Below are 288,358 nucleotides of genomic sequence, written 5' to 3' on the forward strand. Positions count from 1 at the left end.
GCGTTCCAAATAAATCTGCTTTCCTCGACAAAGATTTGGGACCTTAAACATTTTTGGTTCCAAAGATCATATAGTTGATCCTGTATTGGACATAAAATCAATTGTAATGTCTTACACGTCTTTATTCTTCCTTTTAATACTTTTTATACTAGTTGGAGAGCGCAAAGACTGCAAATCCGTTCTTTAAATACCACCTCGTAATAACCAATTTCAATCACATCTTTTCATATTAACGATATATTGCAAGGTGATATCACACATCACTGAAGTTCTTATTGCCTAACTTACTGGAATGATATGCACCACTGATACATGTATCATTCATATGTTACTTGTTCGTATTGGCTTCATGTAAGAAAGATTGCAATACATGTATATGTATCTCAGATTTATCAATATATTAATGAGATTTATTGATGTCCACTAAGTCGTCAAGTAGGACCTACGTCTTAATGTTGACATAATTTTGTTCCATTTGTGTTTCACAATTAACCAGGCTTTCTCTATGACGCTACTGGATCCTACACCATTCCGTTTTTTATAACCGGGGCGGCAGAATTCGTGGCGGTGCTCATGATGGTCCTCTTGTCCACATACTCTCGGAGACTGCGAGACGAGAATAGCAACGAGACCGGAAACGGATGTGATGACGTAAAAACTTCGGCATCTCTCGTCGACCCGAAAAACCGTACAAATGGCTACGGAAAGGTCCCGACAACAGATTGCTCGGAACTGACCACTCTCAGTGACGTTTAATAGGCCACCGCACATTATACGGCTTTCGGTCGCACGACTGACCGACTTTGGATCTGAAATGAACAGCGTGTTTATTCTGAGGCTATTGTGATTTATTTCAGATCCAAAGTCTGTCAGTTGAGCGACCGTAAGTCGTATAGTGTGCGGCGGGCTGAAGACTCACTGCTGATGTGGCTCTACACTTCTTATGCTCCACTAACAAATATACATACAGCTGCAAACAAGTGTAATGTTCAGTTGTTGTTTTTTAATGCATTTTTACCACGTGATTCTTGCCAATGATGAAGCTGAATCAGTGTTCACATGCTCACACACACGGACATATTTATATAATATACTATATATTGTACAAGATATTCCCTTTTCGATGTATTTATCCTCCCTTTCATTATTTGGTAGAATGTTGTACTTCCTAAATAGCAGGTAATCATGTAGTGTCACTCATAATGTGGGCGATATCGTTGATTCATTGACCAAGACTTAGACCCCGTTTACAGTGCGGGGCCGGGCTCGGCCGCGGCTCGGCCGCGGCCGAGTCCGGCCTCAATTGCGCGGCCGAGCCTCGCAATTTTGTCCGTTTACACTGCTGGGCTCGGCCGCGCTTTTGATTCAAACCTTTCAATATTTTGTCGTAGTGGCGCTCTGCTTGTAAACAAACGCAATTTGGTATTGTCTGGTTTTCAGACCCTTTGCCAAATGAATTCCGTGGCGACGAAGTCGCCGTTCGGGCAAAGGCCTTTGCCGAAGGAAAAAATCCTTTGCAGGACAAAACCACCTTAAACTATACTAATTTTCCACGTTGAGGGGGTTAATATCCTGAATAGCGAAAGATACAGGCAGAGGGTTTGGAAGCCAGACTAAAATTGGCCGCGCAATTGGCCTCGCATTTGGCCCAGTTTGCGTTTACATCAAGAAGAGGCCGGGCTCGGCCGCGGCTCGGCCGCGGCCGAGACCACCTCCAGAGCGAGGCCATATGCGAGGCCAATTTTGGCCTCGCATTTGCCCTTTTGCGCGTTTACACTGAAGCGGGGCTGGGCTCGGCCGCGGCTCGGCCGCGGCCGAGCCTCGCACTGTAAACGGGGTCTTACTGAAGAGCTGTTGTGGTTCAATGAATAAGACATTGTGGACATTGTTGGTTGGAGTCCACTGCCTGCGCCAGCATGGCGCTACTTCATTTTGCTGCATATTCCTTCGAAATGGACTAAACCCCATCGGTGTTGCGTGCTTGTTAGCTTACAAGCATTCATTGCATTCTATAGCAGCCACATAAAACAAAACATAGAATATAATAACAAATATAATGATAAGTGAATAATCAGAATGATAGATAGCAGCCGCAGTGTATGGATGTAGGCTTTACAGTTATAATGCGGTAAGCTAGCTCTTACTGCCGTCTTAACTCCCAACATGGTGTGAATAAGATTTACTGGAGGTTACGATGATAATAGGGGAAATAATGAACAGTTATTGTTTCCTATTGATGTATACCCGTAGGCCTATGATTAGGAATTGATGCAGTACATTATGGTGATGTGATGTAAAGCGCTATGAAACAACTTAGAGTTTGTAAGAGCGCTGCATGTATACAAGTGTAATTATTGTATTGTATTGTATTGTATTGTATTGTATTGTATTGTATTGTATTGTATTGTATTACTGTTCATACAGAGTGGCTTTACTAAAAAGGAGGTATACACTATAAAAGAAGATGGAATAGCAAAATTCATAGTAACAAACAGTGTACATCAGTAATGGAAACAGCGTTTTAGTCCCGCCAGAAGCAAGAGAATATTTACTCCTAATTTGGGATTTACCAAATTATTATTCCTAATTCATGCAACACACAGTCCTCTTGTACCTTACTTTAAAAAAGGGCTGACTTTTCTTTTGTCCAAGCTGCATGTGCTTTACAATGTGATCATGTGTATTTTCTACCTGTTGTGATTATAACTGTTCTACCTGTTGAAATACGTTCTGGTATGCAAGTATAGAATCAAGTTAATTTGTTAGTTCTATAGTTTTGGCTGTGTATTGTTGATTGTCGTTCGTGTAGTTTATTACATGCAGAAAATTCAGAAATAATATCTTTCTTCAAATAAGGAAGCAAACAAGAAGAAAATAGTAAGAATGAAACTAGAGTTTACCATATCATAGTTACTCACGTACAACAACCGATTACAAATCAGGCTTTTTACCACGGGGAGTATTATAGTCAATAGCTTCAATGCAAAAGAAAAGAAAAAACAAAAGAAGATTCAAAAGAACTTTCTTGAAGCCAATAATTCTCTTCAAAATTCAAGTAATAATATGCGTACTGTTTTGTATAACCGCAGTCATCCTCGTGTAAATTGAATAAAACAGGACCGGAGATAATACTTCGCCTTGCACAATAAAATTGACGCGTCTGTATCCTTCCGAGGGTGAATGTTTCTTCGGCTTGGCCAATTTGTTGATTTGTTTTATAGGTAAGCTATATCCACTATCTGTATCCATGCGCCTACATAAAGCAGTATGATGCTAGACTTTAATTATAATCATTTCTTTTTTTTTATTCTGCTGAAAGAGGATCTGATCTTACCAGACTGACATATTGTTGAGCAAAAAAACAGAAATGGTGCTTTTTTATGATCGTTGTTGTCCCTGATCGCTTGTACTCGACCGTCCTATGATAGACAGTTGGTTGAAAGGTGAATGACCTATGGTATAAGGTAGCGTGTTTGTGTGCTGGAAATGACATGCTCAACGGATGCACAAAATAGTCTGGCATTGTTTTATATACAATTGAACTTTGATCTTAAAGGAGCACATTATGGAACGTTTGATGTCAGTCACCAAGTGACTTATAAACTATATATAGCGTATAGTTCAGAGCACGGGCAGGTGTCGGAAACAATGACCATGAAAGTCTGTCAACTGGTATTATATTTATATGACTCAGGCTTTCTCACATTTCAACAGCTTCAACAGATTCGACAGCTTTAGAAATGATGAACTGACAGCGTGGAAGAACTAACAGAGGTTGGTGGCAGCGTGAAAGGGAGTGCGTAGTGTTCAATCAAAACAATTGAGGGCAGATGTCTTTGACCTTCCCAGTAAAAATAGATTTATCGAAACCGGGGGAGAGGAAGGTTATTCTCTAATCGTAATATGCCTACATATTAGCAGCCGTATTTTATAGATGGCAGAGTTGAACAGGACTTGATAAAGTACATACATATTTTGTTTGTTTGTTTGTTTGTTTGTTCATTTTCCATCTGAGAGAAGATGGCTGGATAGCCCATATTCAGCTACGTTAAGCTGGTCTTCCGTGGGGTCCAGTTGGATGTGAGGTGGGACCACTTCACCGGGTTAACACCTTGCTCTTTGCGATGAATGAATGAAGCGGGAATTTTTACGTGCATGAGTAAAGCCGTTGTTACTCTCTCACACACGGGACCACCATTTTATTTCCTATCCGAGGGACAGAGTGTTTTGCCTCTTGCTAGAGGGGATCGACGGTATGATTACACACAACATTGCTCAGTCCAGACTAGGGTTCGAACCCGGGCCCTAAGGATCGTGAGGCAGACGCGCTACCGATTGAGCCAACTCACCGCCCTTGTATTGTCAGTATTTTTACTGGAAAGGTCAAAGACGTCTTGTATGTATTGTCATCAACCCACGTAACTACTATTGAATGGTAGTGATCTCCTCTTAATTAGCTTCGTTTTTACACGAAAGCAATGAGAACTAGACTCGGAATTTGTCAAGACTGACAAATTAGGTGATCCGATTTTTTTTTTTTAATCAATGATTCGAGTCCTGATCGCAATAGGCATGACCATATAGATTTTATCTGTGTTTAGAGACATTGGCCGTGTGATATTTGGATTCTCATTTAGAAAAGAGAGTGAGGTCTACCATCTTTGGTACCAAATTCGGTATAAACCAGGGAGGTACCTCCCTGGTATAAACTATAACGAAGATACAGAATGAAGTACATTTGACCATTGACCCAACTTTGCACAGCCAAGATGGCATCTGAGCAAAAAGTGGTTATTTTGTGAAATGATCCTTGTAACATGGTCTTTACGTGTGCAAAATATGGGAAAGATAGGACATGTATTCACCAAGATACAGGTTGAAACATTTATGACCTTTGACCCTAATTTACATACCCAAGATGGTGTCTGATCAAGTAGTTGTTATTTTATGAAATAATGTACGTGACATGAACTAAACATGTGCAAAATATGGGCGTGATAGGGGCTGTTTTTCTTGAGTTATTGCAAAGAAAGTTGTAGAAAGAAAGAAATATCTCAATACATCGAAGATAAGTTTGATTTCAACCAAGTTTCTTGACGTGATCTCGGCGTCGTATGAAAAAATGGAGGGTATAGTCACGATAGCCCAAAGTCTGAGCTACAACATATTAAAATCTGGGAGAAATTCACAGAAGAGTAAGTGAGCTAGTGTTCGATAAAGACCGTCATGTCAATTTTCATTTCCAGAAAAATTCCCTCCCATAGAGATAACACGTAAACTGGTTAAATTTGACAAGGTTACATTATATCTAATTTCACGAGGTGAAGACATCATCCGATTAAAACTTTGATTGAACAAAACTTAAAGAGTATTACATTGGCTACAACATACTAAAATCTGGAAGAAATTCACCAAAGGGTAATTGAGTTAGTCGTCGATAAAGACAATCATGTCAATTTTCACATCTAGAAAAATTCCCTCCCATAGAGATAACACGTGATAATGAAGATAAAGAAAGAAGTACATATGACCTTTGACCCTACTTTGCACAGACAAGATGGCGTCTGAGCAAAAAGTGATTATTTTGTGAAATGATTCTTGTAACATGTTCTTTACGTATGCAAAATATGGGAAAGATAAGACATGTATTCACCAAGATACAGGATGAAACATTTTTGACCTTTGACCCTAATTTACATACCCAAGAAGGTGTCCGATCAAGTAGTTGTTATTTTATGAAATAATGTACGTGACATAAACTAAACATGTGCAAACTATTGGGCTGATAGAGCTTGTTTTTCTTGAGTTATTGCAAAGAAAGTTGCAGAAAGAAAGGAATATGAAAATACATGGAAGATAAGCTTTAATTTCAACCAAGTTTTTGGGCATGATGCCGACTCCGTATGAAAAAACGAAGGGCACACTTACGATAGCCCAAAGTCTCAGCTACAACATACTAAAATATGGGAGAAATTCACCGAAGCATAAGTGAGCTAGTGCTCGATAAAGATAGTCATGTCAGTTTTCATTTCCAGAAAAACTGCACTCCCATAGAGATAACACGTAAACTGGTCAAATTTAACAATGTTACTTTTAATCCATTTTTACGAGATGATGCCGTCATCCAATCAAAATGTTGTTATTATATTACCGAAAGAGCATTTAATAAGCTACAACATACTGAAATCTAGGTGAAAATTGGCAAAGGATTAGTGAGATACGCTCGAATGAACTTAAAATTTGATGACGTCATTTTGAAAATTTACTTTTTTTACTTTATTAAGAAATTTGATATCTTTTAATCATTTTTTCAGCATCGTCAACCCATGAAATGACATGTACAACTCATCAGCTTTCAGAATATGTAAAGAAAATGGGGGGTCACCGTCCATCCTGACGAGTAAAATCGGATTTGAAATTGGCGGTTTTTTGGCATTGTTGGACTGTATATCGCCATTGACGCGCGCGCGGAATTTCAACTTTGACGGGTCTGTATGACGTCATATTGAGTCGGATTGACTTGAAACTTGGTAGAAATATTCCTTGACATTTCAGGCATCCGATAAGTGTGAAAAAACGGGAAATTTCTATTGCATATGAGCTGTGCGTGCGTATATATGCGCGCGCGTACGCGTCCGTCCAATTTTTTCAATTTTTCAAAAAATGCTCCAAATGGTCTGAAACGTGTGCAAAAAAATTTTGAGCTCGATTTGAGCATACAAATATTTCTACGCGCGCGTACGCGCACGTTTTAAGAGAAAATATGAATTTTGAGAATATGAGTAGAATCCGCATAATTTGAAATATATGTGACGTAAATTTCATTGAAAAACTCCATTCCATTAATGAGATATGAATGAAAATGTGTTTTCATATAATGACGTCATAGTGACGTCACGGTCGACTGATCACTATGATTTTATTTGACCCGTCGTCTTTGGGACATGATACATATATGGTATAATTTTGACATTGATAGGAAGAACACTTTCTGAGCTAATCGATACACAAATTTTGTCCAGAAATAAAGAAAGAAGAAGAAGAAGAAGAAGACCCAACAAAGAATCCGTACAGATACAGAAGGTGATCCGAGAGGATACTCGGATCACCTAATAAGATGTGTGGTCATTCTCATCAATTTACTGTAGGCCCTACAATCTTGAAATAACCTTCAAACCGTAAACACAAACCTGCAGTAGGACCTAAGTGCAGGCTGGTTTGTTAATTTCACCACTTTCATTGACAGATCTCACCCATTCAGTGAGACGTTCATTGTTCCACCATGTGACTCTCAAACTCGGAAAAAGTACAATTTGTCATTGTTGCCTTAAAAGTTCGTGTGCTCAGTCATGTATGACAATTGTCAACATAATTAGATATCAATGGAAAGAGGAAGAGTTCTTTCCTTGTTGCGGTTTTTTCCTCTATCTTCTGTCCCAAACACCAGCAGAAGAAAGGCACCGACGCTGAAGGGAGTTGACCACTTACTGTAAATACATTATGATACTACAGCTCTGGCATGTTGGCGTAATTACAGATGATATAGGAGCCATAGGACCCATGGAAACCGCATGGGTCTAGAGAGCTGTAGGGGTCAAATTGACAATAAGATTATCGCAAAATGATGATATAACGACAATGGTAATATTCGGAACCATCGACGCATTTAAGCCACATAATTGTTGCATTTCTTATTCATGATAACGTTACTTGCATACTGTTACTTATGATCTATGAATTTACCTATGATCTATAAATGTGATGCATTATTGTGACGCAATAGAGGACAATATCAATGAATCAGCCTTAATCCGTCGATAGAATGAATAGTCTGGACAGACTTCTAACAAAATAAAAGATAAATAAATAAAAACAAATGAAATAAAACAGGAAACAAAAAAAAAAAGGAAGACATACTTTAAAGACTGGCGGAAGTGAACTTCTTTACAATTATGTTGACAGCTGTTTCGGCATACTTTTTGTCGTGGTTTTTTTTTTTCTTTTTTTGTGTGTGTCTTGCCGTTTTATAAGTTGGACCCGTAACACCAGTGATCTGGTTTCATAATTAGAACTATATTCGTTATCGGAAGTCCAATTGTTTATCAATTTCTGCATGGTGGAGTGGTGGGAGAATGTTATGAAGAAAGTTATGCATAACATTTTTTTTTTTTTTTTGGGGGGGGGGGGTATTTGGTTGTTTTTAACATTTATATACCACTACATTATTTCATGTGATTCAACACACGAAAGGATGAGAGCAAGCAAATCACAGGAGAAACAGAAAAATAAGTAACACAAAATTGTTTGATCAAAAAAAAAAGATAATAATGGACCAAGAGCCACTTAAAAAGATCTTAAAGTATGTTCATCATAAACTTAAAGGATCGCCAAATAAAACCCTTCCACTGATATCTGACTTGTAACACAACATGGAACATTCTTGAAGTTAACATTTAAAATATTCGTATTTCCTTATCATTTTCTTTGTATTTTATGCAGCTTCACTAGCAAATATCTCAACTTAACAAAAATGGAGTTAACTCTTTATATCATATTGGCACAATAAAGTCTTTTGGGTTGCTGTTAGTTTGTCATTTCATGGAATATTTCAGCTAACCAACTAGTTTACATTGAAAACAGGAAGGAATTAAGAATAATTGTTGCAAAGCGAAGACAGCTCCTCTTTCGCCTTATCGATGTTACATCTCTCCTTGAGCGGTCGCTGTCGGTGAGATGACGTTGGCTCAACGTTGGGGCACCGTCTATATCGTCGCCACTTGCGGGCGGATATTACTTGGTTATCCTACGTTGGGCCAACGTTGGAATTGGTCGACACCGTCGCGGTTGGTAAACTAACTTGTTGGCACAACGTTGGGCCACCTGCTTACTTTGTCGGTGATACAAGATGGACATTGGTTGACAATCCTGCGTTGGGGCAACGTTGGATATCGTCGGCACGGTCACAGTCTGTAATCTAATGTTCGCACAACGTTGGGCCATTGTCTTACTTTCGTCCCTGACGGAAGTTGGATATTATTTGGCCAACCTACGTTGGACCAACGTTGGCAATTGTTGTTTTAGCACAGTCGGTAAGCTAACGTCGGCACGACGTTAGACACCATTTTACTTATGTCATTGATGTAAGATGCATATTGGTTGGCCATTTCCTACGTTGGGCCAACATCGGCGATGACCGTCATGATCGCAGTCGGTGAGGTAACGTTGGCACAACGTTGTCCTTTGTATTACTTCTGTAACTGATCTAAGGTAGATATTAGTTTGCCAGCCTACATTGGGCCAACGTAGGCGACTGTTGCCACTCTATCGCCGCAGTCGCAATCGGTAAGCTACATTTGTAACATTGGCACAACATTGGGTCACCGTCTTACTTTCAGGTGGATTTTGATCGGCTGCCCATATTGTTCTAATGTTGGCGATGGTTGGCGCGGCTGCAGTCAATAAGCTAAAGTTGGCACAACCTTGGGTCATCGTCTTTAACTCGTATAACATGTTTACTTTAAAACGACTGAATGAAGGAAGAACCAACATCTTAAACGACGAGCATTCGGAGCCAGCATTCGGAGCCAAAATTTTCTTCAACGTAATCAGAAAGGTCGAATGTCATAAGCACAGCTAAGAAAACATCCCATTCCATTTCTCGAAATGACGTAATCTTTCTTTGGCGTAAATGGCCAATGTATTCGTTTCGAAGTTACGCAATGCTACGATAAGCCCATATAGTTCATGTGACCACTCATGCACTGGGAGAACACGTGATCGTCATTCTTATTAATCCAGGCTATTTGCTGCTCGTTGATTTTCATGTCTACTATCTGCTCGAGCGCAACTCGACAATCAGCAAATGAACACACCCATTTGGCACACCGTTGGTTGTTCTTCATTGTTACAAGATTAAAGGCAGACATTTTGACACTGATATCGTATCAGCGGAGAGGAAAATGCATTGCGTAAGGAGATGATGACGTTATCCATCTCCTATAACTCCTATAAGATATATAGCTCCTATACCTCCTCCCCTCCCTTCGATAAATAATGAATGTTTGTGAGTGCAATAGACAGAATATTTCATGAGGTGAAGAATGAAATGATTCATTCAACGAGGTGCAGCCGAGTTGAATGGATCAATTATCTCATCTATCACCGATAAAGTGAAGTTAATTATTCTGTCCATTGCACGAACAAAAAGCATGTATTATTCGTTTTATATTAACACCTAAAACTATAGATCTTTGTCATTTAATGTTTTATGAATTTAGAAACAGGAGAGAATGTAACTCAAGCGTTTTACATACGTAGTGTGCCGGGTTCTCGGCGTGCTATGGAGCAAATCGCATGGATCCAAGATTAAACACGGTAAATAGGGCCACAATTGCACGAATGATGACGTAATAGTAAAAATTGGACAAATGATCAATATCAAACAACCAATCAAATGACAAGGATCTGCTTAGGTGTATATTACAAAACAAAACCAGTGTAACCGTAGGTGCAGTGGTGGAGGAAGGTGAATGAGCTCTCACAAGGCAGAGCGAGTCAGATGCTCTATTGGGTGCTGGCGTCTCTACTAGCGAGCCACAGTCATGCGGCAGTCAGCTGACGGTGCAGGAAACTTCAAGATGGCCACAAGAGCAACTTCCGGACTTTCCTTGCCTTTGCTTTTGATCGTCATTTTCGGGATAATGTGTAACCTGGACATGGCGGCAGGACAACTGAATCCACATGCGGACATGTTTTGGTCACGTATTCCCAGAGGTTGGTTTACATGTGCTTGAATTGGTATCATCAGGTCTGCTAAGCTAAGTCACACAGTAGTTGGAGCAAACTTACATCAATGCAGCAAACAAAATTGTAGATTTCATCGATATGGAATTTACTTTAATTACTTTAATTCGTTTGAATGGTCGTTCATATTTTTAATACATCGAATAGTATTGTCATGCCTCTCTGAAAATAACAATGTACAAGATCGAAGTACATCGTAAGAAAAAGACACAGAAATCGTGTGAACAGAACTATTAAAGATTAAGTGTCACTAAAGAAGAAAAGGGGAACACTTAAAGGATAGGTGTTGATGGCTTGACAATACCGAACAAACATCAATGTGTCGGAAATTACAATCATACAATACTCCAGTAGGCATCAATGTGGAGAGAATCGTGAATTGATGGTAATATTTTATATGTCTTTGGCAAAAGATGGCTATGAAACTATGTCCGCTCTGAAGCAACACTTCGCCGAGAACGGAATGGACTATGACAGCGTTGCTGAGCTCATGAACGATGACGTACGATCTGTAGAGGTGAGTCGAGAAGAAATGAGCCACGATGCATACATTATTTGTTGCTTGTTGATAAATGTACTCTTTAAGATTGATATTGTTGGAGGGGTGGCATCAAAAACTGGGAAACTTGCCGGCGGATTTTGGTAGGGAAAGTACCCAAAGTAAAGTGTAAATACTTTTTTTTTCGCTCGTGCTAATTATAATGACTTCAATCCCATACTTTTTTTTTTTTTACTGACAGTTTACTTTAAAAATACATGATGTCGGCTTTCTATGTAGGCCCTATAACAGTTTATCGATCATGTACTGTTGTAGTCCATGTGGGGATAATGCACCTTATACAATCATTGCTTGTTAGCATTTCTCTATATTTCTATCATTTCTATATACGTAGTGTATTTTGCGAACTTATGGACTTCGTTTATTGTATACATTGCAATGTAATTTACGCGTTCAATATCTGTAAAAGAAAATGCTTCTTTCGGAAATACAAAAATGAATTGATAAATTAATGAAATAATGGTCTCTTCCGTGTTCCTTTGCTTGTTCTTGTCTAAAGTTTATGACGAAAGGTCTGAGAGATTACGTTAAGAAGGCGAAGATCCAAGTATCGCCCACTGGAGACCGTTCGTACATCCTGGATGGTGAAACCGGTCCCCTGGGCGCGGTCTCCGCCCGGTGTATAGACGACAACCTGCAATACTTAGGTGACATACAGAACTATGTCCTCTACGCCAGACGAAGTAAGTTCCCTCCTCTTATCCTGCCCGTGACATCAGCCGTAGTTCTGCTTTTTCGTTCTTTCTCAAAGTTATTTTTTCAAATTATTTTTTTAATCTTTATCATTAAACGTATATTCATATCTGACAAGAATATTAGTACAGTCATTATGATGCATTTGCTAACGGAATAATTGGTGAGAATCTTTCAAGGCAATCGAGTATTCAACCGTAAGATTGCATGATACGAACAAGGTAAATGTACCAAGGGACTTTCGCTTGATGGACACAATTGCCGCCAGTCATCTTTACAAAACAAAATACAAAAACGTTTATCTCTCTCTCCCTCCCTCAATTCTTCTTCTTCTCTCTATACATCTATCTATCTATTTTCTTTGTTTTGCTTTGTTTTCATGTATGAGTTTTGTTCCCATTTCTGTTTTATTTATATTTTTTATCCCCACGGACCTGCAGAAGAACAGCCCCGGACTGAAGTAATTGAATTGAATAGAAATGAAATGAAATGAAATGAAATGAAATGAAATGAAATTTACCCATTTATCTATCTATCCATCCAGCTATCTATCTATCTATCTATCTATCTACCTATCTATCTATGTTTAATGGTCTTATTTCTTTCTCTTCCTAGTGTACACGTCTCGCGGCCAACTGCCTTCAGAGAAGGGCTTGTATACACTGGGTTTCCGAGACTACGGGGACGCGTGGCTATGCGAGTCGAACAAGGAGAACAAAACTTCGGGTGTGCCCGCCTTCGACGGCCAGTACTGTTTCACTTACATCTATAGCTTCCCGGTATGGGCATGTCAAAGGAGTGATGTACCTCCGTCTCCGTCTCGTAAACAGATACTTAGTAGTCTAATTTTGAACGCCAATTTTCTTTCCCTGTTCAAATAGAGACCTTATAAATTAAATGATATCCCTCCCTATTTTTTTTTTTTTTTGGGGGGGGGGGGGGAGGGGCAAAAGTCTGAGAGATATAAACGTTTCTATGCCTTTACCCAGAGGAAAGGCTTTAGTTTGTGTCCTTCCAAGTTGACATACGTCATTTTGTTGCGAAGATAAAAAAGCACTTCACAATGTTATGTTTATTTCCAATTTATTTCCATTCGTTGAATCTGCATGATTAATCATATCATTAAAGGGACGATGAAGGATTTTGAACACTTGCTTTAGAAATAACTTTTCAGATTGTGATTACTTGACGCTATTTGTATAGAAAAAAAAAAGCTTCGTCATGTTTGCCACTGTTTGTAGAAAGAATGGCATTGCGTAATACTTTGGCAAATCGCATCCTCCAGAATCGATAAAGATAAAGATAAAGAAAACAGGTATTTTTAATGCTGAGATGGGTGGGGAGGAACGATGAACCGGTCTGAACTTTGATCATTGAAACATGCAAACGGGAATGAGCGATGAACTATTTTGGTTCTTGCCGTGTATAGCGTGTATTGACCCAAGGATGACCGACACTATTGCCGCAATTATAAAAATGTTACATCTTGCTCTGTACCACCAAAATTGAAACAGTTGAAACTATCAAGAGAACAGAACCGAAAAAACCTAAATCTGACATGATTTTGATTGTCATTGTTACTGCATCAGCCCCGAAATATTATACAAATAGTGAATGGTCACGAGTGCAATGGTACGAGATTTCGCACGAGGTGAAAGATAGAGGCGCTCTATTCAACGAGGCGAAGCCGAGTTGAATAGTGCGCCTCATCTTTCACCGAGTGCGAAATCTCGTTCCATTGCACGAGTAAAGACCATACACTATTTGATTTATACAACGTCCAAGTAGATCTTTTTGGTCTAAGTAGGCCTAGAAGTCTATATATGTATGAAAATATAGCCATACTTGCATGTGGATCCACTGCGATCTTCTTTCTAGCTTGTGCAATCAGTGTATAGATACAGGTCACAGCTATACTAGCGCTCATCGACGTACACTAGCACTACGTAGGCCTACGTACGCGCATGCATGTACCGCACACGTACCTGCCCTAGCTGCATGCGATCCTCAATATGCAACACACAGTACACGCAGTACCGTACAATTTCTCGAACCGTGGAATAGAACGAAAAAATCGAACCAAGTTGCACGCAAAAATAGAACCAAAATTGCACGGCGCGTTGAATGGAGTACTTATTTAATATCACGTCACCAACAATCCTCCAATCAAATTACAAGGATCTACTTGGACGTTGTATAAAACAGCCTGATGTGTATGATGCATAATGATTAAGACTAATAAATACACGGTCATTGTTAGAATATTCACATCGCCTTCACAGATTGCCGGATGGGGAATATGCACACCGAGCACATGTACCCAAGACGAAATTCAGGCTGTCTACACCTTCTGTAAGTATATATATTTCTCTCAAATCCTCGTAACTGATCACTATTCTGAAGTTATTCAACCAGGGATAACGTAAACCTTCAGACTTCAATGAAAGAAATATTGAATTTTCGTCATTTTTGTACACGATCAATGGAAAATTGTTAGGGTATGACATAGTTAGCTCACTCATTTGCATATTCATATCCACTGTACAAAAACTTTTGCAGAAATTAGCAAAACTTCAAAATGTCATAACTTCCTTATTTTTCATCCGATTTCAGTTATTTTTTTCCTGTTGAACTCGTTAAATTGTATTCTTTTTAATCAAACTAACTTATATTTGGACTGGATTTCTTCTTTAAGTAATGGAGTTTGATTATTATCAAAATGCCGTGACGGAATTCTCAATGTGTACATAGTACATGTTGGGTTATTTTGTTTGTTTGTTTCCTCTTCCATTTTTGTGTCGATTTTCTTCTTCTTCTCCTTCTTTAATGGAACTAGTCTGTGCACTCATGTGCGTGAGCGTGCTCTGCATTATTTTGGTTCTCTGTGTGTGTTTGTACGAACATTTTGCTGCATATATTTTGCTGTTTTTGCTAGTATTTCTTTTCGCTTTGATGTAGTTTCCATCTCATGCAGCTTGTTTTTCCTTCTCTAAAATCCTTTTGAGCAAACTTCAAAATACAAGCTGATACCTCTAAGCAGTTTTCCTCGGTTATTTCTTTAATCTGATTGTACATGTACAGACACAGTAATTGCTGTGCACTTCGAGAAAACGAAGGTATAAAGGGAAAAAGTCCTCAGAAAATTTTGCATACAAATAATTTTGTGAAATTGGAGGGAAAGGAATTGACTGAAAGTACGAACAGGAAAATCGTCTTTTAACCTTTTTTTTGACAGATATCTGAACATGATATTGCACAAATAACTGTAAATCGTTCGTGCAATCGAGGAGTAGCAGAGGCTGTTGTAATGTTCATACTACCAGACCACAACCTACACCCCATCTTCTAATAACATGTTCTATGTTTACATTAACCACCAAGCTTTCCCCCCTCACTAACTTCTACTGATAACGCAATCCCCTCTTTCCGTTCCCAAGCTGACCACATAGATTAACTGTCTCCACTTGATTGACAAACAAACCCAAACAAACTTGTTAAATGAGCTCCTACTGCAGACTGTGTATATACTCCAAGTTTCAACAATAAAGTCTCACTTATCCTCCCAACTATCACTGAGTGAAGTTCTATCCATTGCCTCTGAGTATCCAACTAGCTGTACTCTATAGTAACATACAGACAGCGATACAACAAAGTTAGCGTATCACCCCGAAACATTACATTGGCGACGAGGATTAAGACGAGGACAACGACGAGGATACAGTCAATGTAACCATGGCGACATCGATGACGCTTCCACCTTTTCTCCCAGATGCCGACCCTGTCGAGTGTTCATCTCGGTGGACAGCCTGGATTCAGAGCCTCGAATTCTACTTTGACGCTGCTGAAATCACCCAAGCCGCCAGAAAAAAAGCTCTCCTTCTTCATCACATGGGAGCAGCTGCCCAGAGCGTCTTCACACAGACGATAAGGCCACAACTCGCCGCCCAAACGCCTCCCTTGGCAGAGACATATGCCAATATCACCAGTGCATTCAAGTCGCACTTCGCACCGAGTGTCAACGTCGACTTCGAAGTCTACCGGTTTCGCCAGGCAAGACAGCTTGAAGAAGAAACTGTTGCTCAATATGCCGATCGTCTTCGGTCATTAGCAGCCCGATGCTCCTTTGCCGACATGAACACGGAAATAAAATCGCAAATCATTTGTAGCTGCCTGGACCCCGGACTTCGACGTCGTGCTCTTCGCGATACCACTCTAGACCTCGCAAAGCTGCTCACCCTAGCCAGAACATACGAAGCAACGGAGCAGCAGGCACGAGAGATGGAAAAAGGACTGAGTAATCTACAAGTTGACGGTCTAGCGGCAGCTCACCACATTGGTCGATCACGCTGGTCACCGAATCAGCAAGCGTCGACATCGTGCTCCAATTGTGGTAGGAAACACACTGACAGAGATACATGTCCAGCTCGCGGAAAGACATGCAATCACTGTGCGAAGCGACATCATTTCGCGAAAGTATGCCGCTCTCGGATTGCTGGGAAGCCGCCATATCGTCAGCAGCCCGACAGATCCGACGACGACTCCCGATCATCTCGCTTTCGCTCACATCACGGAAATTCGCACCGTGACCGGAAGAGCTCTAGCGAACGCTCTCGAGATTCGGACCGGCATCGCCACAGTGACTGGCGATCCTCATTCTCGAATAGCCGACATCGTCGTCGTGGAAAAGAACGTGTCCGTCACCTATCCAGTGACTCGTCATCATCATCGGAATCCTCGCAATACAGTGATGACAAGGCTTTCTTTGTTAACTCAGTTCGCGAGAACAACAAGTTGCCTAAAGCCACAGTAACAATCGGTGGTCAACCGATCGATCTCATAGTTGACACGGGATCGAGCATCAATATTCTCCGTGAGCAAGACTTCGCCAAAATTTCTTCGAAACCGCGGCTGCACCGCACACACATTCAGTTATTCGCTTACGGCTCTACGCGCCCTCTCCCAGTCAGCGGGAAATTTCGAGCTTTCGTCACGGCCGTCGACAAGCGCCTCGTGGAAGCTCAGTTCTATGTTGTGCCCGGACACTCATACTCGACATCTCTTCTGAGTTTCAACACAGCAGTTGCACTCGGACTCATGAGATTCCATGAGTCGGTACAAATCGTCAATGCCGCAAGCCCTAACCACCGCGACCACGTCAACCATCTACGTGCTGAGACCACTTCTCAACGCACCGACAACGAGAGCTTCCGCACACACGATACAGTGAAGAAGCAACGCACCGACAACGACAGCTTCTGTAGACGCAGCACAGCAAAAAAACAACGCGCCGATACAGCGATGAAGACACAACGCGCCGACGACAGCTCTCGCAGACGCAATGCAGCGAAGAAACAACGAGCGAAGCGCCTCGCCGACACTAAGCGACAACCAAGGAAGCGAGCTATCGCAATCAGCAACCACGTTCTTGTCAAGCGAGCGACGCGTTCCAACAAAAACAACCCAGCGAGTCACAATTGCAACTCCAAGTCTTGTTTCCGCTACGATCACTACGACTACGACTATGATCAGGACCACGATTTCGACAGCAACCCTCCAAGCGTAGTACCCCGTGACCGACGACAACGCGATGAGCTACAGACTGCGAATCGGCAACAATATCTCCGACGAGACCGACATCCACCCGACAGATAGGGTTTGGCGTTCCAAACTAAATTTGAACTGTTATAAACTGGACATGAACCCAATTCACTTCCTAATTTAACTTGGCGCGCATAATTTGTGGAACAATATGGACATACATATTGATAAACTCGAACACAATTTAAGACTCAAATGTATCATATAAATAGCGGACACTTTGAACTCAGTTTTATGGTCGTTCCTTCGACACGAACAATTTTGTGACAATTTTGGAGATACATCTATGCGTCAAGCGTCAATGATAATATGTGCAAATTACAATGTAACTGACGATCCAGTGATCAATTGTGAGGACGTCAAGCCAAGAACGTCGAGTGTATCAGCTTTTTTCTATTTTTTTTTTCATTTCAGCTGTTTCAAAGTGATCAAAATGTGTAGGTTTTGTATTTAAATTCTTCATAACAATGTTCATAGGCTCCTAAAACCAATTTGCCCGATTACTATTCCTACCTGCAATTGTAAAGCAACTCATGACAAAACATAAAAGTCCGTGTTTGAGTATTATTTCTTTTTTATGACCACTGCAAAAAGAAAAAGAAAAGAGAGAGTAAAGATAAAACAAAAATTATGTAGCGGAGCCTATACTGTAGCAACAAATTATGACACTTTTAATCATGTGATAAGAACTTGTATAAAATGTAAATATCTTTTGTTCATTTTATCATGACACCTTTAATCATGTGATAAGAACTTGTATAAAATGTAAATATCTTTCGTCCATTTCATTTTCATCATTTTTCTCTTGGCACCCTCATTCACTTCTGCATACCTGTACAACTGCCCCTCTGTCATTTCACAACTTTTTCTTTGCCACAACGCATGACTCATAAACTTTGATCTGCAACGTGCACTCTTCAGCCTCTCTTTTTTCATTACTCTGTTCTGTTCATAGTCATTCTCCCTGTCCACTGTTGTTCAGTCTCTTTCATCATCATCATCATCGTCATCATCACAAACAAAAAAAAACAAGGGAGAGATGTAATGTTCATACTACCAGACCACAACCTACACCCCATCTTCTAATAACATGTTCTATGTTTACATTAACCACCAAGCTTTCCCCCCTCACTAACTTCTACTGATAACGCAATCCCCTCTTTCCGTTCCCAAGCTGACCACATAGATTAACTGTCTCCACTTGATTGACAAACAAACCCAAACAAACTTGTTAAATGAGCTCCTACTGCAGACTGTGTATATACTCCAAGTTTCAACAATAAAGTCTCACTTATCCTCCCAACTATCACTGAGTGAAGTTCTATCCATTGCCTCTGAGTATCCAACTAGCTGTACTCTATAGTAACATACAGACAGCGATACAACAAAGTTAGCGTATCACCCCGAAACATTACAGCTGTAAGCGAGTGTCAATGCGTTTTCATGTCATACTGAAACACTATCTCTTGAACTCCTTATATATTGCGCTTCCTGAATCATATTTGTCGCAGCAATCAAAATCGAACTCTATTGTGTCTGAGTTGATTACTTTTCAATCAATTCCCGTTTCCCCTGATGTTGCTTAAAATGAATTGTTAATTGCGAAACGAGCTGTATGGGTGTGTATACTTCATGTTATATGTATAAGAAATTCAGCATCATTCGAAATTTTGATATTGAACTCTATCCCTTGATCAAAAAAGAAAGAAAATGTAGAAAGCAAACCAGCTAAGAATTTGAATGGCTTTGTATGGAATTAAATTATCAAGCTTTTCTGTGCTCTAGATGAACCATCACATTTAATCTCCAAGCGCATTACTGACTACACACACACACACACACACACACATGTATAAATATATAAATATATAAACATATATATATATATATATATATATATATAATATATATGTATGTATATATAATATATATATATATATATATATATATATATATATATATATATATATACACTATATAATGTGTGTAAATTTTGGTGGTGTTATATATTATACTTTTGATGTTGCTAGGGAACCCATTTTCAATTCTCCGTTTCGTTTGATCATCACAGGGTGGAATTTGCTGGGGGCGAATGAAGATACGTTCCTCAAATGCGAATGCAACTCACCCGACTCGCAGCCCTGGAGGGACTGGGATATCGCTTTCCTGTAAGAAAAGGCTCGATTTTTCCCCATCTGATTTCGAATGCTATTACAGGCATGCATACACATGCCTTCGTCTCCATCACATTTTTATTAGATTTGCTTTCGTTGAGTGAAGAAGTCATACAGAAATGTAATGAATACAATATCAAGTCCTAATGTAGTCAGCATCTGGGCTACTTAGTATTTTTGGAAAATAGGATTTTTTTTCAAACAAACAAAAAAAGAATCTAGCGGTGATAACTCTGCTTGGAGAAAAAACTTCGGAACTTTGCAGTCTGTCTTGCTTGTCCGACGGTTTTCTATACGATGGTTTTCATGACCTTTCGGTAATCGCAACGCGGTTAAGTTTTTGATGAGCTATCAATGAAAAGCGATGATCATAATTATACAACAGATAACTAGACGCTATCTCATGAAATATACCGTGGCATGATGGATAAAGTGTTGGACTCTTGAAAATAGGAAGCAAAGTTCGAATCAAGTCTCAAACACGCAAAAAAGACGTCCCCCCCCCCCCCATGAGCCCCCTAGACTAGATCGAAGTGCTTTGATATTGGGGAACAAAGGTAATGATATAATTCCTAGTGAGTTACTGTACTTAGACCAACGAGGAAACCACGTTGTATACATATTTATATACGTATAATTATTAACAATATTCAATAATTAAACTACTCATCTCAACAAATTGTATTTCCAGTCAACGAAATGTAATATCTTGCTTACACATCGGAAAACTGAACAATGGTATATAATCGAGTCATGTAATGAACTTTCTCTCGAACATTCAGCTCAATCATGGCGTTTATGGTAGCTTTAGTAATGGTCGGCTCTGCATACGAGCTTTTCCTCCACAAGCGCGTTCTCAAGAACAAGGTACTCCGTGCGCCGATCAAAGGAGAGGAGGAGAATATCTACGAAGAGACGAAGGACGAAAAGAAGATAGTCGATTCGTCGGTTGATGACCCGGAAGCAATCGATCACACAACCGAGGTGAAAAATGGCGGGATGGTGAACGGAGGCTTTCAGAACGACGAAAAGAACCTACCCCAGAAATCCTCATCTCTTGAGGTTGCTGAGCGAGGAGAGGTTCAGGAGAAAAAGCCCAAAGTCAATCTTGGTTGGGGTAAGCTGAATTTCAGGATAAACATTGTTTGTTTTGGAAGTGTAGGCAAGAGTACATATTTGCATTATGATCCAGACTATCTTTTTAAACGTACAAAGTAATGTAATGATTTCTGAACGTTGAAATAAAATCACGTAGTTTTTTTCTTTAATCTATATGTTTGAATTGAATCAATTCCACTAACAGTTTATAGCATTATGTTGAGTCCGCAGTGCAAAACGACTTTCTCTTTCCTAAATGGACGTCTACAACAGGCAATTACAATTTGAATGGAAGTCTAACGACAAGAAAATAAACTTTTGTGTTTATTCCAAACAAAAAAAAAGAAAACAATATGTAGAAAATATTCTGCTTCGGGCAGCATGCGAAATTTGTTTGATTTTTGCAGGATGTGACTGCTGCAAAATGTCGAATCGTTCGTGCACTTGATTCAGTGATAATGCAATTTCCAAAAGTGATGTACATTATTTGAACAAAGTGTCGAACGTCCTCTTTTGCAGCCCCGTTGGAAGTTTGTAGTTTGTTTGTTTGTTTGTTTGTTGTAATTGTCGTTAGCACTAGACGATGGGAGATTTTAATGGTCTAGAACAGGGGAAGAGATGGTCTGAAACAGAAGTCTGCCCATCATTGTCCATTGTGACGTACAGTGTAGGAGTTCATTTCTAAAACATTCAGAGTTGATGGTAGTGATGTAACATTTTGTCTAAGAATGTGTGAGTCTCGAGGTGACGAGAACGGGTCACTGAGGTGGAAATGCAGAAGGCAATTACTTCCCGTTCAAAGTGTCAAAACAGAATAGACTTTGACATAATGGCCCATTGATTGCAAGGTTACAAAGTTCGGCAAGCATTAGAGATACGGTTTGCAAACATGAACATCAGAAGTGAGGTCTTTTTTTTTTTTTTTTCTTTGCTTATACTTTCCAATCAAGCTGTACTTGATGGAATTCTGATGTCCTTCTCGGCTATAACAAATCTCCCCAAGATGCTCAGTGCCAAGAAGTCCTCCAGCACTCTGGCGGCCCTGAACGGTATTCGGGTCTTGAGCATGTGGTGGGTCATACTCGGGCATTCCGGCCAGTTCTACTTCGGATACTTCGGTGGGTATTTCAGTTGACTCATTACCACTCTCTTTTTAATGTAAAGTTTGCTTCCTTTACTTTTTTCCTTTACTTGATACAATTGATAATGACAATACTGATTGGTGCAATAATACGCTCGATCAAGTCATGCATGTAAGTAGCTCGCTGCTACAGAGTAAAATGTATCACTTTACATGCACGAGGCGTACAAAATGCAGAAAAGAATGTAAACGGGTGTTTCAGACTGTACCTCCACAATATCGCAAAGCAGATTTAAACAGACTTTAGGGCAGCAATGTAAAACACGCCTTCCCATTTATGTCAGCATACCATGCTGGCATACTTTAATCTACTCTAGATCCAATCTATTTTAATTGATTCTATTGACTGGAGAATTTGATGGTGAATTCATCAAAACTCCAAAATCGTAAAGTGATACATGTGCTAAGATGGGATGACATACAGAGAAATAACACATTACATTTTCCCTTTTTATTCTTCGAAAAGCGAACCCTGCCCAGGTTAATGAGATCGCATACAGCTTCGGGTTTTTGGCTATTATGAACTCAACCTTCTCCGTGGACACGTTTTTCGTTTTGAGGTATGTAGCTTGCATTTTTGTTACAGTTCAATAATTTTTTTTTTGGTGAATCTTGTATGTCTCCACAGCGATTTTGTTTTTTGGAAATCCGGACTAACTTTAAGTTTTGTTTTAGTGTCTGTTTATTGGAGGGTGTTTGGTAACTAGGCAACTTTTAAAATCTTATTCTGACACAACTCCTTCTGAATAATTCTGTATAATAATGTTTGTATAATTGAATACAAAGGATGTCTTGTTTCATGAAAATATTTGCAATATATCTATATTCTATTAATATATATATCTACCTGTCAATCCATCCATCCATCCATCCATCTGTCTATCTACATTTAATATGAATTTGGTTGGAACTTATCTTGTTAAAAACAGACTTTATAACCATTCAATGCAAAATGTGACATTGAAAATTATTGTTAAGCTAGTGAGAAGTTGAAATCATTCCTGAGTTGCCGCAATACAATATGTCATAATATGTACAATATCATAATAATATAGAAAAATAGTCACATAATTGAAAATGGAGCTTAAGAATTTAACCGAAAAGTCGAGCGCAGAAATATGCACTGGATGGGGATCAAAATACCTGCTGCGGTGATGAGAAGGAATAATATTAAGTCTCAGTTCATCTTAAATTTCGTCACCACCTTCGATATCTGGTCTTCATCAGTTAAACATTATCTCAGGGGAACGTGACACGTTACATTGCATTAAAAGATTATCATCATTGTTACACGGTCACAATGGTGTTTGATTTAACTCACATACCCCAGTTTAAACAATTGCTAATATAGCAGAGAATTGAAAGTTTGTTTTGAGCAACTTGGCAGAACGTGTTGGTTGGTATCCGACAGAGACAGATTATTATTGAATAAAATCTTCAAAAAAAAAAAAGGTCGTGCTCTGAAACAAAAACAAAATATAAAGATGTCGAGATCGTGTTACGCTTAGGTCCCTTTGGTCTTATTTATAAATTGCTCTCGCTTAAAACATCAAACTGGATTTTTGTTTCCTCCCTAAAAATGGTCATTTCGAAGTGGGTTCCTCGTGTCCTACTTCACGTTGAAGGCCATCGACAGTAAGAAACTACAGAGCGCTTTCAGCTGGGGCGTCTTCTATTTCCACCGTTGGTGGCGCCTGACCCCTGTCTACATGGCTGCCATGGGTATCTTCGTGCTTCTGATGCCCCACTTCGCCGAAGGGCCCCGCAACCAGGATTTTCACGACCACGAAAGAAATTCCTGCATCAACGTGTGGTGGACCCACCCGCTCTACATAAATAACTTTTACCCATGGCCATACAATCTGGGAACAGCTGTAAGTTTTAGCCTGCAATCATAGGGGAAATCCCACACCAATTAGAAGTTAGTGTGGTAGAAAGAGCAAAATTTTACCGGCACAAAATCAAATCGGATCAAAAAAAAAAATATAATATATATATATATATATATATATATATATATATATATATAGCCTAATTTAGAAAGGTATGAAATTGTGAAATTTCGCTAATTTTCACAAAATACTTTTTAAACAGTCAATATGAACATGCAAATTGAAGAGTTGATGACGTCATTGCCTAAAAACTACCATAAGCTTTATGAAAAAAAAAGAGTCGACATTTCCATTTTGTTTTCAAACACAATTACGTAACATTATCTCAGCCTGATCATTACTACTAACTAATTCAGCCAAGAATGACATTATCTTTCACACATTTATGTCAGAAAAATAGATTTTTGTCGTTGCTTTTTTGTACACAATGCAATGAATCATATTGGGAATGACATCATCAGCTCAATATAATTTACATATTCATATCAACTGTTCTAGAACTGTTTTTCAAAACATGCGAAAATGTCGAAATTTCATAATTTCGTTACATTCTTCCGATTTTGATCAAATTTTCATGACTGTGTTTATGAAAATTTTACTATTTCTTTTCAGACTAACCATATGAGATTGAACAGCAGATGTTCTTGAGTGTACCAGTGTTTGATGACGATTGATAACTGTTAAGATGATGAAAGAGAGCTTTCGATTTACGACTCAAGTATTACAATGCCAATATCTAGGGGATGTTGTTCTGCGCTTGCATGACACAGCTTTTCCCATTCCTGAGAGCTCACGTCACTCAACCCGGGAGGGAGGTGCGTCATAACAATCAGAGTCATGAATCGAAAGTTCGCTGATGATTGCTCGGTGATGAGGTTTATCAGAAAAAAAAAAAAAGGAATATCATTTGATGGTCGATCAACTGTAAGGAATATTATGTAAATAGGGTCCGACTCGAATTTGAGCCAGATCATGTCCAATGTAATCTCGCCATTGTGAAGCTGGGTACTATTTCGTTATTATTGAGAGTCACTGTGTAAACTGAAACAAATGAAAGAGACTAAAGTGGAAATAAACATCAAAGCCTCTTCGTGTCTCGTAAAGGATATGTATCATATCGTCTCTCAGAACCCTTGAAGTGCCGATTAGCACAGGCTCCATAATAGTATTTTACTTATTTTCTAAACTCCTTGGCTAAGTAAGGTAATGTAATTCTCCCATCTCTGGTATATTGAATACTTGGAAAAGGTAAAGGTCCAAGGACCCTTAGAATATAATATATATGCTTGTTTACTTGTTGCCTGTGTACTTTTGAGTAAAACTGCAAACCCCTCCACATTGTTTCCTAATTTTATGTTACTACAAATTCGTCGGAAATCTGGTTATACTGTAGTTTGCTTTCATTTTTTTTCCTTGATTGAATGAGAGATCAAGTTTTGTTGTCGTTGTTGTTGCGTTTGTTTTTTTTTTTTTTTGCCTAGGACTGTATTGCAGTAATCTTAAACCAGAGAATGTTCCAACGTCGTTTCTTTCTCAAATTCCACATTTCCTTTGTTTTATTTTGCTCCTCTTGTTTCGCCATGTCTCGATCACTAAAGTGTATGAGTTGGAGTTGGTACCTGGCCAATGATATGCAGTTCTTCGTCATCAGCCCAATCATTCTCGTCATCTTGTACAAGTGAGTCCAGTTTAAGGATAACCATGGTAACCGCCCATTCCAATTGTCATTCATGCCACCGTGTCCTATACAATACCTCGCTTATTATGGCTCATAGTATTGTTCATTCTACAGAAAGTAGGATAATATTTTCTACCAAAAGAGCACCCCTCGCGCTTTGTGTCCCCTTTGGACGTGTGTATGGGATCTCACGTTAAATAACACAAAACTACTTGTCATTGTTATTGGCTTTCATATAACTTACTAGCAAAAAGTAACATATACATAGATGAGGTCCTCTGGAAATCATAAACATAGACAGAGTACCCGAAAAAAAAAAAAAAAGGTACGTTAAACGCTTCCTCTTGTCCAGTGACTATGGTGAAGGAAGACACCTCTGATACAAGGACATCCGGGAAGACGACAAGGCGATCTTCTCGTCTGCTCAGGGTGAAAAGTCGAAAAGGCCTGTGGTGAGATCTTGTCTTCTCGTCTTTTTTTCTGACCGAAAAGGCGAAACGGCGAATGGTTAGATCTCGTCTTCTCGACTTCTCGGACCAAGGAGTCAAAAAGGCGAGTAGTAAGATCTCGTCTTCTTGACTTCCTGGACAAAGGAGTCAAAAGGCGATTGGCGAGATGTCGTCTTCTCAAATTCTCGTACCAAGGAATCAAAAAGGCGAGTAGTAAGATCTCGTCTTCTTGACTTCTTGGACAAAGGAGTCAAAAGGCGATTGGCGAGATGTCGTCTTCTCGACTTCTCGGACCAAGGAGTCAAAAAGGCGAGTGGTAAGATCTCGTCTTATTGACTTCTTGGACAAAGGAGTCAAAAGGCGATTGGCGAGATGTCGTCTTCTCGACTTCTCGGACCAAGGAGTCAGAAGGCGAGAAGTGGGGTCTTATCTTTTCGACTTCCACAAGGTGAAAAGACGAGATCCAAGATCTCACCTTCTCGACTTCTCTGTTCCGAGAAGGTAAGGAGGCGATATTTCATAGTCACATCCCGCCTTCTCCCCTTCTCGATCGGAGCCGAGAGGATGAGATAATAAGATCTAGGATCCTGCTTCCGTGGGAAACACTCTAGATGCTGTGCTGTTTTGGTAAACCTTCCGATATTTCTCTATCCGGTCGTTTATTTGAATGGTTTGATGGCACAGTGGGCTGAGCGCCATTTTTGATAATTTATAGTAAGTCAATCAAATAGAGCAAAATAAAATATTTCCAGTTACCTCTCACGCAGAACAAGCTATTATTAAACATGTCACTTATTCTCTTGTTAATCGCTTTGTTTGTTTGTTTGTTTTTTCAGCAGCTTTAATCACAAATATTCAATTAAAAAAAAAAAAAGAACGGAGTTCATTCAGTTTGCGGACAAACTCTTCATTTGTTGATGTTGTTGTGTTTGTTGTTGTTTTACAGGAGTAGGAAAGCCGGTCTTGCATTGATCACCTCTCTGATGGTAATCTCTCTATCGTCGCTGGCTGTACTGACGTGGTACTATGGATACACTTACAACCCTTACGGCACTCAACCGTAAGTGCTGTTACTGAGTGAAAGTGACCGCATCAACTTTTTTTTTTTTTGCATCTCATTAATTTATTTCTATTCATGACGGTTTACTGATACCAGACTTTTAGCTTTGTTTAGCAATGGTGCCAGAATAAACCTCCAACACTAGAGGACTTTGATAGTGCTGAACTCCTTCAGGCTGTTTTGTTTTTCCATAGTTCCAGATATCGGAGGGCATCCTCGAGTATTTTGTAAACCTTGGAATATTTTGAGGTAGCTGATCAATGATAATTCTAGTTGAAGTATAGCTGCAGTAACGCAATGACTAAAAAGTCGTTCCAACCTTTGCATACATAGTCAAGCAGCTTGCAATTGAAAGCCGTTATGAAGCTTTGTCATCAGAACTGACATGCGCAAACAATGTAAAAAAACAAACAAACAAACAAACAACCGGAAGAGATTCTACTCTGAGCTTGTGCAGTTCTGCCTATATCGATCTCCTTTGTTAATATGGGCATTGTTTAACAATGCGGTAGCTTGATTTTAAAAAGATATACTGATTGATCTGCGTGATGATGTTCGAATAGATGAAAAAATCCGGCATAGAGAAGTTTTTAGAATCCCCTCACTGCCAGGATGTATATTAACTAACATCAGCACGGTGACAAACAATTCATTGAATGATCAATTCGAGAGCCGTTGTATGTTGGAAAATAGTGAGAATGGTCAAACGTTCACTCACATACTGCATATGGTCACAAAACTAATCAGTTTTTATGACCATCCCTTTATTTCATAGCGTTACTCTAGTAGCTTGTTGGACAATGGAGCTCAGTGTTCGTAATTGTTTGTTTGTTTCAAATTGGAGCACTTTTCAACCATAGTCCGTAACTGTTTAGTCGAACATGACTCATTTTTACTCTAACGCTAGATATTACAACGACAATCTCGGTGACGATCCAGGCAAGGACACGATTTACTCCAAGCCCTACACCCGCATCCCAACATACCTTGTTGGCATGGTAACAGGATACAACTTGTTCTCTCTGCGAAACAAAAGAGTGAAGATGCCCATTGTAAGTATTCTACATCATTTTTTCGTCTTGATTGACGTCGATGGTTTACGCATGGTTTTCTGTAATTCCATTTGTCAGATTTGATATATTCAATACATTTCTCTAAAAACAAAGTGAGATATCAAGACAAGGCACAAACAAAAACATAAACATTGAATGATACGAAATGTCACTAGATTACTCGTCTCAGTTTCAAGTTCGATAATTTTAAAGTTTAAGTTTCCAGTAACGGATGAAGAGAATGGATAACCTTTATAAAACTGACGATTTGTTACTTCTTTTTTATTATTATCTGTCTTGTCCTACTACTGTGAAATCACAAATAATCCCCAGTTCCCAGTTCCTTAATAGAGTGGTCACCTAATGCAATCTCACAATGCATTGAACATATCTTTGAATTTTCCTCGGACTTCCACTGGCGTATGGTGTGTAATTTACGTACTTCACTAAATCCATGCATGAGGTTTGTTACATCCCCCTCTGCTTACCTATGCACTTATAGGAAATCACAATTTTAATGTCATCCCTCCCTTCTATATATTCTAAATGTACTGTGTATAAGGGATACAAGATATTGTAAGTCTTCTGTATTTTTCATTGCGTCAATAATACGGTTTGTTACACATTGTAAAAAAGTGGAGACAAACCTACTTTATAAACAAGGTATGTATATGAATGAAAAATATGGTATACTAACAATGCATGTGCGCAACATGTATACATGTATGTGCATGTACAACGATAATGCAGGAACCAATAAATCAAATCAAAATTTGTGTTGTTGTTGTTTTTTTTTTTCAGTCTAAATTCATATTCATGACAAAACTATTGAATCAACTTTTAAATGTTTAGCTTTAAATCCATATACGACCATGTCTCAGTAGTACTCTATAAGAGCTTACGTGAAATCAAATGCAACGAATGATAAATTCTTGAAACTTAAGATAGTATGATTCAACACCTCGTCTAAGTTTTCATAACTTTCATAATCGCATTCATGTGGATTGAGTGAATGCAGCAGTATTAGTAGAACATATCAGTGATTTTATTTTTATTTATTTATTTTTTTTTTTTTTTTTGGGGGGGGGGGGGATCGGACAATCCGTTCAAAAGTGTTAACGTATCTGGGCAGTCACTGCCGGATGAGAAGACAACTATATAAACAGTGTATGATGTCACATGCGTAGAATGATATAAGGAAAATATAAACAAAATTTCACAATTTTTTAAAAATGCATTCTATTTCCTCGACTTTTCACTGAGGTATGTTGAGGATATTATTCCCCCTGCCTTCTGAAAGAGGCAAGTCCAGCGTTCTTTTGTAATGCGAGAAAAATGAAAATATGTTGAATTTGTATTAATATTTTTCATATCGTTCGACATAAATTATGTGACATCACAAGCCATGAAGTAGTCTTTTCATCCAACAGCGACTGAGCAGAAACTTCCAAAATTCAGAACTTTTGAATGGATTGTCCGATTTTTCCAAAACTTTCACTGATGTGTTCTACTAATATTGCTGCATTCACTCAATCCACATTTCTATGAAGGTGGACTTGTCCCATAACCTTCATTTTTTTTTCAATTCCTTGTGATTGAATAATAAATTATTAGTAAATAAAATGTACATGGCTAATATACTCTTATCTATCCTAACAGCTGGTTGCCAGTCTAGGCTGGCTCTGTGCACTGGGAACACTGTTCGGAGTGATTTACGGCATTTGGGGCGGTACCAAGCGTTACATCGAGCAGTGGGAATCGGTGCTTTACTTCACACTCAGCCGAGTTTCATGGGGCGTGGGCGTGGCCTGGATCATTTTCGCCTGTCTGACAGGATATGGGGGTGAGTTTCTTGATTTTTATTGAAAAAAAAAGTGGCAAAACGTCTTAACTCCAATCTCGTTGATCCGTCATATATTTGCGATTAAAACTGCTAAAAAGCACAGAAAATGATAAGAAAATATGGGATATTTTCAATTGTTATGTAACAGATGAGGTATCACTGGAAATGTTTTATTTTACTCTATTTGATGATGGAATAAATCAAAGATCTTTCATCAAACTGTTAAATTGCATCTGATTTCTTTAAAAATAGAGAAGGCAGACCCGTACAAGATATGATGATTATGATTTTGGCTGATATGCTTCCAAGCAAAAGCAATCCATACTGTGGGCTTTGGGGGTTTTTGTTTTTGTTTTTGTTTTGTTTTTTGCTAGTCCAGATCAGCATGCAGCATTTTCCCTTTCTTATGTCTTGTGCCATTCGTATATGTAATATAAAATCTGTGTCATATTTTGTACTACCGTATGCTGTATTGTCTGCTTCTTGGTCAAATAATGATAATGATAATGATATGACAACAAAGAGAGTATTGAAAGTACACATATTTACGGGAACGCTTCATCTTATCAATTATTCCGTTATTACATACGATAACAAAATTAAAAATATATATATCCTACCTCAAATTTGTGCCTCTCTGTACCACAGGAAGTTCAATGCAAGATTTGTACAATCCTTGCTACTAAAAATTATGATTTTCAATATTTTTCATGATTTGGGCAGTTTTTGAGTTATCATTTTACTCAAACCATGCACAAGCTTGCAATGAAGCCGGTCCATCAAAAAAAAAAAAAAAAAATCCCCTACGTATATAAAAATTCATACTTATTCTAACGGCTAATGGCTAATTTTGTTTTAATTAGGAATTCTATGACACGCATTCATACAAAGAAGTGCTGTCGTTGGATCCGTCATATTTTGAACTATCATCAGTTAGTAAATGAGTTAGTAAATGAGTCAGTTAGTAAATCCGTCATATTTTGAACTATCATCAGTTAGTAAATGAGCCTAAGGCTATACTTACGATTTCATAGCATTTACTTTGTAGCTAGACGTTTCAATTTATTTGAATTATCTGATGATTTTTATATCTTGGAAGTGATATGTATCGTATTTGGTTTGTTGTGAAATACAAGACATCCATATATATATCTATATATATATATATATATATATATATATATATATATATTCGGAAGTGATAATTTATCGTATTTGGTTTGCTGTGAAATACCGGAAATAAATTCAGTTCAAATTCATATTCACTTCAATAACCGACTGTGTCACGTCATAAGGCCTATTCATAGAAGTCTGATTCACCGCTGTTTTTTGCCTTCACAGGTTTCATTGGCGTGTTCTTAGGGTGGGGATTCTGGGTTCCCTTGGCAAAAATGACGTACTGCGCGTACCTGCTCCATCCGATCATTATTTACAGCAATATCATCTTTGATAAAACCGTTTACCATGCCGACTACATGTCACTGGTGAGTTCCTCCGACGCCTCAAAGTTTGGGTCGATAGGGCAACTACCCCTTGGGCAATTACCCCAGACCATTCTCATGACACTAACCCTAATCCTAAATCCTGAACCTAAATCTAAACCTAACCCTAACAAAAACTCTAACCCTAAACCTAACCCTAAACCTAATCTTTACTCTAACCTTATCGCTAACCAGTATTTAGCCGGGAGTAACTGCCCTCGGGGGGTAATTGCCCTGACAAGCAAATTTCATCTTTCTCGCCAATGGGATATAATATCTAGATTTTATAGACTTCTATCACCCATTATAGAAATGTCCATTCACAAGTCATCAGTGAGCCCACTCTACAAGATCTGTGTTGCATTCAGCATGGTGTTGCTTTCTTGGGTGCATGCTTACGAGTTCAACGCCCACGAGTCGTACAGCCCGCGGGTCATGCAGCTCACGAGTCATAATGCAACCCACGTGTTAGACATCTCATAAGTCAAGCAGCCATTGAGCCACACAGCCTACGAGCTGAACACCTAGGCCCGAATTCACGAAGGTGGTACAATCGAAACTATGGTTTAAACCATGGACAATTTCTATGAAGTGCCAAGTGTCGCATGGCCTATTTCGTTACGAAATGGTCATTTCAATGACGAAATGACTGATTTCGTAACGAAATATAGGCCATGCGACACTTGGCGCGAATGTGACTTGAAACGAATGTGTAAAAATTCACACACACACACACGCACATATATATATATATATATATATATATATATATATATATATATATATATACATACATATATATACATATATATGTATATGTATATATATATATGTATATATATATATATATATATATATATATATATATATATATATATGTATATTCGGTCCCCCAACGTTTTAAGCAGGCAATGGAAGGAGAAAACAATCCAGACACTCTGTTTCATCATGATTTGGAATACACAATCACCTCATAATGTGAATAATTTATGTCAAATAATCAAGCAAATTCTCCATTATTTGATTTCCTTTCAAAATATTCCACCACCCCTCCCCCTCCTCTGTACTGTAAAATAAAGTTTCAACCCTAAACCTTCGTTCGGTCATTACCGTACATTTGTTCTTTCCCAGAGCTACACGTACGTCGGAAACATCGTCTTCTCATACGCCTCAGCAGCCATACTCTCCCTTGTGGTCGAAGCCCCGACAATGGGTCTTGAGAAGGTCATGTTTGGAAAATTCAAGACTTCCTGATTAACTCAACACTTTCTTTTTAAACTTAATGTAAGTAAAGTGTAATTGAGTGGCCCACATTCCTACAAGCTGGTTTGTTTGGGGTTTTGGGGTTTGTTTTTTTTTTTTTCTTTACGTGGGTCCCTCTTTTCCATCAATGCTATTATTTTGAACAGTCAGTTCCATAATTTATGCATATTTTTTGTTGTTGTAATACATTGTAGGTTTTGTTTTCTTGGAATCTGTATTGACAACAAACATGCGTTATTGGAAACAAAATTTCATGTGAATTTGAATTTGAATATGATACAATATGACATCTCAGCCAGCGAATATTATACACCTTGATAACGCGTTTTTCCCCTGCCTCTTTATTTCTGTAATGACTATGTACGTCAACTTTTTCGACAAAAACAACACAAAAATTAAACTTTAACTTTGAGAGGTAAAATATTATACATATTAGGGGTTATCATTTGCACCTGTTTGGTTGAACTTTCATTAACACGCAAGTCATACATATCCCTTTATAGCTATTGGGATAACTTTATATTGCTATATGAATCGTTGTTCGATACAGTTGAGGAATTCTATCGAGTAAATGAAGATTAGTGAGTATATTTCCCTATCTGTCCGCAGTCTGTCAATAAATTTTCAAATTAATAAAAGAAACACTTCAACAGTCTATCTTTTGATTTATTTATTATTTCGTATGACCACCACTTGTAATATGTTGTATTTGTTTTCATATGTTTTCGTTTTATTTTCCATTTGTATATATAATGTTTCTCGATGTTATTTGTAATCTGTATTTGATTTTGTAACCTTTGAATTTGACGCAGGGCTCCCTTGGAAAGCAGGCCATTGTGGCTCTGAACGGGACAACCCTGTTTTTAAAGAAAACATGAATAAATAAATATCGCTTTTATGAGCAAACAAAAAATTCTAGTGAGTTGCATGTATTAGTGTTTCAAGCTAATAAACATAATGACTGTATTTCATATTTAGGGGGCTTATTCAAGTAGCTTTATACTGTAGGCCCTCTAATCTTGAAACATCCTATATGTATAATAGCAACCATGGGTCATAGAGGGGAGAAGGCTGCAGTTATCAAATCATCGGCCGAAACGTGATCGTAACAATATCTTTTAGGCCCATATATATATATATATACACTCTCCCATATATTGGTGATTACAACAATGGGAGAGTTGTGGCGAGATACTGTCATCAAAGCCTTGCCTTATTTCTTCAAATTCGATGAAAATCTAAATATTTATGATGCCATAATCTTCATAAATCTGCTACTTCCCATTACCCATATAGGCCTAGGTAATCGGTAGTGTCGTCCAATATGTTGCTACCACACACACCACACACTTCTTTGTGGTTTTTTTTTTTTTTTTATACACGCGTACGTACACACACACACACACACACACACACACTCACACACACAAAGCAAAATTCGACTACCAATGTACATTATTAATTTGATGGAAAAAAATGATTTGACTTAGAGGTACAGATCGACTCATGTGACTTCCACACATACAGAGATAGATGTACATAAAAGTACTTCAAGCCAGCAAGGCAAACGAAACCAGTATACTACAACAAATAAGACTACACACAAAGCTAAATATGCTTCTACTGTTTATTCTGTGATATTATGGAATCACTCGGCGAATGATCAAACAAGTTTATCAAAAATGAATGCAAACTTTACTTGAGTAGTTAGGTAAGAGAAGCGTATAAGAGAAGCGTATAAGAGAAGCGTCAGTAATGGAACACCGCAAACAGAAGAATAAGCAGATGGTTAAAAAAAAAAACATTTACCTCTATGTAAAGTTATACAAGTACGTTGTTAAACTTGATAAGATCTTGATGAAATTTCAAATAAAATCTGGCAACTGCATGATATTATGGTGTGCGGAAATTGGCAGCTTTTTTTTAAAGCAAATCATTCTAGGACAGTAGTCGACATGTTGCAGGTTTGGAACAACAATGTGTATGGTTTTTTTTTTTTTTTCAAGATTTGTTGATGTGTTTGAGCGCCTGTGTATACAGTATTGAAATCTAGTTGATATCACAGTGAAGATGAACCATGCGCGCAAGCTTTATTCGATTACATTTAAGTCGCGATATAAGGAGAGCTGTCCACAGTTACCCCCACTTTAGTTACCTTCAGTGATCACAAACAACTGAACCTTAATAGTTTTTCCTTGTTAACTTTACTCACATTTTGTACGCATTCATATGAACTTTGAAACACTACTGCAAAAAATTTAAGTCAAAATGAAATGTAGTATTTTTTAACGCAAACTGAGGGAAAATGAATCTTGCAGGGCTGAAAATGAAAAACAAAACATACAGGAGCGTAATGTGAATTGTGTTGCAGATGACATTGTGTCAACAGTAAAAATAGCTACAATCTCGAGACAGACCTGACCGACTTAACTACATGAACTCTGAAACTAATATTGTCTATACCGATGAACTAAAAATATGTAGTTAAAAAATTTAAGCCAGAAACAGTAAATACTACAGTAGCAAGTACAGGGTGAAAATCAGGTGGTCTAAAGTTCATGATGTTTTCGTGCATAATCAAAAGGAAAAGTGTATCATCAACGAAAGTAGTATTGTCTGAAGTAAGTCGGTATTCTACTAAAAGTGACCAATGTCTTGCGTCTCCTCTTCAAAAGCTGTATGTCTTAAAAAGTTCTGCGCATATTAATGAGCCTATAGTGTACTTTATGTAGCACAGGTGCACCTTTAGAAAGAGAATTTGTGGGGATCTTTATCTTTACAGATGAGCTTATGCCTGATATAGTGTACTAACTACAGAAAAACAGGCAGCGTCGCACGATATCCAAACTCCCGCTTGGAGCGCACATTTACAGTCAGTTTGTGAAGCCATGACAGCCGAAATCATGATGCTAGTACGTCAACATAAGTTATGACGCCATCGCTAGAAAATCTTAAAAGAATTGTGTATAACTCCTCATATTTATTTCCATATTACCCGATTTATTGGTATAAATTTCTGCTTAGTGTGATACGAGTAGAATTGAAGTTTGGTAAGACAGATGGAGTTTGATGCAAGTTAAACCACTTTCGTGCTGTGCTGTAGCTTGCACGTCATGACAAGAACACAGCTTCCCTTATATCTGTATGATCACCCAATTCCCAGATTTGCTTCCATTCGCACCATATCCAGTTGTTTGTGTCGATTCCCTTATAAATCTCCATTGACTGTGTTACCTAATGCAACTTTGTTGCCGACGAAGACCTAAGACCTTAAACAGTGATCCCTTTCATATGCCTTTAAACAGGCGAAGGACAGACAGTGACAGTGACTACGGGTCCAAGGGCTCCACTCCAACCCGTCGGTATCCTAAAGCTTTAGGACAACTGCGCCTGTACATCATTGCCAAGACGAGGAGGAGGAGGAGAGCGATAACCATCAGTAAGGATACCAGAATCGTCATGGAAACGGCGTCAGACGGTCGAATTTCATTCTCTGAAAGGTAAAATAAATGGAATCATCGTTAACTCATTGAGTCCAAGGGAGATTTCGGTGCAAAACACCATCATTGTCTCCTAATCAAATTGGGGAATCTATTGGGGAAAGAATAAATGCAACTTACGAATGCATCAAATCTGCCTAAAATCATGAAAATCTGAAAAAAAAATGAAACAAAAACATCAATTTTAAACAGGAACATTGCCTTTTTATGCTGAAACGTGTTGCGAAATTGAGGGTCAGCTTTAGATCAAGCGTTTTAAAAGGCTTTAGATATTTCTGTCAATAAATTGAAAGAGAGTATAATTTTTTTTTCCAACACTATGAAATGCTCACACACGCATGCACACACAACCGTTACCCTGAAGCCCGCCTCACACTATACAACAAAGCGACTCTGGATCTGAAATAAAGAAGCGTGTTTATTCCGAGGCTATTGTAATTTATTTCAGATCCAAAGTCTGTCAGTCGAATAGTCGTGAGCCGTGCTCTCTTAATTAGTCACTTCGTCGCTTTGCAACAATCTATGACCCACTACAACAAAAGGATCCGAAAGTCGGGGGGGGGGGGGGACAATTTTCTGAAAATGACGTGATATTATTCCTTTACTCTTCCACTTTAATTTCATATATAAAACCACTTATAAAGGTGCTCGATTGCGGAGAAATCGATGATTTTATTAGAGCATGTCGAGTCAGTGGCTTAGGAAATTAGCGTTTTGAGAAAACCACCTTCAAAGTTTTCCTTACGACGCCATCATGATCAAGGGAAGGCAAGACTGTTTTCTCCTCTTGACAATAGAAGGTATAGATGCTCCTTGTTCATTCAAGCCTAGCTACGGCGGTCTACGCACTACCAATCAGTAGCCAAGATGCTACGCACTGACCAATAAGATCACTCCTTCGTTGCTAGGGGCGGAGTCTATCTTCGGCGCTAAATCCAAATCTTCGGACACGTTTCTGTTCCGATGAAAGTCAAAAAATCATGACCCAGAAAAAACGCTGATTTCTTACTTTTCTTTTGATCATTCTGCTTCAAAATTTTGGAAGATGATACATTACACTACTAAATTATGCCAAAAAACAGAAATCCGATCGTTTTGACCGATTTTGATGATCTGCCTCGATTTTTACCCGTCAGTGACTTTATGATCCTTGTTGTAGCGGGTCATTTGATCTCAAGAGGTCGGATGCATGGCGTACCGAAGTGGCTTCCTGTTAACCATATATGTTGGATGCACTGAACTCCCTACAAGATTCCGTTTTATTTCTCTCGATTTTTACCTCCTTGGTTGCTGCTGATTTGTCCGGGCAGCTGACTAGCTGCAGATAGCGGCCCATTTGTGACGGCATGAGGTTTTGAACTGGCGCCCAGCTGCCGCACGCTACGTCGGGTTCTTGGAAGGCAACCCATGGTACAGCGAGAAGTGACGTCACTTTGGTCACACACGAGAACGTTACAGTGAACGAAAACCTGTCAAATATAGTTAATGAGAGAATACAAAAACAGTACGTTGTACGGATAAAGAGTTTCGTCGCAAAACGGTTTAAGCGCCATTTTTAAACATCTTAATGTAAGTCTGCTTTAGAGCAAAATGAAACATTCCCAATGTTATTGTACTTCACTTGTTTCATATAGCAAGAAACATTCTTGAAGTTACGATAAAAATGTAAAAAGATGACTTTTAAAATGGCCGTCCATAAGAACAGAATGATACTTCACTTCTTCTCCACATATTACTTCTTCTCGATACACTTAAAAACTCACTGTATTACACATGCCTATCACTACCACGACCACTATCTCTGTTAGCCCCAACAAATCCACAGGTCGGCAACGAAACTATGTAGGCCTACCTTGTTCATATACACATTCGTGTCCAACTCTTTGTACAAAAACAAATTTTGTTTGAATAAAACAAGTATTAAGGTAAAACACACACACGCAGTCACACACACACACACACACACACACACTGCCTTGTGTTCACCACGAATCATTTGTACAGATCCAATCGTTAGGTAAGACATGCTCATTTATCACGGGTGCACGTCACGAGACCGATACCCACGAGTCATACAGCCCACAAGTCATACAGCCCACGAGTCATACAGCTCACAAGTCATACAGCCCACAAGTCATACAGCCCATGAGTTCGACACTAAGCCAAAAAAGGCCCACGAGACCGACACATTACGCGCCGTGTTGTATCTGTCGAACTCGTGAGCTGTTTTTACCTAGTGTCGAACTCATGGGCTTTATTTGTCTAGTGTCGAACTCATGGGCTGTATGACTCGTGAGCTGTATGACTCATGGACCCGTTTTCAATGTCGAACTCCTGGGCTGTATGACTCGTGGGTGTCGGTCTAGTTGGATGACCCCGTTTATCACGACCACTACCTCCATTATCTATATGATAAAACCAATTAATGCAGGCCGAAAAACGAAATGTGTGCCCCGTATTCGTGACGTATCACTGCACCACACATTCTCGCCCAACTATTATGGCAAAACATGTCTACAGTAACAAAATGCCCAAACCCCTTAAAATCATCTTATCACGACTGCACTGGTATCTACATGGGCATTTCCATAGCCTGAACAAAAATCTTGAGTAAACGAGAGTTTATCCATTTGTCAGTAAACCAACCACTGGGCAGATCCACCCATCACAGGAACAACAACAACAACACACACATCATCATCATCACCACCACCACCACCCACACCAATCCCCCGCGACCAGACACCACTACCACCTATACCAACAACAACCCACACACCACCACCATCCGCACATCACTATACCATCCACAACGATCCTGTACGCAAATCGGACAAAAAGTAACAAAGCACTGGAATTTAAACCTTAATTTGGTTTTATCGAAGAGTAATAGCAAAAGAAGCCACAAACTTTGCGTATCAAACGAGATGATGCCATCAACCAACAAGTCTTCAATTTGGGAGCATGATACCAAAGAATACAAATTTGCAACAATTTGCCTAAAGTCATCGTATCTGGTCTATCGTATCACGACAATTATTCAATGCAAAAGAAGCCACAAACTTTGCATATCAAACGGGATGATGTCATCAACCGACAAGTCTCCAATTTGGGTGCATACAAACGAATACAAATTTGCAACACTTCTCCTAAAGTCATCATGATTATCTGGTCTGTCGTATCACGACAATAATTCAATGCAAAGTTCCTTTCTAATTTCATATCAAAATACGTAGATTCAGTGAGAATTAATCTTGTGGATATGCAGATCGATTGGTAACTTATGAGACAACATTGTCTTCCAATCTAGTTTGAATGGTGTGATTGCGAGTGTGAAAGTTGTTTGAACATTTTAGCAGAGCCAAACGGAATAAGGAGTGGACTGTGCCGTATAAATTTCTCGTTTTCTTTCTTTTTACTTATTTCTTGGTGTGTGTGTGTGTGTGTGTGTATGTGTGTGCGTGTGTGTGTTTCTGTCACTGACCTGTGGGTAATCTCCAATGAATGTGAATGCGTCAATCTGGAATGCTTGAAACGCTGGTCCAAAGTTGTCGTGAAACACAACTGTGCTGTCGTCCGCGCAGCTGGAAGGAGCAAGAAGACAATGAAAATGCAGTTTTGCTCTACGCTCGAAATGGGGTGAGTGACTTGACATAAATTGCTATCTAAAACGTTTCAAAATGTACGCCTTAGTGTGTTGTATGCTTCCAACAGGTTTCCTCAAAATTTCATAGATGTGTTCTACTAATATTGATGTTTTCACTCATTCCACATTATATTCTAACATTGGCTCTCCTAAGTTGAAGTAGGCCTACATTGAAGTGCATCCAGACCTTACCCCCGACTACGTCAGGACAATGTCCGGAAAACAAAATTCACCGTCTCGGGGAATAAACCGCAGGAGAGAGCGAGGGGTACCTTTTTAGCAGACGCACACCGAAAACATTCTCCGGGTAGGTCTCCACGAAAGGACTGTGTCCACTGATGCGACTACCCGGCCCATCGGCCGGTGACACCTTTTGTTCTAGATTGTGCACATCTAGGTAGCCAATCGTGTTAGTAAACAAAACGTGGTTACAATCACTTGTCTCAACTACATAGAGATCAGTGGGTACAATCCATTGCACGTGATCGGCGCGCGGCGTGTCAATCATTCCCTGTCTGTAATGCTGAGCATGCGTGTTGAGTGTATCAATGGAATGTTTCGCCGGAGCGTTCTATTAGAAAGGCTGTCTGGGTAATGTCGGGGTAGTGTCAGGGTAATTACCCTAGCTGGCTGGGGTAGACTTTGGAAAAAGTTACCGCGACAGCAACGTTTTGCGGGTACCGTTTTAACAGGCACGCTACCCGGATGTTGCCGCGGTAATTCTAGTTGGAAAGGCTCTGTTAAAACGGGGCATCAGCTACTTTACCCGTCGGTAATGATGTCGTATCTACGGTCGTCAAGCATATATCCAACGGGAGTGGCCCAACAGGATTCAATGAAGAGCAACAAGTCACCAACGGTCTCCAGACTCGCGCCAAAGTAGATGGGTTCGCCTAGATTCACAAGTTCGCTTTCGTTTGCTTTCTTGCTGAACAAGTGATCCTCGAACCTGTCCAGAGAGAGGCTAAACTCTCCGTAGCCAATCTGAAAGCAACAATCATAATGTTCTTTACTGTCGACCACTATAATGCACCATCATAACCACAACCCATTCTTGATCATCTTATCATATTATCTGTAATTCAAGACGATCGCTTTAATCTTTGTTTCGCTTTCGGAAGAATCAGTCAAAAGCATAAAGACGATATCTATTCAAAAAACCACAAGGACACGCGTTCGAATCACTGAGGAAACATGCATATTCCCATACCATGGAGCTAGTCATGCATGCACCGCAGGTACAAGGCAAACCTCTCTTTCGACACACCCTTTTATGAAACAGAACAATTTGTAGGCCTATACGCTTCTTCCTAGTTTTGTTGGATCAAGTTCGAGAAAAACTTGGCACTCGAAGGAGACATCAGCTTTACGGCTAAAATGTGTGCTTTTTTTTTTGTTCACGACGGTCCTTACTTAGATGAATCTCTCTAGTAAAGACAAAAACAAAAACAAAACATTATCATCCTTTACTGACGTGCCATGCAGGCTATTACATAGGTTTACCTCCTCGACTACCACCTTCCCGGTATTAGGTTGGAAAGACTCGCTGAGAACTTCTTCTCGCTCCAGAAGACACGTGACCGGAACTTGGAGGTCGTGTTCTCGTGTGATCACCTGATCAGTTCCATTCTCGGGGCGTGGCTTGTAATAAGTGACAGTGTTGGTGTAAACGATGTTGTCCTCCGTTTGCTTGAAGTAAGAAAAAAAAAATTACGGCAAAGATGAAGGATAGTGAATGTTCAAGAATAAATGTCTGATGAATGCGACAGCAGATATTCGCATCTAATGATGTGATACCGACGATATACATTGATATTTAGTCAATTTTTGTCAGTACTGAATAACATCAAATGACACTCGGATGAATGCGAGCTTCTGTATGAATGAATAATGCAAATATGAAAAGGAGATATTGGAGCAAGTCCGGTCACGGCTAACTCTCAGTTCGCAAACCTTATAAATGGCACCGGTCGAGATGTAGGACGCTCCAATAAATTGGCTGGCTGGAGGGGAGTTTTCTTTTTCATAACTGTGATCCTGTTCAGAAGAGGGTTTTCATTCACACCTTTAGAGGGGAATTTACTCTCACATATTATGTGGGAGTAGATTCAGTAAATCCATGAATCGATCTTACAAGAACACATTAGTGAAGTTTGAGAAAAATCGGATAATCCGTTCAAAAGTTACACATTTTTAAAGGTTTGATTAAGCCATCTGCCGTAATCGCTATGAAAGAAGTCTTCAACAATAACAATTCATGATGACACAGAACTGGACGATTAAAAAAACGTATTTTCATAATTATTCTAGCATAATGGAAAGGGAACTTGTCCTACCTCCTTCAGAAGGTAGGGGAATATTATTGCCTGCCCTTAACATAATCTGTCAGAAACAAGTTCAGGGAATGTTTATAGGCCTATACCTTTATTTAGAAATGACATTTTGTGGATATCTCTTAATACTTTATCTATTAGGTGTAAAGACAAGAAGATGGTTCATGTGCTACAGCATTATCTTCTACTGTAACCATGAAAGAACACTACACTCTTGATAAGCATGTGAGATTAATGAGACTTTAACCAGGTTTCTAAATTTTCACCTTTTGTTCAGTCGAACACTCGTCGTAAAAGGTCGTGACCGCGATGTGGTTGATGTCGTGATCGTAGCCAACGCATGACTCGTCCTCGAAATGGACATCACCGGCGTTATCGTCGACATCGAGCAGTGAGCGAGCAATAATCAACGTCATCGACGTACTGTCGCATATGAGGTGCGTATCTAGGCGAGAAACACGAAACAAAAGAACAAATGTCTTGGTGAGGAATAGTCACTGTCCTTCCTTTTCGGTTTCATTGTTTGCATCAAATACTCCATTTTCGAATGGATAAAGTAATTTTGAGAACTTTTAATACTTTGCGCAGGGTGTTTTCTTGAGCAAATTTTTCGACATTACTTTTTTACTTCCTTGCGATCAACTCTCCGGTGAGTTCAGTTCACTAAACCATAAAGGGGCAACTCTATCTTGGGGTGAACGTATGACCCAGTGCGTTATCATTGAACTAAATCTTATCTAACACTTGCACTAGGTTGGCCTATTATACGCTTTGACTACAGAATGAGTGGGACAACTTCCGTGAGTTCCGGGACTGTCACAGTTTACTTAAGTATAACAACAGAGTCACAACGACGACGACAACAACACAACAACAAAAACAAGAACAATGAATAACCAATGATGTTGGCTTTATCACCAACCTGGGTTATCTGTCGGTGGTGGCTGCGTTGGCTGAGAGGTGTCGCCTAAATGGAGAGAGAGGGGGGAAATGAGGGGAAAAAAAGACGAATTCGAAAAAAAAAAAGATACGTAATGATATTTGATAACGTAGAAGGCGTTTACACATGAAATGATAGACAGTCCATATAAACAAATGAAACAATGATAATTAAGGAAAACAATGCTAATCATGCATATCACGAAGAAGTTGGACGACTTCGAAATTCAGAAAAAACAACAACCAAGAATAGGTATAGTCTAAGCAACTACACTCCAACATGTGGATACAGGAATGAGGTCTATAATAAACAAACAAACAAGCACCATTTTAGCTATCACATGTCCCGAAATGACAACAATTTAGAGCAGAATGCATCATTGAAATGCTATTAGTTTCCGAGTACTTTAAAAAAATATATATACATCAAAATCATTACATTTACGCAAACTTAAAAGAGGGTTAGTTAATTTGGGAAATAAACCTTAAAGCGAGTTTTAACATGATTTTCTTTCCTCTACCAGAGGAACATGTTGTTAGCATACTCAGTATTTGTTTTGGCGTAGACATAGATAAAAAAAAAAAAGCTAAAAATCATAGGTGCTTCCGAGAATGTTGTCTGTCATGCAGGGCTCCATGGTGCAATTCAGAGAAATATGTCTCTCCTCTTTCGCAAAATACAGAACTAAAATGGAAAGCATTGACTTGAGAGAATCCAAGCTTTGTTATATTTTGTTGACGTAGTGCATTACTTCGATTTTTGTAATGATTAACGATCGTCACAACGAAAACCTACTCTCAAATAAATACTGAAGTTACAATGTATTATACATTATAATGTAACAATGTTTTAATGTATTACAATATACCTGGGTAAAGGTGTATGCCCATTGGTCTTTCGAAAACATAATCGTGAATAAAACTGTGAGTAGCGCCCCCATCGTCCGAGTAGCCAAGAGCGCGATGCGACCAGTCGCTCCAGACGATACGATTTCCATACACCGCCAGATCGAAAGGATGGATGCCGGACGTCGCCAAAAGGAGTTGCCTGTTTTCTCCGTTCAGATCGACGGATTCGATCCGGTCCCGAGCAGCGTCGCACCAAAATAACGTTTGACCTTGACCAGGACAGACAGTCAAAGACATTACCCCCTTGTACTGTCAACAAAATTTACCTTAAAATGTCGTATATTATTTGATTTGATTTGCTTTGATTTCTGCGTTTTTCACAAAGTAGATATAACGTAACAAACAGTTAAAAAAAACAACATAAAACTAAACATTGGACAAAAAATTATATATATACATATATAATATATATATATATATATATATATATATATATATATATATATATATATATATATACCAGACTAGACGCATTCCATCACAGGCAGGTTAGTTTTGAAATCCGTCCGACCAGGAGCAGACGTATACCCTTGTGTGTATGTCTGCTTCAGAAACGGATTTTAATCTAACATCACATCGCATCCTGGTCGCTGATGAAGAATGCGATGACTAACCTGTTTGGTGTCTTGTTTCCAAATCATGCGCTTTCCTCGCCAGGATAAAGCGTTTTTAGATCTATTGCCATTTTAGGTTTTTATCACGTCTACACTGTAGGTAGGTATACATGATTATATAGACATATATAATCCCATCATACCGATCATGAATACTATATAGTATATCAAGTACACGACGCGATACACGAACTGTGGAAAATCGTTGATTATTCCACCAAATTAATACGAACAAAATGCTGGAGGCCGCTATCTTAACGGAAGCTTGATTTTGATGACGGCCTCTGCAATGTCTTATTCCATTCTAGCTTCATAAGATAGAGATGTAGTTTCTGTTTACCCAAGAATCTGAGTTACCATAATAACGTGGAATTTGTGACAAGTTTACTGTCGCAAATCACTGGTACCTGTTTCTCTATCAGATTTACAGTCCCAACCCTCCACACACTTTTGCCAAAAACGTTCTGCAGACCTTGAAAGCCATTCCCCTTGTTGTAATTGTTTTCTAAAACCAATATAATCTTTATCTGTACCTTATCAGTTCACTTGATAACTGTGAGCAATGATGAGCATAATTAATGAAGAGATTATAGCAAACAAACCCTCATTTTCATGCTCATAAAACCGAACTAATTTTAGTGCACCTGCTTGCAAGTATAGCATCTGTGCTCTAAGATGATTGCAAACAAAAATTGTCGCTGTTTTGATGGGGGATGAAGTTATTGATTTGGATAATTATAGACTTGGCTTTATATAGGCCTATACGGTTGAATCAAATGAGATGGGAAGAATGCTAAAGAATGTCAACCCTTTCTGTGCCAAGTACTGTTAAGCAAAATATGTGTTACATAATATGACGCCATGGAGTTTTCTGTGTCTATTCATGATCTGCACCCAAGGCACACAAAGGGTCAAGTATAAGATAACGTCATACTACATCAAAGGAAATCTATTTCAATCCAATCCAATTCAATTCAAATTCTATTTCAATTTCGAAAAGAATATAGACATTTCACTTTCCTTGGTAACAGAGAATAAGGTTGCATAAGCAAAACAAAGTAAACTGAGAAGAATATAATTGTGCAACCTTGTAGTAATAATACGTTGTCATGAGAACTTAAACGAAATAACAATACGCAAACTTCGAAAAATGGAGGGACCCACTAACAAGTAGCTTGTAAAATGTGGGACCCTCATTCTTGGTATATAGGTTTAAAAAAGGAAACTGGTTGCATAATGATAGTGTGCTGTCCTCAGTTTTGGTTGATGTGGTGCAAGTGTTCATGTTCTTATAAGAAACAACCAACACAGTTCTTACCATCCGAGCTGAAGGCCAGTCCATTCGGGTAAATTAGTTGTGAGTCAACGATAACTTCTCTGCTTGATCCGTCCAAGTTTGCCTTCTCGATCTTCGGCGCATTCCCCCAATCGGTCCAATACATCTTCCTAAGGTTGAAAGAAAGCGATAACGACGACGACGACGACGACGACGACGACGACAACAACAACAACAACAACAACCAAACACACAGTTTATCAGATTAATCTTCTAAAAAGTAGGCGTTGCTGTTGTTATAATGAATTGTTGATGATGATGATGATCAGAGATGTTCATAAATCTAGCATCTCTCAAACTCATGGTGCTAAAATCACTCGACCATTTTACGCTGTTTCACTTTCATCGAACACGCACTTGTACAGTGCTCACAACCTTGCCCCCCCCCCCCCAAAAAAAAAAACTCCCCTTATGGCCATGATAACACTTGAAATGTCTTGCCCTTGAATAGAGGGCTCGAATCCGGGACCTGCGTTAATACCAAAACAACATCATCCTGCAAGTAATGCAATCGACATACGGAATGCACACTCGATGCTCCAAATCCGAAGAAGTGAAATTCACTATATTCAATATGGTGCGCGCACACACACACACACACACACACACAAGGAGTTGTAGTTAATGCTCTGTCCCAGGGAAAGGGTTTAAGATTGCTATAGGCCTACTATCGATAAAAATAAGGTATTTTTCATGATCATGCACTTACTTAAAAACAATCTTTTTTGCTTACTTAAAAACCGACAGGAAACTTGGTATGCATGGTATCGATTGTCCCCTCATCTAATTTGCGTTTACTTCACAAAAACATTTAAGGCTGCCAGATTCCATGAACAATTTCTGCCAATTTTTCATGGAACATCACTGCCCTGTTTTGGCTTTATAATTTGGCTAATAAATTTGGCTTCCTAATTTACGTTTACGTGAACACAGAGCGAAGAACCATTTTAACATGTTTCGTTTGATAATGCTTCACATTCATGTTTTTTAACCTTGTGCCATCATGAATCACAATCGCTCTCGGTTCGTCGAGATCGTCACTGAGGATTACCCTGTTGTCCGAACCGTCGAGATCCATTGACCCGATTTCGTCGTATCCGGTATCGGTCCAGTATAACCGATCCTTGGTGAGATCCAGTGCAAGTCCGTCGATAACTATGCCCAGTCGAGGGCGGAAAAGACATTTACACGAAAGGCGTGCAGAAATGTTATTTTTACTAAAAGGGACATATACTGTAGTAGTTTGCTCTGATGTCGTAAAGAATTGATGTCGCAGTGAGCGTTCAAGACTTCAAAAATAATTTGATAGTAATTATTTTAGTTGAATTTCAACAGGCAGATGTATTGTGAGATAAGCTGCACATCCTATATCCTTCTTACAACTTTTCTTTCGAGGAAAAAAAAACTTAACCGAGGAAAAAGGGAAAGAGAATGTGACTCGTCGGTAAAATTGGTATAACAACATCATCATCAACAACAACAAAAACATTGACAACAACAACATCATCATCATCATCATCATCAACATCATCAACAACAACAACAACAACGACGACGACAACAACAAAATACTCGTGCAGAAGTGCAGAAGTGCGTTGTACTGGTCCTACCGCTGCCATTCTTGGCGAATACAGTCCTCTGGGCCGATCCGTCAGGGTTAGCCCGGTGAATAGAACTGTCCAACAATCCAACATCGCTCCAGAAGACCAGGTCCTGCGACGGATGGTAGTCTACGGCTACGGGGTATTCTACGTGCCCCAAAGGGATGGGCCAAAACTGAAGAGTGTCACCACCGAGGTCAGACACGAAAATGTCTCCACTGGCCTCGGCGACGAAGATCAGACCGCCCTCTGGGGAAAAATATTTATATTATATATAAGATATTTATTTATGTACTGAGGATATTGACGTACGATGTACAATTATAATCACATTTATTTTGATCATACACTTCAAGCTTTGGACAGGAAATCGTTGTTGTTGTTGTTGTCGTCGTCGTTTTTGTTGTTGTTGTTGTTGGTGTTTTTTTTTTTTGGGGGGGGGAGGGGGTGGAGTCGAATGTGTAGGACCCACGCATTCTCAGCTATACGTAGATTAATATTTTGTGCACACAAAATCACCGATTTTCTTCATACCACTGTACATCATCCCCAATATGAATACACCTGTATCATAATTTTAAAGAGATGTTCGGTCAGAACTTCAATCTCCAGAAGTTATATGATGGGGAGTTACATCTGGAGGTACATTGTACTGGGAAAGTCTGTTAAGTCATATCAAAAGTTGCCAATGGCAAAGGTAAATAATTTCCCCTCGCAATGCACAAGAGGCATCATAGCTTGGCCCCATCACTCCCAAGCAACTCTTGTTCGTACGATAGCAATGAAATTTCGAATCTACATTCTGTTATGAGGGTTAAAACCATGCGACATGTACATCCCCTGAGAGTTGCGCATGCTCAGCGCTGTTTTGCATCTGCTTTGTCAAAATGATTCACATAAGATTTTTAATTGCTGACACTTCTTACATTAGTTACAAAATACGTATATGTACAAGAAGTACTCACGTGGCATAGCGCACGTCGTTCCGTTATCTGTATAAATAGATAAGCGATGAAATATTTTGAACATCACAAAGAAAGGTCAGCATATGATAGATAATGTAGCAATGTCGTAATATCCCTGACACATTAACAAATTATTGACGGACGATAATATTTGTCGTTACAATAACAAAATGAGCCATTGATGGGGAAATTATGTATATTCTCTGTGAAACAATTATTAATCACAGAACATCTGAATATAATTATAAGTGTAAATTCTAGAATTGGCAGGGCAAGTTATACTTTACAAAGTGCATTATTACTCTCCTGTCTATTAGGAACAGAAAAAAAAACAGTTGTATCTCAGTTTGTTTGTTTGTTTGTTTTATCAAGAGCTGTTTATGTATTGTCATTGCTGACCTCGTTAAAAGCATTCTGTACATTTTTTTTTCAAGTATATGCCTTAAGCCGTAGAGGAGTTTTGATTGGCTCGTCGTACAAGGTGTGTTCGCTGCAATCGCATCTGATTGGTTGGACAGTGGTGAATGATACACCAATTACGTGCGGTCACGTCACAGACGTTTATCGTCCATGGTCCAAGATTATTTATAAGCGTTGGTGAGGCCTACACAGCAAACACTCAATGTTCCTTGTTACATGTAAGATAAAGCAACAATGGATGAAGTACGAATTGGCTATACCGGGTAAGTAATTCTACTCACCATTCGTGCAGTTTCCTGCCACATTTTTCACAACTGAAAGGTAAAATAGAAAGCAATGGAATATAAAAAGTGAAGAACAGGTTGACAGAAGAGACGAAAGTTTAACTTAAACAAATTGATTGTAAATGTATCATAATGTTTATATGTTATATGTATATATATATATATATATATATATATATATATATATATATATATATATATATATATATATATATATATATATTATATAGCGAAAACTTTGAGCAAAGAAAATTGGTTTTCATCGGGATTCGAACCCGAGACCTCCGGATGACTAGACCGGTGCTCTACCGATTGAGCTATTGAAAGCCCTAGATCGGTGTTCGTCCCAAACCCTTAATTCTCTTTGCTCGTTATGTGGTCAGAAGCTATAGTGTGTGTATGTGTGCCACACACACACACATTAACCTGACATAAACCCAAATGTATTTACATCATTTGAGTTTATGTCAGGTTAATGTGTGTGTGTGGCACACGAGCAAAGAGAGTTAAGGGTTTGGGACGAACACCGATCTAGGGCTTTACCTCAGTCGGTAGAGCACCGGTCTAGTAATCCGGAGGTCTCGGGTTCGAATCCCGATGAAAACCCATTTTCTTTGCTCAAAGTTTTCGCTGTTTATTATTACAATTGTTTCTGGTCAGTTTTTCTATCCTTGTTTCAATATATATATTATGTATAAATATATATAAATATATATATATATATATATATATATATATATATATATATATATTATATATATATATATATCATACATAATTCATATGCGTATATAAAAGCGTTGAAAGCCTGAACTCTGGCTATTGTTCCATACGAGTGTGGATGTATATAGAACAATATACAGCTTGTAGAAGTATATATTAGACTGGTTTACTGCCATATCATATTCACATCTTAATAAAAAAATGTGTAACAAAGAATGCTCTTTATAGCCAGAAAGCTTGCCCGACGGTATGGCCCAGGCGTCGCCCGACTTAGCAACAACTAATACATGCAAATTGTACTCCAAATATTGAAATATATCGAGTATGTACGTGTGGATGGAATAGCTTATCACTAAATCCTTATACGGGTATAGAGAAAAAAGTATCTAATCTAATTACACTAATTGGTCCCAATGTACTTGCTCAAGTGTTTGCCTTGCGGGATAACCCCCTCCCATTTTCTGCTCGAGAGATATACACCTGCAACGAAGTATGGTGGTCTAAGAGATATACAGAGTCCTTGAGGAAGATGTAAAGAATAATTAATCTGTACATTAACAAACATGTCTCCTTTTATCACCACAAAACACTTCAAGGACAATGCGTCACACTGAAGATACATATAGTTCTTTGAGACAAGTATGTTTTCGCACCTGCTTTGCTTCCGACAGCTGAATTCACACACTTATCTCATCTTGTACGTGATCGATCAAAATTCATGTTTCAAATTTTGCTTTGTGCCTTGTCATAATCCTCGCGGTAAGCTTTATATAATCAAGCAAAACATTATTCGCTCTCTTAATCTCAAGACCAGCACTCGACAGCTAAAGGCACACACAGAGGAGTAAAGAGCAAATGTACGAAGCAACAGTAGATAAAAATGACAATGAAAAGCGACTTAAACAAACCTAACATCCATGCAAACTAATATTCGCGCTTTTTTTTTTATTCGCATTCACTTCATTAAAAAATGTAACAAATCATACAATCAATATAAATAAAAGAATCCAAGACATTCGGACACACACTTTAATATAAGGCATCCATATATATGCTGCTTGTTGAAATATCATATTATGGTCTATATTATGTGTACTGGAATTGTAACAACAACACTAGATGCCATCTCACGCAATTGTATTGATTACATGGGCGTAAATCCCGGGGGGGATGGGGGGGATATATCCCCCCCTGAAATGGAGGAGGGGGGATGGCCTGTACAATCATCCCCCCCCCCCCCTGAATTTGAGGGGAAAAAATGGAGGAAGCAGAAACGTGATTGTATCAATTTTGGCATATTGCATGACGTTTGTACGCCGGCCTTCAGACAGGTAACAGAGCTGAACAGTATTCTATCTTGTAGGAAAATGTATAATTTTCTCAAGCGCTCGCTCGCTTCGCTCGCTCGCGAAGAAAGTAACATCGACATACACTGTAAGGTATGGCTCAGGCGTTGACAACGTATTTACCCGTAAACATGCTATGACGCGAGTAACTGGGGACCATCTGCAAAATATGTACGAAAACATACAAACAAACAATAACAACAACTTTATCGCCATAATTGAATCCCCTCACTTTCCTGAATCATTCCTGAGAATCGAAAGTGACTGATGACTCAGTCAGGATACATTTATGGGCGTACCAAGGGAAGATCAGGGACGTCGAATCTATGGGGGGCAAAGGGGCATTTGCCCCGCCCCAAAGGAAGTGTTTAGACAGACAAATCATTTATCCCCCAAGCAATTCCCGAGATGAGGACAAATCTCGAACTTTCTTCATGGAAAATTGTCCAAATATCGCCAGAACTATGCACCAGATCGTTGTATTGCAATCATGAACATGCAAAAGGTCCGCTATACAGGATAAGGGATAAACTTTGTACACTTTTGACATAGACGTATATTCCCTAATTTATCAAAGAGTGTGCAGCAGATCTTTCACTTAACAAAAGCAACCTAATAAGTATAGAGGCGTCGATGGGGGGGGGGGGATGGTTCTCAAATAAAAGTGGGGCAAACAAAAGCGAAAAATATAGCTACAAACGGCAGTTTTTGGAGTGTAAAATTTTAAAATTTTAAAGCTCGCTCGCTCCGCTCGCTCGCATTTAACCGCTATGCAATTCTCCTGATGTTGCTGCCAGTGATAGAGCATGGTGCACCCGGTGTGGCCCCCTTAATTTCCAAAGCGAAAATATAGCTACAAACGACAGCTTTTAGGACTGGAAAATGTCAAAATTTTCAAGCTCACTCGCTTCGCTCGCTACCATTTAATCAGTATGCCATTCTCCTGATGTTGCTGCCAGTAATTGCCGGCAGTTGCGCCCGGTGTGCCCCCTTAATTTCCAAAGCAAAAAAATACAGCCACAAACGGCAGTCTTTGAACTGTAAAATGTCAAAATTTTCAAGCTCGCTCGCTCCGCTCGCTCGCATTTAACCGCTATGCCATTCTCCTGATGTTGCTGCCAGTAATTGCCGGCAGTTGCACTCAGTGTGCCCCCTAAATTTCCAAAGCGAAAAAGTATAGCTACAAACGGCAGTTTTTAGACTGTAAAATGTCAAAATGTTCAAGCTCGCTCGCTCCGCTCGCTCGCATTTAATCGCTATGCCATTCTCCTGATGTTGCTGCCAGTGATTGTGAGCAGGTTCGCCCCCCTTAATTTCCAAAGCGAAAATAGCTACAAACGGCAGTTTGGGGACTGTAAAATGTCAAATTTTTGAAGCTCGCTCGCTTCGCTCGCTCACATTTAATTATTATTCCATTCTCCTAATGTTGCTGCCAGTAATTGCCAGCAGTTTTCGCCCGGTGCGCCCCCTTAATTTCCAAAGCGAAAAATATAGCTACAAACGGCAGTTTTTGGACTGTCAAATGTCAAAATTTTGAAGCTCGCTCGCTCGCATTTAATCATTATGCCATTCTCCTGATGTTGCTGCCAGTAATTGCCAACAGTTTTTGCCCGGTGCGCCCCCTTAATTTCCAAAGCGAAAAAATACAGCCACAAGCGACAGTTTTTGGGACTGGAAAATGTCAAAATTTTCAACCTCATTCGCTTCGCTCGCTCGCATTTAATCATTATGCCATTCTCCTGATGTTGCTGCCAGTAATTGCCAGCAGTTTTCGCCCGGTGCGCCCCCCCCCCCTTAATTTCCAAAGCGAAAAAATACTAGTACAGCCACAAAGGACATGTGGGACTGTAAAATATAAAAAATTTCAAGCTCACTCGCTTCGCTCGCTCGCATTTAATCGTTATGCCATTTTGATGTTGCTGCCCGATTGCCGGCAGTTGCGCCCGGTGTGCCCCCATAATTTCCAAAGCGAAAAATACAGCCACAAACGGCAGTCTTTGGACTGTAAAATGTCAAAATTTTCAAGCTCGCTCGCCCCGCTCGCTCGCATTTAACTGCTATGCCATTCTCCTGATGTTGCTGCCAGTAATTGCCGGCAGTTGCGCCTGATGCGGCCCCCTTAATTTCCAAAGCGAAAAAGTATAGCTACAAACGGCAGTTTTGAGACTGTAAAATGTTAAAATTTTCATGCTCGCTCGCTCCGCTCGCTCGCATTTAATCGCTATGCCATTCTCCTGATGTTGCTGCCAGTGATTGACAGCAGTTGCGCCTGGTGTGCCCCCCTTAATTTCCAAAGCGAAGAATATAGCTACAAACGGCAGTTTTTGGACTGAAAAATGTCAAAATTTTCAACGCAAAGAGATTTCACCGTAGGAGGGGGAAACCCCCTACCATACCCTCCCCCCTCGCTTGATTCGTTCCCTCACATAACCGCTCCTCCCAAGATCAAATCCTGTCTACGCTGATGATAGGCCCCATTATTTAGTAGGCCTTCACAGTGTTGTCGCACAGAAAGAGCTGAAATACCACGATTTTGTCATTCAATAATATATTGTGAATATTTCATTTTCTTATTGTTTTTTTTTAAAGAAAAGAAAACAAAATTTTAACCACAAGTGAGCACCAGATCGCTGAATTTCAGGTCTGAAAATGCAAAATCTTCCTCGTGTGGGAGAGGGATACCCCCTCCCCCCCCCCCCCCCCATACACAACCTTCCCCCGTTCGGTCATTCCGCTCCCTCTCACAGATATTTCCCAAAAAAAAAAAAATGTTTTCATACTTTTAAGGTCTGATTTTCCGCCGAAAGTCGTCTGACAAGCAAAAAAAAAAAGCAACAAGAACAAAAAGTCTTTATGTTGTTGCTGCCACTTTTCTCCCACTTTATATTTCATGCAAAAGAGTGGGGCATCCGATCCCTGTAAAGTGTGTGTGTGGGGGGGGGGGGGAGGGGGGCACAAAGCTTCTCCCCCCCCCCCCCAAAAAAAAAAAAAAAAAAGGGCTGCGCCGGTCCGATTATGGGCTTGTAATCGTGGTGATGGTGACCATCCCCCCCCCCCCCACTCCTCAGTATGGATTTACGCCGTTGATTGATTATGGAGATCTAGTACATAAATATATAGGCCTAAGTCATAAAGAAAGAGAAAATGTAGGAAAACCCAAATAGTGAATATACGAAACAAAAAGAACATACTATGTTGTTCTACCTTTATTACTTCGAGGCTAATAATGATAAAGTCCCACGCCTCTCCTTCATCCCTTCTGAAATGCAATACTGTACTAGATGTTACTTTTTATTGCGTTTGCCCTTGTACCACCTTCCATGTGACTGCAAATCGTAATTTGTAAAATCCGCTCGATTTACACTTCTGTTTCAATATATTGTCGGTAAAATACATTATTCTCCAAGCTGGAAACTCATTCAATATAAACGTTGTGTATGCTTTCAAAAACAAATGGTGCAGTTTGGCAAAATTTTGTCTGTAGGCCTACTATAGAAGTGCATTGTTTACATCTGGTACCATTGTTATTTGATATATCCAGATACCAAAGATCACATAAGAAACACATAAATACAGCGCCATATTTATACTGATGTGAAGAACTTATAACGGCAATTCGTAAATTCAAAATGATAGCAAGCAAATAGCATTGATATCTTATAATACACATAATATATTATGAAGTTATAAAAAGTCAAAGCCTCATAGAGTGATTTTTTTTTTCTCGACACTATATTTACAAGATGTTGAAAAATTGAATTGAATTACATTCTTAAATTTCCCGCTATAAGGACTCAGTGAATGATGTTACACAAGCAACCGCGGGACCTTTAAGACCCTTCTGAAGGGCTGGTTAAAATGAGAATAAAGAGCCTTGCCTATACGGGGACACAGCCCCTGCAGCCAGGGGACTCAATTCAGGGATTTTAGGATTGAAAGTATAAGGGGGTTTCAACTCTGTCTGACAGAATTAACACGACACGCCCCACAAAATTCTTCGTCCCTCATAGAGATAAAGCTGCAGTTCCAAAACTTAATTCACCCTTAATGTGATTCAAAGAACGAAGGAGTACGTTAACTCACCTGAGATGAATGCTAGCAGTAGGATGAAAAGTGTTATTGAGCAACATTGCGCCATAATAGGTTGCCAAGGTATTGATACAAAAGTATCGAAAATTCTCAATTCTCAGGAAGCGCAAAGTCTCGGTGAATAAATACACGGATGATGAACTGAGAACCACAAGTTTACGTCTTCACGACAAAACGTCAGTTGTTGAATTGCTTGAATGTTTCTATCTTTCCGCTTATATTATGTGATACCATGTGATCGCTCTGATTGAGAAATGATAACTTGAAGATTTGCCTTCTACCAGAAATTACCGCCTGCTAATCTGTGCGAGATGATTATTAACATCTCAAGTGGATAGACATTTCGTAAAATGCACCTGTCCTGGAATATAGTGATACCACACAATAAAACAAAGAGATAACAAGTTTATCTTTTAAGAATCTATGGTCTATCTTTGAGAGGACTACATGCACATTGAACTGTTATTAAGACTCGGCTTTCAACCTTTTTGTTAATATTTTGATACTGGACTCAAAGAGCTATAGAGTGGGTCAATGAAAGCAAAGTTTGTTATAATACAATTACTTTTCTAAATGAAATAAAACTGTATTAGTTTGAAACATATCTTTTGCAACCAGCAAATCAAAAATTGTATCTGTCTATAAAAATAACTCGGAATGTCAATGATAGCGAACTTCCAATTCGTGTTTTCGAAATACACAAAATAAAGAAGACATTAAAATTGTATAGTTCAAAATTTCTGGGTTTTCATTGATAACTTTTAATCTCTACCCAAAGGGTATGTGTGGAGTAATACACTAATTGCTCATACTTCCATCGTTTTATTTTCCCTATAAAATAACAAGTATCATTATCAATCTCAACCACTGAATCGAAGGCAAGAGTATTCTTTTTCCCAAACGAGTATATATCTGTTCTACAATAAGCCAGGAAGAAAATGAACTTGAAATGAAGAACAACCATGACGAAATGCATGTCAGATCTGTGTTGTCATATCATAGCTCAAAACAATATTAAAAACTTAACATAATAATTGTATTTCACTTCATTTATTTTGGTAAAAATTTGTAAAATCTAGTTTCAGTTTGTCATTGATGATGATCATACATTCTATATATCTATAATCATATATTGCTTTAAATCTGTCAACCCCACAGAGGACACGACCTTTCTATATTCATATCTATGTAATATGATATCTATATATCATGCAAGTAAAATCATTAGCTTCCCATTACTCTGCAGTATAACCTCCAACTTTGCTTATTAAACATGCTTAATAATTATCAAACTACAGAGTAGGGAAAGCGAAGGAATAAACGCAATACTTTATAGCTTTACTAAAAGTTAAAAGTAAATCCAATATTGGATTACATCAGCCTTCACTATCATAATGCAGGTTCAAGAATTTGGAATTCCCTGCCTGTGACATTACACACCAAACCCATTGCCATATACCTTTCGAATGTTTCTGAGATCATTTTTTGATTATGTTAAGACAAGATATCGTTTAAGATTTATCATTGAATATGAAGATTTTTTTTTTTATTGTGCAATTGATATAAGACGTTTCATAAGCATGTATTTTCTTACAAAGCCAAGCAGTTTTACGAATCATATGAATGTACCTAGACAGATGTTTAAACCCTTTAAACCTTTTGTTTTGTTTTTAATGCAAAATGACTGTGTGTTAAAAACTCATTTTTTTTCTTCTCATATCTCGGAAATGGTTTAAGGTACAATGTACATTCATGGAACTTAGTGAATATTCATGAACTCATTGGCAGTGGTGATTGTTTTGGAAACTTTATGGTCAAAGGTCAAAGTCAATTCAAACTTTCATTATTTTCTTATGTATGCAGTGCCTGAGGGTTTTTTTTTTATTGTTCTTGTTTTGTATGAGCCTGCCTGTTATTTTGATTTGTAATCTTACATTTTCATATTTATGTAATATTGTGTATGTATAATTTCACTTTTGTAAAACCATTTATAATTCAGCCTCTGGCTGTGAGCAATGATTTGTTGAATAAAGGTACCATTAATAAAAACTAGAAATGTCGCTACGGCGACTGATGCCTCCGCCATAATGCATGATTCTCCCAATAGGTGTATAGTACAATGTCTTGACAATGTGTGATGACAGTTTCACATAACTGGCAAAATATCGAAATAACAGGTTTGTCAGAAATATCTTGAATGTTCACTTTCCACGAACTGGGTTTGCTGTAATTGTCTATTAAAGAGTGCAGGTACACATATTTGGGGAATTGAAAATTTTTACTTGACTTCTGACCGACCTTATTATAAGTTTATGCATTGAGTATAATTTTCAAGGTATGAAGAAAGAGTGTAATTACAGTACAAAATATTTTTTTTTCATTTAAACCTGACCTTTGACCCTTAACCTTTGACCTTTGACCTTCTGGCTGGAAATTTCCAAGAGAATCTCCATCAAGTAATACATGTACATATATTAAACACTTTTAAAACTAATAATGCAATCATTGCATATACTAGTATGCATGTATGAGGGAAATACAGTAGTAACATTTTGAGGAGTTGACCTTGACCTTTGAACCCCCTGACTATTGACCCATGACCCCTAAATTCCCTAGATAATCCCTGCCAGTCAGTACATGCATATGTACCATGCTCCATGAAGATACATTGAACCATTTGCGAGAAAAGTGATATTGCAACATTTTCACCTAACCTTTGACCTTTTGACCTTTGACCTTATGACATGAAACTCTCTCTGGAGAATCCTTACGCAGTAGTACATGTCTACACTAAGTTTCAAGAAAATAACTGCGGGCATTGCATAGATATGGGGGAAATAGCAACATTTTTAGCATTTGACCTTGACCTTTTGACCTTTGACCTCTTGTCAATGTCACTAGAATCTACTCAACTAATTGTCCCATCATACATCATCCTTGGACCAAGTTTGGTGAAAGCTGCTTCATCCAGTTTTGAGTTATCACATAAACAGATAAATTTTAGGATTTGACCTTGATCTTTGACCTTTGACCTCTGTCCGATTTCACAGAAAAACTAATCAAGTAATTGTCCCATCATATATCATCCTCCAACAAAGTTTGGTGAAATTTGCTCCATACAGTCTTGAGTTATCGCGTAAACGGATACAATTTCATGATTTGACCTTGACCTTTGACCTTTGACCTTTAGCCGATTTCACCCAAAATCTTATCAAATCGTTGCCCCATCATACTTCATACTTGGACCAAGTTTGGTAAAATTCCAGTAAATATTACTCAAGTTATCGCGTAAACGAAAGCGGACGGACGTACGGACGTACGGACGTACAGACGTACGGACGTACGGACGTACGGACGTACGGACGTACGGACGTACGGACGTACGTACGGACGGACGGACAACCCGAAAACATAATGCCTCCGGCACCACTTCGTGGCGGAGGCATAAAAAAGTAATAAAGATAAACAAATAAACCAGTTGTGTGTGTGTGTGTGTGTGAGCGCGTGTACCTTGCTTATCTGCCTGTGTGCATAATGTGTGTGTTTATTTCAAATAGTTTTGAGGGTATATTGTGCCATAAGCAGTTGTGCCATTAGTTTCCCACTTTCCATCTGTGTGTACAAACATTAACGCGCATGTATTATGCCCAATTTTTATTATGGGTATCGATATGTTCTTGTGGGTTTTTATTTTTTTTTTTTATTTATTGATCATTTTGTATTTTCAGGTTGGCATCGAATGATTAACGTCATTCACTCATTCATTCACTCTTTCTTTCTTTCGTGTGTCCATACACAATATGCATACGCGAACATTATTAAATAATGTACATCATTTTTTTTTATATGAAAATTAATCTAGGTCCTACAAGTTTTTTTAATGACCATTAACAAAAATATAACAAAAAACTGCACATATGCACTTGCACCCTAACTCACCGTTGCACTGATGCATTTTGTAGCTACTCTACTCGGTTATACAATTTAGTATGAATTAAATGATTTGTAAAGAAGTACAAGCCATATGCTTTTCTATAAGACCGCCATCAAACTCAAGCTTTAGCTTCAGATGATCGACGGTCTCCTGCATTTTGTATGTATTAATTCGACTGAATAAGCAATGATTTTCCAATTGGTTTTGGATGATTATAATTCACCTATACAATATTTAATTATTGATGATCGTATTTATATTCATTTTGTGTTGGATATAATGTGATAGTATTGGAAAATTGTTTGTTACGTTGTACATATTTTTGTGAAAAATGCAGAAATAAAATAAAATAAAATAAAATGAAATAAAATCAAATTAAATTGAATTAAACAAAATAAAATAAAATACAGACAGACCCACTAATGCTTGCAATCTGATCGACGATTTAGGTCAATTTTTGTCTCTCCCGGCCTTTGATGTTTAACTTGTACATACAAAACTTTCCTCCCTTAGGATAAATTTTCTCGTCATGCTAAGCTATATAGATAATCAATGACATCACATGTTTTGATGTCTTGTGCATGCCATTCTCTTACTTTACATTCAGCATTTTTATAATCTTCATACTGCATGTACTTAGGCCTAGGCCTACTTGTAGAAATATCTTCGTTAATTTCATAATTGGTTTCAAAACCACAATGGGCTACCAGCCATATTATGTTTTCATATGTGTAGCAATTTATCTTACAGGTGATTATAGGTAGGCCCTATATGCGAATAAAACAACTTCAAACAAACAGCAACTTAGAAGAGGATCCCTTTCTCATGCTATTATTTTGTGAAGGTGGCGGGACAATTTTAGGGAGGCACCCAAGGCAAAGTGCAGGGACATAAGAAGGGGTTAAAAAAAGGGGGGCGGGGGGGGGGGGGGCTGAGAGAAAAGGTAGGCTTTAACCCTCTCCTTGGTTCCGTCGCCCTTGATCTCCAACTGTAACTACATACTAGTACCTCTTTGATTACATTGACTCTGCTCTTCGTGTGAATGCATTTCGGCTGCATGCCAACATGCACATCGGCCCTACCGCTGGGAACGGGAAACATCCATGAAACTCGTGACCACTCGTGACCGGCGCAGCCACACTCGCTGCATAGCTAAACAAAATCAAAGTCCGGTCCGTACTCAGCCGTGTACAGTACCAGTCCATGTACTAGTGTAGGGGGATCTCCAGGCGGTGTACGATGTAACGACAAGAACAACGCTGTGATGTTGTAGACGCTCTGTTTACTGTTCGTAAAAGATTGAAGGTACGATTCCCCTTCATATTTCGACTATTGTCAGGTGATAGTATTCATCAAATTTTACTGAGCTCAGTTAGGGCACTTTTTGCTGTCCTATGACTCTAATTAGGACGTGGCCCTTATTAGAAAGAGCAATTCGTAGTAGTCCCATATATCGCTTTTTATGTGTGTTATTGTACGTATTCCTATTATCAATAGTCTAACGTTAATTATTGTGACTATAAAAAATAATGATACGTTCTGTCTCTTTAAAAAACATGAAACGAAATTACTCTTTCTGTTCTTTGTTCTGTAGAGAATTGTGAAAGTAGAGTCTAGAACGTCGATCTGGTCTATAGAGAACTAACAACATTGACATTGTTGCATGTTTAACTGTTAGGCCTAGAACCCTAGTCTTTCTTAAATCTTAATCACCACAAAATTTCACAGTAGGCCTAGGCCTAACTGTTAGGCCTTAGCACAAAATTTCACAGTAGGCCTAGGCCTAAATTTAATTAATTTTTAATTTAGTATGTGTAGTTTAGTCAGTAGTACCGGTAATGTATTTACTAGTAATAGTACTATACTAGTAAATTTAGTAAAATTTACCATAGGGTCTAGAGATTTACTTTGTGTGGTCCTTGACCTTGACTTTGTGTATTGTTAAGTTGTTCTAATACAGGTGGCATGCACATCTATCATGCCAGGCCCAACCAAGCCATTGGGCAATTCAAGGCTGCAAGGGAACTTGTGGTTGTAAATTATTATGTAAAAAGAACTTGTAATCTAAAGCCAAATGACATAGGCCTAGCTATGGTGTTTAAACTCACTGCCCACATGCATGCGACTCATTTCAGCTCTTCTGTTGATTGGCTAAATTCTTGAAGCCATTTTATATTAGAATGTGATATTAGCATGTTTACAGTGTCTGTCTTCAGTGATTACACTGGTTATTTTGATATTGAACTTGTGGCTTGTAAAAATTAATGCACTGCTCTTCAGCTCTCAACCAATGAATAAGATTGTAGAATTTCTTGTCCCATTTCATAATTAATCACAACCAGTGCTGTATATGGTATTTAGTCAGCTGCATAAATAGTGATGTTCATGTAATACAATCACCTACATGTAAGTTTAGAACATGCGTTATAAATATACTCATTACAAGAAGCTGTTTGCTTGCAGGAGACACACATTGCATGCATGGTAACAGAAACAAAGTCAGCTTGGATGCAATTTCTCAAGTACAAGTTATGTGTGCTCATCATGCAGGAACAAAATGCTCATAAGTCTTTTTATTATAAATTGCAGATTTCTCCCTTCAAAGACTAGTTATCATGCTGTAACTTTTATTTATAAGCAAATGGACAGGAAATCAGGCAGCATATTATTTCAATACTTGAGGTACCGGTATTTCAAAATTCAAGATTCAGTATTCATAACCACTGTAAGGGACTAGTCTTTCGTCATCAATTGTAAACAGTCCCTCTTTGGATATGAAAGTTAAAACAATATTGCTATTAGCCATTCCATACTCAGTGTGCTTCTCATATCATCAAGTTGGCGTGGATGTGTCTGCAGAAAACACTTAGCTGACCAAACCATTCTGATTCAGAAATGTGTAATGTGCCAGAAAGTAGAATGCAATGGAAGTTGGATGTAATAGGGTTAATTCTATCTTATCCATTCTCCATTGCAGACTAATGCCCAAGATACCTTGACCAGCCTAAAGTCAACACCATCCCATCACCCTCATTCATCATGAAGGGAATGGCCCAGTATTTCTTCTTCTGTCCAAATGTGACAAACCTCCTCTTCAAGGGTTGGACCATACCAACTGGGACCATAACATCTGACAGAGAAAAGGCCATTGAGTGGATATTGCGTAAGATACAAGCCAGTTCAAATCCTCGACTCTGGTGGATCCTTGTTGCCATGTGCAAACTTTTTCAATTGCCTTCATTGCGGGGAAACGGTTTTACTTCTCAAACTGATCAGCAGTTTCAGTCAATTGGCAATTGTTTCTAGCAAAATTCTGTGCTAGTATCTTTAACATATTGCTACATAAAAGATAAGTTCCAAAGCAGGATGGCAACCTGAGGAAAAAAAGCCAAACCGCCATTTGATACTGGAAAGATTAATCGCTACAATTCTTTTTAAAGGTGATTGTGTTTTAGTAAAGCAATAGATTGCTGAAACTTCAAAAGCCTTTGCAAGTGATTGATCCTTAAATTAACACTTTGTAGATCAATATCAACAGTCCTCTTTTTCCCTCAGATTTACATGTATTGTGTGTGTGTGTGTTTTTTTTTATTTCTTGAGCAACAATTCTGAGTTGCCAATTTAATGATCATTGACAAGATGCTAATTCATTTTGTGTAGCAAAATTCCCCCGGACTTGATAAATGGAAGAACTTCTCCTTGTGAGAGACTATATCACCAGTATTCCATTTTTTCCCTCCTTCTTATAACCATTGCACAGCGTTTGTCCTTACCTGCCTACTCTTCTTTGTGGGATCTGTGGTTCTGGAGGCTTTGTCAACTCTGGGCGTGTACCTGACCCGTAGCTATGCAACCAACCCCCTCAAAATGAAATGGACCTCCTCAATCAACACCAGGTCGCCCCTCCTAGCTCCACTTCAGATCCCAAGCAGTGTCTCCAAGGTCAGAAAGAGAAGGTATGTCTACGGCAGACAAGCATCCTTTAAGGTCTTCAAACGCAGTTCTGCCACAAACTGGAGCTGACTGTAATGAATAGAGTAAGATTGAACAAAGATGATGGTAGCATTTCATCAAACTCGGCTGTTTTGAGAAAATATTTGTAGAATTTTTAACCCTAAAAAGGCCGGGGGGGGGTTGAATCAACCCCCCCCTCGACATTTTTCACCACTACTCCGCCGCGCGAAATTTTTTGACCGCGCCGTTCGCTGACTTTTTACTTTCAAGTCTCGCACATCTTTTGACACCATTTTCGCGAAAATCGTGCATACCGTTACGACGCTGCATAACGTTTTATACATGCCTGTCAGACCGAAAATGGCTCAAAAACGTGATTTTGTGTATAAAGTCTATGCAAATGGAGTTTTCTCTTCTTATTCATAAAGATATGATTATTTTCACTTTTATAGGCCGAAACTATTTAATTTTAGCATAATTATGCTTGATATAGGTTCTGTCATAAATTTTGCGAAAAAAAAATGATAAAACAAAAGGTCGAAAAAACAATGAAATACATAAGAAATTCATAAAACAATAAAATACATAAGAAATTGATTTTGATACCAAATTTTTTTTTCATGTACATTGTTAGGAATGCTACAAAGAATTTTTTCATCAAAAATTAGGATTCTAGGAGCTTTAATTTCTGATTTAGCGCAAAATGTATGATTTTATGCATATATTAGCATAATTAATCATTATGACGAAAATTTCCATTTCTTTTTGTATAGCTTGGTAGATTACGGCACAGGTAATGCACGTGCCAAATTTCATGGCGATTGCACGATCGACAGCCGAGATCTCAGGGGGGGGGGTTGAATCAACCCCTCCCCGGCCACAGAACACCCAAAAAAGCCCGGCCTGGTTAGGGTTAAAGTTTTATATTTCTTTAGAAAATTGTGATATTAGTCACCGCTGCATAACCTATCAATGCAACTCACTTAGGGTTGTGATGATATTACCTCACAAATTTCCCATTTACCTGGTTACAAAGCTTGAATAAACTTTTTTATATTTTAATTAAATCCAACAGGATAATTGTATTCTGTGCATCAAATTATTGTAAATGTCTGCTACACAGCGATGATAACTTTTAGGGTGAAAGGGGGTTGGCGTTGGTACTTAAAAGCAGAATTATTTTCATATATTTGACCCCTCCTCCCTCCACATGTATGCAGACATATTTCCCTCAGAAAAAGAAAGGGAGAAAATTGCAAAGCCTTAACACCAACAACCTTCCAGGGCTGTTTACCCACAGGATTCGCTCTCATTTACCCATTGCCCTTACCTGGAACAGTAAGACAGACCACCCCCCCCCCCCTTTCCCGGAAAGTGTGTCAGCCCACACCACATTAATTATCTTTCTTTGGCTACTGGAGTTTACTTCATCTATCAGAGGCCACCTTGGAACATGGAGTCGCTTTCCCCTTTCAGAACATGATAAGATTGCACTTAACTCCCGAAAACACTTTTTGTTCATGCAGTGTCGGGGATTCACATAGTTGATGGACCGTAGTCAAAAGTCAGCTATTCATTATAGAGAGACAATGCAGTCGGCTCTATTTTTGTTGTTGTTGTTGGGGGTTTTTTTGGTTACAGTATTGTCACTGTTTTCATTATCGATATCTATGTTACACACACTGAATTACGTACAGATATTAACTCTGTGTAATTTGAAAATGTCTAGGTTAAATTTTGCATATATTCAAATGAAATTCTTGAGGCCAGTTCAAAGTTGAAGAAAATTCTCAGGAAAGTTAAATCGTATGACAATGTGTGACACATGTCTCATGAGGCTTGCCTGAAGTAAGTCATGTATGGTCTGTACTCAAGTTGGAACAGACATGACATGCTCAGAGTTGATTGGACTGTGTATATGTAGTAAAGTAACTATAGAGTTACATCTATGTTCTTATTTGCTTCAGAAATAGTTTTGCTCTCTCTCCCCCTCTTGTGTATGAATCAAGTCCATGCAAATCCATCCACCTTCCATTTTTTCCCAATTTCCCAGATGCAAGATCCACTTCGGCCGATCTCTGGTGCACATATTGTCCGTCACCCTCGGCTATCTGCTGATGCTGGCTGTCATGACGTACAACGCCTATTTCCTCGTTGCCGTGGCGCTGGGCTCCGCCCTCGGCTACTTCCTGTTTGCGCCCTTCAGGCGGCCCCCGCCGAAGAAGGCGCCGGAGGTGAACCAGCGAGCCCAGCGTGACGAGTTGACCCGCAGCGGACATATGGACCCCAGTGGAGATGACACCCCCAATGTGCAGTTTTATGGTACAATGTAAGAGAGACTACAACTTTGAGTCACTTGATGAACATGAGGAATGCTTTCTGTTATTGTTTTTGTTTTTGAGAGAGAGAAAGAGAGAGAAAGATGGATATGCTGCTTGATTAATAATTGATGGTACTACCACAGCACTAATGCTAACATGGGTGTATATAGTGTATAATAGCATAAATTTTTCAAGTATAAAATAACTCAAATTTGCAAGTGATTGCATTTTTGACCGAGTACAACATTGATGGCATGAGAAGTAAGTACCTAGTACTTATAATCCTTTTCAGGAAGCAAAGTTAGTGATTTCCCACCTAAAAGACAATATTCATTGCATTTCAGTCACTGGAGGCGATGTTTTGGCATGTAAGTCATTTCATAACTTCCAGTCGACTTGTAGAATTCATGAAAATAAAACCTTCATGAAATATGGGGCACATACAGTATCAAATCCTGAGTTATGAATACTCAATTCCAGACTTGTGAATTTATGATAAGAATACTTTGAACATGTTTATCTTTTGCCCCAAGAAAAACAAAATTCAAACAAAGAAATAAAGAAACAAACACCCCCTAGTGAAAAACAAAACAAAACAACACAACACAACACAACACAAAACAAACTTACTAGGTTATTTTATTTACTTAGAATTGTTTTGACCTCAAATGGTGAGGAAAGATTATACCATTATGCATTACATTGCAACCTGTTTCAAATGTACAAGATAAACAAGCATAGTATCAATTATATATGAAGGGAATGTGCAACTTTGTTTTTGTTCGGATTGGATGCTTTATGTATGCAGTTTATCTCCATGTACGCACATGTAGTAGTATGCTATGTTTGCATTTTGGTAGACGTTTTTTGGAATATAATGACAAAAAGGAACAAAAATCTGACAAAGATGCTCAATTCTGCCCTCATGGTCATCAGTACACTGTAGGCATGTAACTGTGTGTTTAGTTGTCAAATTAGTACATTTACAATAACATGCTATTTTGTAGGAAGGGAATATATAACAAAGTGAAGTAATTATGTGACAACATGGAATCCTTGTCATATTTCTTGGAGTAGAAAATATACAAATAACTGTCTCATATCTTCAGTTCTCCTATAAACCAGACTGATCAAAATGATTGAGTTGAATGTACTAATCAAGAAATATGGTTTAAAGATGTGGCAAGAAGATTGATTTTTTTTTTTCCATTTTCATTCCTGTACATCATGTTATGGGGTTTACAGAATTCATAGAGTGCATCACATACAAAAAAAAAAAGAAAGAAAAGAAAATCTTTCTGTAGGCCCTTTATATTTTTTTTCTATTCATGCTTATAACGGACTTGTTACTTTCTTTTTTTTTAAACAAGTTTTCATCATGGTGATGCATGTGTGTTGTTGTATATACTAACATTTTCATATACATTGTATATTTCCCTTTGACCACACTGGCAAATCTTCAGAGATGTTTGTGAAATGAAGAAAATGAAGCAAATTCTTGTGTCACAAGGGAGTATCACTTCAGGCATTTGCATGCTTGCTGTCTACTGTAATGTTATAACAATCTTTCAAATGCATTTTGTACACTTGTTCAGATTTCAATTTTTTATCTGTTCAGTTTGATGAAAGTATACAAATTAAGTGAAGCATACGTTCTGTACCTAAAATATATTATGTACACTTTATATTTTTGTAATTTCAAGGCTTGTATATATTCATTTTGCTATTGATCTCTCTTATGAGATGAACTGCAGAAGGTTATTTCCTTGTAAAATGTATCATATTCCAAAGAGGTGAATATATCTATAATCTATCTATCTAATTTATCTATGTGATGCCAACTCAGCTTAAGATTAACTCATGTTGCCTTAAATGTTGTTTGTAAGTGATGGATCAGTACCCTAATATGACAACAAGAAGAGCAGTTTTTGGTCAGATAGTTTGTAAAATGTGAATTGCAACCACTGGGCATGATTGCTGTTGTGCACTAATGTAATCCTACCACTATGCTGATGACCGTAGTCAGAGAGAAATGAGACCCAAAATATATTTGTATGCCACGTTTAAACCCACAAAATGTAGGCCAAAATCAACTTCTACGTACTTTTCTACACAGTTTCAAAGAGTAAACCCTAAGCTTTAAAATGATTTAGAACTAGTTACAATTGGATCATTCTAACCCATTCGAAAAGTAATTGAAATAGGAGAGAGTTTGGAGGTGCAGTTTTATTGAAAAGGAAGAAAATAGGATTTAAAGATTAGGGTCACTCAGCCATGCCAGGCAGCAGTATTGATGAAAATCCCAGTGAAAGCAATACCCATCAAGAAAAGATATGGTCCAGAAAAGCTGCTAACAATATCTCAGTTTCCTTTGTGTTTGAAGCCACCAACTTTTGACAGTGGGTAAAGAAAAGATTTCTTTCCCAGGTAAGAGAAATTTAAGCAATTTGAATCTGTCAACCCAAATCACATATTTTGGTCCATATTGGAGAATCCTAATTTGAAACTTTTTTGTGGGTTTTGAGCTGGCTGGTAACATCTGTTGATTGAGTAAATGCAGGAATACTACAAGTATTAGAGAACATTCGATCAGTGATGTTGGATGAGAATCAGACAACCTGTTTTAAAATTCTGGAAATTTTAAAGTTTCTGTAACTGCTTGGCAAGAAGACTACAATTTGTGATGTCACAAATGGACAATATAAAAAAGAATATATATTTCATATTGTATGAAAAGTACACATTCTTTCCTTGTGTTAGTGACACATGTTGAGGGAAATATCATTACCCCTGCCCTCAAAAAAAAAAAAGTCAAGTGTTCCTTCATTATGCTAGAAAAAAATGAAGATATGTTGTCAGTCGTAGAGTTAGCAGTTACGCTCTGCACTGCTTTCAATAGCTCTCATCCAAAGCAAGCAACTTTTGTGTATCTTAACAAAAATAAAAGATGATTTTTTTTTCTCTCTACATAACAGGGAAAAATACAAATATGATGAGAAGATATAGCACCAGACCATAGAAATGATTCTGGGACTTGACGCGACATTGATCCTGTCTTTATGTTCCATGCCAAACCAAAGCTTGTACATATGCATAAATTTATTATATGGGTATTCACTTGTCTTTAAAACATATGTACAGTATGCTACTTTGTAGATAATGGAGCAGTAGATCTGTGCAATAAAAGCTTGCTAACGCTTCTTTGCTATCATCTCGTAGACTTGTGTGTGCATCGTTTTATCTATTTGAATTCGTAACAGGTTTGAGTGAAGGAGGGGGTTGCTATCAGTAGCAACAGTGATGTAATTACCATGGATTTCAACACCTGGGAGATGTTTGGTCTGAAGTGTCCATGATGATCACAGATTACCATGAGAGATCACAATGGAAACTAATAGACAATGTCAGCCCAATGTTTTGATTTGTTATTGGTACATGTATTAGCTTTCACACTTTGCCAGAGATAAAGAATACGATCGGTTTAAACATACATCATGATCACCGACACAATCATCTTCATCATCGTCATGATCGCCATCACCACAATCGTCATCATCATCATTATGAAACCACAATCATTATCGTTGTCACCTCACAATCTTTATCATCAACACCACAATTATCACAATCATCACCACCATTACCATAATCACTACCAGTCATAATTTTCATCACAATCATCATCACTGCATTCATCACCATTATCATCATCATCAACACCACAATCGTAACTATCATCATCATCATCACCACCACCAGGTTCTATACAGCACCTTTTTAAATGCACTAAACATTGATTGGAGAGCTTGAAGTGTATTCCTGGTAACTTTGGGAGCTGTATCGGTTGTTCCAATGTGCTGTCATCAAATTTACAATTATGCTGCATATAGTACCCTAAACACACACACACACACACACACGCAAACAAACATACAAATACAGCATATGAGCATATAATATGGCTCTTTGTTGTGTATTCACAGCAATCATGTAAATACACACGTACACGCAATTCGGGGTTGAGTTTACACTTTGCTGCCAAGTATTGTACATACATTGTAACTTGATAAATAGTTCATACAAATTTTGTGTGTGTAATCCAAAATCTAAAACCTACAATATTCTCATTCATCAGAAAGCCACTTATGGTCATCCAGCCATATGGTTATTTCATAACTAGATGAAAATTTCCATGTGACTTTTCTTCAAAGCTTCTGTATAATTTGCTTCTCCCACAGAACCCATATTCAACTAATCACAATCACTCACCAAGGAATTTGTACACAATGATTGAATAGGATATAATTTGTTGTAAAGTGTACATTTATTGGACATACTGACCACAATCTTCTGTGATCAAATGCATTCAATTCAAAGATGTTATTGCAACACCTCTCAAGAGTCTCTTTGGCAAGAGGCCAAGACTTGCTCATATAGATCCTTCCATGCTGTTCCATAAATCACCTTGCACAATGTCGTACATCAACGCTAACATGGAGATTGAAATGCTCCCTATGCCCTATGTTTCCACACAATTGTCATACAATAATATGCCAGGTCAGTGAAATGTGTTGCACATTCGAGCAATATTTCTCTTCTCCATCACATAATTATAATTTAATGCCCATTTTCTTCAAAACAGGCCATGGTTTGTGGGTATGCTGTTCATAAAATCAGTCTGCCCTGGTCTGCATGGATTTTCTTGATCAAATACATGGACTGACTCTAAACTGACCCCTTCAGATCATCAAAACATAAGAACAGATTTAAATAAAAAAATCTACAATAGAAACCCTATGAGAAAATTACACATTCTATGCATGCTACATCAAATTGCAAAAGAGAAATTATTTCCATTGAAAAAACAACATCAACACACATACACCAACTATCGTAAAAGTATACTAGTTGGCAATGCTGTATTCTGACTCAAATTTCCATCTTAGTTTGTAACAAAACTTTTGAGGAAGAACAGAATGAGTTGCAGAAGATAAGTCGATCTCTGGCAGGCTTCCATGTCACAAACAGATTTCATGTTGCTCTGGTTTTCATGCCCTTAGAAATGGATTGGTAAACCACTATCCACAAGTCAGCCCGCCTACCAGCAGCACTTCACCATGACTCAATCCAAGAGCTTCTAAATATTTCTTTTTTTTCCAAAGGATAACATGGCCCAGGTCCAGAAAGAGGTGGGTGGTGGTGGTGGGTGGGGGGGGGGGGGGGGGGGAGGGAGATGTTTCACAAAGAATCTACGTCGATCTAATAAAATTAAAATCAACTTAAAGTTATGGTATGCCACTTGTTTCCCTACTCAGTTTTATCTAGTGTTTTCAGAATCCCCCACAAATTGTTATCAAAATTTTCAAATTCCATTGTAATTATTTTGTATATTAATGGCTGCATGAAAAAGTCTCCAAAATTTTCATTTTCATTAGGAAGTTAAAAGTATTATTGAAAACACACACAGCGTACCATAATTTTAAGTTGATCTTAACTTTTAAGATCGACTTCAATTCTTTGTGAAACACCCCTAGGGAATCAAAGACCATATAACTCTGAGACACATTGGGCATAGAAACCAAGTGGCAATATTGTCAAACACAGTAACCATCTGTAATGATGTGCTCAACCATTTGGACCACTCTCCCTCCCTTTTTCTCAGTTCACTTTCACCACATCAACTTGAAAACTCTTTCAGAAGAGAAATGTCTGTGCAAATACAAATTTGCAGCTTTTTCACACAGTAGGCTGAAAACGAACCTGGAAGTTCAGTAAGTGAATTCCCAACATTCATTGCACATGGCGCATTGCTGTATACTCTGCACAATGATTCACACTTTGGACAAAAATATGGCATCTGACAACTTAGTGGAAAAATAGACATGTACTGCACCATCTGACAATAAAATGTAAGATCCATCATGTACTCCGATGAGCAGCAAGGACTGCAAATACTTCTCTTTATCATCCTCTCCTGTCTCTCTCTCTCTCTCTGTCTTTATCTACCTACTTCCTCACCTCTCCATATTTCACTGGGAAAAGAGACGGATGAAAAATAAATAACTCCCCAAATGACAAGAGAGATGAGGAGACTGAGCTGAACAATTCATGTGCTACTGATAACACACTACAGGACCACTTGTATATTATCTGTCTATTAGTTATCACTGCAATGAGTGACACTTCATGAATGCACTAATGTCTGTGGTCTTATCAAAAACAAGTATTCCATAGAGACAGTTCAGAAGACTCTGTCATAGTTTTGATCGGCAGGAACGTGGCTGGGTCTGTTGGAGGGGTGGGCGTGGTGCGGGTTCCGCTGGTTGGTGGAACTGTGAGAGGGGTGAGGGTGCTGCTGGATGCGTCGTCGGGGAGTCAGATACTCAAACATGGACTGATTATGGGTGGAAAGCATCTTGGCCAGACTTGCTGGCATGGGGTCCGACCAGAAGAAGTCGTGATTCAGAGCCTGGTCGGCGTCTATCCTCGACTTGGGGTCCAAACTCAGGAGCTTATCAATGAGGTCCAGTGCCTGATTGTCCTTGACATAACTCCTCAGGCGATCCTTCACCTTCCGCTTCTGGCCCTTGGGCAGCTCCAGTGAGTTGGAGAGTTCCAGCTTATCGAGTCCTGGCCACACCTCCGCGGTGATGGAGCCACAGAGATGGCTTATGAGCGTCAGCTGATGCTGCTCCGTGTTACCCTGCATGATGGGGCTTCTAGTCCACATCTCTGCCATGATGCAACCTGCGCCCCACAGGTCGATGGCCGGCCCGTAGTTCCTCTCCCCGAGCAGCAGCTCGGGAGGGCGGTACCACAGCGTCACCACCCGGTTTGTGTACCTGTTCGGCTGGTCAGCCTTAGGCAGGCTGAATGCCCTCGCTAGTCCAAAGTCTGCCAGTTTGAGGACTCCAGCTCTGGTGATGAGGATGTTGGCAGCCTTCATGTCTCTGTGGAGGACCTTATTACTGTGGATGTAGTACAGTCCATTCAGGAGCTGCTTGATAACTCCCTTGATTTCACCCAAGGAAAACTTGACATTGGTGTTGCTAAGGAGACCAGCCAGATCATGCTCGCAGAACTCAAACACTAAGTAGATGCTGCCCTTGTAGCGGTTGTAAGCAGTGGCTGGGTGTTGAATGTAAGCAAGTCTTGAATCAGAATAGGTATGTATTTTCTTCATAAAAATATTGACAATCAATCAATTTTTTTTTTTTTAAATACATTGTATTGTAAAATCTCAAAAGTGAACACTATTAGAAACAAATCTCTCTAATACTACTTACTTACATGAAACGTGTATATGGTATTTGACATGCAAATCACACCATGGTGGCATTCTTTCAGCAGCAATATTTGGACATAAAAGTCTGAATTCATGAAGGTGGAACAATTGAAACCATGGTTTAAACCATGGACAATTTGTATGGAGCGCCAAGTGTCGCATGGCCTATTTCGTTGACGAAATAATCACTTATATTTTTGTAATGAAATGACAACATTTCGTCGACGAAATGACTGATTTCGTAATGAAATAGGCTATGCGACATTTGGCATTCCATACAAATTGTCCATGGTTTAAACCATGGTTTCAATTGTACCACCTTCATGAATTCGGCCATTAGGTGTGGAAGTGCTCTACAGCACCTGTGCCTGCAGGTAGTCAAATTTTCCAGCAAAAACATCTCACCACTGAATCAACAATGGAAAGAATGATGAGAAAATACATTTCCTCTGCATCATCACACTTTGAAACACAGTCTATTTCCCTAGTGACAACCCATCTATCAAGACCAGGTACCCATTCAAACACCACAAAATGCATTTCTCCTCAAAGTGTAAGCATATCATGAATTAATGGAGAATGAAATACAAATACATGTATATACTGGGTATACGGATTGAGTCCATGCAGCAACAGCAGTAGAAGACATCAAAGAAGTTTGAGGGAAATTGGACAATCTATTCAAAACTTATGAATTTCAGAAGACTAAAACAGTTTGTGATGTCACATATGGACAAAGATATAGACAAAATATGAAGAGAATTCAATATATTTAGATTTTTCTAACATAATGAAAAGTTCTTGACTTGCCTCTTTCAGAAACAAGGGAAATTCCCCTTTAATGTCGGTATCAAGAAAAGGAACATCCACTCGTCATAAAAAAAAAATACATGTAATAATAATAAATTTGTGGAACTGCTGTAGTCTTCTCATGCAGTGATGGTAGCACTGAAACTTTAGAAATGCATAACTTTTGAACAGATTGTCCAATTTTCGTCAAACTTTCACTGATATGTTCTACTAAATGTAATATTGCTGCATTCGCTCAAGGCACATGTATATTTTTATATGAGTTTGACTCCCTTTTAATGAACCTGACTACAGTATATTGACAACCTGCCCATGATGACTACTTTTTTGGTCTCTTTGGGTGGTCTTTATAGGCAGCTTTAACTAAAAAAATTGTTAACACTATGATTTTTCAAAATATTGATAGAATTTGTAGAAGTGCAATTTGTAGTACATTTTGCAAATAAACTTGATGACTAGAGTACTACAACAATCAATTAAAGCAAATTAATTATACAAAATGTTTTGTTTACAAACCTTTTGTTCGGCAAATCTCAAGCAGAGGAACAACATTCTCATGGCGCAGGAGCTGCAAAATCTTGATCTCTCTTAGAGCTGTAATTGGGAACTAATAAAAGGAAAGCAAAAAATAAAATGAAAGAAAATGAATGAAAAATGATAATGAACAGATACACCATTGCTAACGTATCATCTCTTAGGCAAGGGAAATTGTCTTCTAAGTCAAGACTGTGAAACACTGCAAATACATGTATATGGTGAATACAGTGGACTCCTGTTATAACTGCATTTTAACCGAGTCCTTGGGACCAGCAGTTTTCTTTTGGTATATCAAAATTTCATTACATGTGAATAAATAAACAGTCAAAAACATAGAACCGATAATTTTGCAACCTAGATTTTTATTTCGTTGTAACCAGAATTTCATTATAACCGTGTTCCTTACAGCGGGAGTGCACTGTACACTGTAGTAAATTGCAAATGTAAAATCGCAAAATAGACTTTGTTACATCAAAGTGGCAAGTAGTTACATGTAAATGAAGTGTGTGCTTTTTTTTCTTTATTCTTTATCATTATAATATATTTTCATTCTTTCTTTTCTTTCTTTCGTGGGCAGCACTTAATTTTTCTCTAGGCTATCACCTATACAAAAGATGTTTAAACAGCAATTGCCGGAGGTTTACACAGTCAAACATAAAAGATTACCACTAGTTATATATTATAGACTCTAGGGTTCTACATGGAGTATGGATGGTCCTATATACTTACCCCTTCCTTCTCATTTTCCATGAGGACTTTCTTCAGTGCAACAATCTTATTCTTGTCTTTCTTGTGTTTTGCTTTGAATACCTCCCTGGAAGGGTAAAGAACACATATATTGTAAATCAGCAAAATGTCAACAATCATATGATCCATAAATAGCTAAATGACAATTTTTGTTTATGGTGGCCTTCAATGCTCTTGCACAATGGACAAGTGCCAAACTTTGCCCTGTTTCTTCCTGCCTTTTGTACCATCACTATGATGGAGCTGTATTATCCATAATCGGTTTCTTCTCGAGAGTAGCAATACACAGAAAGGGACAAAAATGTAACGGTTTTTTTAGGCCTACCTAACCAACATGCGTGCTTCTAGCCCCGGAGACCGCGCCGCTATGCGGCGGGGTCCTGGCGGCTACCTCGCAGTTTCGCTAAAGTGAGAACCACGAACAACTCCCTATTGCCACATACGGCGACTTCACGAATAAATTATGGATAAATTTCTATTATAAACACAGTGACAATAAAAAATGAAGTACACATTACCCCATTGCCTTGGTTCTTTTCACCAATTTATCTGGAAACTGCAAAATTTTCCACATTTTTTAGGAGTAAGCGGCCTGCCCTAGTGGGAGAGCCGTGCTACCATTTTGAACGTGTATATCCATTAGTAAGCATCTGCGCATGTAGCGAGTAATACGTAGCCTTTTGTCAAGGCCCTCTCGCTGCGTGGTGTAGAGAGCCCAGCCGAGTAAGGTAGCGCGACTCGCTTCGCTCGTCCGTTCGCTCGTCCGTTACAGCGAGAGGGCCTTGCCAAAGGCTAGCATGCAACGTTAGTGAGCATCGGTGAGCTGAAGATAATTCGCCTTATAAGACAACATTTTCTGCATCATAAGCAATGAAATGCATCAAAAAGTCGCCGATTTGAATCATTTAGGTTTAATCGACCCATGTAAGTATTTCTAGTAGTTTTTGTGGAAAAATTAAGGAAATATAGCGCCGCAACGGCACCCGTTTTGTACAACATTAAGATCTGAATGCGAAAACGGCGCAGCCCCAACGCTGCACGTTGGGGCTGGTCGCAGTTAGCGTGCTTCCTACTTGCAATATTGGAATATTGCATTCATCCATCATTTGAGAATGCTGAAAGCTAAGCCACGGGTCCACTACACTTTCCCCTCACAACACTCCATCAGAGTAGCTAATAGTGATAGGCATAATTTCATGCCTTACTTGTCACTGGAAATTCAACTGAAAATGGTGTTGAACTTTTGATCTCAATAATACACGACTCTTTGTGTACAGCGACAGCTCGACGACAGGGCGGCTGTGCATGTGTGTGTGTGAATGACTTACCCAAATGTCCCTTGTCCGATTTTTGCTATTCTTTCATACTTAGAGACTTCGTCACAATGCGGAAATTCTATGTTCTCCCGTTGATAGGGCTTCATTGCTAGTTTGTAGCCTTGGTTTTGGGATGGTACACCCGGACCCTGCCCGGACTGTCCGGAAAACGATGAATTTTTATTTGACTCCGACATCTTTCTTGCCTCACACTGCTCGCAAGACCACAAGCACCACACGTATACTATACGTAACACACACATCGAATTGCAGCGGAAGGACTAAATGGTTTATTTACTCCTGTGCGACAAGTGCCGCATACATATTGCACATGTACTTTAGTACTTCGTACGATAGCGCGAGCACGACGGCGGCGGTGGATAGAGGGAAAAGGACAGAGCTTACGCGCACTCCACGCCGCGCTATATAGTCACGCACGCCATTAGTAATGCGTGCGCTTCTTAGTGTACTAGAAGCAAAGAGATATTACCCAGTGACTAGGAGTTATTATACTATTATTATTATACTAAGCCAAATACATATAAAATGGAAAAGCTGTTTAATGTTGCAGATAGAAAGATTTTGATCATACTTGCCAAGTTTGCCCATGCTATTATGGTGGATCTCAAGTCCTCGAAGCCACCATTTTAGCTCCTCCCCAACCCCATCCCTCCCCTTCCCCTCCCCATAGAATACATTTTTCCCCCTCCTAATTCCATGACTCTTAATATTATTGTTTTACTTAGAAACTATAATGTCTTATGCACCATTACTATTTATCCGGTTCCGACTTAAAGGGATGGTTCAATAGTGGAACAAAATTGAAGCTTTCAACTGTCTTAAAAAAAAACTCTTTGTTATTGTATACTCCGATTAAAATGTAACTTTGTTACTTTAGAACCTATTTGCATTTTTGTCCTAGTTTTTAGAGAACTTACAATTCAAAAGTGATGAAAAATTTGTTAATCGATGAATTTATAATCGAAAATCTTTTCTTTTTTTTATATTTTAGACCTCCCTCTACCCCACTGCTGAACCTTCCCTTTAAGTAATTAATTTTGCTTACTGCCAAGTAGACCTTGATTCACAGATTGAGTGACGGCTGACAACTGTATATACATGTATATTTGTAAATATGTTCTATATCGTTATAGTATTATATTATGTTTATGTTATGTGCGTTTAAGCCTTTATATGCCCCCACGGGGCCAAAAGGTGTTATTCTCAATAAAGTTCAAGTTCAAGAGAAAAATCTCTTTGACTAGAAGCAGGGAGGTCCCTGCTAGAAGTCTCTTTTGTTTTGTTTTGATCACTGATAAGCACAGTGACACCACATGGATGATCTCTTCCCACCTCCCTGATTTATCACTTCTGGGAAGTGGATCATCTGACCATTGTCTGATAGACCAAGTGGCAATAAACCTTACTACAGTAAGATCTTGATTGAATATTTGATATTTCAAAGTTCAGTGTCTAAACGTTCAATTTCTGCAGACGGTCTGGTAGTGTTTTTATTTATTTATTTATTTATTTATTTATTTATTTATTTATTTATTTATTCATTCATTCATTCATTCATTCATTCATTCATTCATTCATTCATTCATTCATTCATTCATTCATTCATTCATTCATTTTGCCCCAACAATCCTTAATCTATTTTAAACAGTCCCATGTGACCACAATTTGATTACTGTTCTGTTGTTTGGTAAAACAGATTTTAATACCATACAACTGTACAAGCTAAAACAAAAACAAAAACAAAATCAAAAGAGGGCAGCACGAATACCGGTAGTATTTGACAAAACATATAACACACCTCCGGCTGATTTATTCAAGAGTCTGCAATGGATGACACTAGACAAACGTTTCGAGTTCAATCGCGTTATGATGATTATAGTTTATACTGTAAATGCGTTCGTAACTTAGCACCTTCTTATCTTCAGGTATATAGTGATGTAGAACATCACACAAGGCGTAAATAGACAATGGAAGTCTACGTGTGCCAACATTTCGCTCTGAATGTCGTAGCCCAATCGTGTCTTCTTTACTTGAATGGAACAAGCTAGATTACTGGTATTCAATCGAATCATAACTAGCTTCTTCTATTATATTCATTTAAGAGATTGTTTAAACAAAGTTGTTATTTGAATTGTAAGTAACATACCAAATTTATTTTTGGCTAGCTAATCATTCCTGCATAATAGTGTTATAAAATTGTTCATCGGCATGCGCACTCTGGTAAACCCTTGTTGTGGCATAATCAATATACCGTAGGGCCTACACTATTTTTATGTTATAGGCCTACATGTATTTTGCAATGTACAGTATGTATCTATGTTACCTTTTGTGTAATGCATACTTTTGCATATGTTTGTCACTATTTTTCAGGGCTCCATGGAAGACCACCCTGGTGAATGGGCTACCTTGACAAAAGATTAGAATTAGATTTAAATTAAATTATAGATTTCTTTTAGTTTTCAGGCCATTTATTTCTCTGAAATAGAATAGAATTATCATTTAACATGAGCTGTTCAACTGAATAAATGTCAATTTGTATGAATCAAATAATGATTGCTGGAATAAACTGAAAATGGATTGAACTGAAACGCTTGCAAGATGGACCTTGTTTGCTGATCTCTGCTGGTATAGCCAGTGGTAAAACAAGGCAATCCTAATTAATAATAAAAGGTGGTCCCACCTTTTATCAGGATTGCTCTGTTTTTTGGATATCTCAGCCATTTCAAAACCAATTTCATTAAATAAATGTTTAATCCCTCTTGGAATCACATCTGTCACACCGCCGGCGGAACGTTTGTGTGTGTGTGTGTGTGTGTGTGTTGGGGGGGGGGGGCACTTCCGGGTTTCATGAGCTAACAAGAAAAAAAAAAAAAAAAAGGCCTTCAGCGCAACTTCTGGTGCCACTTCCGGGTTTCTTCAGCTGAAAACATAACCTTACCGCATTCACATGTCACTATTTCTTACATACTTCTGGGGTTCAAAAAAAAAGAAGAAAAAAAGTGGGGGCCTAAAGTGGTGACACCCTATGTATCCCTTTGTATGCTATGATGAAAAAAGTGGGGGGGGGGGTCCGCCGGCCATGCATCATCTTTCATATTTCATAATTGAGGTTTCTCATTATCTCTCAAGAAAAAAAAAATGTTAGAAACCTTAAGTTAGGTCTCAACCAAAGTCTTGTAGATCATCATCAAAATTTAGAATGAAAAATATCTCAAAGGGGATATTTTAGTCGCTAATTGTAAATTGGCAACTTGCAGGAATCTAATATCCAGTAGAGGGGTTCGAGCTTCACATCAGTATTTTTTTTTTTCATTAACCAAAAGATAGAGCTATAGTGTCTGCCTTGCATCATCAGTTTTGTGTTGTGAGTCTTTTTTACCTCAATGTAAGAAAATATCGTATGCCTATCATAATTCGTATTTATAATCATATAGGAAAATGGACCCCTAACACTTTTAAAGCTGTGCTTCTTGTTCTTATCACAACCATCATTTCGTTCTTTCATGCCCGAGTCCACCCACGAGTCCATTCCATCAATTGGCCAATCAGGGCCGGTTTGAGCTGACACACCTCCATTTTTACCCCCATCCCAGCTCATGTACTTTACCAGTGCAGGGGGCCGGGGCCGGGGAAGCACAATGTTGTACGCCGTACAGTACATGTACAATGCATGCGATATTTTCTTGTGTGGATCGTCAGCCCATCCCGGCGAACTAACAATTAAGGATTATAACGGTACTCCTTAGCATCATCAGTAGGTCCCTACATCATCGTTATCAGTATTTGCTCTACAGCTGGGGGTCATTCTTTTAAGCCAGTGTACAGGTGAGTACTTATCAACTGCATGTTTGACAGTTTGTGTTTTCTTTCCCTCGGTGTTTTCCTCTTCGAAGTTCGAGTCGAGTCTTATAGTTATACTCGTAGCTAGCACCGGATGTCGGATCCGGGCCGAGTGAATGTACCGGTAATGTAAACGTGACTGTCGTCGTGCTTCCTGGGCTGTGGCGTGATCTACAATGGCCAATTGAATGAACATGATGGATGTCTGACATGATGAATGTAAACTACTAGTATGTCAAATATTGACTGCTCATGAGGATCGAGGATGATTGTGGAAATTACAATTCCCAAGGTGCTTTTCACCGACCCTCCTATCACCCCACCCCTCGGCTATAAACGCCTCGGGGTGATAAGTCGGTATTGAAAAGAACTGAATGGTGCGAGTGCCGAGGGGGCGAGTGATTAAATCATAATTTCCACCACCATCCGAATACAGACAGCTACACCAGGGCTGCCAACATTTGAAACTAGTTGAGAGTGAGACCCCCATAGGCCAATGCTATGATTTAGGAGGCAAAATGAGTGAGATCAATAGAAATGCATGCAAATGAAATAAAGTTTTAGAGTGAGAAAGGACCAAAATGAGTGAGTCTCACTCTCAATGAGTGAGAGTTGGCAGCCCTGGCTACACTAAGTACAGAGCAAGTAATTTAATATTTTATTATTTGTTTTTACAATCACATACCGTAAATCTACCTCCGTTTAAGACAAGGTGACTAGCAACTAGCAACTGTCGGCTTGCGCTTTAACTACACCTCTATTCCTTCGCAGACGTTGTTATGGTTCACTGTTTCCTTCATGAATATCTTTATTAATCGTGGAAAACTAAAATATAAAGAATTATCGTAATCTATGACCATCATTCAATAATCGGTATGTGAATTTTTTTTTCAATTACGTAAAAAACTTACCGAAATCTGTGGCTGAAATCAGGTCTGTGAACGTACTGCTTCACTCCTCATCTGCGTGTTATATGAATGGCATTCACTCTCGTATACTACAACGTAGGTAGTCGGGGCCGAAGTGATGAGATAGTCGGATGACCCCGACTAAAAAAGGTCAAATCATTGCCGGTGCAGCACGCGCGGATCTACTACAAGTTTTACGTAACACATGAAACGCACGGGCGCAAGGGCGTTGGTAAAAAGCAACCACTTCTGAATGCGCATGCGTGGTAGTTTGTTGATTTTTTGAAGCTCTCGAAGGAAAAGATGCCACCGCACGATCTACTCCGAAAAATTCAACAATAAGGTCTGGATACCAACAAAACGCCGAATTCAACTCAACCATCAGGAAAATATGCTGTAGGTAAGTGTTGCAATTATATTACTCTTAAAATCATACAAAATAAAAGGTATTTTATGTGATTTTGCCGTCAATAGTGACGGTCGTTTACAACGTTGAAACATTAACACATGTCAGACCCTGTGCACAGCACAGTGTCTGGTCAGGCTACTTGCGCTTATACAGGTCTAGTCTGGTCTATACACACTACTGGTATACAAATAGTGAATGGTCACAAGTGCAATGGTACGAGATTTCGCACGAGGTGAAAGATAGAGGCACTCTATTCAATGAGGCGAAGCCGAGTTGAATAGTGCGCCTCATCTTTCACCGAGTGCGAAATCTTGTTCCATTGCACGGGTAAAGATCATACACTAAATACAACACCTCGAACGTTAACGAATTTGGTACTCACAGATTCTTGAATTTAGCACAGAAATGGCAACTATTTTCTGTGAAAGACGAATGAGGAGCCTCACAGTCGCAGTCACCGTGTATGTACATGTTAACGTGTCCGTACGTATGCGAAACGAAGTTGTTTACAAAAAATAGTGACAAAAGTATGTGCTTGTAAGCGCGCTTGTAGTTGTTGTGCGCGGCACATGTTTGTTTATTGTGACATCAGAGCGCGTGCTATAGAACATTTTGATTGAACCAAAATTGCACGCTGAGACAGCCAGAGCGTGTAATAGAACCTTTCAATATATGTCACGTGATGGGCAATCAACCAATCGGATAACTACATTCTAAATAGGTGTTGTATAATATACACAACCTTGTCGCTGTAAACAAATGTTGCACCGTGCTGGCACACAGAGACACCTTGCTTTGCACGGCGTCTGGTCGGGCTAGTCTAGTCACTTCCTTCCTGTATGCACCACGCACAATTGTAGACAATTTTCTCTATTTTCATATTCATCATGTGTATTAAAGATCGAGTAAACCCTAGATCTATAATCTAGACTTTATAGAGTCTAGATCTAGGCCTAGTAGAGGCCCGACACAGTATGTAATTTCACCTTTTTCTTTGTAAATTGTAGAAACGTCTATGATAAGAAGCAAGGCCAAGGAGTTTAGGGGCCAGGTAACCCAGGGCACTCTTTAGTCTTTGTACGCAGTTCACTTTGCATTTGGGCTTGTCACAGTTTATAGGGGCCGGGCATTGTTATGACCTCACAATGACAATGACATGTGCTAAATTTTTACTGGTTTACCAAAGTGTACTCTGAGTCTGATATCATGTTTCAGTCATTGCACACAACAGTGTCAATCAATTTATTGCATTGCAAACCAACTCTGGCTTTATTCAGTAATGATATTTGTTTTTGTTTTTTTTATCCAATATAGTAGTAGACATGGCAGAATGCCTACAGAAATTGCATGTGGGGGCATTTCATGAAGCATTTTTGTCCAGCAAAGTTGTCGGACAAATTTGCTCTCAGCCAATCAGATGCAAGGATTTCAGTAGCTTGTAACAGTTTGTCAGAAAAATATCCGACCAAAATGCTTCATAAAATGCCCCCCTAACTTACCCTGTAATATGCACATCATCTGCTATAATTAGCCAGACACTCTGCTGTATTGTTAGGATTTAAACTGACATCTACAGTATAACACTCCTCATCTAGCTGTGAGAAGGATTGACAGCAATTTCCCCTTGTGGTGAATACCATGTGTTTGTTTTCTCCATCACTCTACCCCTTGGCGCAACTTTCAGAGAGAGAGAGAGAGAGAGAGAAGGATGAAGAGGAAAAACCAAAAAACAACAAGTGAACTTAAAGGGATCGTACAGTTTTGGTTGAGACCTAATTTTGGATTTCTAACATTTTTCAGTGAAATAATGAGAAACCTCTTATAGAATATGAAAGAGCTTGCAATTCTATGAGGAATTCAATATTTATTTGATGAAAATTGGTCTTGAAATGGCTGAGATATCCAAAAAAGAGCGATTCTAATAAAGTTTCGGACCCACACTTTATTACGAATGCTTTGTTTTACTTTGTTTTTGGATGTTTCAGTCATTCCAAACCCGATTTTCATCAAATAAACTTTGAATTCCTCTTAAAATGAATTATGCTCTGTACTATATCATAAGTGTTATCTTTGCATCTCGCAAAAAGTTAAAAGCCCAATTCTCATCTCCACCAATACTGTACTATCCCTTTAAATGTTCAGATGTTCAGAAATGTGTATAATGATTTTGATCTTGATTTGAGTTTAATAGAGGCATGCTTCCTGACCTGTAAAACTCAAATCTTGCAAAGCGCACTAGCTAGTGCAGGGAAGGCAGATTGCGTTTGATACATTTTATTATTATTGTTTGTTTGTGTTTTTGTGGGTGGAAATACAGTAAATGTAGGGTCAAATTATAAAGCTACACCACCTTCAATCATGTTTTGGAGGTCAACTTTTTGAAATGGTAATAGTGCGCACCACAAATTGAGCAACTCATGATTTAAAAACACCTCCAGACCCTGATTTGGAAATCAAGATTAGAGAATCATGATTTATAACAATATGCTTTCAGAGAATGAAAATATCTTGATTTAATACAATCATAATTACACTGTAGGTACAATGTACTGGTAAAGAGATATCAGTCATGAGAGACTTTTGAATCATTTGAAAAGGGTTGCTGTACCTGCGTCAATTGTTCTGGGGTTACAAATCAACTATCTTTATACATGTTGTATTTGTGTGTCTGTTTATGTGTACAAATATACCGGTACTCTAAATGATCATGAATATAGATGATATATCTGCAGAAATATTAAATCAAGTAGATATGTTTGTCATCAAAAGCTGACAGCTGGAAAAATATGACTTTACTATTGTCAGTCTCATGTGATCAGCAAATTTTCAAGGCAAGAATTTTTCAATTTTCTACCCACTGAAAATTGAGGAATGTGCATTGTTTTGCTGTTGTCCGTGAACCTGTCTTTGTGTGAATACATTCTGTACACATATATATGTGTGATTTTTCCTGCTGTCTTTTAACTTTTATATGATGAGTAGACTTGTGTAATTTTCACTGATTTTAATATGTTGCTGGCAGACACATGAGAACAATTGTAAGATAAACAACGATGTAATATTCTGGCACCATGCTTGCATATGAGGTACATGTATTAAGCACATTCACCAGCCATTATTCATTTAGATGTCAATGTCATTCTAGTTAAATCCATGAACTGATCACCACAATTCATGCTCATAGTTCTCTCTGCATCTTTTGAATCTTTTCTGCCTTGACAGGACCAGCCATTGTTATGCCGAGACTAACCATACCCATCCTCCAATCACTACACAGACTGTGTCGCTCAGCATCTCATCTGCCCATAGCAACCGCATCACCATCTCACCCGAGCTGCCAGCAGCCCAGACGAACAGTGGTAATGAAACTTTCAGAATTCCCTCCCCTTTATCCCTAGGAAAACAGACTTTTATAAACAGCAACAAAAACATCCCCTCCCCTCTCCCCTCCCGATCATCAAATGACAATAGAAGAGAGCCTGTGTCCATAAGCTTTGGCTGTGATATTCACCACTTCATGTGAGATCTGCGTAATCAAAATTTGTCTCATCTGACATACAGTCAAACCTGTCTATAGCGGCCACCCAAAGGAAACGGAAAAGGTGGCCGTTATAGACAGGTGGCCGCTATAGACAGGTAATCCAACTTTGTGTGCATTGCTTACATGTACATGTATCATCATCCTTACATATACATGTATGTGTGTACGTACACTGTTGTATGCACACACTGTGTGTTTCATGTCGGTGTATATGAAATTGTTGCGCACTAGTATGTGTATTGTCGTGAAGAAAGCTTAACACTAGTGCATTATTATGACTGAATAAAGGATGGATGCAGCAGTGGCGATCACTGAACATTGCCCGCACGGCTACAAAGCAGAAAAACATGCTGAATTATCGGCTCAGCTACGGCTCCGTTGGGTTTTTGGCCGCTATAGACAGGTTAAAATCTACCGCGGGAAACAAAATTTGTGGCCGCTGGCCGCGTTAGACAGGTGGCCGCTATACACAGGGTCTTTAACAGGGAATTCTCTCGGGGGGGATTTTTCATTGGCCGCTATTGACAGTTGGTCGCTATAGACAGGTGGCCGCTAAGGTAGGTTTGACTGTATAATGCATTAAAGTTGTCCTATATTCCAAAACCAAAACATTTCCTTCTTTTTTGTTTCTTTTGCTTTTCACTGATACAAACAACAAGCATGTGGTCTACTCAATTGAAGCATGAGCGAATTTTGATAGAAATGACATGTGGATTCTTTTCCTCAGGTGAAGCCCCTGCATCTCTTATCTTGACTCTTTGAAAGGAAATAATAATAGGCCTACTTGTAAAAGTTTGCAATTTTCCTGATTCTTAAGCTGAACCTTCAAACTGAAAGAAGTCATAGTATGCTTTCCTTTCTTTTGAAACTTCGATGATAGCAAATATAATTTGTTTTTGTTTGTTTGTTTGCTGTGTATTCTTCCATTGGGTATAAAGATTAGGTGCACAGCAGAACAACTGTTAATAGTTGAAATTCATGAAATTCTTCCGTCGAGATGTTTTCATTGCGACTGATTGACAAATTGCCCTACATCGACGTAAATAAGCACTGAGTTGATCAGTGTTTGAATAGTAGCCATGATATACATCGATGTAGGGCAATTTGTCAATCAGTTGCAAACTGTTAAAGGACAAGTCCACCTTCATAATGAGAGAATGCAGCAATATTAGTAGAACACATCAGTGAGAGTTTGAGGAAAATTGGACAATCCGTTCAAAAGTTACGAATATTTTAAGTATCTGCGCAGTCACTGCTGGAAGAGAAGACTACTAGTGTATGATGTCACATGCGTACAACTATATAAGGAAAATAAAAAGAGAATTTCACAAAACTTTACTTTCTGAATAAAGTGCAAATTTCTTTGACTTGCTACTGACGTATGTTAAATGTAATTTTATTCCCCCTGCCTTCTGAACTTTAGAGAGAAGTCAAGTGTTCGTTTGTTATGGGAGAAAAATGGAAATATGTTGAATTTTCTGTATTCTTTCTTAATGTCGTTGTACTCATGTGACATCACAAGCTATAGTAGTCTTTTCATCTAGCCGTGACTGAGCAGAAACTTCAAAAATTCATAACTTTGTGACGGATTGTCCGATTTTGCTCAAACTCTCACTGATGTGTTCTACTACTCTTGCTGCATTCACTCAACCCACATGTCTATGAAGGTGAACTTGTCCTTTTAGTAGTGTGTTGTGTTTCCACACACACAACATAACCAGGAAATGTTTGATGCATCATCATGACACGACGTTACGCATCTATGCACTTCGTTGGACATTGTGTCTGTTTTTTGGCACCTCTGACTTAGCTGTGAGTGTAAAAAGTTGGTTACAGCTCGTTATTCCGAAGGTTCGTTATTCCGAAGGCTCTTCAGTCCGAAGATTCCTTATTCCGAAGATTCGTTTTTCCGAATTTCATTTTCGGATGAACAAATCTTCAGAATAACGATCCTTTGGAGTAACGCCACAAATGTTTGGATTAACGAACCCTTTTTCATTTTCGGATTAACGAACCTCTAGGTATAGGGAATTTGCGTGTTTCGGATTAACGAACCTTCAGAATAACGAACCTTTGGAATATCGAACCTTCGGAAGAACAAACAGCACCCAAAAAGTTTCCCCATTGGCCGGAGAGTTTGTAAGATTTTTTTTTTTTTTTTTTTTTTTTTCAGACAGGCATTTCACTGCAACTAGTAGAATTTACAACATTTGTGCATACTGTACGTGTACCGGTACATTGTATCTTCAGCTATAAGGATATACACTACAGTACTGCTGTTGTCTCAAGTTACAAATGTACATACTGCCCTCTTGCTGTCAAATTGAACAGTTGACCAGGGGGTATGACTATGTTTCATCTTTCTGTAGCATGTGATGGTAGACCGTAGTTTGTTGAGCTTTGTGTGTTTCCAATCAATGCCTCACAGGTGTGTCACTCCTAACCCAGTGTTTGTTGACTACATCTGTTGTCTGATAATCAATGCATGTGTGCAATCCAATCACTCGAAATCAGCAGTCTGTCTATGTGAGATATATATATACCAATGTGGCACACTGGCACTGGTCCGACAGTTCAGGACCAGTAAAAATCACTGTAGGACCAGTTACTTTTTATGCCTCCGCCACGAAGTGGTGCCGGAGGCATTATGTTTTCGGGTTGTCCGTCCGTCCGTCCTTCCGTCCGTCCGTAATGAATTCTGTGGACAAGGTAACTATCGAAACCTGTTGAGGTATCCTAATGAAACTTGGCATGTATGTGTATTAGGGGGTGAAGTTGTGCCTATGAACTTTTGGGTGCGCATACTCAAGGTCAAAGGTCAAAAGGTCAAGGTCAAATATATAAAATTTCACTATTTCCACCACATCTAGTGAATGCCTGAAGATATTTTCTTGAAACTTAGTGTATACATGTATACATGTATTACCCAATTAAGATTCTCTGGTGAAAGTTTGGGTCATGAGGTCAAAGGTCAAAGGTCAAAAGGTCAGGGTCAAACACATAAAATTTCACTATTTCCACCATATCTATTGAATGCCTGAAGAGATTTTCTTGAAACTTAGTGTATACATGTATTACCCAATTAAGATTCTCTGGTGAAAGTTTGTGTCGTGAGGTCAAAGGTCAAAGGTCAAAAGGTCAGGGTCAAATACATAAAATTTCACTATTTCCACCATATCTATTGAATGCCTGAAGAGATTTTCTTGAAACTTAGTGTATACATGTATTACCCAATTAAGATTCTCTGGTGAAAGTTTGAGTCATGAGGTCAAAGGTCAAAGGTCAAAAGGTAAAGTAAAAATATTAAAACTTCTTTTTTTTTCTCCGTACCTTGGAAAATTGTTCAAGGTATCTTCATGGAACATAGTATATACATGTACTGACTGGAAGTGATTATCTAGAGAATGTAGGGTTCATGGGGTCAAAGGTCAGGGGTCAAAGGTCAAGTGCAAGACTTCAAAATTTTACTATTACCCTCATATTTATGCAATGCCAGCAGGGTTATTTTTTTACACTTGGTGTATGCGTGTGTAACCTAATAGAAATTCTCTGGAAAGTTTTTTTTTTTTTCTCTTTTTGCCTCAAAGGTCAAAAGGTCAAAGATCAAGTGAAAGTGCTGAACTAACTTTTTCCTCCATATCTCGGAAGTGGCTCAAGTTACCGTGAAACTTAGTACATATTATGCATGTTCTACCTGAAAGTAATTATCTTATGAATTTTAGGGTCAAGGGCCAAATGAAAATGGTAACAATTTACTATTCAATTCAGAAATTGCACTTTTTCTCCACACCTGTACCTTGAAAATTACTCAATGCCTAAATGTATGAATGGGTCAAAGTCAAGTTAAAGTCCTTAAATCCCTACATGTAGATACATGCTCTCCTATTCATCCAATTAAACCTACGTCAAGGAAGGTGAACATTCAACACATTTGTGACAAACTTGTCATTATAATATTTTACCAATTTTGTGAAAATGTAATCACACAGTGTCCACATGTACTATCTAGACCTATTGGGAAAATCATGCATTATGGCGGAGGCATACCAGTCGCCAAAGCGACATTTCTAGTTTAGGAATGGATCAATAAAAAATGGAAAAACTGGGTACCTTCGGGTTCCACAGACAGGTCAGACCAGTAGAAAAAATGGGTTAGTGTGCAGCCCTGGATCATACAAACTGTATAGATATCTGTTGTCACGCACATTATCAGTTCTTCCCTGATTTGTGAACCTGTCCATTGTGTAATCATTGTGAAACGTCTCCTTTGTCTGTGTCACTTGCATTCAATTTCATCGCAGTCATGCATGCCATGATTTGTTTGTTGAATCCATTCTATCTTCTGTTCTTCATTGTGTCTCTATCACAGGCTTTCATGTTAACTTACAGACTCTAATATGAGGTACTGATGTGTTGGTTAGATTCTATTCAAGCTTGTAGAGTTTATAGGAGGCTTTGCTCCAGGTTTTACTTTTTTTTAACCAATTGCCTGTAGAACCCTCGAAAGAAAGTACATGTATTATAAAAAAAAATTCAACATATATTTTAAATTTTCTAGCATAATAAAAGGCTGCTTCACTTGCCTCTTTCAGAAAGCAGAACTGAAACAACCCTTTATGTACAGGTGTATGTCAGTATCATCAGGTCATGGGAATTTGTACTTTTTTCATTAATTAAAAAATTGTTGAATTTTCTTAATATTAGTATGCCTCCGCCACGAAGTGTCGCCAGAGGCATTATGTTTTCGGGTTGTCCGTCCTTCCGTCCGTCTGTCTGTCCTTCCGTCCATCCGTCCGTCTGTAATCAATTTTGTGGACAGCATAACTAAAAATCTGTTTGAGGTAGCGGTAGCGTAATGAAACTTAACAGGTCTATGTATGAGGGAGTGAAGTTGTCCCTATCAAGTTTTGGGTGCAGATGCTCAAGGTCAAAGGTCAAGGTCAAATGCTCAAAATTTTACTATTTTCCCCATATCTATGCAATGCCAGATGGTATTTTCTTGAAATTTAGTGTATACATGTAATACCCAATGAAGATTATCTAGTGAGAGTTTGGGTCATGAGGTCAAAGTTCAAAGGTAAAGTGAAAATTTTGAAATTTCACTTGTCTCTCCATATTTTGGAAATGGTTTAAGGTATCTCCATGGAACATAGTAATATGCATGTACTGACTGGCAGTGTAAGGGAATTTGGGAGTCATAAGATCAAAGATCAGGGGGGTCAAAGGTCAAGGTCAACACATTAAATTTCACTTTTTCCATCATATTTATGCAATGCCTGCTGGATTTTTCCTGAAACTTGGTGTAATGTGTATTACCCATTAGAGATTCTCTGGGAAGTTTTTGGCCAAAAAGTCAAAGGTCAAAATGTCAAAGGTCAAGTGAAAGTGCTAAATTTCACTTCTTCCTCCATATCTCGGAAGTGGCTCAAGGTACAGGTGTATCATCATGAAACTAATATATATGCCTGTTGTGCCTGACAGTGATTCTCTTGGGAATTTTAAGGTCATAGGGTCGAAGGTTCAAAGGTCAAGGGTCAAAAGCCAGGTCAAGATGCTAACAATTTACTATTTAATACAGAAATTACACTTTTTCTCTGTACATACCTCAATGCATAGAGACTTATAAAAGGGTAAAAAGTCAAGTAAAAGTCCCAGAATCTGCCAAATACATGCTCTCTTAGAAAATGTAGCCATTCATCCAATTAAGCCTAGTTCAAGGAAAGTGAACATTTAACACATGACAACATGTCAACTTAATATTTTGCCGCTTAGATGAAACTGTCATCACACATTGTCAAGACATACTATAGACCTATTAGGAGAATCATACATTATGGCGGAGGCATACCAGTCGCCATAGCGATATTTCTAGTTTGTGTATGTTTTCCATGCATGACATCACAAAGTGTTGTACATGTAGTCTAACTTCTCATTCAGCGATGGCGGCACTAAAAATTTAAAGATTTTAGAACTTTTCAAGAGATTGCCAATCTTCTTCTAACTTCCACTGATGCGTTCTGCTAATATTGCTGCATTCACTCAATCCTCATTTTGGTTTCATTCCCCTTTAAAGGGAAATTCCATCCTGATATTATATTGATTTTTGATTTTATCAAAAAGAAGAAAAATCAGACAAGTTAATCAGTAAAAATTTAGGGAAAAAAATTAGTCACATTTATATGCAAAAAATAATGAAAACTGTTTAGAGAGTAAGACATACAACTGTATAGGCAACTCTGTGTAATCTTGGTGTTAAGCAGCTCTCTCTATTTATTCTGTACACAAAATTTAATAAATTTTTCATATTTTCAAATACTGATATTTGGGCACAGACAGAAGAAATGCTGAGGAAGACACACACACACACACACACACACACACACACAAAAAAAAAAAAATGTCTGTCCTGATACCAAGACCAGGTCTCGAAGAAGAAATGTTAAAATTTGTCAATTTTTGTGTACTTATATAACACCTATCTTGTATCTATGTATCACACAGAGTTGCAAATTTGTCTTAATTAAGACTCTTTAAACTCTCAGAATTCATAACTTTTTAAATGTATATAGTTTGATTTTTTTTTCCCCAAAAATTCTTTTCACTGATCTACAGCCTTGACTTTTCTGTTCTCATACAAAGCAACATAGTATCAGGATGGAATCGACGTAAATACAAAAGCGCTGAATTGATCAGTGTTTTAGCTTACAGTGTAGGATGGAATCGACGTAAATACAAAAGCACTGAATTGATCAGTGTTTTAACTTTGTAATAGCCATGATGAAAGAAATCACGGGCGTATACAGGAAGTCGTTGCTTCAAATCCTGCTCGAGTATGTATGCCATGATTTCTTATTATCATGGCTATTACTAAAACACTGATCACTTCAGTACGTCAGTGAAGGCAATTTGTCAATCAGTTGCATTGAAAACATCTCAGTGGAAGAATTTAATGAATTTGAATAATTTCCTATGTCTTGATTGAGACAAAAATAGTCAGCAGTCACAACAATTTAATGCACATTGCATGCAGTGAAGATGGATTAACTGCTGTCCTATGCCTCACAAGTCCCTCACACTGATCTGCAAAAAAAAAAAAAAAAAAAAAAAAAAACCCACAAAAAAATGTATATATATGTGACCCGCTACAACAAAATGGTCCTAAAGTCGCGCTCGGTCAAAGACGTGAAAATCGAGTTTGAAGTCAGAGCATCAAAATTGGTCAAAACTTACGATTTTCTGAATTTGACATATTATTAGAGTCTGACATGTCTTCTATCATCTCTCGAAATTTTGAAGCAAAATGATGAAAGGAAAGACCAAAAAATAGCGTTTTTCTGGGCCATGTTTTTTGGCGTTTCAACGAAGCAGAAACTGGTTCGAACATTTGGATTGAGCGCCGCAGATAGGCTCCGCCCCTAACAACGACCAGAGTGATCTCATTGGTCAGTTTGCTGCTTGCCGCTAACCGAAGCGTGATGCTCGCACACTCCCCAGTCGACTGGTGCTTGGTGGCGGGGTGCGCTATGCCCAGCCGCCTCTCCTGGAATCCTGGCCACTGATTGGTCGGTGAGGAGACCGCCGACGCTGTGTTTGAATGAGCATTGCGGGGGTTGCTAGGGCTTACCTTCTATTGTCCGGAGGTGAATACTGACTTACGTGTCCCTTGGTCGTGATTGCATCGCAAGGAGAACTTTTAGGGCGCTTTTCTCGAAACAGTGATTTCCCAGACGCGTCGACATGCTCTCTTTTAAACATCGATATCTCCGCAGCCGATTATTTTTATAAGATGTGTTATATATCAATTTAAAGCAGAAAGATTAGGGAATTGTGTCATGCAAATTTCAAATAATCGACCTCGCCCGACTTTAGGATCATTTTGTTGTAGCGGGTCACATATATATATATATATATATATATGATTATTGCCATGAAGAAAAGAAAAACATTAATTTTTCTTCAAATTGTTTCATCTAGAGTTGAAGTGTGTGAGTATTATGGGGAAGGAAGTTACCGTTGCTGATAATCTACTATGTTGACAGAACAATGATTTGTATGTCACATGATCACGATACAAATCAATGAGAGAGTAGTGAGGTGATGACATCATCACATCATATATTACATGCATTTGGTCACTATCACTGTTTCAGGAAAACACAAAATAATGTTATTTCATTGTTTTCTTTTTCCTCTAAAGTACAGCTGTGCGTAGATGAAACTTGAACTATTCAACTCTCAATATTTGATGGAAATCATTCTTTCTAAGAAAGTCAGTGTTACTGGAGTTATGTTTCTTATTAGCTTATGATATGCACCCATCCCAATCTTTGTGTACCGTATTCTATATTATTCACCCCTACCCTCATTGCTATCCCCACCCCTACACCTATTCCCGAATGCTGGTAAACAAAGAACTTACAGTACATGTAGCTGTACTATTCATAGTGCAATAATGTATACCAGGGGGATGTTTCATAAAGATGTTCTTAAAGTTATGGATGATCGACTTATGAATGACTGGTGATCACTTCTGATGTGCACTGCTATACTTATCAGAATTTCAATAATTCAGCACAAGAACTGATCACCAGTTCTTCTTCAGTAAACACCCCCAGGACGTGTACTGTATGGACTTCAACAGACACAGAGATTGTTCATGTTTTCTAGAGCAATCTGAATTGGGGGGGGGGGGGAGGAGGTGCTACAATGTATATCAGAGGCCAGTCTGAATGGGAGACACACCTCCTTGTTTTGCTACCCTGGTTTTGTGCGCTGGTGCACCTTGTGTAGCGAACATTGTGTGTGTGTGTTTGTGTGTGTCAGCTTGTTGGTCTTCTGAGTTCATGTACCTGGTGCCGTCTGTGTTAGTATTAAAATTGTGCATGTGACCGCTTTACAGTCCTACTGCTACTGTACTGGGCAAGAGAAAATTTTTGCACAAAGTTTCAGAGTGAGTATATAATCCAGACTAAAGGAAGTTACTCTTGTGAAAATCTTCTTTTTGCACTGGTGTGACTGACTGTGTCAACTGAAATTAAGAATATTCTTTCATTGGACTATTTCATTACATTCAGTTGAAGGGTAAGGCTAATATTGCATATAGTGATTTAAATGTGCTACATCTCACATGTCAGGTTGAACAGATGTGCGTGCCGGTATACTGCATTCACTCTGCAGCTGTTAAAGTTTGCGGCACACTCTGCAGTACATGTACCACTATTATCACACAACATTCAGATAGAGGTTGGATATTGTGTGATCTTGATCTTTTCAGTGTCCAACCAGTCAGTTTGACTCCACCTTTTTTTCACAACTGAGTAGATGAAAGTTACCGGAGCTTTCTTCTGTGTGAACGTACCAACATTGCATGAGCACTGCTACAAAGTTGCCAAGGTTAGAATGCAGCTAGAATCGAGTTAGCCCAACCAGATGCTGTGCAACTTCTGTACAGCGACAGGGCTGTGTATGGCAGTTTACATTTGATTGAGATTGTGTGCCATGTCTGCGTCACTCGAGGGAGCAAAGCAACCTGCTTGTAGCGCAGGCAGGAGGGCGTGGGAGGGGGTATTCCCCCACCCATGGTAAGGAGTTTTGGCGTTTCAATGCTGCAAATTGTGTGATCTGGTGCATGTATGGCTTATTCTGATAGGAAAATATTGTCCGAAAATGTAACTTTTTAGTGAGGTGTGAGAAAAAAACTGCAAAACCAGAAATATCCACGAATTGCAGCCAACAGCCTTTTGTTGTTGTTGTTGTTGCGTGAAAATTTGATTATTTAACGAGTGGCATTGTATGCATTGGGCAAACAAACCTTTCCTGTGCATTTTACTTTCACAGTTTTGGCTCCTCATGAATGAAATTTGCAAAAGTTTCATCCACATCAAAATTTCTGGATAAAATCACGATATCTTGTCAGGCATGTGATCAGAGAGACCCCTGAGGTTTGACTTTTATGCCTGAGGTGTGAGACTTGGATTAGATGGTCTGTTCTTAGAACATAGCATTGGAAAAGTCTGTGATATTATTGCATAGTATGATACAGTCATTTTTCTGCAGTCGGGTTAAATATGATTGATACAATTATTCAAGGTTAATTTTAATCTAGATGAGTACCTGTGATTGCCATACAAGCAAGTAGGTCTACCCAATGACTCCTACTGTCCAGTAACTATCACATGACTGATATACTATGTATGAAATCAATTAGTCATTTCTTCATTCATATACTGTACCTGGTTTATTGTTTCTTTTTTCCCCTCTTTTTCTGAAATGAAATGTTGATAGCCCCTTTGTAAACATGGAAAAAAAATTACCTCAAGCTGTTCGTGAGCTTGAAGTGTTTTCAGCGATATATTCAGTGCGAGACCCAAATAATTGTACAGTACGGGTATATTATGGAATTTATAATACTGTATACTGTAAAACACGATATTTTTTGTGGCATGAAATTTTTGCGAATTGGAGCCGACGGCCTTTTTCGTGGCATGACATTTTCGTGAGTTGCCTCCAACATTCATTGCATATAGTGTAGACAAGACTTTTCGCGTGCATTTTAATTTCGCGAATCTTGGCTCTCGCAAAATTCGCGCAATTAAAATGCATGCGTACATTCCTTGTTTTACAGTAAGCTGTTATTTTTGCAAATAGATGTTTTAATGTGTGAGGAGGTCACAGAGATTATTGCAAGACTTTGTTTTTGTGATTTCACCCAGGCTGTTGTAAGTGCACTATGACCACAATGGATAGTGACTTTTTCGCGTGGTGTTAAAATTCGCATTCCAACTGTGATTTGCGAAATTTGTGAAAATTAAACCCTCACAAAAATAACAGCTTTTATACTATGGATTCTGTAATTGGCTTCATGGTTGTTTGTCTTGTGGTGAGTTATTCTATTCTCCTTAATACTTGTTATTCTTTCAGACATGTTGGTGACATCTCTATGTACAATGTCAGTAGAATTTTTTAAATAGTTGGTATGAGTGCCCAGGGTAGATCAAACTGATCAGCATGTACACTGATATACATGTACATGTAAATTTTACTCAGAAATCCATCATTAGCACTGCATACTCATAACAGGACATGCTTATCACATTGTTCCATTAGTATACAGACATAGGTACACAGTAGTATGAGTATACAGTCCATCATAATGTGTTTGATATGACGTTAATGACTGATTACCAGCGGTACAACTTTGTCAGAAGCCCCATTAGACTTTGGGCCTTAGATTCGGAGTCCAGATGTGCTTTTATCATTTGACACTTCGTCCTGTTAAAGGGGGAATTGCAAAGAGCTGTTCATTTCATGTATTACTTGTACATGCCATAGAGATTGATTGCATGCTAAGTTCTGGAATTTACTACAAAATGTCATATGTACTTGCTATACAGCTGTGTGGTCAGTATTCCTTAAAAAAATTGTCAATGAAATATAATGTGAAAGGAAATCATAATTTTCTGGTCAGAATTTAGGCATTTAGATAACTGGTATTATATTTGTATTAAAGAGTTTATTTCATTTACAGGGCTGCCAACTCTCATGCAATCTGTGTGAGACTCCCACAGTATTAACTGTCTCACTCTGATGAACTATAAAATTTTCACGCTGAACAAAAAACAAACGAACAAACTAGAAACCCAGAAAGGAAAAAAAAAAAGTCTAGTTTGATGTATTAATACTGCCTTTACATTTATATATTATGCTCTGCATTGAAACGATAACTTACAGTTGTAGATATGCTCAAGATGGCACCATTTGCAACTTACTTCAAGTATTGTGTAATAAGATTGTCAAAGCTCCCCCATCACCCCTTCCACACCATCCCCACCCCTTCCCCCGGCTTCACCCCCTCTCATTGTCTCACTCTAATCAGTCAAGGATGGTAACCTGTATTCATGCATTCTCTACTCATGGGAAGGATTGGCCTTTCAGCCACAGAAAGGTCTGATTTGCAAAGGAGTCTGTGAAAAGTGCCTACAAATGACAAATTCATTGAGAATGTAGAGTTATTTTCATGCTGGTAGCTCATTGAATGGTTCAACCTGGGTTTTTCTCCTTAGCCAGTGTGTCTTCTTTTTTATACCATCAGACATGCACACACAAATAAAATGCTATATCGCGGTAACAAACAAGTTTAAAGGAAGAGAGGTTTGCATTATCACCATTTATATGTAGTCCGTGAAAGGACTGTTTGGAGAAAAGACCTGTACAAGAGGATGTGACATGGTAAGGCAAAGGAAGTCAAATAAGGGCAGTCAAAGGGCAGTGATGATTTGTGTCTAACGGCCAGCCATATAATGGACAAAGTATCTCTTGACTCTGGAGATCCCAAATAGTGTCCATTATTGCTGGTTATTTGAATGTTTGGATGTGTGTGTGTGTGTGTGTGTGTGTGTGTGTGTGTGTTGTAAAACTGATAGGTTCACAGATCAAGTCATTGCTTTTATATTGATATTTTCTGCTTTACCAGAACTACTAAACTGGCACCAGTTTGATCAAAATGATATTATAGACTCTATGCTGTCAGTTTGTCTGATCACTGCATTGGTTTTAATCTTGTTCGTTTCTCTTCATAGTCGAGAGATACTCGGTGATTTTTATCTTTGAATGGTTTGTTGCACAAGTATGTACATGTCATCTTGACAAAAATTATTACAATATTTATTATCAGGGGAAAAAGTGCTACGGTACTTGAAAGGAGTTCTATGCACAGTGATCTCTGTGCTAGCATGAAACAACAACAACAACAACAAAATCAACAAAGCATTTTCAGAAAGGGCACTGTGGCATGGTTGGTAAGACCCCCTAACTTTCAATCATAGGAACAGAGTTCAAATCCAGTCCAGTACTTGTGTACAGTAATTAGTCCCTGGACACGATAATGTATACCTACAGTGTACAATGTCCCTCTTGACCGTAGAGGTGTATAAATAGGTACCTGGTAATGCTAGGGTAATAATGATGGCAGGACCTTCTGGCAGAGCAGTGTCAACACTGAAGGAGCTATATACCCTGGATAAATTGAAAACCATATTTTTGTCTACCCCATTCAGGAAACCATGGCGACAGGTCGGTTGCAGACAGCGGAGCACCTTCGGGGACTGGAGGGGAGTGTGTGGTAAGCAGTTCAGTCATTTTTGCAGTGGCGGTAGTGATAGTGTTGTTCTTGCTGGCTGCTTCTTGTTATTTATATTTTTTTTCAAGGTTTTCATTCATCTTTGCTGTGTTTATGTGACTGTGCATCACAAAACCAACATAAAGTCGCACACACTGATTTTGTGCAAGAACTCAAAATAGGTAAAACAGGTCAACCTAGTCAATATTGAGTTTTTCCTATATTGTGAAAGAGCAATACTTCTAGATTATCATAAAGTTTGGAACAAAAAACAAAAACAAAAACATACATACTTGTGCTTACATGTATCCCCCCCCCCCCCCCCCCAATGTCTAAAACATCAGTGCTGTCCTTGTAAGGTCTTCAATCTTCCCATTGACAGGAAAGGGGCAACCCTGTATTCTAGTGCAGGAATAGACAGCACAGGGTGACAACTGCTTTCCTTAAAACCTTTTAACCCGTTGAGGACGGACTGATTTCACTATAACATGCATTTCCCATGAACACCTGCCTGAGTATACGCGGGATTCGCCCTCAACGGGTTAATTTTATTTTCTAAGCCTCAGTTTACCTACAAGAACTAATGTAATCAATGTTTTGTCTTTAAATTCATGAAATTCTTCCGTCGAGATGTTTTCATTGCAACTGATTTCCAAATTGCCCTACATCGACGTAAATAAGCACTAAATTGATCAGTGTTTAAGTAGTAGCCATGATAAAAAAATCATGGGCGTACATACTCGAGTGGGATTCGAACCTACGACATGATTTTTTATCATGGCTACTACATAAACACTGATCAATTCAGTGCTTATTTATGTCGATGTACAACTGTAGGGCAATTTGGAAATCAGTTGCAATGTTTTGTCTTGTTTTGTTTTTGTTTTTTGTTTTTTTGGAGCAAATAACCCACCAGGCAGAGCTGCATGAAAACCATAACATTGGATCAACACGGACATCTGTTGATCTTGTGAATATCATGAAAGGAATGAACAAAAAAAAAAAAAAAATGCTTTCGCTGTGTATTCATTCCGTACGGTGTCTTGTGTTTTGTGTCTTTATCTCAGGGTTGAGTTTGGGAAGCTTGCTACTGAGGCCAAGGCAATCAACCTGGGACAGGTAAGTTTATGTGGGATTGGTTTGCTGCATGAAATAATATGTTTTTCAGACATTTGTTTTGGTCCCGTCTGTACATGTAATCTTGATCAGTGTTCAATTTTACATACGTGTATTTAAGTTCAATTCAATTCAAGTGATTTTATTTCCACATAAAGTGACACAAAGCAGTATACGTAATGCTTACTTGAGTACATGATATTTTGAGGAACTTTGAATCACATAAGTTTCAACAAAACATGGATACAATTATAATGATATCAATTCTGTTCTTTGATAAATAGACAAGTAAGCAATACAATTTTATTTTGTAACTCTATATGGAAAAGGGGAATTCACAAGAGAAGCATAGATTGTTCATTTTGTGAATTACTCTAGAAGATGAGGGCATCTCAAGATCCGTGGAGGACTCCATGTATGAACAGTTTGCTGTGACTTCAGGCGAAACAAACAGACTATGACAAGTTAATTGTAAGTGAATCAGGGAAACTGTCAGTGACACAAATATATAGAGTGAAAGAGATAGAGAGAGAAAGAGAGAGGATAATCTCTCATCTTTTATATTGTGATCGATTAATTATGAACACATACCGAAGCAGCACAATATGTGAAAAATGCATTTTAGTAATCTTCCTTCAGCCTGCCAAAGACTCTTCAAACAAACTACCCTGCATAAACATAAATGAAACTACAGAGAGTTCAAACTTGTGAGTACTCAAGCTGAAACTTTCGTCAGCTTTAACCATTTTTTTAAACCATCATGGTGTGGTGAAAGTAGTGCGTAATATCTGTGGCTGCCTGTTGTGAATAATTGTTGTACCCTTTTTCCAACGTTGCCAGGGTTTTCCGGACTTTGCCCCACCAAACCCTGTCACCGAGGCCCTCACTGACATCCTCAAGCCGAGCTCCAACCCGCTCATGAACCAGTACACACGATCTTATGTGAGTATTAGGAGAGTTCTTCATCATTCTGACCTGCATGTTAAAGGGCAGTTTACCCAAACTCTTCATGTGGATTCAACAAAGGCAGAAAAATTTAGTGTGCCACTCATTGAATGTTGTAGGAAAATCAGACAGTCCATCCATAATGGGAACTCTACAGCGATTTGTAACATCACAATACTGTAAATGTTGATATTTTGGCGGGATTCATTTTTGGCGCTGAGAAGCTCAAGAACTTATTCGTGGGTTCTTGAATTGGCCCTGCTCAATTTTCATGCCATTCAAAATGAGTAGAGAAAATTGAGAAGATGTTTTTGCGGGGTTTAAAATTCGCGCTAGCCAGAAGTAGTGTGAAAATTAATGTGCCATGAAAATGTCTAAGTTTAGGCCAAAAAAAAAAAATTGTTGCATTGGCGTAACATGAGATTTTCAAATAGGGTCGGTCGGGCGGATTTTTTTTTTTTTTTTTTTTTTTTTTTTTTTTTTTTTTTTTTGCTACCTGCATTTTACGTGTAAAACTCGTGCTCAGCTCAGTAAACAGTTACAACTGCTGAACCGAATGTGCTGTGTTCATCTATTCTACAAATCATTTATGAGGCCGATATTACTGGAATTATACCCCTTCACAGAATTTAAAGATGTTGAAATCCCTATCTTGAATGTTTTCACTTCATATTTTACTATTTTGACTTAGATAAGATAGATGCAAATTGACCCATATGTACGATCTTTTCATCGCACACGGCGATCTCTATTACAGTCCCACATATACAGATTCGTGTAAGTTCTCCACACAAGAAACCTATGGCAAAACTGTGCACAATACATCGCAGTCTGAATGCTAGATCTCTCCCTCGTACATCCGATATCCCCAGAGCCGTTTCCACTTCCGGGTTTGTGCGATCGCGATCGCAATCAACAAGATATTTGATATCGATAGCAAAAAAAATAATAAAAAAACATGGGGTCGGCGGAATTTTTAGGGTCGGGCGGGTTACGCCAATGCAACAATTTTTTTTTTTTTGGCCTTACAATAGTAGAAAGACATAGTGAAAAGATAAAAGAAATTTTGTAGATCTTCACTTTTTATGAAAAGTCCATATTTTTTTGTTATGTTACTGAGATATGTGACAGCAAATTTTATTTTTCATACCTTCTGGAGAAACAAGGCCAAGAGATTTCTTGTCCCTGAAAAATAAATTTGACTGAAATTCCTATCTGCAAATCCATGTAGATACATCATGTATGTTGCTATATTGTACAGCAACAATGGTGAAAAATCATCAAAGATAACTTCAATGAAGACTTATCACTGGGAGCATATTAATAATTTCTGTACCACTCTTTCTTCCGGCAGGGCCATATACGGCTCGTGAATGCCATCGCAGCCCTGTACAGTAAATTCATGGGACGCGAGGTGGATCCCATGAATGGTGTGCTGGTGTCCGTTGGGGCCTATGGCTCTCTCTACTACGCCATCAACAGCCACTTCAATCCAGGAGATGAGGTGACAACTGACCTATGATGATGGTAGTGATGGTGATAATGATGATGGTATTGGTATTGGTATAGTAGTGATGGTTGTGATAGTGGTGATGATAATGATTATTATTTGATGATGGTTATTATGGTGGTGGTGGTGGTGGTTGTGCTGCTCATGCTGCTGCTGCTACTGATGATGATGAAGATGATGACGATGACGATAAGGATGATGATGACGATGATGCTGGTGATGATGACGATGGTGGCAGTCGTGATAATAATTAAGATAATGATGTGGTGGTGATGGTGATTGTGATGGTGATGGTGATGGTGGTGGTGGTCATGGTGGTGGTGGTGATAATTAGATGATGATGTGGTGGTGATGATGATGGTGTTGGTGGTGATGGTGATGACAATGATGAAGATATGGTTGCGGTGATGGTGGTGATGAATATGTTCTTCAAAAATTGATATTGCCAAGGACCTAGGGTTGATATTAGTTGTGATTATATCAGTGAAAAGAATATGGTAATAATGTAATGACAGATATCATAAAAATTATGATGTTGCACATAGACGCATTGACTTTGACCTCAACGGTAAGTGACACAATATTCCAGCAGTATATGTAACTCTAAAAATAAGATACTGTGGGGTAGTGTAGAGATGACAACATTGAAAGGATGGTTTGTGCATCAATGCTGTAAGAAATAGAAGAACTTTACCCACAGGTTTCAAGCTGAGAATATTTATCACAGCTTGATATCAGTTCAGATGATACTTCTTTCATCAAGAGGAAAAGAAACTCACTGATTTTCTCAACTTTTGATTATCCCCGTAACCCTACCATTTTGAATGGACCAGTGCATCATCATCGAGCCGTTCTTTGACTGCTATGAGCCCATGGTGAGGATGGCCCGGGGAGTGCCACGGTTCATCCCTCTCAGACCGGTATGTCCTCTCATCCCTCATCCTAGGATGTATGTCATAATGATATCAGTCACAACATGAATTTATAGAGAGCTCAACATGGAATTAATACAGGGACTATATGTCTTCTCTTAGCTGTGAAGCACCTTTGAATATTAAAGGACAAGTTCACCTTCATAGACATGTGGGTTGAGTGTATGTAGCAAGATTAGTAGAACATATCAGTGAGAGTTTCAGGAAAATTGGACAACCCGTTCAAAAGTTATGAATTTTTGAAGTTTCTGCTCAGTCACTGCTGGATGAGAAGACTACTATAGGTTGTGATGTCACTTGAGCACAATGATACAAAGAAAGTATAAAGAAAATTCAACATATTTTCACTCTTCTTGCATAACAAAAGAACACTCGACTTCTCTCTTTCAGAAGGCAAGGGGAATAATATTTCCCTTGATATTTGTCAGTAACGAGTCGAAGAAATGTGTGCTTTATTAAAAAAGTAAAGTTTGGTTAAATTCTCTATTTATTTTCATTACATTGTTGTATGCATGTGACATTACCGCCTATAGTAGTCTTTTCATCCAGTCGTGACTGCGCAGAAACTTCAAAAATTCATAACTTTTGAACGGATTGTCCGATTTTCCTCAAACTCTCAGTGATGTGCTCTACTAATATTGCTGCATTCACTCAACTCACATGTATACGAAGGTGGACTTGTCCTTTAAAGACTTCCGTCACAAGATGAATTATTTTTGTTGGTGGTTATGCAAGGAGATATATTATATCGTACTTCCTTGGTATTACGTTTGATGCAGTGTGACTGAAAAGGCTTCAGCCTACATATTAACCTCTCTGTTTGGCATCTTTCTTCTTCTTTATCAATTGTGTGACTTCAGAATGGCATTGCATTCCTATGAATGTTCATATTCTGAAATATGGATTAAAAACTGGAAGGTGTAATTTTCTCCTGGAAGGGTTAACAATAAGGGAGGAATGCAGATTAATTTAGTTCAAATCTGATTTGGACAGTGATAGCAACAACCTTCTCTTTTATCACTTCCATATTTGCTGAAGGCATGGAAAATACAGCTACAGATGTGATGTTCAAGAGCTGTGACCAAACACGATATTTAAACAAATAAAAACTTTTGCTACAGATTAAAGTGATCTGTACTGTACAATCTCTAAATCCAATCAAGTCCATATTTCTGCTGCATAGGAAAGATGATATTCTCATTGATGTTGTCACCTTCTTCTTCGTGTGCAGAAACATGACAAGGTGACTTCGACCAGAGATTTCTACCTGGACACTGACGAACTCAAGTCTCTGTTCAACAAGAAGACCAAGGCCATCATAGTCAACAATCCCAACAACCCACTTGGGAAGGTCAGTCGTGGTGTCACGGTTGGTTCTGTGACATATGCTCCTATGACAATTAGTCCTACATGTATGAAATATCTGCTCGCTAAGCCAAACATAAAAACTATCCACAAACATAACCCTAACCCTAATCCCAATCCTCACATCAAACTAAACCTAAACCCTATCACAACACTAACCATAACCCTAAATCCTTGGAGAAAATAAGACTGAAACAAGTGTTGCAGGAGTAAATGTGGAGTCACCATCATGTTTAGCCTTTTTAGTTAGTCCTCACACTAGTAGCACTGACAGTCATGAGCGAAGATAGCCAAAGCTGGGTGCAAGTCATCAGAGAGGGGGGCCTCTTGAGACCCTTGTATGTGATTATATGTGATGATTGGGAGAAAGCCCAATAATTAGTGCATCACTCATGCTGAAGGATTCACTCACTGACTAGTACAGTTAGTCACCTTGACCAAACCTGATGAATAATTCACTCACTGACTGATGCAGCTAGTCACTTTGACCAGTAAATTGCCAGGGCCCTTCGGCCTACAGTGCAAGATGTATTAGGCATGCGCTTCTTTAAACAGATCTGCAGATTGGTAGTGATTTTTTTTTTTTTTTTTGGGGGGGGGGGAAGGGGGGGGGGGGGCTTCCAAGCAATGGTAGGGAAATTCACTACTTCAAAGGCACAAGTCAAGGAATTGGGATGTGTTTCCTGCGACCCTTTCACTCAGGCTTGCTACTTGCAGGTGGTTTGAATATGACCCTTGGCTTGCTTCTCTTGCAGTTACTAAGGCTAGGCCTGGGACAAAGGCTAGGTCTGAGTACACTTACCGTACATTGTGACCTTTACCCCCTTCATTTTGTGACTGTGCTTGCACCGCATACTCTTCTGGGACTAGCAGTGAAAATTGTGTCTTTGCCACTTATCTCTCTTTCATTTCCCACAAGTTACATCTATGATTCTACATTTCCAGGGTCCATCGCATGGAATATGTACATATTGTGATTTGTCAGAAGTAAACCTAAAGCCATATGTGGGTCAAGCTGAATACAGAAGAAATGCTAGCACCCCTGTTTGCTTCAAAAATATTACAAGAGTCTATACTCATATTGAATATGTAGTAACTCCTTTTGTTATTTTTCATGAATGGGAACAAGGGTATTTCTTTCTTCTTTTCTTTCTTCTTTGCTTTCTTTCAATAGGGTTTAATCCCCTTTCACTTCATTTTTGGATGACACAAGTGTTGTTTATGAAACTTAAGAATGATACATCGAAGCTGTACAGTTCATGTAAAGGTGAAGGCATGCTTGACAAGAGTATGCAATGTAAGACCATACTATAAGGAACTTCAGTCTGTACCTGTTGTACATTGATTGATATCATTCAATTTGATTACATGATCAGCATGTCCTTTGTTTTGAACAACCAATACTGTCACTGAAGGTCATTTTGCAAATCTTTGGCCTGTCTTGTGTAGATCTTCAGTAAAGAAGAGTTGACTGTCATCGCTGACCTGTGCAAGGAGCACGACGTCATGTGCATCAGTGATGAGGTCTACGAACACTTGGTCTACTCTGGCAATGAGTTCACGAGAATGGGTGAGCATGGCGGAATGACGAGGGGAGATTACAGGAAGTTGATTAGCCATTGGGTGATTTTGGAGAGAAGAGATGGTGTCTGGTATGCTGCTTTGTGGGAACAAGCCTGAACTAAAAATTGCCATAATGAAAGCTTTTTTTTTTTTTTTTGTCAGTAATTATCTCCATAATTGTATGCTCTGTCTTAAGACATAAGTTATTTTCAGTAATTGTGTTTGTTTCTTTTTTTATTTGAGAGAAAATCATGCAAAGTTTGTGTTGAAGCTGCTTGTACGTGTATGCTCTCTTCATAAAACTATTTGCTTGTACAACAGTCAATTTTTTCTTTCAAAGAAAGCATAAAGTTACCTGCCTTTTCTTGTTTAGACATGTACATCCTTTTCAGTGCATTACTTGAAAAATTCTCATACCCTTCGGACTCTTAATTTCATATGGTGATGCAAAATGATATCAAGCTTTTCTGTGGGAAGGTAGTCAAGTAAGATGGACACCCAACAGCTTTCATGGGCATATGAATAAAACGTAATCTAAACAAATACTTCTTCTGTGTAACTTCCCCATAGCCACCCTCCCTGGGATGTGGGACCGAACCATCACAGTGTGCAGTGCAGGAAAGATCTTCAGTGCTACAGGCTGGAAGGTGAGTTCTAGGGGAATCCCCCTGTATGTTGTTAGTCTTGTGTCAAGGCCACCAGAAGTTTGCAATTCTTGGGGGAAGGGAAAGACCATGTGTGCTCAAGGGTCATACCTTTCCAATTTGTTGATACTTTCCCTATCAAAGGACTGTGCCATCCAACTATTTTTGTAGAAGAGAGGGATTGAGAGAAAATATCATTTACATATATGATGAGTAGATGTTGCTGCTTTTGTTGATTTTTTGTTTAAATTTTGCATTTTCAATGTCAATGTCAATTTCAATTTCAAATGAGATTTTATTTCCAATAGCTTTTTTTTTTGCGTGTGTGTAGATACAAGTTTTTCCCAGTTTAATGATATTGTATGTAAAATCCTGGTGTGATCTCTGTTACACTGAGAAGTTTCTTACCTAAGCAGTAACTACAGAATGACCAGACAGAGTTAGTAAATGGGAGATAAAGCTGTTGATGGTCATTCTAGTGGTCAAGAGCAGATGTAGGTACATAAATACTGCACATGAACTCCACAAGTATTCTCTGCATTTTCAGGATAGTTTGTACATCAGGGAAGGATTGATTACACAACAATAAATTGCAAGTTTAGTTGGCAAAATCTTGTGTAGGTACAGAGCCGTATGCACCTGAAATTATATAGGGGAGATACAGCTGGTGTGTGGAGCCATATCAGTCAATGTGATAAAAAATAATCATGCTGCCTGTACAGTTCCTGTTTATGTGTAGGCTTGTGAAAGTTATCTTATTGACCTACCTGGTAAGCTCAGTTTATTGTGGTTACTTCAGGACATATGGCAATCTATGAAGAAAACAAACAAACCTCGCAGCTGCAAGTGTGTTGTATCAAAATAATTTGCAAATGGCACTCATTTTTCCTACTCTCTCTGTTTTTTCCCCCAGCTTGGATGGAGCATAGGGCCCCCTCACCTGATCAAAAACTGCCAGACTCTTCATCAAAACTGTGTCTACACATGTCCGACACTCATTCAGGTAATGTGAAAAGATGTGATCAGATCACAGCTCATTGTTCAGCCACTCTCTGTAATCTGTATTAATATTTAAGAGTGTGCTCCAGTTATGCACCTAACATGAAATATTAGATGTATCACAAACCCAAACTTGTAAATGAATTCCTTGTTAGTTTGTCCTCTGCTGGTTCTCAACTACTCAGCATTTACATTTTTGTCCCCTTCAGAAGTCCTCTCCCACCCCCTTCCAACTCTACATTTGCCCCCGCCCCCTTCCCCATCCCCCTCTTCTTTTCTTTCCTTCAACTTGTCCTCATCCATTTTCCACTTTCCCTTTCCTACTGTATACCCCTCGAAACAGAACAAAAAATCCTAGTCATTTGATGAACTGTGCTTTTGAGATACAGATATTTGTGTGTGTTTGTACACAAACCACATTGAATGGACTGATACACCACTATGACCCCATTTATACGTGGGCCGGCTTTATCGAGTCGGTCTCACGCCGGCGGCTAGCCGCCTCCAAAAAATGTCGAAAGTGTGTTTACACATAGCAGACAGGTCGGCTGGACGCCGCCTTGAAGTCGGCTCGACTATACCCCCCGTTTACACATACAGCGGCTTGGCCGGTCTGAGTGGCGAGGCTTTCACGAGTCTCTCCATGTTATTTCTTTTCGTGCGGTCATAGTGTTCGATCTCAAATCCTGTGATTTTCATTATGCGATTTCGCCACTAATATAGTACTTTAGCGCTTTTCACTTTAATATCTGTTCTCCTTTTACGGACGCGTTGTCTTCATAGCTATGAAGTTTGATGATGTTAATACGGAGCTCATACGAAGTAAACAATACAAACCTTACAAGTTAGACTCTACACAAACACACACACACACAAAAAAAGATACAGAACGACTGAATAAGCAGAAAACAGCATAGTTCAGGACTCCAGTGAAGCAAAATTAATCACAAAACAAAAACACTATTTTGATTATTTGTACGAGTAGTTGGTCATTCGGCGTTCAGATTTCTGACGAGCAATACTGAGGTCAACAAATTCACGAACGATGACGTATCTGCACTATTGCACAAGCCCGTGATGATCATGTGACTCTGGAAAACCGGCGTCAGTCCGCTTTGTGTTTACACATTTGGAAGGCGGCGTGAGGCCGCCTTGAAGCCGACCTCAAACCACCTCCAGAGGTGTACCGAAACTGGGGCGGCCTCAAGCCGCCGTCAGTCCACTTGTGTGTTACGTTCGAGGCAGCGTGAGGCCGGCCTCACGCCGGCGTCAGTCATATGTGTAAATGGGGTCTATGTCTTACTTTCTCTGCATCATCTGGTTGCTATGCAGGAGGCGGTTGCTAGGGGCCTTGAGCTGGAGTTCTCCAGGCTAGGCCAGCCAGACTGCTACTTCCTGGAGTTGCCGCGAGAGCTGGAAGAGAAGCGGGAGAAGATCTCCAAGCTCCTGAAGGAGTGCAGCCTGATCCCCATCATGCCGGAGGGGGGCTACTTCATGATGGCCAAATATGGGCATCTAGGTGAGTTCCTGCACCCCACCCCACCCCCCCCCCCCCCCAATTCAGGCTTTCAGCCATACACATATTGTCGCTTGGGCGACAAGACCTAGTATTTACAAAATGTCAAATGTTCAGGAGAGCCAAAAAACGTGGCAGCCAAAGCACTGGAGCGAATGGGAAAGCCTTTCCTTTGACATGCCCTGGTGGCTTCATTTTTGGAGTAAAACAGTTGGGATTCCGACAAGAATCTATTATTTGACCATTAATCCCAAAAAGTCATTTTCACCAAATTTCAGATACAATGTCTTGTCACCCGAGCGACGATATGCTTCTTCCAGATTCTTAGAGATACCCCCTTTTTAAGGATGAAAATGGGTTAGGAATTGTCTCCCTATCATGGGCTTTTGGAAGGAAAGCCATCAAAATTACCTCCCTGTCAAGGGCTTTTCAAAGGGAAGTCTGCCAGCGTGTACACAAGCAGCTTGACGTACACTGTATGTGCAGTGCATGTGGCAAAATGTCCTGCGAAAAGAATACCAGCCCAGCATGCTTTGCAGTAAGACATGTACAGGAAGCAAATTTTGGAGAATCTGGGCAAGCATCAGGAAGCTGCACGCCCATTATGGATTTTTTTTTTTTTTTTTTTGGGGGGGGGGGGGGGTTGAAACTAACCCCATTCGGTACCGTATGTCAGGATTGTGTAGGAAAGATTTGAAAACTACCCCTAATTGAAAATATTTCGGGGAAAAATACAAACAAAAAAAACCTATTTCAACAATTTTTCAGAATTTTTTTTCCCGGCATTGAGCCTCTGAAATATACCCCACTTTCCTTTAAAAAAAAAAAAAAAAAAAAAAAAAATTGGGAACATGCATATGGTACAGAGGATCACCCCCTCCCACCCACCCCATTTATCTCAATTTGTATTCCTAGGAAGGGCAGTATGATGCACTGAAAAACTGATGTGGTGAAATTTGATTCTATCAAGAAAGCAATGTGCACAAAGAATCCTAGAGTTTTTATTGCTTTAATTTGAACGTCTGTCTGTGCCTTATTTCTCTCATACTCATGATGTGCCTACATGTTATTGTTCGTATAAATCATCTACATGCATGTATAATGTTCATTGATATCAATGTTATTGTAATCACTCTCTGTGTTTTTCTCTGCCTTGTATCGATAGGCGTGGATGTGAGTGAGTTTGGAGATGGACCAGAGGACTACAAGTTTGTACGTTTTCTCACCAAGACTCAGGTACTGGCATTTTGATGACTATTTCTTATCAGTTGGCTTTGATTATAAGCGCTTATCGAAGTACGATTCGCAAAAATAAAATGTGTGTAAATGTTCTTGTCTACACTATATGCATTGAATGCCACTGGCAATTGGTGAATATTTCACGGTGCCAAAAGGGCTGTCGACTCCAATTCACAAAAATTTCATGCTGCAAAAATACCTTGTTTTACAGTGCATCTGGCAGTCGTGTAGTTCATATTTGTTTTACATAAAGCAGCACCTAGGCTGTCTTTCTGTCTTTCTGTCATCTACCTAACTTTATATATCTTATTCATATGCCTATCTTTCTATCTGTCTATCTTATCTACCTATCTGTCTATCTTAGCTATGTACATGTCAATCTTTCTATTATTTTTATTTTTTTTTTACAAGTATCTATCGGGGGGGGGGGGGCATTTCATGAAGTGATTTGTCATGACAAATTTCCTCTCAACCAATCAGATGCAAGGATTTCAGTAGCTTACCAGTTTTTCAGAAAAAAAAAAAATCTGTCAAAATGCTTCATGAAATGCCCCCCTGTATTGTATATATCTTCTCTTCATCTGTGTATCTCTTTCTCTCTTTCTCCCCAGGGAGTTGCCACCATCCCATGCAGTGCATTCTACAGCCAGGAACACAAGTCACTGGGAGAGCCCTACATCAGATTCTGCTTCATCAAGGTAACAAAGCCTTATTTACATTCATCTTCTTTACTTCACCTGTTTTCAAGTACTGAAATTACCCAAAATGGTTAGCTCACATCTAAAAAAAATTGCTCACCCACAAGTTTCGTTTGACAATGGTGGGCCATAATAGAAATGCCGTGGAAAGAAGTGCAGTCTTTTTTACTGTAGTAAGATCATATTGCTTGAGCTGATAATAATGATAACAAGAATGAAATACCAGTAGTGGTAGTAGTAGAGTGGAAGAAGAAGAAGAAGAAGAAGTAGTAGTAGTAGTAGTAGTAGTAGTAGTAGTAGTAGTAGTAGTAGTAGTAGTAGTAGTAGTGGTAGTAGTAGTAGTAGTATAAGTAGTAGTAGTAGTAGTAGTAGTAGTAGTAGTAGTAGTAGTAGTAGTAGTAGTAGTAGTAGTAGTAGTAGTAGTAGTAGTAGTAGTGGTAGTAGTAGTAGTAGTAGTAGTAGTAGTAGTAGTAGTAGTGGTAGTAGTGGTAGTAGTGGTAGTAGTAGTAGTAGTGGTAGTAGTAGTAGTAGTAGTGGTAGTAGTGGTAGTAGTGGTAGTAGTAGTAGTAGTAGTAGTAGTAGTAGTAGTAGTAGTAGTGGTAGTAGTGGTAGTAGTGGTAGTAGTAGTAGTAGTGGTAGTAGTAGTAGTAGTAGTGGTAGTAGTAGTGGTAGTAGTGGTAGTAGTAGTAGTAGTGGTAGTAGTAGTAGTAGTAGTAGTAGAAGTAGTAGTCTTGATAGTAATCGTAGTCATAATGATTGTATAATGTTTCAATATTATCATAAATAATTACAATCCATCTGCACACTGACTATCTCAATCTCTCACCCCTTACCTCTGCAGGATGACTGTACCATTGAGAAGGCTGCCGAGAAACTGAAGACTTTCAGCAATTCCTTGAAGGCTTGAAATAAGGCTGCGTCAGAGAGATCATTGGTGATGTGTTCAAGGCCTGAATCATGTGAATCGATTTTTTTTGTTGTTGTTTCTGGGTTTTTTTTTTTCATGTTTGTGCTAAGAGAGCTTTTTGAAAAACAGCTGATTTGTGTAAATACATACTGGGATGTACATGTTAGAGAAATAAATCATGGTGAAGAATCTATATGTATGTTTTAAATCTGGGGTCAGTTTGATAGTCTACCATACAGTCTGTTCTGCTTGTATGTTGTGGATGGGAGATGGTTTTGTAAGTCTTGAGTGAAGACTAGCAGTCATCAAGACGTGGACTGTACTGAATGACCAGTGCTACTGCTGCGGCAGCACTGTAACTCGGGGTGGAGGGAATGCAAATGTTAAATGTATACAGAGTATGGATGTAGAAAGGGCCTAGTCTGGTAGCCAGATGTTTCGTATCAAGCTGAGAGAATTATGGTGTATTCCACTGGTAGAAGGCGTGAAAGTAAGAATACAATGCATGTGCTCTTAGACCACGTAGTCAGCAAAGGAAACTGGAAAAGATAAAAGAACAATCTACTGGATTGCAGGGAAATACTCCATACTTCTGCTTGACAATAACTTTTATACTTAATGTGCATCAAAGCTGACTACTTGTACATATTTCTTTCATTAATGCATCTGGCTGTCATGCTCTGTGGTCTGAGTCATGTGGTCGTTTGACCTGCTATGTGAGAGTCAAATGTTACGTCAACCAGGAAGCACAAAAGTGTTGGTAGACTGTGTTAAACTGGTTCTGGTCAACACGTAGCAGAGGACACAAGCATTTTCTTGACAAAATGACACAGAACTTCAGTGAGGATGGAACGGAAATCAAAAGTCACTTTATGGCAAATTGGAAATTTCCAAAATGACAAGAAAATTTAGTCCTCTCTGAAACATTGAATCCGAGAAAGTCAATATCAGTAATACAGTAGCGTCAAGGTCAACTACAAGACAAGTGGACATGATGACATAGATCAGTATTTGTCCCTAGCAATAAGTTGAACAAAGAAATTGAAAGTGTGATCATATGATGGTCTATTGGATAGTATACTTTCTCAGTGGGCATAAGCAGTGTTAGAAGCTGTGCTTCTTGCGTTTTGCAGCTGTGTACACAGTGTGAAACAAAGGTTTTACTGTAGAAGCTTTAGATACATATTTTAGATACAAATTCAGGGTACTTTTACACGCTGCAGTCATACATGCATTCATTGACAAGGGAAGAGAAGAGAGAGAGAAGGGACCCCCCCCCCCCCAATCTGATATCAGTTTTGTTTTGTTTTGTTTTGTTTTGTTTTTTAGTACGGTTTATGTACCTGGAAATCAGAAGAAGTTAGTGTAAAAGTGGAAATTTCCATGTGAGTAATTTTTCGCACCTGGCCGGGTAAAATGAATTTCACGTTTTTGATTCCATGGAATGAAAATATGAAAAGGTATTACATGTATATATAACAAGCAAAAAAAAAAAAATCATGTTTTAATTTTCACGCCGGTTTGATGTTGCGCAAAATGTGTGAAAATTTCCACTTTTACAAAGTGATTGCTTACGTTCAGCTTGTGAGTCATTGGTATCATATATCCATTGAATTTGTGTGCATGCACAATAAACTAGTATGAATGCCATTCTTTGCAGCTGCATGGAGCAAGTTTTCCATTGTTTACGTGACAATTAATATCAAAGGAAGACTTGCTTGAGCTACTGTATATTGTTGAGAATGATTTATTGAGGTCATACAGTGTTAATCTTTTATCGGGGGGGGGGGGGGGGGGGGAGGAGGGGATTGGTCTTGAGAGGTGTTGTGCGTCCCTCACCCGGCCTTACGTAGGGGTCTTGGGCGGAATCAGCAACACAGAGGGGTAGCAAGGAGGGTGAGATCGCTGTGTTCTTATCATTCTTGCCAGACAGCTGTAATGGCAGTTTTGTTCATACATTCATATTTTGTGTTCTCCAAACTATTGAACACATCCTTGGTAAAGTACAGTACAGTGTACATTGTATTTCCTAATTCAAATTTGTTTTCAATGACATATATATATATATATATATATATTCCATTTGGGTTTGTTGTGTCTTTAACTAAATTTTATGCAGATACCTTGGTAATAATTTTTCTTCCCCCCTTCATTCAATGTGTATTTTGATATCACTGAATGTGTGATGCTTGTGTCATTTAAAAGTGGTAGCAGACTTGGAGTATTCTATGCAAGCACCAGACATACAACCCCTGTTGCCTAAATGAGGCATTGATGTATTCAGCAGAGTGTGAAAGTTCACAGCAAGAAGGAAATAAAACAGAAGGAATTTGATGAACAGTGCTGCTGACTTTGCAATTTGTATTATTCTATGGAAGTCAGTCTTGATTTCATATGGTGCTCAGATCAGAGATGCCAACCATGTAAACAGCACTGCAGTATTCTGAGCGCTGTAATGTTTTGTTTGTGTGTGTGTTTTTAGTGGGAAAAACATTGTTTTTACCTATCCTGCAATAGACATGTATTGTGACACAATTTGGAAAAAAAAACAGTATTTTATGCTCCCATGGATCACTTTAACATCACTTGCAAAAAAAAAAAAAGTGTTCCTTGCGTGCGTATTGCAAAAAGCATCAACAAAACCAGAATTTACCATCAATCACTGGGATGGTCGTCTTCTATTTCCAAGGAATTGTTGAGAGCAAAATGTGTTGCATACATGACTGGATAAAATTGAGGGGGATACAATATGTTTCCTTGCAGAAAATTTAATATCCCATACATGTTGTGTTTTAACAATCAGAAGTGATATGTCACCTTAACCCCAGAGAGAGGTCGTTCTTAAAATACCTGCAGGACATAATGAATTTGATTGATACAGTGATGATTATCAAATATGCTTTCAAAGATTTCAAGTTTCACTCAATTCTGCCGAACTATAAAATATTGCGAGTGTTCAAATATTCTTGACATGAAACGACTCTTTGAAATAAATTCTCCTGCAAGGTATATTTCCTTTTTCAAATTCAAATTGTGCCCAAAAGGAAGGCCACTCCCACATAACAGCATACTCATCAACAAGGGCAAGATTGTCGCACAATACAGAGCAAATCTCACAAAAACATTTTCTACCATAGTGGAGAGAATTTATTGACTTCTCACAATTGACCATGCATGATGCATGCAATTTGACAACACAAATACACATCAGGAGCCAGTATACACAAACCACTTTGTGCATACATTATATTTCATTTTCTTCCCACATCCTGTGTGGTGTGGGTGACCTCTGCCTCAGAATTTAACTACTGAAGCATGGAAGATTTCAGGTTAATGACTCACAGTTACATCCATGCTTGCAAGGTAACTTTATAGCAGAGTTACCAACATTTCCCACATCTTAATCAGAGAGGTTCCGCAGAGCAATCAGGGAGAGATAAAGTCAGTGTTCACATTAGTTCCCGCGTCGTGGGGAAAGTCCCACACCGCAGGACTTTCCTCTCCAAAACCACAGAGAGTGGACGCTCACTGGGACTTGTTCCCCCGTCCCAGCAAAGCAAGTCGGGTCTGGGGACAAAATTTGGAGGGGAGAGTGACCTTGGGCCATAACTGATAGCACCTAGCTGTATTCGTCAAATGTGCGCATGCGTGAAATCTGCTTTCACATTGAAGGGCTCAACCCAAGACCCGACTGCCCCCGCAGCTTGGGGACAGTCGAGGTGACGGTGTGGACAGTCGAGGTGACAGCGTGGACAGTCAGTCGTACAAAAGACAAGACCGCTGGTGACTGTCCATGTGGTGCTGGGTCTAATGTGAATGTGGGGATATGTATACAGTCAGACCTGTCTTGGTGGCCACCTGTCAATAGTGCAACCTGCTGTGCGCGGCTACTGAAAACCATTCCCTCCAAGAGAAAATGCATGTTAATATTTGCAGCCACCTGTTGTCTCTCTGGTTTTAGCACTCTCATGGCAAACCATTCAATCCTTGAATCGCATATCTATTACAAGAAAGCTGTCATGCATCAAATCAAAAACTGGTAACTGGATACATGTGGTTACTAGCACCTTGACGAAACATGACAAATTTTTTAAAAGTATCAATACCCCTGGCAACAACTTTGTGAAATTTGTAACACAGACACAACATTAAGGCACAGTCAGCTGTATTGAAGACAATCTCTCACATAAATTGAATCATGGTCAAAACTTGTGTCTGGTTCCTAATCGAGTGGAAATCAAAATAACTTGCCCTGTTGCAGACAGGTGGTCACTATAAACAGATGGGTGGATTACATGTACTTGGTTCATGATATCCATAATAACATGACAAGTATCGTATGCACATCTCCTGTACTCAAATGAATGAACTTCACATGTTCCTAACGGACTTCTGGTCTAAGTTGAAACAATTTGTCCCCCCACCCCCCCCCCCAAAAAAAAAAAAAAAAAGACAGAGAAAAAGATTATCTCTGAGAGATTTGGAAAGTCTGGCAGAAAAGATAATAAACTTAGTGTACAATCAGATAGGGCTCAGTCTGGACACTGCACCCCATTATGCAAGGTCACATAGAGAGGGCAGGAGATGTAATAGGTGCCGACTACGAAGGACATGATGTGTTGTTGTTTTATTGTCTATGTCTCCTCATCCGCTTTGATGCCACCAAAGACTTCTGATGGAATGCTCTTCTGTTCGACATTCACCTCTGGAAAAGACAAAGCAAGAAAAGAAATACACAAAGACTTTTCAAATGCTGAGAATTAACAATACAATTAATCATCATGTACAATTCTACAGATCCAATGTTTCATCCGTTCCACAAAGAGAATGTAGCAAATTTTTCTGTTAAAATTGATAAATTCTCCTGTTTTGGAGAATTTCAGATGTCCAGTATATATGGACTGGTGTAACAAAACTGTGGTTCTTTGCTGTGGTTAATTGGATACAAAATTCTCAGATTTCACGGATACAAGTGCACATGGTGAAAAAAAGACTGGGTAGTGGTATGTCATCACACTGACATACCACAGACTATTAGTACTTCCTGTCAGGTCAAAGGTTGTAACGCTCCTGTGTACACAAAGCATCATGGGATTCTTGCACAAGAAATTGTTCGCTGTCAATTTATGTGACTGTTTAGTTTTATCAAATTCACTTAAAAAATGTAGTGCGAGGAAAGCTGCCTCTCTCTCTCTCGGTGAAAAAGTTGAAAAATAATTCTTGGTGTTGGTTTGTGTTTTTCAAATTCCTTTCTATGATATAATGGCTTGTTGTGCCAGGGTGGAGAAATATAAATTAACATATATCTACATGTACTTTATCGCAGCATGCAACACAGTGACATATATTACACAGAAAAGACTTTTGTAGGGTAGCAGACTATGGGAGCAGAGAATGGCATGTTCAATATATGGATTTCTTCTCTTATCTTTATTTTCTTTCCCTTTTTTTAAAGAGATTGGTATACTATTTTGCAGTAATTACACAATCTTTCTTCTTACCATCAACCTCTTCACCACTGTCGTCATCATCGTCGTCGATGTTGATTTCTGCCGGGTTGGCAGCTCTCGTCGCCTCGGCAACTGCCTCTTTCTTGGCCTCGGTATCACTCCTGTATGAAGATGACACATGAAAATGACAATGATGACGGCCATAATTGTATGATGTATAATATGCAGACTATGCAATGGTCTGAGTAATAACACAAGTTAATATATCTTAAATATCCACTTCAGACAACAAGTTCTTATATCTTCACACATTATATCAAGCCATCAAGACCTGACATGAATGTAAAATTACATATATTACTCCAAATTAAGACGTTGGTAAATATCTTGGTACAAGTACTCTTTAAAAAAAACTAGAAATGTCGCTTTGGCGACTGGTATGCCTCCGCCATAATGCATGATTTTCCCAATAGGTCTAGATAGTACATGTGGACAATGTGTGATTACATTTTCACAAAATTGGCAAAATATTGAAATGACAAGTTTGTCACAAATGTGTTGAATGTTCACCTTCCTTGACCTAGGTTTAATTGGATGAATAGGAGAGCATGTATCTAGGGATTTAAGGACTTTAACTCGACTTTGACCCATTCATACATTTAGGCATTGAGTAATTTTCAAGGTACAGGTGTGGAGAAAAAGTGCAATTTCTGAATTGAATAGTAAATTGTTACCATTTTCATCTGGCCCTTGACCCTAAAATTCATAAGATAATCACTTTCAGGTAGAACATGCATAATATGTACTATGTTTCAAGATAACTTGAGCCACTTCCGAGATATGGAGGAAAAAGTTAGTTCAGCACTTTCACTTGATCTTTGACCTCTTGACCTTTGAGGCAAAAAAAAGAAGAAAAAAAAAACTTTCCAGAGAATTTCTATTAGGTTACACATGTATGCATACACCAAGTGTAAAAAAAAATAACCCTGCTGGCATTGCATGATAGGAGGGAAATAGTAAAATTTTGAAGTGTTGCACTTGACCTTTGACCACTGACCTTTGACCCCATGAACCCTACATTCTCTAGATAATCACTTCCAGTCAGTATATGTATATACTATGTTCCATGAAGATACCTTGAACAATTTTCCAAGGTATGGAGAAAAAACAAAAAGAAGTTTTAATATTTTTACTTGACCTTTTGACCTTTGACCTTTGACCTCATGACCCAAACTTTCACCAGATAATCTTCATTGGGTAATACATGTATACACTAAGTTTCAAGAAAATATCTTCAGGCATTCAATAGATATGGCAAAAATAGTGAAATTTTATGTATTTGATCCTGACCTTTTGACCTTTGACCTCATGACCCAAACTTTCACCAGAGAATCTTAATTGGGTAATACACGTATACACTAAGTTTCCAGAAAATATCTTCAGGCATTCAATAAATATGGTGGAAATAGTGAAATTTTATGTATTTGACCTTGACCTTTTGACCTTTGACCTTGAGCATGTGCACCCAAAAGTTGATAGGCACAACTTCACCCCCGAATACACATACATGCCAAGTTTCATTAGGATACCTCAACAGGTTTTGATAGTTACCTTGTCCACAAAATTCATTACGGACGGACGGAAGGAGGGACGGACGGAAGGACGGACGGACGGACGGATAACCCGAAAACATAATGCCTCCGGCACCACTTCGTGGCGGAGGCATAAAAAAACCAAAGAAAACAGATCATCCTAGTTGAACATACTCAAATTTGTGTTGGCATTTAATGCAGTTGCAGTATTGCAAGTACGCAAGATTATAAAACTCATACACGGTTACACAAACCAACATGCAGAACACAGTCACAATACAGCTGTGCTTTTCTCAAAACCAATTTTCTATACCAGGAATAAGGACCGAGTTCAAACCCACCAGACAAAGAGGATGTCTTTCTATCAGTATTTTCTGCAACAGAACAAAGACCAAGTTCTGAACCTACCTGACAAAGAGAATGTCTTTCTTTCAGTATTCTGTATATCAGAATAAAGACCCAGGTTTTGAACCTACCTGACAAAGAGGATATCTTTTTTCAGCTTGGGTTTGTCAGCCTCTGCCTCGGCTGCCAGGGCCTGGGCTCTCTGCTCCAGTAGCTGCATGTTATCACTGGGAGGCTGGTTTGTCTTGCCTGCCGAACAAACAAGAGAGTTTTTAACCCATTCATAATGAGCTGAATTTGTTACAACACACATTTCCCATAGACATCTACCCAAGTATATGCGGGACTATTCTTCAACAGGTTTAAGTGTGAGTGAATAGTTATTTCACATAGAGAATGCACAAACAACAAAAATGGTATTATGGTCTATCTCAGAACATGAGGGGATATATTTATTAAAGATCACACAAACTGGAAGTGTCTTGGGAAAAGATGTTATTGTCTCTCAGTACAGATGCTCGATATAACATGTCACAGGAGTACCTGTAATCAATGAACTTGTGATACCAATTCTTTTTTTTTTTTTTAATGCAAAAGACCTACAAATACAAAGTACAAATAACAAGTCAAAGCAACAATTTGGGTGACAGATGATTAATGACCAAAAAAAGTAATAATAATGACATTATATGTTCTTACCTCCTCCTTCTGCAGCCAACATTTGTGCCGACATGAAATTGACCTGAAACAAAAACAAAAAAGAAAGTGTAACAATGACAGTCATTTTTCTCAGTCAAAAATTTATTTAAACAATGTACTGTGCAAATTAAGAGTAAAAACATTGCGCAGAGACAATCTTAAATTTTTCTGGTGCAAAGACCATCAAGCAAAGTGTTTTGTTGCTTACAGATTATAGTTGCAGGTTTTGCTGAATCTCCTAATGCCACATATCATCAAAAAGTATTCTCACCTATTCACAGAGCATATTGTATGTGCAGTATCAATGTAGGCCTCTGATTTTTTTTTTCTCTATTCAAAAGCTTTATGTTGAATGTGGATTTTGTTTCTATTAATTTCTGTTCTATCATTCCTATGTCTTCCTGTGTCTATGTCTTCTCCAGAGTAAGTGTAGTCTGGACTAACCTGAATTAAACTCAAATGAATTGATGCAACCAAATCGGATCTAACCCAAATTTAATTCAAATTAACTAGACTGGGATTCACTGACCAAGGCTGAACTGGGCTTTACTGGAAAGAAATGGGCTTCAGTGAACTAGGCCAAACTGGGCTTTCATGGAACTTTCACTGGACCCTCCTGAACAGGACTACACTGGAATGAACTGCACTGGACAGAACTGAATCAGGCTGAACTGGGCCATACTGGAATGATCTGGTATGAACTGAACAGAACAAGACTGCATTGCATTAGACTTGTATTTGAGAAGGGTCAAGCTGACCTGGGTGTTAAACTTGGCCTGGATACTCCTCTTGATCCTCAGCATCTCCCTTACAGTGTCCTCGTTGCCGTGCTTGACCTCAAACTCCTTCCAGGTCTGCCAGAAAGTTGCCGTGACCTAGACACAAAACAAAAACAAACAAACAAACAAAACAAAAGAAACAGGTTGAAGGTTTATAAAGTTGAGATTATGAGACTGTGCAGTCTGTTTTTGTTCTACGATGTGGAACAATTATCAGAGAGTTAAGACCCCACGTCAATTTGGTGGTGTCACTATTTTCTGTTATCTCTGACACACAAAACATCAGCTCACACAAAATATTCAAAGCAATCCACCTACCAATGCACTTGTTTACTATGCATGTGTTTGTGAAATGCATAATTTGAATACCAGCAGTGACAGGATGAATCGATACTTGACCAGTAATACTGCAGTAAGGAAATGATTGGAAGGGTCATCCAAAGGGTCAACCCTAACAAGAGTTGAAAATTTTGGTCAAACTTCTATCATTCAGTTTGTCTGATTTTACTCCATTTACTGAAGTCACCTTGAACATGGTGTGGAATTGCAGTTTAACCCTATTCTAACTGGGGGGGGGGGGGGGGGGGGGGTCAAATTGACCCCCCCCTCGACATTTCGCGCCACGATTTCGCAACGCGGAAAGATTTTGCTGCGTCGTTTCACGACTTTTGTCATTGAAGTCTCCCGCATATTTTGAGACCAAATTTGCGACATCCGAAGTGAAGTTACGTAAAGTTACGTAAAGTGACGTAAAGTTACGTAAAGTTACGTAAAGTTACGTAAAGTGAAGTTACGTAATGTTTTGCATATGCATGTCAACCAAAAAACAGCTCAAATTCATGATATCGTGTGCAAATCCAATGCAAATTGTGTTTTTTGGTTAAATCGATATAAATTAGATTATTTCAACTTTTAACCATTGAAATTAATCAATTCTAGTGTAGATAAGCCTGAAAAAGTGCCTGCAACAAATTTTGGCAAAAAAACAATAGAAAACAAAAGGTTGAAAAAACAGTAAAATACATAAGAAATTAACAAAACCATAAGAAACAAAAGAAATTAATTTCAATTGAGCTATTTTTTATACGAAAATTGTTTGATGTGTCTTGAGGAATTCTGAAACAAAAATTTAGCAATCCTCCAGTCTTTTAAATGGAGTTATAGGTAAAAATATGATTTCATGCACAAATTTGCATAATTAATTCATTAAAAATAGAAAGGCAATATTTTTCGACTGTATGACCATGTAATCTTGTAGTTGACATCCAGCTCTATCTTCAGGCAAAATTTCGCGGCGATCGCGCGATCGGCGGCCGAGATCTGATTGACCCCCCCTCAGTAAAAACTTGGTCTCAAATAGCCCAGATAGAATAGGGTTAACCCTTTCTGTGTCAGCGACTTTGAATAGTGTGTACATCGCTATGGGGTTTTCTGTAACAATCAGCACTGAAAGCACACAAAAAGTTAACTGCAAGTAAACTGTGAGAGAAGAGAGCTGGTTCAAGTTCAAGTTCAAGTTCATATTTATTCGTTTTTTCCACAATACACAAACATAAAACAAATTACCCGTGGGTCACACATCTGGGAGCAGTGGCCGTAGATGGCCCTCGCCCGGTCAATCTCGCCCAGCTTCCTCTCCAGGTCAGCGAACCGGATGCACATCTCCCGGGCCTCGCTGTCCGGTAGGACCTCCACAGCCTTCTCGTAGATGGGCCTGGTGTGAGTGATGCCATAGACCTCGGCCACTCGCTTGATGTAGATGTTGAACATCTGGCAGGAGGGGAAGATGAGAGGTGTAATCTTTTACTGTAATTCATTTGCTCTGACTGGCACTTCGGCCAGCATGCTTGCCTTGCCAATCAGCATCAATGATGGGGCAACAAGGGGGCTTAAATTGGTAGCATGTCTGCCTTAACTCGAGGACGAGCCCCAAGTATACTGGGGCAAATGTCTATGGGAAATGCACGTTGTAGCAAAATTAGCCCGTCCTCAGTGGGTTAATAATGATGATACTGTAAAAGTGAAAATTTTTGCAGTGAAGAAATTTTCATGCATTTTGCACAACCAGAAGCTAGCGCAAAATATAAAAGTATGCAAATATTTTTGCATGCCATATGTTCCAACAGTTAATGTCCTATGTCCAAGGAATGAAAAACAAGGAAAAGTAGAAATTACGCGGTGCGTAATATATGTCCCCGCCGGAAGTAGCATTTTGTACCCAATGGACAATACAGGTCAAAAATCAAGGTCAAAGGTCAAAGAAGTCAAAGGTCAAAATTCCGTGTAGAAGTTTTGAAGCCTTCACCTAGTGCCATCACATAAAGCAAACGGAATCAAAATCGGGTTAGAAATGGCGAAGGAGTAGCATTTTGAAGCAAAATGTACAATACAGGTCAAAAATCAATGTCAAAGGTCAAAGAAGTCAAAGGTCAAAATTCTGTGTAGAAGTTTTGAAGCCCTCACCTAGTGCCATCACATAAAGCAAACGGAATCGAAATCGGGTAAGAAATGGCGAAGGAGTAGCATTTTGTAGCAAAATGTACAATACAGGTCAAAAATCAAGGTCAGAGGTCAAAGAAGTCAAAGGTCAAAATTCTGTGAAGAAGTTTTGAAGCCCTCACCTAGTGCCATGACATAAAGCAAACGGAATCAAAAATGGGCTAGAAATGGCAAAGGAGTAGCATTTTGTAGTAAAATGTACAATACAGGCCAAAGGTCAAGGTCAAAGGTCACAACTGAAATTCTGTGTATAAGTTTCAAAGCTCCCATGTAGTGCTATCATATAAAGCAAACAGAAGAGAAGTAGCAAATTGAACATTTTGATCACACACAGACGCACGGACACACGGACGGACACACACACGGACACACACACGTACGGAGCCCGTTTCATAGTCCCCTGCTCGAACTCGTTCGGCGGGGACAACAAGCTAAATTCACCTTTCCCAATGGAGCGCAAAAAATTACTCGCGTGAAAATATCAATTTTACAGTAATAGTTATATGTGTAACGTGCATGATAATTATCATCAATATTTACATAATTATCATTATGTACGCACTGGACATGAAATATAATAACCATCAACGCCTTCACAGGTAGGTTTTCAGAACCTTCTTGAAGGAAACAAGGGAAGACTCAAACCCATGCCATCATACGGCACAGGTTTTGAGTCTCAGCAAGTCTAGGTGAGCAATCCTGTGTGTTATCATGCCGTCCTCTCTAGTAAGAGACAAAAACGCCCTGTCCCTCAGACAGAACATTACAATGAGGTCCCTATGTTGGTGAGTCATAACCAATGCTACCCCCATTCACTCCCTGCAAAGAGCAGGGTGCAACCCCAGTGAAATGGTTCACACCACATACGCTGCACAAGAAATAATTGTATGCTACAGATGTCCACCCTTCATGGTTTGCCCCACGTGACCAGCAACATTCAGTAAATGGTATCAACCAATCACGTAGTGTTATGATAGTCCTGCAACACTTGTCTTCAACCATAGGGTAATCCTGAACTATTGCACTTATACAGTGAAAACTCAGTATAACAAAATCCTTGAGACCAAAACAATTTATTCTTTATATCAGATATTTTGTTATATCAGGAGTAAATAAATAATACAAAAGAAAGGAAATAAATTCATTGGGACAGGAGAAATTAGTTTGTTACATCAGATCTCTTTATATCGAGTTTCCTCTGCACAGCAATATCCTCGTGCACATTGATATACTAATATGGAAGTATTCGACTTCACAGCTAAGTCTTGTTCACAAAATTATGAGTGGAAAAAGAAGACTAATAGAAGAGACTATTTACACATTACAAGATGTCTGTGATATTTTTCCACATTGTAGTAGTCTTTATATTCATACCTCATGTTGCTCATTAGGTAGAACGGCCTTAGTGGCCCTGTCATACACAGCGACAGCATGGCGGGAGAGCCCAAAGTCTTCTTCCAGTTTGGCGTACAGAAGATAGAGAGCTGTGGGCAAGCAATGGTACAGACACTGGCATATGATTGGCAGACTGACACAACATATCATGACATGGATGAACATGAAACAATCTCTCAGATTATACTCTCAAAATATGTAAATAAAGCTTACATTATGGCTCTGGAAGAGCACATTTTCTCCATTATGATCTGTCACTTGCACATGAGGAAAGCATCATCGCAACAGGCTGAAAATGTTACAAACTTGGATACAATGAAATACAACCATGCCATAACAAAAGGTATTCCCAAATTCAATGAAATCATGTAAACAAAACAAAACAAAAAAGTCAGGCAATCATCAAAATACATAGTGACACTTCCAGCATTTTTTTTTTTTCGTTCATCATCAGCTAAATCAAATATAAACCCTAAATCTTACTCTTTGCAAATTTGGCAGGACAGTCTTCGAGGCACTGCTCAAACAGATCTCGGGTCCTCTCCAGTTTCTTGCCACCCTAAAAGTGTAGGAAGCAAATCAAAGACAAACCAACAAATAATAGACAGTCTTCATTATAGACACACGATGCTGGTACCACACGTTCAAACAAAGTATTCTTTATTCACACCTACTGCAAGCTCAACTGTGCTTCTCTACATGTGTGCAGGCATGTCAAAGTGATTACAAACACAATAAAATGACAACAAGAGCTAAATACCATAACAACATTGCATACACCTTCCAGAAGCATACATTTCTAATTTTTGGCATTGTGAAACTATTGAAATAAAAATGACATATGAGAAACACACAGGAAATTTATTACTTTCTACATTGTTTCTATCTAATACCATTCAGCTACTACAAATATCAAAAAAAGAAAAAAAAAGTAGACACCGGTGCTGAAGATGAAAGGCAACTCAATCTAATTATATAAAATTGAGTTGTGTCAAACTGAAATTAATTGAATTAGCATAAATCTAATTGTACATTACATTTATTTGTTAATTTGTTTTTGCATGGTTCTATTCAAACAAACAAAAGCTTATCTACAAAATACTTAGACATAACAATATACCAAAATATCACATTCACAAAGGCACATAAACTGAGAGTAACACCGAGATTGGTATTAGGGAGCTTTAGATTTTCGCGACGGGGACGTACTGAGGAAAAAACAAATGTTCTGAGCATGCGCAAAAGCGCACATCAAGTTAATCTATTTATAGCTTGTGTCATCTGAGTTTTTCACTACATGTTCTGGGCTATTTTTATGTCTGCTCAATTCACGACGTAGAGAGCTACCTGGTGCACCAATCATATGGGGGCGCCATTTAATTCTTTATACTTTGCGTCCCAGCGTAATCTAAAGCTACTTTTCAGCACGACGCACGGAGAGAGGAGAACGTCCAACGCACTCGTCGTCTCAAACGTCCATGCCGCAAATCTAAAGCTCCCTATTGACATCATCAAGTGCAAGCTGAAATTACTATATAGCATGTGGAGATACAGTACATTACATAAAACACACCAAAAGCTGTTTTAAATAAAATCAAAGATACAATTCCACTTGATCAAATACAACGAAACTCACATAGCGCTCCATGAACTTTGTGAGGTATGTGTTCCAGATGTCATAGACGTTGGGCCACTTGAACAGTCCAATGCCCTTCTCGTAGGCCTGGATGAATAGACAGGTATGGAACCATAGCATGAATACGACCCCTACCAAAGATATTCACTTGGTGTTCTTTTTTTCTTTTTTTTTACACATTTCATTCAAGGCTGAAACTACACGCAGTATATTTGAGTTTCCAAGCATCCAGTAAATCAGACACTGACCTCCAAATTTTTCATGTCCAGTGAAGTCTTCCCCTTTGCCCCTCCTTTTCTATGTTAACCACAAAGCTTGACAACAGTCATTATTACTTTTTTTTACATCAAAGCACAATTTGAATCCCAAAAGGAAACTTTATTATGGCAATTCATTATGTGTCTGCATTAATTACATTTCTCGTGATATGAATGATCAGTTATAGTACCCTCATTTGCACACACACATCAAAGATTCCTTGCATCTAGATTGATAATTTCTTGTTGTTGTTGTCTAAGCTCCTAGGTCTAGCATTATCAACAGAGACTGCAGATGTTCTTTGTCATAATGTCAAAGAGGAAATTTTTGCAGTGTGGAAATTTTTGCACATTTCGCATGACCAGAAACCAACGCAAAAATAACTAGAAATGTCGCTTTGGCGACTGGTATGCCTCCGCCATAATGCATGACTTTCCCAATAGGTCTAGATAGTACATGTGGACAATATGTGATTACATTTTCACAAAATTGGCAAAATATTGATATGACAAGTTTGTCACAAATGTGTTGAATGTTCACCTTCCTTGACCTGGGTTTAATTGGATGAATAGGAGAGCATGTATCTAGGGATTTAAGGACTTTAACCTGACTTTGACCCATTCATACATTTAGGCATTGAGTAATTTTCAAGGTACAGGTGTGGAGAAAAAGTGCAATTTCTGAATTGAATAGTAAATTGTTACCATTTTCATCTGGCCCTTGACCCTAAAATTCATAAGATAATCACTTTCAGGTAGAACATGCATAATATGTACTAAGTTTCAAGATAACTTGAGCCACTTCGAGATATGGAGGAAAAAGTTAGTTCAGCACTTTCACTTGATCTTTGACCTTTTGACCTTTGAGGCAAAAAAAGAAGAAAAAAAAAAAACTTTCCAGAGAATTTCTATTAGGTTACACATGCATACACCAAGTGTAAAAAAATAATAACCCTGCTGGCATTGCATAAATATGAGGGAAATAGTAAAATTTTGAAGTGTTGCACTTGACCTTTGACCCCTGACCTTTGACCCCATGAACCCTACATTCTCTAGATAATCACTTCCAGTCAGTACATGTATATACTATGTTCCATGAAGATACCTTGAACAATTTTCCAAGGCACGGAGAAAAAAAAGAAGTTTTGATATTTTTACTTGACCTTTTGACCTTTGACCTCATGACCCAAACTTTCACCAGAGAATCTTAATTGGGTAATACATGTATACACTAAGTTTCAAGAAAATATCTTCAGGCATTCAATAGATATGGTGGAAAAAGTGAAATTTTATGTATTTGACCTTGACCTTTTGACCTTTGACCTTGAGCATGTGCACCCAAAAGTTGATAGGCACAACTTCACCCCCTAATACACATACATGCCAAGTTTCATTAGGATACCTCAACAGGTTTTGATAGTTACCTTGTCCACAAAATTCATTACGGACAGACGGAAGGACGGACGGACGGAAGGACGGACGGACGGACGGACGGACGGACAACCCGAAAACATAATGCCTCCGGCACCACTTCGTGGCGGAGGCATAAAAACACAAAATATAAAAACATTAAAAAAATAAAGATATTTTTGCCTGTCATATGTTCCATTAATAAATGTCTACATTCAGCAGAATCAAATACACTCGAAATACATCTCACCCAGCAAAAAATTACTCATGCGAAAATAGCCACTTTTACAGTAAAACAAGCACCCTTTCACTGATTAGAAAGCTACACATACTATTCTACATATTATTTCGACTCCCAGTATGAAACAGGAGAAGTGATAGAGGGCACTGCCATACCTTGAAAGCCTCCTCAAAATACTGGTTCTCCTCCAGGAACATGCCAAAGTTGATGATGATTTGGGGCGTAGCGATGCGGAGGTCAATGATGCGGTCGTACACTGCCTTGGTGCTCTAAAAAGGCATCCAGGAAATGTCAAGGGTGACAAAAACACCCAAAGTTTGAAGCTTGTCTTAAAAATTGTGACTGTCAATCACATAATTGTGTTAGTGTTGCATTAAAAGAATTTAACCTTCTTTTTCTTAGCTAACCATGCTTTGAATACATCACTAACTCATGCAAAAAGTCAGACAAATTATAAACAGACTTTTCAGTTGATCAGGGAGAAAAAGAGAAAGTCTTTAAATCAAGTTCAGACAAAATTAAAAGTTTACAAATTTGTTCTGACTAAGAAAAAAAAAAGTTTTCAGTCTCCAAAAATGTATCTGTCACCAATGTGACAAACACTACATTGCCATCACTTGCTACAAACAGCACTAGTACTGAAGAATGTCAGAAAGTTTGGCAAATGGAAATGTCATAAGGGGGACAATGGCTGCTTGATCTATACCTTGAAAGTGCCAAAGCTTTCCTCCAGATCAGCATACATGGACCAGAGCTTGAGGTTCTTGTACAGTCGGTTCTGGACTGGCTCACTCTGTTGTGGATGCACACACATACGCACACATAAACAAAAACAAAATGTAGCACACAGGTCATCTATGTTAGAATATATTGCAATACTAATGAGCTGAAGTGTGTATTATGAACGGCAGAGCATATAAACATTACAGTATCTAAATGTTTTTGGACTTAATTGCGCTGTTGAATCAATGGTCTACTAAAAAAAACAACTCCAGTACACTGGTATTGACACACAGTGAGCAGCATATAAGAGGACACTTACAGATTGCAATTGAACTTAATGACAATGAGATTACCGGTGACCTTAATGATGAGTGCCAACTGCGCCTATAGAGCCTTATGGCTGATAAGCATGGTAAATCATTTTTGCATGACTCCTACTACCAGATATACATACAGTAAGTGATCGATCGAGAATGCATGACGGAAATGGTTTCCTAAAGGCAAGCCAGTGCCTTGATCGCCATCTGTCCAATGTGTCATTGGTGATGGACCAGAACACCGAACAGACCTTGCTCAGTGATCAAACCAATGTACTATCCAATTGACAGGGCTACATTACATATGGTGGAAGTAAAACTAAAATAAATATAGACTTTTTTCCAAGGCTGCAATATATTTCTATCTCCTCCCTACCACCACCACCCCCCCCCCACCTTCTTACTTAACCCTATACAATCCAATTTCTACAGTGGTTACAAGGACATGATTCCATCTCCAAAGTCCAGTCCTCTGAAAAGTAAATAAATGATTTGATGGATGGCCTTCTCTCAAGGCTGATGTCACTTTAAAAGACATAGAGTTGTGTACATTCATAGCTGAGGGAAGTTGCACACGGCCTGAAAGCAAGGCTGAAAACAAGAAAGAGTTGTACCAACCTTGTCATGATAGGCAGCCTTTCTACTGGGCACTGCTGTGGCTCTCCTCATCAGCTTCAGGGCGTCATCGTAATTCCTGGTGCCAGAGAAAATGAAAGCAACTTTATAGTTGTATCAGTCTTTCCTCTTTCCTAGTCTTTAGTAGCTCTCATCCAATACTTGGAAGACAGTCAATTCAAGCCCGCAGCACACTACACGACCCACTGACTGTCAGTTTGACATCATCAGACACCCAAGTATCGGGTAGTGGGACTAGGTTGCGAGACCTGCGGAAGGTGGTCATGCATTTATAGCTAGCTAGCTGCACGCGCACTGTGTGCTAAAGAGCGTGGGAGGCAGGTTGCAGGTGTTAAGGTCAGGTTGCATAGTGTGTGTTGCCAGGTCACACAACCTGGGTTCATGGTCAGAAGGTCGTGTAGTGCGCTGTGGGCTTAAGGAATTTATGCCTGAAGATACTGGGCACCAGCAGTCATGACAAAAATGTCAAATGTTACATCAAAAGGATGTAGGTCCTCATGATCTATGAAAGCTTTGACAACTACTTCAGATCTATTTACAACTCTACCCTGGTGATCTTGAGTTAACATGCATCCTTTTAGCAACCAGCTTTAGAGTATTCATATGCTGCAATGTTGGAATCTGCTGAGGTATTGCCGGCTAATCGACTAAATCAAATTTTCAAAAGCTTCCAGGAACCATCACAATATAGTCTAAAAAGATGGCCACTCTAGAGAGAGTTCCAATGCTACAAACATCATGGCAAGATTACTCACTCATGCCGAATCTCCATCTCCGCCCACTCACACCAGACGGCAGCAAGGTCATCCACTTTGACATAGTCCACTTTGGTGCCCTTCTCAAAGATGACTCTGGCCTGGATTTACAATATATGGGGAGGAATATATAATGTATATACCATATATTTCATGAGGCTGTTATTTTCGTGATTTTCACAAGTCAGATGCTATTTGCACACTCAACAACATGCAAAAATATTTACTCTGATCCTGACATGAATGCCACATGTATGCGCACATATCTCTGTTCATTACTGTATTCAGTGACTGCAAATTTAATGACTCAGAAGATCGGTGGGAAGTTCCAGTTTGTGAAAAATTAGAGTCGCTAAATATGTGGCATATACAATAGTTACCATGACAGAAATTCTTGGTGGAATGACAAGAGTTGTGGTAACAACTAGAATCCAGCTTCTAGACTGGCTGTTGCTACGAGAAGTTGCCGTTGTAGACAGAGTTTTATCCTAATACCTTTATGAAACGGTGCCCAGACCTAGTATGTGGGCACTGCATTTGACCAAGCACAATAATTAAACCCACTGATATACGCAGCATCAAATACACATGTCTACAAAAGGGGAGAGAGTCTAGTTTTGTAATTGGGGCTCTTTTATGGGTCATGATAGCTTTAGGGATTCTTGATATCATATATGACGAGTGACATTTGACCTCTCACCTCCATGACCTGTCCATGCTTCTCGTAAAACTTGGCAAACTCCACCCAGAGTGTGTGGAGTTTGCCGGTGGCCAGCTGAGGCGACACGGTCTGCACAGCCTCTGTGTATGTGTTGATCACCTGGATTGAATCATAGAAAATTAAAATCATCTTCTGAAAAAGCTGAAGAATTGACAAAAGACATTTCATATCTTTGATTCATCTGAATAACTGGACAAACACCACCGACAGAATCGACAAGAACACTATCATTAGGTGTACATACAAAATATCATTTGGATATTTGATAAATGGAATATACTTGTTGAACGAATATGTGAAAGCATAGCAAATACAGACAAAAACAAGCAAACACACACAAACACACAATTGTATGTTCAAAAGAGATGCTCCAATTCAATTCCATAGGCCACATAGGGAAAAAAAAGAAGACAGATATACATAAAATCATAAAAAAAACAACAAAACAAAACAAAAAACAGGATCACTGCACTCACTTCCTTTGGTTTCCCTTCAAACAGCTTTGCCCTCTTGTGCCACTCATGGACGTTGTGCGGATTCTGCCGCAGTAGGACGCTGTTGAGCAGCAGAGGGCGCCTGTCCATCAGGTTCTCGAATCGCTCCAGCCTCAGCTCCACGTCTATGTCATCTGCGCAGATTGAAATGAAAGTACCAAATTATGCAATCTAATTGACATTCTTGGTACTTATTTAACATTCAGGATCTGCTGGAACATTATGTAATAGAGGAGTCACTATGCCTGGAATGTGAAAATCTTCACCCCTGCGTAAGCTATTTTCCCTTTTTCAGTTTTACCAGTCACTGTACCGACTTGGAGGGTGAATCAACTACTGTAGATATTGGACAACAGAGCATATAAGGTGTAGCAGTTTCTCTGCAGATCCTCATCAAGTGTTGATTTCTATGAAAAAATGAGAAATGCAACAACATCACAGTTTTTCTGTTTAAACTTCCCAGCACAAGAGTATCCTTCCTTGTCTCAAACCCCTTAAAGTGGAAAAAGTACTACAAATTTAGAATACAGTCTATAGTATATGAACTTTACTGAAATCTGGTAGGGCCTGTAAATATAGACTTTGCAATTCATGCAATCTTCTATTTCTTTTTTGAATACAAGAAAATGATTTGAATTTGCTGGAAGAGAGGGCAGCCCTGTGCTTATCATTTCATTCTTCTGAAGGAATGGGTCAAAGAAAGGGGCCAGATATTTAAGGGCTTGAGCTCTCGCCTTCCTCCGACGCCCCCGTCTCCGCCGACGCCTCCATCTTTGCCTTCAGCATGGTCTCCTCAAACTGGGCGTAGGCATCAAACACCTGGTGGGAGGACAAGATTAGAAACAACGCATCATCATCGTCATCTGTTTCTGGTTTGCTCCTGGGAGCAGCTGGGTAGGATTAGTGTCAGACATTCATGGAGCATTGGTACGCTAAAAGGGATCCAACACCCAGAAAGTAGCATATGCTCAAGCGTTTGGGCACTGTCAGGCAATTCAAAAGGTAACTTTACCACCTGTGAGAGGATTCGGTAATTAGAGGGGAAAAAAATAATAATCACCACCCCTTCTGGAACTTAACGGGCCAGATATAGTTCCATACAAGTACCTTCCTTGAGTATTGAACGGACAAGCACACTAGAAAGAGGTGCTTCATTATCTGAATACTGAATCCTCTCATGGGTTGCAAAATTAGAAATGGAGTTGTCTGACAATGCCTAAACTCTGCAGCAAATGTTATTCTTTGGGTGCTAGTTCACTTTAATGACAGAAAACTTTGTAACACACGAATCAGCCTAACGGTGACTCAATGACTTATGGTGAAGTCGTTTGATGTCAATTTGGTTGGTCAAACCTCTCCACCATATAGCATCTAAAAGATATCTTCCATCTCAAGCATAGGACAATACAAAAAGAATAAAGGTAATTCAAGGATATTTCTAGCTTTTGCTCCCAAGGCAGTTTGAGCTGAAATTTCACATACATTCTACTACTACTACTACTACAGTGCCATCTTGCAGCAAAATGTGAAGTTCATTGATACACTTGCTAAAGGGTGTTGCTATTTTGCCCCTCTTTGCATTAAAGCACCTAGAAATGTAGCTTAACTTGCCAAGGTTTTTCATCTGCATTCAGTAATGTCTGCAAACTTGACCTAGTTGTAACTTAGCATGCCCACACAGGTGTAGCAATGTGGCCCAGTTGGACTGGAAGGTCATGGAGACTGAATGGGGATTAGAGGGATTAGGTAATCTCTATTCACTGACACTTAGCTTCCAGACATCTGCGCCAGAGCGCAAAGAAAGCACTCTAGTGCGTGTGCCAAGCCACAATGAAAGCACTCCAGTGCGTGTGTCAATCGGTGAACAAAGCACCATAAGGGTTAAGACACCACAAATTGATGTAAAGAGTTTCAAGGATCACAGGACACCAGACTCAGAAATATCTCAACTTTATTTACAAAACAGATAAAGACATCAACTGTTGATATCAATAAATGTGTATTGACATCTAGGATGAGCTGTCATTTCTTTGTAACTGCACATTATTCTTTCTCATTAAAAAAAAAAAAACTGTAAAAATGCTCACCTGAGTAAAATCGCGGACAGTGGTCACAGTGAATATTGCCTCCTCGTAGATGTCTCTTGCCTAGCATGTGAATGGGAAATGAGGAAAATTCTGAAATATTTAGCATTCTGCCCATGTGCAACTAGGACTTATAAAAAAGAAAAATAAGATTACCAGCTCTGAAAGTAGAAGGGGGAAAGTTTTGCAATGCATGCATTCTGATAAGGTGCCCTACATTTTTGCTTTACAAAAACAGGCTCTGTAGCATTTTGGGTCTTCTTGCTCAGTACAACGTTTTAATGCACAGTTTGGTGCAACTTTGGAAGCATGATGTCAATACTTATTTAAGTCATCCCCCCCCCCCCCCAAGAATTAAGAAGAACATATTTGAGCCAAATATTTGTTTTGTTCCATTATGTCCTGCAATCACTCATTTTCAGATTTATTTGGACTGATTGGCGGTTTTATTCAAGACAACAATGAAACAGACCGCCAAAATGCCAAAATCATTCCTAGCACAGGATGAAATATTAACGCATCACGGGGGGAAAAAACAAACTGTTAAAACTAAAAAACCATATGTATGATTACAATTATTCATATAGGAATTTAACATAAAACATCCAAAGTTATAAGAGTGAAAGGGAAAGAAAGTAAGAAAGAGAGAAGAGAGGTGACAGTTGAGTTCTGTGTTCATTTGATCAGGTTTGCCAGAATACTTACCTTCTCAAAATGGCCGCTCCTGATGTAGTAATCAGCCAGGGAGCACCATAGCTTCCCCCTCTCGTCGGAGAACCTCTTGATGCCTCCCCGTATGATGGGATCCACTTTGAGTGATGTCACTTTGGTCGGGTGTTTGCAGATCAACTCACACAAGTCGTGCCAGAGCTATCAACAATAACAGACAGAACCACTATCGGCATGATACCATCTCAAACCAGTATGCCATAAAGAAATGACACTGAATCATTTGAATATGCTAAACAGCTAGAACTATCTAAACCCAGTCCCATACAATCCAGATGATGTATAGGTATCAATGTTCATAACTTCACAGATATTTCATAGAGTATGCGCCCACGAAGATGAATCCATCACGTAACTGAACTTAGTCGAGATGTACCGGTAGCATAATTCTGATGAGAAAATTAACATGATATTTGACGACTTTCAATTGCTGTCTCTATGTCAACAAGTGCTTAAGAGGTTACTAGAAACCGACTCAGATGTCCGCTGATTTCTTTTTCATCTTTGATGAACATGAAACTCTGTGGCAAAGGCTAATTCTTCACACAATAATAGCTCTGGAAACTTAAGTCACTACATTCATGCCATGAGTTTATTGCATCAACAGTGGGTTCTGGCATTTCTCTTCATGTTTCCATTGTCAGGGCTACTTTCTCTAAGAGAGTACCTTATTCAGCTATTAGGCATTTATGTTTACATGTGGGAATCTCCACTAAGTATTCTTAGAATTTCTGATATTGTGGCTGCTTGCATTTGCTTCCACTTGAGCACACTGTAAAATACAAGTTGAAGATAAAAATCCTCCAGAGTACAAACAACATAAGATTTGTTCCAAACAAACCAGTCAATCTTACCTTTCCGTAATTCGGTAGTTTTACCAGCCATATTTATCAAAAGATGTCTGTTTTGCAGTAAGACAGACACTTTTTAAAAATGATTTTGAATTACCTTGTGACAGAACATTGATTAAAGACACACATTTGAATGCATCCATTACCTGGTGATTGGATTTTCCCTTCTTGGACACAAAGTCCTCATCATTCACGATGGAAGCCAAGCGAACAGCGCCCTCATCCAGTCGAAGGATGTCAACCAGGTATTCAATGTATTCCTCAGCATTTTCTGGACACAGCTGAGATCATGATAGAGTGGAAAGAGAGTAACCAGTTTAGTGTATGCTTAGAAATCAAAACTGCTTTAATCAAACGATATGACTCTTTATGTACATGAACATATCACAGTTTATTAAGACTAAGGAAGATACTATTGTAGCTTGATATTTCAACAAAGGCTTCTTGTTTTTTTTTTATGCTGTCCAATGGAATCCACCCTCAAAAGAAAACATACCAGTAGGAACCAACTGCAATGTGCAAACAATGAAAGCATTATGGGCAAATACTCTCCACAAGCACTGCAAAATTTATAAGACTTTTACAAATGTGTATCATTATTGAGCATTTAAGAAAACCTGTGGCAAGACAGATGAAATACGCATGCTAGGAGCAAGCATGCTTGAGAATTTTCTTGTTTTGAGTACATAGTGAACTCTGCTGCACACTGCGAGCTCTCTGGGAAGGCCTGGAATGCTCAATACATCATGTTTCACATTATGTCGCTATCTGTTGCAAATCATCTATCAATTCATTCCTTGCTTTAAAAAAAATAAATAAGAATTAAAGGTAATTACTCAAACATCTAGTTCAAACTAAAATTCATAAAAAGACTGCATGCATTCCTGAATTTACAAGAAGAGCTACACGCAAACCAATCACCAGGGGTCTGTTTCATGAAAGTCTTAAGAGACACTTATCGCTCGTAAGACACACTTACAAGAGACTTTATGAAGTGGATTTTACTTCTCTATATACAGTGTAGCTACATCTGAGTGACTTTGACCATTCTGAGATTTATGTAAAGACTTTTATGTGATGATTTCATGAAACAGACCCCAGGTCCATCGATAGAAATCCAAACGTTGTGGAACCCTTTCAAGCTTCCTTACCTTGAGGTACCTTCTGTAGACTCTGACAGCAGTCTCATGGAGTGGTAGGGAGCGCACAAACTTGAGGTATAGGGGCCAGATCCTGTGATGTTGGGAGATGGGCAGTGCCCTCAGTGCACGGTCCAGTGTTCGGCGCGTCCGGGTCACCTTGCATTGGTCCATCAGAAACTGACAGTAGTCCAGCCAGATACGGGGCATCTGGGTATAAGATAGTAATGATGTGAAACAATATTGCAGTGAAAACTTTCACTTCAAATGCAAGAACAATAGAATCACCATGCAAGTTTCACATGGAATCATCACACACACAATTCATAACATCTTATTCTACAAAGCTGCTATCACAAGTTACCAACTTCAACAGCCTTGAAAGACTGAGTTTAATATGAGATGCTAATGTCTACATATCCACTTTCGCTTAGAACAGCCATCATCAACACATTCTACACCAGAAAGATGATGATGATTCATGGAAAATCTGCATAATTCGTAGAAGCAAACAAGAACAAAACTGGAATTTATACACTAATATCAGGGCCGGCGACATGTTTCTAAAAGTGGGGGGTTAATATTTCTGGTGCCACTTCCAGGTTTCATCAGCTGAGAAGCAAAAAAAAAAAAAAAAAAAAAAAGCCCTTCAATGGCAGTTTTCTGGTACAACTCTGCCGGGCAATTGGCTTGAAAGCAAAAACAAAAGCTTAACCACATTCTTCTGGTGCTACTTCCGGGGTAAAAAAAAAAAATTACTGGTTCCTACTGGTTAATAGACCCTATATATTCCTATGGATTACGCGAAAAAAGTGTATGTTATCAAGACAATTTCTTTCCATTCCTTTAGAAAACATTTTCTCACAGATATCTGCCTGCAGAACAACTTGTGTCTCTGTAAGGAACATGTTAGATGCAGTGCTCTTACCTTGTGCATGAAGACAAGCGCTCTCTCAAATGCATTGTTGACATCCTCGTAACTGGGATCTGTGATACAGCGCCCTTTCACTTGCTTTCTTCTAAGCTTCAAGTAATTGTACCAAAGCTTGTAGCTGACAAAAAAAAAAAAAAAACACAAATGATCACAAGACAAGTTACAAACACCATAGCAGCCCTGCAGTAAGCTTTAAATGATCAAATGTCATGCAAGTTACTTTTTCTATATTTTCCCACAAGTCCCTACTTTTATTTCTTCATCCTTTTTTTTAATCTTCTCCTGCATCTTACTGCCTTTCTTCTTCTCCCAATTATCATCTTTGCCAAGATCTTGATGCCCTAAATCTTGCTCTAACCATTTCTTTGAGCATCTTTTCTTATGAAGTCCTTCACTTCTTAACAGTAGCCTCATTTTTTTTCTGTCTCCTCCTTTCGCCTTCTTCCTCACCTTTTTTCTTCATCTTCTTCTTCTTTATTGATGTTGTCATTATCATCATCATCATCATCAGCTTCTATTCCCAATGTGGTACTTCACCGATGTCATCATCGTTATAATTATTAGTAATATCATAATAATCTTTATCATTGTCTATGTTATCACAACGCATTTTGTATTTGCCTCTCACCTTCCTGGCAGCTCCTTCAGGGCTCTCTCATAGATCATATGCTGACCTGCCGAGGGGCCTTTAGACTTGTGCTCCACGTATCGAAGCCAGCACTTGACGGAGAAGGGGTGCCGGAGAATCTCTTCTTCGTATGCCAAGTCATCCTCTTCCTGTGCAGGATGACACAGTTAGAAAGCAAGTAACCTATTTGTACACATAAATGTTTATTTCGCAAATGCAAACTCACTTTGGGAGACAAACACATTTATATATCAATATGTTTGGTGAAACCTACCCCTTGTTTTCATTCAAAATGGTAGACTCTACAATTGTGCCAGATTCTTGATTGTGTTCATTAAAAATACAAAAGAGGAAGTTTTTAATGCCTTGGTGAAGCAAGTAGGCTTAACAGAGGCCCTATCTGGCACTCATGCACATGTACACTATTTTGCAATGTGGCTTGCCAGAAATTTGTCCGCTGTATTTAATAGCAAGCTATGACACGGGTGGATTGATACATGTATCCTCTTTCCCTGCTGTAATCCGGTCACATCACTCTAACAGTGGATTTTTCCGTAAAAATAGAGATATGTGCCTGAACTTACCATCGCTGGCAGTGGTTTCGTAAGCAGGGAAAAGTCATAAAGTTTGATTACTTTTCATCATTGCCAAGCCAATTTATGATACATTTTTCCATCAATTGTGCAAAATTACATATGTTCATCATACAATTGGCAGCAGAGAGCAATTTACTTCGAACTTGAAATCTGATTTTTAATAAATTTTTTGAGTTATTTTTCAAGCTGTGTATACTGGCTTTTATCTACCACAGCCGGGCACATACAGAGATGCCAAGTTCAAAATGCTAATCTCTTATAAATTCAGAAAAATTATATTGATAACTTCCAGAATACCTTTCAAGTAAAATACGCTTGAAAGCTTTCTTAAAACTTTGTACTGTTTTCGTACATTTCATACATAATAAATGCGTGTGTCTCACGCAGAATGCATGAGACTTGGTAGCTCTGCACATAATCTAAATTCTGCACACAGACAGGAGCTTGTCAGACAAGATTTTGGCAAATTTCTCTGCAGTACCCATTGGTGGCAACAACTATTTGCTCACATGCAAGGTCAAAGCAGATGAGCAGGCTTGAGCCTTGACTCGACTGCATGCACATGAAAGCAGGGTCCAGCGTTACACAAATGATTGATAGACCTTCTAGTGGATTTAAAAAAAAAAAAAGAGAAGAAAAGTTGTTAATGTCCACATTCATGAGGCAAATAACCACATGGTATACATGGTACAATGCATCATATACAGCCCTTCCAATATCTCTACATATAAGTAGTAAAAAACCTAGCCCGACCAGACGCTGTTGCGCTATGCGAAAACAGCGTCTGACGAGCGCGGCATGCAGCCTCAAAGTGAGGAACCTCAACACAACTACAAAACTTAGGAAAATGTATATTTTTCTCCTTTAAACAGAATACTTTACTCACGTTAAATGCATGTTTCTATTACAGAAGAATAGTTCGCCACACTGGGTCCATGGAGACCACTTGCGATAAGTCCGTGGAACAAATAAATGACACTTTCTGGCGCAATTCCTGACCGTCGGTACGTCACGACGTACCATGTATAGTAGCCCTACTACATATCGACCACCCTTATTGAAACCGACCGCGTATAATTCGCACACTGAACACTTAGTACGCACTTCTCTGCGCGCAAAGCACATAAAAATGGATTGGCTTTGAATGTAGATTAGGATGGTGTGGGAAAACGCGATAATTCACTGTTCATTAATGGTTTTAATCAAGGACAATATTTCGAATGAATATTTTCACCGAATCGTAATGACAGCACAATGTAATGTCTATGGAAGTTTCTAAAAGGCTTCTAAAAAGCTTCGTACAACACGGTGTTCAATACAACTCGGTTTGCGTGCATTGTCAATGCAAAATCAGCGGTCGATCCTAAAAACGCGATTTACCGCGGGGAGCTGAAACGAGGCCACGCAAGTTCGTCGGCGATATTTTTGCACTGAAACTTCGAATCGAAAAGGGAACAACGGCATTTGATAAAGCTGGATTTTCTCAATCACGTAGGTCAAGTTTTTTACGTGAATTTCAGTGTTAAATATTCTTATCAAGCAAACAAACATTAGGCGGTCGATTAGTAGTAGGTCCAACCCTACAGCGACTGGGCTGTGTATAGTTAGGCCTGGCGTGAAAGATTGTGTACCGTGTGGACATGCTGGATATGATGATCAATTTCGGTAAGTTTCATTGCGTACATTTGAATACTGATAGCATCAGATGTAGAGTAAATATTGAAAAGTGTACTCGTTGAGTTTGAGGTGACAAGAATGATGTTAAGTATCAAAATTCAAAGCTATCGTAATACGATTACGTCGCTCTCCTAGTGGTTGGTGGTCGCGCGCGTACAGCCCTGTCGCGACGTACTATGTACAGCGACTGGGCTGTGTATAGTTATAAAAAACCTAACAATACATTGTAAACAGAATATCACAAAAACCAAAACAGATGATCTTCTTTCTAGTTTAACTTATTCTTCTTGCAGGGTGTTTTTCGTTTTGAATTTTCTTCTAAAAACACATATTCAACGTGTCGTTATTGTGGGAAATGTCATCATCTCATCATGGTCATTTACATCTAGGACCTATTGACAGAAATGACAAGAGACGATTGAGAGCACTACACGTTTAGGCCTACAGACAGCTCCGCAGCATAGCAGCAGCCGGCAGCCCCAGCTCGAGCTCCGACATCAGCCGGCCGGTGCTGTTGTGTATGGCATCGTGTCGCAGCTAGCTCGCTACCCCGGAACGCTGGGGGAGCGATTTCGGAGCAGCCGGCGGATGAGAAGAACTGTACGTCTGTAGGACCCGGTGGAAGCAGTCAGTTAACGTCTAACGTTACATGTAAAGCGCGAGGTGGTAAATGAATAAATCTAGGTTGATACACTGTTTGATGAACGCCATATAATTATACTCACGAATATTATATCAGACTGTTTCGTCTGTCCAATAGGCATTTTATACGAAAAATATGGATAGTTCACGTTCGCGTTAAGTATAACACAGGGGTCTTCCAGTCAGATCCACTTTTCATACAATCAACACGCACGCACGTTTACTGTACGTTTGGTGGACGACAGGTGTGCAGGAGTGGATCGCTCTATATCCTTTAGTGGCGCAGCGCCAGCCATGTCGGATGTGATACAGACGGAATGTGATCACTGTATGCTGAAAGCTACGACTAATGGCTAAGCTAGCCCACCAGCCACAATGTCTCAAACGGACTCTCGTGATGGCGCTGTTGCAAACGGGTACATACCGACTACATGTATGTGATCCCATGTATTGTACAGTAACCTTTTTTTACTAAAGTATTTCAAACTAATTTGTACAAATATGGTTGTGAAGTACTAGTAAAATAGATGATTTGCTTCTATGTTTTTCTTTTTGCCATTTCTTCTTATCGTGGTCATTCGTGGAGCATGTCGAGAAAGAAATTATGTGCAAGCGCCACTATTTTAGGACACTTGTGACATCTACCAAGACAGTTAAGGGGAAAATAGTCAAGATTCGACAAGCAGTGAGCTCGACTCACGGAGATTATAATAGAGAATCTCTACAAATCGACCCTATTATACTAAGTAACTTCTTTTTTTGGGGGGGGGGGGGTGGTGGCTCGTTCTGGTCACAAAAACTTCATATTCCAGTTTTGATGGCCTATTTGGTGGCCAGATAAGAAAAAGAAGAGAAAATATAAGAAAATAGAATAATTAGATAAAACATTATTTATTGTAATGATCTAATAAAGTATAATTATGCGAAAATTACAGGCAGGTGACTATCTAAGAAGTAAGAAAAAAATACAAAAATGTAAGTTATACATTTCAGTAAAACACTAAGATAAACCATGATAACTATGTGAAAATTGACAGGTAAGGATTTAAATAACACATACGTACTAAATTTGTAAGTCTAACATGTTCAATATCAAAATTGAGGCACAAATATAATTTTCCATGACCCTCGCCTCAACGTTTTCATTAAATTCCACCATAATATTGAACACAAGGGACAAACTTGTTCGTTATCGGATAGATATTTAGCAGTGAAATTTGACCGTGAAAAAAAAAAAAATATATATATATATATATATATATATATATATATATATATATACAAATAAAGACTGCCCATGGAGTCAGTCTGGCAACACTTTGTGTAGAGATTTGTCCAGGGTGTTTATTTCGGATTAGTTAAGTTAGTAGTATAAGTCGCCATATCTTAGTTTCCCTTGTTTTCCACTTTTTATGTATATCAGTCTATCAATCATATAATATTTGCTGTATGTGTGGGGGAATGCCCCCTATATATGAGGTACAAGAACTGCTTTTTAGCATTCCTCCCCATTTCCAGCATTTCTGTATTCTTACAATATTTTTGTAAACTTATCCTTTATTATGAAATTTATGTATTCAATCTCTGTAAAATATCTGTTTCTGTTGAAAATGGAAAAACATTCAATTATTCCGAAGGTCTGTTAGGCCTAATCTAAAAATGCAATAGGATTCATTATTCCAAAGGTTCGTCGTTCCAAAATATATAGAAAATTCCGTATAGGCCTACCTTTGAAGATTCGCTAATCGTTATTCCGAATATCCGAAAATGTAAAGACGATGACAAAGAAACCTTCGGAATTTCGAACCTTATTTCAATTCCGGATTAACGAACCTTCTGAATAATGAATCTTATTCATTTTCGCATTAACGAACTTCGAAATAACGAACCACACTTCGTTTTCGGAAGATTCGCTGAAAAAGTGATCGTCACATTCCGAATATACCTTATCAAACCTTCAGAATTTCGAACCTTATTTCAATTTATTATTCCAGATTAACGAACCTTCCGAATAACGAACCATATTTCATTTTCGGATTTAACGAATTTTCGGAATAACGAACTCAGGTGACTCTGCTCGTAATTCTCCTCTCTTCTGGGTGAGAAAAATATATCAAAACAATGTAAACTTCGCAAAGTTGTTGGTGGCCGCCGATGGAGTCACCCGTGATTGGCGTTTATGCTCTTTTTTTTTTTTTTCTTCTTTTTTAAGTGGTGACCAGACACATATATTCCTTGGGCCCGGGCCATCAACTGGTCACAGATGATGTTGAGCCTTAATACTGGCAATATGAATGTCTATTATGGATTTTGTTTAAAATGCTATTTCAATGAAGCATCAGTCGCTGTTGTCTTTGATTATTTGAAGTTGATTTTTATTTTGAAAATCGATCTTGACAGGGGGCCTATACCTTAAACCTTCTATCATCAAAGTTACTTGAGGTTATGAACACTCGGATTTTCATCTTGTCCTTTTATTTCGTTGTACTTATAGGCCTATAGACCTATCTGAATGTTCCGTAACTCAAACGCTGAAGAAATTGGAATTTGATATCAGTGATCCATCTTCAGCATTACTATGATCGTTTTAAAATGGGCCCACTTGACTGCATAAAACCTATTTTAAACATGAACCTATTCGAATCCAGTGCGCCGAATTGTTAACGACGTTATCGGTGGATAACAAGTCTTTTTGAGGCTTTTTTTTTCTAAGCTAAGTTAAATGGCTCTTGTTTTTATTTCCTTAATGGAATATCAAAAGATCAGGAAGAATAATGATGGGCATAATGAGAGAGCTAGACACATAAAGGTATAGACGGACGTAATATTCTCACCGCTTGTTTTCTTTTGATTGTAAGGATGATAGGTTTCCTATAGTCTTAGTTTACGTCTGGTCTAATTCTGCATTATTGTTTGTTTGTTTGTTTTAGCCAATGCATCAATAACACTAATGCATTTTTTTTTCTAATTTGTTTATCTATGGCTCTGCCTTTATCTTTTTCCTGGTAGCCTACCGGTCTAACAAAATTATATATATTACGCTCTGAAATTGAAGTGGAGACAACGTGTTAAGTGTTTTACAGTATAATCATTCAACTACACATTTTTCTAGTTGCACCGAAGTTGCTCGCCTTTGCCGATGGCATGATTGAGCGCACCGTGACCGCTGTACGGTAGTAACAAGTGTTGTAGCAGCCGCACCAAACCGAAAACTAATCGACGGTTTTCATTCAATCCGCCTTTGCTTTGACGTCCTTTCATTTACCGAGCGACCTAAAGCGACGAAATTTCACAGCAGCCAGTTGAATGAGCTGCGTTCTTGAAGACAAGTGGACGCCAGCAGCCAGCTAGCTAGCAGCTGCTCCTTCAAGCCTGTGCGCATAAAAAAGATTTTGCTGAATGAAGGGATTTGCTGGTTAAATTTCACATTATCTCTCTTCGCTTTCAAGATTTGTGCACTCTTATACCTCGGAAGGATTTCATGATGTGCGGAGAAGAAGCCACGGAATGGTAAACATTTCACTGAACTCTTCTGTTATTTCTAACATTATTTGCTATTCCCCATTTGGCATTGGCATTGCATTTGCCTTTGCGTTGGTATCATATCAGATTAATTCAGAACCACCTCACGTCCTCATTCTACGTTTACGTTAGTCGGTAGATAGTCTAGAGCTAGACGAAGGCTGTAGACTCTAGTTTTATTTTCTAATTCTACCATACCAGGCCAGGCACAGATAGAAGTGTCTTCCACTGTTCCAGACCATTCTGACAGTTTACCTAATCAGCTAATAAGGTTCTAGAAATACACTCTATCTGTCTATGTCGATGTCAACAATAAATTGGCGTGTTGCTATCCTAGCTAACATGTTAGACCTTGTTAATTTGTTTCTAATGTTAATAATGTTATGCAAGATTGAGGAGACACATGAGTGATGCTCGAGCAATATATGATGAGTGTTGTGAATGCGGCAACAAAGTCAAGGCCTAAGGATCAGGATGAGCAGTGAGTGTGAACAGTGGTGAACAGTGACAACAAACACTTTCTATTTCTGAACGCTGCCAGCCAGCCAGCTGTCTTTGTTTGCATGTCATGATGTCAGTGAGTTTTCCAGCAGGGTGGTCCACAACTTGAAATTTGAGCATGTTGCAAGCTCAGAATCTGAGAATATTGCAGAAATTGTATGTGCGCAGAGCGCACAGCATGAAATGAGCATGTAGTACGCAATCGCAGCTTATCTCTCTTTTTGAAGCTTACATTCAATGTTCTCTCTCATGTTTTGCACACAAATACCTCAGTACCAGAGATAGTTTGATGTTTCTTATGTTTTGCACATGTTTGTTTTTTTTTCACGTGTGTGGATACATTTTATTTTTAGCTTGTTATAAGTTTTTGAGGATGCCGGATGTTGCACAAAATGTTGCTGGCTCTTGAGGCCAAGGAGGATTTTGTGAAGCCAGACGTAAACATAGTCTTCACAGAACAGATCTTTTGGTCAAGTCTAACCACCTTAGACTCTAGCTAGACCATTATTGACATTGTCTAGACATCTAGACCCCTAGAGTAAAACACCCTGAGGATGCGTAGGACTATTTGCGGCAAGGCAAGGGCCGTTTCATTCATTTCAATCAGGTGTCATTTCTCATAACACTTGCGAGTACACAATAATGTAACTCGTGCTTTGGTTCTAAAGTGGGACTATATTAGCACACATGATGTTCATTAGCTGTGTTATTGATGAATGAAAGTATCCCTGCCAGAAACAGACACCCTGCCGCAAACTGGGATGTAATGTTTACTCCAGACCTTGCTTGACATCTATAGTGCTAGATCTAAACATGATATAAATTATAATTTAGATCTAGATCTGTACATCATGTTCAATGCATGGTGTATTCCTATTTTTCTATTCTTGTGTATCTTTCAAGTAAAAGTTAACGGGGGAGCTGAAGTTCAATAACAATACACCATATAATTTAATATTCATGAGTAAACTCGGCCACTAGCGTGCCCTCATTATGAATGGCCGAGTTTACCCACCAGGCCGAGCGAGTTTGCCCACAAGTAGGGTAGTACATGATATATTAATTCTATGATGATTATCGGCACCCACACCAAGGTTTGACCTCCTGTGCCAAAGACATACATTTGTACAAAGGTTCCACTGTGCGCAATGTTTCTAGGTTTCTACAGGCTACGTGTAGCAGCCGGTCGAATTATGGGTGGCTTGCAAGTTGAAAGTAGTTTGTTGAGAAATATGCGTATGTGTGAGTGTGTGTACAGGTGTATGTATGTGATGCATGCAGCTCCCTCTATCTATCTGTCTGTGTTCTTGTTTGCTCTAGGAACTTCATTGAATTTCCTATAAACTGACGGTTCCAAACTGACTTCACAAACTTGCCATAAATCATTTATTAAACAACCTACAATTTGATTTTCTAGCTCCTGGTTACTTGAAAGCTGCGTCACATGATAAATACAAAGTACAGTGTAGATGGCTAACTCCAGTCTTACTGTAATTGCCCAGGCAGTGAGCATTGCAATTGCTCACGAAGAGTGAGTTGTTAATGAGTGACAACATGAAAGTAGACACCTGTATATTTATATTGATGCTTCCTGGGCCCTGTTTTATGAAGAGTTAAAATTTAATAAAGTTGATTTCTGCTATAAGTCTATGGCAGCCTGTGTATTAAGGAAATTTAAAATTAATTATGATAAAACAGGGCCCTGATCTGATAATCAATTTACAAATGTAGTTGAAATTTATGTGAGTGATTGGGAATAAGCTATTAATGTATGATGTATTTCCTCTGATTTTTATGCAATTTTGACACGCAGAATTTGAAATACAGTATGTATTTGTACATTGTACATACACCGTACATGTACATACACCGTACTGTACAAAAGTACATTGTACAAATAGTGCTTGTTCTTTTACTTTATCTACTTATTATTTGGTCTCACAGTGTACGTGTAAGTGCAACATATGAAATTAGCCATGAACAGTGAACTTGCACAAGTGCGACTTGTACCCTACTACTCCTAGCTGTTGTGTTTACAGTACTATTAACATTACATGCAACTTTGCCATCCAGGGTGGATGTGGATACGTTAGACTTGGTGGTTAGCACACTGTAGAGCTGTACATGCATAAAAAATCAGATCTGGTGAGTCACATGGTTGGTGTATAAAATGAAAACATCCAGAGCTGCATACACTGTAAGTACAACTACTTGTATGTACGGTAGCAACTGTAGGGTAACCTCAACTCACATGGCAATTCATTCTTTAGATATGGAACAACCTGCAACAGGGGCCTGTCTTATAAAGACTTGTGATAGAAATCAATCACAAGTTTTTTGTGTGCTGCAATGCAAGTTGCAATTGATTTGGGGACTTGTGATTGATTTGAAGGCTTTATAAGACGGGGCCCTAGTATTACATCTAGTATAGTATGAACTGCAAGAAGTCTGCACAATCAATCAGCTTGAAGAAATTTTAAAAGGCTGTCATTTCTAGATATTATACAGTATACTAAAAATGCATGTTGTATTTTCTCTTGTATTCTTTTCTTTGTATATCCACAGACAATTTAGATTTTGTGAAAGAAACAGCAACTCTAGCTCTATCCTGTCAAACCGGTGACTAAACTTGTGCCATGCAGAGCGAAGCATCATGCATGGAGCTAGCCCTAGAGGGCGAGCGGCTGTGTAAGGCAGGAGACTGCAGGGAGGGGGTGCGCTACCTGGAGGCGGCAGTGGAGGTCGGGACCGACGACCTGAAGACGCTCAGTGCCATCTACAGCCAGCTGGGGAATGCCTACTTTTACCTGCAGGACTATGGGAAGGCACTCACCTACCACAAGCATGATTTGACACTTGCAACGTAAGCATCAGTAGCACTGTAATCATTATTGATTTTTTTTTGTTTATTTTTCACAACACATGTCCTTGAATGTTTATACTGCATATATGCCATATATTTCACAGGGTTTTTTACTTTCACAAATCTCATGAGTTGGGTGCAATTTGCAAATTTGACAATATGCGAAAATGTCAAATTGTTGGGAAATCGTGATTGGCAAAAACTCAGACTCACTAAAATACATTGTATATATGGCGTGTACAGTAAATCAGAGCTGGATCTTTGCAAACTTGGCAGGAAGAAAAGAGAACGCTTCTTGAAGTACGGTAGCTTATTTGGTATCATTCTATATTATTAATACCAAATAAGACATTTTACCAAGGGTTTGAAACCAACCAGAATCACAATTATGTCTTTTGGAGGCTGACATGTGAGTAGCTAATAAAGAAAGAGGTGGAAGGAATTCAACCTTTAGTTGTGGTGACATCGTTTAAAATATTCTTTTGGATACTGTATTGTATTACAATATGTTTCACAATCTCAATGTATTGACTGAGTTAATGATAGAGCCGACATCTGAAGCAAAGTAAATTGAAGGGAACAGAAATTAATATACTTTCTGGTTTTTAGTTTACAATGAATGATATTGTTTTGAGATGAAACGTTATGATGCCAATTGACAGAACTGATGATAAGTACAATGTATGATAAAATGTAATGTATTTCATGTATGAATGGTCTCTCCACCAATCAGCAACATTGGCGACAGACTTGGCGTGGCCAAAGCCAGCGGGAACATTGGCAACACAATGAAGGTACTGGGCAAGTTTGACGAGGCCATCTTCTGTTGCCAGAGGCATCTGAATATATCCAGGGAGCTCTCGGACAAAGTAAGAAAACTTGTTGACTCTGCATTGTTTACACTGTTTTACTTTGAGTTTCAAATTATGCCGTAATCTGCATCATTGATTCATCGAGAGCTGGATGCTCTTTGGGAAAAGTCCCTACAGTATGTTTCAAGCAGATCTTTACGGTTTCATTCATAACAGGCAAAAAAAAGAAGAAATAAAAAATGAAAAGATAGTGAATTGCTTTTTATGTGACACAGTGGAATAACTGGTACCCTCAAGGAGTATTAACTAACTAGTATAAAACATAGTGACCAATACAAATCTTATAGATAATGCCATGTGATTGAGTGTGGTAAAGTGTACTTTGTATGTGTAGAAAATGTCTTGAGTTGAGACTATCTGTACCCGCTTGAATGGGTAGAAGGCCAATGTTTATCTAAATGTGTTTTTCTTTAATCAGAGTTAGTGCCACTCTATATTGCGTTTTGGCTCTCAAGGTCGCAAGCACACCATTTTTTCCCCCTTTCAATTCACTAAATTTGATACAAATAGAGAATGTTATTGACTATGCTGTAATTATGGATGAAAATGTTGTTTGAAGGCAGTCATAACACAAGGTCTTATCCATCATGATGAACATAAAGTTACGAAGGTTATGGTAAGCTTGCAAGATTCTATTTGCATTCAGGAAAAAAAAAAAAGTTGTGAAAAGTTACACCAGCACTTTCATTCTCTTAGTTTGTGTTACACAAGACATCGGTGTTGATTCAGAGATGAAAAGGAAAAGCTGCAGAGTAGAGCTTAATAGAAATTGCCTGTGGCAGTACTGTAGATGTGTGTGCAAGCAGGGGTTTTTATCTGTTTCATGCAATTTTATGTAGGAAGTAATCATGGGCAGTCCTTGAAACAGGAAATGTTGACAATGGGTGTATTAAAATGACCAAGGATTGACTGATTGCTAATTTACTTGTTTGCCTGATAGAATGATTACTGTAAAAGTAGACATTTTTACAGCGTAGGCAGTGGAAATTTTCATGCATTTCGTGCCACCAGAAACCAGCGCGAAAATGAAAAAGCACAAATATTTTTGCACGTCATGTGGTCCATTAATAAATGTCTTGATTCTGCGGGATTAAAAATGGTCTAAATTTATCTTACCAGCCGAGTGTGAAAAATTACTCGTGTGAAAATAACCACTTTTAGAGTATTAGATTGATGAGTGAATGCATATTAATGTATGAAATGCTGACACTGTTTATAGATTACCTTCATTGACAGCCCTAGCTAATTGCCTTCAAAATATGGTTATTCCCCATAGGATTAACATACATTGTACACATTGTACATTGTATGATTCACCTGGTTTTGATAGGCTGTTGCTTCCTATAGTGTGTAATTTGGTAATCAATTTTTAGCATAATAGCAAGCAAAGTTAGCAGTCTTTATACAAGAGGTCTTTGAGACAATAAGTCATTTGTAGCAGTAGTTACGTTCAGACGGGAGCCCTTAACCTCGAAGTTAGGAAACTTCGAGGTTAGAGCTTGTAGTTAGGGACCGTGAAGAGACCGTGAAGACGCACTCGTAGTTAGCAAACGTCGAGGTTTGCTCAATGTTTCGAGCCACGAGAAATCTTATGGTTAGCGCTCTAACCACGAGCCGCGGGGGGTCCCCACTCGTAGTTAAGCACCGTGTGGACACAAAAAACAACGAACTCGAAGTTAAGAGTGACCTCGCCGTAAACTCCAGACCCCACAATTTCCCTCTGCTTCCGGGTCAACCTCCCAAACGTACACCACAAATACACTACACGTGAAAAACCTGTGACGCACGACACAACAACATCATCATCCTTTCTTCCCATGCGCTTGATCTCTGAAACTGAACACGTCGAACTCGCTACTGTATTCTATATTCTTCTCCGACGCTAAAAAAATGTTTTCAACGAATATCTTCATAAAGGCATAAAGTCATCAGTGCAGTGTTATCTCTGCATACCATGACAGAGAACAAGAGTACCTGTAAGTGAGTCCGACAGGGTTGGACTAAAGAATAAATAGACGTCTTGTTAGCAGTGTGGGCTCAAACTTCCGGTTTTGTGGTTTTGACATCGAGTGGGACCCACTTGTAGTTACCTCCAGGTTTCGTAACCTCGAGGTTAAGATTCGTCATGTGGACACACGTCGTAGTTAGGGGGCAAGAGCTAAACCTCGAGGTTTCCTAACCTCGAGGTTAGGGCCTGCCGTCTGAATGTAACTATTGTAATACATGGGGGATATTGTTGACAGTTTTACACACCGTAGTCGACTCCCAAAATTTATAGCCCCCAAAGGGGGGGGGGGGGGGGTGGGGGTTGGGGGTTGGAGCTACACTCCTCCACAGCCCCCCTGGTTCCGTAGCCCATGATTAAAGGACAAGTTCACCTTCATAAACATAAGGATTGAGATAATGCAGCAATATTAGTAGAACACATCATTGAAAGTTTGAGGAAAATTGGACAGTCGATGCAAAAGTTATGAATTTTTAAAATTTTTGTGTTGGAACCGCTGGATGAGGAGACTACTAAGGCTTGTGATGTCATGAGTACAACAGTATAAAGAAAATGTAAAGAAAATTCCACATATTTTTACTTTTTTTCGTATAATAAAAGAGCACTTGACTTGCCTCTTTCTAAAGGCAATGGAAATAATATTACCCATAACATATGTCAGTAACGAGTCAAGGGAATGTGTACTTTTTTCAAAAGATGAAATTTTGTGAAATTCTCTGTATATTTTCCTCATATTGTTGTACGCATGTGACATCATACACTGCAGTAGTCTTCTCATCCAGCTGCGACTACACAAAAACTTCAAAAATATATGACTTTTGAACGGATTGTCCAATTTTCCTCAAACTTTCAATGATGTGTTCTACAAATATTGCTACATTCTCTCAATCCTTATGTTAATGAAGGTGAACTGAAGGTGAACTTGTCCTTTAATGACGGTGGAACCACTGCACACAAGTACAGGGTACACTCAGGGAGGTGGGCCACCTCCCTGGTACACTTGATTACAGAGGTTGTTCAAACGTATGTGGTGCAAGTGTGTTGCAGAGCCTGCAGTTGCAAACTGTAGAGACAGCACAGTTCAAAAGTCACAGAATCAAGGATTTTGTTATTTCTTTTTGCACTGGAAATGTCATATTGTTGTGTTTAATATATTGTGTCCTGTACCAGTTTATACACTGGATTTGGATTTGCTTTATGATAATGTACCCTGGCTGAAGGATATTTGAGAATACTGCACGACCCTAGGAATGGGGGAAAAAAATACGGGCTATCGTATGCAATACGCCCTCAGAACTGGGAAAAACAAAAAGGAAAGGAAAAAGGCAAGCTAAAGATTTTGAACACTTTCATAAAATATTTTCCTGTCTGTCATTATTCAAAAACCTTTTCTACCAGCAACAGACTGATAAACTAGTGTTCGATTCCATTTTTGCTGATTTTGCAAAAGCAGCATTTATAAATACACTGTTGCCTGATCCTGATTCAAACCATGACACCAAAACAGCATGCATTGACAACTGAGCATTTCTTGCTGGTACAAGGTTCCTATTTTAAACATCCAGGGCACAGCTAATGTGATATATCGTATTCCTCTCAGGTAGGCACTGGAAAATTGTCTGCATCCATCTCACTGAATCCATTAAAATACACCCATCAATTTCCCTTCATTTGTTGTACAAGACCTGTTGTTTCACCTGGCTGTGTATTAAAAACAAAGAGGAAAAGTTCTGCAAATGATTTCATGGTCACATGACCCTGATAGCTGTGCTAGCTGGCAGGACATCAGAACCTGTATCATTCACCGGTATCCAAAATAGCTGCAGTTGTTTTTGTCCTTGTTAATTGTCACTATTTTAACTGCTGTCAGTATTTGTTCGCCATTTTAATGTTAACATCAACCGTTCTCATACAGAAAAGCAATGGCATCATATCACTTTAAATCTTCTTGCTAGAATACAGATAACCAAAGAATGCTCCTGTCGTCAGCCTGGAGATGTATAGCTCGGGGGGGGGGGGGGGGGGGGGGGGGAAGCAACATTTACTCTGGGTATGCTTAAATCTAAAAACAAAAAATCAGGCAGAATCACAATCCCAAACATGTTTGAGGCATTTTTGGGCGATACATAAGTGCCACTGTGTTTTCAAATGCATTAGAAATAGAAATGCTGATTTGAAACGCCATTCAAAGGGCGATTTGAAACGGTTTAGATAAACACAATGCTATTTTGAAACACGTTTGATATCTCATATCTCCAAGCTGCCATGTCAACTTCCAGCTGTTTCCAATTGCAGAGAAAGCGCAAACCATTTGTGTTTTCTACCCATTGTTTGTGTGTGAATGATGAAAGCATGTTTGGTGGTTCGCAGTTGACCTCTACTTCCCGGGTCGAACGGCGCAAGCAACTGCGCAGTGACAACACTCGAATCGGGATTGTACGTGTACAATGGTATCAGATAAACGCGACCGGTTACCTCAAGAATTGTGTTGATTTCAAACCGCGTTCGTAAGCACCATTCCAAGCATGTTTTGAACTCTGATTCTCTCTCTCGAGTTAGATAAATGCAGCCTCTGACTATCAGTTTTTCCATCTACATAGTCTTGCTCTGGAGTTAATGCTGTAGGACATTATAAATAATGCAAATAGAAAGCAGTGGGAGGAAAACTGTGGAAGCAAGGGATAAGCAGCACTTAAAGTGAGGAGAAACTGCATGTGTTTCGAATCAATTCAATTATCAAACACTGAACCGTGATTATCCAATGAATATGAGTGTTGTGAGATCACTCCACCCCTGTAAATAGGACACGCTGGTGACATTAATGCTCAACTTGAGTTAACAAGTAGCTGAAGCAAATGATGTATTACACCATGTATGAGGCACTTTCGTTCTGTTCTACGTAGGCCTACATGGCTGATTGGAAGCAGAAAAGGTGATTTAGTACCCAGTACTCCATTGTTGCATTTCCTGTGTCCCCTCTTGTATGCTGCTTTGGTAGTCAGCCTTTCCCAATATAATCCCTCAAAGCTACCATTCTATTCAACTTGAAAATCTCTCTTGTGTCAAAGGTGTCTGGACTGGGATCTGTCTTTTGTTTTGCTTTGTTTAACACTTGCCCCCACATGCGCATAGCAAGGATTTGGCAAGTGTTCTATCTGGTAATGGGTTGGTTCACTACCACCTCCCTGTTGTGTGTTTGTACAATGTAAGTTTGAGGTGAATCCACTCGGGTGCAACCGCCCGCCCCCTTCATCCTGTAGGAAGTCTATTGTGATATCAGGGAGAAATTGAGGGGAAGGAAAATTGAGAGGAAGGATTAAGTAATCCCAATGTACTGGCATTGGTTTCTATGTATTTCTACAGATGCAGTGTGTGTGTGTGTGTGTGTGTGTGTGTTTGTTTTGTTGTTGTTGTTGTCGGGAGGGGAAAGGAGGGGATTACTACGCAAAGCCAAAGTAAAAGATACCACAGGGCCTAGTGTTTTATTTAATTTCTTTATTTCACTTCTTTTTTTCAATTAAAGTGGAATAACAAAGTTCTGCATTCCAAAAAGCATGCTATTACTGTTTGTATGTTAATTTCCCTCAGTAATGGTGCATGTGATTACAGGATAGACAAGAGGATGCATTTACATGAAAACATGATTGTGATTTGAGTGATTAAATTATTGAGCACACTGTCTCAATGCCTTTAAAGTGAAATATGTGTTGTTCACTCTGACAATACCTCAAAGGGTGTGTAAATAAAATCTTCTGTTTCCCTATTCAAACATTTTTTTACAACCCCCAAACCGCTTGCCATTCAAATGCAAAAGAGAAAGTCTTCTTGTCAGTATAGAAATTGCATTCAATGGCAAGGCACATTTTTTTTTTTTTTTTTTTTTTTTTTTTTTTTTACTCAGTGTAGAATAAAGCTACCATACCAGTAGAATGTATTCAAAGGGAGCAATGGAATGCTGTTTGTTTGTTTGTTTGTTTTTTTTTTTTTTATTGATGACAACAAATCTAAAGTACAGTAAGACTTCAGTTAAATCAGGACAGCTGTTATTCAGACTTCTCTATCATCAGGATGTGTTCACAAAGTGAAACTTAAGAAATAGTGATCTTTCAAACTCATTTAGAACTCCTACAAAATTCACACAATTTCCAATCAGAAAAATGCTTCAACTTCCATTTAATACGAAAGCAACAATCCTCTTTTAAAAGTACAAATTGTATGTGTAGGCTTGCAGAGATTGCACCACTATTCCCGAATACGCTATGTCAGGTACCTACAGCCTGTACTTAGCTACCAATGAGTCAGCAGAGCATAATGTAAAACATGATAACTACATTCGCGGCATGAAATTTTAGCGAATTTGAGCCGACTGCTTTTTTCATGGCATGAAATTTTCGCAAATTGCCACTGGCATTCAATGCATATAGGGTAGACAAGAGATTCCATGTGCATTTTAATTTTGCGAATCTTGGCGCTCGCGAAATTCACGAAATTTAAATGCACGTGAACATTCCTTCGTTCTATAGTATACGGTACAACTTCTCCCATATCTGGCCTAGTCACTTATCCAGACAGGCGCCGGTCCTCATATGGCCAGATAACAGAGATTGGACTGTACACAGTTTCCCCTCGATGCAAGTGTAGGGCACTGTATACTTGCAAAATGCTTGTCAAAATACTCAAGTATTTGGTATTGCTCATGGCAACCTTGAATTAAGATACATGTACATGTTCAATCAACCAGCGTGACATTTTTGATCCATTAAAAGTGCTGGAAAACTCAACCATTCATGTCATACATGTATTTCTGCATAGTATACATCATGCAAGCACGGCTAAGAATGGAATACACGTAGATGTGCGTTGATAACATGATGTGGTTGCCATGGAAACATTAGAGAGGATGGAGTTTGAAAGTGAGCATCTTTTGTTTCATTTCATTTTTTTTTTTTGGTATAAATAGAAGCACTGCAAAATGTCAGAACAATACAGTTCATGTGGTATTAACATTTAGCTAGAATACGACCTGTTAGCTAGAATAAGACCTGTCATGAATTTAATGCACTTTGGTTGACGTCACGCTCTGGACAATTTCATCACTAATCTGCTACACATCGGAGAAACATCAGAATCGGCAATCACTTTTAAGTGGAAATACCAAATTTGATTGAGGGACAGAGGAAGAGAGGGAGAATATCTTGAGAAGATGTTTACTGTAAAACACGATATGTTCGCGGCATGAAAATTTCGTGATTTGCAGCCGATGGCCTTTCTCGCAGCATGAAATTTTCGCAAATTGCAACTGGCATCCAATGCATATTGTGTAGGAAATTGATTTCGCGAATGTCGGTGCTCACAAAATTAAAATGCACATGGACATTCCTCGTTTTACAGTACATAGCCAGGGGTCGCACTTAACTTTTTTTTTTAACTAGCCAGGCGGACTACTTAGAATCAATTTTGACACTGAAGCAATATTTTGGCTAGCCAGACAGACTAGTAACTTCAGAATTTTTTATTTTTAGCTAGTCCGACGTGATTTTGGGTGGCCAATGGCCAGCGGACCATCGCCAATTTCGAACCCTGATAGCAAATGTTCAATGTAATACAGATTTTGTATGTGCATGCTTGGTAGTTGGAAAGGGCATATCACTAGAACACTAGAAATCTGAAGATGTACATGTAGATAGCAAATTGATTTGTATCAGTCGGATGTACATGGTTTGTAGACCTAGGTACAAACCCTTGTTGGTCGTGTAAACGAGTCTGCTCCGAGACTACTACTACTACTACTACATGTAGTAGTACTACAGTTTTCTCACTGGCACTGTCCCATAGGCCCTGTACTGTAGCCTCTCCCAGCAAAGGAGCACCTATAGTGGAGGGAATATTCATCATTCTGTTTTTCTTATTTATTTCATTTTGTTATTAGAAGTCAACTTCATCACTTTGTGGAATTGCACTCTAAATTTTTGAATATCAGCAGTTAAAGGGAGTTCTGGTGAAATTTCCATTGCAGTATGCATTTTACTCAGTGTTCTGAAAGAAATATTAGGAAGTGCAGCCACACCCCCCCCCCCCACCACTACTCACTCTCTCACTCTCTACAGATACCGAGCTGTATATTCCACATCTAACATAGATGTGGCAGACTACATGTACATGTACAAGTGTCTCATGGGGTCAAATTAGTGATCATGTTTTTGCTCTTAGTTGCCATATAAGGCCATAATTTTTGTTGGGAAGTGTTTGCATAGATCATGTTTTTATGAAAATTCTATCAATATTTGTCTCCAAATGTAGAGATTTCAATAAGACACACTCAGTGTATTAATCATGTAAACTGTCATGCTCTGGGGACCCAATAGTTGGTGATACACTGTATAAGCCTCACAAGGCTTAAATGTAATGTTTGTCCTCATTATTCCCTAAAACTGAGGACAAAACCGTTGTTCTTGATTCGTGTTAGTACATACTTGTGTACATTATACAAATGAAGCTGCTTTATTGTTCTCTTGTGAGATCTTTGCAAAACTCCATGCATAAAATTGCATTACTTTAAAGTGTTTACTCTTGTGAACATAATACATTCATGTACAGTCCAACCTCTCCTACACTGTATCTGGCCTCCCCTTATCCGGATCTCTGTATTATCCAGATATGCAATCTCAGCGTGATTTTATTTTTTTTTCTATCTTATAAGTACAGGGAAAAGGGGAATATCAAACTCTGAACAAACTTCCTACACAAACTGACATGAATTAGATATTATTCGCGACATAATGAGCCTACATTCACATCTAATTCTCATCTAAATATAAACATGCATTCAGACTTTCATTCAGAGTTTGTGTTTTACAGTTGAATCAGATGTTCTTATACAACACCTACTTGTAAAAAGAATATAGCTATTTAATTGGTCGATTGCCCATCATGTGACATTTAGTATAAAGTTCCATCGCATGCTGTGGCTGGCAGTCGTGCAGTTTTGTTTGAGTAAAAATGGATGGCACATGGCTGACATCACCCGTTTCCATTGACTTCCATCTTAAACTCACAATTGACTGGAAGTTTTTGTTCCATCGCATGGCTCTGATGTCACAATAAACAGACATTTGCTGCGCTCACTCAACAGTTACAAGCGCACTTAAAGCGCATACTTCTGTCACTCTTTTTTATAACCAATTTTGATGATTGGCTTTGCGTCCATGTACGTCCACGTACATATGACTGTTACTGTGCGGTTATGCAGCTGTCATTTGTATGACGCACCTCTTGACCCCCGGGATAGGTGCGTCAAAGTACCAATGTGCGTCATACCTTTTAGGTACCATGACGTACCCTCCGTCACAAAAAGTGACCCACCTCTATGAGACATTGACGCATTAACCAGTCAAAATGGTGACGCACCTCTTCGTGAAAATGACTGACCCTTGACGCACATGTTATTCGCAGTACGTGCCAGACTGGAATGCTGCAGAGCTCTGTGTGCGCTCACGCAATTCGCTGCCTGCGAACTGTGTACACCGAACGGAACTTCGCCCGCGTGAATCCCTGTCGCCTACGGACCCTGGATGTTTACTTCGATCGCCGTGGTACTGTATCCCCATGTTGTGGGCGGCTGGGAAGCGTTAGTATAGTAGCTTAGCTGCACACTGTAGCCAGCTGCCACTACACTCCAGTACCCTGTTTCGATTCGAATCGGGGTAGAAGCGTTCCGTTGTGCAATGTCTGCTTCTTTTTCTCTTCTTCTTCATCCGCTTGTCCCTTGCCTCCCAAGTATGAAATGATTTTTAGAGTGTTGTGTGTGTTTTTTGTAACGTTATTGCATCATTTTTCTGCAAGGAAGAGGTGAGTTTCTGTTCGTGTATTGATGTGCACTGCAGTATGTGCAGGTGAAAAGCGTTCGAACTGTCTTTCCCGAGTATCGTGGAAGCTCGATGTATTTCTCGGCCTATCAAAGGAGATCTCATACAACAGAATACTTATAACAAACTATTTTCCGGTCAAAATGAATTGATTTCCTTTGTTTTGTATCGTTTATTGACTTGATCCTAAGGATCTTGTCGCAATACCGAGTTTCCAATGACAATGTGTATTTATTTTCACCTTATTTTCGCGTAGCTTTCGGTGCTGTAAACTGTTGCTAGGGGCAGGCCTAAGCCTACTACTAAACTTACCGTTCTCCACTGTCGTTTCTCACACATCGTTTGGTACGATTTCTTCCATTTTATATCACTTTATCCGTTCCCTTTATACTTTGAAGTATTTGACCTAATTCTTTCAAGTGTCTCGCACTGCTATTTTCGTAACGGCGATTTCTCCGCTTTGCTGCAATACTTTTTCGAATCGAAGCGACGAAGTTTGATACCAGCCACTGTAGTGTGCCGTGTGTTGTCTTTTCTAAATATTTGTGTTGTTGGGAGGTGTTGATACTTTGTATTTGTTATTTATTTTTCTTAATGTTGATAGGAAAAGGCTAAAATGGTCTGAGTGATGTCTGATGGTGATGATGATAACTATGCTGGTGTAAAAAGACGGCTTACTGTGAATGCTGAGCATACGTGCCGTTCGTTCCATTTTACTTTCCCTCTTATTCTTCTTTCCCCCTTACTCTTCTTTTCCTTTCCAAGAATGATTAAAAAAAAAAAAAATTACATACACCTCACAACAAAATAGAACCACGTGCTACCAACCTTCGTAAAGTTAAATCTAAATGTTCAATATCAGCAAAGAATAAGGGGAAAGCACGAATGACAATAAATTAGAGCGAAGAGATTGTTTTACATGCAGTCTCTTCGGCTCGAAGAAACTTGACACCCCACCCCTCTCCCCTTGTGGAAATTTCCACAAAAGCAGGTGCCACACCCAGGTGCGTGCCAGACGGAAGAATGCGCGCACTGGAATAAACAGCGTGTAAATATCATGGAAATATCGATCAAAGAACCAGCTCATTAGTTGAATTAAAGGAATCATTGCAAAGATATCGTGATTCTATAGCCTTTCTTTTGGCGCATAGTAGGAAACATCAAACAGTCGAATATAATGTACTTGATCGAATATCTTATGTTCCCTGAACAATAAAAAAAAGATCGATTAATCAGTCAATTAAAAATGCAACTGAGCCAGAAATACTTAAAAGGTCTCGTATGCCCAGAGAAATTCACTACGAGTAGGTTCAATGAGATGCAGTCATCACCTGGTTAGACAACAAAATCATGACAATTAATTTCAGTTCACGCTCATGATAACTGCTTATTACTTATCAAAGTTTTGGCTATCAACATTCGTTCGTAGGTGTTTTTTGTTTGTTTTGTATGTTTTTCCTCGTGAAAGACGTAATGATTTCTTCGTATCGAACGTAGACTGCATGTTTACCGTTTATCCAAACAGTAGGCGCCTAGGCGTACTTTCTGAATATATTCAGAAATTTCTATCAACATTTTAATCAGAAATTTCTATCAACATTTTAAATATATTACAAGACTCCCAAATACCAGTTGAAAAAAATTAAGAAATCGAATTTTTTAGATATGAACAACAACAACAACAACAACAAAAAAAAAAATGCGTAGGAAAAAACCACTTCAACCTCGAATGACTTCGAATTTCTCTAAACCGTTCCCTAGTTCATGGACATCCCATAGAAACGCGTGTTTTGATATACACGTTGCTATGGCAAACTATCTAGTTTCGCGAAACTACGGCCTGGCCACAGTAATTTTTTCCGTAACCTCCCGCCTCCCCTTCCCCGATTCGAAAACAGCTTGATTGAAGCCCCTGCCTATTTAAACACGAACCTTATTAAACCCAAGTTAGGTACATGGTTTATATGGCTAGTGTTTAAATAGAATTTACTATTTTAAGTTAATGCAGGTTTTAATAGACTCTCAGTAATGTTAGTTCCATAATCGTTTGTATGTGTTTTGGGGCCTGGCCTCTGCCATGCCTCGCCTTCTGTATACGTATGTACGCGTGTAATGTATGTATACATGTACCACATGGTCGACATCACGCACGTGGTTTTGCTGCAGGTTCCACGGTCGACGGTCGATGCTACACTACAGTGAATGCGATTGAAGGATAGCGAGCTTCGCGATGCCGCGGGCTGTATGTGATGATTTTATCACAAATCGTGTTTGGTAGTGTGGTTTTGGAGCAAATTTGTACTCAAACTTTCTGAAAAGACCTTTAGTCTGACATCAGATAGAAAAAGAAGACATACGAGAATGAAGTGAGTATCAGTATGTTATAATAAAACTGATTGAAAATTGTGTCATTTTCGCGTTTCCAGGAGCCGGTGAATTCGGCTGACTCGCGATCGCGAGTTTGTTTTAGATGTTACGGAGGATTACCATGCCCCATGCAAGAAGCCTCGCAAAATTACATGACGGTCCCATTAACGAACCTTTTGACACACTCTGGTTAAATGACCGACTATGACGCACATAATGGGTCAGTATTGTGACGGACATTTTGCTACCGTGACGGCACCACGCGTCATCAAATTGGTGGTACTTGACGCGACCATGACACACATTTCCCGGGGGTCAAGAGGTGCGTCATACAAATGACAGCTGCATTACTCATTCGTCTTTCATGGAAAATGGTTTCCATTTCTGTGCTAAATTCAAGAATCTGTGTGGACCACATTCTGTTGACGTTCGAGGTGTTGTATATAAAACAAATAGTGTATGGTCTTTACTCGTGCAATGGAACAAGATTTTGTACTCGGTGAAAGATGAGGCGCACTATTTAACTCAGCTTCACCTCGTTGAATGTCTATCTTTCACTTTGTGCGAAATCTTGTACCATTGCACCCGTGACCATTCACTATTTGTATAATATTGCATGTCATGTTCATATTTATAAATGTGTTTCTCCTTGTGTGTTTGTGTGTGTATCTAATGATGGTTTTTTGTTAAAACGAGTATGTTATTATCATTATTATTATTTTTTAATGTCAATTCAACACTTTCAGATAGGAGAAGGGAGGGCGCTGTACAACCTGGGTAATATCTACCATGCCAAAGGGAAGCATGCAGGGCGAAGTGGCCATCAAGATCCAGGGGACTTCCCCCAGGAAGTCACTGACTGTCTGAAGGAAGCCATCCAGTTTTACCAGTGAGTCTACCGTTAATATTTATTTTTGCTCAACCATCTTGCAACCTTTCTTTTTGTGTATTTTGCTTGGTTGAATGTTTGTTTTGATTTGTTTTGCTTCATCTTATATTTGTTTGTTTTTCTGAACTGTTCGTTATTGTTGTTGCTTTTTTTAAGTGTGCATAATATATAAAGAATGATGACTGTTATTCTTATATCAAAGACATGGTTGAAATTGTGTGGCAACAGAGGTTATGCTGTGTCTCAAATAAATGCAGTGAGCTTTTAGATCTCCACAACAAGCTTCGCGATTTTAACCTACTAATCTCAAATGTGTGTCATTCCAGATTTGTGAAAGCAAATTATTTAGTCGGCCAATGTATGTACCGGCAGATTACACACAAGGCTCATAAAGAGTTTGTTGGATTTTATTTTGTGTGTCCAACTTATGGGACATTAATGTCAGGGTGCTACGCTTTACATTTGTATGTTTTCATGAGTGAGTTCATGTACTGCTGGTAGTCCACATATAAAGCAGGGTCGTCCTGCTGGTGCTGAAAGGGTCAATCAAGGTCAGATCCTGTTTCACACCTTCCTAAACTTTCAGCCAATCAGATGAGAGGATTCTCAGATTAGGCTGTGTAACACGCAGTACAAATACAATCCCCGAGACCATTTGCCACTTTGAGGACAAATCAAATTTACTGTCACTACGTGGGCACTTGCCTACAGTACCTAAGTACAGCTGTATAACATCTTGGCCTCTGCTATGCTCATTTTGACAAGTGGGTGACTTTCTCTTTTTTTTAATGCTGTACGCGTGATACAACTGGTTTACAATGTAGCCTCATAAATGCAGAAGATACATTGTAGCTTTCATTTTCCATTTTAGCAATCATTAATGGAATTTAAAGCCACGCCATTTACCATTGGGAACAGTGATTTGAAAAATGTTCGAGTTATCACATTGTATTGTAGGTCAGTTGTATCACAAAACTTCCTACATGTACACTGTACCATATGGAATTTGCAATAAGATATAAGGATATATCACTATTTTTCTCTATAAATCATACCTGCAGATGGTTTATTCTAGGAACAATTTTAATGAAACTATTGTTCACATTTTGTAAATTTAGCAATATGTACTTAACATTGTTTCTGCTGAGCAACATTTTTACATTGGTTGCTTCTATCCCTAACTCACATTTTAGAGCTAATTTAAAGTTCTAACTCAAGCTTCTTCTTTTTTTTTCCCATCTGCAAATGGTATATAATGCCTTTAAGATGTAAATCTAGCAAGAGACTGTCCCAAATCTTGAAACATTGTATTGAGATGAAGTGAGCAATCCAACGCTTTTCTGTACACCGTATCACACTGGCCCAGTGGCAGTCATTTTCGGTCTCATATATTTTATAGTCAACATTTATTCCGTGCAACATTTTCTCTCCTCTCTTCTCAATTTCTTGTGCTCATGTACCGAATTTAATGTGTGGAGGTTAAACAGCACCATTTCTTGCTATCACTGTTGGCATGACAATTTATGCTAAATGAAGTCGGGCATAAAATCAAGCACAAGGTCTGGATTCTGATTGGTCGGATGCCATATCTCGTTAAATGTTCATTGCACGCATGATTTGAAATCAGGCTCATTGTCACGCACTACGTGGCTGACTCGTTTTGTTACGTGGTGTTTCTGGGTTAATAATACAGGTATCTCCACAAATGAGCTGCATTTTAATGCAATGGTAAACCATGATACTTTGTGGCATCAATCCTCACAACATGTGCTGCATGCAGAGTGCAAGCACATCCTTTTTTTTTTTAAGAAGAAGAAAAGTTAAAAGAAAAAAGCTCCTGTTTTAAAGGAGGCGTTCATGTATTAGCAATCTCCAACATAACGTAAGCATCTCCATGGGGCTGTGATACGGGAGCGTATTGGGTTGTCTGGGTTGTTAAGGTTTGTAGCGGTTGTGAAAAGAGCTACTCAAGATACTAAGATGCAATGCTTAGGCTCGAAAAGCACTAACATAGGTTGATGGGAATGCATTTCCTGCTTTCGAATTGATGATCACAGTCAGTGAACGCTAAAACCTGCTTTTCAAAGGAAGAATATGGACATTGTGAATACATGGTTTGGGAAGGGAGGGAGGGAGGAAGCATCATAATGCAACCAAAACAGAAACACCACCGTTCAGTATTCATCGCTGCTTTGCCGGATGATGGTCATAAGCCACGTTCCAGTGGACAAGACTCTCCGTAGTTTTGAGACTGTGCAAGAGCATAGGACTGGCAGGTAGAGATTCACCCTATAGGTGTGTTTTAGTGTAGACCTGTGGACACAACAACATGGAAATCAAACTGCCGCCAGCCTGTAATTTGGATGCAGTTGCATTATAAATATGTGAGGATTTTGCAATGGATGATCAATAACAATAAATCAGTGGTGCATCCCTGATTGAGTCATACTAATTGATACCGTGTACCCAGGCCTCCCCCACCCCTCGCCCTTTTGGTCCTGGCAACTGAAAATTGTGAAATGATATGCAACTCTACGAAAGAATGGTTCTTATTCACTGCAAGCCAGGTTATGTCTTTCAAATTCAAGAAATTCTTCCGTCAAGATGTTTTCATTGCAACTGATTGACAAATTGCCCTACATCGACGGTGATCAGGAGGTCGTAGGTTTGAATCCTGCTCGAGTATGTACGCCCATGATTTTTTTATCATGGCTACTACTAAAACACTGATCAATTCAGTGTTTATTTACGTCGATGTAGGGCAATTTGTCAATCAGTTGCAAGGTTATGTCTTATTCTTTATTCTTCTGCAAACACTTGAGCTTGAGGGGTTTTAGTCTTTCTTTGATGTACATGTATGTGTGTGTGCGTGCGTGTGTGTATGTGTGTGAAATTCTTTCTTTTAAATCAGAATTCAAGATATTGCTACAAAACTGGTAAAGTTGTTTTCAGTTGCATTCAAGACCACACAAGGATGAATGGACTGAAGTTTAAGTCATGAGAGCAAAGGGCTTGATCATTGCACAAGCAAGGTCAAAGACCCCCACCCCCCCCCAAAAAAAGAAATCTATGTGCAGTTGATTGCTTTAAGGAAGGTGAATAAACATCCAAAAAGTTGGTGCCATGATGACCTGTAATAACAGCAGTTTACCTAGTCTGCCAGCTTCTTAAAATGCCAGTCATATTCTGATAAAGTTAGAAAAGCTGCCAGGATTCCATCAGCTTATGAATATTTTAAAATGTTGTCAAGTGCAATGCACGCATTTGAACAATAACTGTCAGGCATGATATGGGCAGTCTTGGATGGAGGCTAACTAAAAGTTGAGGTCAAAAGCAATATGAATTCGTTAACTGTTTCTTTGCTTTGAGATACACAGAGTCAAATTCACACAACCCAGCAGCCTTCATTTCTGTTCTACTGTGGGCATATCATAATCTACCCGTTGGCAACTTCCAGTCAAGAATGTGAAACAAATTCACAGTTTTTTTTTTTTCATGCCAATGTGAATGCTCCACTCGACACCCTTGTTTACAGAGTTTGCAACCTGGGTAAATTGCTGGTGTCATGTAGGTAATGTAGGGATGCATTATCTACCTGTCAATCATGTTGTGTAAAGACTGATTACAATGCGCGGCAGCTGGCTCATCTTCTTGACTTGATTTGAATTGATTTGAGCCTGATTTTAGTTTTTTGCTGCGGATGTCACGGGTTCAGGAGTAGGTGGCAGGCAGCAGAATTATGTACCGACAAGTTTAAACAAACTTGAAAATTAGACCCGTATTTTCATCCCGACATTGTAAACCTTGCCCTGGGTTCTCATCTTGCAAGTTTAACTCACCATATGCCACTGTATCTGAATATATCACATAGATACTGTAGTAAGCTGAGACTGCCCCTTCCTGATATAGAATATGCCCGTGTATTTTGATACATGAGGGGATAATATCCAGTGTGTCGTTTCCTGATCTGTAGACTGGGGCTGTTTTCACACGTACCGAGGGTGCATAATTGGAATCACGATTCTAATGCCGATCACCAGAATCATGATTCAAATGAGACATTATGGCCATGCGTATGAATACTGGAATCGTGGAGGGTGATTTGAATCGTACTTCCTATCGTAATTTAATTGACACTCTGGAGGTGATTTCCCGTCACGATTCTCCAGAATTTCAGAACTTAACAGTCGTGTGTATGGATTGACCCCAAAGTCATGTTTCTTTTTTGTGGGTGGAGCTTACGGTGACCTTTAAACCACTTCCGCCGAGAAACCTTGCTCCTCAAATGCATGCACTGCAGTCGAAGCATGGTGTTACTTTTCGCTCAAGAGTGACTGGTGGAAACTCGGAAAGAAGCCACACCTCCTCTACTCACTCTGAAATTCAAAACGGCAGAATCTGCAAAGCCTTCCTCGCCCGGTCATGTGAATGGACAATAATTCTAATTCCAATTGTACAGCTGTAATCCTCATTGTGATTCAGCATTGCAATTACGTATCTCGACCCGTGTGAAATAGGCCTGGGAGAGTTGTATAAGTCCCTACGCAGGGTTCTATATGAAAACATACAATATTTTCGGTTCTCTCTTGGTAAGCTGATACACCCTCAGTGCTGTTTGCCACTTTAGCATACTACCTGCATATATTCCCTCCGATCTTGTCCAGTGGCTCATCCTGTTTGCCATTATGGTTTCACTAGCCGGGTTCACACGTACAAAATAGCGGGATGACGATTGCGATCCACATCTCGAGTTTTTTGGCGAGCGTCCACACGTACCAAATTAGCGGGATAGCGATCGCGATCGGTATCCCGCTAATTTGGCGAGCGTCCACACGTACCGAATTGTCCCGCTAATTGCAGATAGAGATAACAGCAAAGCCTGCAAACTGGGTCACACCGCGCCCTTCTCTATCACTGCCTGTGCGCACTTTCCTTTGTCCATTGTCTTTTACGCGTCAGTTGTGTGGTTCGCGCGCTGTTGTTTTGGTGCGCCAAAGAGGTGAAGGACCTCTTCGCAGAGGCCTCGCTGTTGTGATGTGCGCATTGCATGATGGGATATAAAAACTCGAGATTCTAATCCCGACCGTTCACACGTACCAGCGCGGGGCCAATTATCAAGCTAATTGATGAACCAGCGCAAGATTTCTTGGGATTAGCATCGCGATGCTTATTCCGCTAATTTTCGGGTTTTTTCTGTCCACACGTGCAAAAAACTCGGGATGACGATCGCGATGCAAATCTCGAGATTTGTATCCCGCTAATTGGTGTACGTGTGAACCCGGCTACTGGAAAGGTTAACTCCCATATTCTCTCTCTGCATATTTGTGCTGATTAGAGTTGTTTACAATTGTAACAGTGTAACTACTCCTATAAATTCCCAAATTATGGGCATTAAAATTACAATGTTTTTACTGCCATGGCATGGTCATTAAACTTTTTCTCTCCCGTACTCTCTGTATTTGTGTTTATTGGAATTGCTTACACAATTGTTCAGTGTAATTTCATTTGCAAACTCTCAAATTATGGGCATAAATATTACAATTTTTTTACCGCCATGGCATGCTTATTAAACAGAATTAGTGTTGATGTAATAACCACTCTTAATTATGTGCTCATGAGTGTGTTTTTTACTTTTGAAAAAAAAACACAGTAAATTTTCTCACAATTCACAAAGAAGTGATTGCTAGAGCAGGAAGTATGAAACAAACACCAATTTTTTGTAGATGGCGGTTGATTGTGTGAGTAGTGGTATGATGGGAAAAAGGTGAAAAAAAAAGTAAAATGTCAGTGTATACGTACTGTAAAACCAGAAATGTTCACATGCATTTTGATTTTGCAAAGTTTGCGAGAGCCAAAATTCATGAAATTAAAATGCATGTGAAAGTTCTTGTGTACATTAATACAAATGCATTGAATGCCAGTGGCAATTCAGAACAATTTCATACCGCGAAATAGGCTGTCGGCTCCAGTTCGCGAAACTTTCATGCCGAGAAAATATCCTGCTCTACAGTAGCTGCTTGTTTTTCATGAAGCGGAAGCGTTTCCAGGAAAAACAGGACCCTTCAAAGAGTCAAAGTCCAATGAATGTCTCGTATGACATTTTCTTTCTTTTTTCACTGACAGCAGGACTTCACACAGAATTTCCCTTGTTCTGTAGCATTTTTAGGTCTTTGTCAGCTGCTCATACAGACAGAAATGTAGTAGCCACTTGTATTGACTCCTGAAGTCATTCAACATTGGTTCATAGAATCGGTGCTCTATATGGCTTCCAAATGAAAAAAAGTAACTCTCTGCATCACAGTTCTCTATTGATACTCAGCAAGATACAGTAGGCGTGTCTTCATCAGCCCGGAGTTACCAACTCTACCAAACTAGTCCGATGTCAAAATAGCGCGCTATCTCTGTAGTGAAGACGCAAATAGCGCGCTATTTGATCGGGAAAATTTCCCCCAAAATCTTGGTCTAGTTCGTCAACTAGAGCGCTAATTCGTGAAATAGCGTGCTATTTTGGGTGCGTCTCCATCAGTCTGAAATTTTCTCGATCCCTCACCGCTTCTGGTTAGCCAGCTGGCAATGGAAAGCGCATGTACAAGCTAGTGATTGTGACTGTATAGTACATTACACGCACGGTGTATTCAAGGATCACAATAGTCATGTGTGTACTATAGGCCTACTGTTGTTGTCATCTTTAAAACCAGCGAGGTGATTTCTCTCACCTCCCTATTAAAACTCAGTTCCGTGCATGCTAGCTGTTTTTTTGTAAACTTCTTCTTCTGGTCCACTCTACCTTAGCTGAAGATTCTTGCAGATTGTGTGCATTTTGGATTTGTTTAAACATTGCAATTCGTTAATTTCATATAAGATGCCTCACTGGACAGAAGAAAGAGTAGCGTTATTAATATCCCTTTGGAGAGAATTTGCTGTACTGCTCACCTCCCTGGTTGTAGAATCATACATACGGTGATATAGGACATTTTGAGCGGGGAAATCCACTTTCGAACCGCGAGCCAGGCAGAGTAATATTGCAAAGTGCGCATGCGTCAATTTTCGGACTGATTTCCCGAAGCAGGCTGTACGAGCTGATGAAGACGCACATTCGCTGTATCGGGCTATTTTCTAAGACCGCAAAATATCCCGCTAGTTTGAACTTCGGGCTGATGAAGACACGCCTAATGTGCAATGTCAGTCCAAAGTAGAGCTGTCCGTGTTGAGATGAGAGGCGTCTGGGAGGATTAAAGTGCCAAGTCATGTGATAGATATTCCTAATTATGCGATTCATGGCCCTTATCAAAGATCGCTTGTACCGAATTGCAACGCTATAGACTGGCACTGTTCAGAAGCTTTAAAGAAGTTCCTGTAGGAAGAAATTTCAGAATACCAATTCTGTCTTTCTTAGGCACTTCCTAACTTTCTGACTTAGGGATAAACTTACGGTAGGAAAATTTTCAGAATACCACCCCTGGTGTGGCAAGTTGCATTATGGGATAAAAACAAAGAATTGATGGTGTCTTCACATGCATGCTATGCACACTGCACAGGGAAATTGTTACAAGATTGAAAAAAAAAAATCAAGCTGAACCAATTTTTGTATCATATCAATTGTTCATTTAAAAAGAGAAAAGAAAAATGCCTAACAGTTCATCAAGTTTGACTGGTATTTCATCGGGTTTTATGATGACAATTGCATACCTCCATCTTCCTGTTTGATACCATTCATCTGCCATGTTGCCAGCATTGTGCTGACTTACATACAGTTTAATACATGGCAGCGATTACTGTAAAGAAGGAAATTTTTGCGTGTTCCTGCAACCAGAAGCTAATGCAAAAATGAAGGCATACAAATATTTTTGCTTGCCATATGGTCCAGTAATTAATGTCCTGATTCTGCAGAATTGAAAACATTCGAAATTTATCCGACCTGGCCGTGCATGAAAAATTATTTGTGCGGAAATATCCACTTTTACAGTTGCTTACGTACATCAGGGGTGAGGCAATCTGAACTGGATGTGAACCTTTTAAAGCAGAAAACATATTCAATAAAGATCTTTTCTTAGTGCATTGGTGTCACAACAGAATGAAATCACTTCTAACTTAAATTTAAGATCAAAACCATGCTTGGAGGTTGCCTTAAAACAAAAAAATATATATACATGTATGTCTGTGTACATGATCAGTGTACATATATACTGCCCACTGTGAATAGTTTCACACAATTTCATTGGATTTCAGCCCTGTGGAACATATCGATGTACAGCAATCAACTCTGCGGTTGCTACACTCCTATCTCCCAGTTTTTCACAGGTAGTTTTACAGTTTGTGACGTGCATCTGGTGCCCATGATAATCCTTTCATACTGACATACTGTGCATGTACAACTGTACAATTTGTGTGTCTTTGTCTGGGCCAAGGTTATCAGACCCTGAATTCTAGTATAGTCTGTACCAAATAGCCTCAACACATGGCGTACCACCTGCAACGCTCCTGTCGTCTATTCCTTTAAGACTCATTCTTGCACAGTGCAGGCTGTTGAGGCCGTAGAGGTTGCCCCATCATGTGGTGTGTCATGGGACAACTTGTCCATATCCATCAATTTCAAGGTCCTTCACCCTAGAATATTATACAGCATCAGATGTTTAGGCACTGGTCCAGCCTATACGCAGATGAATCTGCCATGTGCTTCAACTGTTTCATGCAGCATGAAATCGATACAACAGACTGTGTAACGCTTATAAATGCTATGGATTTTACTAGGGTCACAAATGACAGTGGTCTCGGTTTTTTCCCGGCATAACTGTGTGGCAAATATTACAGAAAAGATATTTGGAACACAGTATGGACATACATTGTACTACCACATGTCTATACCAAAGTTTCATTTTTGGGCAATAAAGAAAAATGTGAAAAATCAACACCTTTTTAGAGACCAAATTATCTTTTTTGGAGGGTAGTTCTCGACTTTATTTTCACAGGTTTATTCTCAATAAAACCCAAAATAACTAACATTGCCAGTTAGAGAATAGTTTGCTGTGTAGATTTTATCATTTGACGGCTTTTGAGGCGAGATATTGCGATTGTCCTGCAACACCTCCCCAGCGGTTTTGCATACACAAGCTGTTTACTTCATGCAAATGAGGCTTCGAGGTCATATATTTTTGGCGTATCGCCACGCCTGCATACAGATAGCTCAGTCCATGTGCTCTTGACAGTACGTACGCAATTGTATCTAGCCTAAAACTAAAAAGAAAAAAGAATGTGATATCTATCCCAAGCTTTGTGTTGCAGTATTACTTTAACAAAAGTCAAACATTAAATATTGTGCTGGTAGATATTTCCCAGTTTAGAGTAGGCCCAAAGTTTTGTTTGTCTGTTTTTCTATGTTAGACAATACTACTATTCTAACTCATGAATGTGATTTCTCCACATTGCATTTCATCCAGAGAACATTATGTCCTGTATCCATGTGAGAGGGCAATTAAAGCGTAGTGCATGCACGATGGATACATTGTACATGATACAATAATCAGAATGATTGCGTCATGTGATCAAATATGGTATATTATGTGAGTACGAACGTACATGAAGTTGACAGATTTTATTTGTAGTTCTAGGAAAGTGTTAATGGTTGGGGTAGGGGAACACAAGTTTCTCTTTTTATGTATCTCAAAAGCTTTGAATGAATCATCTGATCTACTCCGTATACAAAACTTGTACCTTTGGCAACCAGTTTGCATTTAGAGATTCTACACTCTTTATAATGCACGTAAGATACCTCTTCTCTTAATTGGCAGCTCCATTGTGAGCGCAATGGAGTGCTATTAACGGTGTGACGTCAAGACCTGCGAGAAAACTAATCAGCGAAGGTCGCAGATACAATGTAACTCACCGGAAAGCATGCCTCGCTCTTTATGTGGTGGTGTTGTCTGATTAAACACCATTTGTGATATAGTCATTGGGGTCAACTCTACGCGCAACAAGTGGACTGTTTCTTCAGCAAATCAACTCTTTCCTCATCAAATCAATCTTTTAATCATCAAATTGACCCTAGGCAGTGATACCGAGATACCCAATGGACATATCTGTTCTCTCTCTTTTTTTTTTTTTGTAATGCAGATTTCGTGTCTTGGCCACAGCTAGGCTCAATTTATGTTTTCAGTTTGTTTGTTGTTTTTTTGTGTAAGGTTCACCAAGAAGATTAAAAATGCTGTTTGACGTAGGCATTTCAAGACAATGATTTTTAAAGTTATTATTGCAGAGTCCGATCATATTTTTTTTTTTTTTGGAGGGGGGGGGGACATACATTATCTGGTCGAAATCTTCAGTCTTTTGCGTTCCTTTTCTCCAATTTTAGTGACACTTCTTTCCATTCCACTCTCACTCATCCCTTTTGTTGTCAGGTATCTGTATCTCTCACTTCTCTTATCTCTTTTTTTTCTCTCCCCCTTCTCTCATCTCTGTCATCTCTCACTCTCCTCTCTCTCTCTCTCTTTTCTTTCATCTCTTTCTCTTTTTTCTCTCTCTTATATATGTCTCTCAGTCTTAGATGCTTCCCTTTTTAGAGTAGAGTGACTCTTTCTCCGACTCTATTACCCCGTGCCCCCTCTGTGTCTGTTCACCACTTCCTTGGCTTCCCCCGCCTAGGTGATATCCTGAGTGTCGTCCACTTTAGCCACATGGTATGCAAGCAGGGAGACAAGCGGTGCTGGGCTGTGATTTATCGAGCAGGTCTCCATCCTGCTCAAGCGGCTGGCTAGCGACTGAAGCCCTCCTCCCACTTCCCACCCCCCCCCCCCCATGGCACAGTGGCCATCTTTCCTTCTAAAGCGCTCGTGAGGGCTCAACGCAATTGTTTTGCCAATCTCCCCTCACCAACGTCCATTAAATTCTCACTTGTTTGTACACCTCCCCTCTGATATTGACGGAGTTGTGGCAGGATGCGATCATTCTGACGGGCCGCACTTTTGAGAAAGACAGAAGTGCTCGAATAAAAAAAGAAACGGGGAAAAAAAACGCCAAGATTGCTAAGCTGCGAATGGGAAAGCGTCATAGCGTTATATCATCATGTCTGGCAAAATGCATGCCAGTGCAGGTCTACGACACGTAATGACATTTGTGTGCAGGCTAAACGCTGATGTTGTATTCAAGAAGATAAAATGGCACTTGAGTTCAAGCAGTAAGAATAAATTGAGTGTGCAAGACTTCACTCTGCACAGTATTCCTGCTCTTTTCCTTCTCTGTTTCTTTTTGTTTCGTTTATTTGTTGTTGGGCTTACCAATATCAAATTCAGTGCACTCTATGCGCTTTTTAATACTGAAACTTGTGGGTGGTTTGGTGAGATGTGTATGTGAAAAGAGTTTGTGGCATCATCACATGATGATAGTGTCACATGGTGGCACCGCAAACTCTTTCCGCAAGGGTCTAAGTCGAGTTGTCTTTCGTTTTGATCTGGTTTAGTTTAAAGACATTTCATCAGTTGAGGAGTCATGTGGTTTCCAGGGTTCTGTTTGAAAACTCACATCCTCTATTTTCCCGATTTCTTACTTTCCTACCCTCCTCTCCTCCTCCCCTCTCCACACACACCCCCATCCACTCCCTTCCAACTTCACAGCGTTCTATGTCTGCCGCTGGACAAATGAAGCCAGCTTTTCATGATGCCGAGAGAGTACCGAATTATGACCAAAATAAATTCCTGCAATTTGCACATTTGTTCTGGATTAGGGATCTGGGGCATGGGTGTGTTGTGCAGTACCTTAGCACGTACTAGGGCTAATTGCTTCCGGGCGAATGCCAGGTATTGTCCACCTGTTGCAATTGTTCATTAGCTCAAAGTGATCCCATCATTGTCATCTGAGCAGTTCCTATTCATTCAAAGTTTTCTCCGTACCGGAATATGACTGCCAAACGCTATTTGGAAATTAATTTTTGAAGGACGCGTGCTAAACCGATCACAAAGCAAGTACAGTGTACCATCGTTATGATATTTTACTTCTGGAGTCTCCGAAAGAGACTACATTGAGACCCGCTTTGCGCACGCGCAGTCATATCGCTTTTCTACGCACGAGTATTCGAACGCAGTTCCCTTATCGCAGTCGAAAATTCTGATCTTTTTTCGCATTTCGCGGTACTAACGGTTCTAGAAACCAGCAGTTAGTGGAATTTAGATTCCGCTATCTTCCTATATCGTACAACGATTATTCGGTGCTTAGCAAGGCGGCAAGCACAGCCTTTTCTAGCGGCCTCATTCCACGAAAGTCACGCGGTGGCTACGGTGATGGAGGTACAACAGCCCCAAGAACAGCTGCATCATCCGGCTAAGCCCGGCGCAGTGGCAAACACCAACGTTGTTTGCGAAGAACGTTCCCCTCCGACAGGCAAACAAGTCAAGCCGAAAAAGAAACTAGTTAAGTCGGTCACGGTTTCCGGTACTAACATGGCGGGTAAAGTGCCGCAAGCGAAGCAGGGCCCAAAGACGGCCGAAAAATCCTCGGATGTCGAGGACAGACTATCGAGACTGGAAAGTCTTCTGAGTAAAGTGGTCGACGCGCTGCCCAGTGTAAACTCCACGCCGCCGAAACCGGCATCGCGCCATTTTGTGGCGTACGATGAGGCGCACAGCGCCGGACAGTGTGAAATTCCTATGGAAACTGATTTTCAACAGTGCGGGGAGCCGCACGTGCGTGACACGGGCGAAGCCAACAGAGAAGAAGGCGAATTTGCGTCAGACGCGGCAGACGTGCTAGAAATCCCCGTTCTCGCAGCAAAATTTGCCAAGCCGGGTGATACAGGGCTACCGGTAGACGAGGACTTAGCCAGCTCTACTACTTACCTCATAAGCCACCCTCTAGAAGAAAAAGTGTTGGAAGAGACGGCATCTAAGTATCCAGCCCCGAGCAACTGTGTTTACCTCGCTACACCGAAGGTGAACGGCCCGATCTGGGATAACCTACCGCAACACACACGCAGTAGAGATGCCAAGTTACAGCGTGTGCAGAAGTCGCTGACGAAGGGCCTGAGCGCGCTAATACAGTCCTTCCCATCACCTCGGCTGACCGACACACAGCAGGACGCATTGGCGTTGCTGTGCAATGCCAATTTTGAACTCAATTCGTTGAGGAAAGAACTTATCAAGCCGGACATGGCAGCCACTTTAATACTCTCATCTTTGCAAACCTTCCACTCCCGTCACTAAATTCCTATTCGGGGATGAATTGGGAAAGAGAATGAAAGACCTCAAAGAGGAGCAGAAAGCTGCATCAGGGGTGATGAGAAACCCAATTTCGCGGCCACAGTCTAGTACGTACCACCCGTACAGGGGAGCAGCTTTCTCCAAGCGACAATACAGAAGTGCTGGCTGGACTGCAAGTTCAGCTGCCTCAACACACAGACCAACAGCCGGCGGTAGTAGCAGGCCTTTTTTAGGTCAGCGCCCACAGTGGGGTCACAGCAAGCAGCCACCACCCCGCACAGCGAGCCGCCCCCCACAACAGGCTCCACAGCACAGGCCTCCAATGCAGCGCAAGAAATAACTACCAGCATACCCAAAGAGGTAGGTAGTTTCGATTCACATCATGATCATACCTGCATTCCCCAATGTATTTGTACGTGTGTGCAATGTATTCCAAAGAAAGCTCCAGTGGCAGTCGGAGGTCGAGTGAGGCTTTTTTACAGGCGATGGTGCCAAATCACAGCTGATCCATTTATTTTGGCAGCAATCAGGGGTTACAAAATTGAATTTGAAGAAGCATGTATGCCCCCTAGGAGGGATAAGCCCTTCATTCAATACAAACCAAACCAGCACAATTCAGCTTGTATTGACAGAGAGATCGCAAGCTTACTGACTAAGAATGTTATCGAAGAATGTGGTCATGAAGAAGGAGAATTTCTCTCAAACATTTTCACACGACCCAAGAAAAATGGGGGTGTTCGACTAATACTTGATTTGACAGATTTGAACAAGTGTGTGAGCGTACAACACTTCAAAATGGATAACATTCATACAGCTGCCCTTTTAATCTCCCCAGGAGATTTCCTAGCCTCAGTCGACCTCCGAGATGCTTACTACTCCATTCCAATTGACACTGAACACAGAAAATTCTTGAAATTTCCATGGCAAGGGAAATTTTACAGGTTCAAAGTCCTACCAAATGGGCTCAGCACAGCGCCCAGACTTTTCACCAAGCTCATGAAACCTGTTTTCGCTACACTGAGAGAAATGGGGCACATAGTATTAGGCTACCTTGATGATACTCTCATTATCGGAGAGTCAATAGAACAAACAAAGGAGGCTGTACGTGCAACCACAAATCTCCTGTCTGAGCTAGGTTTCGTAGTCCATGAGGAGAAATCTATGCTAGAACCCCAACAAGAGCTCACATTCCTAGGGTTTAAGCTGCACACTGGTGATATGACTATCTCCTTGCCAGAAGAGAAAATGCAGGACATTATCACAGTCTGTTCAGACTTGCTTGACAATACTAGACCCACAATCAGGCAGGTGTCACATGTTATCGGGAAGATAATAGCTACTTTCCCTGGAGTCCAACATGGCCCTCTTTTCTACAGATGCTTAGAACGTGACAAAATTGCCGCCCTTAAAGCTAACAAAGGCCATTTTGACAGACCTATGAAGCTGTCATTAGAAGGGAAAGAAGAGCTCAAATGGTGGATTAATCATGTCTTTGAGGAGTGTGCACCAATTAAGCGTAACAGACCTACACTTGAGCTGCGTACAGACGCTAGTGGGCTTGGTTGGGGAGCCACAAATCTGTCCATTGAAACAGGAGGCAGATGGAACGATCTTGAAATGGAAAGAGCTAGAAAGAATGATATCAATTACCTGGAGACATTGGCAGCCGGGTTTGGACTGAAGTCCTTTTGCTCTTCTTTACATGATGTTCATGTCCTCCTTAGGTCAGACAACACAACAGCAGTTGCTTATTTGAATAACATGGGGGGTATTAAGTCCAAGGACTGTGACAGTGCAGCTAGAGACATCTGGAGGTGGTGCATGGAACGTAATATTTGGGTTACTGCAGCACACCTTCCAGGGAGTGAGAACACTGAGGCAGACAGCAGGTCTAGAAAGTTCAGTGACCGAAATGAATGGATGCTTAACAAGCAAGCCTTTAACAAACTAGTTTCAGTTTTTGGGCTTCCAGACATTGATCTCTTTGCGTCCAGACTAAACAACCAACTTGAGAGATATGTCACTTGGTTGCCAGATCCAAATGCAGAAGCCGTAGATGCATTTACGTTGGATTGGGGAGAATTCAAATTCTATGCCTTTCCCCCATTCTGTCTCATCCCAAGATGTCTTCAAAAAATTAGAACAGATAGAGCTGAAGGCATAATGGTAGTGCCAAATTGGCCCACACAGGCATGGTTTCCTAAGCTGAAAAGGATGTTAAAGGGTGAAGCAGTGCTAATTACAAGGAGTAGGAACCTATTAACGCAACCTGTTACGCATGAACCACATCCCTTGTATGATCGAATTGATCTTCTCTGTTGCAGGTTATGCGGCAGCCCTTCGAAAGGACAGGACTAAAGAAGGAAATTGTGGACATTTTGGCCGCTTCTTGGAGAGCCTCTACCCAGAAGCAATATTGTGTGTACATAAAGAAGTGGAAAGACTTTTGCAAGAGTAAGAAGAAAAGCCATCTTCACTCTAGTGTTCAGTTTGTTTTAGAATTTCTTAGTGAGCTTTTTCATGTAGGAGGTCTTGGATACAATGCACTCAACACAGCAAGAAGTGCGCTCGCATCATTCCTAGTTCTTGAGGATGGTGCCTCTACAGTTGGGAACAACATTTTGATATCAAGATTTATGAAGGGAGTTTTCCATCTCCGAACCCCAAGACCTCGCTATGTAGATACTTGGGATGTAAATATTGTGTTTTGCTATCTCAGAAAGCTGTCACCGGCAAATGCACTGAGCCTACAAGATCTCACCAAAAAGCTATGCATGCTCATGGCTCTCATCTCAACACAGAGAGCACAGTCGTTGCAGCTCCTGAATTTGGACAACATGATACTCAAGGGATCATCAGTTACATTTCATTTCAGCGAGCTACTGAAACAAAATAGGCCTGGAAACGCTGGCTACACACTGAGCATGAGAGCCTACCCTCCAGATCGTCGATTGTGCGTTGTCAACTACATCAAAGCCTACATACGGAGGACTGAGGAAATTCGAGGCCAAGAGCGTCGGCTCTTTATTAGTTTTCGCAGACCCCATGCGAAAGTTACGTCACAAACCATCTCCAGGTGGATCAAAGATGTTATGACAGCGGCAGGAATCGACACTTCAAAATATAAGGCTCACTCAACAAGAGCAGCTGCGACGTCAGCTGCACACAGAGCAGACTTGCCAGTTTCGTTTATCCTTGAGAAGGCAGGCTGGACGAATGAAAAGACTTTCAGAAAGTACTACAGAAAACCTTTGCTGGATGGGAGCAAGTGTCTTTCAACTGCTCTACTAAAATGACCAGGCAAGGTAAACAATTTACCGTTTTGGTAAATGACAATTCATAGTCATTTCTGTTATATTTCTTACAAATATGGCTACTGGGCTTCAAAATCTCAATGTAGTCTCTTTCGGAGACTCCAGAAGTAAAATAGAAAGATTAAATGAGAACTTACCTGTTTGAAATTTGATCTTTATTTTACGAGGGAGTTGTAGGAAGAGAATACATTCCCTCCTCTCCCTCCCAAAGTTTCAAACGTGAAGCTAAGTTCTCCATAATCTTTCAAATATCCAGCAGCCACATTTGATGCTTCGAAAAATGACTGCGCGTGCGCAAAGCGGGTCTCAATGTATTCTCTTCCTACAACTCCCTCGTAAAATAAAGATCAAATTTCAAACAGGTAAGTTCTCATTTAATCTTTCTATTTTCTTTTACATTGTGATGAGAGCTTTAATAGGGCGCTACCAACATCAGCAGTTATATATCTTCTACCTATGCCCACCCAGACGTAAAGCTGCCATTTATTGTAAATATTGTCCCATTAGATTACTTCACTGAAGAATTTGTTTCCATCATGGACAAAGACTTTTTTTACCACTTGCCTGATCCAGCAGGCAGATTTTTGAATTGTTGCAGAACACTTGCCCAAACGTGAATTTCACTTGCCCGAAAAGAAATGGGAGAAAATAATACAGAAAATCATGTGTAAGTCAAGGGCTTGAGAAAACACAATCGTTAGAATACACCAGCACACATTGATTTTCACACTTTTAAAACACAGTTGAGTATTTAATGTAAACAAAGTTGGTTCGATCAAGTGTTGGCATTGCATTGCATTGGGGCTTCTTCACGTAAGTGCTGGATAGTTGCTGAAATGAAATTAAAGATAATATAAAGTTTTGGTACCTCAAAAGTTTCCCTGAATTTCCTTGTCTTAGTTTGTGTTTCAGGTTAAAGTACCTTTCATATAACTAACACTGTGAGACTTACTCGCCCCAAAGTGCTCTCATGTCTTAGTAATCATGCAATTAACTGCGACCAGCAGCCCCATACGCATAGCGTAATGGGGCTTCGTATTGTAGCATTCAGGATCATGACAGATTTAGTATCGCGGGTAAATATCAACTTAAAATCCAAAAATTTCTTCAATTTGAAGACTTACCAATTAAGTTGAAGTATTGAAAACAGGCTTCGGGCAACGTTTGGTTCTGCCAATAGTCCCTTTCTGTTCGAATTGATGACTGAATGTGACTCGGTCGAGAGGACCTTGGGAGAGCTACATACACTGAATACTACGGCCAGCGCATGCACATCACATGCCCAAAATTTCAAATCCATGAACGGATAAGATGTTTAACGGATAAGATGAGAGCACTTTGGGGCGAGTAAGTCTCACAGTGTTAGTTATATGAAAGGTACTTTAACCTGAAACACAAAGTAAGACAAGGAAATTCAGGGAAACTTTTGAGGTACCAAAACTTTATATTATCTTTAAAGTGCATTGCATCACTAAAGCAGTCACTATCTTTGAGCCTCTGTAATATTTGACTTTGTGGGTTTGTAAGGGGAAATTAAATGAAAAAAGGGTGGCTTCAAAATTTTTTGCTTGCCTAATTCGGACAAGCACTTTTTCTCATTGTTCCACAACACTTCCCTGACTTTGATTTTCACTTGCCCTTGGTAATCGGGCAAGTGCTTGTATAGCACCTTGCTTAAAGATACGAAAGGATACGTAGAAAGGATAGTCCAAGCTGATCTGTGTGCCTATGTAATGGGATATCTCAGAGACATTCACCACCAAAACAAATAATGAAAAGGCTGAGAATTTTTAATATGATCATTTCTATGCTTGATAGCAAGGAGAAAAATAAATCTGCAAAAGATAGCGACATTTGACCAAAGATAGGTAAGAAAAGAAAATATTCCCTATTGTGTGTAGGACTGGGAAAATATTGTGTTTTTGTTTTTCTGTTTTTTAAAGTCAAAATAGTGTGTTATTGGTGAACTTCTTTAGTAACATGATAGGTACAGAGCTCAAGTTTACAAAAGAATGGTTTTATCAAAATGAAATATTTTTTTGGGAGGCATGATGTAATCAGTGTTGATGTTACATGTTCATCACTCTATCGTTCAAAACACTGCCCACCCATCATCCACTCATTTTAACAGCCTTCACCTTACTTTTGACACCACAAAATATACTCAATCCAATATTTTGGGATATAGCCTGCCGAGCTACTAGCACGAAGAGCTGGCCTTTATTAAGAGAAATCTCTAATTATCGAGATCAACATAATAAAAATAATTGCATATATATATGTATATATATATGTCTTGACATATTTCATATCGATGTGCATATCGATCTTCTGACACGGATCCCGATTTCTTTGGAAATCGATATAACAAGGTATAACAGGGCTAATTAACGAAATAGCCCGGGTGAAAAAACCAGAGATAAAACTTAATAAGCGCAAAACTCTGGAAAAACCCTATGGCTATGGCTGAGACCAAAGTCGTAAGCATAAACATCAATTTGATTTGTTTCTAATAAATTTATAAATTCGAACGTGCTAGCAATGGAGTGCAAGGCTAGAATGCCTCTTCTTCCTCACCGCTCCCTACACAGGCATCTATCACCTTTCATATTCAAATTTCCCTCCACTCGCATGACGGATACAATGCATTCCGTCATGCATTCCTGAAAACAATTAAGTGTTCGCACTTATGCCGTCTAAACAATATTTGCCAGCTATACTGCGTAACGCAGGCATATACATTACTTGTGGGACAGTGTAAAGTACTTATGGTTATTTGAATAATGTCGTGCAAGTATAATATTTGGTGGTTTCACCAGGGAGGTGCTAGAGAAGGAGAGGCAACTACTGCTCTCCTTTGAAGTCATGCGCGGCGCCGCCGAGAAGTTATGCGTTCAACTACAGGTGTAAGCCATGTGCTTTGACAAAAGAGAGCATCAATAATCGGGACTAGCGCTCTCACATCTAGAAATACTTGCCCCTACTGCAATTCGCTCTCTCTTTCACTGTGATGGCAACAATGAATTTGTGTAACTTGAATTGGAGCAGCGAACCAAAATGCAGTGTCAAACTAACAATTTTAACAGCAAATAGTTTAAAAGCACGCTGGAATACGCTTTAGCGGAGTACTGTATTTGAAAGATCAAAATATCTCAGATTAAAAGATTAAAAAACTAACATGCACAAATATGCGCATTATAGAAAAATATTAGGTTTTTAAGAGGGCTTAATTTTCATTTCATTTTGATTTGCGCATTACGAAGAAACTAGAAATACATGTTTATAATATTGAATTCTTTCGTAAACTATTCTAAATCAATTCGAGTAGACATTTCTATTTCATTTAATATTTTACAGTGAAATAGAACTTGTAATTCAACGAAAGGTGAAATGCGTTCTTCGTCTCCCAACTTCGTCTTGCAAACCAGAGCGGCGCCGAGCATGACTTCAAAGCGTAATGGAATGCTAGACATCCCATTGTAACGCCTTGAACCCAAACATGCGTTTGCATGAATTACGAAGAGTTGCCACTCCATCTCTGTAACACCTCCCTGGTTTCACGTTTGCAAAGTTCACAAGTTGACTGGTAAGCACAGGACTAGCAATACAGCAGAATGCTGCCCTCTCTTAACCTGTTGAGGACGAGTCCTGAGTATACTTGGGCAAGTGTCTAGATGGGGAATGCGTGTTGCAGCAAAATCAGCCCATCCTCAAACATTAACGTGCAATGTGAAATCGCCTCCAAGATATGTGTGTGTGTGTGTGTGTGTGTGTGTGGGTGGGGGGGTTCAGTTAGGGGCAGGAATCGAGAGCCATCGTAAATCTCAATGCCTTGTGTGATTGTCCTCCGGTTGTGTTAATCATGACCGATTTATAAATTTTCAGAAGCAGTGCGAACATCGTCTGTGGTGCCGCAAAAGACAAAATTAATGATGGCCAAAAAGCCTCCTCAATATATCACATCAAGCGCTTAATGCCTTCCCGTCTGAATTTGCACAAAGAGTCTACAAATGTAGTCATGTAACAAATCCAAAATCCAAGAGCTTTATCTTGATGTTTCCTAGTTCTTTAGCTGTATTTGCCAGGAGAATATAGGCATACAATGTACCTTTATTTCCAATTGTGCTGTATTTTCCATTTTGTAGCATGGAAGAGTCTGTCTTCAACATATGATATCAAAATTGCTACTTTTTATCGTTAGATTTTTGACAAATTACCCATTGTTACATAATGACCCTTGAAATTGACCACTAGACTATCATGTACGTTATATATTGAAGTCTATTTTTCTGTGGATTTTACATGATCCAGGATGAAGGAGCAATTCAAAATTGATACAGCTGTGTCCTCATTGGTGACTTGAGTGATTAATTCATTCAAGTATATGAAGATCTTTGGTTTGTACTGATTTATTACCAAGATTCAAATGAATTATAGACCATAAATAGCAAGCCAATTTAAAACTTTTTTGGTTTGTTTTGGCCACCTATCAGGGTGCATTACAAACCAGGGTACCATTTCATGAAAGTTGTCAGTCACTGACAATCACCATGGTAACAGTCAGTGACCAGAGCATCTCAGCCAATCAAAACCAAGGATTTTGCTGAAATTGTCAGTGACTGAAAACTTGTCAATGCTGACTAAATTGATGACACACACGGTCCCCCAGGTTTCTCACCTGCCAAGACTTCTCTTTTTTTTTCTTTTCTTTTTTCTTCAAAATTCCATTTGTGCTGTTGTTGTCCTTCTTATGTGCTTCAGCCTTGCTTTCAGACTGCTGATTGTATTTCTCCCACAAACACCCAATCCAGAGGGGTTTTTGTGATCTTGTGTTTTTTTTTTTTTTGTCTTTGTTTTTTTTTGCCTGGTTGCATTGCACAGCTTTTAGTGAAATGTCTCCATTTGTATGCCTCTGCCACAAACTAGTATCGGAGGCAAATGTTATGTTTTCCATCTATCCGTCCATCCATCCATTTCTAATCAATTTGTAGACAATGTAATATTAGAGCCATGTGAGATATCCAAACGAAACTTAGCATGTTACGTACAATTGTAAGTGTGTGTGAGTGGATGAAGATGTGATTTTCAACTTGTAGGCACATCTGCTAAAGGTCAAAGGTCAAGTTTAAATGCTAAAATGTCACAATTTCTCCTATATCTCTGCAATGCCTGAATAGTATCATCTCCAAACTTAATGCAAATGTTGCCAGATTGAGATTCTCTAGGAAAAGTTTTTGGTCAGAAGGTCAAAGGTCAAGTTTTTTATATGGATGCTCAAACTTTCTCCCCCATATTCCGGAAATGGCTCAAGGTACATAGTTATCATTAAAAACCTAATACAGTGTACGTTATGCATTTATTGCCGGATATTGATTCTCTTTGGAAGTTTTAGGTCAGAAGTCAAAGGTCAAGGGTCAAAGGTGATGTCAAAATAGGTGCTGAAATTACACTAAAGACATGTACATACAAGTGTATTTTCTCCATACCACGCAAATGATTGAATGTATCACTTAGCACAATTAAATTGCTATACAATTTTCTACATGCTCTACCACACAGTGATGTATAGCGAAAGTTTTGGGCCATGGGGCCAAATGTCAAGTAAAAATGCCAGATTTTCACCAGTTTGAAAATTGTATTGAAAATTGGTGTATAATTACCCGATTATCGTTATTTGCTAATCATATGATATTGTTATCTCACTTTGGCAATATGTGCAGTAGACCTGTTGGGAAAGTGATGTGATATGGCTGAGGCATATCAGTTGCCATAGCAACTTTTCTAGTGTCTGATTGCTGCAATTTTTCACTGTCAATGTGAAGGGCCCTCAGTGGGTACTTACACTGTACGCTGCAACCATACGAATCATGATCCATGGGTCATTCCCACTGATTGACTGACTGTGTTATGGGTTTGTGCCATAGTGGCAGGCAATATCCCAAATCGAGACTGATTTATAATGTGCAAGTTGAATGCGATGCAGTCTGAGAATTAACAGCCAGTAGTCTTTGAGACAGACTGTATTACTTTTTGCTGAACTGTTCCAGGAGTATCCTCCTTTTTCTTAACATACACTGTATATGTGTATTTAGCATGCTGATGTTATTTCAGAGAAGTACATGTTTCCCGTAATGCATAAATTTCTCAGTGCTTTACATGCCAATTGGAAGACAGCTATCGATGCATCCCTAATTCTCTCCTATCCTTGCTATTATGATAAAACCTTCCTCAGATATGCTCAGTTTGATGTTCGTCTGTGATTTCATGTGAGAATTCGGCGAATCTGCTGAATCATTCCGTCACGAGCCTCTGATGCGAAAAGTCTCCTGCTGTGTAGCTAATGTTGACTGGAGATGCAGTGTACAATGAACTACAGGGCATTTAACGCGAGGCAATCAAGTTCAACTCCCAGAACTCATGTTCCCCATAGAATACAAGAGTTCATGTCATCACACATCAGTGGACTGAGTCTAAGGTTGTTGGGTTTTTTTTTTTTCTTCTCTCTCTGTTAATTTTCAAACAGTGAACCTCTAATGTTAAATCTAATTCTCTCTATTCATTTTCTCTCTCCATCTTTTTTCCCTTCCCCATCTTTTTTCTGACACTTGATGTCTTCCCGCGCCGTCCCTGTCTGTCTGTTTGTTCATCCTTCGGCACCAGAGCAAATCTGGCCATTGTCAGAGAGCTGGGAGACAGAGCTGCCCAGGGCAGAGCCTGCGGTAACCTTGGCAACACGCATTATCTTCTGGGCAACTTTGAGATAGCGATACAATATCACACAGAGGTAAGACTTGCGGAAAACAAGAGAGAGAATGAGAGAAAGAGATTGGGTAGTGGGGGGGGGGGATTAGGCAAGAGAGTGGCAAACGTCCACTCTGCTCACATACTTCTGTTTTGGTCAAATTTACCAAATGGTAGAACAAATAACAAAGCTGCTAAGTCTTCAAGGCTTCTGCAGGAAGCTGCCTGACAACATCAGTATCTCCTCTTGTCTAGATAGGAAGAGAATATGAAATCCTCCTGATTAAGAAATTACTTTTGCCCTTTGAGGTACATGTAACACACAAGTATTCCCCTCATTGCCCTTTGGAATCACCCTGATTGTGATGGGTGAATGTTGGCAACCCTGAAAATAAGATATTATGCCAATTTTTGTTTCCCCCTGCATTTCTAATTATTGATTTTACTTCTAAATCTTCATTTTCTAACTTGTGAACAATTTATTGACCTTTGCTAATTACACATTATGTGGGACAGGTTCTGCATGTATTCGCACCAATCAGTGTAAATTTGTATTCTTTCTAAATATCTGTCTCTCTTGGTATAACTATCTGTCTACCTGTCTGTCCTGATAGCATTGATAATTAACTCCTGCTAAATACCAGTTGGGGATAGGGTAGAGTTAAGATCAGGGTTAGGGTTAGGATTAGCATTTGGGTTAGGGTCAGGATTAGGGTTAGGGTTAGGGTCAGGGGAAGTGTCTGGGGTAATTGTCATAGAACCCTACATAGAGAGAAAAGGGAGAATGAATTAATAAAGTAATAGAGAGGGAAAGGAAGTAATAATCCTGAGGCAGTGCAATGTCCTGTCCAGCAGTGCAGTATCTGACGACAAAATGACGTCTCACTCGAATCGATTTGCTCTTAGGTAGCGGGGGTATGTTGGGGTGCATCGTGTTTGAATTGTCAGCATGTTAAGCACACGTAATGGCTTTACCTTTCTCTCTCTCTCTCTCCAGCGGCTCTCCATAGCAAAGGAGTTTGGCGACAAGGCGGCGGAGAGACGTGCCTACAGTAACCTTGGCAACGCATGTGTCTTCATGGTGGATTTTGAGTCGGCAGCAGAGTATTACAAGTGAGCAAACCCAACTTGCGTGGCCACAATGCTCTGAGACAGAAATTAACCCCATGGGAAAGATGGCCATGTTCCTTCAAAACTTTCCTACAAAGCTCATCATTCAGCAAACTTTCCATTATGACATTTTTTTCATTTCTCGTGAAGGCAAATATTCATTGACTAGCATGCAAGTTGTGCCCTTGAGTCCACATTCTAGGCGTGAAGTCTGGCTCATTATACCTCAAGGAGTCTCCTCCTTCCATTGGCAATATCTTGATACTTTTCTCCTAAAAGTTTTGTCCTTTGCATGGTTTTATTTTGTTTTGTTAGTCTTAATTTCTTTTAAAAAAGGAGGAAATGCATACATTGTAGGTCCACATCATTTAGTTCGTACCAGGTACTCTAAATTTTGCAGATGTTACACCAGTCCTTGATAGACTGCAGATTGTGCTTGTATACCTTTCAAGCACTTAAAGGACAAGTTCACCTTTATAGACATGTGGATTGAGTGAATGCGACAATATCAGTAGAACAAATCAGTGAAAATTTGGGGAAAATCGGACAATCCGTTCAAAAGTTATGATTTTTTTAAAGTATCTGCACAGTCACTGCTGGATGAGAAGACTACTACAGTGTATGATGTCACATGCGTACAACGATATAAGGAAAATAAGAAGAGAATTTCACAAAACTTTACTTTTGAATAAAGTGCACATTTCTGCGACTTGTAATTGAGGTATGTTAAAGGTAATATTATCCCCCTGCCTTCTGAAAGAGAGAAGACGAGTATTCTTTTGTTATGCGAGAAAAGTGAAAATATGTTGATTTTTCTGTATTCTTTCTTTTGTCGTTGTACACATGTGACATCACAAGCTGCAGTAGTCTTCTCATCCAGTCGTGACTGTGCAGAAACTTCAAATATTCATAACTTTTGAACGGATTATCCGATTTTCCTCAAACTCTCACTAATGTGTTCTACTAATATTACTGCATTATTTCAACTCACATGTCTATGAAGGTGAACTTGTCCTTTAAACAGTCAAACTTGCCGTAGCGGCCACCTGCCATACACGGATACTAAAAAAAAAAAGATCCCCCCAAGAAAAAAAGCCACACTAGAGACCCTTTCTGTAGTGGCTACCTGTCTGGAACAGCCACTTTTTTGTCTCGTGTCTGCTGGATAGCCACTATGGACACGTTTGATTGTAGTTTGAATGCCAGACATTTTTTATTAAATTTTTTATGAAAGTGATGTGTATTTTATTTTCAAATTTGTTAGTCTAATGTTATCTGGGAGTAGTGTACACTTGTACAATGATGTTAGATGTTTATGGAATGATGTGCAGAGCACAAAAATAATTTCCTCTATTCTCTGAGATGTTGAATCATGTTAACACCTTTGTGTTCATTTGCATGTGTCTGTAGGAAAGCCTTGCACATTGCTAGGCAGCTGGGCGAGCTCGCGATGGAAGCGCAGGCGTGCTACAGCCTGGGAAACACCTACACGCTCCTACGGGAGTACGAAAAGGCCGTGGAGTACCACATGAGACACATGGAAATAGCCCAGCAGCTCAACGACAGGTGAGTTCCTTTTTCCAGTCAAAATTGGCTGTATGATTCCAATTCTTCCAGTCTCATAGTAAGTCCTCTGAAAGAGTTACTATATATGCCACATATTTAGTGAATCTAATTTTTTTTGCGAATAGGTACTTCCCGACAGTTTCGCGAGGGGTTAAATTCACGATCGTTGAGTACAATACTGAATGGAGAAATGTATGTGTACACATTGCATTCATGCCAAGATCAGAGTTAATGATTTTTTGTCTTGTTAAATTTGTGAATAGCACCCTACTAATGAAATTTGCAACAATAAAGACCTTATGAAATAAATGGTGTGTACAGTGTACAGTATACTGTAAAATAAGGAATGTTCGCGTGCATTTTAATTTCGCGAATTTCGCGAGAGGCAAGATTAGTGAAATTAAAATGCACGCAAAAGTTCTTGTGTACACTATATGCATTGCCTGTTAGAGGCAACTCGCGAAAATTTCACGCCGCATAAAAGGCTATCGGTTTCAATATGCGAAAATTTCATGCCGCGAAAATATTGTGTTTCACAGAATACTTGTCCTATCACAGGAAAAATTTTGAGGTTCATTGGCTGCCGGAAGTCAAGTGCATATTATGATGTCTGTCTCGCAATCAGGAGGTGGCATGTTCAAGTCTCACCCAAATATAGCTGGCCTATGATTTTAATGAGGTCTATTAATCTAAACACTGAATAATGGGCGCTTACTTTGTATGTACATTAATGAAGGGCAATTTGTTAATCAGTTGCAATGGAAAACATCTCCATGCAAGAATTATTAATTTTAATTGCCATCATTTTGTTTTTGTTTGCTACCTGCCTAGCATACCAAGTTTCAGGATTGTGCAGTCCATGATTGTTTACCGGTAGTTGAAAGTTTAATCAATTGGGACACACAGACTCAGCTGTGGTGTTTGTTAGTGCATTTGGCACACACATTGGATGTGATTGTGTCTGTCTTGTCCATTACTGGATGAAGGAAGAAGCGAAATATGGAGGAGAAGGGAAGATGGAAGAATTGAAGAAGCTGATGTGTGAAATGTGAAAGAGTGAATCGCATTTGACAAGTCTCCTGTGCCACATTCCCACAGGTATCCATGTCACATTCTCTTAGCTTTTCATCGGAAACGATGTCTGAGTCTGAGTGGAGGCATGTGTCATTTAGCGCTCCGCCAGAGCCAGTTTGCTGTATGCCTGAGTTAGTCATTAAACCATATCTGGGGCGTATTTGTCACATTATGAGTGGGACTTAATCGAATTCTCCGTGGATCATATCTGGGCGTGAAGTGCGCCAAAGCCCCCGGGGGGAGCCCTTCACCTCAAGAAAGGTTCCCCCACCCCCTCCCCCTTTCTTTTTTGTCTCCCTCCTCTCCAGTGCAGTACTGGTACATGTATTTTCCACTTCGCGATGCTGAATTTGTGGAATATTCAGCGGCAAGATGAGTCAAAGTTCTGTTTGATTTAGCAGTCAGTGAGATGTGATTTATTGCAAAGGAAAGAGATTCAGTCCATATTGTATGTGGTGCAGTGAAGTGCACCGATGTGGAAGGGACTTCTTTTGATGGGGAAAGAGCAGTGAAATGCTTCACCATTCAGTGCACCGTCATTTCAACCGATCGAGACCCGGGAGAACTTTGCTGTGTGTGCTGCAGAAGTCGTCACCCTCTTGACATCATCAAATTGGCAACTGTGACTGTCACTCTGTATCTCATATTGGAGAAATATTAAATGGAAATGGTTTGATTCATGAGATCCGCACAAAATTAAAGTGAAATTGACAATTGAACAAGAACGTACAGATTTTAGAGGAAGACAAAAAAAAAATCATCTTCCTGAATGTGTTGCCAATTTGGGAGTCAGCTATGAATTTACAGTAATTAAGAGGCTTCTGCAACCAAAGCATGCTGTTAGTGTACAGGAACAACAAAGGGCTAAAAAGACAGATAAGGTATTATTATTATTATTATTTTTATTATTATTGTAATTGTTATCATCCTCTTTTTTTTGTCTTTTTTTCTTTTTGCCCAGCCGTATATGAAAACAGTGTAAAATATGTGCTGTTCAAACTTAAACTACCCACATGAGTCATGCTAACATAATCATATCATCCTCATGTGGCACTTGTTGCTGTATACGAAATATATTTTGCGAATTTTGCGAGACCGGTGCTATTTGTCTAACAACACGCAAAATGATTACCTCTGCTCCCGACATGAATGCGACATGCACACATACATTTCTCCGTTCAGTACTGTATACCATGATCGTGAATTTATCACTAGAGAAATTGTCGGAGGGCCGGATTCCTGAGAAATTAGACTTGCTTTAAAGTGTATGGTGTATACAGTACAATTGATTACTGACTTTTAACAGCCATGCATGACAGGTAGCAGATTGTACAAACTTTGTCAGTTGGAAAAGAGAACGAGGACATGGTAGAATGGAATTTGTGCGAGTTTCAGAGTAAAATGGCGGTGATAAAGTTTTGATTGTGTGGACGGTGTGGAATTATATTCTAGTAATTTCTTTTTTTTTTTTCCATTCATTCTGTCAGTGCATTGATTCAAATGTTGTAAAGCATATGGTGTAAACTGTATGAGCTATATCAAATGTCATTACCTTGTATTTTTCATGTCTGTACAGTTTGTAGGTACACCGATATTGGTTTGTTTTTAATCTGTGGGGGGAGGTGATCAAAAACTTTGTTGACTGAGCTGCATCATGTTCAATTGGGTTTTACAAAGAATAAGCAGGCAAAGGTTTTGACAATTTGTAGTTGCAATCAATATGCCTGCGAACAAACATCACCATGAAATTGAATTGATTATGTAATTTCATGGTTTGTTCAAACACTTCTGCCTGTGAGAACCATATAGTCTGGTAAATCAAGTCACAGTTTTCTGTCTTCCAAGCAAATGGAAATCTTTTACACTGCAGCATTTTCTTCCTTACTGGTAGCATTTAAAACCATGCAGCTCAGACAATAACAAAAAAGAAAAGAAAAAAGAAGAAAAAAAAGATAAGCACCTCTTTATATCTGACCATCGATGCGTGCGTGTCACATTGCATATTATATTCACGGCTATTGTGTCTTGGTGCGTGAAATGTCACTTGATTCCTTTGTGTGTTTGTGGGCGTGTGTAAGTGTGTGGATGTGTGGGCGGATGGACGCAAGATGTCCTTTGATTTCTGCCTCGCAAGCCTCTTTATCCATTTTGTTCCTGCAAAACATTTCCACACGAAGCGGAGATTCAACCGTAGTCGATAGGCAAACCAGAGGCAAGAAAAATGACATATATGAGATTTTTTTTTGTCGTGTGTCAGGAGCAAATGATTGTTTCTGCGTCAATGACGTCAGTGCCCTACTGTCTTGGTGAGAGCTTCCAAAAGGATGCGATATTAGTCAATTTTTTAATGCTCAAAGAGTCATTGTATTTCATTTGTGAATATTTCTTTACAGAGAAGAGCATTCACCCAGTAATCACTCTTACTTCAGCTGTTTTGAGCACAACTGACTTGTTCTCCCCCTCGAGAATTTCATGGCGTATAACAAACGAGGTTACTGCACTGCACTTTTCATGGCACAAAGCCGATTCGCATTCCTTTCCTTCCAATGCCAAGTTACAAGCCAGAGTTTTGTGAGTAACTTCTGGTCTACCCTCCTCCCTTGAGGCTATTGCTCCGAGGTTCTGTAAAGACCTCTTGAGTTATTGCACATGTAATTAGAGAAAGTGACCTGAAATCAGGCGAAAAGTCCGTAATTTTCCTAAACTCCAGAGAGCAATTATTACTGGCAAACGAGCAGAATAATGGTTGTTTTACATTTGTGCGGTTTTTCCTTTCGAGGCACAAGAGAAAAGGATGAAAAAGGTTAATGTGTTTGTATCATTTTTCATGCTGTAAAACTTTCAATGTTTCTTCTCTCTCATGTCATTTTCCGGATTTTCTTTCTTCTTTTTTTTTTGTCTTCTGTTTTCCCCCCACAGGGTTGGCGAAGGGCGAGCATGTTGGAGTTTAGGCAACGCCCACACATCGCTCGGCAACCACGAAAAAGCTCTTCACTATGCAACTCAACATCTCCAGATATCAAGAGAGGTACAGTAATTACTGCACCGAGAAAACATTCAACTAAGTTACAGTCAATAGCAACTGTTTGTCTGGTATTGCTGCCTGTCCATGGCTGAGGGAATGGTGATCAAACTTTGCTCGTTGCTTGAAAAAAGTTGTAGTTATTGTTGTTGTTGTTTTTTTTTTAAAGGAGGACCCAGAGATTAAAGGGAAATACTGTATCAGAGCAAGTTCATATTGGTCTTCACTCCTAGATTTGTACCAAAGGAAGAAACACAGAATGAAATTCTTAATAATCACACAAAAAATCAGAAAGTTGTGGAGTTATGATCTACGTCCTTTTTTGCAAGGAAATAAGAAGCTTTATGCAGCCTTGCATTTCTTTTTACATGAACAATTGGTAATCATGAAGTTTGGGATATTGATAAAATCCTCATCTTTGCAAATCTTACCCCTATTTTCCGTATATTATTGAGCTGTAAGATTAGAAGTTATGAAATGACTTCATATAAAGTCACTGCTATGCGTATAGTCCCTCAAAACTGTAAAGAGGTATTCCCACGTCATTCGTGTTGTCACAGAGAAATTTGACCCCAGTTTGCTCACATTTGAATAATTGATTAGGTGGGTGACCGAACGGGGGAAGTGACTGCCCAGATGAATCTCGCCGATCTTAGGAGTCTGTTTGGCATCAGTACTGGTGATACCAGGTAGGTACAGGAAGGGGGCGACATCTCACTCGGCCAAACTTCCAAACTTACTTTTTCCATTCAGTGCTGGTTGATATTTGCACCAATATCTTTTGCAGTAGTTGGGTTTATTTTGATTTTTATGTGAATGTGAGGTCAGGACCCCTTCAGAAATCGGCCCAAGCTATGGCTTAGAGAGCAACCCTTCCCATGGATGGAGAATACAAACTTTAATTTTAGTAAATAAGATAGGGTAGTAAAATAGAATAGGCATAATTTCCAAGTTTGTACAAAAATAGTTGGTGTAAAGGTAGCATTTGACTTGTTTTCGTACAAAGTGTCACACCCTACTATGTCAAGCGTAAAAGAGAAATATAATTAAATTGCTAATGTTTGTTAATCATTAATCATTGTCAATGCAAAGATCATTTGTCCAAATACCAATTATTTGGATGAAATAGTATCAGAAATATCTCATCATCATCATCATCATACAAAAATCTTGCAATTGCTGATGTCAGACCTGAATTTTGAATATTTTAGAATGTTTGACAGATTTGCATTAGCTCATCCAAGCGCATTTTGGAATGTTTTAGAATTTTGTTATGTCTCTTTCAAAGGAATGTTTCATTTGTTTTACACATGATAAGGAAAGGAATATGATGATTGTGTTTGCAGATATATGTGTGTGTGTAAGTTACAGCATAGATATCTTTGTATTTTCTTTCAGTGAGGCCAATACACCATGTAAAACAACTACACAGACTGTGAGAGGTGAGCATGGCTGTAAAAACTGTAAAAATATGTAGGGAAAGCTGTGTAGATAAATCATTAATACTAATTTGTCACAAATCAGTGACCAAACTGTGTAATATTTTGTCTGCACTTTAAATTTTGAGCTGTGGTAATATGTATCATGTCCAGATATGTATATCTCCCAAGACAGAGACTGCTATTGTATTTTGTGTTGTCTTAGCCCATGAAGCTCCAGAAATCACATTTTCTGTGTTCTGGTCCATTATCTTTTTATTATACTGTATAAGCCATCTATTCAGTGAGTCTAATTTTTAGCGAATGGGGACTTCCTAGTAATTCCGTGAGTACTTAAATTTGCGATTGGGGAGTGCAGCGGTGAATGGAGAAATGCCCATTGCATTCATGTTGTGATTGGAGTTAGTATTTTCACATGTTTTAATATTTGCTCCTGACTCGCAGAATTTGTGAAAGTAAAAACCCATGAAATCTACATGTATGGTGGATACAGTATTTTTTGTTTTCTGTTTTGTTTATTTAGTTTGTTTGTTTGTTTGTTTTTTTACTATTCATTGTTGGTGTTTCAGAGGGTACAGTGAAGAAAATTCCTTTAATTTGGGCCCTTCCATTGTTCATATTTGATTGCCTTTTAGTTGGAGAAGTTTTGATAGCCTCGTAATTGCTAAATTTTCAATTTGGCTACACATTTTAGAAGATGAATATATCTGTTTCTTGCAAATGATCAAATTTATTTCTAATTTCTGCAGATTTAATTAATCTAACCAGTTCTGTTTCCTATTTCTGCAATATATGATATACAGTGACATGCAGAGGTGACAATTTAAGGATGATAAGATCATAACATTTCTGCAGCAATAGTCCCCCTGTACTTGATAGGTTGATTTTAGAGAGATGATATACAGCTGTAGTATATGGTTGAGATGAAAATTGATCTTGTAACTTTTTGCGAGATACTAAGAAACCACTTTGATGAAATGTTGCAGAGCATACAATTCTAAGAGGAATTCAAAGTTTATTTGATGAAAAGCGATTCTGAAATGGCTGAGACATCCAAAAGCAAAGTAAAACGAAGCGATCCTGTTAAAAGGTGTGTCTCCCCATTTTTAAGGATCCCTTTGTTTTGGATATCTCAGCCACTTCAAAACCAATCTTCATCAAATAAACTTTGAATCCCTCTTAGAATTACATGCTCTTTCATATTTCATAAAAGGTTTCTCATTATCTCACAAAAAAGGTTGGGAAACCTGAAGCCCCATCTCAACCAAAACTATACCATCCCTTTAACACTTACATTTGTAAGTGTAGTAGAGTGCTCACAGACATTAGGGAGCTTTAGATTTTCGCGACGGAGACGTTCAGAGGAAAAAAACATGTTCTGAGCATCGGCAAGTCAATCTATTTTTAGCTTGCGTCGCCCGAGTTTTTCACTACGCGTACTAGGCTATTTTTACGTCCGTACAGTTTGCAACGTAGAAAACTACTTCATGCACCAATCATGAGGGGCGCCATTTTATTTTTTATACGTTTTGTCCCAGCGTAATCTAAAGCTACTTTTCAGCACGACGCAGGGGAGAGGAGAACGTCCAGCGCAAGCGTCATCTCAAACGTCCGTGCGTCAAAATATAAAGCTCCCTATTATCTAGCGTGAAAGGACTGCAACATACAAAGAGTAGGCTTGGAGGACAATATTAAATGCCCAGTTTGGATGAGCAAGCGCTAATCAGTCGAATGAAATGATTTTGTTTTTCCCCCAATGAACCTTGACCTCTCTCAGGAGCGAGACCAAGGAGAAGAAGCATGGAGAACTTGGAGCTTGTTGCCATGACGCCCGAAAAGGTAACCATCTCCAGAGCTCTGTGGATAGTTTGAAGTCTGTCGACTTATCTGGGAAGGGTTTATTTTATGTGTTTTGCTTTTGTTTTGTTTTTGTTTTTTTAATATTCATGTCATGATTTTGACTTAGACAGCAAAATTCTGTAAAATTCTTGACCTGCTTTTGTTAGCATTTGTTCTTATTTTGAAATAGATTAGGAAACATGTGACAAGCTTGCTGGTATGCTTCTCATAATTTCCGAGTGATTGTACTTTTTTTTTTCTTTTCTTTGGATTTTTCTGTTTAATTTGTTGCTGCTTGAATTTCTGTTCTAAGCTGAAGGCAAAAAGCCTAATCTGATGTCATTTTCTCTTGGTGATATGATTTGATGGTACCATGACTGGGCTTTTTGATTACTGTTGTTGTTTATGTTCTCTCTGTGCCTTTTTTGTGGAAAATACTGGCCAAAATTCACGAAGGACATTTTTTATCAAATCCGTGATTTGAATAAGTCCATGGACTAAAACAATTCCAAACAAATGGGTACCTAGCACATGCACATGTAAGCGAATGTTCAGTATAACATATTTTTCGGCAGACCTTGGGTGTATTTAGGCAGTTGCAAATATAATTATGTAATCCACAGACGAGATTTGAATTACCTTTGTGAATTCCGGCCATTTTAGTTACTCCTCTTCCTCTTTGTTCTTCCATTGCATGGCTACATTGAGCACAATGTCTTGTGATGTGATTGTAACAGACAAGAGCACTGTTGATGTTTTTATTCATTTATTTATTTTTTTGGTCACCCATCCGTCATGTTCTGCTCCACACTCTCAGGCCGGAATTCACGAAGGTGGTACAAGTGAAACCATGGTTTAAACCATGGACAAAAACCATGGAGCGCCAAGTGTCGCACAGAATATTTCGTCACGATATTGGTCATTTTGTCAACAAAATGACCGTTTCTTAAACAAAATTATCATTTCGTGGACGGAATGTTCATTTAGTTACAAAATAATCATTTTATCGACGAAATGACTGATTTCGTAGCGAAATATTCCATGCGACACTTGGCGCTCCATGGTTTTAGTCCATGGTTTAAACCATGGTTTCATCTGTACCACCTTCGTGAATTCGGGCCTCAGTGTAGATGACCTCATAAGCAAGCCTCCCTAGTGGCAATTACCCGCCACATCCATAGAAACCACACTTTGGGGAATTAATGTTGTGTCTATTCATTATAATTTTCACCATTCAATTTTAATGTTTCATACGGAAAAGAAAAAGGTTATCCTTCATTTTAGCCCTCATTTGGCTCAGACATCAGAGAAAAATCACACATTTTGTAAAGAAAAAAGAATAAAAAAATAAAAGAATAAAGCAAACAAAAATCAAACAAAATGATCAGGATGGATCTTTAAACGAAGTAAAACTAGGAGTATTAGAGTGATTTCAACTGAAACATGGGGGATTGCACCCACAGCATTGACAATGTCATGTGGCTGTGTCACAGAACCTTTGAGATGTTTCTTGAATCATGTTTAGCTCTTACAAGTGTGTGCTTTGTTAGAATGGTGCCACATTGTCATGTGAGTGTAACATTCCAACACAGAGTTGGAATGTTTGTGATGTACATTGTATTTGGTCGAGTCATAGGTCTCGTTGGAGATTCCATTCCACCCAACCCTTTTTCTATGCTCTTGAGGGCTTCTACGTGCAAGTCTCATTTTGATTTTGTTTACATTTTGGTCAACATGTCAATGTTTTATTATTTTTCCACGTGTAGACAGTTTGAATGACTTCCACCATCAGTAGTGTTGTAGAATAATTTGGGGTTATTTACTGCTTAAATCTCTTTTAAGAACAGGATGGTACAGGATGCTGTTGACTTGTAGAATTTTTATTTGAGCTATCCACCAGGGAAGTTGCAAGTTTTACAAATGCCATCGGGAAGATAGGAATGTTCAATCAGAATTTGCCATGTCATATGATTCTTTGTAGTGGCGCTCTTTTATGAATTTTCACAGATATGCACAGGAAGATGTGGTTCATCATTGTCATTTTCCCCTTGAATTTGATTTATGCTATGGTGTTTTTTCCAAATTTGTATTTTTTTTTTTTTTTATGGGCCATGGGGATTTCATCACCTTGGTGTTGTTTAGAGTATGCATTTTCATGTCCGATCATGGTATTGCTTTCTTTCTCCATGTCACTTACAATGAAACTTACCCCTCCCCCACCCAGAAGACTGAAATCAACCCAGTTCCCAATGGCAAAATTAAACCTGCGGGGAGTAAGTCCAAAAGAAAGAATGGCAAAGAAAAGCTGAGCCATAAGGCCTCCAACGCGTCCAACGGCAGTGCCAGCAGTGGCGCGTCCAACAAATCGCAAGCTAACTCACAGGCTTCGGCGCAGAAGGTATTACAAGCTGCAGAACACAGCATCGCAGCACTTATACTTTTCCTGCCCATTTAACCAAAACCCACAAACCTTGAGAAATTTATATGACTGGTAACATTATCCGTGTGAGTCTCATATACAATGTATTGTATACACCAAGAAACCCATTACTACTAACCTTATATCATTATCTCCATGCAAGCTCTTGCTGTTGATCCCCCCCCCCCCCAAAAAAAAAAAAAAAAAAAAAAAACCAGAAAAAAAAAGTAGAAGGTCACACTAAGACCAAAGTATACACAAACTGATCGAAAGTAGCGCATAGAAGCACCCTAAAAGTTCAGCAAAACAAAGTGACAATCCTAACATTTTATTTATGATTTGTGACTTTTTCTCCCCTTGGTCTTGTTCCAATAATTTTGTAGATCATGCATGCCAATAGACTCATTTTGTCCTTAGTTTGTTGTATAGTGCGTATTACATTAGGTGCATGAAATTTTTGTGTTGTCACTTCTCAATGAAATATTTTGCTACTATTGATGTGCATCATTTTCGGGTCAAATTTTGTGAAATATAAACTGTGGCAAATAATATGTAGTTATTCTCTGATGACTGGTAAGTAATGTGATGTTTTTGTACCGTAATGATTCTGATGATAGTGTGTGTCTTGTTCATTTTATAATTTTTTTTTATGTGTCATGTATCACAAACAATATTTCTTCTTCTTTTTACTCATGGGTGGGGGGGGGGGGTGGAGGCATTGAAGAATGATGATAATGAGATAGTAATCATAAAAAATACTGTGAAAGTGGAAAAATTAGTGCTATGATTATTTTGGTATTCGGCCAAGGAAAATAAATTTTTTTATATGTTTGCAAAGTGGATTTCATGCCATGCTTTTGTATAAACAGTGAAAGAGAATTGTACAGGGGTGAAATTACAGGGTGATATCATGTTTCTCCCTGGGATAAATAGCCTTCATGAATAACATATGATGCAGTACACACTCAGTGTGTAACATTCCTTTAACCTTGACCAAGATAAAGCCAAGCCAACCTGGACTCCCATGTACGCATGAATATTCCATGTTCTGACTGGATCTACAATTCTCTCAAGACCGCATGAATTGCGGCATGACTTATTCATGGGAGTCATCGTTGCGCTTGTAACTCAAGCGTGAACATCGTTCAGAGTAGCATGAAGTGATGCACTCCAGTCAGTTTCAGTCCAAACAAGGCTGTGTTAGGCAAACCTTTAAAGTGAAATGAAAGGGAAAAGGTCAGAGGTCAAGGTCAAAGGTCATTTTTACTGTGGCAAGAAATGTCACTTTCCAGCCGAAATTTAAACAAGGATTGTCCAGCATAATATGATTTCCCCTAAAAAAAAAAGAAAATAAAATGGTTAGAAATGAATGGAAAGATATTTCTATGTACAGATATCCATATGAGCATGTATTTTTTCTGTGCAAGGGTCAAAAGTCAATCTCCATGGTCAAAGATCAGATTTGTTAAGCTTCATGTAAATACTGGTATGATTAAGGACCAATTTTTGGTGATGTATGGTAATTGGGTAAGAAGACATAGACATTCCAGTCAACAGTGCTTGCTTATTGAATTGTCTGTACTTACAGTCAATAAGAAGCATTGACCACACCCTTATTTATTTTTTAAGACTAACAAAATGTCCTTTGGAACCAGCAAAGTATGAAAATATCTATCAGGAGTTGAGTTGATGTCCCCCTTCTTCCGCAGGGTGGAGAACCCACGCAGATGCTGGATGACACGGACAACTTCTTCGAGGCCATCAGCCGTTTCCAGAGCAACCGCATGGACGAGCAGAGGTGCTCGTTTGGGAGACTGCAGAAAAAACTTCAGGATGAGGAGGAGAATGGTGAGAGAGATGTTTTGAGTAGACAAGAGTTGTGTTCAATGAAATTTGATTTCATTTCATTGTAGATGATGTCAAGAAATCACAACGTGCCAAGCAGTGTAGTTTGTCTGATGTGCACAGAGGTAGCATCAATCTGTGTGTTGGTTAGTTAATCTTCATGCAAATTTGTTGTGCCATGCAGTAAGTGTAGGTTGGATTTTTATGAGGAAATTGTAGTACCACAAGACATCTCATTGTCTTATGGAATGAAGCTTAGGGGAGCATGCATGAACATGACAGATATATGTGACCCGCTACAACAAAAGGATCCTAAAGTCGCTGACGGGTGAGCCGAGAAAATCAAGTTTGAAGTCAGAACTCCAAAATCTGTCAAAACGTTCAGATTTCTGTTTTTACATAATTTTGTAGTCTAATGTATCTTCTATCATCTGCCGAAATTTCGAAGCTAAATGATCAAAGGAAAGGCCAGAATATAGCATTTTTTTGGGCCATGCTTGGCTCGCCCGTCAGCGACTTTAGGATCCTTTCGTTGTAGCGGGTCACATATAGTCAATGTGTTTATCAGGGCAAGCAGAAGCACACTTTTCAATAATTGAACCCTTTCTGTGTCAGGGACTTTGGACAGTGTGTGCAATGCTGTGGGGTTTTCTGTAACAATCAGCACTCATCCACTAAAGCATGCAAAGGGTTTAATTTTGAGTTGTTCATGCTTTGAAGTCACCTCAGCCATTTTCTGTCAGGATTTCCCCAAGTCTCTTTTCTCTTTCCAAAAATTGACTTTCGCGCTTGGTTTCAAGTTGCGATGCAAAGCTACGTGTGTATCAACCCTTTACCACTGAAGGTTTTTTTGAGTAGTCTTAACTTCATACAGGGATGATCAGAATCATGCAGAGAATATCAGTATGTTGAAAATTTACCAGTACTTCATTGCTGTGAAGATCATTGTTCTGATAAATTTTTCTAAAAAATATGAGAGTATGAAACTCTGTACAAATAGAAATACTCATTGTAAGAACATTCCCATTTGTGCTATAGTGTGTACTGTATACGCCATATATTTCTCGAGTCTAAATTTTCGCGAATTGGGAATTCCTGACGATTTCGCGAGTGGTTAAATTCGCGATCGTGGAGTCGTGTACTGAACGGAGAAATGTACACGCGTATATGTCACATCCACATCGGGATCAGAGTCAATATTTTCGCATGTTTTTAATTTCGCGAATTGCACATGACTCGCGAAATTCGCAAGAATAAAGACCTTGCAAAATATTCGGCATATACAGTATGTGTCTTGATTTTAGACTTGTCGACAGGCACTATTGATAGGCGTCAATTGCACAGATTGGATATTTTTTTGTGTGGACCATTCTTCATGGTCCTGAAACAAGATGAGATGCAATGTATGCTAGCATACGGTACATAGCATGCATCCCTTGTTCTTGTTCGTGATTGCACTGCTTCAAGGATTTCTTAACAGCTGCAATGAGCAGACATTTACACGGAAAGGGCCTGTACGGATATCATTCTCAAATGAACTCCATAAGGGACGGGCATAGAATTGATTTATTTAAACTACTGAGGATGTTGATAAGCGATGAGGAGCATATTTGGGGTACATTGTACCTTTCAAGTGCTCTTCCATGTCACAAGATTTCAAGGTCCTGTTTACCTTTGTGAGCGGTGATATAAAAAATGTTCAAGATATCACTTTTGATGCATATGTGTAGGTCAGGTGTATCACAAAACATCCTACCATGAAAAAAATTTGCAATAAAGCCTTTAGAAGATGTAAGGGGATATCACTGTTTTTCTCATTAAACCATAACTGTAGATGGTTTAGTCTGGAAACATTTTTATCGTTCACATTTTGTATATTTAACAATACTTAACATCGATTATACTGGTTCAAATTTTTACATTGGTTGTTTCTATCCCTAACTCACATTTTAGAGCTATTTTGAAGCACTAATGCTGGGTTTTTGTTTCATCTGCAAATAGTAAATTATGCCTTTAATTTTTTTTGGGTATTGATGCACTTTTAGGTCTGCCAGAGAAGGAGGAGCTGCTGGATGAGATAGCCAAACTCCAGGGCAACAGGCTTAACGAGCAGAGGGCATCGTCCAATCAGCGGTTACCGGGGCTACCGGGCTTGAGGGCCAACGACAACGTCCTGGGAAAGCTGCTGGCGAAAGGAGAGCTCACCGGGCCGGACGATGAATTCTTTGAGATGCTCATGAGGTGTCAGGTAAGAGACTAGTCTCGTCTTCAGGGAACAGTGGAGGATATCTAATCTCGTTATTGCAATGTTTTGGTGTGGCTCGATTAACCTTGAGTCATTTAGCCTCACGACCTACAATGTGGCTGATACAATTCTACAAACTCATTTCTCAGTAAGTCTTCTAATTCAGCGCAAATTCACAATATTGAAAAGTTTGTGTAACATAGCAATCACATCTGAATTATGTGTCAATGGTTAAGATGTTCTGAGTTGCCACCAAATAGCTGCATGTTTCTGGTTCTGAGAAGATATGAAAAAAAAAAAAAAAAACTACATTGTATAAGTTCAAGTTCCAAAGAGAACTTTTGATGCCATGTCAGTATCAGTACTTTATGAGAGTCTGAAGTCTGTGCCAGTTTTACTTTTTTTTTGAGGGGGGGGGGGGGTGGAGGGCAGGAAATTAGGAAAAATGATTTGTGGTGATTTCTCTAAAAATAAGAAGTGTAAAATGAACATTTGAATTTTATTTATTGGTAAATATGCTTTCCTAGATATTATGGCATATATACTAGATATAGCAGGTTTGTGGCTGTAATATTCTTCAAAGATCCTAACCTTTGTCTGAAAGAAACTTTTTTTATATGACTCCAGGATGTTACCAAAGTTTGAACTCTTTGAGTCATCTACAGGAGAAAGATTTTAAATCTGTTTAAAATGTAAAAAAAAAATTTGAATCCCTGTTTGGGTCATCTACAGGCGAAAGATTTTAAATCTCTCTATGATTAATTGAATCCACTTATCTTTTTTTTTTTTTTATGCCTCCGCCAACGAAGTGGCCGGAGGCATTATGTTTTCGGGTCGTCCGTCCGTCCGTCAAAGGAATTGAAAAAAAATTGAAATTTCATGTTTTTCTCCATATCTCGCAAATGGTTCAAGGTATCTTCATGGAACTTAGTATATATGCTTGTACCGATGGGCAGTGATTATCTAGGGAAGTTGGGGGTCAGGGGTCAAAGGTCAAGGTCAACTCCTCAAAATATAACTACTTTCCTTATATTTATGCAATGCCTGAAGGATTTTTTTAAAACTTGATGTATGCATGTATAACCCAATATATATTCTGTGGGAAGTTTCTTGCCAAAAGGTCAAAGGTCAAAAGGTCAAAGGTCAAGTGAAAGTGCTAAATTGCACTTTTTCCTCCATATCTCAAAAATAACTCAAGGTATTGTCATGAAACTTACATATTTATGCATGTTCTACCTAACAGTGATTCTCTTTGGAACTGTGGGGTCAAAGGTCAAAGGCCAGGTTTCGATAATACTATTTTACCATTTGATACTGAAATTATACTTTTTCTCAATACCTTGAAAATTACTCAATGCATAAACTTGTAAAAGGGTCAAAAGTCAAGTGAAAATCATCAGTTCCCCCAAATACCTGCACTCTGACGTTTTAATCATTCATCCAATTGAACCTAGTTCTAGGAAAGTGAACATTCAGCACATTTGTGGCAAACCTGTCATTTTAATATTTTGCCAATTGTGTGAAACTGTCATCACACATTGTCATGACATTGTACTATAGACCTATTAGGAGAACCATGTATTATGGCGGAGGCATATACCAGTCGCCGTAGCGACATTTCTAGTCTTTTTTTTTTTTTGCAGACAATTTTCAAGCTCAAAATAGCTCATCTAAAACTTCAGATTGAACTATATCCTGAAATGCAGGTGGGAAAATTCATTTACATAAGAAGATTGTTCAATTAATTTTTTGTTGAAGTGAAATGAAAAAGGCATTCTACAATGGTGATCAGAGTTAAGGTACACCTTTTGATCTGCCATATTTTGGAGATTAGTCTCATTGTAAAGACATAATGACATTTTTTCATGATTTCATGTTGGGATAGTGACCCTGTCCAAAACATTGAGCTGCGAAAACAGCTGGTTCAATTCTTCTTCACCTGACCCACATTTCTTGTCAGGGGCACTGTCTTTCATGTGCTGCAGTGTTCTAGCAACTCATGTCCATTCCAGATTACTGTGCTGTTTCCCACTGTGAGGGTTGCAGCCGCTAGTGTGTAGTACTTGTAAATGTTTTCTCATGTCTTATTGCTTTGCTGCAGGGCGCGAGGATCGAAGACCAACGAAGCACCTTGCCGATGCCAGCCCCCGCCCCCACGGTGCCTGACGAGGACTTCTTCTCCCTCATCCAACGAATCCAGTCCAAGCGCATCGAGGGACAGCGGACCATACCACCGTGGGAAAAGGGTGCAGAAAATTGTAGCAAATAGGAGGGACTGTTCCTCTAGGGGGGCGTGTACATGTCTTCGTAGATCACAAACGTAGCTCTTACATATTACGTCAAATTTTAGGCTGTAAGATACAATATCTCTAGCAATCAAAGAGGGGTGTGATACTTGAATCAGGTGAAGTGGACTTCAGCGAAAGAGATTTCCATTAACTGCAACCAAAGGAGGAGTTCAACTTTGTAGGTTTTTGACAGTAGAGGGTGAATTACAGGACCGATTGCGTGTTGTTATTGCTGTTGCTTAGACCAATAAACCGCAGGCAGTTAAACTGTCATAGATCAATCAGATGCTCAGATGTATAAATAAGAAATATAGACCAAACCAACATCAAGACTGGGTACCATAGCAACGTCCCCCTGTGAAGACATCCCTTGGGAGGCTGTGGAAATCCTGAAAGGCTTGTATCCAATGTTTTTGAGAAATGAATAATTTTTATGATTAAACCACCAACATTTAGGCCAGCAGAACAAATGATGTGCCGAGTTAGTATAGAAGTTTTGCTAAGGTGAGCACAAATGTCAGTGTGATGGTGAAACCATACTTATAGCTTTCCAGCCTGCCGCATGTCTATTCCTACAGCTGTATCTATGTCAAGATCCCTCGTGATATTGCTGAGCCGTCTGTTTTTGAGGGGATGCTGAGGGAGGGATGGGGGATGGTGAAGCAAGATCAGAAGTGACAGTGTGTTTAGAATAGCAAAAAGTAAAGAAATCAAACAACAACTTTAGAACTATCAACCTATTTATATTTCCCTTCAGAATATCATACACTCCATCTTGTTCATGTTGCAGGCATGGCTTCTTTTTCATTGTGCGTGCTCAAAAGCACCAGCCTCCCATTAAGTCTTGATGGGCATGTTTGCTTGCTTGGTACCCAGTGGATTAATTGCAATGCCATGCATAAAAATAAGACTAGTTCCCAAAGCAGAGATTGTCAAGTTTGGATATGTCATGCATCTAGAGAACTTCCATGTTATTCTATACCACGAGTCACATTCGATGCTCCATGTCATTTTCTTAGAACATTCTCTCTGTATCATTGATCACCTGTTTTACGTATGATGACAGTGATTATGTTGGAATTTTAAGCCAGAGAGGGTTAAATTGTGTGCTTCTGTTTTACGAATCAATTGATAGATGTAATGATAGTGGACAAGTGTAACCATGTACAAAATTTTACATAAGTATCTGTACTACAATGTACATCACCGTCATCATTCTAACACTAACATCAGCATTGCACCCACCATCCCCAGTGTTGTCGGGCATTTCATTTCTTTAGTGATTCTAACACCAAGAAAAGTCATCATGTCCACTTCAAGTATCTCATGTCATGAGTCTGGTCGTGTGGTGACCTCATTTGACCCCATGTGTTCACGCTGTGTAGGGTTGTCTGTTAAGCTCAATACACATTATTGACCAATTGCCTGTAACTCTCCTGGAAGAATGTTTCTAATGGCTGGACAGAGTTCATCATGGGGCAGCTTGGACGTTACCTGGAATCAGGCGTGGTTTTACTGGACCTCATAATTTCCTTTGCGTGTTAACTAAAGCACGACAGAGAGAGAGAAAGTGAAAGAAGCTTGAGATAATTAGTTATGACGTGTATGGTCTGTAAATGTTGTATGTCAATGAATATCCCACCAATGATGGGCAATGACAGGAACGAGCCCTGTGTGCCACACCATGGCCTTTGCTGGAGCTAGAGGTGGTGCAGTCTCCAAGAGCTGATCACTTCTCGTCTCCTATATGCTGCCTCCACCGCTCCTCCGCCTCCTCCCGCATTCCAAAGAAAGCATCACCTCCCTCGCCTACAGAATTTGTAGCTAGCTACACGTTTTGGAGTCTGCTACCAGCCTGATTCATGTTTTATGTAGACCCGGCAGCGTGGCTATACTATTGAGTGGGAAGGATGGCCCAGTTCGAATATATTCGAGAATCCCTGTAGCATAGCGTGTACAGCTTCGTCACTGATCTCTGTGTAAGTAAACACACAGCCAAAGAATCTCAACTGCAGTCAACCGTTACCGTTGAGCGTACGCTTTGATTCATACGTTCTCTTATCGGTGCTATTCATGGTTTTTGATAGCACCCTGGTGGGCAGTGAAAGAATCAGACCACCCATGAATCTCCACGCTTCCGGGTCTTTTAATATCTGCTCCTGACTCGCTAGAGATGGAATTTTCCATGCTCAGTGACTGCAAGTCCTCATTGTTGTGGCTGAGCTGTGTCTCCATGGTGACCAGAGTGCATCCTCCGAGATGTGCAAGGAAATACACTGCCAAGCTTAAGAGAAGAAAGCTACTGATACTCTATCACTATGCCCAGAGCTTTATCCATAATGAATTAATTATGCTTTCAGTTGTATTGAGTAACAGATGCTATGCTTTTGTTTTCTTACATCATATTATCGCTGTGGTTTTAGAATCAGATTGTGAACATACAACTATACATGAAAATATTTCTTTAATAGTTAGGTGAAGAGTTTTTGAAATTAAGTGCTTTGTGTGTCCAGAGCAAGTGTTCATACATGTAGCTGGAGATCTGATGAATAAGAGGTTGAATGTTGTTATAGTTCAGTTTGGGCACACGTGATAGGAAAGACCAAAGTGATTAGATAGTCCAAACTACAACACAGGAATGAAATTCATGGCGAAGTGCCTCAGCAAATATTTTTGTTCATTTGTTGTTGTTATTTTTTCAGTTATTGATTTGTTATTATGTTGAAAGTACTGTGCAGTTTTCACCTAGGGACCAAATTCATTTGTGTATGAAGCATGCCAGCCCTCCACTCCAATCCATTTTTTTTCTAACTTCTTTTTACAGCCAGCTGATATTGCTTCTTTTTATCTTTTCCCTAAGTCAGTCTGTAACTGAGGGATATTTTAATGTGTCCTTAATGGTTTGGCAGATAAAATTTGACAGGGATTTTTTCTTTTATAAAGCATTTTTGTCTATGATTGAAGTTTTGTGATGAGATATAAAGTGGCACTGCCTACCGTGTGAATAAAATATGAGTACAGGCGACTTCTCTGTTATAATGAAATCCTCGGGACCAGCAGTTTCCTTTTGTTATATCAAAAATTTATATATCCTGACAAATAAAGTGTATAAAGATAGCTAGATAATAATTTTGGGCCCTGAATTCTACTTCATTGTATCCGAAATGTGGTTGTAATCGTCACAATGTTCATTATAATGGGATTGCACTGTACACTATCGTAACATAATGTAGTAGATACTGTAGAAGAAGGTTAACAAAACATTGCCCTACCCCCCCCCCCCCCCAAAAAAAAAAAGTATTCCTGACCAGCTTTGCATCGATGAGAAAAAATCATTACCTTTGGATACGGCTAATCATACAAAGAGTTTTTCTGATTGTTACTGATTTTGAGTGGTTTTTGTTTTGTTTTGTTTTGTTTTCTTGTTGTTTTGTTGTTCTTTGATTGGTCTCCTATGTATTGCCCTTCTCCTGGACGGTCCCATATCCAAGATTGTCATGCAGTAGGTCTCTGTTGTTTGTAATAATTATGCTCACTCACAATGCAGTCTGTTGAACGTTGATACCAAAAGTGGATCAATTTCACTCTAAAGCCAGTCTTGTCAACAGCAGTTTGAATGAATTTTTAGACAAATACATGACATGATTCACAAAATTCACAGCAGAAGATGAACTTTTAGTTAATATATATATATATATATATATATATATATATATATATATATATATATATATATATATATATATGTATATATATATATATATATATATGTATGTATATATATATATATATATATATATATATATATATATAGAGAGAGAGAGAGAGAGAGAGAGAGAGAGAGAGAGAGAGAGAGAGAGAAAGAGAGATAGATGTTATGTAGTTGCGAAAACTTTGGTGAATAGGTCCACGGGATGTGAATGGTAGCAGATTAATGAAATCACCTGTTTTTCAAATCTTATGATGTGATTAGGAGCAGATTTGTAATTCATCTGTGATGTTAAATGCCATTAGGGATCTTCAACAATGTGATTGTTTTGAAAATGTGTAAAGGAATTTCCTTGTTCTAACTTATATTTTTGTAAATTGTATGTTATATTTCATAATTTGGTTTTTATAGATATTCATAGAGTTTTATATCTCGTTGACAGTGAAAAAAAAATGTTGCAGCTCAGTAACATTTTAACTTCCTCTTGGTATTATATATGTAGGAAATGTGAGAAGGAATTCCTGCTAGAAATTTGAAAGTGACTTTAACATGAATCTAGAGGTGAATGTGAATGTTTTCCTCGGATATCACTTGTACCTTGTATCTGTGTTCCAGACTTGTAAATAGCTGTCTGTACATGATGTGTTCTCGCTATACCTGCTATATAGAAGTGTGAAGCTGTTTGAATTTGTATATCTGTGGCAAGGTAAATATATATAGTTGCATATGAAATGTTATGGATGGTGGTAAGCAATGATAGAAAATGTATATACTATGGTATGGCAAGCTGCGGAGTAAGGTAGAATTTCCAGAATGTGCCAGTGGCGTTAGCATCTCCCCATGCACACGTACTAGTATCATAATGCTGCCCTTTTTCTATGTCACCTTTGACCTTTGTTCTTTTTATGTAATCCTAACTAATCAAGGGGTTTGAAATCGTCAGAACATTACAAGAGTGTAACTGTGACTCGCGAGTCGCTTTGCATATTAACCCATAGAGGACAGGCTGATTTTGTTACAACACACATTTCCCATAGAAACCTGCCTGAGTATACTCAGGACTAGTCTCCAATGGGGTAAGGAACATTCTGCAGATACTTGTGATTTCTTGGTACATGATAGCAAGTTCATCTGTGTAAGCACTGTATGTCACGTACTTGAGTGAGTTTCTGATAGGGTTGCGATTTCTCCAGCATATAAAAAAAAGAGAGAAAAATTGAAAACATTTGTGAAAAGATAACCAAGAAGAGCAAGCACCGTAATTGCCATATATACAAGCATCACCGTGGCTAGGCTCTACAAGTTACAAGTATTCCCCTCTTCAGCAGTTTTCATGTCCCTGCCTTGCAACTTTGGGGCAGAGAGCATAAAGCCAGTGAAAAAAAATACCCAGAAAATGGAAAAACAAAGCTCATAGTGTTTTCTGTTAGCATTTCAGGTACACATGCGAGTTATAGCTCTTGTCTGCACCGGAGAGGTTTTAACAAATGAGTAGACAAAAAGTCATGTTGTGTAGCAAACCTTGGATGTAAGGATGCTGTCACAATCCAGATCGACTCAAAACTCTCTCTCCTTACTCTCAATCTCGCCCTTCTATTTTCTTAATGCCAAACAGCCTCGGAGCAGTTTCCGCTACTCTCATGACATCTGAAACAAAGTTATAGGTCAACGAAACTTAGAAAAAAGAAAGAAAACGAAAAAAGTTCCTGGCCATCTAACACAAAATTGGTTCAAGCAAGTGTTTCTTGATTGACTCTCAAGTGGATTTCCAGCTTGGTTTTCTCCAGGGAAAAACAAAAAATGGTGCTTTAATGAAATAAAAAAACTAACACAAAGACAAAGAACAAGTGTGTTAGCATGTGATATAGCATTACGTTTTGGCTTCAGGTCTGTGTACAGTGTATTGTTAGTGCTTCAGCACTAGCTCAGCATTATTAGCAGCATCCGACGCAGGACAATTAAACCTGATAGTGTGTTATGCCACCGTCCATGACTAGTTTCGACTAGCTAGTTTTGTAATGTTGGCCAAACCAAAGCACTGAATCTCTTCTTTTTATCTTTTCTTCTTTTTTTTTTGGTATTTTTATTTCTGAGGAAAATGATAGATGCAGTGCTCACTGTGGCTTGAGAGATAATCATTAGCTAAATGTGCATTGTGGGTAAAGTCTATGTTTTAGCTTGTGAATACATACACCGTATGAACTGATACACTATGCCACTGATTGGAATGTACAATAAGCCTTGATGAATTGAAAGTTATCGACAGAAAATTTGTGGTTTGAACAGGTCCTCATTTTTCTTTTATACCATAGAGTCAAGAGTTTTTGTGGTTCGTTTTGTTTTTATTTCATTTGTCCTCTTTTATTCTGGCGGTCATTTTCTCCGGTCCCTGTAAGATGTGTAGAGTGGTCGTTAGTTACCTGAAATTTTCAAGAGTCTGTATCAGTCAGCTTATAATTAGGCCCTATGTGTTTCTTTGTGAGATTCAGCTGTGGATGTACTGAGACGATGTGTGAGAGCATGCAAGTATATTGTGTTTGTCTTCATATTTGTGCATGTGTGTATGTGTGTGTATGTGTGTGTCTGTCTGTCCATCTGTCTGTGAGCTCAACTTTTTTTCGGGCACCACAACGTGGTGCCTTATTCTGCCCAATGCTCTATTAAAGTAACCACAGTACATTCACAACAGCCTGTTCTGTGTGTGTCAGTGTGTGTGCTTGACAGGAGTACAGAGAGGTAATGGGGAGGGGAGGTTATTTTCTTATTTTGTATTTTACAGATATTGCTTTGATGTATGCAGTACAGGCCACTCCTGTTATAACACACAATATACTCCTTGGGACAGGCAGTTTTCTTTTGTTATACAGAAATTTTGTTGTTGCCAAACAATACAGAATATAGAGGTATAAGCCTTTGCATATAGACAATAATTTGGGGATCTGAATTATCACATAGTTGCAACAAGAGTTTCATTATAACCCCGTTTGTTATAAAGGGAGTGCACTGTATTACAGTTACACACTGATAGGTTGCGAAGCTCTGACAAGTACAAATTGTATCAGAAACTGAACAAATATATGAGTCCTTGTCCTTGTTCAGGTTTTCTGTGACCTTTGACATCCGCTTTATCTCACATAGTACCCCTTTTAATTGACACAAATCCAATCGTACGATGCAAATTTTAGTTGACCCTGAATACATCCGCTTGCTATCAATTCTAACTGTTGTCTGTATTGTTGATAAGTCTGTATTCTTATTTGGGCCAATAATTACAGGTAATTTAAATCCCTGAGAAAGAAATATGCAGATTGCGAATTTCCAAAATGATTTCTCAAAGCTACAAAGCTACAATGTTGGTGTGAATTTTGACCAGTGGATAGGGGATTAGATAAAATGGTAGAAGGGTACACTGTGCAAGTGTAAACAAGGTTTTGACACAGGCTTCCAACATCATATTTGATCTGTATGTATGTCTGTGTTTGTGTGAGCAAGTGTTTGTTCATGTATGTTTGTGCCTGTGTGTGTGTTTGTGTGTGCGTTTGTTTTAAAGACATAGTATTTCGTCTGGGGGTGTGTTGCTTCCACGACAATGTGATTGGTGTGATGTGACAGTAGAGCCCCATCTGGGTCATAACAGTGTAAGCTGGAATCCATCTCAAGAAGTAATACATGTTATGGTAATTACTTGACTGTGTAATGAGTGTATACATGCTAGAATATTGTTAGTCCAAAGTTTAGAAATGTGGATATCTTAGCAGAATCTAGCGATAACGTGTGTCTGAGGATGTGTCTCCTCACACAACTTATGGAATATGAAGTCCCACCCATTGCCTCAGTGATCACCAGAGATCTTACAAGTAGGCAAGCTTGGAATTACACTGCATTCTCGCAGCGAATGGAATTACTACAATCTCCTCGAATTTCTACAAATGTAGCAATGCTGACAGACTGCACAAACTGCACTGAAAGTTGCCGTGGACGTACATGTACAAGGTTTTTGAAACTTAAGATATGTTGCAACACGACTAGTGTTAGATACTATGTTTGTGGCAGGCCCTGCGTTGTTTCTAACAATCTCGCGTGTGGCCATGCTGCATGCAGACATACATACGTATGTACACTTGACAGGTACACTTTTGTGCTGCATTTTCTGCTGTGATTCACAGGTAGAGGACGCCTTCATGGAAAGGTGTATTTTTATTTTACCGTCATCCAGTAATGTGCTGAAAGTGCAGAATCAGACTTCACAGTGTGTGTCGGTTTCTTGTACCGTGGGCAGGCAGTGTGGCAGATAGGTTTGCCGCACCAGCTTGAACCAAGCACTCTGGCGTAGGAATTTCAGTCACGTGATTAAATGTCGATACGCTAACATCGACCACTGTAGAGCATACTTTGCACCGTGCTAACACTGTACTGACGACTGATGACTTGACCAAGATGTTGTGTATTAACATAAACCTGCACTTGTTATCAGGGAAACCAGAATTCTGGTATCTCATGGAGGCGGTGTAGACTTCTCAACAACAATAAAACCATTTGAAATGAATTGATTTTCAAAAAAAAAAAAAGAAGAAGAAGAGTGGTCCATGTTGCTTCATTTCTTGTTTGTGTAATTAACCATTTCATTTCATAATCAGATCACAATGTATGAGTGCATATTGTAAAACCAGAAACATTTGCAGCATGAAACTTTCGCAAATTGGAGCTCACGACCTTTTTCACGGCGTGAAACATCTGCAAATTGCCACTGGTATCCAGTGCACTGTGCAGACAAAACCCTTTTGCTCCCACTTTACTTTCCAGAATCTTGGCTCCTCTCAAAATTTGCAAAAGTTTCATGCATGCGAAAATTTCTGGTTTTCCAGTAAATGGAGACGAGAAAGCAGAGGGGAGATTTGAGATGATAACCCTCACAATTAACCTGACTTTGTTTGATGGACAACTCATTGTGTATAATTCGTGTTTGTGCTACACTTTGTGACAGATGTACACCATTGTTTCCAACTTGATGGTTTCGACTGTTTAGCCGTTTGTTTTTGTTCTCACTCCATTTGTCATCACATTCACAAACTGTGCCTCCTTCTAAGTGTACCATCATGTTGACTGATGTACTTGTATGAGTGTGTTTCATTACATATTGTGGCATGTGCATTTGAATGTGTATGTTATATGTTAACAACTCTAGGAGGTTGTGTTGTATTTTTTGTCTTGTGTATTTTTCTTGTTCACTGCAGTTGATTCTCTTTGATACCATGTGAACATCATAGGATCTTGTATGTTAGTTGCTCCTTATTTTTACATCTGTGCGTGTGACGTTTGTGATACAGTGTAGTTGCTACTTCATACACCCATGTAGTCCAGTAGAACTGACTCAGTATGTATTTCTCTGTACTTTTGTCCCTGCCTCTCTGTCTGTCTGTCCGTCTTTCCGTCTCCAGGGGCGTCGTCTTACATGTGTTTCCTTCAGTTCGAGACATCCCAGATGCGAACCTCTGCTTGCTGTTTCTTGCACAGGCCCATCCTTGAGTCCGACCTTTGACCTCTTCTGTTTTGCATATTTTGTACATGCACAGGCTGTGCCTGGGTTTGTTTGTGTGTATATATGTGCCTGTGAGTGTTCTTGCAAGAGGCTTCAATTAGGGATACATATACTGTAGTGTTTCACTCTACGTAACCGGGGATACATTTCACACCAAGTGTATGCCCATTTTTTCAATGTACTTAAAACAAATGAAAAAGTGCCCTCATAAGGCCCTTGCGGTATAGTACCTCGGGGGTACATGTATTATACTCCACCTGCCCATTCTGTATACAGTACTAGTATTTAGTACCTGCAATGTAGGCAAATAGTACTTCACACTATTCAAATGGAGAAATTCTAAAATAACTACACTTATCCTTAATTGTATTGTTGTGTATGCACCTGTGCACTACATAAAGCCTTTTTCTTTTCTTTTCTTTACTAACTGGTACTAACAGCAGTAGGCCTACTTAATTGAATTTGAATATTATTTTTGATAGTTTTCTGTATCAATTGGTCAATTGATTCGAAATACAGAAACATATTTATTTTTTTTTTCCAGTAACAAATAATGCAATATGCCTGGTTACCTCGAGCAAACTATCATATCCCCATTTGAAGCCTTTTTCAAGAATGGGTGTATACTGGTGTGTGTATGTTTAATTGACACTGGTTTTTATCTCGCAAGTATTTTTTTTTAATGCTTTGTTTACGCTAGACAGGCCAAAGACGATTTTTTCCCCAGGTTGTATATCTTAATTTGCCTTATTTCTTGTTATTAAAGGACAGTGACAACTTGCATCTTAATGAAAATTGGTATGTACATGTGTGTCTGTGTGTACATGTATGACTGCAAGGATGAACTGATTAACTTTGGGGTCAAGGGGAGGTAGGAGGTCATGCCTGTGTAGGTCACAGGTCAACATTTAAGGTCTAATGTATGATTAAAGAGGGGTTTGGTGCCACTCCAAGTTGGTGCAATGACAGGTTGTATGTAGAAAAAGTAACTTCAAAATTGGGATACTGTATGGCCATATATTTAGTGAGTTTAAATTTTCGTGAATTGGGACTTCCTGACGATTTTGTGTGTGGTTGAATTCATGATCATGGAGTACAGTACTGAACGGAGGAAATGTATACGTGCATGACACATTCATATCGGGATCACAGTCAATATTTCATGTCTTAAAATTTGCGAATAGTAGCTGACTCGTGAAAATAAAAACCTCGTGAAATATTCGGCGTATACAGAAGATCAGATGGAAGTCCTCGGTTCAAGTTAATGTCATGAATCAAGAATCTTCATGCAATATTAAAGCCATTTCATAGATCTACTTTGGGAATGAGAAAAAAAAAAGGTCATTTGTACAATCAGACATGATGGTTTTTAACTTACACCAAGATAAGCATCTGTGATGCAATGAATATTTGTGTTATCCTTGTAAATGGTGCTTGCCAGCACATCCACCTGACAGCAGGCCTGATATTTTGGCCAGATTAACTGAAAAAATTTGATCAAGCAGGCAAACCCAAACAAAGAAATGGATGCTTCCCCAAATTGACGGACCATTCTGGTCACCTGGTCTTGTACACGTAGTATGCGATTTCATTCTTTGTTTGAATATGAATACCATAAAATGTTACATCAGGCCAGCTGTTGCATTATGACACTTTTTTTAAAGCGAGTGAAGTGCCTAACCAACCGAGAAAATATAAAGGTCATTTATACCAATGTGCATGTGAACTACATTGTAATTACGAACTGGCTTATTTCAAGCAGTTTACTTAAAGTAATCGATGATATTTGCCTGCTTCTCTTATGACTGAACAATCTTTCAAGCTTAGAAGGGGCACAATTTTGCAGGCGTAATACCACTTCGATACAGTACAGAGAAATAAGGTGAATTACTATTGCCTTCATAAAGCAGGAGGTTCTGCTATCAATAGACAAACTGATAGATTTTGAGATTTCTTTATCACAAGTTCATAAACCAGTACAAGAGGGATACTACCATTGAATACCAGCCAGTCATCTTCAATAAGTCAATTTTAAGTTATTAGTCACACACGTGTGCATATCATTTACATTTTCCATGAGTTTATTTGTGCAGGCGAACCCTGCTATAGCAAGATGCTAAGGACCACTAGAATCTTCTAATTACTATGAAATCTTGCTAGCGTATGTTTGTACTGAATGCAGTACAAGATGTGAGTGTAAAAAAGGTAATGAAATCGCATTGAAACCATCCAACTCATCAGTAGCATGAATATCCAGTTTATTTGTGGTCTGTAGTGTAAACACATTGCGGAGAAGGAGAGGGAGGGGGAGGGGGACAGAACGTTCTACAAATGCACTCATGTCCAATGACAATCTTTCTATGGATTGCTGCCATCTATATGGTAGTGGAAGCTTCCGTTATCATAGCTAAAGAATTCGTCAAAACTTATCCTACGACCACAAGCCTAAATTGGCAGATAATGCATGAAATCCTGTTGTATCCATGTTCATTATACGTTATGGAGTTTGCCTGTATAACGTTTCTTCCTACTAGAATTGCCAGAATCATAAGTCATTTGTTATTGGACTACGTATTGGTGTTAAGTGTGTTGGTGAAAGCAGGTGTGAGATCAATTTCCATAACTGAGTTAGTAATTAGTGCAAAGATGGCTGTGCCTCAAACTTCATGTTTCAGTAAATCTTTGGTCACAAGATTGTAGGTGGAGATGAGTGGCATAAAATTTCTTGTGTGGGAGGTACATCGCATTGTAATTGTACAACTAGTATATTATTAATCTGTTGTTTGTACATTGTACAGTCACCCTTGCTTAAGTCAACCTCGCATAAGTCGAATAATCGTCTAAGTCAAAGGTCTTTTCAAGTCCTCTTCTCTTTATATTCTATTGATTTTAATTCCTCATAAGTCAAATTTTCTCAAAGTCAAAGCTATTTCTTCAGTCCAAATAGATTCGACTTAGGCAAGGTTGACTGTAGTAGCATTTTTTAGAAGCCTTTGTCAATGGCTATTGTGGAATGAGTATTAGGATATACCGCATTGTTTTTTTCACATGATGCGCTGGTTAAAACCCTCTTTCAACCAACACGCGAGTGATTGTCTTGTCATTGTAGTCTACCAAGTGCCCTTTTTTAAGCACTGTTATTTCAATTTTGTGCATTTATGTGATTGTGTGCTCTCTGGAACACGCAGAAAGAGTTGGTGGGTATGGACTTGGGCAAATACACACACACACACATACACACCATTGGTCTGTGGGGTACACTTTTGTTATTTTTGTCAATAAGGTACAGCCGTATAACAAAAGTAAAAATATTGTTTTGTGTACCACACACAGTGGTTTGTACAATCCAGAAACTTGACAGAATGAAAGCATTCATTGTTCTGTATTGGTCCTCATACTAACCAAGGAAGAGATATGTAAGAAAACACAAACAGAAACACCCAATCTGCACATATACACATAGCATTCTTACACAACTCACTCCTGACTTTAAAAAAAGATTGGCGCTAAAGAGAAACATCCTTCATACTCCATTTTCATAGCCCCACATGTACACTCCTGTGTGCGCTTTGAGCTGCTAACTCAGTGAAAAGGACTTATCAAAGCCAACAAAGTGCATTATATGATACTATGCTCTCAGGATCCAGCTATATTGATATTTCTATGATATATCTGTTTAGGTCTACAATGAGAAGTTTTTTCCCAATTGGTAATTTGGCATATCCTGGCTTCTATTGGCCATGGCAACAAACAATTCCTGAAACTGCCACTTGCACATTCAACTTGATTCAAGCACATCACACACATGTACAGACAAACCTTGTTATAACGAGATAGTAAAGACACCACAAAGTGTTTGTGTGTCTACTACTTGTACACAGGAAATAGTGATTAATACCATATTACTGTTGCCACCATTGAAGATTTTCAAATTATTGTGGATCCCTCAAATTCACCAACAATTTCTCCCTGTTGAGATTAATAAATATTGTTGACATTGACAATTTGTTGATTCATAAATGTCCACGAAGTGAAGAATTACAGGGGAAAAAAGAATCTGAACAATTTGTTGAAATGTCAACTTATGCAGTGATGACTTTATTTGAGGTTTACTGCAGTGGCAAGTTGTGGTATGACACATGAATGAACCCATGCTCCATAACGTTTCAACAACACAAGAGCTCTGCATGTGAACATTCAAGAGATTCCAGATTGTAATATACCTCCTCTGCCATATGCTTGGCAAATCGACAGATAGTTTCACAACATACCAATAATCCCATTTTCACACATCTTTCCAAGAAACGAATCCAATCTTCCTTTATTTTTCATGCAAATACCTTGTTCCTCTCCTACAACAACAAAAAAAGTTGCCAATAACTCTCCCTTCTGTACAGCGACTGTACAAAACTGACTTGGCTTCATTCATTCAGATTTCATTCACTGGATCCCATGCCTGCAACCGACACTAGCTCTGGGTCAAAGGTCAGCCTTGAATAGGGTCACTCATGGACAGGTTTGGACAGAGAGGGAGCTATAGCCAGACGTCCTGGTGCTTGTGTCTAAATGCCCACTGCAACACCACAGCTTGCAGTAACCGTAGTTTCCATGCCAGTAGCTGGTAATGGCCAAAGTGCCCCATGCTTCTTGGGTTGCCATAGCACCTTCTAGCTCACAATAACTACATTTCTCTTCTGGGAGGGTTCTGGTTTGGAACACTCATGCTGCCTCTGCAGATCAAATGTCAAAGGTCAGAGGACAGCAGGGCTGTAGTTGGGATCCAGGTAGTTGTAGTCGCCAGACATTCCCGTGAAGCTGGTGTAGTCGGAGTCGACGAAACCTCCAGACTGGCTGGACTGGACAGCTTCCAGTTGATGAGAGCTTGCGTGCACCTCTGACTGGAAATCACTGTAAGTGTGGTGATTGAGGGAACAAAAATAGTAAGAGATGCTATATGCAAATAAACAGAAGTGGGAGGTTGAGAACATCTTCCTAAATCTAATTACAATTTTCTCATATCTTGCTTTTTGAGGAGTCACTGCATAAACTGAAAGACAAGCAGCTCCACAGCAAACCTGCATCCCATGATGACATTGGCATGTTGATGTGATAATATATTATGCACAGAATAGTTGACTGCACTTATTGAACTTTGTAGAGCTATAAATCTACATCTACATCCTATTTGACTGTCTGTCTGTGTGGCTGTCTAATTGTCTATTTCTGTCTTGACTCAAAACAATCAATCTACATAAATGTCTATTTACATCGAGTTCGCTTGCAAAAAGTATTGATGCGAACATGACTTCTCTAAAGCTAAGTTTCAGACTTTGACTTTGGGGAGGAGAAAAAAATGAAATACACCCTGATCTACCCTCTGACACCCCAATGGCGCACCAGATATGATGTGGTTGCCCTCAACACAGAGCCAGAAGATGTATTGAGCATTAGATGGGTGTGGTGTATTGAACTGAGGAGGAGGAGACCCACACGCTCCCTTCCTCGCTCCCCCCCCCCCCCCTCCTCCATCCTCCATCTCCTCCCTACTCCCCCCCACTCCTCAGACTTACTCATTGGCACAGGTCTGGCACAGGTCGGTGGAGACTTCCGGGGGACAACTGGAGCAGTGCCACCTCAGTCCCATGATGGGTGACATCCCGCAGCCATCACAGCTGTATCCACTGTGGCTTATCTCAGTCTGACACAAAGAGAGAAAGAGAAAAAAAAAAGAGAAAAGTGCAAGTGAAAGGAAACCCCAGCCTTTGTGTGCTTTGAGTGCTGACCAGCACAGAATACTTGAAGCGTTGTACACACTGCCCAAAAGGTTTATGCAACGGGCCCCTAGGGGGTGTTTCATAAAGCTGTCCCTAAAGTTACGAACAACTTCACGAGCAACTGGTGATCAGTTGTAATGTGCTATACTTACTAGAATTTCAATAATTCAGCACAAGAACTGATCACCAGTCGCTCGTAAGTTGTTCGTAACTTTACGAACAGCTTTATGAAACAGGGCCCTGGTGCAATTCTGCACCATGTTGACTTTCATAAACAAGGTGAAATTAGATGAACAGAATGACAATTGTAGATGTTTCATCAAAATTGGTCCCAGATTCAGAAAGTTCGGGGATTTTACTGTTCCAAATGTTTTTACTGAATACACACAAATTGCAAGAGGCGATGATGTCATTACAGTAACTCGTACCTCTCCCATTCGTTTGTACACAAATGAAATATGAAACTTATTTGCATGAATTATAGTGATATCAGCTGCATTCACAAGTGGAAATTTTGATGGAATGTCATCATTGTTTCAAATCTTTCCTGCTGATTTGTACATTACAATTTTACATAAATATTGTTTGGGTTTTTTATGACTTTATGGCAACTTCATCCCACTTTTTAAGGGTTTGGGTCACAGTTGCTAAATCTTTACAACTCTATAATGATTTGATATGAAGGATGTAATTTCCATTTCATTTTATTTTTCTTTTAAAGTCATAATTGGTAAATTCTTACAATTCTACAATAATTTTACATGAAGTATGAAATATCCTTTGAAATGTACTTTTTGAAGAGGACATCAGTGACCTAGGGAGGTAATAACACCATCATGTTATCTATCATTCTGCCTCAATTCCAACATATTCTATAACTCACATCTGTTGTTTCAGAGTGATATTTGGGAGTTCCTCGAGTCGGGTCAGCTCCTTGTACTCATTTCATCTAGTTTGTCTCAATTCCAGCACACTGTCTAACTCACTGGTCTACAACTCACCTGCTGTTTGAGAGTAATATTTCTGAGTTTCTTGAGTCGGACCAGCTCCCTGTACTCTGCCGTCTCTTTCAGCTCTGTAGGAACGTCATCATCCTCCTTCAAGAACAAACATTGTGCAGAGTTACAGGCAAGATTGTTTAATGTAATGTATCTAATGTGCAGACCATCCTGCAAAACTTTGTAAAGAGGGCGCAGGGTTGCCAAGATAAGACTGGACTAATCCTACTGTAAAACCAGAAATTTTAGTGTGAATTTCGTGAGGAGCCAAGATTTGCAAAAGTAAAATATATATGAAAGTTTTTGTCTACACAATGCATTGAATGCCAGTGCCAATTTCTGAATATTTCATGTTGCGAAAAAGACTGTAAGCGACAATTTGTGAAAGTTTGAAGCCACAAATATTTCTGATTTTACAGTAATGTATCTTAAAAAGACATCTCATGGCAAAAGCCAGAACTTTGTTCATGATGCCAAGGTAGCACTTACCCAATGTGGCAGCTTAGACCATGAAAAAATCTCTTTTTCAAGGCCTTGGGGGTTGGGGGCCGTTATCTATCAAATAGCACAAATTAAAATTGATTTGATATAGGTAACATCACCATGTAATGTACCTAATCAGGGCCCTGTTTTATGAAGAGTTAAAATTGATTATATAGTTGATTTCAACTGTAAGTCTATGGCAGCCTGTGTGGTAAGGAAATTTAAAATCAATTTTATCTTTTGATAAAGCGGGGCCCAGGCAAGATTGCATAAAGTTAAAGTTGTTTGGGGATTAAGATTGCAGGTGAATGGGTTCTTTCTGGCTGGTGTACTTTGCAATAAGCCTTGACTAAAAAATAAAACAACACAGCAGCAGTCAAGTTACCATGATGGAGTCTGCGTCATAGTCTAGATCCATCTCCATCGACTCATCGTCATCCGTCATGAGGACCGGCGCCCTCACCGACTGCAGGAATGTAGAGGGCGCTAGAGTCAGCTTGTTGAAGGGATTTGTGTATCTCCGCTGAGATGGCTGCAATAAGGTTTACGGGGAAATGAGGGTGTGAGAATGAGAATTGTAAGTGAAAATGAACACTTCTTGTTATAACACAAAGACAAGCTCTACTCTTCAGCTCCGTATTGTGATCTACATGACTACTCAGATTTCAGGGTTTTAAAAATTCTTCCAAAGCAATCTACACTTCAGCTCATTCCATTTTCACAACAACTTTTTAACTACCTTCTCAAGATAGGATTAATGCAGTCATTATTCAACTCTGGTGAATGAACATATAATTGATTGAAAAATGAACCAAGCAAAACTTGACTTCTGAAGAGCAGACACAAAGCTTCTTTGGCATGGATACCCACCATTAGTTCCTACATATTCTAAATGATGCATACACGGAGGAGTGGGTCATATTGAAATACTCATGTTGATGACAGTTTATACAAAGGTGCAATGATTAGTTCTGGGTCCTGTCGCATGAAAAGATGCAATCAAACATAAGTAAAAAAAATCACACATAAGTCAGGTATCAGCCAATCAGAATTGAGTATTCAGAGACTTACGTATGTCTGACTTTCTGACTTATGTCTGATTGCCACTTTAATGCAGCAGAGCCCAGTTCTAACATAAGGAAAATTTACCTCTACCAGGTAGGTGAATTTTTTGTCCAATTACATGTACAAGTAAAAAAAAAAACAACAAAAAAAAAAAACCCAAGAAGACAGAGATAGAAACTAAAATTTTGTGGATGACAACAACTCCTCCACCGGTCCGAGTGTCACCTCACCTTCTTGGTACAGTACGTGGACAGGTTTGGTGTCCTCCCCGGGACGGGCAGACCTGCCTTACTCAGCTTGATGAAGTATTTCTGAACTCTGCTGGCAACCTGGTGAGATAACAAGACAAAACATTCGTTAGATCTCATCATGTCACATTCCACAGTTTAAAATGTAGGCTTCTGGCTCAAGCAACATGATTTGGCTCAGCATATATGGCCATGGTATCTCTTGCGCAAGGTCACTGGTTCAAATCCACTGGCAGCAGTGTCCCAAGGCAAGGCACTTTAACCCAACTGCCTAGGCCTGGAGAGGAGATAAAAAGCCATCGGTCCTGTGGTAGCTTGGTCATCAGCATTTACAAGCTTTCTCAGTCGTGGTAAAAATAAACCCACACTCACACACAAACACACAGCAACTTTGTACTGCCTTGCAGCCGGCAGTATGTTTGGCTCTTCAGTGAACAAATTCTAATATAATTATTGTCAACGCCTTAACCTTTTTTGAGGCATAACGTGTAACAACTATGCATCTTAGGAACACTACAAATATCTCTAGCCAGCATCAGCACACTCTCACACATGCACACACACATCTAAAAAAAAAAAACAACAACAACAAAACTATTCACTTCTGACGATGAAAGTATCAAAATTCTCTGATGATGAATGCATCAAAATTCTATCTGACTACATCATTCAATAGAAGTAATCATCCTTCAGTTTTCCTGATGGCCTGTGTGGTGGAAAACTTGCAGTTGTATCACACAATAATTGCAATGAACACGGCAATATTTCAAACTGTAACCCGTAATCTTATCAATCAGCAGTTGCAAAAAACATCTTGTGAAAAGAGGCACAGCTCTTCTTATACACAGTTACACAATGGAAAGACTTAGCAGATCAAGCACTTTCCTTGTTCCTAATGAAAGGGTGTTCACGTTTTCCTCCAAATATTGCAATCACAGCACTTGCACAAAATGTGTGAAAGGAAATAAAACCCAATTCTTGCTTTTCATTTCCCACCTGATGTCGTGTCCTGTTGCCAAGATCCTTGGCGATCTTCTCCCACCGCCTCGCCTCCACTTCCTCGGATGGATACTTGACAAGAAGCTCCTCCAGCCGTTTCTACATAAATGAGGTGATGGGGGAAATATGTCAGGACCAGAGAGCACAGGGCAAACTCCTGGTGAACAAGTCTAAGATAGTCCATCTGCAGTTCTGCTGATTTTCCATGTTCATGATCACTCACCCCTTTCCATCAATTTTGAAGGGGAAATTTTTGTTTCTATTCTAAAAGGCATTAAGTGCAGACTGACTATTCTTTTGTGACTGGAAGATGACCATTTCTCATTTTTTGAGACATCCATGCTATATTTTCATCACCTCGAAATACCATCAATTAATACAGATTACCAACAGGACGAGTACCACAAGGCACTGTAGTCCCATACATGTACATCTGTGTGTGAACTTTGAAAACATTCCAGTTCGGTACACTATCACTTACAAATGTATTAATAGGGCTTTACTGTTACCAAACTTACAGAATGAAATCTTGATTGTACCTCCGTAGAAAAATACTTGCATTGCCCTTATTCATCATAAGTGTTGGACAGCTCTCCACATTACACATCTACATTTCCCCACATCACCAATCAATCAAGTCAGGTAGAACTCCCAAGATCCATGGATTAGTTCATTTCCAGCCTTCTTTGTCTTTCATTATTTTGGCTATGTCTTGCATCTGTTACATATTTCCCTAAAACAGCATGGGAATGATTTAAGAATGCCTGCACAATCACTGAAACTACATTTGTATCAAGATAGGGGAAAGGCAAAATGCACCCTAGAGATACAAAAGAGGAGGAAGAAGAACACTATATATAGATTATTTGCTAACCTGTTCTTCCACTGTCCATAGACGATTGAATGTTTCTGGCTTACTGTCATCCCAAACACGTCCACGAATCACACTCTTCAACTATGATAGGAATAGCAAAACAAAACAAAACAAGGAAAAGGCTAAGTTAGTAGAAATCGTAAGTACCAAACAAGAGCAACAACTGTGAGACAAGTCATTGATAATACTACAAAATTAATCATAATGACATTGCATTGTAAATGATTCTATAAATCTGTTTCCATGTGTTTGAAATCAAGGATAACACATAACTTTCTTCATAATCGGTACTGGTGCTCACCTCAGACAACTTCCAGGTTCGTGATTCAGGAAAAATTGTCAGGTACAGTCAACCTCACCTAAATCGACCTCGGTTCAAGTCTAAATATTGGTTAAGACCAACAAAAAAAAAAATTCCACCCCTCAGATAGATGGTAACATGTGTTTGTTCTATTGTGTAATTCAAAAGTCATGTAAGTCAAAGAAATTTCTCCTGTGACTTTGGATTTGACTTGAGCAAGGTTGACTGTGCCTGGAAAAGATGTTACATGTAAAGAATTAATCTGACATTTATTTATTTATTTATTCATGTTTTCTTTTAAAAACAGTACAGGGTAGGCACAGTCAGTTTGCTAACTGCTTTACAATGGCGCCCTGTATATACACAAAATAAAACAACAAATACATTTGCAAACATGTTTTGCTGTCCTGTTACTTTAACAAAACAGAAATCTTAATTCTCAAAAAAAAAAAAACAACGAACAAAAACAAAAACCACAAAATGGGATTATCATCCACAGAAGGTAACACTATCCAGCCTAAATAAAACACAAACAAACAAACAAACAATCAAACAAATGAAACAAAAATAGCAATAACAGTATGAATAACAAAGGAAACCTAATGCTGTCTTTCAATATGTCTTATGTTTGCAGTAAAAAGAATGACATTCCTACTTTGTCATCCTCGAGTGGGTCTTGGGTCTGAACGGTACTTGGCCCAGCAACTGGAGGGGCATTCTCATTAGTTCCATCTGGAAAATTGAGAAAACAAATACAAAACCACAAAGAGTCCCTAAATATCTATGTTGGCTATGCCTGCAGGAAAGCAGTGATCATGATGTAGAACTTAATCTATGACAGGAAATCTATTCAGACCGTAAACAAAAGAAATAAAAAATGCAAATTATGCAATGTATTTATACTACACGTACTACAAGTGCTGCAACTTTGCAGAGATGTCTTTCTTCACACAGTGGATTAAAAAGAAAACAACTGGATTATTTACGTGTACACGTGTATCTACATGTACTTTGTGACGTAAATTTTGGGTGGGAGCATGTTGATAAAAAGTTCAAATTTTCCATGAATTTCTTGTGAATCACACCATATTCTTTCATCATGTCTTCAAAAAAAAAAAAAAAGGACATTGTAATGGTAATTAATTAAACAAAAATGCATACCAGTACCTTGATGTTCACATTAGAAGTTGCAATTTATCCCTTTTGACTGCATCGTGTGAACATGTTTTACTTAAGTCTAAGACTTAAGTTCAAGACTTTCTGTGCTCATGTCATCATTTAATCTAATAACACAGCTTCAATTCATTCCATGACTAAAGAACCTTCATATCTCACACCCCAGACATCTTGGTGAGTTATTAAGAATTTGCAAGAATTGTGCTTGGGTGAATTACCTTTCTGTTTAATGCTCCCCCTAGTTTGGTGTGACAACCCCTGAATGAGCTCCTTGCTATCAGCGTGGCCTAAATAGCGCCCCCAGGGGATTTCCGGAAGGAGCACGATTCGCTGAGCTGATGGTAGATGTAGAGTGTCCTGTCAAAGAAAAGGTAGAATTTTTTATTTCCACACATCAAATCATCTTGGGCATTTCATCAAGTCATGAAAATATCTGAAGACATTTATACATTAAATCAACTGTATAACAATAACGAATGATTAAGAAACAGATGCAGATGCAAATTGCAGAAAGAGAGGCTATTCATCTGAGTAATTTATGAATATGATTTTCTTTTCAAGCATCAACAATATGATTTAAAATGAAGGGGACATGAAGCAATTATTGGTGGCTGGCTAGGTAACTTTGTCCATCAAACAGAATATTGAACATAAGGGTCACCAATGTAAGAAATCACCCTAAAATTACAGACTGCACCCTATGGTATTAAAATGCAGAAGTCGCCAGTGACTTAACAAACCTTTTTCTGCAGCTTCTGCACAAACTTGAGAGGGTTTCTCAGAGCTTCTCGCTGGGCGGTGACAAGTTTGTCAAGATCTTTCACGGCTTGTTTCCTCTGGGCCTCCAGGGTTGTTATTGTCCGGAGCAACATCCTGTAACTAAAGGGCAAGTGGAGACAAACATGGAAAAATTTGTACTGCACGGAACAAATTCTTGAAATCGCTGTACAGCGCCTTGCTACAGATGTGAACACTTCTACTTTCACTGACTTTACAAATTTCATTAGTCATTCATGGGCAATGCAGTTACTTCCATGTTTAGTAGGCTTCATATTATTCAGCATTCAGCTGATGGCAATGTCTTTAGGCACTGAAAATGAAAGTAACAGATGTATACAAAGTAAAGACACCTGGAAAGATGACCCATCTGCAAATGATCTTTCTTTTTTTTTCCTTCCTTTTTGTGCCCCTGAAATCTGCTTTTTGTGGATGACTGCAGTAACTTGCACATGTTGACTGACTATGCAATATATCAGAGTAGACTTCATTTCTCTGCAAGTACAGGGCAGCTTAATGAGATTGAAAGAACAATAGCCAGAAATCGCATGTCATCTAGACATGATGTTAAGTGAGAAATACCTTGGTACTTACTCTTTATTGCCCTTCAGTGCCATGTGATCAGACTCAAAGTAGAAAGGTTCACCTTCGTCAACCTCCTCTGCGTACCACTCGTCTCCCTGGAAACCAACGCTGTCCTCTTCCTGCAGCTTCCACTCTTGCACCTTGGCGGCAACATCGTCTGAGATCTCTGACACATCAAATTCCTCCTTCTCCTCCTCCACTGCAATCATCTCACTCACCAGGGGCTGCTCCTCCACCATTTCTTCTAGACTGTCTTGAAGAATGTCCTCATTATTCACAACCTGATCCTCTAAGTTGTCACCCTCTACTACAGGAGTTATATCAATTGGTGCAGACACAAGTTGAGATGCTTCCACGGTGACGACATGAGCTTCCTCCTTGTCTTCTGGAGCTTCAAGGACAGGTTCATCAGGGTTTGGAGCAACTCCATTCTCCGCAGGCTTGCTAGACCTCAGCCCTTTCCTTGGCGACACCTGACCACTATCCCTGGGAGACTTCACAGGACTTCTGCTTCTCCTAGCTTTGGGAGACTTGGGAAGAGTGAGCAGCAGTTCATCTTCTGTTAGTTCAGGACCTTCACACTTTAGATTGGACTCCGAGTCTCTCCTGGCTCTGGTTTGCCTGGTGGGAGACCTGGGGCTTTTCTTTGTGCCTTCAAACTCTTCTGACAAGTTCTTGCAAACTGAGCTGGACCTTGTTCGCTTTTTGGCAGGCTCTTCAGGCTTATCTTCTGCCACACTGCTCTCAGCTGTTGCTTCTTGGTGTGATGGTGACACAGCTACCATCGCCTCACTGGCTGATGGAGGATCCTTCGCCTGCTGAGACTCCGGTGGATGATCTTTCTGTCCGCTTGGTTGTCTCGCTCGCCTTGGACTCATTCTCAGTGGAGGACTCATAGCACATTTTGAGGATGGCCGTCCACTCTTTGCAGACCCCTCGCTGATATCAAGATCCAATTTCAGCAATTCAATCTTTTTCTGTCCTTCCTTCCTTTGTTTTCCAGGACTCTGGGGAGGGGACCTAAGTTTCAATGAGTCATCCTTTCCCTTATCTGGAACACCTCTGAGAGATAACTTCAACTCTTTGTCTCGTACTGTAGACTCTCGGTCTGGTTCTGTGGGATCACTTGCTTTTTCACTCTGATTAGTTTCAGCACTTTGAACATCTGCGTGTCCCCTTTCCGCATTCCCTTCCTCATCCTGTCCATGTCTCCCAGATCGCGTCCTCCTCCGCGTGGATCCAACTGATTCTCTTGGAGCTGCTAATTCATCTTTCTTCTTTTGGTCCTTTTTGGGACTCTCTTCATGGATGGAATCCTTTGCTTTACTCTTACTTTCCCTCCCTTCTTTGCTTTTGCCATCCTTTTCTTCCTTGCTCCTGCCATCTTTCTCTTCTTTGCTTTTACCATCTTTTTCTTCTTTACTCTTACCAATCTTTCCTTCTTTGTGTTCAGGATCTTTTTCTTCTTTTCCTTTCAATTCCTTTCCCTTCATATTATCATCGTGTTTCGTCCTTTCCTTAGAAGTTTTCCCTTTGCGTTCAACAACCTTCTCAATTGTCGGTGACAGTTCCTCCGGTTCATCCGGTTTCTTCTCCTGGCCATCGCCTCCATCTTTCTCCTCCTCTGCATCTGCAAGTCTGCCTGACCGGCGCCTCCTCTTGGTGGAGAGGTCTGTCTTTGCCTCGGCCGGAGACAAGCGTAGGACTCGCTTCTCGGGCTTTGAGGATCCATCAGCAGTCGTTGCAGCAGTGCCCTCGCCCTTCGGGACTGTCTTGGGAGGGTCGGGTGATTTGCCCGTCCGTTTGAAGTTCCGGGTGATGCGTGGCAGCTCCAAGACAACAAGGTCTTCTGAGGCTGTCCTGGATCGTGTACTCCTTTCTTCCTGCAGTAGGGGCACTGGACTGGTTGGCTGACCTGACGCTGATCGCGTTGATCTCCTCATCTTTTGTTTGGTTACGGCAGACTCTACTGCTTAAACAATCAAGCAGATGAAAAAGTACAGGAACAACATTCATAAAATTATTTATGGCATTTATATCATGGGTAAATTTTGTATCATTAAGTCAACTGATACCAAATATTACACTAAATATTGGTAAAGAGCTATGATACAGAAAGCATGAAGTTGTCAATGAAGTTACATAATATGACATTGAATTATAATGTATACAGTGTACCAACTCGTATCTAGAAGCACTTTGATAATAAAGATTAGACCTACGACACTCTGGGAGAAAATTTATTGCATAACAAGTTATAATAGTAATGAAGAATTCATAAGAAGTGGCTAATGTCAAATTTATGAAAGAAATTGGTATACTGTAAAACGAGGAATGTCCGTGTGCATTTTAATTTCGCGAATTTCACGAGCGCCAAGATTCACAAAATCAATATGCACGCAAAAGTTTTCGTCTACACTATATGCATTGAATGCCAGTGGGAGTTCACGAAAATTTCATGCCGCGAATATATCATGTTTTACAGTAATTAATGATGGATGCTTCAAACATTTTCACATCAACAGCAACTCCTGTTGGACAAAAAGACACTCAAAACAACAATTTCTGGCATCAACAAAGACCGATAAATCTGCCCCCTGCTTGGTGGCCTCTTGTTAACGGCATGGTCGGTAATACGGTCGGCCCCTCACAACATCAGTGAGGGGCCGACTGTATTCAATGACAGACCATACAGTTAACAAGAGGTCACTGAATGTCAAGAGGCAGATTTATCGGTTTATCATCCTTTCTATTGGAGGACATATAAACCCCTGCCTTGGCCTTCTAATGTGCTATTCATCCCCTCCCCCTCCATAACATGACATCAGATGTATTCTATAGAAAAGATTTGTGTTTACTACTCATGAAGTACCGGTACTGTTTTATAGATGGGTTCTACTCATTAGTCTGGGTCCTAGCCTTTTCATCACTTGAAATTGAATGAAAAATGGCTAGTTGTCTATTACTAAAGCCTAAGCAGAATAAAGAAAATGGATTCATCTATGATACGCTGCAGAAGTGTGTGAAATCAAACAAATGACGAAACAACTGCAGAATACCCTGTGTCCCTGTCATAACATTCAGCCGTTACTATATCACTCTACACTACCCTACCCTTGCTTGCTAACTCATGGATGTGCATGCTCGCTCCTAGTCCAAGGGCCAGGGCGAGGTGAGGCGGGCCAAGCCCAAGACACAAGTGATAGCTATAGAATCTTCTTTTTCTTCTTCCTATACCGAGTAGAACCTCCTGAGGCTGAGAGTATACCACGGTACTCGCACAATCTAAAATACTATAATTTAGATCGACTCAACATCTCTAAGTTTAAAGTCTAAAGACAAAGTCAAAGTTTTATAAATTTAACTTTGTTCGTTTGACTTTGAGTTTGTTTACTAAATTGGCCATCCGATGTCTTGTAAGAAGTGCTATTACTAAGTAACAGTGATGGCAGTTCGCTCAGAGAGCTTGTGAGACTTACAATACACTCACACTGCACTAGAACTCTAACGTTTTATAGTCACACGGAGTCACAGGCAGCTGCTAGCTGCATGCATGCTGCAGAGAGCAAGTATGAAACACCTACACAGAACTCGATACGTGGGACAAGGCACAGCTTGACACTGCACTGCACTGCACTAACCATGCTAACTGGCCAGTTTATTGAGATAACTCCGTCGGTCGTAGTATATCATCTTATCTTTTCGAGCATCCAAACGGTTTTACAAAAAGCCTATTTGTATCATCTCACAGTGTCTATATAACTAATAAATACTCACGCACGAGATGAAACCAAGCATCGACAAAGCAATCAGAGTAAGTCATAAAAGTATGTTGACCGAAAGATCGGTCTGTATCTGTCCGTCGGGGAATGTTCCGCGGATCGGAGACTACGTCTGGCTTCACGGATCCCCTCGGAGGACAGCGTTAATGGCAAAATATAAAAGAGTCCTCCGGACAGACGGATCTTTCTGTCTAAAAAGTGTGGAGTACCAGGGCCCATTGTCATTTCGGGTCACGGCGCATGCTGTTGTTGTTGTTTTGTTTTGGAGGCTAGGCAAGAGCAAAAGAGATTTTTCTCCGGGGAAAATCTCTTTGGGCAAGAGCTCAATTCTGTAACCTGTTTTCAGACGTTTTCATTATGTTCTTGCTTGATGAAATTATTTTATTTGAGATGAAATTCGAAACGTTCCACCGGTTCAGCAGAGGTGGATTCTTCGTGAGCCTCATACACTATCCATGTAGTTTCTTCACACATGCACACACCTAAACACATATTAAGCAAGTAACTTTTTATTTTACTGTCCTTGATATGAGTACATTGTATGTGTGTGCGTGTATGTGCGTGTGTAAGCCGATGTATGACAGGGGCGGATCCAGGAATTCTGTAAAGGGGGGGGGGGGGGGCACTCTCGCCCCTCCATTTTTCTTTTTTAACTTCTTTTGTTTTAGCAAACAAACAAGAGGGGGTGTGGGCCCATTGCGCCCCGCCTTGATACGTCACTGTGTATGTATGACGTACACAGCCAAATATGTATATGTATGCATCAATCTCTTCCTCCCCACCCCCTACTGTAAAAGTGGAAATTTTCGCGTATTTCGCGCAACCAGAAACTCGCGTGAAAATAAAACCACGTGAATACTTTTGTTTGCCATATTATGTTCCAGTGGTTGATGTCTTGATACCGCAGAATTAAAAACACGCGAAACTCTTCTTATGCGGCCAAGCGTGAAAAATTAGTCACGCAAAAATATCCATTTTTACAGTATACATGTACGTATGTATGTATAGTCGCAAGATATAGAAGGATCGGTAGATAGCTGACAGAAGACAGAAGGTACCAGTAGATCAGTAGGTACTGGGTAGGTAGAGATAGATAGAGATAGAGAGAGAGAGAGAGAGAGAGAGAGAGAGAGAGAGAGAGAGGGAGAGATAGAGAGAGAGATAGATAGATAGATAGATAGATAGATAGATAGATGGATGGATGGATGGATGGATAGATAGATAGATAGATAGGTAGATAGATGGATAGATGGATAGATAGATAGATAGATATAGATAGATAGATGGATAGATAGATAGATAGATGGATAGATAGATAGATGGATGGATAGATAGATAGATAGATAGATAGGTAGGTAGATAGATGGATAGATGGATAGATGGATGGATAGATAGATAGATAGATAGAGATAGATAGATAGATAGATAAATTGATAGATAGAGGTAGAGAGATAGAGATAGAGATAGATAGATAAATAGATAGATAGGTAGATAGACAGTCAGACAGACAGATAGAATACATATAAACAGAAAAGCAGACATATAGATTGATGGATAGATACATCAGAGAGCTGAACTAGCTCCATGGATACATGTACTGGTATCACTTTATGATACTTCTCACACATTTTCCATCTGGTCATCACTTCTTCTACATGGATTCATTTCTCTTTCTTTCTCAGAACATAAATCCTGTCACAATGTCTATAGGAAAAAGCATAAAAGACATGTCTGCATTTGTTTAACATTAATAAATGTCTTTAATAAAAAAAACAAAGAAAAAAACAACAAAGAACAGATTGCAAAGTACGGAGGCAAGCAAACACATGAACACAGTACACTTTGAAAAAAAAAAAGTGAAGAAACACAATGAAAATAATGCTTTACATAGGCTCAGCCCATATAACACATTTCTCATGAAACATAGGCCAAGAGAGCTGGTTTAACAAAATATCAGTCCAGAAGATGTGAAAACCTTGTGAAGTTCTTTACTGTGTCTCTTTCCTGTCAAAGCAGTGTCAACCTAGTGAATGAAGAGAGAGATTAACTGTCAGCTATTTTGGGTAAAAAATCCAGTTGATAAGTGTTCAAAGCTTTGAATGTAGTTGATACTTTAAGTTGCTAGGCAGCACAACTAAGCAGTGTGATGATGATGATGATGATGATGATGATGATGATGGTGATGATGGTGATGATGATGATGATGTGTGTGTGTGTGTGCGTATGTGTGTGTGTGTATGTTGAAACTAGTTTAAAATCTTTGTATCAGAAAGACACATCCTCCTCATTCATTGCTACAACTTACCATATATGTTTGGTCTGATGCAGTGATGTTATTCACCAATTCTTGTTTTGTTTTGTTTTGTCCTATTTCTGAATATACAGGCCCACATGGAGAGACTTTAAACAAGGAATATTACGAAACAGGATGAATTCTGTTTGTCAGATGTGTGAACCTTTGAGCAATTTATGGAATGAATACCTGTAATAAGTTTCCATACAATAAATACAAAGAAAAAAAATGTGGTTGTAGCTATTGCTGGTGTGAGAAAATCTAGGATATTACTCTAATATATCTGCCATCCATAATTCCACAAGTTTTACTATACAGCACTTGGTTTCTCTTATTGTACATGTATGTGTTAAATTAAAACCTATACTATGCTCCTGAGGGAGCAAGAGTAATAGCATTTATCACATTGCCATAACTATTCCTTTTTGGACTTCAGTATTTTCTATATCGTTGCTGGGGTGACAAGACCTTGTATCTGCAATTTTGGTGAAAATGACCTTTTTGGATCAATGGTCAAATAATGGGTTAAGTGATGTCCTTTCCAAATTCCAACTGTCCTACTCTAAAAATGAAGCCACCACGGCATGTGAAAGGAAAGGCTATCCCATTCGCTATAGTGCTTTGGCCGCCATGTTTTTTGGCTCTCCTGAACATTTGACATTTAGTAGATACAAGGTCTTGTCGCCCCAGCGACGATATATGCAATAAAATTGCAGAGTAGTTAACCTTTTGAAAGTGCTCATAAAACATTGCATCAGATGATACAGTCAACCTTGCTTAAGTCGACCTTGCATAATTAAGTCAAATAATCTGTTTGAGTTGGTCTTTTCAAGTCCTCTTCTCTGTATATTCTATTGAATTCTAATCCCTCATAAGTAAAATTTTCTCTAAAGTCAAAGCTATTACTTCAGTCCAAATAGATTTGACTTATGCATGGTTGACTGTATTTTGAAATAGTTGTGGCAATAGAATTTGTCCAACACAGCTTAAATGCAGATTATTATGTGCTGCCCTGATAATCCTGTGTTTACTCAGAATAATTCACCTACTTTGGAACAGTTTTCTTCAGAAGATGAGACATGATTATGAGTGTGCCCTTTAACGCAATAAATGGTGGGTTCATTAAGCACACACTCACAACAGACTCTTTGTCTTAAATAATGTTATGAAATCACTCCCATGTTATTTGGGTCTGACGTCTTGACCACAAAACTTGAAACTTTTTAAATTCACAACAAAGAATCACAATTGAAGCAAGAAATCAAATCTCGGAAATATTGTAAAAATTCATCATTATGTACATCATTCAAGAATACAAAATCCAACACAATATGATACAAATTTGTAAAAAATGATAGCTGTACAAGAATTTCAAGGTGATGGAATGCTTTCATAGTCTATATACACTCTTACAATGCATTCAGCATTTTTGTTCTGAGGGTTGCTTGATGTAACAAATACCACATTTGATCGATGGCAAAAACAATGCATGATGGGAAATTTGACTCACAGCTACAGCTGCAAATCTTGTTGCATTTCATCTACAGTGTACAAGACAAACTTGACTCCAACATATTCATGAGAGAAAAAAACTATGTTTGAATATTACCTTTACCCTCCAAATCGTATATAACTCTAAATAGAGCAGCTGGCATCTGGATATCGGGTGAAAGGAAATATATCACTGATTTCAAATCAATTTCAGTTCGTCATCCTAGAACAAGATGATTATAATTGAAACATTCCTCCTTCTATTGGAGATTTTCCAACAATTCTTCAAGGATATCACTGCATCATCTGCAATAACTAGCCCATGCCTAAAGCTGCTGGGCATGAAAATGTCATATTGATTAATAATGATGGAATATGAAGTGCTTACAAACTCACAGGAAGGCATGATTCCAGTTGTTATCATTTCTCTCATACTGGAATATGAAAATATAGGTATTATTTGCTGGTAGATCGCATGTTTAATTCTCAAGAGTCACAGTGAAAGCAACATACTGCAGGGAAGTAAATGAAAGTTTCATTTCCAACGACAGCTGAAAAGCATAATATTTGTGAATTGAACACAGAGAACACAACCATGAATACATAACCCATTTGGTATAGGAAGTGCAGAGCAAAACAAAAAAAAAAAAAAAAAATTAACATCAAATTAAAATCTAGGCAATTTGCAACACACATTTGATAATTTTGAAAACAAAATGCCAATATATCACAGTCTGTACAAGTCACATCAAAATTAGCTCACAAATCTAGAATGATAAATTGGAAATAAATTGAGATAATGCATATCAATCAGCAATCATTTGAAAGGGTGGGTGAAACCAAAACGTGATGGGAACGTCTTGCAATCAAAGAATAAATTTCAATGCTGGTGAGACAGTTAAAAAATAGAAGAAAAGATTGAAAGAAAGTGTGCAGCACGTTTTATTACAAGATACATACTGCATCTCTTGTCCTGAGAAGTAAAAAAAAAAGGAAAATTGATCAAAATTTTGTTCCAACACAAACAAACAAAAAACAATATTTCCATATGTAGGAGGCTCCAGTGTATAGAGGAATAGGCCCATGCTTACTTTGGGCGTGAAGATATTGTAATAGAACATTCAAAAATAAATCTCACAACTATATATTTTTTATCAACTTATACTTGTACAGTACTTGCTAATTTCTTCCACTCCCTGGAATACACATTCTCTGGATAATCACTCAATTTTGATGTCCATCTATCATTGATTTCTGAGTGATACAGGTCTAATCACTATGCATACAAAATACATTGCACTTTCTTTAGACAATGAGACTGAGTATGTCTCATCACACCTCAACAAATGTTGGGTCTGCCACATTTCATAATTCAATGGGCCAATTTTTTGATGTATCAAATAATAAATGAATTTTTGTTGTTGTTTTTTGCCTCACAACTGTGAGACAATAACAGGTGAACACTAACGTTATGTTCCTGTGTGTGCAAGTATACATGGATGTGCCATCTTAACAATACCGTTTACAGTGATATAAATGTGAACAATAATTCAGTGTCAAAACCACAGCAATAGGAATAAGACTATGTCACCTCTTTCTCTATGTTATAATGTGCCTTTACAAGTATCTATCTCTGCATAAGCAAGTGATGTAATTATGGCAACTTGAATCCTGTAAGGCAAGGTACATGTATCTTTATTCTTCAAAAAGGTATGATATGAATGGTTCACGAAGAAATAACTACCAGCATCGTGCAGACATTTTGACTTTGCAAAGTCAATCAAAATTTGCCAGCTGTAACTCATTACCTGAAGTCATGACGCACCGTAATACTGCTCTTAAAGGGGAAGGCTAGTAACTGATCAATGGGAATCAGTGGAAATGCTGGGAGATGATTGTTCCAATCCTTATGGGATTCTTCAAGAGTTCATTGTATATCTATTGTTGTGTGAAAATGATTTGCTTCAGAATGGTCTCATATTCAAGTAATGTGCAGTTTAATGCTTCCAGGTTAGCGTCCCTGGTCAGTGACGGAGCATTAATCTGCACATTACTTGAATATGAGACCGTTCTGAAGCAAATCATTTTCACACAACAATAGATATACAATGAATTCTTGAATGAATCCCATAAGGATTGGAACAATCATCTCCAAGCATTTCCACTGATTCCCACTGATCAGTTACTAGCCTTCCCCTTTAATCAATATCAAAATCACTTCTCCTACATAACAGTTAATGCAAAACAGATAATTACCTCTTTGTGCTATATTCAGCTGTCTGCATAAAAAAAAATAGCTTAAATAGGTGTCGTAATACCAAGAGTGATGCAAGCATATGAAAATTAAAGCCTCTTAAATCTTTCAGACCACATGTGTACAATAATATCACAATATGCAACATCTGTTGACAAAAAAAAAAAAAGAGAAAGAAAAGAATGCTGAATACCTTTGGCCATATCATGTTCTTCGCAGAAAGTTGTGGAAGTAGATACTGAGTAATTCTGCAAAGATCTATTTTGTCAATGTCGCTAGCCAGTTACAAACCATCTTTAGAATACCATATGCCCGAGATTAGTGATGTTAATGACGCCAATGGACAGATGGGCAAGCAAGCAATATCAATGGGTCATGGTCCTTCAGGTTGACAAGACTAGAATCATTTCAGGCAAAATAGAAATACACACCTTTTGTAAAATACACATGATATAGACTCTTGGATATATCTAGACAACTATGGACAGATTCAAGATTGAAGTGGCTTTATGAAGCTCGTTTAGATTTCCCTTTTGATTTCTGTACACTCCCGACAAGTCAAAACGAGCATCCATTTCAAACAACAATTCCTTTGGTGCTCCTGTTTGTACTGACAAAAGAAACAACAGATATCATCAGACCTCCCAACCTTTCTGACTGAAAAATAGGGATGATTTGGCTCAAAAGTAGGAAAGAAAGAGCAATTCCCATACAGGAAAAAATAAAATAAAATTACGTAGAAAAGTAGGAAAATCCTATTGACACAAGAGCTGGGAATGGCCAAAATTCAGATTCTTTCCTCGAAATTCAGAACGGTTGAGAGGTCTGCATACAGACCTCAATTAAAACTTTAGATCATGTCCTATGTCTGAAGTCTGTCCTAGATTGATGATTTGGCAAATGCAAGATATGTTTACATCTACTAATACTTTTCTTGATCTGGTTTGTTTGGTGGGTACACATAAATGCTCAATAGCAAAGCAGCTTTACAAGCACAATTTTAGAAGGAATATATTTGATAAACTTGAATAGAAATGTGATATACATGTAATTCACCTTACCCACATTAAATTCCATGTGAAAAAAATAAATCTGTGGTACAATTTAACCATATCATATAAAGAAATAATGCCTTTATAAAAATCCAAAAGTGAAAAATGTCCAGAAGTGAAAAACTTTTGGACACAGATTGAAATATCACTCTGAAGATTCACATGATCTAAAAAACAAGAAAGAATGAAAATAAGGTTGATATGATGTTACATCTTGGTCCCAGTGGAAAGTGGAATGTCTCATCAAGCCAAACAATGGCAGTTAATTTTTGAGATGCTACTATTTGGCTGTACCCAAATCAGATTACGGACTGTCAATTGTGTAAAGTCCATTGTGTAAAGAGACAGGTGCATGCAAACCGGATGAGTGCAAATGTACAATGTAGACCCCCTGCCCCCCCCCCCCCCCCCAACTGAAAAAAAAAAAAAAAAAATGCCCGGAGGTGGGGTGGGCTGTACACCCTTTCCACTAGAATGAAGAAATCCATGTCTGCTTTGAAAGTTTAAATGAAAGCTTTTCTGAGAGAAATTTTCGTAAGGTAAGCGAACCTTAACCCTATTCTAACTGGGGGGGGGGGGGGGGGGGGGTCAAATTGACCCCCCCCCTCGACATTTCGCGCCACGATTCCGCAACGCGCAAAGATTTTGCCGCGGCGTTTTGTGACTTTTTTCATTGAAGTCTCCCGCATATTTTGAGACCAAATTTGCGACGTCCGGGTACACTGTTCTGAAGTTACGCAATGTTTTGCATATGCATGTCAACCCAAAAACAGCTCAAATTCATGATTTTGTGTGCAAATCCAATGCAAATTGGGTTTTTTTGTTTAATTGATATGAATTGGATAATTTCAACTTTTAACCATTGAAATTAATCAATTCTAATGTAGATCAGCTTGGAAAAGTGCCTGCAACAAATTTTGGCAAAAAAACAATAGAAAACAAAAGGTCGAAAAAACAATAAAATACATAAGAAATTAACAAAACAATACAAAACAAAAGAAACTGACTTTGATTGCGCTATTTTTTTATAAGAAAATTGTTTGATATGTCTTGAGGAACTCTGACACAAAAATTTAGCAATCCTTCAATCTTTTTAATGGAGTTATAGGTGAAAATATGATTTCATGCGTTAATTTGCATAATTAATTTATTAAAAAATATAAAATCAAATTTTTTCTATTGTATGACCATATAATCTTGTAGTTGACATCCGGCTCTATGTACAGGCAAAATTTTGCGGCGATCGCGCGATCGGCGGCCGAGATCTGAAGGGGGGGTCAAATTGACCCCCCCCCCCCCCCAGTAAAAACTTGGTCTCAAATAGCCCAGTTAGAATAGGGTTAAAGGTACTAGCCCACATTTGCAAACCCACGAAAATCAAAACTGCATAAAACAGGTCCAATATGACTTCAAGTACAAGTTATAACAGTAACATACCTCACCTGTCGCTCTTTGTCTATACCATTCGATAAAAGAGAGAAAATCATCGTTTTAAAATCAATTTTCAAACCGGGTCAACCCGACCCAAAATCGAATTACGAGCGCGGGCTATAGCTACGTACATTGTACATGTAACACGTACGTGGACCGGAGCTATAGCGAGCATTATACGCATGCATACGGATTACGGCGCATTTTCATTTATTTTTATGAAAGTAATGGACTAATTGGAACGAAATTTTGCACAGGTGTTACTGCAATCATACCCAAACTCCATGCTAACTATGAGACCAATTGCTGCAGGTTTACAAATGTGGGCTAGTACCTTTAAGGTAACTGTGTCATCACTTTTAAGGAAAGGATAGTGAAATTTTTAGTCCAGAACTGGAAGAAGGTACATGCTCGCAAGGAGTAGTACATCTATTTCAGCACCAAAAATTTATCTGCCTTCCATGTGGAAGTGTAGAATATAGCAACTCAACCTTTTTGTTCTTCTCCATATACAATATACACTCTTTTACACTATACAAATTCACAAGGATATTAAAAAAGCACTACTGTTGCATGCTCACTTATTTGTTCGCTTTCCCTGTTGAATAACGACAGTTGAATGCACACATTTGGTATATAAACACAAAAATTATACACAATGAACATAATATCTGTATGAGATACAAAGCCAATCACAACTTTGTATGCCATGTTTGATGCATCAAAGGTGTCATATATATAAAATTTCAGTGATGGTAAACATTCTCATCGGAATATTGCAGGCGAGGCGTTGAAGGAGTCTGCGAGTTGGACGTCCCGCTTGACCGTTGACACGAGTCTGCGCGTGGTCTTCTGAAGCCTCTGGGCCATGTGAACAGCGTCATCTAGTGACAGCTCCAGCTCCATGGGAACGTCATTCCCCTGGTGAGGGAAGCAGACAAGATTCCGATGCAACTCAATTGAGGAAAATGGCAACAGTATATCTATGACAGCTGTCCTGATAACCGAGTAAAATGTTACATGCATTTCCTCTCAATAAACACTTTAATGTGTCTAGTCCGGATGCTTGATAATGCAGATATTGAACTGTGAATTCAAAGCAAACCTGCCAACCCTGAAATTCAGTAAATAGGAATAAGTGGGAGAAAATAATGCATGAATAGGAGTTTTCACCCACCTCCCATAGATCACTACTTGCAGGTGTTGACAAAAACAGGAACATAAGGTTATATGAAGCTTCTTCTTTCTTAAGAAATGGAAATTTTTCTGTCAAATGGTAACAGTTGGCAGGTATATTCATGGTAGTTCTATTTTCCTGCGTATCTCACCCATCATTACTATTATTAATGGCAGTATCACAACAACAATGTAGTTACCTTTTTTCTTTTCTTTTCTAAAAATCTCTATAAATGCTTTCTGACAGAGCTTTCCCCAGGTCAATTTGTTGGACCCCTCTCAAAAAAATTTCATCACAACATCAGAGTTGCTTGGGATGGTCTTCAATGTACAGGTGTACCTTGCTGTGTACAGCAGTTCGTGACATGTGTCTGCTGTGCGTTCTGGAGGAGCGTGGTGTTCTGCGGTAGTACAGCTCTTCTCCCCCCTCTCCGTCACTGGTCGCTTCATCGCGGACGTAATAGCGCCCTCGCTGCTTCTTCTCTATGAGGTAAACGGGACGTGCCTCAGGATGGCTGTGTGGGGAAATTGGGCATTGGATAACAAGAGTGACTTTAGCACTGGTGCAGGGATGAGACAGCAACACGGCACGAGCAAGGGTTTAGGCATTTACAGAATGGAATTCTCTTACTCAGTCATAGAACTACAATTTGTATCCCACCATAGTTGGGTGTAATCATTACAGAATGCAAAGAGAAACCTCCCTTATACTGCACCCCTAAACGATTAGATTAAAACACTTAGCATACACATTTTCCATTTACAGAATTGTTAATGCCATAATGAGTGTCACATTTCATTTTTCCTAATCCTTGAAGGCAACTTTCTATAAAATGGGGCCCAGATTGCATTGTGTATTTAACAGCAATATACAATTCAGTGTATCTAACACATCTGATCTTGAGGCATAAACAGTTTGCTTGAAGAAGAAAAACAACAACAAAATTTAACTTTGCACAATTCAAGAAGATGCAGGGACTTGACAGTGGAATATGATATAAATACTCACAGAGGTCTAGACATAGAATATCCTTGCTGACCAGGCGATGAAATTTCTGGTGGTACCACAGTGTTCATTTGTGGAGGCCCGTCTCCAGTCTGTGGCACACTGCCAGGTGTACGTGCAGTTCCACCTTGCTGCTGCATGCTGACCTGTGGTTGAGTAGCTACTTGTGGTGGTGCATAAACGTTGCTTTGCGGATGTACATAGGATTGTCCATGCACAAGGGGTGTTGATGATAAATGAGGCGGTGCCACTGACACATTTTGTGGTGCAGCCACAGGATAAGATTGGGGGACAAAGGTAGATGGCTGGGGGTACTGGTACATTGGTTGCACGGCTGGTGACCCATGCACTCCTGGATTTACCTGGGGAGGTGCAGGGCTGAAATTTGATGGTTGCGGTTGATACTGGAAATCCTCATGTGAGTGAATGCCTGACCCTCCACACATTGGACAGGGAGATGTTCTGGTGGCATACATTGGTGACGGTTCAGCAGCAGTACGGTAATGCTGCTCACTAGAAAAAACAGGTGGAGGACTTGTCCTCGACAGGTTAGCACCTCTGGTTCTTGAATAACTTTGCTTTGTTTGGTGGGACAATTGGGGTGACCTAATGCTGGACGAATAGTCTCTCTTTAAGGGTGAGCGATACCGCTGAGAGGTTGTCCGAATAGGTGAAGCACCAATTGATTCATCTCTCCTAGGAATGTATCGCTCCAGAAGCACATCACGAAGGGTGTCCCTGAGGGGTGTGGAGGTTGCATACTGTGGCATCCCGGCACCATGAGAGGTTCTGTCATTGTTATCCAGCTGCTCCTTGAGATCAGCTATTTCATCCTGCAGCATGCGCAGCATCTCGCTCTTGGAGCTTCTCGTGGATGATGCATCATCGGCATCATCGCCATGGTTACGCCTCGCCTCCCTGCGGCGGTGGCTTGCCTCCTCGGGGATGGTGGGTGGTACTGGATTGCGCTTTGCATCAGCCACTTTGGCCTTCAGCTGGTTAACCTCATCTTGTAATGCCCTCAACGCCTCGCTTCTCACACTGCTCCTTGTCACGTCGGAGCGCCGATCGAATTCCGGCTGACTCGGTGGTAAGCTCGGCCGACTTTCATACCTGCCGCTCCTCGATGGAGCCTCACTCCTTTGATCACTCACTCTCTTTGGTATTGTTATCCCATTGTTCGGTTCACTGGAAGTCCTGCTTAAATACTGATTGCTAAGTGGAAGGCTTGAATTTGGAGAGTTGTGTCTATTGGGCTGTGTTCTAGCTGCTGGGGTTCTACTCCTCTGCTCCCTAGCATCACGCTGTGATGGGGTAGGGTGTGGGTTGGTCACTGATGGTCTTGTATCTGTTGAGGCAAACCACAAAGAGTAGATTTCTATGAAAGAATGTCTGGTTCAGGCAGAGACAGCAAGATCCTTATTTAACCCAAGCAGCACAAGAAGGCTACACCTCAGAGAAAATTTAACATTCATTTAGTTGCCATGCACGAAGAAATTAGTTTTTGGTTCTCTTCATGAGTTTGATTGATGGTTATCTTTAAGAGCAATGAAAATAAACTCTCAACAATTTCCTTCACAAGTTAGATCAGTTGAAGTTTGTTCATCTACACAATCGATATGTAATATAACAGGGCTCCACACTAACTTTTATTTTTGGTGGCCCAAAGACAAACATCCGACCTTTTTTGGTGGCCCGATCAGGCCACCAAATTCTTCATTTCTGAAATTTTGGTGGCCCGACTTGCGTTTTTGGTGGCCCCGGGCCACCGGGCCACCGTTAGTGTCGAGCCCTGAATATAACAGCAGGCAGCAATGATGAATGATATTGTTAAGGTAAGATTTTGTTAAGTAAACATACCACCAATGTACAATTTACATGATCATGGGACAATATGCTCTATTTCATATCAAATTCTTGCAAAAATTAAAAATTCATCTTCTCTTTGTATTTCACTTGAGCTACTACAAATATGCCGTCTTTGATGAATCTATGCATGACCGAAAAGAAAAAAACAACAACTCATGCCCACCTTTTCTCTGGTAGCCTGTGGGAATGGTTCTGGACTGCCTGTCCCTTGCCATTCTGCTCCCTCCAGAGTAAATGGAATCTTCTTCCTCTGGTACTGCTTGTTGCCTCAGTGGGACAGGTTCATTCTTCCTCGGGGGTGGCTGGGTTTCCCTCCTCTGTTGTTTGACTGGCAATCTGCTTGATCTGGCTGGTGCAGTTTTAATGTCTTCAGAATGGGGTGGTAACCTGTCAAACAAACAAACAAACAAATAAATAAATAAACAAATACATAAAACAAGATCCACAATGTGCAGATGAAAAATGCATGATACATTCAAATTTCAAAAACCACATTTTCCAATTTGAAAGCTATTTACTTATTTTTTATACTGATTAATATATTTTGTACAACATATCGTACTGACACTAAACAAACCACTGTATACGCCATATATTCAGCGAGTCTAAATTTTCGTGAATTGGGACATCCTGACGATTTCATTAGTGGTTAAATTTGCAATCATAGAGTCCGGTACTGAACAGAGAAATCCATATGTATGTCACATTCATGTTTGAATCAGAGTCAATATATTCGCGTGTCTCTAATTTCGTGAATAGCACCCGGCTCGCGAACTTTGCTAAAAATAGAAACCTTGCGAAATATTCTGTGTATACAGTACATGGTAGTTGGTAGCTCAGGTCTAAAGTACATTTTGTTTCACTCACCTCTGGGCCCGGTTCTTTGGCCGCGTGTCGGATCCTCTCGTCTGCAGCGACTGCCGGCTGCTCTCCGACCCCATGAATCCGCTATCACCCTCTGGTTCTGCCGGTGCCAGGGTGGTCTTCACACCCTTGGGTCTCCTCCCATCACCTGAATCACCCCTGGGGTTGGACAATCGGTGGCCAGAGGGCTGGGCTTGCTTGCTGCTGGCCTGTGAGATGTTGGATTTGATGTTTGTACACACTTACACCACCTATTTCTTTGTTTGTTTTTGTTTTGTTTTGTTTTCCGGGGGTGGGGGTTGTTATTTGTAATCCTATTACTCTTCCATTCAATTGTGAATGAGATACATGGATACGTCACATGCCAATGTACATCATGTACATGTACATCTTATGAAATCAAAAATTGATGGAGTTTTTTAGCTGGATTAGACTATGGAAACCATATACAAACTAGAAATGTCGCTAAGACGACTGGTATGCCTCCGCCATAACGCACGATTCTCCTAATAGGTCTATAGTACATGTAGACAATGTGTGATTACATTTTCACAAAATTGGCAAAATATTAAAATGACAAGTTTGTCACAAATGTGTTGAATGTTCACCTTCCTTGACCTAGGTTTAATTGGATGAATAGGAGAGCATGTACTTGGGGATTTAAGGACTTTAACTTGACTTTGACCCATTCATAAGTTTATGGACTGAGTAATTTTCAAGGTATGGAGAAAAAGTGCAATTTCTATAATGAAAAGTTCACTGTTACCATTTTCATCTGGCCTTTGACCCTAAAATTCATAGGATAATCACTGTCAGGCACAACATGCATAAATACGTAGTAAGTTTCAAGATAACTTGAGCCACTTCTGAGATATGGAGGAAAAAGTTAGTTCAGCACTTTCCCTTGATCTTTGACCTTTTGACCTTTGAGGCAAACAAAAAAAAAAAGAAGAAAAAAGAAAGCTTCCAGAGAATCTCTATTAGGTTATACATGCATACACCAAGTGTAAAAAAAAAAAAAAGATAATCCTGCTGGCATTGCATAAATATGAGGGAAATAGTAAAATTTCGAAGTGTTGCCCTTGACCTTTGATCCATGAACCCTAAATTCTCTAGATATTCACTGCCAGTCAGTACATGTATATATTATATGACCTATATAGATACCAATGTGTGATTGGTCAAAATGCTGTCACGTGACCATGTTCACAAGGATGAGAAGCGTTATATTTCATAACATGACGTAAATTACGTACAATCATGGAATATAACAGCGACTACGTTAAACAAATGGCGTTATATCTGGAGGGATGACGTAATCAAAAATCAATTGTTATGATGCGCGCAACATACATAGAGACGCTTTGCACACACACACACATACTTACGAATGTAATCGTGACCGGTCGACCGACCACACGCACCATACCACTTACGTTTACAGAATGCGCGGTAGAGCATCACACTGACACACGCTAGAACACTGCAAGCGCGAATTACGAAATTGCAACTGATTTGTTTTCGTCAAACTGGCATGGCAGCTTTGATGAGCAGCTGCCCTTCGCTTGTGAGAGAGAAAGAATTGTTGTCCTGATAGCTTCTACTCCAATCAATGTTAGACAGTCATGACAGGAAAGCCAAAGGATTTCCCATTACATTACCAGAGCCTGAACTGAGTAAGTTTTTATGCTACTTGTACTAGCGCAAGACCTGGACCAGGGCCAGGTCCGTAGTCTAAACAGCTCTTGTACCAGTGACCGCAGGCAGAAGAGATTTTAGGCCCTACATTATCAGAAAGTTCACATTCTCATACATCACCACAAACAAATGTTATGTCAACAAGCTTGCTTTACCCAGACCAAAAGCGGCATTTGGTCTAGTCTTCTACAATTTTTACATCTCTCATTACAAAATCTGGCTCTACCGCTACGAAACTAGGCCCTACGTACGATTGATTAACGACTGTTCTAGAAATTACTTTGTGATAAACAGGCAACGGTCGTACTCCACGGAAGAACGAATTCCCGGTAGGCCTACGTGAAAGCCATCGGAGTTAGATCTACGTATCGAAAGGTTACTTGTGGCTCGATTGAATACCACTGGCACTAGCGCACTGTTGTCATGCGGTACGTGCGTTCATGCAAAGGAGTAGTGTTTCTAGACCTAGTCGTTTTGCTTTAGGGCCTATACAGCAGTTTATTTCTTGTACTGTAGGTCATATAATATAACAGATATTGACTTTTTCCTTCGGTAGGAATATAACATTTAATTTCCCTTGGGAAGTTATATTTTTGTCTCGGAATACTATATTTTTCCTCAGCGCTACGCGCTTCGGAAAAATATAATAATCCTCGACAAAAATATAACTTCCCGCCAGGATCTCAAATGTTATATTCCACCTCTGGTAAGTCAATATCTGTATAATATACTATGTTCCATGAAGATACCTTGAACAATTTCCAAGATACAGAGAAAAAAGTTAAGTTTTCATATTTTTACTTGACCTTTTGACCTTTGACCTCATGACCCCAAACTTTCATCAAAGAATCTTAATTGGGTAATACATGTATACGCTAAGTCTCAAGAAAATATCTTCAGGCATTGCATAGATATGGTGGAAATAGTGAAATTTTACATATTTGACCTTGACCTTTTGACCTTTTGACCTAGAACATGTGCACCCAAAAGTTGATAGGCACAACTTCACCCCCTAATACACATACATGCCAAGTTTCATTAGGATACCTCAAAAGGTTTTTTAGTTACGCTGTCCACAAAATTCATTACGGACGGAAGGACGGACGGACAGACAACCCAAAAACATAATGCCTCCGGCACCACTTCGTGGCGGAGGCATGAAAAGAAGAACCCCAGAAAAACAATGTTTTAGTAAATATTTTTCAGTTCAAAATGCCTGTGTGTGTGATTGGTTGGCTGTGGTATTTGTACAAGCATGAATACCAGGAGTAGATTTGTTTTTGGTGCCAGCTTGGATTTTAGTGAACAAAAACATGGTGAAAATCATGATGAATGCATGAGAAATATTTTCCAAATCCACATCTTTGGCACATGTATGTACTTGCCTTCTCTATATCCTACATTGTATTGACTTTGTTGAGAGATCGAAGACTAAAACATGAAACCTTAAAAAAATAATACAGTTAATGTGTTTGACTCAAAATTTGTCCTCCCACTGCCTTTTTTATTCATTTATTTATTTATTATTATTATTATTAATATTATTTTTTTTTTTTTTACCTATCAATACAATTATATTTTGAAAGATGTGGAGTCACTGTACTTTCCCTCCCAGACACTCACTCACCTTTCCTGTAGGGCCTTTCTTCCTGCTTGCCCCTGCTGAGGATGGGGGGTCGACGTCTGGTGACCCCATGGATGAGACGCTGCCGTCTTCCGGTGGCTGCCATTTCGGAAGGACGTGGTGGCCACTCCCTGTAGGCAAAACAACAGAGACAAGGATTACAACAAACCATCAACAAAAACCCTTCAACCATACTGATAATATGTCAATTTCTGTTGCACAAAAAGAGTAGACAAGATGAAAATTTGATCTACAGTAGTAATTAATCACATCAGTGTATGTAGCAAAGTATTTTAAAACAGTTTTTCATGCAACCCTCTCAGAGCTAAAGGGATGACCAGTGTTTAGATCAATAAAAACTTCGTGAATGATACTGAGACCATTGTTTACCTGCCAACACAGAGATCTCGTTAAATATCGAAATAAAAGTCTAAATAAATTATTGCAGAAAACAGCACTTTTCATTCATGTCCTAAGCATTAGCAGGTGTCCACAAAAATAGAAATACAAGGCTGAATAAAGCTCCTTCTTCCTTGAAAAAAAGAATGGAATACTTGAAACGCATATGAATACTTGGGTCTGAATAAGGAAAGAAACACAAAATAATAGAGGTTGGATAGCTTTATACTTTGAAGGATCTTTAATCATGGAGGAGAAATCCACATTACACGGTCTCCTGTAATTGATTCTACCTCATCCTTAACTAGAGATATTCTTCATATTTTTACAGAAGTTATGTGATGATGAAATTTTAATATCTTGATGTCAATTCTACTCTCTGCGTGACTGAAAAATCTATTTACCTCTTGGTCTGAAGACGTCGGGTGAGGTTGTTTCTCGAAACGGTGAGGAATGCATCGAGGATCCATCTACATCATCATCCTGGTCGTCGATTGCCTCATCCAGGGCAATCTCCTCATTGTTGTTAGCTTGGTTGCCATAGAAACTAGTGCCATTTGTTGCAGGAGGTTCATTGACATGATCTCCATCGACAGCAAAGTTTGGAATATTTTGCAGACTCTGTAAAAGAGCATTTGCAAATTTTAACTGAACTGCCATAGTGACACCATAATCAGTTTTACCTTTTAAAATGCTTACACAAAGAAGAAAGAGTCAACAAGCAGTGCAATTCTAGTTGGGAAATGATACATCTTTTTTTCGTATATCAAGGTTTGAAGAGAGCTATCGTTAGAAGCAAAAACAACGACAATAATCATGATAATGATTAATAAATCAGTAGTGTTTTGAAACAAATATCAAATTACCTTTACAAGCTCTTGTATTTCTCTGTCTCTTTCTGGATGTGGTGGCAACCGCTTCAGTGCCTCATACCTACATCAAAGGAGGAGGACATCATAGATCAATTATTTTATAACTTGGGAGACATTGCATAGAATTACACTCACATACACGAACGCACACAGTCACACACATTTTTTCCCCCAATGGTATTCATTAATTTCCATTCAAACAATCTATGGACAGAAGCTAAACTAGTAATTCTGTACACCACAACAAAATTTTTGCATAATTTGGACAAAATCAACAGAAATATTTCCTCACATACACAAACGCACACAGTCACACACATTTTTTCCCCCAATGGTATTCATTAATTTCCATTCAAACAATCTATGGACAGAAGCTAAACTAGTAATTCTGTACACCACAACAAAATTTTTGCATAATTTGGACAAAATCAACAGAAATATTTCCTTCGCTGTGCACTTCTTTTAAAGCTAGGTAATAAAAACATACATAGACACAGAAGCTTTACAACAAGCCAAGTATAAAATGAACTGCATATACTTGTGCCAAGATTTGCAAAAGTTAAATGTACACAAAGGTTTTGTGTACACAATGCACTGAATGTCCCTCGCCAATGCATGAAAATTTCATGCCACAAAAAAGGCAGTCAGTTCCAATTTGTGACGTAATAAGTTTTATGCCACAAATTTTACTGGTTTTACAGAGTCAGGTAAGGTCAGGTATTAAGTTTTTCAGCTTACTATAAGGCCCCCTTTTTTTCCTCTCTCTCTCTCTCTCTCTCTCTCACTCTCTCTTTTATTTGCTTTTTTATGTCCATGATTGCTTGCACATGACATTTTTGTGGACCATTAAATATGAAAGTGAAGGAAACTAACTTGTCTAAAAGCAGGGAGTAGTCTTCCTCAGGTAATGATTGCACTCCTGTGGGTTCAGCCTGTCTTTCCACATCACTGCCTTGATGGGGAGCAGCATCATTTGTTGTCACGGCAACATCAGAGGCCCTCCGTGAGGGGGTTGGTGGTTCTGGAGGGTTGTTTCGTAAGTTCCCCTGAGGATAGCAAGCATGCAATAAGAGAGATTGAAAAACCTCATTAGCAGTGTCTATGATAACTATCAATAGCAAGGACTGGGCATGAATAATGTCTCAAATATGTTTTTACAGTATTCAGTGTTCCTTTTGATTGCAATCATTTTTCTTTTACTTCATTAGCAACATTTGCAACAATAAAATGCACTTGTGTGTGTGTGTGTGTGTGTGTGTTTGCTTGATGTGCATATGAAGAGTTTGTTCACAAAAACCGATAAGTCCATTTTTGAAGATTTTGAAGTATGGTCTCTGTCATAAAGTGAAAATAATGCCTTTTAAATGATACATTGGTCACTACATATAAAGGTAAATTTTTAAAGTTATGGTCAAAAGAATAAAAAATGGTCTTATTATTCTCTTTATTTTTCTTGACCTTTAATCGCAAATATCTCCATTTGGCAAATATGGACTTCTCGGTTTTTGCAAACAAACTCTTCATATGCACATCAAGCAAACACACACACACACACACAAGTGCATTTCATTGTTGCAAATGTTGCTAATGAAGTAAAAGAAAAGTGATTGCAATCAAAAGGAACACTGAATACTGTAAAAACTAAAGCTAGTTCTGCTGTCCAATATGTTCAAGTTCAAGTTCATTTATTTGTCTCTCTTCAAGATATATCAACAAAGAGTACACATATTCTTACAAAAGAAATCAATGCACAGTACAGAAATTAGACAAAAATAAACAAGAATGTGGCAGAGTAGAGTTTGAGAAGAAAGAAAGACGAGGTAACTTTGGTTGAAGCAGAGCTTATATTGTAAGGCCCCTCTGAAAAATACAAGGTATGTGATTTTAAATTAAACCTTGCATGGTTTAATTAGCAACTGAAAAAAACCCCCACAAACATAAATAAATAAATAAATAATATTGCTTATCATAGTACATACAGTTTAAATAGGCAAGAGTATAAAAATTGGCTTAAATATAAAGCAATCTACACACTACAAACACTAGATCTGCTTAAACATAAAACATTAAAAGCAAGAGTATAAAAAAGCCTAAAAAAAGAAAATATCACCCAGAAAATATAGATAGTGAAACAGTCAAAGCACACAATGAAAAGGTGTGGAGCACAGCATGATATAGAATTTTGACTTTCATTTAAAAGTTCACAAACTGAATTAAATGAAAAAGCCCACTAATGTTAATTACCATGGCAAGCTGTGCACATAACAACACAAATTTACACAGGGGCAACACATAATCACAGGAAAAAGGAAATAGCATTACAACAAATGATCAATGATGTTTGTATCTTTGTAGCTACACTGTAAAGTTTGTCTATTTATGGGCATCAAACTGGAGTCATGTTGTCTTCGAGTTCAGGAAAAGTCAGTGATTGCTAAGAGTGGAGTCTGGTAGTACTAGACTAGCACATGCCACAAGGGAAGAAAAATACAGATGGAAAGCACAATTACCATACCACAAGTCACATCATGGTACCCCATCAAGGCCACATTTCATTAAAAAATTGCTACAATAGCAACTCTTGCTGGGATGGAAAATGTCATGGAAGCGACAAGAATCCAGCTTCCTGATTGGCTGGCACTGCTGAGGGAAGTTGCTACAGGTATTTTTGCAAGACTCGCTATTCAACATCTTTTTCATCTATAAAATGGGGCCTCAAATGACAGCTTATAAACAGGAATGTAAAGTGTATGTTCCCTGAGAAGAGTGGATACTTGGTTAGCACTAGTCTTCCTCTGCAGACCACTGCTCTCAAGACACTTGATATTTTGGTGTGTGAGACACTGTGCTTTCTGATGATTTGGAAGTTTTATGAAAAAACATAACTTTTACTCCCTCTCTTTTTCTCTCTTCATGCCACGCTACAAATACCAATTCACATACCTCCACTGTCTCCTGGATATCATCCAGTCGCATTCCTAGCTGGAAGATTTGACCTTCCAGCGACCTCTCGGGGTCAAAGGTCGCCTGCTGCCCTCCCAGCCCCTCCAGTCTGACCTTGGTGCTGTGCTCCTCCTTGGCTTGCATGTAGTTAGACTCAAGCTGTGATTGGCCACTCTTCAGCCCCTCTAGCCCCCTCTGTTGGTCTGACGGAGGGAGGTGGTTCTCTCGCAGCAGAATCTCAAAGGAGTCCACCTGGGATACATTAGTTAAAGGAGACCTTCTAGATGATTTTCAGACGTTTACATTTGAAAAACTATAAATAGTGATTTTGAATAAAAGTGATTATTCATATACAATTATATATATATATATCTTTGGAAAATAAAACTGAATCAAAGACTTAAAAAACAATAACTATTAACTGGTTAGACTGGGTACAGAGTTTCAGAATTCATAAGGATTGGGAAGAGGAGCAATAATAGTTACGTTCAGACTGTGATCCTTAACTTGAAGGTCAGCTACATGTAACTTCGAGGATAAGCTCTTGCCACTTTAAAGGGATGGTATACTGTAGGTTTGGTTGAAATGGGGATTCAGCTTTGATTTTTTTTTTTGTTTTTTTAAGATAATTGGAAACCACTACTTTGAAATATTTGAGAGAATACAATTCTAAGAGGAGTTAAATGTTTATTTGATGAAAATTGGTTTTGAAATAGCTGAGATATCTAAGAACAAAGCAAAACAAAGTGGTCCTAATAAAAGGTGGGACCCATCTTTTATTAGGACCACTTTGTTTTTGGATATTTCAGCAAATTTCCAAACTGATTTTCATCAAATATTAAACTTTCACATCCTCTTAGAAATGTATGCTCTTTAATATCTCACAAGTGTTTTTAATTATCTCAAAAAAAGTTAAAATCAGAATCCCCATATCAATCAAAACTAGACCATATCCCTTTAAAGGGCAATTACACAGCAGTTGAAAGTTAGTCTGAAAAAGGAGTTAAATTTTCTTGGCAAAACAATGAAAATTTGATCAAAGTCACATGAAAAGTAAGGAAGTTATAAGATTTTGAAGTTCAGCTAATTTCTCGGGTATCAGTTCTTGAACAGACAATATGAATATGCAAATAGTGAAGAGATGATGTCATTACCCTTGCAATTTGCCATATGATGACATAAATGGTATCCAGAGTACTGAGTACCAAATAAAAATCAGCCATTTTGTTGAATTATTATTATTATTATTTTTTTTTTTAAGGTTGTACCCTGGGTGCCAAAAAGTGGGAAATTATTTTGGTGCTGGAGCTAGCGCGCGCTAGAAACTGCACTGCACTACACTGCACTGCACTGAAGCACACGCTATTGCTAGCACATGCATGCATAGTATAACATGCAGTGGTATGGGAATGACAATGTACACGCACACACAGTGCATGCATTTCTCTTCGGCTGTCCTCGAGTGGACGTGAGGTGGCACTACACAACGTGGTACCCCGGGGTACAACGGTACCCCGGGGTAATGCGTGATGCATCATGTACTGGATAAAGATTTTAGATACAAATTATTAAATTCCTGGTTTTTCATTCAAACACATTTACACCCAAATTATATCTTACTGATCATTATTCTGCAACCATGAATGACATCATGTTAATAACACTTTGATAACAGAAACAATGAATTTTTGTCATTTTTGTTGTATACAATCACTGGAAAATTGTAAGGTGATGACATCATCAGCTCACTCATTTGCCTCTGTACTCATATCAACTGTACAAGAACTGTTAACTACAGAAATAAGCTAAACTTCTCTATTTCGTTTACTACACATGTAACTTCCCTAATCTTTATCTGATTTTGATCAAATTTTCACTGTTATACTTGAAAAATTTCACTCTTTTTTAGTAGACTGACTCACAACTGAACTGGAATTCCTCTTTAATGGTGGATTCACAAACAATATGACATATTCTGAGCAGACTGCAGTATGTATGATTAATGTGTACAATTACCATGAGATAATATTATATGCTGCTCTTCAACTGGATACACAGCTAGATGCACACTCCCTTTGAAGTTATCCAATACGAAAATTGAAAATTGTGCTGGTAACCAAAGGTGTGGCATGTCTATTTTCAAGTATCATGGTGATGTGCAAGGCAACAAAGTTCCCACAAATGGACATTTATTTAGAAAAAAAAAAGTCAGTGTGATGCCCATTGAAATTATTTGTACATCCTCTATGTAGTTAAAAAAGGAAAGTAAGATTGCTATTCAAACACACAAGATTCTACACTTGCACTGAGTTGTAGATGGTCACTACAGTGTAAGACCCCGTTTACAGTGCGGGGCTGGGCCGTGGCTTAGCCGCGGCCGAGCCCGCTTTCATTTCAGTATAAACGCGCAAAAGGCCAAATGCGGGGCCAAAATTGGCCGCGCATTTGGCCACGCTCTGGAGGTGGCCGAGCCCGGCCTTTTCTCAGTGTAAACGCAAACTGGGCCAAATGCGCGGCCAATTTTAGTCTGGCTTCCAGACCCTCTGCCTGTACTTTTTCGCTATTCAGGATATTAACCCTCTCAACATCGAAAACTAATATAGTTTCAGGTGGTTTTGTCCTGCAAAGGATTTTTCCTTCGGCAAAGGCCTTTGCCCAAACGGTGACTTCGTCGCCACGGAATCCAGTTGGCAAAGGGTCTGAAATCCAGACTATACCAAATTGCGTTTGTTTACAAGCAGAGCGCCGCTACGACAAAATATTGAAAGGTTTGAATTAAAAGCGCGGCCGAGCCCGGCAGTGTAAATGGACAAAATTGCAGGGCTCGGCCGCGGCTCGGCCCAGCCCCGTACTGTAAACGGGGTCTGACAGGTACCACACACAGTCACCTCCAATTCCAATGAATATGAAATCCAATCTTTTTTTTTTTTTTTTTTTTTTTTTTGTCTAAAACTTCAGTCCCTTTCTTTTCAGCTCCAAACCTGGTCATCCCAAGATACATGTATACAAGATAAAATGAATGTTTTGTGGTCCTGAAAGATTACAGTAATTATATACATTGTACAAAGATTTTTCTCTTTATGACAAGCAACTCTGCACAATTTTTATCATCCAATACTTGGATATGACATCAAAAGAACAGACATGATAGTTTGAATGTCTGCACCTCAAGCCCTGCTTGGACTGGCAAATTGGTTCAAAGAACATCCAGACACAAGTTTTTAAATTAAGGTCACCCATATACAAATATAGACTTTTCTTTGATACACTAGTAATCATCACCATGTAAACACATTCCAACAAAGTCAATATCACAAACTGATTGTCGTGCACCAGAAAACAATGATTTAACATAACATGCATGCCAGAAATGCCAGACTGTGGGTATTTACATTACAAAGCAATTTACAATGCTCTAAATAGGGAGTACACCTGTTGTCCTCATAGCCACCTGATGCACAGGTGTATCTTTTGTGTGATTCACAGGGCAGTTTATCTCTGAGGCAATTTGTGACAAAACAACCTGAACAACACATGCAAAAACAACAAGACCTCACTGCAGACAACACACAATGCACACAGAGATATAAAAATATAAAAACAAAACATGTCTGATATTTTACCACTGCCATGTAACCAGGGGTGCCAACTCTCACTCATTGAGAGTGAGACTCACTCATTTTGGTCCTTTCTCACTCTAAAACTTTATTTCATTTGCATGCATTTCTATTGATCTCACTCATTTTGACTCCGAAATTATAGCATTGGCCTATGGGAGTCCCACTCTCAAGTAGTTTCCAATGTTGGCTGCCCTGATGTAACACACCAATACAAAGTCTATGTAATTCATCTTGTATGTTGAGTGTCATTGCATATTATATTTCCTTCAAACCGAACACACTTAGAAGGGAACATTGTATGTCTTCTTTTTATCATTGCTATTGTGAGGATCAATCACAGAGTTTATCTGATTGATCTAAGCTCAATATTTACTTTAATATTACAGACATCAAAATTCCCCTCGTGAACATGTAAACACTTCAAAGTTTGGTATTATTGGTGTCAGATTCCACTCACCTTTTCTTTCTGGCCCTGTGCTTGGAACTGGAGGGCCAGAATTTTTCCCTCTGTGGGATTCCCTGGAGGCACACCCCCAGGATTATCCCTGGTGGGTGTAATGGAACCTCCCAGGCTCAGGCTTGATGTGGCATGCACTAGGTTTGTTCTACTCCCTGAAGGGGTGTGCTGCAGTCTGCACACAGAGATTTTGAAGAAATGTAAGAGGGGGAAGGATCATCAGGCCCATTTCATTCAAAACACATACACAAAAGACTTCAATGTATCAAACCTTAAAACTTTCAGATCTTTCGCTTCATCTTTTGCCCCCTCCCTTCCCCACTAAACTTCAGGTGCATTGCGTTGACAGTGGTAACCAGGGGGGTGTTTCATGAAGTCAAACTTAATTTAAGATTGACTAAAAATTATGGTATACCACTGGTTTCCCTGTTCAATTTTATTAGACTAATCACCACCCACTTCAAATTATCATTACTGTTTACAGTATAATTCCGTTGTTAAAAGTCTCCAAAATCTTCATTTTCTTTAGAAAGTTGAGCAACATTGAAGACACACTCAGCATACTATAATTTTTAGTCAATCTTAAATTTTAAGTTCGACTTAAATTCTTTGTGAAACAAACCCCCCTGTACCAGTAAACAAAATAAAAATTGTATGTGTGCTCAAATGGAAAGATTGACATGATAAAGTAGAATTTTCATGGGTGAGATGTGAATGAGTTTGTGCAATCGCAAAAACTGGCAAACAGACATAAAAAGAAAACTTTCACAGAGTTTTAAAATCCATTCTTGGCAATATTCAAAGGGTTTCCCTGAACAGTAGGTTAGCTTGCCTCCCAACTTTTGACAAAAAGTTCAAAAGGTAAAAAAAATGTTGGGTTTGCAATGTCCATGTAAATCCACATTCATATTTATACATTACCTTCCATCTGATACAATAGCCGGGTTCACACGTACACCAATTAGCGGGATATAAATCTCGAGATTTGCATCGCGATCGTCATCCCGAGTTTTTTGCACGTGTGGACAGAAAAACCCCAAAAATTAGCAGGATAAGCATCGCGATGCTAATCCCAAGAAATCTTGCGCTGGTTCGTCAATTAGTGGGATAATTGGCCCCGCGCTGGTACGTGTGAACGGTCGGGATTAGAATCTTGAGTTTTTATATCCCATCATGCAATGCGCACATCACAACAGCGAGGCCTCTGCGAAGAGGTCCTTCACCTCTTTGGCGCACCAAAACAACAGCGCGCGAACCACACCACTGACGCATAAAAGACAATGGACAGAGGTAAGTGCGCGCAGGCAGTGATAGAGAAGGGCGCTGTGTGACCCAGTTTGCAGGCTTTGCTGTTTTCTCTATCAGCAATTAGCGGGATAATTCGGTACATGTGGGCGCTCGCCAAATTAGCGGGATACCGATCGCGATCGCTATCCCGCTAATTTGGTACGTGTGGACGCTCGCAAAAAAACTCGATATGGATCGCGATCGCCATCCCGCTATTTTGTACGTGTGAACCCGGCTTACGTGATATTTACACAAGCACGAGTTATGATCAATTGGAACGACACATTCTGATGAGAAATAAAATGTCAACTGAATACAAGAGACCCGCGGGTCTAGCGCTCACCTGAGTATCGCAAGTTCACCTTTCACGCAGTCACTTATCTAGATTATTCGCAGCTCTACTAAAATTTGACCAGGCATTCTCAAGTAGAAGATGAAAATGAACAATAAGGGCCCAAATTTTTAAAGATTCCTTAATCTGGGGGGATTCAGGCCCCCTGGGGCCCTCTGGGTGGGGCATGGTGCCCATTTTGATAAATTGAGATCCTGACCCCCTAGGGATGCTACCTGCCAAGTTTGACGAAAATCCATCATGAGGTTTTTAGGAAGAAGATGAAAATGTACAATTCAGGCCCCCATTTGGACCTTCCCAACCCCCTCCCCCCCCCCCCCAAGAAGGGCACCCCTGGATCAAACTTGAAACTAAAGTCATTAATGTGCTCACTCATAGTATTATCTTAGCTCTATAACTTCTGATTCTAGAGAAGATTTTTAAAGATTCCTTCATTTTGGGGGGTTTGGGGGCCCCCTGGGTGGGGCATGGTGCCCATTTTAACAAATTGAGATCCTAACCCCCTAGGGATGCTACCTGCCAAGTTTGGTGAAAATGGGTCATGGGGTTCTCAAGAAGAAGATGAAAATATACAATTTAGGCCGAATTAGGACCCCTCCCCACCCCCCTCCCCTGGGTCCCAAGGGGGGCACCCCTGATTCTGCCATGAACAAACTTGAAACTACAGTCATCAATGTACTAACTCATAGTATTAACTTAGCTCTATCACTTCTGGTTCTAGAGAAGAAGATTTTTACAGATTCCTTAATTTTGGGGGGTTTGGGCCCCCCTGGGGCCCCCTGGGTGGGGCATGGTGCCCATTTTAACAAATTGAGTTCCTAACCCCCTAGGGATGCTACCTGCCAAGTTTGATGAAAATCGGTCTTCGGGTTCTCAAGAAGAAGATGAAAATGTGAAAAGTTTACGCACGATGCACGACGCACGACGCACGACGGACGAAGGGCGATCGCAATAGCTCACTTGAGCCTTTGGCTCAGGTGAGCTAATAAACTAGGAACAGATTAATGCACTGATTTGGTCTTAGATTTTCTTTCCCTGAAGTTTACAAAGGTTTACAAAGTACTGCGATACACCATGATACAGTATACACATTATATCATAAACAAATGATGCATTTCGAGTGGTTTTATCTAAACCTTTTAAATGTTATTATAACTTTAAGTTTCTAAATGCAAAATTAAATGTGCAAGAAACACAACATACAACTTTCCCTCTCAACATCTCTATGCCCAAAATAATGTTTGCATTATGCAGCAAGAAGAACAGGGATATTTTGTGCTTTGGAAGCGAGTATCAGAAGAAACCCAACACCATACCAGTTTCTTAAAATGAGAAGTCACAGTGAGATGCCAAAATGTTGAGCTAAACTCACAACTGCTTCTGAGGAATTGTAACGGGAATAAGGAAGGGATGATAAGAAAAGCAATAGATCTCCACTTGTAAAGAAAGAGAACATGGCTGTGAAGAAGCACTTCGGTTCATTTCTGATGATTTCAAAAAGACGGAGCAAATTGCTGAAAAACTCACCCTCCTTGACTGCTAGATAAAACGGCCCTCTGCCCTTGAGATAAATGGAATTCATGTGCATGTCTCCCTGATGCTAGTGCATTCCTGTCTGATTGGCCGGCTGGAGGACCATTGTACTGCAGATTGACCTTTGCACCCAGGCGCAGCTGGTCAATGGTGTTTTCCGCTTGGGCATATTTCTGTAGGAGTTCATCGTATTCCCTCTGGAGCTGGTCCACAAATTCATCACTCATGAGCCGTGACCTGGCTGTCCGGTCCAGTTTGCTGATCTCAGACACGTCGCTCGCTTCACTGTGCCCCGTCATGTCACCCAGCCGTAATTTGGGAACTATGTCTCCCCGAGATGACCCAGCGGGCTTTACGGGGGAAGGGCTCAGTTCTAAGTCTCCATTCACCAGAGTACCATCCCCCGGAGTGCTCGATCTTGGAGTGGCTGCTCCCGTGCTTTCTACAAAACTTTGCTCACTTTGACCATTATGACTCTTCACACTTGATCGACTACTTCGCCTACTTGATAATACTGACCGCTGCGAAGGAGCACGAGATGATCTAGTTCTACCTGATTTCAAACTACCACTTCTCCTATCGCTCTCCCTACTACGCAAAGAGAGTTGATCATCTGACATGATTTCTTCTGGTGATTTCCTGTCCTTGAGCTGAGCTGCAGTTAGCAGCCGGCTTGGACGACGGACTGAGGTAGCGATTGGTTTGAAGTGTTCTATGCCTCCACCACTGGAGTCGGCTCTGCCCTCGGGGCTGTCCCCTGCACCGAATGTCTCCACGTTGAAGGCTGCGGCCTGGATGACAGCGGTCAGGCTCTCACGCTTCTTCAAGGTGTTTTCACCGCTGCGTGAAAACAGGTCAGACCCGTCCTCGGACTCCAGGTGGGACAGCTGCTCCGGCATCTTCTCCTGGCTCAGACTGAAGAAGTCGTCTTGCTGTGATGATGGCAAATACGGGTGATTTTCCTCAGCAGCATCGCCGTTGTATCCTTCCAGGGAGTCATTGTCATACAGATTATCCATGATGTCAGATGATCTGCCTCCTGGGTGATATGCAACATCAGGGTGGTCTCGTGGTGTTGCCTCCATGTATTTCATCATGTCATCATCTCCGTACCGGTGAGCATCCCCGTTCAGCATGCCATCAAATTCTGTTCCATCTTCTAATGACTCGTTGTGTCCTCGTCTGAAGATGTCGTCGTCAGATTGATTGGTCATGTTGCCGTTTCTGGAATCGCCGTCATAGTTTTGTTGGAAGACCGCCTTGTCTCGGGGAAAGGATCTGCCCTCCACGTCCTCACCATCAGCAGATCCTTGGGACTGTTCCTTCAGAAGCCTCTCCAGGGACTCAAACTCCTGCAGAGATTGCCGATGGATCGGTCTCTCAAATCCGTTGCCGACGATCTTCCTTCGGGGGGTCAGCGAGGTCACCTCATCATCCTCTTCCTCCCCAGGGACTGACCGTGTGCTCTCCTGTTCCTTGAAGTCACGGTCACAGTTGTTGCCGGGACTTCTGTTGGTCAGAAAGGTGCTTCTCACAGGTTCCGGTGAGAAGACATCTCCATCCGAGAGTCCCTCTAAGCCATGGCTACCACGAGGTGAGATATCCGAAAAGCCATTTGAACCGTCTGTGATGATAAGAATAGAAGAAAAACACTTGCACTACACATACAAGCTAGAATATAACACACTTGTACAGGTAGGCATCATCTGAACCTAAACATACACAGTCAGAATGGCCTAAAGGGTGAAATGTGGCAATAAATCACTCTGCCATGTCACCTCTACTATCACTATCACAAAAAGGGGCAATGTGATCATTGAATCAGCAGGTAAGGACATTATTATATTTCCTTGTGAAAATACTTCAGCTAAGCAGAAAATGTGTTGCTACCAGGAACGTGCAACGCAATAATACCATGAAACTGTGTTGAGCAACTTCACACAGCAGACTGATTGTGACCCAAATGGATGTGGGCATAATGGTAGAGGGAAGCCCTCCACGTTTCCTAATCATTTGCCTTCCTTGTTCTTAATCCCCCAGCATCAATCAACAGGGCTCAAGGTGCAGCCCCACCTCTCTTTGGATACTACCAACTTTGCAGAGTTAGTAAAAAAATTCCACCTGTTTTTTCATCTCTGTGACTAATCATCCTTTTCTTGTTTATACATATCCTACTCCTATTTATACTTGGTATCTTGGCAAGTTCAATGTCCTAAGATGATGAAATATGTCTCACTCTCAATATACTTTGTCATCACTGAGCTTAGAAAACACCAGTATAAAGCGCCATATAAATGCAATTATTATTATTATTATTATTATCAGTGTGTGCTGACAGCTATTCGACTTCCAGATCAGAGGCCACAAACAAAAACACAAAGCCAGGTATTACACTAAGAGATTACAATTTTTTTTTCCTTGAATCACTAACAGTAGTAAGAAAACCCCTATGCATTACAAGTCCAAATTTATTCAAAGGGAATTTTATGGAAGCATCTAAGCTGAAGCCTTGCCAACAGGACAACCATGTTTGATTATCCCTTTTAAGTGAAAGGGAATTTGAAGATGAAAATTGTTTATCTGCCAGGTTCCTTTTTCTTGAAGTGACATTGAGCTTACATACAAGGTGTATAGTGTAAATGTACATGTAGAACTGCAGGGACTTCCTACTACAGATATTTGTAGTTTGTAAAAAGTATTCTTCCTTCAGCAGAATTTGGTGCACTGTATCATGGTCAAAATATACAGTTCCATGATATTTACACCTTGTTCGCTGCTCCTTGAAATTCTTCCTTTTCAAACATGAATAGAACTAGTAAATGATTTATATCAAGAAAAAAAAGTTATTCCAGTCTATCAAAATCCACTCAACACAGTGTGAAATTTTGCTGAAAACCACACTGATGGTCCAAATGACAAGTAATCATTTATCATTCAAGAGGACTTTGAATTTTGAATTGCTCTATGAACAAACTTTGAGTTATATGCATTTCTCTGCATCACAACAGCTTGTCCATGTATAAGCCTGTGCCTGCATTTGGTTAAGAGTCGACTGAAATTCAATCCAGGTTTTACTTCCTTGGTCAGTTTTCACTCCTCCTGACACCGAGCCTCGGTTTCAATCACCACAACTTAACACACTCACTTCCTCATCAGCTCACTGCATTTTGCAGAAATGTGTTGCCCAGCAACAGGAACTCTTAATGAACGTTCAAGGAAGGTCACTGCTATTTATACGCAAAGTCTCTTCGCTTATCAAGAGAAGCCCATTAAAGACTCAGGGGAGTACCTTTTTACAGTTGAGAGAACTATACAAGGCCACTGAATTTGTCCAACTTGAAATATTCTTCCATTTTCTCTGTACCTGCACAATTTAGACAGGTTTTTAATACTAAAAGCTGATTGAATTCTATCCCATCCATCAGCCAGCCCATTCTGCGTCCAGAGTTTCAACTAACTGTTATGCCTGAAGGAGAGCATGAGGAAAAGTGGGGGGAGGGCATTAGAATTATGTTATCCTTCTTTCTTGTACCAAGGGCAAAGAGAGTTTCAGATTTTAGCAAGCACTTTTTTTTTTGAAAGCTTGTATTTCAATCTGTCGCTCAAACAGCACATATGGCTGTACTCACACAATCTTGATTGACTGCTTCATCCAAAAATAGTAACACAGAATTTAACACCATAAAAAAAAAGAAAACAAATCATAATTTCATCTTGGGGAATATCCACAAAAAAAAAAAATGATCTTGCAACTGGGAGTGTTGAGACTGAATTTTGTAGTTTGTGATTTAAGGCAAGATGCTGGAACAAGGAAGTAACATACCTTCAAAGTCATCTTCATAGGAGCCTCCTGATCCAGCCATGGCTGTCTTTTCATCTCTCACACATCTGTTAAATTATCAACACAAAATATGCATCATCAGATCATACAAGGCCTAATATACAGAATATATTTTGTATAACTTAGATATACACTGCAAAGTACATACAAATATGCAAATATACTGCACAGGATAATTTTTTTTTTCAAATGTGCAATACATAAAACACAAACCAAAGTTCTGCAAAGATTCTGTCTAATTCAGAGATACACTGAAAGATACTGAAAGACACATAATCGAGAGATTAGGCAAGGACAAAAAAAAAAAAGGAGAAACGAAATATTCTCCCTCCCCCCCCCCCCCGACCTTCATTATTGCCATTAAAACCAACTTCACAATACCCATAGATTGTACACAGTATACCTTGTACAATGTAAAGTATTGGGTCAATTGACAGCCTCAAGTGAGTTTTCCTTGATTTATTCATGATGTTCTTTTTGTGGTAATTGACATGAAATCAAAACTGCCAATATGTTGTCAAAGGTTTAATAATATTCCCTGCATTTTTCACTGCCAAAACTATCCAGCAAACTAGTCCATTAGATACTGCAATTTAATTCCTTTCTCAGCATGAAGTTTCAGATAGCTGCTATTAGATTGAAGTAATTCCTCTTGAGTATTAAACTCTTGTTTAAAATGCCAATCAGTGAGTTCAATTACAGCCCTATGTGGCATTTGAAACTACGCATCAAAACGAAATATCCATAAAAACCCTTGGGCGGTCAGGCATATGGGAAATGATGGCATTTGTCCAAGACAAGAAATGTGTGTTCCATTGTACACGTACATACATTGTAGGCTGTCAGTATGGTCTAATACACGTACAAATGTATGCACATTGTAAGACTGTCAAAAGTTAATTATGTACCTGCAGAGTTTTACTTTCTGTTATTCCAGCTACAAGTAATGTTTTCATTTACCAGATATTTGAAACCTTGATTGAGCCCAGAAAGTGATGTCATCTTATGTGTTGGTCTAATGTGATATGTTGATCCAGTCGAATGTTTGTTTTTGTCAAGCTCCATGCTACATCTGTGTGAGATGCATTGCCCATAAAAATGAATGCCATTATTCTACCATGCACTTAATTCTCTCAATCTATCTATTCACCTTTTTTACTTTATTTTATTACTCCTCAATGACACGAGTGGAAAAAGTCTTTGAATTGATATCAAGCTTCGCTAAGCTTTATTGGCTGGCGATGCTACTGCATGAGGTTTATAATCTGTGGGATTTAGAAGGAAAGGCTTAGCAGGGATTAACAAATTCCTTTTTTTATTCCTGCTTGGGGGGGGGGGGGGAAGTGAGAGGTGAAAGTTAGAAAAGTTTATGTATTTCAATGTCTTGTGCAATTCACAACACATCTGGTATTCAACACTGAAATCCCCATTCTTCTAAGTCTTACTAAAGTTCATTAAAATAATAGTAAAATAATGAAACTCTTGTACATTATTGTACCAAGCTGGTGGAGGGCACATTTTCATGTGCAGAGTACAATGAGATAAATAATCAAAGCAGAAATGTGATGAATTGTATACTATCATATCAAGTACAATGTATCAACCACACAATGTATCAACCACGACTCACCTTTGGGCAAAGAGAGCATCTGTCCGTGGAAGACACAAGGCATTCTGTCACTCTCAGAGATTCTCCTGCCTTCATCACGTCAGGACTGTCGAGTGGATGAGCGGCAGATGGCTCTGGGCGAATTGGATGGAACCAGCCGGCTGCTCACCGCCTTCCAACCATGATGCTAAATTTTGTTCTTGCGGCTCAGGGCGTCACGCTGCAGCATACAGAGAGAGAGAAAAAAAAAAATCGAAGGACAGGCAGTAAAAAGATCTGTCACCTGGGGGAAATGTCAGATCGCTGGTGGCTTGACGGATGGAAAAGAAAACAGGCATGCAAAAATAATGATATATTGCACGGCCTATGTAATATAACAACATTGTTTTTCTCCCTGTAACTTCTTTGTTCTGCCTGATTGTGGGATATTGACTACTGACTTTACCCACAGACAACTGACATCATAAATGCTTTTTTATTGTAAACACTATCAGAATGCAGTTAGTTCAATATATCTGGAATATACAGCTTTCACTGTTAGTATTTTATCCACCAACTGTTATTTTTGTAGTCATTTTCTCAATGTGTAGGGAAAACCAAATCACAAATTCTTCTTGTTGTCATTATTTTCTTCAATTAACAGGGATCCACAATAGAAATGCAGACCACATTGTGGATATTGAAAAAATATATGACTCCTTTGCAAGACAAAAATGTTCTAAACAGTATCTTTGGAATTCATCTAGCAATTCAAATCTTCAGAGTCTGGTACAGTATGTATAAAGGTGTTTAAAATCATTTTCATTGATCCAGGATGCATTTCAGTGATTTAAGATTATAATAGTTACATTCATAATGATAATAATGGTGATAATGATGATTATAATAATGATAATAAAACAAACAATAATCACTAGTGAAAATAATCATAATGTCAAGAATAATAGTGAGAAGAAGAACAGATGTTGCATGTAATGGTCCCAACAGACTAAATAAAGACATGATTCAAGCCTTCAATTTCTCACTTCAGCATATTGATAAAAGTGCAACAAAATATACAGACTCAAAACATACAGAAAACAAGACATAAAATTGTGTTGTATTGCTAGCTTTAACAGACATGCAGTCTTTATGCAATCTCTCCACAAGGTACATGTACCTCAGTCTGTAGTTTTTAGTAGACCCCAATTGGACTGTAGAGATATTGATTCTTGAAAGCATGTCAGCATATCATATCATCTTTGGTGTCTCCCCAGGAAAGAAGATGCCTGGGAGATAACAGACAGATCGCCTATCTCTCCTCTGGTCGCAGAATTCAATTACAGTACATCATGAGATCTGAATTCAATTACACTGCACAAGGTATGAAAGAAATGGTTTCTGCATGTAGCTCATGTGATGACAGATCACTTTGCTACTGTTAAATATGTATTCCAATTACACGCTCCCTCATCACTTTCCTTCTAGTCTTTGCTTCAGCATATCACTACACAGTATGGAGGTGCTACAAGATAAACCCAAATGCCCACTTGCCCGGGGCAACCAAAACTCACTGTTAGGCAGGTAGAATGAATGGGTATTTGCCTGCTAGGAAGTATTGCCCAAATGACAAAAAAAGACATTTCCTTCTTGTTTTTTAATGCTCTGCATGTATGTAATAGTCTCTTATGCTCTCTTTGTGAATATTTAATCAATATCATATTTTTTCCTCGAAAATGTTGCTTTTTCTTTCTCTACCTATGTATCTTTCTTTGTCTCAAATTGTAAAAAGGTTTTATGACACATTCACGTTTTGTCTATGTCTCAGTACATGAGGCACTTCATAAACACACTACAGTATCTAAAAGTAATAAAAAAGGAATACATACATGATCCTTAAACTAGCTACAGCATGTGAAGAAAAAAAATATGTAAGTACTTCAAGAGAAACCCTGCAATACTTTGCACAAATTATCCAGAAAAATTCTGGTTTCTGAGACTGGCTGCACTGTTGATATGTACCATGCCATTCAGGAGAAGAATTCCAACCACCGCACATTGTATGTGTTTGATGAGTTTGTCTGTTCATGGTTGAACAAGCCAATCTTTTCATGACAGAAAAGGTATTCATATTAAAAAAAAATAATCATCATAATGAGGACCCATGCCTGGGTTTCACATCACATCACTACATTAGCTGTGTGCACATTATGTTCAAGCCTCTGTACTGAGAGCATCTCATAAATGGTGATGAAGATTATCATATTCATTCAGGCAAAGAATGCAATTTCTAAGTGCTTTAAATGGTATTAAAGTGAACTCATGCCTGGAACTTGCAGCATAATGACAGCACTTTTGAAGAACAAGTGCAATTAGAATCACAATCAAGGAATAGGAAATTTGACAAGTACTATGTGTTTATTACTTTTCAATGTCTCTTATGCATGTATAATATTAAGAAAAGACAAAGACATTGCATAGAACATGCAAGTTGGAAGTTATGCTCAGTCGGGGGCGGGTGCATTTCAAAGTATTTTTGTTTTTCAATCACATTTAATCGCGTACTTCAGCAATGATTGACAGATGTTGTCATTGAAAGAATCTTGGTTTGGAAAGGTTTTTGTGGGCATATCTGTATATCAAGGTAATCTAAAGAAAAAAAAATCTCTACAATGTATGGTAAAATATTTATACCCTTTTGACCACATAAGAGATGATCTGGATATTATGAATTGATACAAGTTACTGTAAAAGTGGAAATTTTTGTGGTGTTGAAATTTTCGCGCATTTTGCGCAACCAGCGCGAAAATAAAAGCACGCAAATATTTTTGCTTGCCATACGTTCCTGTGCGTGATGTCTTGATTCCGCGGAATTAAAAACATGCGAAACTCTTCTGACCCGGCCAAGCGCGAAAAATGAGTCGCGCGAAAATATCCACTTTTACAGTAACATGCACTTGCACAGCACGGTCCCTTGGGAAAGATATTGTGGTGACTCACTTTCAGAAATTGTTGGACTTTGTTGACTGAACTTTGCGATGACATCAAAAATACATGAAAAAAAAATAGAGCTAAGCACTCTGAGAGCGCAGATCTCCGCCAAGCAGGTCATTTCCACCATTGATCTTGCTCTCCAAAGGAGATCAGTGATGTCCACTCATACAACGTGTACATACAGTATGCATGCAGAAAACTACCCGATTTCCCAATATACAAGCCTTTTGTAACATGTACGTCATCAGCTTCCAGCTGCGTGGTGCCTCGTCTGAACAAAGCACGCACATTAGTGCACGTTACACGCAAACCTCAGATTACTAGATCTTTGGTGGTAGATCATTACCAAAATTTAATTATCTGTTCCTTGTGTTATTCTCAACCTTTCCTGTAAGTTTCATCCAAATTCGTTTGCAACTTTTTGAGTTATTTTGCACACAGACAAACAAACAAACAAACAAATGCCGATGAAAACATAACCTCTTATCTTGGCAGAGATAAAAATATAATATTGGCAACTTTTTTTTTTTCTTTTTTTTTTGGGGGGGGGGTTATGATTTTGTTCAGATTTAATTAATGTGACCAGTTTCATCTATTCTTTCTCCAATACAGCATTAAAACTTTCAAAGCTGCTAGGTTGATATTGATGAAAATTACAATTTTTGCAGCAAAGTTACCGTCAGACGTAAAGGTTTAATGGCACCATCTTTCACCGCAAATGACAAACTTCTCTGAATAAATTTTCCTATTTGGTGTCTAACATCCAAAGCACCCGTGACCAAGCACCATTGTCCCTGGTGTACTGCTACTTCGTTACAATCGGTGCGCACTCATTTCTGCCCGCTGTTTCAGCGACAGTCCGATGCTCTTGTCACCACTGCCTCAATTAAGAGTGGCACGCTTCTCAGGGTCATGCCGGCTGCTTCTTCAATCTTGCATTCGTATCTCGGTCAGAGCACTCTCTCCCTCCCTCTCTCTCTCTTTAAAATCCTCTCCCTCCCCTCCTCAAGCCCCCACCCCCCCCCCCCCCCCCACTTCGTTGACACATTATTCTCTTGCAATGCCTTACAATTTGTCACTTCTGGCTTTGTAGCGTGGCACTAACGCGATTCCCAGACGCTCACACCAAATGGGGAGCTCCATATGGTACGGAGGAGGTTTGGGGTAATTGGTGCACAAAGAGGCTGCAAGTATCGCACAAGGCAGTGTACGACATCAATCTGGTAGGAAACATACAGTAGGTCTACATGTACAAGGTGTATGAATACAATGCAGGCCTATAACTGTGATGCCAGAAATCACAAGCAGGTTGTTTTGGATGACAAGGATATCATTCATTACTCAGGTGAAACCCAGGTAATAATGACATTGCAGTAATTAGAGAATGATACACATACATGTAGGCCTAAGTAACCATAACCAAACCGTAACAGTATTGATAGCTGAACATAAACAGTAACGGTAACCTTTAATGAACAGAACGAAAGCAATGAAGAGCATAATGAACAGGAACGAGTTCTTATGCTTTGTGAACATATAAAGGCTCAGTCTTGTTAGAGTAATATCGGCATAGAGCATAAAAGAGTTAAAAACAAAGAGGATAATAAGCAGAGAGTGATTTACTGAAGAAATACAGACTATGCAGCTTGAGACAGAGAAAGAGAGAGAGAGAGAGTACAAACTGTCCTAAATGGGAGATTACACATCTCATATTTGACAATGACTGTGATGTGCAATGTCTGGTTAAAAGCGCAAGAAAAATACAGCAAAGAACTTCATTTATGCAAGAAGCACAAAAATATGGCAGTGATATGCACTGTCGGAGCTACAGCATTGATGCTACAATAGCTTCAATCAATGCTCAAAAACATGAGGAGTTAAATTCAAATTGTGTTTTGAGTTGTATTACCTTTTAAATCAAAGCGATTGATTATGAAAGCTACATATCAATGACCTGCAGATTATGATTAAACAATTAAAGATAGTATCATCATCGAGCTGTGCTAATGTGTCAATGTGTGTGCCTTACATGTACATACACTGAACAGTTTGTAAAGCTGTATGCTCAACAATGTTGATAATATTGTTTCTACTTTTTTTCAGGTCACTGCCAAGTGCAGATCAGTAGATTGACAGTTCTACACACACATGAGATTATATGGTAGAATGGAGAGGTCAATCTGATTCAGTGGATTCTCTTTCTCCATCACTGTGCTAGCCCCACATACATTGTATTTTCATGTATTTTTTTTTCTGCATCTGAACCACTGAGAAATAACTACAGCCTCCTTACAATGGAGCGTGCTCCTTTAAAGAAGCCATTACCCGTAGATACGGAGCTGATAAAAGCCAGAAAATTCCGGCAACATTGCCCGCCAGCCATAGAAAGAGCGATTTACTGTTAAAAGCTTCCAGTACGATGCAATCTCTTCCTGTGTCTCTCTCTCGCTCCTCTCTCTTTTGTCTCCGTACTTGTTTTCCCTAGACTCTTGAGCCGTGGGATGAGAAGAGAGTGGGCCATACCATGCCATTAGACACATCATATTCATCATGAGGCCTTGATTGCATTGTATACTGTGCTTCCATCATTTCTGTTCATACATATCGCACTCTGTACCGTGTTCATCGGTCTGAACAGTTTGAACAGCTAACCAAATATGGCATCAATCTACGATAAAGTAATCGATAAGGTACAAAGCAAAAGGAAGAGAAAATACTGTATGATGTATCACACTGAGAACTGAAGAAGCATGTTGAACAGAGACACAAAAAGGAATAATTTCTGCCTTGCAATAAAATCATGTGTTTTGATGAATAAAAAACAATTGTAATCTTGAAAATTATTATTTTTAAAAAAGTTTGCAATGTTGAGTATGACTTGGCAAAGGTACTTGCACTAAAGAATATCTGATGTTCCATACATTGTACAAGAACCAAGGAATATGTACATACAAATAATTTAACTGTTGTAGATAGTGTAACACTCATTATATCAGCATTCAAAAAAGCCCTCCACAATGGAGGGATCAAATTTAAACATCTAAAAGTTGTCATCTCAATAATCTCCATTTCTAGGTTTGTCATATGCAAATGAATTCACAATTCATGATCAGTATCAAAATAGATTGAATAATTTCAATTGAGAACTGAATATAAAGCTTTCCATACACTTATACTTTTTCTCTTTTTTTTTTCTTTTGTTCATTGGAGGCTAAGCTATCAAATCTGACTGAACATGGAGATATGAATTTCCATACAATGTACTGCATATCAGTGATAAAAGATTTTTTTTTTGCATCAAATTATACACTATTTTGTTTCTCAATGCAACAAGCTATCCTGAAATGATGTCTTTAGATTTTGAAATGGTATGCTATCCTTCCGGATGAACAAGCAGGTTTGAGAGAAAACAGTAAACACTGCATCCCTTGACATGTGGTTGTACATCAGCTGCTGAGCATGCTCGTTAAGAGAAATGCATGTAGGATAAATCATTAACTGCTGCCTATAACGGCTGGGGACCATCTTCAAGGGTTATAAAACTGGTGATTAGTGTAATTAAGGGCTTGTTGGGTGACGTCTAGGTAAGCAAAGGAAGGTGTACATGGTGTAGTCATAGTCACAACAAAAGATGCCATGCAACGCAACAACATGTTGTTTTGGGTTTTTTTTTTTTTTTTTTCATGACATGCAGTATGTCACAGTTTTTCACATATTTGGTTAGGAATACTTTTATAGGTTAGGCCTACTTATTTCACATTGATGTACACATACATGTAATTTACTTTAATTTTACTGTGTTCTGATATTAAAGTCTGCAGATTTAAAAGTTCTGTAGCATGAAAGTGAATAGTTTCTAAGTTTCTTGAAAAGTAAATTGTATCAAAATGCTCTTGATCTACATAGTAGACTGCTGCAGTCCATGCCACAGACTATAACACACAAGTGTAAAAATGGCCTTGGTTTCACTGCACAAAGAAACAACAAATGTGAGACAAACAAAATATCAATTTCAATGCAGGATATAAACTGCATTCAGTCTGTACCAGCATGTTTGTTGACTGGTGAGATGAAACATGAACACGACATTCAGAAGCAAACTGGAACTACTTTTCTTTCTTTTTTTCTTTTTTTAACAAACATTTGTACATTCATTGATCTTCCTTTTGCAGCTCTGGTGTATAACACAAAATGATTCAATACGCACACGTATATAGTTCTTCCATTCAAAAGTGCCTGTAGCAACTACGGCCTATATGACATGTTTTGTCTTATACCTCAGTTTCAAGGTCAGACTAACCTCCGACCAAAAGTTTCTAAATCTGCAGTATAGACCTAAAATGTATTTACCATATGAAAGTACAGCTGTTGATCTACAAATCAAGAATAGACTTTAATATCCGATGCTTAGATTTTTAGCGCAATCCCTTGCCGCCTTTTTACAAAAGTAAGCAAGCAGCCAATGGGACCAACTCAGCTGCTGTTTCCTTTAAAAGCTGTTTTAATACCAGCCTAGCACACAATGAAGGAGATGAGTTTAAAAGATGCAGGTCTACCAAATAATTCCCCATTGAATCGTACAGTGACCTGTACACTGTAAACACTCCCCCATTCATAATAAAAGGCATTGAGTTGTGATCACAGCGAAGCCATTCAATTCAAACCCTCTTGCTACATAATACCAGTCACACTTCTCTGCTGCTAGGAGGAATTCCTGTGTCTATTGGATTTCTTTTTGAGAGACCCATTCTCATTCAAATTCTAAGCTTGCGATCTTCACTATCTTCAAAAGGCTGTAATCTTCAGTGTTTGCAGTATATCATCATTGTATTGGGCTAGTGAATTAAAGAACACTAAATCAGTACTTTAATAGTCTGCCATTCTAGCTTGTTTGTACATTGGTTTAGGACCTGGCTTAGTTATAAAGATGCATCAAACTTGTAGGTTTGTCTTTTTCTTTCTCTCTACCCCCCCCCCCCCCCCCTTCCCAACAAATCAAACTTGAATTGCATTTCCGGAAGCCCTGCTGAATGTTCAAATGCCTGATCAATACAGAACCAATGTGTGTAATTCCATTTCTTTTTGAAAGCAATCAATTTATGTCTTGCAATCTACAATGTGCAACATAGTTTTCTTTGGCTGAAAAGGGACATTAATATACAGTACATATTCGCACTTTAAGAAGCTTTACATGATATTAGATACTCATTCAAGAACCCACATTATATGTTTTATAACACTATCAAAACAGCCATGCAAACAATGTACATGTACAAACTTGTGTAAGTTTTCTAAAGTATCATTTAAGTACACAAATAAATTGTCTGTGTTCAAAAAATAAAAAAGAATGTGATATGCGTGCTGTATATCAAAATTGGCAAGTTAGTTTCCAAACTGGCTATCCCAGTTCTGCAGAATATGATGTAATTTGATAGAATATTAACTACTGTACATGACCATGTAATGCAAATACAACGGTATAACTGAAGCTACATGTATTAAAACAATTTGAAAGTCTGGTAAAGACTAATTAACGCCTGTGCTCCCCAAAACACTTTATTCAACTTTCAGTTGGCTGGTAAATTGCTCAATAAATACGTGTAGGCTTAGGTCCTATATATATCAGTACGGAAAAATGTACAAATGTCTGAATTTTTAAAGTCATGTTTAAACTGAACAACTGTATTTCTTCTTCATTCAGCTACAAGTACATGTACCTCTTAATCTGATAATACTTTACATTAAATAGTTGAAATTCTGGGAACATGAACTGAGCTGCAATACTGCCACACTCTGGGTACAAAAGAGGATCACATGCTTTTTGCAATGCTCACAGAATATGATTGGCCAGTGTCTTACAATGCCAATTATGAACTCAAGGCACAGACTTTTGTTGTTGTTTTGGCTACGCAAAGTCCTGTTCCATAATTGGTCTCCCATGGGATGCGCAAAGCGTGCAGAGATAGTACACAGACTGCTGGCACTGCTCCCATGACTGGGTTATACACTAGAATACAGGGGGGCTGAAAATGAAGTGATGTCACTGTGACAGATTCCTTACAAGCTCAAGGCTATACTTCCATCACTGTTCATATGTTTGTAACCCACCTAGTTCAAGTGTGACAATTTTTATTTGAAAGTTGGAATCACTGGGAAGGCCTACATACTTTGCATGGATGACACTGCACCTGTTATCCTGATACCACTGGTAGATGCGGAGAGTTCTCTTTTCTTGTCATAAATGATTTCACACTTTGCATACTGCTTTGCTGCCATATATCCATAAATTACCAAAAAAAAAAAAAAAAAAAAAAAAAAAAAGCTCCCTCTGTAGGTTTTGTCTGCACTGATGAACCCGGCAGGCAGCTGTACCAACAGCCTTTACCAGGCTTCTCATCAAATTAACTCTAAACCTCTATGAACTTTTCTGTTGCTAACAGAGGCTCCCTAATGATAACAACAACAACAAACTTAGTAGGTCTACCTGTGGCAAAATGCCATGTCATTGCACATGACTTTCCCCAGTAATATACTAAAACCATTTTTCCTTTATTGTGTGATGCTGTTTTTATCCTAAGTTCTTTATATACAATGTATGAAATATATTTTACTGCAGAGGCCTTTTCAATGAGGTTTATTTATCAAAAACATTTATTGCCAGATAAAATCTGAAGTGATACTGGGGAGAATTACAGGAATAGCACATGAAAAAGGCAAATATGAAAGACATGTTGTACATGTATGACATTGTGAATTCACATTGTCAAAAAAGAGAAATAACACATGAACATGAACATAACACATCCTACACAAGAGACTTTTTTTTTCTCATATGCCAAATTAAAAATACAACTAGACAACAACTTGCAAACTTTTCTCTCTAATGCCAATAGGGGATGTTTGTATGTGTCCCTGTGCTGTCTCTGCCAGTACAACCTTCCCAACTTCCTATGAGGTGAATTATCATAACACTACAATGCAGCGGTTTCATGTAGGCATTGAGCTGGGGAAGGGGGGGGGGGGGGGGCTGCATTTTGCTACTCTGTTGTAGATAACCACACATTTTCAAAATAGTCCCCTAGGGAAATTAATATTTTTTCCTCCCCCCCCCCCATCACTTTCATTCTTTACTTACCGCCCAACAATAATTCTGTACCTGATCAATTATGAACACATTTGTTGTTAGAAAGAGAAAATAGAGAAAAATTCTATCTACTTTCATTATCACTGAGATCATTCTGATCATCTTCATTATCAAATCACCAGATAGCATTATAGATTTTAAGATGATCACTGTTTTATTCTACAAATACAGTATGTTTCAAGCATATATTTCATAATAACATCAAAATGCTTCATTGTACTACATGACCTTGGAGTTTTTACTCAAATGCATGCTCTTCCTGTCAAGGAAGGAAAAAAAGAAAATCAATAAGACACATATACATGACCAGCTGGGTCCCCTTCCCTCCCATACTGTTCTATCTTGACAAACCATGTATGAATGGTAACAAGTCATGAAAACAATTGTATCAATGTAAGCGTATTCCCCACCCTTCCATATTTTCCTCAACAGGTAGAAAACATAACATGATAAACAACCTTGCACATCCTTTGACTTACATTGTAGTACAACTCGAACTGTATCATACATCAACGGCTGTCTCTTGCAGACACCTCTTTTTCACATTGCAAAATTAATCCAGTTTAAAATTGCACACAACAGGTAGCATGCATGTAGGCCTACAGGTTGTAGGCCTACTAACTCAATTTTCCCAGTCAAAGTTGAAACCAATAACCACTAGAATCTGCGAAACAAGCTCCTCCCAACCCCCACCTCCACCCCCCAAAGGAAAAAAAAAAATGCCAGCAATGATAGAATATAAAACAAATACCGACTACATGTCACTTTTTTTTTTCTAATGCATGAATAGCATCACGCAGAGTTTTGGTGGCGTTGCCAAGGAGACAGTCTGTGCATTTGCCCATCCCTTTTACCTCCTACTGCGTCAAACTAGATCACTGCTGTTGTTGTTTACCAATGCATACAAACAGAGAAGAAAGAAAAGATCATCAAGGTCAGGATGACATCCCCCAACAACACCCCTCCCTGCATCACCAAGGTATTACATTTGCGGTTTTGTCCCATGTTGCTCTTTTCACCATTAACCCTTCACCAACATAAATCTTGCCAATGCAGTTGTACCCCACTTCATTGCTTTTGTGTCTGCATCAAATTTTTGCAGCCCAAGTACTGTATATTACATGACATTTTTCCACGTCATCAAAAAGACTCTCAAGTCAAATCCTGAAATAATGATGGATATTGAGATGGTTGGCTAAATTTGCATGAAAATCATATCAGAAAACAAAGTTTATATCAAACAGGGAAGCACAAAACATGCTGTATTGCATCTTTGCATTTTCAAAATAATAATATGTATTTAAAATCACTTCTCATTCTTCTGTTATTTCTGTGATCACAGTTCTTTTCATCATCTTATTTTTAAAGGGATCATATAGTTTTGGTTAAGACCTAACTCACGTTTCTAACATTTTTTTTTGGTGAGATAATGAGAAACCACTTATGAACGAGATATGAAACTCATCAGACTGACGAGTTAGGTGATACGCTTGGGGTCATCAGATGTCGGTCATCTGTGATCGACAAAGAAAAGAATGTGATACAGTGCACTCCCGTTATAACGAACACGGTTATAACGAAATTCCGGTTACAACGAAATAAAATTTAGGGCCGCAACATTATCAACTCTATGTATTTTTATTGCTTATTCATTCGGTTATAACGAAATTTCGTTATAACGAAAGAAAACTGCCGGTCCCGAGGACTTCGTTATAACGGGAGTCCACTGTATAGGCACATTAAAGTTATATTGAGCGTGCATACAAAACCGTTTCTCTAACCTCTCGGCCACGGGACATCCACGGAAATGGTAAGGCAAAAAAGAAATGTATAGATATCACAGGGAGAAAATTCAATGCCCACTCAACCAACGTGGCCGCGTGAACTTGTATTGCATTGCTAGACGGAAATGCGGCCTTGTAACTACTGATGTCGCTATGCCATTTCTGGCAACTTGGGAAAAATACGTGCCGTAAACATAAAACCTATAATCGGCTGGTTTTGATACCTTGCCTTTAATCACAATTGTCAGTGTGATGACATCATCAAAGTACAAAACAATGACATGGTCTTGAAAGACAATTGTTCAAAGTACAACACCTCTGTCGTCGTCATTACATACTATGATCGGTTTGACAAAGTCAGCCTGCAAAATTTTGCAGCAGTCGAAGCAATATGGTCTCCAACAAAAAGAGGGATATGGTGTGTGTGTGTGTCTGTGTGTGTGTATAGGTGCGTTTATATACGAATGTGATTTCTACTTGGACGAATATGTAATACAAAATTGAAGAAAAAAAGTAAAATAGCTAAGTATTTTGTTTCGTGATCTTGTGGGGTTCGAACCCGCACGTGTGCAACCTCACGTCTCTGAGACGTCGCCTTTAACCACTCGGCCATACGTCTCGACGAGAAACTATGAGGAACGTAAACTTATGTATGTGAAAGATGAATCAGGAATCGTTTTGTCCACATTCCATTCTCATTTTCAGTTTTAAACTGCAAAACTGTCAAAGTGATGAGGAGATTTCAAAGAATAAAATGCATGATTACTGCAGCTTATTGTCTCAGTTACTACATACTTAAGTTACAGAGGAAATGGAGCAAAATCAGCTGAGATAAAGGTGCTTAAACGTTGTCAAGTCAATGCACATTAAAAAAAAAAAATCACCTCCCATAGACATAACACGTAAACTTGTCTGATTTTGAGTCTTTACCTTTAATAACAATTTGAAGTATGATGGTAAGTCTTCTCGAACCAAGAGTGCGGAACGTAAGCTTCTACGTGAAAGATGAATCATGACGATCACCCGTGACCGACACATCTTCAAAGGGATCAGTTATTAGAAGTGGAAGCTCCCATGCCAAGCATATTGTCTCAGCAATTCCAAAGCAATGATACCCTTACATTTAGGCATACCATAATTTCCCTCTGAAATCAATGGTAGGTATTATTCATGTACAATTGCTTGCCTTGTCCATAAACTTTGCTTTACAAACTTTCAGTGAAACGTGTCATAACATAATTCTGTAACTCCATTAGCAGGGATTGACTACATAAAGAAAGATATATCAAATTGAACGCTTAGCGCGTATAACTAAAGGGGATTTTAGCCTGATGCTCTGTTCTTCACTGCTCAGATACCAACAACACTCATTACCTACGGCTACGTATAGAGAAACAGCCATGACGAAAATAAGTTTTTCCTTTTCTTTGGCAGATAGACACACAACCCCTTTAAACCACACTATAATTGACATGGAGGGACATGAAAAAGTTCATTACTACTGTAAGATGGAGAAATAGGGAGTTTATACCTTAAAACAGAACAAACCTCATGTAATTTATAAGTGTCTCTTGATTGACCAAGTTAAGAATTCATCCCCATTTCCTGCCCCAATTATACTGTCTAAATATACGACCAGTCCAATCCAAAACCCTATGTACACTTCTCAGCTTTATAGTCTCATATCCTTTTGTTAACAAGACCATCAAACCTCCAATGAAACTTCCATTCAGAACCCAACCATCTTTGTTATTACTTTGGTTAATCTCTACTCAATAGTTAATCCTTCCCTTTGTCCTCAATCAAGTTTAAGTAAATTCAGACCAACTGTGTTTACAATTCCCACCACCAGTCCCTTACACAGTACTGTTCAATGAACCTATAATCCCCACATCATAGACCCTCTCCTACTAATCTCTTAACTTCTATTCATGTCCCTATATATATTATGCTTCTGGAGTTGAGGAATCAATCTTACTCCGGCCCCGACTCTGTTCGGTCATGTGCCAAGAAGGAGTGGAACAGTATTATTTATATATACTACCGACAATATTTCCTCGTCAGTATTATGCACCATTCTGGAATTCCTGATCATTATATCTAATAAACTAAATTGTATGTCTTGGAACCACCACCTTGTCTCCTGCATTAACTAATGTTCGACTGTGGCTTGACATCGTATACTATAGTTAAGAGTGCACACCACGCTACCAACACCATAAACCAGCACTCTTACAGTGGTGGCAGCGGTAAAGCGGAGCCATCTACCCGCTCGACGTTACTCTTGGTAGCAGCAGCAAAACGGTGACCTGCAACCCGTTGGCGTTATTGACTACTCGTCGTGCTGCTGATCATCCGGATGTCAACTACCTTATATGAGCCTGGTATGTTTCCTGCATATTGTACAATTGTACGATAATTTTTGAACGCTCTGCTGCTGTTGACTACCTCAGGTTAGTCAGTGTTCCCGTCTACTCTGTCTGTGTTTCCTGTTCAACTCCCCCTGGTCATCTCTTCTCATCGACTTTCTGGGATCCTGTTCATCTTCTTCCTGTCTACCTTCGGCTTCTACCTGACGAACTTCTGTACCTGACGATCTTCTGTCAACCCATCATCTTCCCTCTACTGTGGTCATCCTCCTCATCCTGTCTCTGGACTTGTGCTACCTGAAGCTGCGCCTGCAAGTAAGCTGCCTTCGTGGGCTCCTCAACACAGTCTTCCCGGCACACCTCGCCTGTTCATCTGTCGCTTCTCTCCAGATTGTTAAGTCTACTTTCGGGCTTTATTTCCCCTCTTTCTATATTATTTCTATTGTATGAATTATATTGCATTTTTTGTGTGTATAAGACCTTATGCTCTATTTTAAGTTTTTATGTTAGCTGTCATTATCACTGCATTTCATGATTTATACATATATAGATATAGGTATTGTGATAGCTTTTAGTAGTTTTTTCCACCTCCCTCACTACCACAAACATGTGCAGTGATTTCCCACCCCTCACCCCCATCTCCCCCAACTCCAATCCGATCTCTGAAGTGTACTCTTCCCATCTCTAGCCCACTTTCCCCTCTTTCTATTGACTGCGACATTCCTCCCCTTGCCTCTGACTCCGACGCCCCTACATCATCTTCCACTGGGACTGATTCGGACAGTTCCACCCCTTTCTCCACCTCTTCTCCTCCTGATTTGCCCGACTACCAACCCCCTCTTCAAGCTCATTGTACTGTTTCCTCGCAAACCCACACATTTCAGCCCCTTCCCCCATCTCTGCCCCATTCTCACTATCCTCAGCCGTCGCCCAGCCACTTCACGAATTGGGACTCGGTGGTCCCCTCTCACATGTCCATTGCCTCATCACACCTCTTTTACGATCCACACGCTGTGATCCATGCCGATAGTGTTCAGACACACGGCAGTCAGCTTCCTAATCCCCCAAATGATTATGATCCATCATAATTTATGATTTCATTTTTTTTTTGCGACAGGATGTAATGAAGCCTTTTTCCCCTTTCCTTCCAAATTTCAAATTTCAGAATTCTCATTAATTATTTACGCATAATCGAACATTCATGGCAAGTCTCCTTATCCCTTCCCCTTCCTGGGCACTTAAATTCCTATTTTTTAGTAGTGAAACTTTGTTTTTAATGTCATCTCTATTTTGTACCTTCTTTCTGTACTTTCAATGATATTTTGCTCACTCATCCCCGTCCCACATGGCTGTTCATTCATTTTTCTGCATTGTCCATACTTTTCCTTTTTTCCTTCTCACTCTCTGTCACGTTCAATTGCCCCTTTCTTGACCGTCTTATAACCCGATTTCTGCTTCTTCCTCAACAATAATGTCAGTTTAACTTCTGATGTAAATTTGTAACATTATTTGGTATTTAGGTTTTTCATTGTTAGCATGTGTATTGTGTTTTATTTCTGAAAGAATTTTTTAACATGATTAATAAGTGTTTTTACTTTCTAGCATAAATTTTTTAGTTAAGTATGGTTGTAACTTTTGATTTTTTGTGAGAAATGTTGTTTCTCTGATCAATTGCTTTTGTATAGAAAAAAAAATTGTACCATTAGTAAACTTGTTGCAGTCTAGTATATGCACATTTTCACCACATATAAATGTCCTGTTGTTTGCCCAACTTTTTTCTTATACATAATATTATCTACACAATTTGAATAACTCTTGATGCCAGACATCTTTTTACATGTTGGTCATCAACATCATTATTTACAAGTTTGTTGCATGGTGCATTTCAAAGACACTAACTCTGTATAATTTAGGTCATTTACTCTAATTGCTTCATTCTCCTTTCTCCTCTGTCTGTTCCTCTTCTTAAGTGTTTTTTAAATGATTTTACTGTTCATTTTTTCAACATATTTACTGTGCACAAGACTAGATGTATGTAATGAGTGTATTCTTCTAATTTGTAGTTTTGTCATGTATATTAAGTGTTTTTTTTATTTTTTTTTATTTAACGTACGGTAATATAATTTTTGTCAATTTTTGGACCTCTGATTGTTCTTTGAGTTTTACATACAGTTTGTGGATTACTATGATGATCTCTTATTTTCCTATCTCTGCTATTTCCATTCTAAATTTAATGTATATTGTTACCTCGGTATGTATTGGTTACTATGCTATGTGTAGGCCATGCTGTTTTTCCTACACCTCTCAAGACAATGATATGTCCCCTGGAAAATAGGTTTCTTTGATGATTTTTTTTTTATACCTCATCTGCAAGATTTGTGTGCACATCAATCTTCTTTTTAAATATTTCACAAATTTGTTAATTATTTATATGCTACTCAATTTGACTATGTTTCGTGTAGCAATCATCTTTATTATGTTTACATGTCAATAGTGTTTTCTTATATTTTTTTTCTCTCCTTAAATGTATTAGAATTGTTTTTTTCATTTGTCAATCGTTTGAACTTCTTAAATATTGCAGTATATAATTATGAAACGAGGACGTTTCTTTTTGAAAGATTGGACGAATGTAAGATGGAGAAATAGGGAGTTTATACCTTAAAACAGAACAAACCTCATGTAATTTATAAGTGTCTCTTGATTGACCAAGTTAAGAATTCATCCCCATTTCCTGCCCCAATTATACTGTCTAAATATACGACCAGTCCAATCCAAAACCCTATGTACACTTCTCAGCTTTATAGTCTCATATCCTTTTGTTAACAAGACCATCAAACCTCCAATGAAACTTCCATTCAGAACCCAACCATCTTTGTTATTACTTTGGTTAATCTCTACTCAATAGTTAATCCTTCCCTTTGTCCTCAATCAAGTTTAAGTAAATTCAGACCAACTGTGTTTACAATTCCCACCACCAGTCCCTTACACAGTACTGTTCAATGAACCTATAATCCCCACATCATAGACCCTCTCCTACTAATCTCTTAACTTCTATTCATGTCCCTATATATATTATGCTTCTGGAGTTGAGGAATCAATCTTACTCCGGCCCCGACTCTGTTCGGTCATGTGCCAAGAAGGAGTGGAACAGTATTATTTATATATACTACCGACAATATTTCCTCGTCAGTATTATGCACCATTCTGGAATTCCTGATCATTATATCTAATAAACTAAATTGTATGTCTTGGAACCACCACCTTGTCTCCTGCATTAACTAATGTTCGACTGTGGCTTGACATCGTATACTATAGTTAAGAGTGCACACCACGCTACCAACACCATAAACCAGCACTCTTACACTACTACTAAACAGTGATGCCTTCTACTCATGTGGCACAAGATACCTCTATAGCAACATAAAACCTGTCTACAACTCCGTTATTGCGTCAAACAATAACATCCTGGAATTTCAAAGAGATGAGCGAGACGCCATACACCTGGCCTAGAGTTAATTCATTCAGTTGCCATTCCTGCTCCAGTTGAGTTATGTGAATTATTTTCCGACCTGTCTTGTGACAGTGTAACAGGAACAAACGTAGAGAAAAGGAAAGAGAAAAGGAAAGGTGGCAAGCGGGGCACTGTACCAAGGGCAATTTAAACAATACGTATGATAAATGAGGCAAATCCAACCTCAAGCCTCCGACAAAAAAAAAAAAAAAGGAACTTGAGTGACTGTGTGTCGTGGGGTAGTATAATTGATAAGATAATACGATATTAATGACATCGATCGGAATAAAGCTGAACTGCCAAAAGAAAAACAAAGAAAGAGAGAGAGAAAAAAAAAATGATAGCGTCCTGCGGGTCTCGAACATCTCGTCCTAAGGTAGTGCATAATGACCATGCAGCGCGATAAGCGACTATGAAGCCACACGGCTGTACCGAAGATTGGATGTGAAATGTATCTTTAATATTTTTTTATTATATATATATTCATCTTAAATCTTTATACCATTTACAAGATGAAAAAGTTCATTACTACTACTACTAAACAGTGATGCTTTCCACTCATGTGGCACAAGATACCTCTATAGCAACATAACCTGTCTACAACTCCGTTATTGGGTCAAACAATAACAACCTGGAATTTCAAAGAGATGAGCGAGACGCCATACACCTGGACTAGAGTTAATCAATTCAGCTCCCATTCCTGCAAGTTATTTAAACGTACATGTTCCTACCTATCCTGTTACAGTATAACAATAACCAATGAAGAGAAAAGGAAAGAGCAACGAAAGGTGGCAAGCGGGACACTGTAACAAGGGGCAATTTACAACATTAAGTGTGACAAAATTAATGAAGCAAACCCAATCTCCAAACTTCAATACAAAACAAGGGAAATAGAGCAGCCGTGTTCACGGGTTACATATACTTGATAAAATAATACGATAAATGACATCGGAGTAAAGCTGAACTGCCGGAAAAAAAAAAGAAAAAGAAAGAAAGAGAAAACTCCTGCGGGAGTCGAACTTCTCGCCTTTCGGTATGGCGTTATGAACACCCAACGCGCTAAGCGATTACGCCACACGGCTGTCCTGAAGATCCTATGCGAAACTTACATGCTGTAAATGTATGATGATACTATCGTGACAGTGCTGACTGAGATGGCGCTATTCAACTTCCCACAAGTGGCCGCGTGGATTCGACCAGTATACAGTTGCAAAGAACAATCGGGAATCGTTCCGTACAGATTGCATTCTCATTTTCAGTTTTTAACTACAAAATTGTCGACCTGATGATGAGATTTGAAAATATACAATGCATGATGACTGCAGCTTATTGTCTGAGCTACAACATACTTAAGTTTCAGAGGAAATGGAGCAAAATCAGCTGAGATAAAGGTGGTTAAACGTTGTCAAGTCAATGCATGGTTTAAAAGAAAATCACCTCCCATAGACATTACACGTAAACTTGTCTGATTTTGAGTCTTTACTTGTAATCACAATTTAAAGTATAATGATGTCATCAAATTCTAAAATCATGACATGGACTTGAAAGGCAAATGTTCAAAGTACAACATATCTGAATTTGGGATAATATTGTGCTTAAATAACAGAGATACGAGCAAATGAATGTCAGAAACAGTACCTCAAAAAAATTAATTCCACTTTTTTTATTTAAAATGACGATATGATGACGTCATCGCGTTTTCCTGGCAATATTGATACTTGGAATGTTATTTACAATTCATATACTTTTGTAATATGCGATAGAAATATAGGGTCAACGGACGATTTAAAGAGCTATGGCGAAATAAACAAAGACATGTTTTTTCACTATATTTGCAGAAAGACGCGCACGCGGAATTTCAACTTTGACGCCAGTGCATTCCTTTGTTATAGGTCGAAATCGATCGGAAATCAATGGATATTGTTACTCAAAGTATAAGGAATCCAAATCAGTCAAAAAAATTGCATTTTCATGTTGCTTACGGGCTCTGCGCGCGAAATTGCGCGGACGGACGCGCACGCAAGAAAATGTTTGAAACGCTTAAAATTGTCTGAAACTTCGAGATTTCCCATTGGGAAGTTGTTTTGAGCCTTTTAAAATTTTGACGCGCGCTTAAGCGCGCGTAATGATGACCTGTGTAACTAGCGTTAAAAAGTAAGATAGAGCGTGACCTGAACTTCATGACCACCGAAAATGATACAGAAATGACATCTAGTTATGAAGTTATGATCGATCATGTGACAAGGTCCGAAAATCACAAAATGGCGCCTAGATGACGTCATAGATATGTTACTGTCATGAAAACCTTATTGTGGCTAGATTTTGTCATGAGACATGTTGACTGAAAATGTCATGTTATTTCGTAATGTCATTCTTGAGATATTGACGACACAAAATTGTCCAGAAAGAAAGAAGAATAAAAAAAAATAAAGAGAGATTTTGACAATCACAATAGGTGATACGCTGATAGCGTATCACCTAAATATGAAAGAGCATGTAATTCCAAGAGGAATTCACTGTTTATTTGATGGAAATTGGTTTTGAAATGGCTGAGATATCCAAAACAGAGCGATCCTAGTAAAAGGTGGGACCCACCTTTTATTACGATCGCTTTCTTTTACTTTGTTTTTAGATGCCTCAGCCATTCCTAAACCAATTTTAATCAAATAAATACTTGTAAGCTTAAATTCCTCTTAAAATGATATGCTCTGTTCTACATTGTATTTCATAGGTTTCTTGGAATCTCACAAACAGATGAAAGCCATATTCTCATCTCCACCAATACTATTCTATCCCTTTAAACAAAATCACATGGGCATTGTGGATTGTGATGGCCGTTTCAAAGCCAAATTACCCTTTAGTCATTAACATTGAAAACATTTAATGTACAGCATTTCTGTATTTAATTCTTTCCACACAGAGGGGTCACAATGTAGCAAGGTACTGTATAAAAAATCAGTAACATCAGTTATCACTACCAGACTGAATACAGATCCAATCAGTTGGCAAATTTAATCAATCATGTACAAGTACAATGTACAACCAATCAATACAATGCTGGGCAATCGCAGAAGTCTGACATTGTATTTTCCCCCTTTTTTAACAAAGTGCATGATGTTGATAAATTGAAACTTACAAAATTGTACACTATCTGGACTGTCAAAGTCAAATTCTCAAATAGCAGTACATACTTTCCACTGAATCAGTAAAATATGCATCTACAAGTGCGTGCTGTATGTTTCAAACTGCATAAAGTATGACCTATCCTTTTCTAATCTACAGTGTGTCAGTGACTGTGTTTCTACACTATCTTGTAAGCTTATCCATTTACAGTATGCATGGCATACTGTACAAGTACAGTACATGTACTGTAAGATATGATTACTTTTGGTACTCATGCTATGCCTTCCCTTAAAAAAAAAGAAATAACAGAACTTTATTTTCAAATATTAGAGAACTTATGATGAAACTCCAAAATTCAAAGGAACAGAAGTGTACATGTCTGTATATTCTTGTCAGATACACAACTCAAAATGTGATCTGCAATAAGAAAGCATTATTCTCCATTACACTTGAAGGTATTCACAGCTGATTTAAACCAGATCTGTCACATATTGATTTTTTTTGGTACTCTGTGTTCATCTTTAATGAGCCAAATTCTTTTAATTCCATTTGTCTACTGCCTAGAGATGTCCTTGTACAGTTGCTGTCTGGCAGTCTAGCAAATAGGTAATTTGCAATTCAGGTTCTTTGCAATGGTAGGAATAATGTAGTGAAGCTGAGGTCTTTGGCACAACATTGATTTCATGATTAGAAGTTTGATGTTTGAATTACTTGTCATGCTTGCATGTGCAGTATTTTTTTTTTTTTTTTACTGTATGTTTCTCAAAGTGTACATTGCTTTATACTGTGCTACATTAAAAGTCAGTCCTGTGGAGTATAATCTTTGCACCCTACCCTTGATTACAACACTGAATTAAAGATAGTGAAGGAATGACTTTGTGTGCAGAAGACACAATATACAATACATACAATATACAATACAGAAAATGATCAACAGAAAATCAGTTTCATCTAGAAATGTTCACAGAAACTATCATTTCCACTTTTCACAGTTAAAAAGAAATCATTTAGCCAAACATGCCATTGGCATCTAGGCAACTCAATATTTCATCAGTTTTCAAGTATATTGTATTTTTTAATTCACATAAATGTACAAATCTATGCACTTCAAAACAAAACAAAAGAAAAAGAGGAAAAACTTACACTTATTGTACGATGCTAAATCACTATTTAGATTTGGGAGTGTGTCAGATAGTACATAAATTCAGGATGAAGGTACAGATTTGTAACTTCCAGTCTGAGCAAAGTCAAAGATCACCAGGTCAAATCCGAACCTTAGTCAAAATTTATGACTGCAGTTGAGTAGACTCATAAATACCAAAAATCCTTACAGTGGTCCTGGAAATCCTAAGGAAGAAAAACTCAAGCTTTTTCCCTCACCTTCCAAGTTCATGAATTAAAAAAAAAAAAAAAATACTGTAAAATGAATGGTCTTGCTGATACAAACTAATGACCATGCACTCAAGTTACACTGGAGATGGATAACATCTGAGCTATATACTCAAAGCACAATTTAAAGAAATATATACTGATAAAAATATGCTCTACCTTAAAATGCACACACACACATACACACAAACATACACAAGCCAAGAGAGGTGTCATGTACAAGTAGAGGAAAATTAACTACTTCCTGAATGGTTTCAGAGATTATGGACCTGCACTGGGGCAGCGTCCTTGGTCCCCGGCAGGTCAGAGCATACACATATTGTACGCCTTCAGTGTATTTGCTTGTTGTTGTTGTTGTTTTCTGCTTAAATTGATATTTTTCTTCTTCTTTTTTTCTCTTGATTTTACAAGGCCTTTTTGTTAAAGGAAACCGCAGCCCAAATAAAATGTGGACTGAGTGAAAGCAGACGCAATGTTAGTATCAAACATTAAAGGAAATTAATGAAAATCAGACAATCCATTCAAAAGTTCTGAATTTTCAAAGTTTTGGTGCTGTCATTGTTGGATAAGAAGACGACTGCAGTTCATGACATCATTTTGGACACAATAAAAGAAAATATAAGGAGAATTCCACAAAATTTCATTTTTTCATAAGAAGTACACATTCTATGGATTTGTTTATGCGGCCAATACATGTTAAAGGACAAGTTCACTTTCATACTTTACAGGCTGTGATTTGAGAGAGAATGCAACAATGTAGATCATACATCGGTGAAAGTTTGAGGAAAATCGGACAATCTGTTCACAAGTTATGATTTTTTTTTTTTTAGATTTCAGTGCGGCCATCACTGGATTAGATTTAGAAGACTACTACTGCTTGTGATGTTACAAGCGTTGAACGATATAAAGAAAATGTACAGAAAATTCAACATGTACGTGTATCTCACTTTTATCGCATAATGAAAGAGCATTTGACTTGCCTCTTTCAGAAGGCAGCTCTAGGAAATAACATTACCCATAACAGGTACATTGTATGTCAGTGACAAGTCAAGGAAATGTGTGCACTTTTTCCAAAAAAAGAAATTTTGTGAAAATGTTTTCCTTACATATTATTGTTCTACACACGTGACATCATAAACTGTCAAAGTCTTCTCAACAAGAAGCGACTGTGCAGAAACTTTAAAAATTCATAACTTTTGAACAGATTGTCTGATTTGCCTCAAACTTTTACTGATATGTTCTACAAACATTGCTGCATTCACTCAATCCACGCTTCACATGAAGGTGCCCCCCCCCCCTCCCAGGATATGCTGGAGATGCTTGGGTTGAAGGAATCAGTGTAACAGCTGGCAAAGACGAATGGAGTGCAAGGGTATGGGCATGTGTTGAGGAAGTATGAGGATGATGTCCTAGCACCCTAAAAAGACTGGGCTATTTTGGTAGCTCGAAAGACGGGGGGGGGGGGGGGGGGCCTAAAGGGCCCCCCTTAAGATCTCGGCCATGGATTGCGCGATCGCCGCGGAAATTTGCACAATGGTAGTGTGCGATGTAATCTACAAGATCGTATATTTAAATTTTCTAAAATAGTCTTCTTTTATTTTATTTTGATTAATTATGCTAATTTATGCGAGAAATCAGACTCTTTGATCTAAATCAGTAAATAAAGCTCCAAAAGTGCTCATTTTTGGTCTAATTATTCTTTGTGGCATTCTTCGCAAATGTACTTGAAAAAAAATTCAGTATCAAAAATAATTTCTTATTAATTTTATTGTTTTATGAATTTCTTATGTATTTCTTTGTTTTTTCGACCTTTTGTTTTTGCTGGTTTTTTTAACAAAATTTGTGGCAGACACTTTTTGAAGCATAATACTACTAAAACAAATTAATTTTAGCCATTGAGAGTAAAAATAAGCATATTTATATGAACCATGTGAAAAAACTCATTTTGCATTGACTTTGTACACAAAATCACATTTTTGAGCCATTTTTGGTCTCACATGCATGTACAAAAAGTTATGTAACTTCAGAACCATAGCCCCGGGCGTCACAAATTTGGCGTCAAAATGTGCGGGAAACTCGAAAGAAAAAAGTCATAGAGCATCGCGGCGTGAGCATTGCGTGTTGCACGGTAATCGTGCGAAATGTCGAGGGGGGGCCTTTTAGGCCCCCTCCCCCCCAGTCTTTTTAGGGTTAAAGGTCCTATTTACCTCTGGGAACAATGA

At 39.0% G+C, this 288,358-nt stretch overlaps 13 protein-coding genes across 15 annotated transcripts in view; 7 read left to right on the forward strand and 6 right to left on the reverse strand.

The window, feature by feature from the left end:
• Positions 1-1,233, forward strand: part of LOC140240552 (monocarboxylate transporter 13-like) — a 13,138-nt gene extending 11,905 nt beyond the window's left edge. The window contains exon 4 of the mRNA XM_072320317.1: positions 497-1,233. Coding sequence (XP_072176418.1) covers positions 497-756 — 260 coding nt within the window. The 3' untranslated portion in view covers positions 757-1,233. The remainder of the gene's footprint in view (positions 1-496) is intronic.
• Positions 1,234-10,700: 9,467 nt separating this feature from the next.
• On the forward strand, positions 10,701-32,775 carry LOC140240553 (O-acyltransferase like protein-like). Its single transcript, XM_072320318.1, has 16 exons — positions 10,701-10,773; positions 11,217-11,320; positions 11,862-12,045; positions 12,671-12,834; positions 14,338-14,407; positions 19,725-19,821; positions 20,610-20,944; positions 21,876-22,043; positions 22,533-22,626; positions 23,661-23,940; positions 25,557-25,636; positions 27,032-27,145; positions 28,053-28,197; positions 29,857-30,040; positions 31,382-31,524; positions 32,653-32,775. Exons 1-16 carry the CDS (start codon positions 10,701-10,703, stop codon positions 32,773-32,775), a joined length of 2,358 nt encoding a protein of 785 aa, XP_072176419.1.
• Positions 32,776-36,113: 3,338 nt separating this feature from the next.
• On the reverse strand, positions 36,114-43,198 carry LOC140240555 (oncoprotein-induced transcript 3 protein-like). Its single transcript, XM_072320319.1, has 7 exons — positions 43,186-43,198; positions 42,530-42,708; positions 41,434-41,619; positions 40,697-40,914; positions 39,769-39,868; positions 37,564-37,753; positions 36,114-36,277 (listed from the first exon to the last, which is right to left on the reverse strand). The coding sequence occupies exons 2-7, from the start codon at positions 42,677-42,679 to the stop codon at positions 36,114-36,116; spliced, it is 1,008 nt and encodes a 335-aa protein (XP_072176420.1). The 5' UTR covers positions 42,680-42,708; positions 43,186-43,198.
• Positions 43,199-44,060: 862 nt separating this feature from the next.
• Positions 44,061-48,634, reverse strand: LOC140240556 (low-density lipoprotein receptor-related protein 5-like protein). The gene is made up of 5 exons (XM_072320320.1): positions 48,628-48,634; positions 47,672-47,911; positions 47,054-47,216; positions 46,044-46,171; positions 44,061-44,320 (listed from the first exon to the last, which is right to left on the reverse strand). The coding sequence occupies exons 1-5, from the start codon at positions 48,632-48,634 to the stop codon at positions 44,061-44,063; spliced, it is 798 nt and encodes a 265-aa protein (XP_072176421.1).
• A 12,004-nt stretch (positions 48,635-60,638) lies between these two features.
• LOC140241042 (uncharacterized) lies at positions 60,639-65,711 on the forward strand. The gene is made up of 4 exons (XM_072320811.1): positions 60,639-60,728; positions 62,401-62,586; positions 63,184-63,379; positions 65,431-65,711. Exons 2-4 carry the CDS (start codon positions 62,463-62,465, stop codon positions 65,708-65,710), a joined length of 600 nt encoding a protein of 199 aa, XP_072176912.1. The 5' UTR covers positions 60,639-60,728; positions 62,401-62,462; the 3' UTR covers position 65,711.
• A 4,211-nt stretch (positions 65,712-69,922) lies between these two features.
• On the reverse strand, positions 69,923-76,637 carry LOC140241234 (cyclin-dependent kinase 9-like). Its single transcript, XM_072320988.1, has 4 exons — positions 76,406-76,637; positions 75,060-75,144; positions 74,310-74,400; positions 69,923-72,826 (listed from the first exon to the last, which is right to left on the reverse strand). Exons 1-4 carry the CDS (start codon positions 76,588-76,590, stop codon positions 71,940-71,942), a joined length of 1,248 nt encoding a protein of 415 aa, XP_072177089.1. The 5' UTR covers positions 76,591-76,637; the 3' UTR covers positions 69,923-71,939.
• Positions 76,638-80,139: 3,502 nt separating this feature from the next.
• On the forward strand, positions 80,140-111,741 carry LOC140240431 (kynurenine--oxoglutarate transaminase 3-like). Its single transcript, XM_072320199.1, has 15 exons — positions 80,140-80,239; positions 84,794-84,930; positions 98,168-98,232; positions 99,297-99,348; positions 100,186-100,287; positions 101,645-101,794; positions 102,634-102,720; positions 103,964-104,083; positions 105,547-105,667; positions 106,231-106,307; positions 107,218-107,307; positions 108,636-108,822; positions 109,985-110,055; positions 110,670-110,756; positions 111,598-111,741. Exons 2-15 carry the CDS (start codon positions 84,808-84,810, stop codon positions 111,661-111,663), a joined length of 1,398 nt encoding a protein of 465 aa, XP_072176300.1. The 5' UTR covers positions 80,140-80,239; positions 84,794-84,807; the 3' UTR covers positions 111,664-111,741.
• A 4,371-nt stretch (positions 111,742-116,112) lies between these two features.
• LOC140241239 (pre-mRNA-splicing factor SYF1-like) lies at positions 116,113-141,065 on the reverse strand. The gene is made up of 23 exons (XM_072320991.1): positions 140,976-141,065; positions 137,978-138,126; positions 137,344-137,467; positions 136,428-136,625; positions 135,423-135,557; positions 134,402-134,566; positions 133,700-133,759; positions 132,347-132,431; positions 131,595-131,746; positions 131,098-131,217; positions 130,398-130,498; positions 129,625-129,700; positions 128,673-128,759; positions 128,122-128,235; positions 126,059-126,145; positions 124,906-124,981; positions 124,402-124,511; positions 122,095-122,298; positions 120,508-120,624; positions 119,750-119,792; positions 119,182-119,299; positions 117,165-117,274; positions 116,113-116,368 (listed from the first exon to the last, which is right to left on the reverse strand). The coding sequence occupies exons 1-23, from the start codon at positions 141,012-141,014 to the stop codon at positions 116,298-116,300; spliced, it is 2,541 nt and encodes an 846-aa protein (XP_072177092.1). The 5' UTR covers positions 141,015-141,065; the 3' UTR covers positions 116,113-116,297.
• A 3,205-nt stretch (positions 141,066-144,270) lies between these two features.
• On the forward strand, positions 144,271-205,745 carry LOC140240458 (G-protein-signaling modulator 2-like). Its single transcript, XM_072320228.1, has 15 exons — positions 144,271-144,402; positions 147,481-147,778; positions 148,512-148,647; positions 161,634-161,776; positions 184,935-185,058; positions 186,013-186,128; positions 187,536-187,691; positions 191,685-191,793; positions 192,391-192,476; positions 193,186-193,229; positions 195,004-195,065; positions 197,290-197,463; positions 199,194-199,332; positions 201,375-201,577; positions 203,676-205,745. The coding sequence occupies exons 2-15, from the start codon at positions 147,552-147,554 to the stop codon at positions 203,841-203,843; spliced, it is 1,887 nt and encodes a 628-aa protein (XP_072176329.1). The 5' UTR covers positions 144,271-144,402; positions 147,481-147,551; the 3' UTR covers positions 203,844-205,745.
• Positions 173,813-175,300, forward strand: LOC140240393 (uncharacterized). Its single transcript, XM_072320163.1, is given in 2 exon segments — positions 173,813-174,921; positions 174,923-175,300. Coding segments are annotated over 2 exon segments (1,254 nt in total). The 5' UTR covers positions 173,813-174,045.
• Positions 175,205-178,336, forward strand: LOC140240394 (uncharacterized). The gene is made up of 2 exons (XM_072320164.1): positions 175,205-175,320; positions 177,285-178,336. The coding sequence occupies exon 2, from the start codon at positions 177,288-177,290 to the stop codon at positions 178,254-178,256; it is 969 nt and encodes a 322-aa protein (XP_072176265.1). The 5' UTR covers positions 175,205-175,320; positions 177,285-177,287; the 3' UTR covers positions 178,257-178,336.
• An 11,444-nt stretch (positions 205,746-217,189) lies between the features above and the next one.
• LOC140240703 (uncharacterized) lies at positions 217,190-230,252 on the reverse strand. 3 transcript variants are annotated; one of them, XM_072320463.1, is made up of 12 exons: positions 230,168-230,252; positions 226,400-228,359; positions 225,769-225,907; positions 225,247-225,385; positions 224,508-224,584; positions 223,552-223,632; positions 222,675-222,776; positions 221,661-221,759; positions 220,751-220,897; positions 219,886-219,981; positions 218,681-218,808; positions 217,190-218,018 (listed from the first exon to the last, which is right to left on the reverse strand). In XM_072320463.1, the coding sequence occupies exons 1-12, from the start codon at positions 230,211-230,213 to the stop codon at positions 217,862-217,864; spliced, it is 3,171 nt and encodes a 1,056-aa protein (XP_072176564.1). In that variant the 5' UTR covers positions 230,214-230,252; the 3' UTR covers positions 217,190-217,861. The 3 variants fall into 3 exon arrangements, with proteins under 3 accessions (XP_072176564.1, XP_072176565.1, XP_072176566.1); XM_072320464.1 differs by having other exon boundaries at positions 226,400-228,362; positions 230,168-230,202; XM_072320465.1 differs by lacking the exon at positions 223,552-223,632.
• Positions 230,253-239,421: 9,169 nt separating this feature from the next.
• LOC140240557 (uncharacterized) lies at positions 239,422-264,026 on the reverse strand. Its single transcript, XM_072320321.1, has 14 exons — positions 264,013-264,026; positions 262,217-262,281; positions 258,388-260,017; positions 255,222-255,396; positions 251,145-251,396; positions 249,075-249,247; positions 248,196-248,262; positions 247,734-247,950; positions 246,934-247,061; positions 243,612-243,817; positions 242,908-243,131; positions 240,879-242,223; positions 240,210-240,384; positions 239,422-239,614 (listed from the first exon to the last, which is right to left on the reverse strand). The coding sequence occupies exons 1-14, from the start codon at positions 264,024-264,026 to the stop codon at positions 239,459-239,461; spliced, it is 4,827 nt and encodes a 1,608-aa protein (XP_072176422.1). The 3' UTR covers positions 239,422-239,458.
• Positions 264,027-288,358: the final 24,332 nt, after the last annotated feature.

The sequence above is a fragment of the Diadema setosum genome, chromosome 17 (genome assembly GCF_964275005.1).
Source record: "Diadema setosum chromosome 17, eeDiaSeto1, whole genome shotgun sequence".
Taxonomy (NCBI): Eukaryota; Metazoa; Echinodermata; class Echinoidea; order Diadematoida; family Diadematidae; genus Diadema; species Diadema setosum.

Bases quoted from the DNA above. Each gene is read 5' to 3' on its own strand.
- LOC140240553 (XM_072320318.1), top strand. From the start codon at position 10,701: ATGTGTAACCTGGACATGGCGGCAGGACAACTGAATCCACATGCGGAC. The intron at 12,835-14,337 runs GTATGGGCATGT...TCGCCTTCACAG, and splicing joins CTTACATCTATAGCTTCCCG to ATTGCCGGATGGGGAATATG. The intron at 19,822-20,609 runs GTAAGAAAAGGC...TCGAACATTCAG, and splicing joins GACTGGGATATCGCTTTCCT to CTCAATCATGGCGTTTATGG.
- LOC140240555 (XM_072320319.1), bottom strand. From the start codon at position 42,679: ATGACGTTGATTATTGCTCGCTCACTGCTCGATGTCGACGATAACGCC. The intron at 41,620-42,529 runs GTGAAAATTTAG...TCTTACTTCAAG, and splicing joins AGTGTTCGACTGAACAAAAG to CAAACGGAGGACAACATCGT. The intron at 37,754-39,768 runs GTCAGTGACAGA...TATATTTGACAG, and splicing joins TCATTGGAGATTACCCACAG to GTTTTCGTTCACTGTAACGT.
- LOC140240556 (XM_072320320.1), bottom strand. The intron at 46,172-47,053 runs GTTAAAAAACAT...TTTCAACCTTAG, and splicing joins GTGATTCATGATGGCACAAG to GAAGATGTATTGGACCGATT. The intron at 44,321-46,043 runs GTAAGAACTGTG...GTCCTGGTCAAG, and splicing joins ACTGGCCTTCAGCTCGGATG to GTCAAACGTTATTTTGGTGC.
- LOC140241042 (XM_072320811.1), top strand. From the start codon at position 62,463: ATGAAGGGAATGGCCCAGTATTTCTTCTTCTGTCCAAATGTGACAAAC. The intron at 62,587-63,183 runs GTAAGATACAAG...ACCATTGCACAG, and splicing joins GGCCATTGAGTGGATATTGC to CGTTTGTCCTTACCTGCCTA. The intron at 63,380-65,430 runs GTATGTCTACGG...CCAATTTCCCAG, and splicing joins TCCAAGGTCAGAAAGAGAAG to ATGCAAGATCCACTTCGGCC.
- LOC140241234 (XM_072320988.1), bottom strand. From the start codon at position 76,590: ATGTCGGAGTCAAATAAAAATTCATCGTTTTCCGGACAGTCCGGGCAG. The intron at 74,401-75,059 runs GTAAGTATATAG...TCCTTTTATTAG, and splicing joins TGGAAAATGAGAAGGAAGGG to TTCCCAATTACAGCTCTAAG. The intron at 72,827-74,309 runs GTTTGTAAACAA...TTCAACACCCAG, and splicing joins TGAGATTTGCCGAACAAAAG to CCACTGCTTACAACCGCTAC.
- LOC140240431 (XM_072320199.1), top strand. From the start codon at position 84,808: ATGCCGAGACTAACCATACCCATCCTCCAATCACTACACAGACTGTGT. The intron at 99,349-100,185 runs GTAAGTTTATGT...CAACGTTGCCAG, and splicing joins AGGCAATCAACCTGGGACAG to GGTTTTCCGGACTTTGCCCC. The intron at 105,668-106,230 runs GTGAGCATGGCG...ACTTCCCCATAG, and splicing joins CAATGAGTTCACGAGAATGG to CCACCCTCCCTGGGATGTGG.
- LOC140241239 (XM_072320991.1), bottom strand. From the start codon at position 141,014: ATGCCTATTGGACAGACGAAACAGTCTGATATAATATTC. The intron at 137,468-137,977 runs GTGAGAGGCAAA...TTTTTTTGTCAG, and splicing joins CTGAAGGAGCTGCCAGGAAG to CTACAAGCTTTGGTACAATT. The intron at 134,567-135,422 runs GTAATGGATGCA...TATTGTTGATAG, and splicing joins AGGGAAAATCCAATCACCAG to CTCTGGCACGACTTGTGTGA.
- LOC140240458 (XM_072320228.1), top strand. From the start codon at position 147,552: ATGCAGAGCGAAGCATCATGCATGGAGCTAGCCCTAGAGGGCGAGCGG. The intron at 148,648-161,633 runs GTAAGAAAACTT...CAACACTTTCAG, and splicing joins CCAGGGAGCTCTCGGACAAA to ATAGGAGAAGGGAGGGCGCT. The intron at 187,692-191,684 runs GTGAGTTCCTTT...TTCCCCCCACAG, and splicing joins GCCCAGCAGCTCAACGACAG to GGTTGGCGAAGGGCGAGCAT.
- LOC140240394 (XM_072320164.1), top strand. From the start codon at position 177,288: ATGCGGCAGCCCTTCGAAAGGACAGGACTAAAGAAGGAAATTGTGGAC.
- LOC140240703 (XM_072320463.1), bottom strand. From the start codon at position 230,213: ATGACTTACTCTGATTGCTTTGTCGATGCTTGGTTTCATCTCGTGC. The intron at 225,386-225,768 runs GTTTGTTAAGTC...TTTCTTTGACAG, and splicing joins TGCAGAAGCTGCAGAAAAAG to GACACTCTACATCTACCATC. The intron at 221,760-222,674 runs GTGGGAAATGAA...TTATCTCACCAG, and splicing joins GCAACAGGACACGACATCAG to GTTGCCAGCAGAGTTCAGAA.
- LOC140240557 (XM_072320321.1), bottom strand. The intron at 249,248-251,144 runs GTATGTGAATTG...TGCTATCCTCAG, and splicing joins ATATCCAGGAGACAGTGGAG to GGGAACTTACGAAACAACCC. The intron at 243,818-246,933 runs GTGAGTGAGTGT...AACATCTCACAG, and splicing joins AGAAAGGCCCTACAGGAAAG to GCCAGCAGCAAGCAAGCCCA.